General features: G+C 44.2%; 12 protein-coding genes and 1 long non-coding RNA gene across 25 annotated transcripts; 7 read left to right on the top strand and 6 right to left on the bottom strand.

The window, feature by feature from the left end:
* The first annotated feature begins 67,680 nt into the window (after positions 1-67,680).
* On the top strand, positions 67,681-97,933 carry slc39a10 (solute carrier family 39 member 10). Of its 7 annotated transcripts, XM_086052008.1 has the most exons (12): positions 67,681-67,793; positions 69,315-69,524; positions 78,948-79,008; positions 82,802-83,826; positions 84,838-85,015; positions 90,601-90,776; positions 91,198-91,356; positions 92,110-92,218; positions 92,293-92,565; positions 93,071-93,151; positions 94,508-94,698; positions 94,782-97,933. In XM_086052008.1, exons 4-12 carry the CDS (start codon positions 82,822-82,824, stop codon positions 94,953-94,955), a joined length of 2,346 nt encoding a protein of 781 aa, XP_085908134.1. In that variant the 5' UTR covers positions 67,681-67,793; positions 69,315-69,524; positions 78,948-79,008; positions 82,802-82,821; the 3' UTR covers positions 94,956-97,933. The 7 variants fall into 7 exon arrangements, with proteins under 7 accessions (XP_085908134.1, XP_085908133.1, XP_085908138.1 ...); XM_086052007.1 differs by lacking the exon at positions 69,315-69,524; XM_086052010.1 differs by lacking the exons at positions 67,681-67,793; positions 69,315-69,524 and adding an exon at positions 71,810-71,850.
* Positions 97,934-98,171: 238 nt separating this feature from the next.
* Positions 98,172-153,110, bottom strand: dnah7 (dynein, axonemal, heavy chain 7). 3 transcript variants are annotated; one of them, XM_086051610.1, is made up of 66 exons: positions 153,017-153,110; positions 151,780-151,870; positions 151,566-151,713; positions 150,871-150,922; positions 150,407-150,587; positions 149,400-149,472; positions 149,194-149,319; positions 148,998-149,117; positions 147,992-148,175; positions 147,722-147,907; positions 146,636-146,905; positions 146,403-146,530; positions 145,706-145,784; positions 145,144-145,368; positions 144,781-144,927; positions 143,248-143,427; positions 143,035-143,175; positions 142,422-142,792; positions 142,067-142,253; positions 138,767-138,960; positions 137,887-138,085; positions 137,653-137,793; positions 136,229-136,441; positions 136,042-136,151; positions 135,607-135,775; positions 134,725-134,827; positions 134,401-134,528; positions 134,016-134,228; positions 133,462-133,560; positions 132,699-132,947; positions 130,697-130,846; positions 129,431-129,613; positions 129,166-129,342; positions 128,918-129,049; positions 127,172-127,393; positions 126,137-126,334; positions 125,680-125,835; positions 125,435-125,603; positions 124,946-125,072; positions 123,588-123,807; positions 122,872-123,498; positions 121,665-121,910; positions 121,233-121,462; positions 119,973-120,303; positions 119,384-119,730; positions 118,742-118,922; positions 118,462-118,647; positions 117,502-117,665; positions 117,116-117,270; positions 115,323-115,513; positions 114,743-114,876; positions 114,048-114,383; positions 113,786-113,912; positions 111,457-111,651; positions 109,895-109,987; positions 109,073-109,249; positions 108,683-108,844; positions 108,302-108,502; positions 107,707-107,868; positions 106,554-106,739; positions 105,593-105,730; positions 102,688-102,918; positions 101,714-101,866; positions 100,702-100,879; positions 99,525-99,628; positions 98,172-98,551 (listed from the first exon to the last, which is right to left on the bottom strand). In XM_086051610.1, exons 2-66 carry the CDS (start codon positions 151,853-151,855, stop codon positions 98,345-98,347), a joined length of 11,868 nt encoding a protein of 3,955 aa, XP_085907736.1. In that variant the 5' UTR covers positions 151,856-151,870; positions 153,017-153,110; the 3' UTR covers positions 98,172-98,344. The 3 variants fall into 3 exon arrangements, with proteins under 3 accessions (XP_085907736.1, XP_085907735.1, XP_085907737.1); XM_086051609.1 differs by lacking the exon at positions 153,017-153,110 and adding an exon at positions 152,524-152,713; XM_086051611.1 differs by lacking the exons at positions 98,172-98,551; positions 153,017-153,110 and adding exons at positions 98,577-98,701; positions 152,524-152,713.
* A 602-nt stretch (positions 153,111-153,712) lies between these two features.
* cyp27a1.1 (cytochrome P450, family 27, subfamily A, polypeptide 1.1) lies at positions 153,713-159,887 on the bottom strand. 3 transcript variants are annotated; one of them, XR_015089466.1, is made up of 9 exons: positions 159,125-159,887; positions 158,054-158,235; positions 157,320-157,519; positions 156,598-156,795; positions 155,707-155,870; positions 155,359-155,525; positions 154,974-155,055; positions 154,679-154,875; positions 153,713-154,440 (listed from the first exon to the last, which is right to left on the bottom strand). XR_015089466.1 is itself a non-coding variant. In XM_086050818.1 (9 exons), the coding sequence occupies exons 1-9, from the start codon at positions 159,320-159,322 to the stop codon at positions 154,437-154,439; spliced, it is 1,404 nt and encodes a 467-aa protein (XP_085906944.1). In that variant the 5' UTR covers positions 159,323-159,887; the 3' UTR covers positions 153,713-154,436. The 3 variants fall into 3 exon arrangements, 2 of the variants coding, with proteins under 2 accessions (XP_085906944.1, XP_085906943.1); XM_086050818.1 differs by having other exon boundaries at positions 154,671-154,879; XM_086050817.1 differs by having other exon boundaries at positions 154,679-154,879.
* A 408-nt stretch (positions 159,888-160,295) lies between these two features.
* On the bottom strand, positions 160,296-163,815 carry bcs1l (BCS1 ubiquinol-cytochrome c reductase complex chaperone). The gene is made up of 7 exons (XM_086050819.1): positions 163,135-163,815; positions 162,654-162,793; positions 162,386-162,580; positions 162,244-162,307; positions 161,999-162,171; positions 161,095-161,212; positions 160,296-161,013 (listed from the first exon to the last, which is right to left on the bottom strand). The coding sequence occupies exons 1-7, from the start codon at positions 163,452-163,454 to the stop codon at positions 160,761-160,763; spliced, it is 1,263 nt and encodes a 420-aa protein (XP_085906945.1). The 5' UTR covers positions 163,455-163,815; the 3' UTR covers positions 160,296-160,760.
* A 22-nt stretch (positions 163,816-163,837) lies between these two features.
* znf142 (zinc finger protein 142) lies at positions 163,838-178,282 on the top strand. The gene is made up of 9 exons (XM_086050812.1): positions 163,838-164,277; positions 164,537-164,710; positions 164,886-164,997; positions 165,112-165,405; positions 166,856-167,680; positions 168,092-168,269; positions 172,091-174,548; positions 174,739-174,844; positions 175,826-178,282. The coding sequence occupies exons 2-9, from the start codon at positions 164,537-164,539 to the stop codon at positions 176,311-176,313; spliced, it is 4,635 nt and encodes a 1,544-aa protein (XP_085906938.1). The 5' UTR covers positions 163,838-164,277; the 3' UTR covers positions 176,314-178,282.
* Positions 176,751-186,606, bottom strand: LOC147136860 (1-phosphatidylinositol 4,5-bisphosphate phosphodiesterase delta-4-like). Of its 3 annotated transcripts, none has more exons than XM_086050815.1 (16): positions 186,279-186,606; positions 183,612-183,667; positions 183,371-183,529; positions 182,878-183,106; positions 182,494-182,623; positions 182,183-182,414; positions 181,302-181,503; positions 181,006-181,150; positions 180,751-180,906; positions 179,703-179,858; positions 179,158-179,314; positions 178,958-179,074; positions 178,690-178,868; positions 178,319-178,451; positions 178,081-178,230; positions 176,751-178,002 (listed from the first exon to the last, which is right to left on the bottom strand). In XM_086050815.1, the coding sequence occupies exons 2-16, from the start codon at positions 183,628-183,630 to the stop codon at positions 177,911-177,913; spliced, it is 2,256 nt and encodes a 751-aa protein (XP_085906941.1). In that variant the 5' UTR covers positions 183,631-183,667; positions 186,279-186,606; the 3' UTR covers positions 176,751-177,910. The 3 variants fall into 3 exon arrangements, with proteins under 3 accessions (XP_085906941.1, XP_085906940.1, XP_085906939.1); XM_086050814.1 differs by having other exon boundaries at positions 183,612-183,664; XM_086050813.1 differs by lacking the exons at positions 183,612-183,667; positions 186,279-186,606 and having other exon boundaries at positions 183,371-183,551.
* Positions 186,607-187,919: 1,313 nt separating this feature from the next.
* cnot9 (CCR4-NOT transcription complex subunit 9) lies at positions 187,920-191,995 on the bottom strand. The gene is made up of 8 exons (XM_086051059.1): positions 191,628-191,995; positions 190,463-190,648; positions 190,262-190,377; positions 190,001-190,110; positions 189,811-189,920; positions 189,628-189,726; positions 189,460-189,551; positions 187,920-189,124 (listed from the first exon to the last, which is right to left on the bottom strand). The coding sequence occupies exons 1-8, from the start codon at positions 191,643-191,645 to the stop codon at positions 188,956-188,958; spliced, it is 900 nt and encodes a 299-aa protein (XP_085907185.1). The 5' UTR covers positions 191,646-191,995; the 3' UTR covers positions 187,920-188,955.
* Positions 191,996-192,023: 28 nt separating this feature from the next.
* usp37 (ubiquitin specific peptidase 37) lies at positions 192,024-203,284 on the top strand. The gene is made up of 24 exons (XM_086051056.1): positions 192,024-192,201; positions 192,785-193,008; positions 193,534-193,684; positions 193,811-193,902; positions 194,478-194,593; positions 194,691-194,768; positions 195,433-195,521; positions 195,673-195,769; positions 196,004-196,162; positions 196,251-196,382; positions 197,457-197,580; positions 197,667-197,917; positions 197,987-198,104; positions 198,553-198,632; positions 198,752-198,910; positions 198,986-199,039; positions 199,169-199,316; positions 199,406-199,625; positions 199,793-199,962; positions 200,057-200,117; positions 200,469-200,584; positions 200,681-200,750; positions 201,168-201,306; positions 202,243-203,284. The coding sequence occupies exons 2-24, from the start codon at positions 192,835-192,837 to the stop codon at positions 202,325-202,327; spliced, it is 2,883 nt and encodes a 960-aa protein (XP_085907182.1). The 5' UTR covers positions 192,024-192,201; positions 192,785-192,834; the 3' UTR covers positions 202,328-203,284.
* On the bottom strand, positions 203,285-205,091 carry ybey (ybeY metalloendoribonuclease). The gene is made up of 4 exons (XM_086051060.1): positions 204,131-205,091; positions 203,778-203,909; positions 203,650-203,718; positions 203,285-203,425 (listed from the first exon to the last, which is right to left on the bottom strand). Exons 1-4 carry the CDS (start codon positions 204,338-204,340, stop codon positions 203,330-203,332), a joined length of 507 nt encoding a protein of 168 aa, XP_085907186.1. The 5' UTR covers positions 204,341-205,091; the 3' UTR covers positions 203,285-203,329.
* Positions 204,440-217,133, top strand: lss (lanosterol synthase (2,3-oxidosqualene-lanosterol cyclase)). Its single transcript, XM_086051057.1, has 23 exons — positions 204,440-205,357; positions 205,978-206,146; positions 206,652-206,790; positions 206,866-206,974; positions 207,066-207,187; positions 207,490-207,586; positions 207,953-208,088; positions 208,557-208,665; positions 208,781-208,899; positions 209,019-209,116; positions 209,495-209,522; positions 209,643-209,699; positions 210,369-210,440; positions 210,633-210,683; positions 210,776-210,925; positions 211,028-211,124; positions 211,695-211,800; positions 212,568-212,633; positions 212,714-212,791; positions 212,870-213,040; positions 213,945-214,023; positions 214,095-214,303; positions 216,824-217,133. Coding segments are annotated over exons 1-22 (2,193 nt in total). The 5' UTR covers positions 204,440-205,355; the 3' UTR covers positions 214,233-214,303; positions 216,824-217,133.
* A 1,296-nt stretch (positions 217,134-218,429) lies between these two features.
* On the top strand, positions 218,430-220,427 carry LOC147136855 (uncharacterized). Its single transcript, XR_015089608.1, has 4 exons — positions 218,430-218,561; positions 218,652-218,676; positions 218,752-218,930; positions 220,204-220,427. It is a non-coding gene; the product is annotated as an uncharacterized LOC147136855 (long non-coding RNA).
* A 3,493-nt stretch (positions 220,428-223,920) lies between these two features.
* LOC147136854 (uncharacterized) lies at positions 223,921-227,237 on the top strand. The gene is made up of 4 exons (XM_086051985.1): positions 223,921-225,273; positions 225,370-225,410; positions 226,113-226,510; positions 226,725-227,237. Exons 2-4 carry the CDS (start codon positions 225,392-225,394, stop codon positions 226,758-226,760), a joined length of 453 nt encoding a protein of 150 aa, XP_085908111.1. The 5' UTR covers positions 223,921-225,273; positions 225,370-225,391; the 3' UTR covers positions 226,761-227,237.
* A 673-nt stretch (positions 227,238-227,910) lies between these two features.
* On the top strand, positions 227,911-235,155 carry hibch (3-hydroxyisobutyryl-CoA hydrolase). The gene is made up of 14 exons (XM_086050831.1): positions 227,911-228,220; positions 228,415-228,457; positions 228,867-228,998; positions 229,073-229,157; positions 229,355-229,435; positions 229,548-229,600; positions 230,742-230,820; positions 231,780-231,925; positions 232,033-232,119; positions 232,206-232,264; positions 232,383-232,464; positions 234,146-234,265; positions 234,444-234,477; positions 234,548-235,155. The coding sequence occupies exons 1-14, from the start codon at positions 228,189-228,191 to the stop codon at positions 234,661-234,663; spliced, it is 1,149 nt and encodes a 382-aa protein (XP_085906957.1). The 5' UTR covers positions 227,911-228,188; the 3' UTR covers positions 234,664-235,155.
* The last annotated feature ends 1,154 nt before the right edge of the window (positions 235,156-236,309 follow it).

Genomic DNA, 236,309 nt, shown 5'->3' with positions numbered 1-236,309 from the left:
ACAAGTTTCCAACGGAATAAATGCAACATATAAATGGGCACCGCGTCCTTCAATATTCAGCGCCACTGACTCGGGGATTGCCTCTGATCAAGAATGAAAGTCACTTTCTGGAAACAAACCAAAACGGTCACTAGATCGGTTGGAAAAGTCGCTCAATATAACGACCAAATGGCGTTGGAGTTGCCAGCACTGCCTGTGCTTTTATAAATGAGCTTTTTTGTGTGTGTTAGCGGCCATGTTTCTAGTGGAAGCAGTGCAAGTCAACTTGCGACGATGGGTAAAGATTGATTAAATACTATACAATTTTGTGACGTTCCATTCTAGCCCGCCACCATGAACAGGATGTGCGGTATTGAAAATGGATGGATGGATGGCCTAACAGTTTCATGAATATTCCGCTTTGAACCTTCTAATGAAAATTTCCATGACATTCAGGGGTGCACATGGTAGTTATGCTTGATTGACATTATCATTAGTATTCTTGAAGTGGTCTCAAAAAGTCCCTTCGAGTATTCAAGGGCTGCTTAAGTTTTGTGTAGTTCTGTCCGCTGATGCACTGTCGTCACGGTGAGTTGGATCATGGATTTACTAAAGACCATTAGTGCTTTAATTGCTACACTCTTAGTTGGCAATATTTGTACTCCTCTGACTCGACAAGCCAACATTCCCTTTTTTGTTTACAATTAATAGGTTCCAATGTTGACCCAAATAAAGAAATAAATCATCTTGCTGCCTGTATTTTCCAAAACTTCAGGTCCTCAGAGGAAGCCCATGAGCATGCAAAAATGGAATTTGTTGACCGGGCTCTTGATGATGAGCATTCAGACCTTCCAAATTATTCATTCCTTAATTACTTTTTCAACTGTAAAGCAATGCGGGCAAAGCTGAGTCACATATCGTAGCCTGCTAGATATTTTATCAGCCCTTGTGTCAACACGACCGAATCGACTTTTAACTAATGAAAATGAATTACCTTCATCAATATTTGATAAAAAAGCATGAAAGCCTTTGGTCTAATATTATACCTGATTCCCTACGCATCCTTTTAGTCAAGTCCTCCAATATACCGTGCATCACCTGCAAACAACTGCAAACCTCTACACCACTATAGGCGGTTCACTTTCAATATTTAGCAATACAAACACTTCAAGTAAAATACATGGTACTTACCACGGATGCTGATGCAACACACTACCTTTCTTTGCCTCTGCTCGTCGGTGTAAGCTAGCTGTAACGCTCATACATGCTGATCTGAAAGTGCCCCAAAAATCAATTTCCGGGTTGATACCAGCAAGCCGGCAGCAATAGGTTGACCTAGCCTCATATAAAGTCCAATTTTTCTTCAACACTGCACCTTAAAAGTTCATTTTTAATCATCGTCCTCCCCTGTAAATCCATCGTTGTGTGTTTTAAGCTGAACCAATCAGTGGAATAAACGTAGCACGCTCTATAGCTGACTATAGCATTTTTTTTTATCAAATTAGTGTGGCCACAATTAAAAAAGAATATATACATTTATAAATCCCTTCATGTGGTGTCTCGGGCTTCAGAAGCAAACACAGAGCAGGCACAACACAAAGCTTCAATTTGGAGCCGACTTGTGTTTAGTTTGAGGCCGAGTCCAAGTCGTGTCCCGTGTGGCCGTGAATGTATCATCTGCTGCATTCCATCTGCTCTGCGCCTGTATGGGACGCATGCGACAAATTCAACGCGTGTGCCGTTCATGTCGTTTGGTGTTCACTGATGACGACGCAGTCGCTTCGCAAATGCACAGCAATGAAGCATCAAAGTACTGCCTGTATAGACCCCAAGCTGGGATGCGATGTCGGCCAACTCGGGGCAGTGGAATGTTGCACCCCACCTTGGTCCTATCTATTGCATTGAAGAGGCATGGCAAATTTTTAATGAGTAATGATTTGTGCACACCAGAGCGGAAAAACAATGTTTATTCGATATACGGGCGATGTGGTAGAATGCTGTAAAAATATAAAAATAAAAATGCAGAATGGTTCCAAGTTGAGATTCGGACCCGCAACCTCTTAACTCCGAGGCTGACTTGCTAACCAGCAACTAATGGGTCATTTTTGACCCATGCATGTAAACTGTTCAATAAAGTATCGAAGGAAACATTTAAATAATGAGCTGTGATAAATATATTGGGTCAATTTGGGCAAATACCACTGCCAATTCTTGATGTCCTTTAATGATATTTGATATATTTCACGAACATTTGCATGCACATTTCTTAATAGGACTAACATATCCACTCTCATGCACCTGTTTGTGAAGTTATATCCATCATGTGCGGGATGCTTCTTGAGTAATGCATGCCACGGCAAGCACGCTACTTGAAAATAATGACAAAGTCTTGTTGCGGCAGCCAGACAATGCTTATCATTGTGATTTCCCGCCGCTGTATAATTGATGAGATGCAAAGCTGCAATTCACGCACTAACAAATGAGCAACCCGCAATTCAGGCATGCATATCATTTGAACTAAGTGCTGCTGAAGTCTTCAATTTTTTACAGGATGTACAGAAAAGTAATGGATTATTTGTCAATTTGTGGCATTTAGCGCACAGTTCCAGTTGTCTTGCGATAACAGCTCTATTGAAGCAAAAAGCCATACAGTGCCGGAAGGCGCTTTCAACTGCCTATTCTCTTGTTTAAATTCCTGTGTTTAATGATGAAACTAAGCCAAATAAAGAATAATTACGCAATATCACATGAGAGAGAGAGAGAGAGAGAGAGAGAGAGCGGGAGCGTGATGCTGTACTCACCAGTGTTTTTGAAATGGAGTTACCGTACATGTTGGACCCTGATAAATGCCAAGAAAGGTTTGATGTCTTCTTCTGAGGCTGCTTCAGGTTCAACTTCCCATAAATTGATTATGATTCCGTTTCTGATTCGGTCCTTAACAAAGTGTGGATCACTCTTTTCCAAAGTAAGAGCAGACATTTGCAAATGTCTTATTTTGATGAAACGCCAAAAATAATCACTCCGTTTTCCTGGAGGACGCCAGAAATCAGAGATGAAAATGTTTCAAGTTAACTTACGCAATGGCCCCAAACGATTCAATGATGATCAAAATACAGTAGTTATGTGTTGGCTTAATTTGAAAGGAGAGCAATGGTAGCACACAGTAGAGAGTCACGATCATGTGGTGCGTGACAGTGCAAATGAGATGTCAAGGCGAGAGTAGCCCACACCTCCCACTTGGATGCTATTATCAAGTCCTGTGCAAAGACTCAGGTTGCATGAAAGAGCTTCTCCCTTGCCTCACGACATGCACCGCGCCGCCGATAATGACGGCCATGAAAAGTGTCGGGGCATTCTTCTCGCCCTCCGGCTGAATTAGCATTAGCATAATGGGATTTTTTTTTTTTTTTTTAACATGCTACCTTAGCTACCACGGGGCGTCAAGTAAGCCACGAATGTCCAGGGCCCATTAGCTGCTAACTGGCGGCGTGCCAGCCTCCAAACCGTGGCGAAGCAACAGCAGCAGCAGCAGCAGAAGGGCTGCAATGCAAAGAAACAACTCCCTGGTGTTGCATGCAGCGTGGGCTCATGGTTCAATTCAGGGGGACAAAAAGAAATCAGAATAATAATAATAAGGCTAATGAAAGAACTAAAGCAGTCATTTTCAAAATGGAGTCTCTAGACCCGTGTTAGCTATAGCTTGGGGAGCCACTAAATGATTTGCAATTAATTATGTCATATTATTTTAAAAAGTGCATACCGACATATAGAATGGAGACTGGCGAGCCAATAAAAATAAAACAATTAGTCCTCCTTACTTTAGCTTTGGGACATTTAACTCATTCACTGCTGTGAACGTTTCTGTCCATCAAATGGAATTCAGCCGTTTACTGGCACGGACGAATAAATCGCCAAATCTATTCGTCAACTACATTTCTCAAAAAGAGAAGAGTGGAAGAGCGTGTCACCCTGCTCGTCTGTGAATTTCAGCTTCGCAAACCACCATAGTGACAAATAGATCCTTAGAGATGCTGGCTTCGACGTCGGACAAGTTTAGGCAGCGGACACGCCAAATGATTAGGTGCATGTAAGGTATAAGCAGTATGTGTCACGGAAAGTGTGTGTCACCATCGTGATTTTAAAAAATGATGCAGTTCAGGGAGTGAATGAATAAAAAGCTCATTTGCTCCACTTTTTTTGATGAAACCAACTCATGTTCAATTTTTTTCAATCCTGTGATATCCTTGATCGTTATGTTAACTTGGGATTCCTTGGAAAAAGGGTGGGTGTGGTCCCAACTACTGTCGTTGTGGGGCTTCAACCTATATTGCGTGCATTCGAATTAATAAAGAATTCAGATGAAATGATTTTATTCTCTTAAGGGTGCATAAGACTTTGACAAAAAAAAAAAAAAAGGCAGATTTCATTGATACGACACTTCATCATCGGATTCCGCTTGCTCAGGCTGCTGTGGTTAAATGATTCCGAACACAGCAGAGTAAACTTTTCCTGACCAGTGGTGAACTTTTATTTATTGAGCATTTCTCCAGTGTGACGCCTGGATAGCGAAATGTTCCGGTTATTTCCAGGCTGTCTTGCCGCCGTGCCACCGCCAGCGCATATAATGAGAACCCGACGCCCATTACCGTCGCCGGAAGATAGCGAGCTGTCACAACGGGCCGAGGCGAATACAGAGCAACCCCACGCTGTCACCAAAATGAAAATAATTACTCGTCAGGGGCCTCTCACCCGAGCGTCGTTACTCAGCGGGCTGAGAGGATCCATCAGAACGCCGGAAACAAATGTGAAACTGAAATTACACGACTATACAGTCAAAAGTGGTTACCGTTGATTTTCCATTGGGGCTCGCAGAAACGAAAATGTGCAGGATTTCCCTTAAAATGTCAAGAAAATGAAAAAATTAAAACATGCATTCTAAGGTCATTGAAAGCTATAAATGGATTATGCACAGGGGTGAAGGCTTGTTTTTCATTGTATTTTGACGACCAACAACTGTTTCACCATTCGATACGAAATTGGATGTGTATCATTACAGGATGCACAAAAAAAGTCTCAAGGACCCATGCCCAAAACTGAACAGGAAGTCGGCCATTTTGGTTTGAAGCAGCCATTTTGTGTAAATTCCAGGTTTTGCACTTCATTAGAAAGTTGAAAAAAAAAAAACATCAGCCCCCTCCACTAGTTTCACTGGTCAACACAAAATTTGGCGGCCATGTCTATGGCACTCACGAAAAAGTCCCAAGGACCCATTCCTAACATTGAACAGAAAGTCGGTCATTTAAGGTTGAGGCAGCTATTTTGTGCAAATTCCACATTTTGTATTGGAAAGTTTGAAAAAACAACATCCCCCTCCGCCAGTTTCACCGGTTGACACGAAATTGGACGGACACATCTATCATAATAGGACGCATGAAAAAGTCTCAAGGACCCATGCCTGAAAATCCCTCGCCTGGTACTTTGACAAATTTCTATTGGGGAATTATTAGGATTCACCATGAAGAAGGGAGTGCGAGTGTCCACTGTCCATTCACGTATGCGGTTTTAATGTTTCATTGCAACTGTCTGAATGTGACAGGTTTGCCTAATTTCAAATCCAGCCGCTGACCCTCATCCGACACAAGAGCAAGTGATCGTGTCCGACCGGCTTACGGCATCACTTTGCATTGCCAGAAAAAAAAGGCAAGCAACACGTCTCAGCCAAATCACATTTGCATTGATTCAAGAAGACAAAGCATCACAAATGATCGGCCTATTCTCGGCATCAATAAGTGAGCACGTTTCTGTGCCGGTGGTTATTTTTGCCACCATTAGAAGGAGCTGTGTGCCAAAGGTCAGCCCGCATTAAGAATCTTGCCTGCCCTTGTCAGTCAAAGCTGTCACTGAAGAATATCTTGGAGCAGAACGTGTGTGTCTGCAAGCTCTTGAATGTAAAAAAAAAAGATGACAAGCTCATGGGCTCTCACCTTGCTCTCTTATTCGCAGATCCAGCTGTTAAAGGAATCTTTTATTCTGAAGGACAAAAAAAGAGGTGCAGTGAAAGAGGATCATTACTTATTAAGGAAGAATTCCCATTGATTATTGATTGATCCGCTTGGACTTACTGCATGTGTGACTTTATGGTCCTAAGATAGGCATTCTTTCAAGAAAAAAAACAAAAACGACCTTTTTTGCCTCCTGAAAGATTATGGCTTTATTTCTATATTAATTCTCGTAAGATTTCAACTCGTTCAAAAAAAGGGAAAAAAAACCCTTTTCAAATTTCAGGAAAACAGCTCTAGTCTGTATTTTATTGAAAAAAAAAAACATAACTTGACATATAAAGAAATAAATTGACCTGTTTTGTGAAAAGAAATCTACAGGTATGACTTTATTCTTGTAAAAATACAAAGGTCCTTTTTCTAAAACAAACTACCGGTACTGTTGTTTAGGATTATGTACTTTTTCTGTTATAAAACTGTATTCACGTGGGATTTTTTTTTCTTGTAAGATTTAGACATTTTTTCTTAAATATAGATATCAAATAGAATATATATATATATACATATATATATATATATATATATATATATATATATATATATATAGATAGATAGATAGATAGATAGATAGATGTACATATATATACTGTATATTATGATATAAACAAAAGCAGTGAGTCCAATGCTCTGTGCTGGAGGGTTAGCTGAGGCAAAAGTGTCACGGAGCATCCCCGCTGTCAAGTTGCGCCGATGAATTGGTGAGGACGGGTGAACGTGCACTCACTGGCTGATAGAAAGCGAGCCACGACAATCAGGCCGCACTCCATTTCCATCCCGACTGCATAAATGTGTGAAAATACCCAAGCACCTCTGCGCCTGTGCCAGCAAGTACCTGTAAAAAGCCACTCAGCGCTTTTTATGGACACTGAACAGCAGGATTTTTTTTTTTTCTTCTTCTTCTCTATATATACCACAAGGCATTAAAGACTTACTTGAAGGACGGTTCAGCCTTGCTGAAGAGGCGGCCTGTGCAGAACGGGGCTTCCCGGAGTCTTGATGTCCTCTTCAAAAATCACGGTCACACTCATTGCAGGAAGTATGCACGGCGCCTGTTGTGTATGTGGCGTAACAAAACCACCATTTATTAATTTGATGAAATGAAATTAAATGCTGACAAGACAGCAAGCAGTCATTGTTTTTTATGTTTAGGATACCTAGTTCCCATCAGGGATTATTAAAAAAATAGCAACTAACTTTGTCAAACCATTTTGTACAACTTCCTGTTCAGTTTCATGCACTAGTCTTGAGACTTTTTTTGTGTGGACTCTTATGATAGAAATGTCCACCGAATTTCGTGTTGATCAGTGAAACGTGTGTCTCGGCCTGCCATTTTTTGGCTGCGACTTTGTAAAGTGCAGCAGGCAACAGCGTAATACGGAGAAGAAGAAAAAGTTCAAAAGAACATATGCCAATGAGTATTGTTATATCGTCAATTTTCAGCTGCTTAAACACTGCCACATATTTGTTAGCTTGTGTATGGAGTTTCCCATCCGGCCTCAAGACCTAATTATGAAAATTGTTGTCAGGATTGATGTTGTTGACCCTCTTTTCGTATCTTGTCTTTCTTGGTAGCTTTTTGTTTCCACCCGTTCTGGTCGGCCATGTTCCTTGTGTCAGCCAATCAGCTAGCCTGCAGCCTCTTGCGTCTTGTCCAGGTAGGTTCATTCTTGCTGTCATGTGTCACGTCAATCCAGTCATGTTGTTTGCTTTTGTTGTGAGTTGATCTCTTTGTTGTTTATGTACTTTTCGTCTTTTGAGTCTCCCCAGTGCCTGGTTTTCATTTTGGTTTGACTTGCCTCCATGCTGCCCTGCTTTACTCTCTCACCTCTTTACTCACCTCTTGCCTTCACACTCTCCCACACAAACCCAGAGTTTTTCACAATTGTATGTCATTTATTTGTCAGCACTGGCATTTAAATCGGAATCATCACAATCATCTTTATTGGCCGAGTGTGTAAAAACATGCAGGAAATGTTTCTCTGGTAGTTTGAGCCACTCTTATATTTCCGGTATGTTCATCCATTATCTGCAGGAAACAGCTTTTCCTCACAGCCACAAGTAACTATAAGAACAAAAGCAACTTTTTTATTTTGTAGAATGCAGAGTCCTTGAGCACTTTCAAGTGTCCAGTGGTGCGGAAAAGTGATTAACTACACAAACGCAAATTGGCAAAGCTACAAAAAATGAATACGCTAATAGTGTCACACAACAAGAGGTTCGGTTTGTTCTTGTCAACACCTGTTATTGATTTGCCTTCAAACTGCTCAAAGCTGTATTCTAATCTAAGTTGAATCTCAAGTAACCATGGCGACCGTTTCGGAAACAGCATCCGTGTGCTGTTGAGACATGACAGTGGCTGATATTCGATTACTCCTCAGCAGGCCCTTTTAGGCGGAGATGCGTTTGTTCCTGCTGTAACGTTGTTATCGCCTTTTCTTTCACTTGTCTCATCCGGACACCTAACAGCCGCTCAGGTAAGCTTTTCTGACAAGGGCTGTGCGCAAATTGAATTTCTCTTCCCTTATCCCTTCCAATTTATGATCCCACCCCCCTCGCCTGCCTGGCACTCAAACTCAATTTCCAACCCTTTAGACAAAAGGCTCCGATAAAGCAATTAGTCAGTGATTCTGTGCCCAACGCCGCCCGCTCACCCGCCCCCCGGCTTGCCGGCCCGGCCGCCCTGACAGGCGGTAATAGCGCCGCAAACAGAGGCGGTGACGGTCATCGGCACGCTGCCGCACAAGTGCTGCGAACTCTGAATTACTGACAACAATGAGATTGAGATACTTGAGGAGTCGATAAAGGGCGAGTATCCAGAACGCTTGGAATGACCACTTGAAACATGCCACTTCATTGCTTTCCCTATTCGCTCTTCACCAATTTACATATTTGCATGTTTTTTCTACTGAGCCTTTCCAAAGCTACAGGTCCAAGAGTACAACAATTAGCTGGTTGTGGATGAGAATAGCAGTTAGCCTAGCTGGCTTTGGCCATTACCGTCACAGCTAGTCCGAGAATACTTATGCCAGCGGGACCACGGGACTCCCGGCGAGGAACGAGGGCAGCGGCAAGACGATTGGTCGGGATAGTCTTTTTGAGACATCCAATGTTTTCGCGTATACTGAAGCAGAATTCAGATTCAGGAGGAAAAAGCGTGTCTCCCTCTCACCTATCAACCCCGGGGTGTACTGAATCTTGCGAAAGTTGTTATTGGCCCTTACGTATCTGTATATAATCGTACACGTTATTTTCGAATGGCTGCTGTCACGTGAGCGGAAATCAGCGATGTACACCGTACACGTTTGAAAAAGTGTTCCCGCCTGTCCAAATTAGGTGGAAAGTGTACAACTTGACAGGTATGCTCCCTGTCCAGCTCACGGCCAATGATGAAAGTATAATGTAGCTATTTTCCCTGTGAGCTTCTACAGTTCACTTTGCAGCTGTAAAGACCTGAAGTTCCCTCACTACAGGATGAATAAAGACCTACCGGTAGCCTTATTTAACAACCTTGTTGACTCATTAAGCAGGTGACAAATGTTGAAATCTTGAGAGCGGCAGCTTTTGCTTTCCAAGTGCTTGCCACGATTTTTTTTCTAGAAAGAAAAACGTGGAGTCTCATTGGTTGTGGCAAGGTGCAACATTTTCAAGCATAATGATTCCAAAAGCCGTCATCACGCTGGCTTCCATCGCACTTTAATTAGTAACCCCAGAGCAGTTTTGTGCGAGTCCGACAACTTTTTAAAAAGTACTTTCTGACAAGTAGCAACTTGCAGCCTTTTTAAAGTCACCCTGACCGTATCTCCTGTGTAATAATTCAATTTGGCCAGTGCGGGAGGAAACTGAAAACCGTAAAGGAGGATTTGGAGTGAAGTACATGGCATGGGGGATTCATTAAGGAGTCACGTTATCTCGCCGTGTGGCCTGGCAGAAACAAATGTGATAGCGCTGATGAGGTTCTTAGCCATTATGGAGGTAATAACATGGTGCATTGTGTGCATTTGTCCAACTGCTTATCGCGGCCATCCTGGCAACTCCTTCATTGGATCCAATTCTGGGGTTTCCAGATTGCATTTCTTATCTGATGAAAACAGTGTTGCGTGGTTGTTGGAGTGACACAATCATATTTTGAGAGCAATGCTTATTAATACCTTTGACCTTGCTACTGAAAAGAAGCTAATGATGAGGTTAGGAGTCATGCCCATGTCACTGGTAAGATGGAGCTTGATGTTGTAACTACAAATGCTGGTTGTCCTTCAAAACTATAACTACAAATGCTGGTTGTCCTACAAAACTAGTACAAGGGGTCCCCAGATTACCCAAACAATGACAAAAGTCCTCATACTCCATACTTAAGCAGATGTACAGATACTTAACTCTGTGAAGGGTAGAAGTACTGAGTCATGTCCTTTCCTAAATGTTGGCGTTTGCAGTTTTTAGCCTCAATTCACTAATTATCAGCCGCCACACGCACACACGCGCACACACACCACCAGTGTACAACCCACGACGCGCATAAGCTTGATTCTCAAACATGGCCATTCTTAATGGCATGTAATCACGAAAGTGCGTACTTGCTGTCCAGCTTCAACAGGTAAGCAGCGCCAGCAATACTAAGATAGCATTAGCACTGTAAACAAGCCAACGTAAGCTAGCGTAGGTGTCTATGTTGCTAGCATGACTTATTCTTAACAGAGTTATTATAACTGAATTTATCAGTTTGAAGTAATTATTTTTTTAAATGTACAATCAATTAAAAATCAAAAAGAGGTGATGAACCTGTCTGTCTCTGAAATGTTGCTAATTCCACATCACTTCTGAATCCTCAGCTGCCGGATGTTTATTTTTATTTTTTTTATTTTTCAAGCGGTGAAAAGTTTAAGATAGTCAGCAAAGCTCCTGAAGCCAAATTGAACAGGTCAGCGCAAGGCTGCGGGAGTGTGCCGGTGACTGAAGTGTGGCTGAGACTGCATGGCAAAAACAATAAAAGGCTATCTAGCCATCAAAACAATTCTTTCCCACTGCTTTGAATTACCTAACAGTTAAGATAATGCTAACAGTTGAAAAAAAATCAATGTTACTTTACTCATCTTACTCGGGAAAATACCGAGGGCCCCGAGCCAATGGGGCCCCGAGAGACGGCCAAGACTGGCCCATATCAAAGACAAAATAGAGCGGCTGCAACGACGTGTCGGGAATCCCCGGCATAGGACCCCTCGGGACACAACTGGAAATCCCCGCAGACACTGCAATGACACTGCGGAATTTGTGAATCTCCCCTACTTGCGGCCATTTCAGCAATTCTTTTTTTTTTTTATTCATTTGATGTGTTGTTTAAAAGAGAAACTTCCCTGATCACACCACCACAACATGCTAAAGTTTGGATTCACTCCAGAATAAATACCGTAACCTCATTAAGTACGTCTAATTAATACAACTGCATTGACAATTCATGTGACAGAATGTTCTCACAGCATCGGAAAAAAAAAATGCCTTCATGTGAAACACAATGAAACAATGACGCTTTATACTGCATAATATAATTCAACACACAGTGTATTGACGTTAGAAAATTGAAGACATCACCATCGTTACATAAGGCTCCAGTAACAATGTATTTGATTTGCTCACATGCCGAGACGAGTCGTTTAATACAATGCTGCTAATTTTTCATCTCATTAGATCAGGATTATAATTCTGCACAATTGCTTGATTAATGCTCAGCTGCCTGCAACGACCTTAAGGTAGACAGCAGGAAACTAATAACGTTGGAGTGGTGGCCGTGAATCGAGGCTAACCCTCACAGACTTCATGGATGCAATCAAGAAGGCTTGCAAACCAAAATAAAACGCACTAACAAACGCACCACAGGACAGTCGTTCAGAGATATCCGATAATCGGCCCTTTGCTCACATTGATCTAAATTGGAGAATCATGCTCCAAGTCATCTCAACCGGCACGCAGCTGTTCGCTTCATGAGGGTACCCATTTAGCCGCGCAAGTTGTCTGTGGCCAACGGTGACGCGCGGATCACGACATCCAGAGATGTCTCCGTGCGTGACTGTCATTGCGACGGAGAGAGGAGCCGCTGCGATCGGTGGCTATGTTCACGCCCACAACGGCGCAAAACAAACACCCGGTCCAACCCGCCTCGTCATAGAGTCACGCCAAATGCAGCGCTGGATTTGCGCAAGTCGCAAAGAGAGAGCCCTTAGAGGAGAGCCCTTTTGTTGTCGGAAGCTCTCACCGCAAACGAAAGCAAGTTGTAAGTGACAATTAAGGTGAATCTCTGTTTAATGGCTTTACCACCATTCTTACTCTTGATACACCCGCAAGGCTTTAAAAACACCAATTAGGTTTTGTAATCAAGTGTCGTAATAATGTCCATTAACGAAGCTAATAGTTAAAGTGCTGAAGTAAAGCTTTTACTTTTCAATGGCAATTTGAGTGTCTCATTTATTTCAGGAGTGAAATGATTTGCTGAATCGAGATTTTTTACAGCTGAAGTCAGTATTTGTATCGTTTCATCTGAGTTATTCCAAACTACAAGTATCCATCTGTTCACATGCCACGGTAGACTGTCTATGTATATTTAAAGTCTGAAAATGTGTGCGTGCGTGTGTGTTCATAGTTGTATGACTTATTTAAACACACAATGTCCAACCGCACGCATCAATCAGCCTCAGTTCAGTGAAAATGACACCTTTACTGTCAATCATCAGCTAATAACCATCAAATTAGCCACGGTTGTCAGTGAGCACAAAGTAATGGTGATGGGCGTTTTTTTTTTTTTTCTTATCCGTATTATTAAGTAGCTCAAGTAGTAAAACATTTTAAAATGTGAATGCATTTAAGTGTGTTAGCAGTGACGGAAACTAAAATGTTTGGCATCCATCTAATAGACAGCACTCAACTTTCATCGTAGCAATCAGATCAAAGGTTTTGTACAAGAAAGCTGCAGATGGCTTGAATGTCCCAAAATGTCCGCTTCAAAGCAAAATGGCCGACTTGCTGTGTATTTTCAGGCTTGGGTTTTCAGAGACATTTTTGCAGGTCTCCTCATGATAGGCGTACATACCAAACATTTTGGAATCTGGCCTCAGGGGCAAAGTTTTCAAATATTTCAACTAAGCCAGTTTAAGAGGGGAACACCCCGTAAATCCTACTCAACGTCCATTCTCACCAGCATGAACAAGTTTGCAAATGTGCTGAGTTTGTCAGTATGGCAAAAAATGGCACAATTGGATAAAGCGACGTTGATTGACGCCCGGAGACATTTGTTGTCAGAACAAATGTTGTCTTTTTAAAACTCAACCTCTGAAACAAATCATTGTGCGAGTCGAATGGTAGGCTTTCTTGAAACACGCTGTTATTATATTAATTTGAATTCTTTGCACTTTATTACATTTCGCGACAGCTGTTTGCAAAAGAAGATATTTCGAGTGAAAATTTCCGTATTCGTTTATTGTATTTGTGTTGTGTTTTTGATATCAAATGTGTGTTATTGAAAAAAATTATGAAAATACTATTATCGGTAAACCGTATATATTCTTATTGGGATATCCAATTATGTATACTGGGATATTTTTTTTCCCATATTGCCAGCACTAGTTGGATTCATGGGCTACAGATGATTCAAATATCTCTGGCATTTTGTCTTTCAGGCATAAGTTTTCGAGACTTTTTGTTGGGTCTACTCATGATTGACATGCCTACTAAAGTTCTTGTCTCGAAAGAAATCTGGCTTCAGGAGCTGAATTTTCCCAAAATTCAGAGGCAGGCAAATTTGATGACATTCTCAGTCAATGGCTATTTACTGTATTTGGCCCAACCTAATGACACTGCATTAGTGGGTGACACACTTTATTCATAACGTTTGATTAATTGCATCCAGATTGAATAAAAATCTCCTATGAGCAAAGGTCATTCAGCACAATAAATCAGGTCCACCAGAAGTGAACTTTGCGTGTTAGAAACTACATTTTCCACAATATGCCAGCTTGTTAGTGGAAGCGTAAATTGACAGGGAAGTGGGAACCCTTCTGCATTTTCTTTCACTGCGTCAAAGGGGCTGAGGATAATTTTATTGCACGTTCTAAACGGCGACACGATTGTTTTTCACACACTTGAACGGGATTTCAAATTAATCCGATATTGTTTGTTGTCATCTCCTAATTTGTTTCCTCATCTCACGCGCCTCTTTGCTCCACTTGACAACTCGGAGTTAACCGAGCCAGGCGGTAATCAGCTTCAAGATAACCGGTAAGCCCCGTGAGAGAGATGAGGAGAGGCTTTCATCATGTTCACATGACTTGATCATTCATGCAGACGCACTGATGTCACACACTAACTAGAAATGTATATTCACGAGTAGGAAGTACAAATACTTTGGTATTCTACTTCTGTTATCTGTACTTTGTTTACTGCATTTATTGTGGATAATAACCTTTCCCAAGTCTACAGAGACTCTTGTTATTCAACGGTGTTGCCACTCGCCCTATTTTGTCCACTCAGACATAAAAAGTCATCACCGACGGTTATCGTGGTCTGGCGTATTGCGTTTGACTTCTACTCTTTCTCGCGATAGTAATGAGTGTGTATTTACGGAAATACTTTGTAAGTAGATTTCTATTTTGCCACAACCTCTTTTCTCCAGAAGACGGAAGGTCAGCGCCGTTCCCGCTGGCTTTCACATTTTCATTTGCGGCCCGCCAGTTGAACTCGATCTGCATTTCTGATTGGCTCGAGTGACTGGAAAAATCATCCAAAAGGGCAGCATCTGGTGGCCTTGATTGCTTCGTGCTCGTATGTCCTAATAAGCTGTGAAAAGATCAAATGTCTTGTTTGTCACTCCTAGTTGACGTGAGGCCGTGGTGTTGTACAGTCGGGTAATGGCCTTGCAGCTGTCTCCGGCGCAATTAAGGTTTCGCACCAAAACAAACAGAGCAAGACCAACAACAAGACACCCGTTACCCCCAAATTACAGCCCGGCCTTCCTATTCTGTCTCTAACGAGTGTTTTGCTTCTAGCGTCGCTTCTTGAGGTTGTTAGTGATGCGTAGCACATGTTTAAGGGCTCTTGCCTTACAGCGCTCACAATGTTTCAAACTTTGTTTCCCTTCCTAGTACACCAAGTACTTTCTTTGGCACTTCTTTCCAAATGGTTGTACTGATTTTGGCCAGTGTATGTGGCTCTGAAATCAGATGTGTGTCGCGGTACCGAGACTGGCCTGTAATGGGCAGCACAATGCCGCAGGGCGTCCAGACTGCCAGAAGTTATCAAGAAAGAGTGGTAGAAGAAGAAATCATAGAAGCTAGCCTAACTTTTAGCTTGTCTGGTGACTACATTCCAGTTTTTTCTCATCATCACAAGTCCGCCGATTGGACTATTTCAATGTTGATTTCAGTAACTGTTGCCGCCGACAGTTTATCGAGTGGATTGTGTAGGGAACTCAAAACTCATTATGCACCCCGTTTCACAGGAACATCTCTCAGGATAACTGTACTCGGTTTAAGTCCTGTTCCTGATTGCATATGCTCATCATCACTTGCTTCATGTCGGAGAGATGGTGTCCGTGGTTTGGCCGAAAGAAGTGATTTTGGGGTACGGGCAGGAAACGTGTCTTATCGTTACCCTAAACCACAGGATGATCGGGTCAGGAACCGGAAGGAGAGGGGGAATGCTTACAGCGGGCCTGATTGGTAGTACGTTTGTACCCTGCTTAAATTACGCGAATGTAATCTTTACAGGCAAAAAACTGAGCGTTGACATTCAGTGCTGATTTATTTTTTTCTGAATTATTGATGTAGTCCCGCGTTTGACTGGAGACCAGTCCAGGGTGTGGTGTGTCTTTGGGCTGAAGCCAACGGGGATCGGGCTACAACTCTTGGCGACCCTGAACAGGTTTGGGAAAATGGATGGAGGGCGGTCTTAGACAATAGTCACTTACTCACTTGGCATGCAATCCAATTATATCCGTCTTGTGTGGCTCGGAGTGTGTGGCGTGGCACACATTCGTCAAGCGTCGCCACAAGCCCATACACATGATGCTGTTTTTACTTACTCACGTTCATTGCGCCGCCGACAGACAGGAACATTTGTACAATTGCAGAGTAGCTCCCACTAGTCTTTATCTTAACTCTAATTCACCGTGCCCTTCACGTTCTACTTGCTCTCTTCCGGGAGGTTGTTTGTTATTCCGCTCGCGCGAGTCAAAGCCCCCCACCCACTGCCGCCCCGTCGCCTCTTGCCCCTTTCGTGGTCTGCCCTGTCCCGTGCTCTCATTTCTGAGGCGCAGTGGGAGTCGTAATGAAGCAGTCGCTAGACAAATGAACAATGTCAGTATAAGTTTGCTTCCAGTGTAGTTATCGTTGTCTCAGCCTTCGCCGTGCGTTCAGAGATGCTTTGCTCATTCCCAAAGTCAACATCTGCATAGCGGCCAATCAGATGGTGGCATGAGTGGGGGGGGGCTTGGTGGATTTTTCAAAAAAAGATATAAATATTGTCACTGGGTTAGTTGGATTTGCATTTTCTGTGCTACCTAGCTTAAACGGATGTGTTTTTGGAACATCCTAGCCCGAACGTGACATTTGCCCTATTTTGTTTGAGGAATCGGCTCACCTGCTGTTAAATCTGCGACTTGTGTCTCTGCGGGACGCCTGCCGATGGCTTGCCCGACAAAACTCTGACAGGAAAATTGGTGCGGTCTCGTGCCTTCGTTTCCTTTGTAGAAGGAATTTGTCTGTATCGAAAGGGCTCTGCATGTAGTGCACATCCACATAGACTCGCAGGAAGGGCGTAGTTGTGTACATTTACTTGTAATTGCTTTTATTTTGCTTTGTTTCTCTCAGCAGTCAGGTCAGCATATAGCCAGACTTCAAAAGAGAATCTGTTCTCGATTGCCTGGATAAGTAGAAGTTCAATGAAACAAATCTTAGCTGGCTATTGGCGAGAGAAGCGGAGTACACCTTGGAATGGTCTCCAGTCCCTCACAGGGCTGCCTGCCCATTCAGAATATTGTTGTACTTGGTTAAACGCCAGGCGAAGGCCAGGCGAATGCGTCTTTGTCATCATAATTCAACAGGATGCCATTGCGAAAGAAACCCTTCCTATGTTCTCTCGGCTAGTGAAAGAGAAACACGACAAAGATTCTCACAAGGATAAAGACAAGTCGCACTCTTATTTGCCTTAAAAATCTGGCTTCAAGTATTCACGGCACTCCAAAAGTCAAACTTAAATTTTTAAGCCAGCGTCCCATATCAAGAGAGTTGTTTTTGACAGCTTGTCACAGCATCCCGATGGGAGTAGCTATTAAAAGTCCACTGTCGTGATTTTCTTTTTCTTCTTTTCTTCCCTTGCCCAAAATCGGCAGCACTTTGCTCGTTCATTTCATTTCAAGCCCAATTTTCTCGCGCTTTAATTTCTCCGATACGTTCCACCTAATTTATGTGAAAATTTGATGGCGTCTGGTGAATGCCGCAATGCGGACGAATGAACACAAATACGACCATATGTTTCCCTGCCTCTTAATGCTTTCGTGTGTTTGTTTGTCACGGACAAGATTTGTGTTTTTGTTGACTTTGTTTTGACCATTAGATTTATTTTTATTTCATATAATGTCATGTTTTCGTTGTCCCATTTTTTTCACATCATTTCTTGTTCGGTTTTGGTTTCCAGCTGTTTTCATCAGTTCATCAGACCAATCAGCCACTTACCCAGGTGTGCCTCGTTATCTCATCTTTTTTTTTGTATTTAGTTCCCTGGTCTGTGTAGCTCAGGGGAGTCCAACTCTGGCCCTCGAGGGTGGCCATCCATCCAGCCTGTTTTAGATGTTTCCCTCCTGTAGGTTCATTATTGCTGTGGTGTGCTGTTGTTAGTCATGTTAACAAAGTTATGTTCTGCTTGTATTTTGCTTGTAGTTTTGAATTTTTCCCCCAAGTGTCTTTGTTACTTTCAACTTTGCTGTTTTGGTTATTTCATTAATTTTGTATTTTTGGCAAGTCTCTATGCCTTGTTTGCTTTTTATGTGAATAAATGCCATTTTTAGGCGGGGCCACTGGTCCTGCTTCTCTGCCTTTGGGTCCACCCCCACACAAAATGTAGAGACAAATTCAAACTCTAGAGCTGAGATACTTCTCTGCGCGCGATTATAGATCAATCACTATAAAATGCACGACTATAATTCACTTGACAAGCTGACATTCACTTCCAAATCTTCTACTCAATAGCTGTGCTGGTCCCAAATCCAAAGCGATGCAATGCCGCCACCTGCTGGTGTCTCAAAGTCAAAGTCAAATGTATTTATATAGCCCTTAAGCCCTTAAGAAAGTCTCAAAGGGCTTCACATATGCACCAGATCATATACACGACATCCCCTGATCTTCTGGTGTCTGTTAGTCACTACAGCCAACCTGAATTTTACAGACAAGCTGGGCTAGAGCCTCCTCCACACCTACCCGATGAAAAACTTGACAGTTATATTCATCGTCAAGTGCGAGTGTTCTTGGATAGTGATTTGTGCTTTAATGTTTTGTATTGTTGTGGATTGATATTTTTTTCCATCAATATTTTGTATATCATTATTTGTATGAGTTGTTAGGACCCCCTTGAAAATGAGATGATCATTTGTTGGTGGCGATCGACCCATGTGGGCAAGGAGAGCCACATCGCCGTTTATTGAACGTACAAATACAAAACGAGAACACTTGCAGGAAGCCACTGCAGTTATGTGTATGCGCGTTTCAGACACATCTCAAGTTCAACCTTGGTGGAGGTCTGCGCTCTCCGCATGCTATTCCAGTAGCATTCCGTCATTCTCCTCGTCAGCTGTCACAACGGCGCTCAAGCGTGACAATCAGTCACCCGCCAACTAAGAAGGTGATCCAAAACGACAAGCATCGGCTTAATTAGCCCAAGTTGAACACAGAGGCCACCGAGACTCTTCTACTGTGGGTGGACTTTGACATCATACCCTCTGCTATAAATATCTACAGGTTGTCAAGTTGTTTTTGTTTCACTTGACGGAGCCCGAATGAGCCTCTTCACAATGATAGCGGCTACCGTCTGCTTTCTGCCTTGTCGACATGCATCATGTCCCCGTCTCGCTCCTTAATGCATGAATGATAGCCTTGCCCCCGCACCTGGCTATAGCCTAGGAGACACTGATAGGCTCTGGGGGTCAACCGCACACAGGCCCCAATTAACCGGAGGCGTGAGTGGAACTATGGTTGAGCCAAAGGGTGCCACCGCTCAGTTGTTTTGCAAAGTTTAAGCCTTCTGTTGTCATGCAACTCGTTTGGATTTGTCGGCATCTGGCCTCAATGAAGTGCTGCCTCCACACAAGTCACTCTTTGAAAATTCACCTACTCTTGTTTTGTCTTGGGGAAACTAACTACCGGTACCAACTATTTGCGGAAAAAGTCACCTATTCACGTCTATCTTAACCACCTGTTATGGATTGCAATTCATTCTAACTAGCGGCGGTAGGCTATGTTTTATCAGCCGACAATGTTTACTCGACAGGAACCAGTCCAAAATCTGCAATGCACTCGACCCGCAATAAATAAACGGCGATATCGAGGAGGACAACTGATTCTTTGTATGATGGAGTCAAGAGCATCAAACTATGGATTTAGGCAATGCTCAACATTTTATGGTTGATAGATGGTCACCGTTTGCGTCAGGATTTTGTCCCTTGGTGCTCTTTTCCTTCAGGCATTGACTGGCGACATCGTCCTCATGCTTCCAGGTCACTTGGACCACATTGTTGAGTTGTTCAGTATCTGGATTTCCAATTGAACTCATTCGGCCATTTTGCAGCATTTTGACATTTTCAAGAACCACAGGACATTGTGGTCAAACATTCTATTCACACCAAACTGCCAAATCAAAGAATCGACTCTTCCCTCTTTCCTCCAGTTTGACTCTGCCCTTTTCCATTCTTTTATAATCAGAAGTAGAAAATTACGGAGAGTGCATAAAATGCAGCCATTTCTCCCAGTGGACTCACAAACTGTGCTGATCTCATTGAAAATGGGCCACCGATGCCATCTACTGGTGGTTGTGTATCAGTAAAGTTGTTTCCAAGGTTGAACTTTACAGTGGCATAGCATCAGTCGCTCCCCCGCACGTCCCCGTTGGAAAAAAACGCAATGAATGTCGGTGAATGTCAACAAAGGAGACACAGACACTGGATGTGAGTACATCTTGCATCTTTACACTTTTGCCACCTCATAATCTATCACACGTGTCATTTGTTCAAGCTCTGATCTTGTCAAGTTGACTTTTGAAAAGATTCGTGTCTTATGACGTGTCATCTAATACACACGACAAAAACTCAAAACATCAACCGATGTGTTGTACAGGTAGTTGAACTTTTTTTGGGAGACATTTGCCATGAAGTAGCAGGAAAACATTGGAGTTAGTAACGACATTAATGAGGCTTCTGTTCCATTGGCAGCGAGTCTTAATTAATGCCATTAATAACTCCCGTGTTTTGCTGCCACTTCCTGTCATGATGTCTGCTGTGCGAAAGGAATGAAGCTTTGCGGCCGATCAATCACCGCCAACTGACCACTGTGGCAGACGCAAACATCTGGAAGCACAGAGGGGGCGCCACCAAATGGGAGCAGCCCACGTAGAGGACAACAACAGATGCAACACGCGTCCAAACAGCCTAACCTTGTATGGATTTGAAGGGTCTCCAAAAGGACCCTGGACACAAATTGAAAAGGGAGTGACCGTTTCAAGTGAATTGCAGGCTCCGAAGTTGGAAGAAAAAAAAAAAGTCCGCCGCAAACAGCATTTTCACCAATCAACAAGAAATTAGCTGGACAGACAGACAGAAGCCAGGCCGGAAATTGAAGAGGAAGTCGGCCATTTTATGTGGAGCAGCCATTTCATGCCCATTCCGGACAGTCCCGGACTCCAGTTTTACCGATCGACAAGAAATGATGTGAAGATGTATGCCAGGGGTCTTCAATCCTGTTCCTCCAGGGCCCGTATCCTAAAGGTTTTCCATCTCTCGCTGCTGCAACACGCCTGATTCAAATGGTCAGGAAATCAGCAAAGTCTGCAGAAGCTGGATAACGATCATGACCATTTGAGTCAGGTGTGTATTGTAGCAGGGAGAGATGGAAAACAGGCAGGACGCCGGCCCTCGAGGAACAGGATCGAAGACCCCTGACGTATGCCATTACAGCATGGACAAAAAATTTGTAAGTTCCAGTAAGTCGTCCGTTTTGGTTTGAAGCAGCAATTTTGGCCTTGTAATTGCTTAGAAAGTCAGGAAAGAAATATCAGCCCGGGACACCAGTTTCACTGATTAACATGAAATTGAGTGGAGACGTCATAAGAAAACCTCAGAAAAATTCTCAAGAACCCATGACCGAAATTGCAGCGAAAGTCGGCCATTTTAGTACGAGGCAGCCATTTTGTATGCGAATGCCAGGGCTCATACTTTGACAGGCTCCCACTCGTGAATTTTACCAAGCTGATATACGCTAAATTACAGTCATGTCAACGTCGGACGATGATTTCAAGGATTCGCCATCAAATAAGAAGGATGGTGGGGGCCCGTTCGTCACCAGTCATAGATTTCAATGTCTTGGTACCACATAGCGTATTCAGCAACACAGTGGTTGATGCCCATACGAAAGACTGTTCAAAAGAATTTCCATGGATGTTTATGTAGCCTACTTTGGGAAAACAACATTTTGGAAAAGTAATTTGTTGCACCCCCGTGTTAGCTTTCTTGCACTTGATGAGTTTTGAATCCTTTTTGGAGTCTTAGTTAGTCTGAGACATCCTCAGTTTTGAATAAACAATAAATCCCTCCATTGTCTCATTAGTCTCAGTGTGAGCTTAAGGCAAGAGTGATGGTAATTGGAACTCGTGTATCGGAAAATAATACAAATTACTCCCTGGGAGTCTATATTTGATTCTGAAATGAAGCACATAAATGTAGATTGAAAAAAGGGAAGGCCGGCGGTGGGGCTAAAAAAAAAAAAAAAAAAAAAAAAGATTAGCACACTTGCCTATTTCCTATTAACATGTTTTATGCCCTCTGAATTTTCCTCCCTGTCCAGAGCATCGAAACTGGGCTGCACTTAAAATAGAACACTCCCCAAATTACACACATCTATTCAATTTCAGCTAATATTACAATAATAATGAATTAGTCATAGTACCATTTATCAGCAGTTTGCATTAGCGTTAATGAATTATTAAGAACTGGCGAATACGTTTCCAAAAGGAACGTCTAATAGCAGTTCAGAGTGCTTCATTTTCATTCAGACGCCTCTATGACGTTAGCAAGATGGAAGGAAGCTTGGACTTAATATTCATATGTTAGTCTTGGAAGGACACATATTTTCAAAAATGGACTTGCCTATTTGGAGAAAAAAGTTACAATAACAAATTCATATTTTTTTGGGGGGGGGGGGAGTGGTGTTTTGAGAAAGTTTTCAATCATTACTTAGGATATTAAAGACGTCATTTGCAGTTTTCAGACTTTGGTTCCTGACAGACATGGATATTCCAAAATAGTTTCAGCAGCGCTACTGAAGCCCAAGCTGACAGGTTAATGCGAGGTCACGCCACCTGTCTCTGACGGATTGCTCTTACTCAGGCGCAAAGCGACACTTTCATGTAACACGGGAGAAGAACGTTATATTTCAACAAGTGAATTTCCAAAAATATAACTTTTTTCTTAAAATAGTACGTCTTGAAATGAGGTCTCTTTTCTTCCCCAAAAAATGACTTTGGTTCCTAAAACAACAACAACATAATACTAAATAAAGAAATGTATTGGTGGACGTAAGATTTCTTTGACGATTTCACAGTCACATCAGAGCTTTTCATTGGCCCAAAGCTAAATTAGAGAGAATTTGTTTTTATTGGTGCTCAAGTCCCAAAATGTATGCTATTACATAATTTCTTGCAAATTTTTCTAACGGACCACCAAGCTAGCTAGCGCTCCGGCAACCCCAGTTTGGGAGCCACTGCTGTCGTCAACCATTTTTCTTGATACCGAGGCGTCATTTTGAAGATATTTGCCAGCTGTGGCGTTGTCACCTCCACTCCAGAGTAGATATTGTAATTATGGGCCATCTTCAAATGGCATCAAATCTGTCTAGCAGGCGTAACACACTCTGCAGGGCCCTAAATGCACCGAAGCATTAAGCCGGCGCAAAATAGCTTGGCGAAATACCGTTTTCTCGCCACTTTCCTGAGGCGGACGGGGCAATTTTCCCAGGGAGATGGTGAGCGTGATTGAGGTGTCAGTTGTTGACATCTTTGGATTACGGCGATTGCGTGAGCAGCAGGTGGTGCGGCCCACAGTAATGGAAGTCTCATTTCCTTTCATTTAAAAAGGTGAGCGGCAGACGCAGCATGAAAGCTCTCCCACTGAAACGACATGTTGTGCTCCTTGAAATATGTTCCACTGCCCAAAAACTAGGACGCACTCATCCCGAGCCTGCTTGCATTTAATCACAAAGTTAACCTGTAAACACGGAGTGAGAGCGCACGGTGAGTCATCTCTTTGCTCCCGTGTTAAAAGGAATATTTTTAGAATTTAACGACTGGAAAAGGGGGATCGTCACATTGTGGGTGAGGCAATCTGTCGCTAAATATGTGTATGACAGTACATCTATGACGTTAAAGGGGACATGTGAGGCGGAAAGGATGTTCTAATTATTTTTTTGTTTTTTTTCAAATCTGCAAAAACACCAAAAACTGAGCAGGGCTAATGCAAGTCAATGCCAGGATTGGTTGACAAAATGTCGTCCATAAAACGTGTGATGTGGATTTAACCGATGACAGAGCAGTCTTGTAACTTCACAGACTGTCCACACTTTTGTTCGACAGCTGATTTACCCTAATATCACCCCCACCTACGACTCGGCAGCTAAACTGGGTGAATCCTGGAAAAAAAAACTGGATCCACCCTTTTCAAGCAACTGGACGTGACTACCAACCAGCTGGAACCACCAAACCAAAAATACAACAACAAAAAATTCACTGTCATTATTGGCTTTATTTTTACATCCAATGAATCAAAAGTTGAAATATATCTAAATTTCCCTGTCTATGAAATAAATAGACAAGTGCTATAAAGATAAAATGGCCTTGACTTGTGAGCATGTAACCTGATGTATCCATTCCCTTGCTTTGTGCGTGATGCTGTTTCTTTATATCTTATGAACGCCCCAAAAAAACAACTCATCCATTTTCGTGAAAGTCTGCTTTTGAGCACATACTAAAATCCGAGTGAAGCATCTGAAGGATGTTATTCATGCACGTCTACAATCTGCTCAAGTGCTGAGCGAAAACTCCTCCGACTGACAACATGCTTTGATTCGGCGCTAACTTGAACTCCAGTTCACCTTGGTGTGTGCCTTACTTGAGATGGTAATTTATACCCCCTCAAAAAAAGGTTTCATAGATTTGCCCTGTCCTTCTCATCAGAATATTCGGCTGTCCTTATTTGGGCCATAACTTGCTTGTGCCGTGTTTTGTTTCATTGATGCACCTGACCTTAGCACAAAGTCAGTTTGCTTTCCCGCCTCTTAGGCAAACTCGTCTTAGCCTTGCAAAGTAGGCTACGTTTCAAATTAGCCTCTTTGGACCCATGTGAATATTTCAGATGTGTTCAATGTGGAAGGATTTCATTCGTTTCGCCAACTCCGAAATGTATAACTCAGTTTTCGGAAAATATTCTCTTGCTGTAGCATAGGCCAGCAAAATACTCTGACCCATTAAGCCCAAGTCATTTTTATTGTACGGCCAAACCTACTTATGCTAGCACACGGAAACCTGGGCACGAATGCTAAGAGTGACAATTTGCGAGCAATGGACTTCCCCCGATATGTCAACTCATTGATTGCCCGTCGTTTTCAAAGCAGAGATCTTCGTAACGCCAGCTACTGGATGTTGAAGCATTTTAACTGATCTTTCAAGACACACAAAATACTTCCTTCTGTGACAACGTAAACACCCAAAAGGTAGAGTAGACTTTCTCCTTTTACTAGGAAGAAAATGGTTGTTTCTACTGTTTTGTAGGAATTAGCAGGAGACCACGAGTTGGTATCACCAAAAACACCGGTTTCTGACCAAAATGTAGAGAAAAGGTGCTGATTGGGAAAAAGAAACATGAATTTGATGCTATTTAGAATTAAATATGAATCAATTTAACACACACTTCCTGCCACCACACATACTCTGTTACCGTATGTACACCATACATCGTCTGTTCAAGTGGGAGGTGCCTAAACTTATCTGAATTCCAAGGTGTTGGCAGTTGCCTCCCTCATAATCGACGTGACAAGCCGGGATTCCCCACCTACTATTTATCTTCGACTCAAAAGTTGCTTTGATCTCAAATCCAAAGCAAAGCAACGTCGCCATCTGCAGGGATTGCTTACAAACCTGAATTTCACGGACGCGCTGGGCCAGACCCTTTTCCACATCGACCTGAAAAAAATATATGACAAAAATTTCCGTTGGTGGCACTTCATTTGAATTAAATAAAAAATGAGCATGAATGATCATTTCATGATTAGCCAACTACTGTACTCTATACATTTCACATACACATTTCTTAATTTTTTTTTCTTTTTTTTTGTACCATCAGCATTATTTAAAAATGAAAAATGTGCGCAGCCTTCGAGAGTCTGATCAAAGTGTCAGAAGGTGACGAAGGGCTGCTGACAAGTGGAGCCCGGAGGTCAGAATCAACTTTGCTCAATTTCCATAAAAGATTGCTGTCGGCCCACTTCAATCAAAGGCTCCCTCTAACTGCGCATTTTTCCTGGAAAATGTGCTGTTGACCATAATTGGGCGTGTCACATAGAAAGATTGGTTGATTTCTCTTTTTGTTTTTTTTTCCCTGCTGGTCGCAGTTTTAAACAAGCCGCCAAGCCTCCAAGTTTAAAGATAGCAAAGTAGATTTTAGCGGCGTGAATGAAAGCTGCTCAAGACTTTTTCAAGATGAATTCATTTCCTTTTTTCAGTGACTGGAGTCCAGGCCCGGAATCCAGACTTTGGCCTTCCATGTGGATTTCTCAAATCAACAAAATCTGTGACACCAAACCATTGAAGCTCCTTTCCAGATGAAGCAATCGAGCCGTTTAATCGGCCCCAAATACAATCTGTGAGATTGTCAATGTTGTGCCCAGACGTCACAATCGTCTTGTGAAATTGCCGCGCGCCGATGCCGGCCGGGATGATGCAACAGACAGTCACGCAGGCGGCCCGCCTGCAGAATTTAACGGCGCCGAGATAAAGTGCCACCGAGATGTGATGAGACGTCTGCTTCATTTTCACCAAAACAAAAACAATTCATCACGCCGTCAGTCTTGATCTGAAAATCATTCTCACTGCACAATTTTTTTTTTTCCCCCCTTGAAGTCAACATTTTCACCAATCTCGATTTATTTGAAGGACATATGGAAAAGTGACATTTTTTGAAGTGGCCTGCTTTCCTGTCAAATTCAAAAAGGTAAGCAGGGCTGCCGTGAGCCGTGTTGGCTGACCAAATGAGAAACAGATTGCGGCAATGGCTTCTGATAAGCGAAAGTCGCCAATCGCTAGGCGTCAGACATCGTCAGGTGTGCCTCAGGAAATGATTCCTTTTCCCTTCAACTGGTCCAAAAATGTCATTTCCCGCAGCTAATGTTGTAATCGTCGTTGACCTATCGACATATCGTGACTTCCACTGGATGGTAGCGGTGGTACCGTTGACCTGCTACCGTTCATACAGTCGCTTTTGTTCAACGAAACATTTCAAATTCTTTTGTGCGTTTCGGCAAAGCAAGTCCGGGAATTAGCAACTTGAGTCTGACTGGAGTCTGCCATTTCTGCTCGAAAGGTAGGAGTCAAAGTATTTGCTTTGCAAGACTTTGGCAAACTCGCTGCCCTTTCCGAGCAAACGGCTCGTCTCCAAAAGTGCCACTTAGTAACTGAAGGAGCAGAAGGGAAAAGGCCACGCTTATGAATGTCATTGCCTCCTCAAGGCAAAAAAGCTGTCACGCAACAATCAAGGAGCAGTCGCACCGTTTTTTTTTGTGTTTTTTTTTGCCCGCTTAGCGTCAATCGTCACAGTTGTCGATGAGCGCCGTTGCCGCGTGAGTCACTTTGAATACTGAATGTGCAATGCGGGGACGCGCATCTGTTATTGTTGAGCCGCGCTGCCGGTGGTGGCCACGCACAACCTGATGCCAATATGTTGCTCGCGCACGTGCACGTGCGTGTGCGTGTACAGCGTGAGATGCCGAGGGAGTCATAAAGGACTCAGTCCCCGGTCGTCATAGTAACAAAAGTCGGACTCGCTATTGGCCCGTAAGAAAACCATCGAGCGTTTTTTTTTCTTCATTCCATCTGTGGTTCTCTGGTGCGACGTGTCCTGTCCGAGACGACGGAAACTGAGATGCACAAAGGTTCTGGCCTACTTCACTCAGCACATGCGCTCCTTTCTCTCGTGGAGGCTGAAGGAAAGGGATTTCTCTCACAGGCAATATGGGTCAACTGCAAGTTGTTTATAACCAGACTAGCGGCTACTGGTAAAGACAACCTGGCCCGGGGGTTGATTTTGTTAAATGCAAAAGGCTCTTCTTCTTTTATCTTCCGCTAATTCCATATGCTGTACGGTATTTATTTTTTATTGTATTTGATTTTTCTGCAGCGCTTGATTTCATTCGCGGTCTTTGACAGTTGCAGTTGCGTTAGTTAACGTCCTTTGTCGAAGCAAGTTTATTTTTGGAGGGCCGCTTAGTAGGACGATTTCGAAGCGCCGCGGAAACAGGCAAAGCTGCCGTTTTCTCACGCGCGTGGTCATGCAAATGACTTGCGCGCACGCAGCGGGGTGTGACTGTGATGCTCAGATAGCTGTCAATCTTCGACGTTTTTCAAGCGCCCATTATGTGTCGCATGGAGTCATTCGGGACTTGATTAACAGCGAGACACCGCTGTTCAGTTAAACATCCCTCAATTACTGGCGCTTTTGCCTTTTGGAGTGCAAGGCGGGAGGGTGACTCTCAGTTTGTCATTAGGGAGAGAAATACTAACATGTCGGGCAGGTTTAGGCACTACTCAAACAAAGTGTGTATGTGTATGATATCATCAGAGGATGGCGTTGCGGCAGGTAGTTTAAAGTGTGTGACGCAATGGTGACAAACGATGACCAACACAGTCCATGGGGAGAATGGCCAATGGCATGTAAAAATGCCACTGCTCAAATGTTTAAAAGTCAAGCCTTGTGGTGAGTCAGTGTCGCTCGTGGCGCGTTTCTTCCTTATACGTCTGTAGAGAGATGTTTACTTTGCTATCAAAAGCTCTTTCCTTACCTTGTTTTGATTATTGCATAGTTTGAGGTGTCACAAAAGCAAAAAAAAAAATAACATTAGTGTCAAAGTCAGGATTCTGCTTGACATGCTTCTTTTCACAAGGTTTTTGCTGCTTTTTGGTCAGAAACCGATATTGTCTGTAAAACCAATCCACGTTCTGCTTGGAAACAAACTCCTTTTGGTACACTATAGGTCAAAATGCTCTAATGCTCAGTCATGAGGTCAGAGTTTGAACTTAATCATATTCAATTATTATGAATGTATTTAATGACATAATCCTACCAAAAACTACAATCCCCCAAATGTTTTCATTTCAAAGTCATTTTGCAACATGAAATAAATGAATGGCTACAAATAAATAGCTTGCAATTGTGCAAGTTAGCTTCCACTATCAAGCCAGGCTACACTTAGCTCCTCCCTGAAATGCAAAGAGTTGAATTGCAACGCTTGAGCAGTTGACAGCAATTCCCAATTTCTTCTCAGTGAGGGTTTTGGCGCCATCTTGTGACATTTCCACAAAAAGCACCGAACTAAGAGGTGGTACTTGCTGAGCGTGTGATTAGCCAACCAGCTAGGCGAGAATGCGTTGTATACACCAAAGATCAAAACCGCGCACCCTGTCGCTAAAACGGGAAAATCGCTCGACGAGAGCCATGCGCGGCAATCGCATCTGCTCGCTGTTATTTGGCAGTTTTGACCTTCTGTTCAAAGATTGAACAAATGGCTGAGTGGCGCTCACTGTCTGACAGCATATGAATGTCCAATGATCCGCGATGAATATTTAATGAGATGCTGCCTGCAACATCGCTGCTATAAACGATCGCCGCGCCGCACGCGCGCACACGCTCAGATTTCAGTCTTGGTACACAGACAGCCTCGATTATACGGCCCATCGGAGAGGCCTCGGCATATCATGAAACGTCTCAACTGATGCCGCTGAAGGACGAATGCCTTCTCGCGCCCCTCACTTTGACTTACGGCTTCTTTCCTCCATACCATTCAAAGTCGCAACTTTTCTTTGCTCGCGTTAGGTCTGCTGTGAAGTGAGGCTTAGGCTAACGCTAACCGCAGCGGTCCCTTTCTGAGCCTTGATCGAGTGACAACCGCCCGATGTGAAATTCCGTCTTCTGCCACACATTTTCAGGCCCTCTTTTACCCTGACCTTTGAACAAAAATATAGAAATACGTTCCTGGGATCGAATGGCTGGGTCGTGAAAAGACAAGTCAATTCGTCAATGGCAGTGAACGAGTTAACGAGCATGTTTTGACCATTTGTAAAAGTGCTTCCAGTTTTGTTCTTTTCTTGTAGTTGAGTCTTCCATATGAATCGCTGATCCCCAGGCAAAATGTGCGCGCATTTTTTATCACTTGTAGCAGCCATGTGTGCGAGTGCGTGGTAGGTATCAGATGTAGTTAAAGGGCTTTCTTGGAGGAGCCTGTCAGATTAGCTCAGGCCGACGTGGACGTGCATGAAAATTCAAGTCTTGTGTTGTTACGCACGAGCCCTAAAAAGCCCAGCCGAGTGCGCCGGCTCGACACGGTCCCCGGGCTGCAGTTGAACTTTTTTTAATAAGGTCAGAAACAAAAATCTGTCGAAGTCATCTTGTGATATGTAAACACTTTGGGGTGGAAAATTCACCTCTTGGAGTGCCGCACGCTTTCTGTCTTGTGTCTCGTCTGCCTTACCGGCGGCTTCTTTCACCGCCGGCGGCCTTCTCATTGGGAAAAAGTGAGCACTCGTTTTTTGATCTCTAATCCCGGGAATATGAGGAGTTAGGCGGAGGTGACAGAAATACTCAACCTGCATCCTATTGAGTGTAAAAAAAAAAAAAAAGGGCTGGGAAAAGTTTGAAGAATTGATTTAGCTCACGAGTACAAAATCGTGGAAATGCCAAAGTGGAGTAAACATTTTTGACGGGCAAATACGTTTCAACGCACCGGTACTTGTTGGCTAAATGCTAAATACTTTCAAAAAAAATATGATGTCCCCATAATGCCACAGGGTATTGGCTTGAGCATGCACATACCTCGTGGCACTATGAGAAAAATGCCGCATGGAAATCTTACACTGTAGACGTAATAATAAAGCATAAAAATTACAATTAAACAATGTTTACGTGCTTAACTTTGAAACGTATTGGTAAGGCCAAACGCTGAAAAAAAAATGGCATTATGGGAGAAAAATGTTACTTTTAGCATAACCTACAAGGATTTGCAAGTACGTTGAAATGTATTTGCCCATCAAAAATGTTTACTCCACATCGGCAGTTTTATGTTTCTATACCTGTTCTTGAGGAAAAATAAAAAAGTCGTTCACTGCACCGGTGCTTTTCGGTGATGTAGACTCTCCGCGCTTTGCTTTCTCGCCACAGGTACGTGTGAAATTATACATATAGTTCAGTATTCATTTAATACACAAACATATACATATATACATATACATGCATGTATGTATATGTACTGTATGTGTGTATACATACACGTAATTATATGTATGTATCGTATGTATATATGCGTAAAATAATATATGGATGTATTTTTTTGTCTTTTTTTAAATGTAAGGAGCCAAAGCAAAAAAAAAAAAGTCATCCAAAGAATGAATTGTCAAGTAAAGTACAGATACCTGTAAAATGGACTTAGCATTTGTACTTTGTTACTTGCCACCACTGTCGTATGGGTTGGGGGCACGGTTGTATAATACGGGGAGGTCGATGCTAGGCGCTAAACAAAAGCCTAGAAGTCAGACTTTTCCTGACAAAGGCCCGAGCTTACCGCATATCAGGGACATTATAGATTAACGACTGAGAGACAGAGCGCTTCTCCGCATTTGTTAATCCCCCCACCAACCTCCCTAACATCCCTCACTCAACCAGATTCTCCTCATTTCCCTTCCTCGCAAGACGCTTTCTATACCCCCAACTTTAATTAGTTTGAGCGTGCGCTGCAGGAAAAAGTTGGTGCTCCTTCAGGTGATAAAACAGGAGCTGCCACCGAGCTTAGTCGGGGTTAACAGAGTTGAGGTCGAGTGCGGACTCCCGGGACCTTTTGATCAGACCGTAGAGGAAAGTAATGAGAAGGAAATGAGAGTCGTGGCGGAAGGAGGAAAGGATTAAACAGACGCAAAGTCAAACGTTTGCGTCTTCGTTGGCACAACAACCTGCTGCCCAATAATGGAAATAATGGGCTGTTGTGTCTGTGATTTTTTTTTTTTTTTTTTTTTTTTTTTTTTTGGGACAACTGAGCAGAAAATGTGCATTTTATTTTTAGTCAGAGAATAACATGTTCCGCATGTTCAGCAACATGAATAATGGCTCTAGGTCAAAGCAGCCATCTGGACATGACGGCTTTTTGATAGTAATTGTGGAAGAGCACTAATAGAAATAGTCAGAGTCTTAATGACATAAGTTTTTAATTAAAGGCAAAGTCTGGCCCATCCAGCATTTACAGTATTAAGTGTTGTCATTTTTTTTTTTTTTCATAATTTTAACCCCCCCAATTGATTCATTGAAATGTATTTTTTAAATTTTGTTAGTTTTTTCATTCTCATTGAATGACGAGTTGATGTATTTTAAATAATAAAAATATTACCTGTAGGTAAAAAATAATAAATTACAGATTCATTTTCCAAACAATACTGTGTTCATTATAATTAATAGATTAATCATAGATATTATCACCATCACGCGTTCATTGCAGATCTACAAAATATGGCCTTTCTGTTAATAAGTAAATAAAATGTGACCCCCTCCGAGCACAAATGTTAGCCCACCCCTGCCATATGGTAAAACAGCAAATAATACTAATGATGGTAAAAATAGTCATCAAAAATGTCCACATTCAAAGTGACAAATTCAAAATATGGTCCACACTTAATGAAGCAAAAATTGTGCTCACTGTTTCAAAGGAGACGACAATCTTTTCAAACAGTATTTGCAAGTATTTCATTTCGTCCTCGACGAGTCGCCAGCTAGTGACATTGTTTTAGAGTACAGTAGAACTCCCTTTAAAACCACTTCACAGTTAATTGAAAAAGTTGGTGCAATATTAGCATATGCAAAGATGCTTTGCATTGGCTCTTTGTAGCCACTTGCGTCATTCTTAAGGACGACGATAACAAGCGTGACACCGACTCACAAATCCCCGAGGAGCCTATCAAACACCCGCTGTCACAACATTAGCTGCACGTCTAATGAGAGCCAACAGAGGAGCGCAAATCAAAAGGGCCGTCTTTAGATGGCTAGTAAGGCAACCGTGTTGTCACTTTGTCTGCCTCCGCTTCCGTCAGAGCGCAGTGCCTGCCGTCCGACACCTCCGGACAACACGACCGGAGCTGCCACAAATTGAGCGGCCTTATTCGTCATCCATCTGCAGCGTGGGTACTAGGGGTGGGCGATATGGCCTGGAAAAAAGATCTCGATATTTTTTCCAAAAACGATAATTTGACGATATTCTACCAAAAATAACAAACAATTATGGATAGACAGCGGTTGTGAACAACAGCTCTTTTAAATTGCTAAATACAGCTGCTGCAAAACAATATTCCATGGCAATATTTAACAATGAAAATCTAAAAATTATGTCTAGACATACATTGATTTAAATGTCTCTGCCGTTATTCCATAATGATATGACATTTTGAGCTGCAGTAAGTGCTGGTGTACCACTGCCAACTACTAGAGCAGTCAGAATGAGTAAATGGGGTTAACTACAGCCATCACAATGGGAAATTAATGGCTTTGATATGTGATTTGTGTGACAGAAGTGTCACCCAGCGAGAGAGGAAAAAAAGACATCGTCATGACAACACCCATTCTCATACATTGGCCACCGTATTCACAATAAAGTTGAATAAAGTTGAGTTTTTGGGTCGTGTTATGGCAGACATGTTCACGAATTTCATGTCGTTAGGTGGAACTGGTGTTGCGGCTTTCCGTTTTTTTTTTTGTTTTACTATACAGGGGCATGTCGCTCAATGCAAAATGGCTGCTTCAAAACAAAACGGCCGAAATGTCTTGCGACATTTCCGTGTGACCTGTTAGGACAGATTCATCCAACCAATTTGGTGTGGAAACGGATTTTCTTCAAACCTTTCTAAAAAAAAGTTTGAGGCACGCGATTTGCACAACATACCGGTTTCAGACCAAAGTAACCAACTTCCTGTTTGATTTCAGGCATGCGTCCTGTGATTTCGTGGATCCTGTTATGACGGATATGATTGCTCAAACTAGTGCCTGGAGGGGCTGCTTTTTCTAACTTTCCAGGGGGCGCTACTGAGTGTGTTTTGTTGGGGCTTTGTCGATTCTCTGCGGGTATTTTTGCCTTTCACGCCAGCGCTTTGCGATGGGGAGCCACCGTACCCTCATCTCTCGCACGGTCGCTCATTGTTAGGCAGCGCGGCTCTTTGCCCTTTCAAAGTTGGGCTACCCGCAACTTTGCTGATCTGCTTGTCTTTGTCGCGTCTTCTCCTCTCACCTTTTCCGCCGCGTCTGCTCCACCTAAAGCCGGAACTACATTTCCAATGCACGTGTTGTCTGCGTACATTTCATGAGGTACATACTGTACAGTAGCCTATCCGACGTGGTTGTGTTTCCATCCACTAAAGACACGAATCGCCCCGAGTGTGCATGTAACGTGTCTGCTGCGTGCGCCGAATGAAGGCATCGACACAGTCATCGAGAAGCGTCTGCCTTCTTCCCGATGAACTTTGCAATGCTTTCAGCACCCAGGGAGAGAGCCACGACAGCTTTTGTTCAACTCTCTGCCCATCTGCTAACAGAGCTTCACTTGAAATATGACACCTTGCATTTGTTTATTACAAAAGACAGACAACAGAGGAATGAAATATGCCAGTGAGCAATGCATCATCATCAATCTCGATTATTTTTTTTCGCTTTTTCTTGTTTCAAAGCAAAGCCGGCAGTCAGACAGCATTTATACTGCGGATGAAATTTGCCTGCGTTACTGACATATTTGTCTTGTGTTTCGGCCCATCATAAAAGGCCCCATCTGCCATAAATAATAAGTTTGAGCAAAGGTTTTACAATTGTAAAGTTGTAGAGGGATCTTCGCTGCAGGCATCGGGTTGAATTCCAGGACAAGTTGATGGTAGATAAGATAAGATAAGATAAGAAGATAAGAATGCCTTTATTGATCCCACAGTGGGGAAATTTTCATTGTTACAGTAGCAAAGATATAGGTCACACAGGGGCGGCGGCATAATGTGGCCATTAATGTATAACATTGACGGCAAACATTTAGGATCAAACCTATGTAGATATACGCATGTATATACACACCAACCTACATCTACATAAAAAATATGAGGAACACTCATTTCGGCCTGTACATAGTACAGAGGAAAAAATACTCTAAGTAAGTGACAGTGCTGCAGTGCTGTAGTGAAATGTAAGGAACAGCATTGGATGAAAATAAAACTAGACTAACAGTAGTGGGGAATGTTGAGTATTGCACGGTATTACAGTAGTGGGGAATATTGGGTATTGCACGATATGAGCTCAGGTGCAGGACTGCACAATTGCACTAATGTCCGCTGTCAACTAAGTCACGTCATTGTGTGTCACGAGCTCAAATTTCTCGCCTTTCATTTTGGTTGGCCATTTCAGTGCTTTCTGAATGAATAAAAACGCAAGTAGATTTTGTCATTAGTGTTCCCGGAACAGCAGTGCGCTTTTTATGGACCGATCCGTCCACAATTGACGAACGACTCTTATGGTCTTTTAATGAAATCACATACGTTACTGAATAAGGCTGGCTACTAAAGAGCTGTTAGAAATCTAACAGCAATTTACCCAATGAAGCAGCGGTTTATTCATTTGAACATCTTCACTTTCCAGAAGGCTCCGATAATACAACCACAAGAAAGTGGAGGCGTTGGTTGCTTTTTAAGCCACTGGAAAAGTCGTTCAGTCGTCCGCACTAAGTAGCCACTCACCGCCTCCAAAGCGAGTGCAGCAAGGACATGTTAAGTGGCAAGTCATTTTTCATCCTTTGTGTTTTTGATGGAGGAAATGGTCGAGATCTTGACACCTGGGAACTGTTATAGATTGCAAAAATAAGTCTCCATGTACGGCTGGCTTTACAAAGTCTATTGAACTGGAGTTTATTTTGCAAAGATTCCAAAGATTTACATAATGCCCCCCACCCTTCATTCAAGAAAAAAAAATGAAAGTATGACAAAATGATTCCATTGCCTTTCAGGAAGGATCCAAATGGAACAAAAAAAAAAACATTGAAAAATGCAATACGAGTGGCACATACCCATAATCCACCGTGTTTGTTTTGTTCTTACAAGTTTCAGAATAATGTAATGCTCCTCCTAGAGATGTGGTGACAATAATCAAATCTTTTAATACAAAATCTTCAAACTGTCACTGACAGGGTGGCTGAGTTTTTGTTTTCTCCGACTTGCTGCTAATGCAGCCAAACAACCACTTGAGTCACTCTTACAGACAGGCCGGCGGTTAAATACAAAGAGAAGACGCGTAAAACATCACGTCTGCATCCGATGAACAATCGTTGCCAACAATGTCCATCTCACCAGACTGCAAAAACCTTGACAGGGGCGGAAATAACAGAAGGCCGAAAGTGGTGTGTGTGCATACCCGACCACTGGGCTAATCGAATTGCAGCTATTAAAGATACAAAAACACCCACATTGAACCCAGTTAGACAGAAAGAAGTCACAACCCTTTGACGATGTCATTGTTTCAAAAGAGCATTTTCCACCGGACCTCAGCGCCGCCGTTGAGTTACTTAAGCATTCGACTAGCGTCACAATTTGCTTGATTGAGAATGTGTTTGGCCGTGCGCTAGTGCGCATGCTTCAGCAGCACAAGGACAGCGCGTTCTGCACTCCTGTCTCGTTTTGGAGATTTCTCATGAGCAGATAGCAATCTGTCATATTCAAAGTGACACTTAATTAGTTGCGCAATGACACACGCGCGCACATGCCGCTGGAAGGCCCACGACAATGAATGCGGGCGACAAAGGCGTACAATGTCTTAAGAGTCTCACAACACAGATTCTTGTCGTTAATGAACTCCACTCCACCGTGTGATGGATGAAATAAATCATACTGTCAGCTCATGCGGGCTTTGCCACGCTTGCTGGAGGGGTTCCATTGTGGAAAAGTCACTTTGGAGTTAGCATGGACGCTGGCGCCTCGAGTTCCTCCAGATACCAGCCAGCGTCCGGACGATTTGGGTTTTTTGTGTGTTTTTTTTTTTTTGCTTTGGTTTGCAAGCGCTGTTTGGTTGCAGCGACCTCAACGGAATTCAACACATGATAAGCAAATAGTGAAAAAATGGTCAAAATAAGAGGCATCAAGCTGCTTAATGCCACTAACAGTTGAAATTTACTACACTGAACTAAACATAAAACTATGAGAATTACACATCGTATTTGAAACGGCTTCACTTCGAGTACACATAGCTTAGTCTGCTTGCTTGATGCTAATGCTAACGCGTCATGGGAAACACCGTATACTGTACAGTATCTATTTTTTTTATAGCGCTTGTATATGGGCCAAGAGTGTTACAAGTGAATGTGTGATGTAACTCTTTATCCTGAGTATTTTGACAGAAACGTGTCAGAGCTTTAATCCTCATTTTTGTGCTTAGGTATAATAGTGTAAATATAATTAGGTATAATAACTTTTTCTTTTTTTGGCACCCATCTCAGCAGAAAGTGACTCAACTAACACTCAATCCTTTTTATGTAAAACAGAGCCAGTGTCAGCTGTGCGTCAAGGTAATATTTTGTAAAAGAACTCAATATATGCGCAGCCCCAATGTGAATGAATTAAAATGAGATCAATTTACTACGAAACACTCCACGGGTGAGTGAATGAAAAGATGCAATCTGGAGGCGAGTGTAGAATACCAATGTGCGGGAAAAAGGGATTGTAGCTCCTCAGAGTTGACGTGATCCTTGTCAAACATGGAGGATGCCAATGAGAGGAAGTATGTCAAATCAATGACTTCAATGACAAGGCAATCAATAGTTAGCACAGGCAAAGAAAAAAAAGTGTGCCATGAGCCAATCAGATGGCCGGAATTTAACTTGGAGGTTTGGCCAAGAGAACAGACGACAAACTACGAACTTGTGTTGTTTTGATGATTTCAGCGCTACTGCTAGCCAGCTAGCTGATGCGCAAGCTAATCACAAGAACTTGTGGATAACTTAACAGCGTATTCCCGTGTCTTATTTACATTGACGCTTTCCGTTATTAACACTGTGTGCTTTTTTTTCAACATTTCTGCCATTTCGGAGCCATGTATCTCGTGTTATTCGCATTTCATCTTTGCTCGGGAAGGAATGAATGGAACGGCATGACATATTTCCGGACCCTTAATCAACTGCTTTGACATGGAGATAAAAGGGAAGCTCAGCCAGAGAGCAGGCACGATGTCAACAAGAAATAGTCCAGTTCTAAACGTCATCTGTAACTTTTCATGTGAACTAACGTTTGCAACAAAACGTGAGAAAATATTGCTTCTTCAGCGACCTTCCATCCACCGCCGGCTATTGACCATTAAAAAAATAAAAAATAAAAAGAACCAGAGTGAAACGGTTGAAGGTCCAGGGGTCTCTTGTGTCCCTTTGTGCCGTGTTACGCTTGAGTCTCCTCCGGTGATGCCTCACTGAATGCGCCCTCCCCTTGAGAAGCACTGACAGGTCATCGTTTCCAAACAGCCACTTGGGTGTCACGTGGAAATCGATGGCCGATGGCGCTGCTTTCTTTCACGCTCGCCTCTGTGCGCTCCAAAACTTCTTTTTCATCAGTGTCTGGCCAAATGGCCTGCCGGCCACTTGCTGTTCACTTTCAAAAGGAGACACCTTGTGTTTTTGCTTCTCTTTCAAAAAGGACCAACTATTACAGGACATTTTACACGTCGGTTACTTAACAAAGTCGGCTCTTTTTTTTGGAAGTCTCATATTCACCTTTTCTACCATTTTAATTAACCGCCCAGCATTTCAGTCCAGCGTCAGCTCTTTAGCATTCTCACACAATTTCGACAGACATTTCACTTTCGAATCATATTGGGGTTTTTTGGGGGGCTCCATGTGCATGTTGTTCATCTAGCGCCCACATTGACAGCAAACCTGACCGTCGCCTCCCTCGTCCTCTGCGAGTGTCCCGACAGTTTCTCCAGCCGGCTTGTCCGCCTGTCACTTAGCTCTCCTGCCCGAGGCGCTCTTGTCAGACAGCTATTGCAAAGCGCTGCTGCTAGCTCACTCATTAACCGTGTCCATTTTCACTGAGCGAGATGTATGACCCTGAAGACACACGACTGCATATTGACAAAATGGCCGCTATGCTACAATCCAGACGACGAGCCACCTTCACTAAGTGTATGCGTGGATAGAGCAACATTTCTTCACACCTCACTTATCTTCGCACGTCATGTTCATGTTTAGCAGGCTGTCATAAACGCTGTTGATGTCTGCACTATGTAACTATTCAATTATATGAACTCTATTTCTCAGGGCCCAAGGCGCCCTTGGAATCGCCGTTTGTCTTTTGTGGGTTCTTGACATGCCTGAATAGCAATTTTTGCATGATGGCTGCATGATCCTGGTGAAAATGTAAAATATACAAGTTTAAAATATATCATTTTAACTCGGTAGTGCTTGCTGGAAAGTTAGAAAAACATCAAATTAGCCCCGGCCACCCGTTTCGCTGATCAACAGAAAATTCGGTGGGCATGTCCATCATGACAGGACAAAAGAAGAAAGTCTCGAAAGCCCCCACTCCCAAAATTGAAGAGAATGTCGGTCATTTTGATTCAAATGCCAATCGCAGAACTCGTACTTAATGATCATTGTAATCATTATTAGTTATAAAACCAAACCCATGCAAGCAAGTATTCTAGGCGGAAAGTTCAATGTGGAATGGTTTCACAACTCCAGTGAACTTATAATGCAAATAGTCAGGAAAATGCTTCCGGTGGTGGCTGCTGGTAAACATGCAGGAAATGAGATTTGGGTCAAGGTTAGTCTGCAGACCTTTATGAATAAATGATGATAGCTTTTAGAGGTGCGAGAGTGGCTACATGTGAAGAAGACAGACTGTCATTTCTCTTTGACCTAAAGGTCCACCGAGCAAAATAACACAATGCGCTCGTACGCATCTTAGCAAGGTATCCATGAATCTCATTATGGCTGATAGAAGACAGCTCTTCAAAAACCACACTTTAAGCTGTTGCTTGCTTCTCCAGGTTGAAGTTTACTCGAAAACCAAACGTAAAACACCTTTTGTATTTAAAACCACCACATAGTTTTGCTTTAGCTCAGTCTGTTGAGCCGAATGCTAAACTGCAAAGCTCCATAGATGGGACGTCTATGTCGCAACCCTTTAAGCGATGGAGTAAGCCTTATTGAAAGAGCTGGCGAAATTTGATCGAGTTACAAGGCACCCGCAATCGTGATGATAAGTGCAAATGTTGCGCAATTGGACGCCGCGTCCTGCCTGGTTGACCAGCGGCGAGGTGTGGCGTTGATCACGCAAATGATTCGCGGAGAAGTCGAGTGGCATCGTTAAAATGACATTCACGCCGCGTGCTTGGCTGGAGTTCAAGCACACGCGCTTTGTCGTGGGCAAAACAAGCTCGTCACGCAAGTTTTAGGTGTCTGTTAATCATCACTGCCTAAACTTTATTTTCGACTTAAACTCTTGTGTTCTCAAATCCAGGTGTGCAATCCACATCCAATCAATCAAATCCACCAGATGCAATGCCACCATCTACTGTCCAGTCACTTTGTGCCGATTGCAGTCAACGGTTGGATTCCACTCGATGAATATGAACATCCATGGCAATGAAGGAGTTCGGTTTTCAATTGGTGGGAAACATTTCCAGGAGACAGGTAGCACCAGAGGCCTTCACGATTCTTCAGTCCAGCTCATAAACGGTTCTGTCTGCGCAATGGAGAAAGTCTTCAATCATGTTCAGCGCAACAGATGTGGACACGGGCACCACGCGCCCCGTTGCTTTGAGGGACCTCCTCGGAATGCTTGTACATAAATGAGCACATTATAGAACACTGCAGTATCGACGTGCTTTCAAAGCGGATGCCGTGGTGGCATATTTTTACTGTATTGGCCTATTAGCATTCCGTGCGCGTGCTGTTTGTTGCCTGGGACGTCAATATGAGGTTTGGCTAACAAATGGCACTGATTCAAGTGTTTGTAGCTGCAAAGCTGGGATATTGACTGCTCATCATACACAGCTGGGAATTGCGGGCCAGCCGGGCTCCTGCGCTTAAATAACGATAAATACAAATATTGGCAAACATTGTTGGGAGCTTGCGCGTGGGAATATGGAATACTCAGGTGTTGCGGCAAAAATCATTGTCTCTTCAATCAAGGGGCACGATGTAAATACAGGTACAGACAAAAATATATGTACAAAGAGAAATATTGTTTACTGTCAGTTATATATAATAGGCAACAAGTTTGATTGCTCGACCCACCATGGAAAAAACACTGTTAGTTGCCCGCTTTTATTAACCTACATCGAGCTCATACTGAGCAAAAAAAAAAAAAAAAGTGATACATCGCAAATAGTTAAGCGCTAGCTAGTGTTAGCTGGACTTTTATGCGATCAAAACATGTTCCCATAGCTTTGCTACCTATTTGAACTGAGCGACTAACAAAGAATGCCAAGTATGCTAATGATAACAACAGAAACCTATGTGTAGGTTCTATGCTTATATTGTAGCTATGTGAAGTGACTAACCAAAATGCTAAGTATGCTAATGTTAACAACAGAAACCTTTGGTAGGTTCTGTGCTTATATTGTGAGAGAGAACTATATTCAGTCAGAATGCTCTGAAAGGGCTCAGTACAGTAACAAAGTAATTCCCACCACTGCCAATCGGAGGAAGCCATGCAAAACTTGCTTTCAACGGATAAAGCGATTGAAGCTTTTAACCTCGAGTGGCCCGATGGTGATACAACAGCCTCCTGGTCAAGCAGTGTCAATGCCGTAGTCTCGTCAGTGTTGAAGCAGAGCATGTCAAGCCTCCAAACGAGAGCGTTCATTTATTCAGAGCTCCAGTGGCATCCTCAGATGTCCCCGTCTCTGTGCGTCAAGCTCAAAAGACACTCAGGGCGTCCTGTGATGTGGAGCAGAATGCCCATGTCAGCTTGCTTGAGGTAATCCGAATACTTTAGCATGCCCGGCTACCTTTTTAGTAGCTTCTGTGATAGCTTGAATCTTTTCCGGCTTCCGTTTTCTGTCACTGCGATTCCATCCGTCCGTCTTGCTCATTTGACATTCATGTTACAGGGTTTGTGATATTGCAAAGGCGCAGTGCTTATTTAGGGTCACGTCACCAGGCAGTGTCAAGGCCCCCTTGGAATTGTTTATTGATATTCACTTGACCCCATGGGGGTCTCGACATGCCTGAAAACTTGATACATCCTAGAGAAAAAGTTTGTCCCGCTATATGTTCAGTGCGCCCCCTTTAAAACTTCCCGTGTCTCTCAGTAGCGCCCCTTGGAAAGTTAAAATGAGAAAAAAATCAGCCCCCAACACCAGTTTTACTGATCAACCCAAAATTGAGTGACCAAAAAATGAACAATGAAGAAAAAATGTTCATGTTCAAAAAGTAACAGGAAGTCAGCCATTTTGCATTGAAGCCGTCATTTTGAAGCACAGTCCAGGCCTACATTCTTGGAAAGTGAGCAGGGGAAAAACAATCAGCCCCAGACACCAGTTTTACAAATCAACTTGAAATTGGGCGGACATGACTCTATGTGTATGTACTGTACATATTCGCTTCATTAACTAAAGTTGAAGTAAATGACTCTACTGTATCACCCTCTGTTCAAATATGCCTCCCGTATCAAATATTGATAACGGATGGAACCTACTGCACTGCATCACTACAATAATTACGAAAATGCGTCTGTAAGAAAAGTGTCTGCAGACAGATGACTGAATTTTCAAGTCCCACGGAATTATACTACATCTTTTAACACAAAGCAATGACAATATTAACGACTGTATCCATTTTGACTTGAACCTGAGACTATTTTAATATTCCCGTGGTATAACGGCCCCCTCGCGAGCAATTCAGAAGAAGAATTTGTTTGCAAGCAGCGGCTAAAGGTCCACGCTAATTTCAGCTCTGAGCGGGCAAACGGCAAAGATACACACTATATTTATTCCGGATCTCTCCGCCCTTTTGGCCTCCACATCATTATGCAAACGACGGGTGCAGGACCGCAAAAGTTGACGGAGTGCTCAATAAATATTCACTTTACAGCGGCATGAAGGCATAATCAGACCGGGATTGCGATGGGAGTGCGGGTATGCGGGGGAGAGGGAGGAAATGGTATTGTTTGTTCAAAAAAAAAAAAAAAAACAATCACCCATCGTTGTGATCCACGCACTTAATATGCAGTCAGGCTGCCCCCTCACAATTGGACTGATTTGAAATGGAAGCAGCTGAGCCACACTAGTGAAGTAATTAAGAATCTCCCTTGTAGGTTTTCGTGATTTTTTTTTTTTTTTTTTATTTTCCATGACAGGAAGTGAAGAGGCCATCTGAATGCGGCAGACATCTCGCACCGCAAGCAGATTCCCACTTCAACACAGTTTGACACGACTGAATTTGGACGAAGGTGTGTGTGTGGGGGGGGGGGGGGGGGGGGGGCGAAATGACTTGCGAATCATCCGCTTTTCCTCGGACTTGCTTTTGTGATCTTGAGTGAATCGCATGTGTGCCAAACAGCAGAAGAGCAGGCGAGGCTTTTTACACGCGTTGTGCACTACATGAAGGTGATGCACATTCATGTGTACGATATTGAAATGATCAATATGCCTAACAAGGTCACAATCCGTTTCAAAGGTTCTGCGTGGGATAACAATCCGACCCTTGAGAATGTGGCCTTGAGAACCTCAAGACTGGAACTAATTGGAAACCATCCTAAACAGGAAAAAAAGAAATCAATGCATTTAACAGAAAAATCAATTCCGTATAAGTGATAGATAGTAAGTAATAATACAATGGCCATTTAAGGGTGAAGCGGAATAAAGGCCAATTGTAGCCGTTCACACATTGTCGGAGCCAACATGGCACCCGATGGTCACGTGTTGGCTCGACAGCATCGGCAACAAATGGAAAAAGATTGGTTGGACTTCACGTAATGCAAAATTCGAGCATGGGCCCCAATTAAAGCCGGTGAAAGTTCATCTTGGAAACCAGGTACACGTCCTTCTAGAGCCACTGATTGTTTGTGTACTTACGGTTATTTTAAACAATATGTGAATTTGTCACACTAGATTTTGTTGTTGTCCAAACAGACAAGCCTCAGAACGTGATAGCAAGACTGGATTTACAATTCCATTTTTTTTTTTTTTTTGCAGTTAACTGCCACGAAATGGGTAAATTCAGATGGGAGTCATGCCGGTTCCAACTGTAGCTACAAAGCCGATGCATATCCGCCAATACGAGATCAAATAGAAAGGGACAAAAAGTACCGGTGTGTCCACCCCCTGACATCAACCCTATTGAGAGCATGTGCAGTTGGCAGGCCTTCTCTTGTTACAAGTAAATGGCCAAAATATGAACTTGGTGGAAGAATAAAATACAATGTATGTCAAAAGAGAGCTCTTTGATCAAATCTAAAGATATATCTCTATGAGCTCTATGAGACGTTCAGGGTTTAGTATTTGAAAAGAAGAATGCGCTTTTATGTACAGCTGCAAAATGAAGGTGAAGGACACGGAGGCCCTTGAGGCACTTGAAAACGCCGGACTTCCAACTGATGATAATCCCGAGCTGAAGACGAATCAATCTGGAGACAGACAATGAAGCAGACAGTCCAAGCCTGCAGAGATAAACGGCAGACGAGAAAAAAACGGGCAAATAAGGTCAGAGTTAGTCAGCTCCTAAATTGAAAGGAGACATTGTGGGGTTTTTTTTTGTTTTTTTTTCCACCATTCAAAACTCAAGTTCTCAGGTGTCTAATAATAATCATAATAATGTCTCTGGCGTGCTCCGGTCAAACGACGTCTTGGCTTGAGTGTGCTTTTGAAATCTGTCAATCTTCGGAAAGTCATTTATTTATAATGGCAAGGTCAATTGGGTTTGTGGTATGGTGTATTGTATTTACAGATGAAACCAGGTTTTCGTGACAGGCCACGACTGTGAAAAATGTAATTGGACAGTATAATCACCTCATCTTGTGCCAGAGATGCAATTGCCTTTTTTGACGTTATTTGAATACTTTTGTTCCAGTTTGTATTGAAGATAACAAATTGCCTTGAATGTTCTTTTTTTTTTTTTTTTTTTTTTTTAATTATATATTATATATTAAACGAGGCTTCAAAATCAAGCCCTTCTCTCTTCTCAAAGACAACCGTTCACAATTGCATTCACACCTCTGGACAGTTTAGACTCCTTTTGCCATTGCTCCTAGTTTACAATATTTGGCCATAGAAGCTACTATAAAGGGGGTTCTCCAACTTTTTGGGGTAGGGAGATTTTTTTCCAAGAGCCCCCACATCATCCTAACACCAATTAACTGATTGGCTGCCATGGATGTTTATATCGGTCAGCTGGAATCCAATTGTGTTTTGGGTACACAGAAAAAGTCTTGGATCTTTTGGTTCCATGAAAAATGCCCCCCCCCAAAAAAAAGCAGGTTCAAAGAGAGCAGAGCAAAGCCATCAGTCACCTTCATGGAGGTCGTCGCTCCATCACTAAACACGGCGGACCCAAAAGGCGGAATTTCCCATTATCACCTAAACATTCAAAGTCACGCACACACACACGCGCGCCTGCGCGAGAGTCTCTGTCAATGTCATTTTGCCATTTGAAACTCCATCCATTCATTTGAAATCTGCCCCTCTGTCCCTCGTCTGGCGCGGCGACAGATGCAGGTGCGGCCGTTGATCCGAGGTGACAGGTGGCCTCGGAGCTGCTTGGCTCCGCGCCGAGCCGCGCGACACCCGGGCGAGGGGCCGAGCAAAATTGGCTCCCGGGTGGCGTGAACTCGGGGGCGGCTCCGTTTCAATTTCAGCGTGTCATGAAATCATTTGCCAGTGAAAAGTCAGGACGTTGGGGCCAAACGCAAAGGCGGGTGATCGTTGTGGGACTTGAACACAAACGGACGTGTGACGTTGACAAATTGGATGTGTCGATTCTTTTCCGCTTCTTAGCGCCGTCAACGTCGCGTTAACGTTTGGAACGATTTGGAACCAAAGTAATCTTGCGGAAAAATGGCACCAGGCGCAATCATTCCATTTTCTATTTTGTCGTCAATTAACCTCGGACATTATAGTGCTTCCTTGACTTGACTTTATTCTTTTATATAGCGCTCGAAAGTGTTGTACCTTCGAAAAACATAGCAATAATATTTAATAGAATGAAAACAATTGAGCAAATTGTGTATCACGAGTCATTCATTGTGCGGATTCTTCCGTCGTGCACGCCTTGGCCACTAGGGAGCAGTATAGCGCATACATGCCATTATACACGAAGAAGACTGTAATCGTCGTCATTTTTGGAGAGTGCAATAAATACTTTATCTGGCCGTGTGTACAAAGGGTTAAAACAAGAGAGATCAATGCTAGATTTGTTAGCCCATCTATGGTGTTTTGCATTGTGTGTTAGCATTAAGCTAGCAGACTTATTTTGTGGTTGATTTAAATGCACACAACTAGCCGGGAAAAAGGGAGAACATGAAAAATCCACCCAGGAGGATGCTGGGTCGGGATTGGAACCCAGAATTTCTCATGTGAGGCCGACAAGTTAACCACAGCGCCACATATTGAACTCACTCGCAATCCATCATGATTATTCATTCTGTTCCAATGCTAAATTGCATTTCTGTTTTCTATTGACACCGCTTTAAAAGAAAAAATTTTTTTTTTTTTTTTTGCATTTCTTAATCATAATGAAAATTGAGCCTTTCAGATAAAAGCATTCATTCATTACCTCAGTGCGAGTGGGATTGAAAGCAATCTACATGTGTTGCATTATTGGATAAAAACAAGACGACAGCCAATGTGTCGCGCTCTTAAATGCCTGCATCGAGGGCTGCGGGGGTCTTCCGCTTAACGCAAAGCCCAACACACACACACACATGCGCACACCCACACACACACACACACCTTCCCTCCATCTGCTCTGTTGCGCATATTGCCAAAATGCAGACAACTGTGAGCACCTTTGTGACTTGAGGACCGCCATCTGCATCAGCTAATGGAGATGGGCTGGGAGGTAATGTCGTGCTAAATAACTGCGCTGCGCAACCTGACAGCACCTTGCCCACCACCCCGAAAGAATGAACGATCAGGGCTGGCGGGCGGTCTCCAAGTGCCCGCTTGACTCGACCATGTGGAAACGCTCATGCACAATGAGCACAATGCATTTCAAGGGCACGCCAGGAGCCGTTTTGATCGGCCGTGGTTGAAGTCAGCTGTGACCTCTCCCGCAGCGGCGCAGCCCTTCCTCTTTCAGTCCGCCGGCATGCATTCGTCTGTGAAGCTACCAACAGTAGGTCTAACCCGGCGCCGTGCAGGATTCACGCCGGTCTTTTGGCAAGACAAGCGGAGTACACCTTCAATTGGTCGCCAGCCAATCGCATGGCACCTGTAGAAAAAAAACATTCACCTTAGAATGTATCATCTTGATCTTTTTAATTGTCTTCCATTAGCATCCCAACACATCATAAAAACAGCGTTGGACAATTACTACTCTCTCTCACGATGTAATGAGTGCAAGAGTGGTGTTTAGTTTTGATGCGTTGGGGGAAAGATGACAAAAATGTCCTCCAGCCCAGGCGAATTCCCCTTGATCGCCGGCATCGGATTTAGACGCAGAATTAATCTGTAAACACAGATTACCTTGACATGTTTTGACAGCACTCTTGGCAACTGAAAGCTGAGTTGAGGTTATCGAGTCAAGCCAAGACATTCATAACAGCGGTGCATCAAGGCGTTTTTTACAAAGTGATGAAAAGCCGGATTGCTGAGAAAGGACACGTCGGAATCCGCGCACACACACATTACACAAATCAAAGGAGGTGGTAAAAAGTCATGGACACAAATTTCTTTTATGTGTATATGGTTAGCTAGGTACGGAGCTCCAGACACGACTTTGGGGGTCCGCAGGGAACCGCTGGGGGGGATAGGGTCCGAGACCTTTCGTGAATAGCACCCACAAAAGTACTTTGGTCATTGCGTGGTTGGATGGCAAAGCACTTAAAACGGAGAGGATCATTAAGCATCAACAGCATGCACCAAGTTAGAAAAGCTTTGCATTTGTCAACGCACTTAGTTCTGATTTTGGTTTGACTTTTCTAAATTGATTTCGTTTTCAGAGCAACTTTGTTTGCTTCGATTTTTTCCAAAAATGCTTCTTCTTCTTCTTCTTTTTAGTTTAGTTTTAGTATTAGTTTTATTTTTTTATTTTATATATGGAGTTTGTCGAGTGGAAGATAAAAACAAAAAGGTAAGTAAATATTGTCTAATAAAGTAAAGAATTGAAACGGCTGACATTCCGTTTTCTGTACTGTAAATACATATAAAGTGAACCCTGAAATCTCAGGTATATTATCAGTTGACAAAAACGAGAATTAAGTACTCCTTTCCTAAGCATTTACATTTTCATTAATTAGTTCATGGAAATGCTTTTACAATTTTAAATTACAAATTTTATTTATTTTGTGGGTTTTCGGTAACTATAATAACATTGACCTAGATAGCATGTAAAAAGTTCTGAACATGGGTTACAAAAATGACTGTATTCAGTCATTGTACTATTCAAGATAAACAAACCACCTTGGCATGAGGTTCATTGATAGTGTTAGCTAGCAAAATAGCCTGAATAACATGCTAGCATAAGTGTGGGCACTAGAGCACATTGCACTTAGGTTTGTCCGTCATTTAACTTACATTTTGGCATTTCCACACAATAAGAAAGGTTGCAGGTAAATTGGAACGAAAAAGTGGACGATACGGGCTATTAGTAGTGCCATCGAGAGAGAAGCGGAAGAACCTTCACTTGTGACTGCGCATTCAAGGACCACCACGAAACGGGCTTTGGCCTGTGCACGAAACCGTGAAAAGACGAGATTTTCCGCATTGCCCAAAGCAACAATTTGTCCCAACACCGGCTGGTATCCCACCAAATTCGTAGGTCAGGTCACTCCTATCTCAAGGCAACACTGTCTTGCCCAAAGGTTTGTGCCCCACGTTTGACTGGCAACCAGTCCAGGGTGTACGTCGCCTCTCATCACCCATCTAACCTGCTACGGCACTTTCCAAACACTCGCAAAACAAACTCAGCTTCCAAATTGTTTTTTTTTTAAAAAAAGGATGAAACAAAGTCAGCCTGTGATGTGAGTGACACTAAATGAAATGCCAAACACTTCTTACTGAAAATTTATCCCGAGCAAACTGGCTTTTTACCAAATGCATGGCACAACACACAAGTTTTCATCCTTACTGGATTTATTGACAGCCAAATAAACAAAAACAGAGACGCGTTATTCCCCTGCCCCGCCTTCAAAACCGCTTGTAATCCAATTTGGCACGCAAGTCTCAACTATTATACGATGCTGTTGGACTCTCTCAATGTAAACACAGCACAGCAAGCTGTTTAAGAATGCAGCGCTCCACAAGAATGAGGCAGGCAGTCCCGGCCATTTTCAGTCGACACAAAAACTATTTTCTGAATTTTCAGGATGATTGGACTCACATAAAAGTCGTTCCCGCGAGTATTGCCTTGCAGTCGGATATGGGCAAGGAGTTGGAGAATTTGCCTAAAAGCCTCTTATGGCCGGTTCCTCTGCCGGATGGAAAGAATATCATCAATTCTGTGGCTATTAAAATGATAGCATCCACAATTCAAGTGGGATATGCCCACTTGGTCCCTTCTCTCCAGTACCGTAGTTAAAAAGCTCAAGGTGGATATGCGGCCGTATTGGATCGGACCATCTGGTCATGCAGATGCGGAAATGGTTGAGGATTTTTTATTGTGGAACAAATCATGAATCCCACTTGGATGCCATTTCTTAATAATGGCGGACTGTTTTTTCGAGGGGGGGGGTTGGGTTGGGGAACTGAACGAATTCCCCCAAATTGAAGCAATCGAAGTACGTTGAGCACATGACTGAGCTAAGCTGACCGAGGCGAGTCGGGCCGGTACACCGTCTCTCTTGGCGGCGCGCGTGAAGTGAGCATGACCGTAACACTTTGGCCACGCGGCTCCCACTTGCCGCTTTGCCTGTCAGATTGCTTTCACCTCTACCTGTCAGTCGAGGCCAGACGCTCCCGGCTGACCCGCGCGTCGAGCAGCAAGACGTGCAGGTTACAGCCGCGCATAAATAGCAGCTCCGAGGCCGTGCTAGCGGCGCCAATTAGCATTGCGCGGAGACGAGGCTCCGTGCGCATCGCCCAAGTCATACAGCAATTAATTGCTTGACAGACTAGAGAGGCTTTGTCTACCGGTAGCCGGGAATAGCCGATAAATAACATAACGGTCACCGATTGTGATGCAGTGCGACTCACATGAGCAAAATATGAGCGCACGGTATCCTTGAAAAAAGTAGCATCGTTGCCGGACTTAATCTTATTTTAGTGACCAAATTTGCCGGTCCTGACCTCCGCCGCTGCTAAAACGAGCTGCTAGCTGTTCCCAATTGGAAACTATGTTAGCCGCTCAGCAGACCATTCGAAGTCACTCAGCAGAATCTGCAAAGCCTTGTTCCTGCTAATGGGAATTACCGGGGCATGTTGGGCTTACAAAGCCCTCTGGTCTAAGCCAACGCTGGACCCGCAGCCCCTCCTCCCATCTCGCGTTGGCATCCACTGGCCGTCAGTCCCCCAAAGTCACCCGAGGCTCGTGAAGCCCACAATTCAGTCGCCACTTACGACCCACAATAGACTGGCAGTCGACCCCGGGGGCGATCAACAAGGGGATGGACACGTCCGCCGGACCGTAGCGACTTCATTAACGCCGGTACATTAACTGCAAATCCAGGCAGGCGCTGCACCCGCCTCCCAGGTCTTCATCCCGACTATCAGGAGAGGCTCAAGCAGAGGGTCAATCTGCAATAAAAGGCATCCGTTTTCACGGGCTGGAGACCTCCCACACTCCTCTCTAAGCCATTAACTTCACCCTTTCCTGGTGGACGCAGAGGCTATTCGCTGAGCTCCCGTAATCCCTCGCGTTGCCTTCACATGACCTTCATACGCCCGTGGAAGGAGGGAGAATGTATGCCTGGGAAAAAAAAAAAAAAGGAAAAAAAAGACACAACGCTTATGCCGCACCTGGATGACCGGAAGGTCGAAGCTAGCATTTCCTGATCAAATTAACGACACAAAGTGGCGAGTAATGCGAGTATTATACAAGAGCGCGTCTTGGACATGAACTAATATTAGCGACGTCACTTCTATTGACGCCGCGACATTTTTATCGATAGATGCTGCAGCCGCCGCCTCGCCGCGCCACCCCCACCCGCTGCGACCCTCTTGAGGAGAATTGCTCAAACATCATATATACTCTATATACTTACTCCCTCGGCTTGATGGCCGCTGAAAATGTCAAGCTTCTCCTGCTCAGTTTGAAAATAATAAGTGGTCCTAATTTATGATTGTGAGCCTTGGCTGACATTTTGCCACAACAGTCCAATCACGTGTTCATTTGAATTGGATGTCACGCTGCACATTTGGTGTGTGTGTGTCGATAACACAAAGGCCCGGCAGACCGCGGAGAGCACTTTGTTTATTTTTGTACTTCCCAAGGGAAGGGGGGAAAAAAAGCCCATCATGGGTTGAAGACGTGGAAAGAGAATGAAATAGCGATTCAGTTACGGGCAGATATGGACGTCCCGCCCCGCAAGGTGGAAACACGGCGAGTCCCCGGGCGCAACAAAGCACTTTGAGTTGCACTTGCACTGTTCACCTTGCGTTTACACAGACAAATGGATACGCATTAGTCCAAAGGTGAGTGCTCTTGCTTCGTGTGCGTGTGCGCGCGCGCGGGCGCCTTTGACTGGACTTGGGTTTGTGCCTCGTGAAAATCCAACACAAGCGTTCCAAACAGTTTGAGCACCTCATTTGAAGAGAATGACCATTTCAATGACAAATGACTTTCAAAGACCAGTTGGCTTGCAACCTCAATCTGAAAAGTCTGGCTTGAAGCCCTACTTTGATACTCTAAATCTGGCTTGAAACCCTACTAGGCAACCCTAACGCAGGCTTGAAGTGATACAATTTGCCGGTCGTCCTAACTTCAGTGAAAAACTTGACTAAACGCCTTGCTCAAGCTTAATTTGAAGCCGTAGCCCTGCCTTGAAAGCAAAAGCTTGACTCGAAAACCCAATTTGAAGTCCTAACCCCGTCTTGAAACTCTCCTCGCTTAAACCCTACTCATAACCACTAACTCAGACTTAAAAGCCAGGCCGTTTTTTTCAACCCCCAACTTTGTACAACATTTTCTGATGTATTTTCAATCTATCAAATCCCAATAAACTGGAGTGACGCTTTAATGAGTTGGGCTATTTAATATGCACTGCAGCACGCCAATGACAAGGAAATGAAAAGAACCACTGCGCCCTCTACAGGCGAAGAGGGGAACATGCCATGTTCTGCTCTTAGAGGAGTTTGGCTACAGAATGTCCAAGCTCTCGAGAAATTAGAGCCTTGGTAGCTATGCACTTTTTTTTTTTCTTCCCCCGGTATGGCTTCACAAAGCACATTCATAATTAAACTATGTCGATATATTCGCTTTACCAGGTTGGGACTATCAATTATGAATGGAAAGTCATGTCTGACCACCTGAAAACATACAGTCGTAGCATTGATAGTAGAAGATGATATGACTATCGGCTGCCGATTCATCAGTTAACAGATTTTCATTTTGCTTTTATTCTTACAATTGGCTGCAATGGATCAAAGTTTGAATGTCTATTAAATGGGGAAATGCTTTGATTTAAAAAATCATTGTAATTTGAGCACAGAAATTTTCTCTCAGCTGTAACTTGTAATTTGTGCAACTCAAGGAAAATGATGTTGTTTTTTAAATCATCAAAAAATATACATTTGTCCTAAATTCTGATGAGAATTAAAGCCGTAAGCGGCATTTGCGGGCATTGATACCCGTCGTTTTTGTTGCCTCCTGTTATGATGGCCGCGTAGTTGGTCAAACTGATGTCCAGGGCTGATTTTTTTCTCTAAATTTCTAACAAGGTATAACCACTGAAGTTGGTCAATGTGACAAACTTCCTGTTCATTTACTGGCACAACTTTTTTGTGCATCTTGTCACGATCGACATACCCACCCAATTTTGTGTCAGTCGGTGAAACTGGTGCCTGGGGCAGATTTTATTTTACTTTTTTTTTATCTAACTTAACAAATACCAAGGCCTGGAATTCACTCCAAACGGCTGCTTCAAACCAAAATGGCTGACTTCCTCTTTCGTTTTGGTAATGGCCCCTTGAGACTTTTTGGTGAGTCGTATCATGATGCCACTAATTTCAGGTCAATCAGTCAAACTGGTGTTGGGGGCTGATTTTTTTTTTTCTTCCCTACCTTTTCTGACTTAAAACTAGTCAAGAACACGGCAAGAGCTCCTTGGCCCGAACAACATCAAATGCAGTGTGTTCAATCTCGGTGGTTCCACTTTCTTTTCCATATTCTCACAAGAGCCTTGCCATCCCAACTTTTTTTTTTTTCATGCTGTAATGATGTGACTTTTGCATATCTCCCCTGTGTCTATTTGAAAGAAATATGTGCTACCCACAGCACAGTTTTGTGGAGAGCAATCTGAAGTTGGATAGAAGCGTCGCAAGAGCACACAACCTCCCACACTACTTTAAAGTTTTGCCGGTTCCTAACATATCACACTTGTCTTTTATCGTTTCAAAACAATGTTCCATTTGTTACATCAACGTTGACTTTTCTTCTCTCCTTCGATCCGTGATTAGACATTGCACAATATTTTTCAAGGACATCAAGAAAAGAATCATAAGAGTGTGTCGAATAAAGCTTACCGTAATCCATTTGTATTTGGAATAAAGTGATCCCTTGAGGTACGAGCTTCATTGGTTCATGAATCAACAACACTCTTATCTCAAATCGGCTTTCCCCATTGAAACGAATAGAAATGCCATCAATCGACGTTATAATCCGAGTCTCGGCTTCCAATGCGAACTCCTCCCAAGCCTAACCGTAACCCTTAACCCCGACCACGTCCCCTTTCCCTTAACCCCAACCCTTGCCCTATCTTTCCCGAGTGTCTTCTGTCGTTTGAGGCACCGTAGGCCTGGAGGAGCTTTCAGTTCCAGCCCGCATGCTTTGTAATGTGCCAATGTCAAAAGTGTGCTGTAGCTATCTACTGTTTTCATCGCAGCACAACACTTGCCAGTGGGGTTACTCTCAGATTGAAATGGCAGCAGTAACCTTCAGGGAGTCACAAGTGGCAGCGGCAAACGAGAGAAGAACAAAAAAAGGTTAATGGATCCAGCGCAAGATGGAAGCCGCTGAGGGAAGAATGCCATTTGATTGATGGCAACATTGCAGATAGCCACAAGGCACGCCCGGCAAGTTGGGAAATAGCTCACTTTGACGGGTATTTTTCAGACTCAGCATTTTAGCAAAGCTGACCACAATTGGTCAACAAATGTCCCATTTCACCATGAAGTAGTAATTCTCGAAAGGTTGTCTCGCTATGTTGCTTGTATAAGGTCCGGCCTGACAAATGTAGAAACTGATTGTATTTTGGAGGGGCAGAGGATGCTGTGCCCCAGCACGGTGGAGTAGTTGTTAGCATGTCTGCCTGACAATCGGGACGTTTGCGTAGCTTCCTCCCACTTTCCAAAGAGCGCATGCTAGGGTAACTGAAGACTCCGGAGATCTTCAATTAAAATTCTGTGAAAAAAACGGAGAGGTCCGGTAGCAAAAGGATTTCTCCAAACCTCAAAATGTTTTGATTTACGTAGCCGTCTTGTCAAATTAAATCGACGTGCCACATTTGCTTTGCCTTCTCACAACATTTATTTGTAGTTTTGCAAACTGGATGTCTGATCCATGAAAATTGAATATCTGTCTGTGGCGCAATTGAAACTATTTTGATCCTACCCAAGGACAATAATGTTAGCTTTTGTTGTGAGTGTTCTGGCTGTCGGGTTCAGTGGGTATGTTTGAAGGATCCGTGTCTGGATTGAAAGTTCCGCTTAACGTTCCTGCTTTTCATTGAGGCCACGGTCTCGCAACAAATGAGACACAACAGCTTGCGCTAGCTTCCGGAAGAACAAAAACAACCGCTCCATCTATCCCTTTTCAAAAACGCTGTTTTCGGAGACGACACGCAGAACTTTGGAACAAGTCCAAATGCATCGTCGGTCCTGCAAATCTCTTTCGGTAAACAAACGGTTTGATTGGCTCGATGTGGTCACGTGACCAGCACAAGGCCTACCGCCCTCAATAGAGCTGCATACACAGTTTGTGACCGCGTTCTACGTGAGGAAAAACAGCACATAGTTCATCTTCATTCAACAGAAGTTGACCAGCGGTTCGCAAGAGAAAGTGACTTGGTCCGGACCCAGACCGAGTCGCGGTCTTCCACTTGAAGGAAGGCACCCGCCTACTCTAAATGATCCATAGGTGTGAATGGACTAGCAATCAGTGGAGGGTGTACCCCATTTCTCTGACCAAAAGTTCACTCCAGCTGCAGCTCACCCACAACCCCAATGCGAGCAAAACGGAGCGTTGGGAATATGCTTTTCCGAAGCGGGACAAGGCCTAATGGAAACACGGTGCTAAAACTGCAACCAGCCGTCGACACAGTGACAAGTCACATTCCTCTTTCGGCATCTGAGCTCAACATCTGTTGTTGCAAATGTAAACAGCTCGCGTTAAAGGGTTTTACCGCTTTCTTTTTTGCACCCTCACCCTCTGTCGTGATATCTGTATTCCCAGATAGCATCGAGTGCAGCAAAGCGCTTTGGATTGCTTGCACGTCTGCCCCGCTGCTGTCATCCTAAGTTATATAGTGCCATAACTGGCTTTCAGGCTGCTGAGTGGGAATAAATGAGCATAAATTCAAGCCTATTATAACTCAGTGTGCCATCAAGATGATGTTCAAGCTGTTGGTTTAAGTTAACGCCACGATAGAGTTCTTCTTTTTTGTGGTGTCACAATGTGCCAGCTCAATAAATAGACAAAAGGCCCTCATACACGGTGGAAGGCAGGGGCGTGCTACCGGTTGTGGGATGTCTCGTTTTTGTGGTGACTGAAGGTTCAATGCCCACACTTCCCTCCCCCCAAGTTGTTCTGAATATAACCATCAGTTGGCAAATTGAAAATGTTACAAAATGACCATTGCACGCCTATCCCAGCTAACCTTTGGCGAGAGAGACAACCATTCATCCTCATTAGGTCAAGGTTTATTTATATAGCCCATTTAAAATACTGTAAACACTGCTCATTAGGGTAGCAGGTGAATTGGAGCCCTCCGAGGTGACTTTTAGCGAGGGAGGCGGGGTAAACCCGGACTGCTCGCCCGCCGATCGCAGAGCACGTCCAGACAACCTGCCATTCACACCTATGGACACGTCCCCATAAGGGCCGCCGGTAGGGACAGGAATCAATAGCCGGTTCTTTTTGAGAACGGTTTTGATTTCAAGCAATTGTTTGTTTGCTTGCCTGAATATTCCGCTTGTCAGTCCGCTTACATTGCAAATAAGGCATGGCATCTGCGCGATATCACAAAATACATCCTAGTATGATATAAAACCGTCTACCATACAGTATAAACCTACCGTACAATTAAACATGTATATTGTTACTTTAGATTCTCTCGCCGTTGCTGAGGGAGTCCTGGAGTTAGTTGTCCGCTGGTATATAAAATGCGAACGACATCAATGATATTATATCGAAAAGCGCTAAAGAGACTCAAAAAGGAATCAACGTGGTATCAATGATGGCATCAGAATCGCTTGATTCTGATCAACTCTCATCCCTATTCACAGGTGAGCCGGGGCCTACCCCAGCTCACTTTTGGCGAGGGAAGCGGGGAACACCCCGGTCTGTAATTTTTTATCTTGAGGGTATTTTGACGGAAGCAAGCCACAGGTGCACTGAAGATGTATTTCATCTCTCAACAAGTCTTTTGACATCGGGAATTAGTAAGTACGAGGAAAAAAAATTTAACAGAGGGAAGACGACCCATTAACCTTTGTTCAACAATGGAAAGAACGTGTTTGGTGAAATAAGAGCGTTGGAAAAAAGTATCCTGCAGACCTATTATGGCCATCATTTTGTTATCTGAAGGTCCAGCCGTCACCGCGGTCTTGTTAACCACCAGCTGCAACCACAAATGGGCACTTTGTCAGACACAGAGGCACACCGGCAGCTCCGATTGTTTTCTCGCACCTAACCAAGGAGATTCAGGCATCCAACGGCGTCTCGGGCTCTCGGAAAAGTTCACATTTGCATTTTGTATATCAGAAGGCCACAGCTTCCCTCCTCGGAGGGCGCAAGGAGGCCTGGAATTCGTCGGCGCCGAAGCTCAGACTGCTGGCATGCAACTTGCAACACACAGCAATAAGTCCTTTCTAATCGCTTTCATTTAATTAAGGTGTTCAAGAGACATGTTTATACATTCGTTATCTTTGTGAGAGGTTAAAGAGTTAGGGTTATGGTTGGTTTTTGTAGGCTTCGCAATTCAGTGTTACCCGTCTGTCCAGGTCTCGGATATTTGTTTCGAAAGAGTCCAAGGAAGGCACCCAGAATGGCTGCTTGGAAACAAAATGGCTGACTTCCTGTTCAAGGTATGGCTTTGGTGCTGCAGCACCACATTTTCCTCCAATTTCATGTTGATTATTGCTACTGGTGTCCAGGGCTGATTTGGGTTCTTGGTATCACACGGCCTGGTATTTGCACAAAGTGTCTCTTCAAACCAAAGCGGCTGACCCCCTGGATCGGTTTCGGGTATGGGTCCTGAAGACTTTTCCCTGCGTCCCGTTATAAGAGACACCCAAATTTGTATCGATGACTGATACATGTGTGTGGGTCTCCTCACGCTGGATCTGGCTGCCAAATTTCACGTGATTGCAATAACCATTTTCAGGGGCTGCACCATTTACTTTTAAAGCGTTCCGGCAGGAGGGATGCAGCTGCAAACTTTCATTTAGTTATGAAAAAGCCTAGCGAAACGCAAATCATTTGGCAAGGGAATGCTAATAACGATGAAAAAGCAAAGTGATTCCTATCAGTATGTTTTACTGCGATAAACAAACAAGCCCAGACATGTTGGAGAGAGTGTGAGCAATGATGGGAACCCGCGTACACCGGTCACCAACATGAGGCTCGCCTTAATGGTGGCGGATGAAGGATAAATGATCGGTTCCTCCCCTGGAGGGCTCGCTTCAGTCAACCGTTGGAGGGAGATTTTTCACAGAGGAATTGCACTTCTCTTTTTGAAGGCCAGTATGTAGCAGAAGTCTATTAAATGGGTCGCCGTATAGCGTTCCTTCAGAATGAAAAATAATCATCAACTGAGGATGATGGAGCTGTTTTTGCAGATGCTCTTTTATCAATTCTAAAAAGACTGGCTTTGCTCTGCAGGCAAACGCTAAAATATTTGACTGAAAGAGTGGTATGTGAAAGTCAAATGAAAGGAGCGGGAACTTGCAGGATAATGTGAAAATGCATTTTACTGCACAGGTGAACTTCATTTGACCTCCAAACCTTTGGGGAGCTGAAGGGAAAAAAATCACAAGGTTTCCTGTTTTAATCAGAATTAGAATGAATGAATTTTGCCGTTCATCTCCTTTAGTAGAGAACAGAAGTTGTGCGGGCAGAACTGAAACATTGAAGATGTGCTTTCTAATTCAATCCAATTCTTTATTTCGGACACAGCGGCGGTCCATAGTAAAAACAGTAAAAAAGAAAGTCAAAAAGTAGCAGTAAAAAGAAAACAAAAGGAAGTTCACCTTTCAAAGGTTATAGTGCGGTTTAGGTTCATAGGAACATTTGCAAACATTTTGTGAATAGCGTAGTGTGAAACATGGACTTGTTCATTGCTGACAAAGAGTCAAATCGAAATGGTAACATCTCTGGCGGGCCTGCCCAGCCATCACGTGTGTCCTTTTGGAAGCTGTCAATCTGATTTGATCGAATAATGTCATCATGCCTTTGAATATTCTCCTGCGCTAATTTATGATCCACTCCAAAAAAAATTTTTTTTTAATTCTATATGACTTTGTTTTCAATTTCTGAACACTCGAAACAAGCCGCTGAGTTGGCCAGGACTGAGAGAGATTTTTAAGATGCATAAAGCCCGTCCTTTGCAAAGAAATTTGCTGTTCCAGCTTTTTGGTATTGCAATAGCGTTAAGAACGCCTTCCAAACGTGCCAGCAGACAAATGATACAAAGGTTGTCATATCCCAGGACAACTGGTCTGGAAGGGTTTTTATCCACTTGAACTAAATCAGATCAGTAGGAGCTCAACGAACAAAATAAAAAGGGGCTGGCAGAAAATCTTCCCCAAGTGCGCAGTAGGACGTCGTTTTAAAAGACAATCGACTGAATTTTTGTTCTGTGAGTCAGAAAGAAGCGACTGGCAGCGACGTGCCATCTCCGGTGGGCGCCAGCCAAGCCGCTAACGCGCATTGTCTGCCGAGCATTTTCAACAAATAAAGCGAAAGCCCAGAGTGTTCCTTTTCGCTCTTTTTTCGTGCCGTCATTCCACTCTGCGTTTTATTCCCGGCGCTCCAAAAAGATGAAACGCCGAGTGAAATATCGCAGGACTCTGCAAAGACAGGTGGCTCATTATCCACCTCGTCAAGAAAAAAGGGAAAGACGAGGAAAAAGGACCACCGAAGCTTTTCTTTTTCGACGACAAGCAACACCCCGTCTCGCTTTGAAATTTCTTGCCGCGCGTAATTAGCTGCAAGGACAGCGCTGGGAAAATCCTAATGATGCTTTTTTGACTTTGTTCCTTCTCCTTTTCTCGCCCTTTTCTCCTTCCGCTCCTGCGAGGTAAAAGGTCGGAAAATATTGAAAAGGCTCTTTGGGCCTTTAGAGATTTACTGCTGTTTTTTTTCAAATGTCACTAAGCAAGGGGTGATAAAAAGAGTCTGCGGAATCTTGATTAATTGGACAGAAACAAATGAGGACGGATGGCTTTGGAGACACGAAAAATGGTTGGGAATGTTTGCGAGATGTACGCATGCCATTTAGAGAGTTCTGCACCTGAAACCAAAAGAAAAAAAATGCAGGGATAATCAGCAGTCAAAAGGGGGGACAACTTGGAGCCTACACTGAAAAATATGCTTTTACTTCGTCAAGAGGTTGAACAAAAAACAAACCGAAAAAAAAACATCTGGATCAGATACATTTTTGAAGTAGACCATACATCTCCTTAAAAAAAGATCTAAATCCACATGATTCCATTGTGCGCAACAACTTTCTGTGTGTATTCTGTCTTGAAAATGTGAAGGCGACAGAGCAAAATGGCCGGTTTAGCAAGCTTGAAAACACAAAGAGTTGGCTTTGCTCGCAGTGAACAAAAACATGTTATTCCGCCACTTTCAAATTGCTCCTTGGATGCCATTACAGTCGACGGTTGAAGTACGACGACTGTGTCTTAGCCTCCCGTAGACTGTATTGAAGACAAATCCACTCAGCTCCCTTGTCACTCGCACGTTCCTCTTTCCCACCGGAGGAGCCCGGCATCGCGTGCTCCATTGATCGAGGACGAATTGAACCCAAGGACGCCGCCGTCTCGCAAATTGAATGCGGCTCTTATAAGGAGGATGCGCTTTTATAACAAGTTGGGAGACGGCTTTAAAAATGGCAGGAAAAGCAACGATGGATTAACGGAATGGCTTAGGCGGCACAACTCGGCACAAATAAAAGCAGCATTAGTGAAAAAGTGCCATAAGGGAAGTGACGGGTAAAAGGGCACTCTCTTGCGTTTTCATCCTTCAGTGTCAAATGCCGACGGCCGGGAGCATTTCCACTGGAACTCCATCTCCAAAACCAAGATGGCTGCGCGTGTTTGGGTGCGTGTGTGTGTGTGTATGTGTTACAATAGTTGTCAATCCGGTGCTCTTAAAGTGGCCGGGCCACTTAAAAGCTTCAGTTAACCTAAATTGACTTTTGGCGGGGGGATGACCCTGGACTGTAACTCTTGATCCTCGTGGCATTTTGATGAAAGGGCACAAAAAAAAAAAAAGATAGCGACCATTTTCGCATTCACACCTGGTCAGTTTTGAGTCTTCGCTAAGTTAAATTGAGAGTCTTCAGTTGAACAAAGCTCAATTTTGGCAGGAGGATAGACTGGCCTGGAGAGACAAGCTGGGCAACACCCTCTTCCACGCCTACCTGTTGAAAAAGGACTACAGCTCCTCATTGAAAAATGTTCCTCATCCATAATGAAATTCGGGTGCAATTGTTTTATTACTGATGTTTCCTTTCCAGATCATTGGTTGATTTTGGCATACTGATCCAGGGAAACTTGTCTTTTTCTGTTTAAAAAAATATAATCATAAAGTGGGATGTCACATTTGAAACATAAATTCACTCCAAAATGATCTTGATCATTTATTATCATTTCATGAGCGGAAGCATTCTCTTTGTCAGTCAAAAAACAACAACAAGAAAAAACGGCAAAGATACGTATTCTATTAACCGTTTGTTGTCTTGATTAAAGAGACGCTACATTTCGATGAACATAGGCACTACAAATAGCATTTTTTGGAATGGAAATGAAATGATATTCGGACTTCCTTCACCATGTCATTCACAAATATTATTAGATTTGTGATTGGCCGATCGAGGCTGCGGAGGCGGAACCCCCGCTAGCATGTGCAACGGCTTTCCACCTTATGCTGTCCTATTTTGAAAATAGTTCCTAAAAAGAGGTAAGTTCTCACTGCATGTCCAATTTGAAGTCCAAGAAAAATGAAGCAACGCGCACAACGCAAGTTGCGCAAAAACTGCTCTTAGCTGGCGAGCGAATGCAATCCAGGAGCAATCTGTTGACTGCTCTCGTCTCCGACGTCTGTCACGGCAATAACAGCTCTATCTAATATTGCGCTGTAATAACATTTGTTTCCCTGACATGCCAGTCATTACAGCGAGCGGGGGACCACTCCATGCCGGCCCCAGTAACGACCAAGATGCGTCAGCAAATGACATTAGCCTCATATTGATGCCAGCCATTCCCCATTCATCCTGGCATTGCTTATGTGCACTCGTTGTGACCTCCCAAGAGCGCAGCCGCCCCAATAAAGACCACTTGAAAATGATCGATTCTCACAATTTCAACCATTTTACATTGAACCCTTTTAGGTGCTCCAGGGCGACAACGTCATTTTTCCATCAAATATGGTTTTAAACACATTTCCCTTCAGGTTGACTACTAGCCAAAGAAACGTGGTCGAATTTTCAGAGGTTGGAAGAGAAGCTGAAAAATACGTTTTATTTGTTTCAAAAAATAAAAATAAAAAAAGACTTCAAATTTGGCTAACTATATGAATCTAGACATTCATTTTTCAACGTAACCATGTATCAGGCAAGGAAATATTATGGGAAATTAACTTTTGTAATCGCTTGTTTAGAAGTACTGCAGTTGGGGCTCTGGAGTTTCTGCCCGTCAATCATGTGTAAAACCGCTCCATGTGGGTGTGTGTCATTATCCAAAAGATTATCGTTTATATCTCATTCGCAATTTCAATCAAGATTTAGTGCAGGAGCTCCGAATGGATTGTTGTTTAAACCTCTAGTTGCATTCCTTTCTCAGGATCAGCAAACGTGTTCCAGGGACTGTCTGCTATCTTTTGTTTGTCCCCCCTGAACATCACAAATGTTCCTGGATCAGTTTGAGCCATGTGAATGAACCAAAAGTGACCAAATCAAATCATTTCAGATCTTATTTTTAGCTCCATTACATAAAATTGATTGCTTTCTTCATTTCTAAGAAAAAGCTCAAGTGTTTCCTTGATCAAGCTGGCCTAGGGAATGTTTTATTATTCCAAGTGTCAGAAAGGGAGAAAATCAATGCCCCAAATAGTGTTTATATCACAATTAGTAACTCAATTACGAATCATTTCAGCAAATATGTAATGCATTACCTCTCAAGATCATAGTGGGGAAAAAAACCTGACAAAAGAGGAGACAACTGTATGAAATCATTGAAATCATGCATAATGTGTGACTTTTTAAGTGGTTCTTATCTACTTTGTAGTAATGTGCAAAGGTCAGAAATGTGCCGTTTCCAGTACTTTGTGCAAGATTCTGCTCCCGCTGTTTTGAATGCCACGAGTTACGCAGCGAGTGCGAGCGGAAACGAGGGCAACAAAGACTCCCTTGCAAATTATTTGTGACGGCACAATGAGACTTGACTGCATCAGAGCGGGTGATTAATGACCGCGGCAAAACTATTAATGGTCCCATTAGTGCCTCAGTCAGCTGGGAGGCGTCGGCAAAAGTTAAAAAAAAAAAACAAAAAAAAAACGATGAGAGGATAGAGAGGGTTGAAGCCGACGAAAATGAAGTCTCCAGACAGCGCTGTGCAATGCATTATGGGATGTCCTGGTTACCACGCATCGCGAGACATTAATCAAAGCCCAGCGGCCCTCAATGCCCTCGCAATCCTGCGCCTCCCCCTCCTCCGCGAGAGATTCATTGGCATTCATTATCCATCGATTGCAGCTTGTTCTCTGTAATCGCATGTCTCCAGTCATATGTGGGCCTCCTAGGAGATCATTATTTGGAGACGGGAGTAGAAATCCTAATGGCGGAGGATAGCCAAGCGGGCCAAGGTGATGGTCAACTGCAAAAACATCAGCTCATTGTTGCCCAAATAAATCATTTACCTTTACAGCTCAGCCGTTTTTATAAGGCGCTAACGACGGTGAGGATCGATTTGGACGCCGGCGGAGGATTTGTCTTTTATTGGCGTTCTGGAGCCGTTTGTCATGCGGGGTTGAGCTTCTCAAACTTGGGGTCACGGAAGACATTTTTCCGAACACCCCTCATAATCAAGCCATCCTTTATACCACTTATCCTCACTCGGGTCGCCAATGTGAGGTGAGGCGCACCCTCAACTGGTCAGCAGCCAATCGCAGCCCCCCCATGATCGTCATTAATCAAACCTAACTCCCACGTGTATCTGCAAAAGTCATAATCGTGAAGTGAAGTCATATTTATTCAAGATCAAGTCGTACGAGTCGAGTTGTATAATGATTATTCAAGTCAAAGTTGAACAGGGAATGAAAGTCAGAGAACTGATGATCTCGTTTTGAGAAACGGTTACGTAAACTTGTCAAATGCCGATGACCTCACGTCTGTCCGAATCACACCTGAAGCAAAATAAAAAAACACGGGCGTGTATCGTGGCATTTGGGACAACCCATAAGTGTCTTAAAAATGACCCGTACCGTTGATTATAAAGAGTTTATGAAGGACCATGGAACACCGTGGCAGACACAAAAATAAGGACCTCTGCTAAGGGAAGCAGCATAAATAATGATAACGTTTTCCTTTATTCACCCATAATAAAGGGATTGTTCCAAAGTGCCCTTACTAAAGGATTAATATTCACCTTATTATAGTAACTGGAACGAAAACAGTGACAGATGTGGAACTAATATTCAAACTTCCCCTCGAGTGTCGTGATTCAAGTTCCCGTGCCAACATGAACTAGCGTCACTCAAGGATAATGTCTTTGTACATTGCGCAGGACACCCGACACATTAATGACTGCTGTATCCGCCGCATAATTGAATTGCATCGCATTCGAGGTGTGAGACAAGCCAGACTCAGCTGCGGTCCAAATAAGCGTGACAATGTCGGAGCCGCTTTTTTACAGCAGCTTTGTGGACGATCCGAGCAAGGCTGATTCATTTGGAAATCATTCATTTGGACTCATCACTGATATATTGAAAGGTACACTTGCGGCAAATAAATGAGCTTCATAAAGATAGAACTAACGTCTGTGTATTCATGTTAGGAATTGCTGCAGTTTTATTGACTCCGTAACTTCAACAACTGTTCTACTGGCTTTCATGCGAGCATTTTTCAAATAATCAACATACAAAACAAAGACGGATAATTACAATGCGCTTGATTAAGCTATCCAGACGGACCAATTAGTCCTCACTACCTAAGCAAAATACATGTTTTATGGGGAAATTCAATTCATCGGTGGAATCATCGATTCTAACACTATTCGATAGTTGACAGCGTTACTTCGTAGACTTGTCATTCTACTGCTGTGCGTGAAGCAAACACATGGGCTAAAAATATATCAAACGGTCAGAAAGCCGCGGCGTGTTTGTTTCAGGCCAACTGTGGCCGCCGGGGACCGAATGTAAACGTGGCCTTACGGCACTTTCATTTAACACCAGATCAGAAATTGAGCAAAACTTGTCTCCAGAGGCCGTTGTTGGCTTTTGACGCGCTCTCTCTCGCAGATATTTACACAATACTGTCTCACATTTCATGATCATTTTTATTGCCACCAGGCCTCCCACCAAGTCCATTTTGGGGACTGCAATCGTCCAACATTCGCACATGGAACAAGAGAGAGTGGGACCCATGAATTAAACATCTTTGTCCAGTCACTGGCTAAATGCCGTCGTCCCTAGTTACGGCATATCATTTGAATTCTTGTGAAGTGTGACTGTGATACGCCGACTAAACCCTTCACTACAGTCTTGCAAAAATGATAAATAAGCTCCCGGAGCTTTTGTCAAAGCCTTTTCCATTAACTCCGTAATATTCTGTTCGGCGTTGTTTACACAGCGCACTTGCATTGCGCGGCGGCGCCCATCACGGTGGAGGGCTCAAGGACGACGCAGCATGGCGCAATCTTGCCCGTGTTTGGGGCTAGTTGCAAAGCGACTGAACAGGAGGTAGCCTGCTGCTTTTTTCCCCACTCGTTTGGATGTAAAGTCGGCCGCGACTCAGAAATATGTCAGCTTCTTGACACAAAGTCCTCGCTTTGCTTTTGACAAGCGGGAGAAGGAGATGAGAAGCAGCTAAACGGACGAAAATGGCACCGTTTGATCTCTTTAGGCTTGTCCCTGAGCTACAGCTCCATGCAGACCACTTCTATGTGTACCGCAGAAATTCTTGTTTTTGCGACGGCACGGTACGTCATTGGCCTTGAGTTCCAGATATTAGGACACTGGGAATTATTGATTTTCTCCTTCGCCGTAGAATTCTTAACCCAAAATCTCTTCCAGTTGTCCCTCAGAAATCACTCTGCCATCATCTCTCCCATTGGATACGCCGAGACGTCATCACAGTGCACTGCTCTCAAACTGAGCATTTTACAATTGGGGCGCACCTGTCCCGGCGGCAGATGCCCACGAATTAGTCAGTTGACGACTCAATATCTTTTGTAGTAGACGGTGATGTGATGAAAGTCAAGTCCAAGTCGATCATCGATGACGTCATTGGTGTTTTTTCAGCACAGGTGCCCCCGTTCCTCACCGCCAGCTTCGTCTTCCTGCTGGTATGAATATTTCCAAACGAGCGGCGATCGGGATGGCCGCAGCTAGCGAGGCCAACCCCTATTCCATTACCTTGTATGCGTGCAAAATCTGCGTCGCCTTGTTGGCCGGGCATTTCGCTGCACCACATCACGTTGCAATCCGACAATAATAGACAATCGAAACTCTTCTGTAAATTGGCCTATAAGCAGACGAGATGCCAAAAACACGAGCAAATCCAATTCTGGGAATCGTAGGTTAAATTAGATTAGAGAGGTTCGATAGTTAATTCATTCCGTGCGGGAAATTGTATGAGTCTTATGATTCTCTTACAAGAAAAAACGGGAGGAGATATAACAACTCCCCGCGCTAAATCCAGACGGCGCGTCAATATGTGTCCCTCTTTTAAATCATGTCCACATTTCGATATCGGTATGGGAATCCCGCCCGCTGGGTGTTAATTTATTGGCATGAACCCATTTGCAGTTATAAAGCGTTGCGGCGAATGGCGGTCCGCAATAAAAGCATTGCAACGTTACCCAGGGATAATCTATTTTGCAGTAATTTAATACATTCATAGGCGGCAAATGATGAAATATGGCGGCGGCGGGACGGGCAAAGCACATTACACAGGCCCTGGGTGGCGATTTGTTGCCTAATGAAGCCATTAACCTCACACTACCAAATCTGATACTGGCAAAAATAATGGCTTCATTAGTGGAAGGAATTGGATTGAAGTGTGTTTCTGTTAGGAAGAGAGCGTAACGCGTATTAATATGTTGATGGCGCAATGCCGACACCCTCCAGAAACAAACTTGCTTTCCGTTGATACAGAGACACAAATGATCATATTTTGTGTGTGTTGTGTTTGTTTTACGACTCATATTGCGTTTGTAAGGAATCGACACCGCACTCAGAATTATTCATTGTGTTTGAAAATAATGATCAATATTATGGAGTTTGTCGTCCAAGTTTATTTTTAGGGAAATTCGTGTCTGAGATGGGTTTTTTTTTTTTTTTAAGCAGACTATTGTTTATGGTGAACTACTATTTGAATCCCTGGCAAATGTGATATTTCACCCCTAGACAGGTCTCTGGTTTCCATGTTGGTTACACATCCACCTGTGACATGCGGGAGCTCTCCTGTTCAACATTTGATGTCAGTCTACAGGCAAAATGAATGAACTACATCTGGCCGTTCCAACATGTTTGCAAGGGGAAGCCTGTATGTGCAAAACGCATAAAATCGCTGTTAATGCTTATTGCCGGAGTCTTTCAAGTGGTCCTTCAATCGTGTCAGTGGGACAAGGAGCCTTAATAAAAGTTTATGATTTGAATGCACATCTCTCCCACTACGGCCTTCCCAGCCACATTTCCCCGGCAAGCAACTTCATTAACCAACGGATGTCATCGCTAAACAAACTTGTCCATTGACTCTCTTAGCGCAACTTCTCCGATGGAAGTCGTCCATCTTGTACCCTAACTGGCTGCTCAGCCTTACGCTGATTGTGCGTCTTGTCCCTTTTCATTCATTTAGGTTCAGAGCGATGCTTTTATCCCCATACCGATGACAGAGGTCTTTCAAGGCATTTTCAAAATCAATTTTCCAAAATCTTTCCTTGCGCTGTGCATTCTTCGAGTAATTTTAATTTTTTTCTTTCTTTTGTTTGTAAATGCTATTAAACGCTGTGCTTTCAACTATGTAAAGTACATTGAGTTACCGTGTGTTTGAAATGTGCGATATAAATAAAGCTGTCCTGCTTTGATTTGTATTTGTCCTAATTTGGCCACAAAGGATTTGTGACCGTCACGACTGACCAAGTGTATGTCGCCATTTTGCCTTTAAGTAGCAACATAACTGAAGAAATTAATTTGAATCCTACATGCCGTGACCAGAGATGGAAGTAGAAGTACATACATTCAGGTAAATACAAGACTAGCGTAGCAGAAAAGCACTGAATCAACTCTGATTTTTTTTACTGTTTACGCAATGCCTGTTTGGATTACTTGGCACAACAAGAAAAAAAAAATTCAAATTTATGAAATGTTGCTGATTCCGCGTGGCGTCTGAACCCTCTCGGCCGCCTGAGGTCCCTTCGCCCTGCAGGGACCGAGTGATTTTTGGGGGTGAAAAGTGCTCCCTCTATAAGCACGGTTGCAAATTATTTGTAATTCCTTACTAGCTACCACTGGTCGTTACCATGACAACTTACAGATAATGGCCTTTTTTTTTTTAGTCGAGGCATGTGCCACCCTGTGCTGTTTGTCACATTTTACAATCTTCTGATGTTTACAGGGGGAAGTGTAATGAACTTTTACGATGTTGTACAATCGTTTCTTATCTTTTGTAACCGTCAGTAATTAAGGTTGCAGCGGCGAGCGGCGAGAATGAAATATTTAGCCGGCTTGCTCTTGTTGTATTCTGTGTTCCATGATTTATTCATTCATACGGCCCGAAATGGTTGCATGGCTTACAATGTGCACAGAAGGCAGCGAGCCCCCGAAGGCCCAGAGCAAGTGGGTTAGCGCGCCGCTATCTTTCTGCCTTGCTCTATTCACCAGAGACACACACAAGCTATTCTTTGCCAAACTTTGTTTATGTATAATAAATAAAGGACGTCTCTATCAGGAATTCTCATTTATCAAACTCAAGCCACGTTTCTTATTCCTCCACATGACTAATAAAGCGGGGACGCTCTGATATGATGCAATAATCCATTACGCAGCATGGAAACTATTTATTTAACAAAAGTTGGTCTGAAATTTTTTTTTTTCACACTGAATTCCTTTCAAATTTACGTGTCTTTTTTTTTTTTTTTTGCATGATAGGCACAACAGTTGCAACAGCAAATGAACGGACCCGCGAACGCTTTTTTTCATCCCGAATCAAAATTGGACGTCATGCTTCACCTAAATTTGATGGCATGGGGGGGGAAATTGTTCAATTTGGTGTCTAGGATCCACACGTATGATTGGGACTCATTTAGGTTTATTCTCATGAAGGAGTTCATCTTGTCAATGTGAGCCTTAAATGTTTACTGCGCGCATTTTACAACTGGAGGAGACGAGAATTTTCAGTTTTCAAAATAGCAAAACGGACGACCTCCTGTTCAAATTCAGGCATAAGTCCTCGAAACATTTCCTGGTCTCCCACATGCAAAAAAACCCCACTCATGTTGGCTTTATGAAAGTGTCCATAAGTGTGAATGCTTGTTTGTTTCCACGTGATTGGCCGGCAGCCGCCGACCCAAAGTTAGCTGCTGTCGGCTCCAGGGCAAGCAAGCGCAATAGAAACAGGGATGGCTTATTTGATGCTCTTCTACGGTGGTGCATAAAAGCAAAACCTTGGGGCGGAAAAAAAACGACTCACTATACACTTAGACATTTATCCAAACAGGCTTCGACTCTTGTATAACTTTAGGTCACTTGCGTTTTGTCTCGCCAGGGGTCGCAAACAGCAACTGCTGTAGTCACTCCCAAACTGGAGCTGTAAGATATCACCGGCGTGCTCTGACGTCGACCTTTTTTGCACAAGAAGCACTTGAACTTTTGAAAGAAACCTCCCCGCATATCCCCTCGTCAGCGTGTGCCGTCAACTTGGTTCCAATAAAAGTCAGACCAACCCGACTCTCTAAATGTCATCCAACATCATAAGGTACTCTGAAGCACAGTGTCGTGCTTGAGGACTTTTTCTTTCCTTGATCCAGTTGTTCTCATTGTGACAAAGCAAAGTCGCCTGAAGCGTAAGCCATATAAGTGGCTCTTCTGGGCCATTATGCAAATTGCATTGTTTTTATTACTGCTTTGGACCCCGTGCGCCTTGCTGAAATGTTTTGCATTGAACGCAGGAGGACTGTTTTCTTCATGATAAATTTGTAATTAGACAAGAAACTTGTTTTTTATTGATCGAAAAAATGCAATTTCATTATTATTGCATGGAAATGTTCCGCAATCAGATGCCGCCATCGGACGATCACGTGCTCAAACATGGAACATTCCACTTTCAACATATCATGCAACAAGACGGATGGATGACACAGATGAACAATTTTTCATAGCAAATGCTCACAATTATCGTCACACTTTGACACAACGGAGTTGGCAAAAAAGAAAAATAGGATACCTACTTGTAATTGGGGGTGATTTTGACAATAGGCGTTATTAATTAAAGTAATAAATAATAGTTGTGCTTCAAACCCAAATTGCGGCCTTCCATTAGTCCTTAAGACTTTTTTGTATGTACTGTTATGATAGACGTGTTCACACAATTCCGCATTGATTCGTGAAATTGGTGTCGGGGCTGCTTTTCTTTTTTTTTGACACCCACACATTTTTTATTTATTTTTCTTTTTTTAGAGCCTTCTAACAAAATACGTATGGTACCTGGAATTCGCTCACAGTAGCTGCGCATCAAACCAAAATGGCCAACTTCCTGTTCATTTTCAGACAGATCCATGAGACTTTTTCGTACATTTGTTCACTCCATTTCATGTCGATCTATAAAACTGTTGGGGAGTTTTCTCACCTGCAACCGTGCGCTAACGAGAGAACTGATTTGGTACACTGCTTTCACCAGGATTGCAAAAATTGGTGAGTTTCCAAACATGTTGAATGCACCCTATTAACACTCTAGTTGTGGCGTTGGGATTATTAGTCGGTGATCTCCATTGAGGGGAACCTTCGGTAGGAAATTGCTCTGTAATGTGAGGGTGCATGTTTGGCAGGGGCCAAGTCAAATTCTGTAGTTCATCATGGCTGTCGGCACCAGATAATAACTCCAGTCTGCTGGATCAAATTTGGATCTCTAAATTGCTGAGACAATGACCCCCCTCACATTTACACACACACACACGCACGCAATCACCATCACCCGTATTTGAAATGCTCACATCTAAAGTCAGTTGTTCATATCCTAACAAGGAACGCAAAATCATTTCATGCCATATTAACTGAAGAATTGCTCAGTGCAGCGCGTGTCAATCCATTGATTACTTGGATATAGCACATCATGAGTCCAAAGTAAACAAAAAGGACTGCGAGTGGAGATGTCGATGGGAAAAATCAATACAGCCTGTGCTCAGTCATTCTTTTGTGAGAATTCATACACTTTTTTTTTGTTTTTACATCATCAGCTTTACAGTTATCTTTCCTATGTCTTGCTAACTATACAAGTTGATGTGAGTATAATAAAAACTACATTTGATTGTGTTAAAAAATTACAGTGTAGAAAAGTGGGAAATTAGAAACGTCTGCAATCACACTTATCACTCACAAACCCTTTATTTGAATGCGTCTGCTTTCATTCTTTTGACACAGTGTAAACGTTTATTTTTGTATTGTTCACATACAAAGTGAAATTGTGACCACAATATAAATATAGCATGTGCGCAAAAAGCAAATTTGTGACCACGAAATATTAAATTGTGATGAGAATATACTCATTTGTGGGTAGGAAATTAAAAAAAAATACAACTTTATTTCTTTATTATCATTCCCTACAACAAGCTGGACGTCTGTAACGTCAAATGGAGCGCACCTTCACCAGAAATTGCAATCCACGAGTCGCTCTAGTCTAGCAAGGTGCGCTCGAATACTAACCAAAAACATTCGTGTAAACATTATTTTGTGTGCACGTTATGGGCACAAATGAGTATTTCGGAGCCACAATTCCGTATTTCATAGCCACAAATATGAACTTAGCAGTCAAAGAAAAATCAATCGCCATGTGCATAGCACGCTTTGTCGCTGCTGTACTAGTTCGACCAGTCTGCTCCCTGCTGCAGTCTGGAAGTACCGTAACGCCGCCGTTCTCTCCTGCGTCAACCACCTAACAAGTCATTCACGCCTCTTTTGCAACGTCACGGATTCTGCGTAAGCGGGTTTGAGGAATGAACGTTCTTTCCCGCCGTTTGACGTCATACATGCGGAAGTTTTTTTTTTTTTTTCGTACCGAGCGGAGAGGAGCTGCACACGGCACTCGAGTGAGGTAACGACACGAAAAAGGCTTTTACTCTCCTCTCTATTCACTCCCACAAACAACATGGACACCAACGTGTCGCCCGGCGCTCTCGCTGACGCCGACATTTGCCAATACTGTACTCGCCACTTGTTGAAGCGCAACAAGCAAACATTTCGCCTGGCGAGCATGTCGTTTTGGGGCTGCACTCATTTCCTGTGTGCTCGTCTGCTGCTAGCTCGTTTTGCTTGGCTTTTTACGAGATCCTTTAGCCGTGCTAGCAGCCAGCTGCTCCTCGCCAACGTAAACAAAAGAGGCTGCTTGGAGGAATTTTCTCTTTTTTATGTCATGTAATTCCTTTTTTTTCCCTGATCGTGTAGCTAATTCTGGCACTTAATAACCGTAATTTTGACGGAGGCGTCGACGGTGTTTATCCTCGCCACGTGCAGCGAACCGAGCAAACTTGTACTGTAATTGTTTGCGAGTATCTTGTTGGATATTTTGTTTTTTTGAACAGTGATCGTGTTGATTTGTGGACAAAGAAAGCTGATGGCGCCTCTTGCTTTTTCGGGAGGGAAGTAGTCATTCGTCTGGCACGTCAGCTAAGCCCTGCTGGTCTATTTAGGGGCCGCATCGAGGGTTGCATTTACACCGCATTGGTTCAAAGTGGCCAGTTCAACAACTCACGGACGTAATAACGTGGTTATTTAACTATATTTATAAAATGAATACACAGAGATTGGAAAAGGGTCTAAGAGACCTTTAAAATATTTTAAGTCATTCACCGCCAGCCATTTCCCTGTTGCCAGCCATTTGAGGGCAATTTGACTATTTCAAAACCCACAAAATATTGGGCTGGCACAATTATATGCACCGAACCTACTAAAAAAAACTAGACCGTTTGGTTTTATTTTATTTGTGTCTCTAGCTTTTTTAGTTAAAACAAATAAGACCACAGTGTACCATAAGTGTCCATACATAGGGTTTTTAATTGATTTGATTGATTTTAATTTTAATAGCTCAAACTTTAAAAATGTGTTTGTGTTGTGTGAACATGTGAAAACAACTTACATGCACAGGAACCCAGGTTGCGTGTATTTAAGTACACAAGCAACTCCACAAAGTGGCAGTACCAAAGTTAATGTTTTATTTTAATTATTAAAATTGTTAACACATTACTGAATTCAATTCCTTATCCAATCTGGCAGTTGAATATCTCTTTCCAAAATGCTATGAATCCATGTAGATGAATCCTGAGCGAAATTATATTTACCCAGATATGTATGTTTTTAAACCAAGGATTTCTATTTTTCTGTTCAAATAAAATGTAGTTGACGTTCAGCAGAAATGGACAAATCCAGTCCTAAAGTTGATTTAACGCTATTAATGTAGAAATTGTGTTTTCAAACAGAAGCACATTGAGTGGCTTTTCTGCAATATTATATCAAGCCATTGCATTCACCTAACCATGTGATCAAAATGCAATGCATGATGAGCTTATCAGGTAGCTAGGAAACAAAAACAACACGCCAACTGTTAAGTGTGCCAGTTCACTGCTTTTACACGCTCATAAATTGTCTGCGAAACACTTCCTAAAATAAATGTCATGGAATTGACAGTGGTTTAAACATCATGGCTAAGGCGCTCTGCTTCTCATTCACGAGTCAAACACAAAACCCCTTTTTCGGTTTCTTGGCAGTACCGTAATCTAGAGCTCTACGTTTTTGTTGTAGAGCATTAAAGCTGCTGAAAAGGTCAGTGAGTTTTTGCCCAATTCCGACGCTTGTTGACACTCTGCGCTGCCTGAGTTTATGTAATCGGGAAACAGGAATGAAATCCCAAATTTGGGCTAGACTGTTATGAACAATTAAAAAATATATATTTTATGCTTAGTCATGGTAGTGTGATTAGCAGCACAGTTAAGTCTTGTTTATTCTTTCCATTGGGTGAAATGAACATTTCTCTCTTGTTTGTGCCAGTCCAAGTTTAATCGCCTGAATGTAATTCAGATAAGTGGCATACAGTAATCCCCCGCATATTTGCTGTTCACTAGTCTCTGAATGTGTTTAATTTTTTGAAAAGAAAATGATTCTCTATATTTACCTTTTCAAAACAGTAGCAATAACATAATGAAGTAGAATGTAAATAATTAAAAGCGTTTGTGCATCATGATCAGTTAATTGCAGCTCCTTCCGGCGTGTGTTACTTGAGTGCCGACTCCCACGTCACTCACCAGTCCAGGTCAGGCCCTGTCTTAAAAGCCACACATGCAAAGTCATTGATACACGGGTGTATAAAATGAGGATTGCGAGCCCACGTGGTCAAAAGTCAAATCTGCACCCCACATGCATATTTTGTATTGCTATTGTTGTCTAATAATTCAAAATACATTTTAATCCCGGGATTTGATTAATCGAATTATCAATTCTGGAAATATTTGATGGCCCCAGTCTAACTTGAAAGCACCTCATAATAAACAGTACAATATACAGTATTATGAGTAACTGTCATGTTGACTACTATGGCCATCTTTCATACTCACAGTAGGGCTGCCATGATTAGTCGACTAATCACGACGACGTTGACGATCAAAATCGTCGACAATTAATTTTAATCGTCGACGGGTCGTTTATTTATATATGTATTCATTTATTTGGCACCTTATTTTTCTTTCAAGACTGCCGTCTCTGGCTCTTCTCCCGCTGGCTGTTTTCCTATCTGCAACGCACATGCGCAGTGGTGGTAATCCGTGTGATGTAAACAGAAGCATTGTGGGTAAAGTAGTGTCATGTAAACCTTACACTTTAAGGGCTAATTCGTGTATCTGACGTAGGCACAATTGTGTCTAGAAGCTAGCTGCAGTTAGCACACACACGTTACGGTGTGTTTGATGTAACGCTCCTATTTGGTACGCTAACAGTACAGTCGTAGCATCTTCTATGGATTAAGCAGCCATTATTCAGTAAACTCGCAATGATTAACAACCAAAACTGTGTGTTTATGCCTGTGGCGGACATTGAAGCAGGAAGCGCACACTTGCTCTCTCTCTCTTCCTCTCAGTCGCGAACGGAGTGATGCGATCATGAACCGGGAAATATCAGCACTCAACACAAAAACGACATAAGTGCCACTCATCGGCATCACATAACAATAAAATCCATAATTTTGTTGTAATATACTATGTTATAGTGCAAAAAAAAAAAATTGTTACATGAGCATACCACATTTTGATTGTGTAGATCAATTGACTACTTTTAAATTATGCACACTAGTGAAAAGAATAACAAACCCTTTGTGATAAAATTTCAACTAACACAAAATTAAATACCAATACAAGTGTTTATTTTAGCTCTCTTTAGTACAGAGCATTTGCCCAATTTACTCCTCTGATTTCACTACCTTTCGTTAAAAAGAAAAAAAGTCTCGGTGCCCAAGAAGAGTGAAATATGTACACAAGTACTTCTTTTTGTATTCATAGATAATTTCACTGTATTAATGCAACTCTGCATAGTGTATAGTTTTGGTTCAGTTTTAAAACGCACTCAAGAATTACAGCTAAAAAAATTTAAGGCCAGAGTATCGGCATCAATTTAAGTCTCTCCTTTATAAACATGTCGGGAATGATGGCTTAAGTTGCAGAGTTTAATACCAGTTGAGCGTACGATCATCTTCATGATTAGTTTGTACATAAAAAATTTAAGATGTAGGCAAATGATGCTTATTATAAGAGCAGCAGCTTGCTGCTGCGATTTGCCGCAATTTATATATTATCCGATTAGTCGACTAATCGCGACTACTGTTAGTGCTCAGTCGACGAGCAAAATAATCGTTTGTGGCAGCCCTAACTCACAGTCACTTGTGATGTTTGCTCACCACTGACAGCCTGCAGGTGAGTGAAAGAAGAACTTTCAACACTTGAGGAGTACAATAAAGGAAAAGTCATCTGACCATGTGTTCACAAAGCATAAACATGCTCTAAAGTCATGTTTCACAACAACGCAATTCACTTTACTGTAATTTTCCTCACTCTGTGCTTACAGCGTTTTAATGTGCAACATAAAGCAACAGTTGTTTTGGTGGCTTTAAGAAGAAAAGAAAAAAAAAAGCCCCTGTCCCCAACTAGAAAAACCTGCTCCAAAGTCAATAGCTCATATTTAAGATACTACTTAAAAAGAACGTTCTAAAAACATTGTCATTGCTTCGTAAGCTTTAAGTAATCATTTCTGCCTTCAGTTGGCTTGACTTGAACAAAAAATATACATACTGTAAATGCCACTGTACTAACGATATGGAAGCTTAGAGCCAAAAGCGCACTTGTTGTGTGCCGCATCTGTTTAGGATTTCTGCTTCAGATTGGGGCTTATTTGGGAAAATTCCGTCGTCGGAGTTAGTCAAGGTATGAGGCCTGGGATTTGTTCGGAATGGCAGTTTTCAAACCAAAACGAAAAACTTCATGTCCTACATCAGGCTTGGGTCCTGAATACTTTTTTCTTGTGCATTCTCTTATGACAGACATGTCCCAATTTCAAATCCGTACCCAATTACCAATGTCAAGTCCATTTTTGAAAATGGACTCCAGGGCTGATTAAAAATTCAAATTTCAAGGTACGAACAAGGTCACCTAAGAAATTCTCCCCGTAAGCCAAGGCAGCGCTGCCTGTCTTGCCAGCTATTTTGCTGCCTTGCCTCAGTGAAGGTCACTGGCTGAGCTCCACCAGGCTGCCGTGTTCATTGTTTTTCACACACTGTTGGAAATCTGCTCCATGTCACAACCTTCCCACACTTTGTGACTCTTTGATCAAACTAATGCAGTGTAATACGACAGCCCTGTAACAACCAATCCCTTCAAGGATTAGAATATTCTACCCCCCCTCAAAATTCGGAGCTTGACAATGCTCCTCCTACAAAGTGTACGTTTATGCTGTGACCTGTTCTCAAACAATCCAAATTTAGGCAAGACGCTTGTCTGGCATACTAATAATGTTTGGGATCGGCATATCAAGTGCTGTTATCTGTACATTAAACGTAAGAAAAATGCAAAGAAACATTTTTTTGCAGGGTTATTCGCATGCCGACGTATTACGGGTCACACAGAATGTATCTGCTTTGCGTTCCACATGTACAGTAGCTGATCCCATTTCATCCCAAACGTGGTTAGCAGACTCTCACACGCACGCACACACACACACGCGCGCACACACACACACGCACACAAAGTGCCTCCCTGCGTCCTCAGCAAATAAGTTGAGCCTCTGGACTTCAAAGCATTTGGTGGTCTTACCTTGGGCTCAAGGGTGTATTTTTGGTTGCAGTGTTTTGACAAAAGGTAAGGACCTCTACCTGCAGTTTTTGTTTTTTGGTGAGGATAAGCGGTTAGGATAGTGGATGGATGGATGTTCAGCACTTATCAAAGTGGTTATTCTGTTTGCTTACTTCTACTGTATTCCTCGCTTCGCCTTTTAGCTACATTTAGCAGTGAAACATTACAGTAGCACGTACAAAATAGTCTCAATCAACAGATGGGCAAATGCAAGTCCATTCTGTTATGCTGTATTGCTGTGGAAAGAATATTTTTTATGTTCTTTTTTTTTTAAGTACCTTCCTGCTGATCGTCCTCAAACAAACTCAAAACCGGGGCTGGACAGTGGACGAAGCAGACCTTTGAAACTTGACGACAGTGTTTGCGGCTTGTCAGTCTTCTTTCCAGTTCTGTTTTTGTCTCATTTTTGTATTTTGCTAACTGCTAAGCTATATAAAACAAAAAATAAAAGTTTTTCCAGATTTAAAAAAAAATGTCTTTACTCTGTTCATTTTGTGTTTTGTTTTGGTTTGAGAATGTGAAGATCATTATGCTAATCCTGTTCGAGTGTCTCATTCACCAAACGTTACTACCGGTGTATCTCAGTAATTAGATAATAAAAATAGAATATCATGGAAAAATTCTTTCAGGATTTCAACCAAAAAAAGTGAGACGCATTGCACGCGTATTGAAAGTCGCTTTGTCATGTCAAGGTTTTCACTCTAAACTGTAATCCTCCAAATGATATCAATGCTAATGGTAAAATATATCAGCGTATCTGATTGGTTTCACCTTTTGAAGTGAGCTGCTAAATCCAGTTACGTTTTCCACAATGTTCAAATTTCTTGATGCACCTGCTCAACGGAGCTACGGCTTCAAGTGGTTGAGCCAACAAAATGTGGTCCAACTGCCTTGTTTACATGTATGCTTGTTAAACGGGCTTTGCATTTTCTTGGACGTAATGTGAAGCCGCATTACTTGACATTCCGATATTTTGTTGCCCCTTCCCATTTTCCTGCAGTCCTATGCTTGATACTGACATGAGAAACAAATGAATTGGTCATGTGAGAATCATATGAAGCAGCTTAGGCGTCTGGACATCAGCTACTCCCTTATGAGAGAAATAACTGCAATCCTGCTGTCATCAGTGACCTGGAATTGACACGGTCATGTAGTGTTGAAAAACAAACGGGTTCTTTTACATTTAACATCCTGAGCACCCCCATTCAAATCTATTACTGGGGCATTTTTAAATATGTCGCCCAACCTTTCAGTTGCACCATTGGACTGTTTCTTATGAAATTAGGAGTTGTTTTGATGATGTTTACGAGGAAGAAAATAGCTTGGAACATAGCCTCGAGTCTTTCTTTGACTAATGGACGTTATACAAAGGTTGGTTTGTTCGATTGGTTGTCAGGTTGTATGATTTCTTTCTTTTCTTTTTTTTTTCCCTTTTAAAAAGAAAAAAAATGAAACGCCTCCATGCAGTTAGCACGTGTTACCCTTTACCCTTGGGCAAGTGTTATCTGGCTCAAAGACGGTCACCTTCTGCCGAGCAACTGAGCTGCGGGTTCATTCGGAGGTGCCGCTCGGTTAACGTCCCTCAGGGAAATACGCTTTAGCCAGGTCCAGTTTGGTCGGGAGAGAGGCTAACAAATATTCAGCGCGTTTTCTACGTTAGCTTATGACTGTGTCTACAGTATAAACCACAGCAACAAAAACACACACATACTGCTTCGTTTGGTTTCATACAAGGCAACCTATCAAAAACTTGACATATATTGAAACATTAACAGCAGGGTTTTTTCTTTCTTTTTTTCCAGTGTGCCCCTCAAATAGCAGCATCAGAACTGGGGGGGCCCAAGCAGGAGAAAGCATATTCACGTGAGTTACCGAAGGATTCTTTTCACAGCGACATCATTGGTAACTTAGAATGGACATCATGTAATATCTTCTAAGGTTTCTTTAGATTGAGTTAAGTAAACCGCCGTGTTTTCCCCGTTTGCACCCATCAACACGAAATGAGGCGGACATGTCCATCATTCATAACAGGCTGCACGAAAAAGTCTCAAGGAGACAAGCCGCCAATTGAACGGAAAGTCAAAACATTTTGGTTGAATTCCAGGCTTCGTACTTAAGCCAACTCACACTGGGGATTCCGTTGTGCTTTTTTTTTTTAAACCATCTGTTTTTTTGTTTTTTTTCAGTCACTTGTTGCAGTATATTAACCGCTCGCATATTGCGGTTCACAAATAGCCCTGAAATTAATCAATTGGTGGCTTCACGGCTTTTAAATTGCGTTCCCTCCCCTTAAGGTGACAAGTCTGTTGCAATCAAGGAAACACAGTAGGGCTCTGTGACTAGTTTGAGGGTGTGATCTTAAAGGAGGCCTTGGCTTTACCCCACCCTATCAGCAGTGAGGTTCATAGGTCACCGCCGTCTTGTGTTTATAAACACTGTCGACAGGCATGAAGTAGGTTTCTCTCCACGCTTAACGCGGAACCTTTGGTCAGAGTGCCATCGCTCGTAATTTCACACCTCTCATTCAACGGCCCGAAGTGGTGAGTAGCTCCTCTTCCATTTCCTTCGTGCAGTTTGATATGGGAAAGCAGCGTTACTCTGTTTGACAGTTGCTACTCTTCTAACCTGGACAGGTCATAGAATGGAAACAATTTGTAGCACTGTGAATGAAATGTCCATCTTCTTACTTTCCACACTCCATGCATGAAAGTGTATTTCACTATTGCTTTACAACTATTCCACCAGCTTGTATTGGGAGGAGAAAGTCCATAAGGAGACAATAGTCAGGTGCTGATAAACTGTTCATGTCGTCTGCTGGCTGATGGAAAACCGGCTTATCTGATATCTGTGATCTGAACAAAAAACACACACCCCCTTGTAAATTAGGCATGGCTTGGTTGAAGCCTCGGGGGATATGGTCTAAAAAATGCATATCACCTTAATGGTGTTTGTCGCAATATAAACATAAAGGTTATCATGCAAGTATATTTGAATGAGGTATTTAAATGTCCAATGTAAATGTTTCCTGTCAAAAGAAGCAAAAAGAGCAAGATATGGTCTTCTCTTTGCTTATTTTACTTGAAATTTTGCCACTTCACGTAAACATATCTGCTTTAAAATTCTGCACTCTTAAGGCACAAAAAATAGTGCAAATCAACGCAAATATCAATCAATCATGAAAAATGCAACTCAAAGTGCTTTAAAACATTCAAATAACATTGCTGATAACTAACGATTTAACGATCTATTATTCAGTCAATCATTTTGTTGATGAATTGGATTAGAAAAAAATAACATTTCCATCCCTTTATTAAAAAGGCTTATCATTTCAATTTGACTATGCATAAAAACGCAAACAATAATGATTCCTGAAAGGATGCAAATGTATCGACTCGTCTTTTATTGGAGAGCGATGCCTTTAGAGGAAATGCCACATTTCCAAACGTTCACTGACAAGTTGATTTATTTGTATGTAAAATGGACACTCATCGCATCATGCCCTTTAGATCTGAGCGTTGAAGCGCTGTGTTAAAGAATTTGAAGTGCCTTGTAGGTAGAAAAGCGCGATACAAGTGAAATTTATATTTACATGCCATATCGAATCCTAATCCCACTGAATCGAATTGTCCCGCTTTAAAATAGAACCTTGAATCGTATCACAGTCCTTGTATGGAGATGCATATCGAATCGTCTTTTATTGGAGAGCTGCACACCCCAGCGCGACTACAAAGCTCAAAGCTGGTTTAAAAAAGAAACGGTACCTGCGGGATACTGCGCACATTTTGCCCGTTATCGGTTTGAAGCTACAGTATATGGAGCAGTGATTCCCAGCCGGCGTGCCATGGCACATTAGTGTGCCGTGAGAAACTATCCAATGTCGATTATTTGGATGAAAAATGATGTTCTTTCTTTTTTGTTTATGGATCTTTGCCAACCATGTATAGTAACAAACACAACAATCAAAAGCTCTTCCAGTAGAGGACAAAATACAGTAATTAACCTGTTTACCCACTTTTTTGAAACCTAAGTGCTGCGTCGTGAACTTTTTTCCATTGTGAAATATGTGGCATGGCTCAATAAAGGTTGGGAAACACTGATATAGAGGGTTGAATAACTCACTGTTTCAAAACCACTCAAATTTATCATCAGCGGTATGAGGTTGTTGTTTTTTTCTTCTTCTTTTTTTTTTCTTTGCGTCAGTGTGGGCAAATTGTCATGACCGCTACACTTCCGCTGTGGGTGTGAGCAGTGAGCCTGGCGACGTTTTCCCTGGTTGAAAAAGCAGTCTCTTTTGGGATTTTTGAGGGGTGCATGGGTACTCAGAAACTTTTTCAGAAAAATCTTGCTAGAGAAAGTACTGCATATGCAAAACAAGCATATGAGGAGTCGCTGCTGGAAACAATACTTCCAATATGATTTACCGTTTACGAGGGCGCTACCCATCCGTCTTTGACAAATTCAAGGTAATGTAACGTTTATATACTAGTACTGTCCTGAAATTAACGTTTGCATTTGAACATGTGAAATAAATACTTGCACCTTGCTGCTGAAGCAGATGACTAGCTTACTAGCATGGCTAGCACTAGTTCATTTTCCGCTTTGATGTTACCGTACTTCGCGCAGCGGAAAAGAGCAGAGAAGTCGCTACTCATTTTCTGACAAATACATTTTTAACTTTTGCTTCTCTACTATATTTAGATGTGATTTAGAAAATGTTGATTATTTCGTTTTTACGTTTACTTATGTATCTATAGAACATGTTGACCGGAAGCAAGTTATTTACCCAAACATTTCAAAGTAGATTCTAGAGCTGTAATTGCGATATGGCGAAACCGCAATGTTTTTGCTCCCCGTTATCATACTGTCAGAATTTGATAGCAACTGCCAACACTCTGCGTTTGAATGTCTTGTCTTTGCCGCGTGCCGGCAGCAATGCTCATCTGACATCCGATTTAGTCATCCAGCTCGCTTTCAGCATTCTTGCTTGCGCTACCCCTCAGGCTGCACAGGAGACCTTATGAGGATCATTTGACTCGGATGATATTGCTGCTTCGGGCTTTTTGGGAGTGGGGAGAACGAGCAATTTGTTGCTCAATTCTCTCAAGACTCTGTTGTGTTCCAGAAGGCTTGCCTTGCTCGTTAGATGTGTAATTCAAGATTGCAATGTAGACAGTTTGAATACTACATTCATATGCGATATGGTTGTGTGGTATTTGCTCGGTTTTGCTCAATGAGCGAACCCCGTTAACTGCTCTTTTGCATTATAAACACCGCTTGCGCTTGATCGGTAGCCCGCATTCAAAACTGCTCAAAATGTTTTTTGCGTTAGCCGCAGCTGACGCTGACCTCGTCATGGTCTCAATTTGATTCATTTTGCTGAGTATCCCAAGGCCCGAATAATATTGTGCAGTTGAACTCCACAACCATGAACTTCGGTGGCCGAGGTTGGGGGAAAAAAGATGGGGGGCTCGGGCAATCAACAGCACGGTGGTTCCTCGAGTTCCGTTATTACGGCCGCGATGTAACCCCACTTTGTGAAGGTTGTAGTCATCACTTATCCACACTAACAAAATGTACGAGTTAGTCGAAGAGTATGTGTGTGTGAATGCATTGATGTTTTTATCCCAAAAATGTTTTTTTTTTTTTTTTTGGGCAGGGGACCAGAAGTTGAGCACAATGCGAGTCCACGTGCACACCAGATTTTGTTTCCTGTGTGTGCTCACCTTCCTCTACCATCAGTCCAGCCACTGTCACGGTGACGGCCACCACCACCATCAGCAGCAGCAGCACCACGGTCATCACCACGCCAACCACACCCACAATGACCTGCAGATTTCCGAGGCTCCGTATGTGAGAAGAGCTTCGCCAACCGCAGAGTCGGCACATCCCACGGGGGCGGCTTTAGAGGAAGAGCAGCACTTCTACATCACGCAGTTGTTCCGGCGCTACGGACAGAAGGACCGGCTGGATTTCCAAGGATTTCAGAGTCTGCTGGTTAGCCTGGGTCTAGGCGAAGTCAAAGTGGTAGACGTGGATCACGACGACCTGGGCCACGACCACGTGGCTCATCTGGACATCCTCGACGTGCAGGAGGGCCTCCATTCGCACGGCGACGCTCACGGCCGCACCCACGCGCACCACAATCCCAGCTCCCGCCGTCCGTACACGGAGCAAGGTCCCACGCAGTGCGACCAGCACAACGCCGCGGCCGCCACCGCACCTCCCGGCACATCGAGAGAACGCCCCCATAAACATCATCACGATCGCGCCCACGACCACGACCACGCCCATGACCACGCCCACGACGCAGAGCACAATCACGACCACGATGACGGCGGCCCGCATTCTGAACATGTTGAAATCAGCACGGACGTGCCTTCCGCCAACCAGGAGCGTCCGTCTCCTGGCCAAACGGACCTGCGGCCTTCTCCCGCCCCCACAGACGCTAAGCCCAAGAGGACAAGAAAGCCAGGAAGGCTCCGAGGACAGCGAGGGCAAAACAAAACCCTCTCACCTCCCACAGCCCTGTCTGAAAATCACGAGCACAAAAACGGAGTGGATCACGGTCACGGCCATTCTCACAAAGACAAACGAGAAGCGCCGGGCGGTCCCGACAGCGCCACACTTGCGGGCCCCGTTCTGTCTGGACATGCCGGTGACTTGGCTCACCAGCATGAGGAGGTAGGCGCCTCAAAATACACCCGACAAGTGATGCCGCTCAAAGGTACAGGCGCTTTGTTTGCATGATCAAGAATGAATAGACAGACTGGTTGATGTCGTGTCCTTTCAACTTTAAAAACGGGACACAATTGAAAATGGTTTCGAGGCATTTTAATACCACGTCTGTGCCCGAATCTTAAAAAAAAAGCGACCACAAACTGTGAGGCACAGACAGCCTCGTCTTCTCCCTCATGTCGGCAGCACTTCATCAGCAAGCTGACCAATTCCACATTGTCACTTGGAGTGTGTGTGTAACCAATCACCAAAACGGACGCGTCGACAGCTAGCAGAGCAACGGCGTGTGCCGCTTATCAGACGCTAATGCTAATCTGGCCATCTAACAAAACCAAATGCAGCTCTGCTCGACTTTGCTTTGCCGTGATTTTCTTCGAGACTGCCTACGTTGTAACATTTTCCCATGCAAGCGTGGATTTCTGTACAGTCTCAACGTAACCGGAAATCTCACATTAGGTCACGCTAATAGCATATTTACCGAAGTCGAGAAGGCAAAAAAACACAACAAATTGAAAAAAAAGAGAAGAGTCCTGTTGCCTAGACTTGCCTTTAACTATTTTTTTTTTTTGCAAATTACCAGGAGCTGTTTTGACTGCAAGTTAAAATGATCTAGGCAATGACGCTATTAGGCTAACAATGACTTGCTTCATGACTGATTAGAATGTGGAGTATTTTTGTGGGTGGAGGGAATAGTTTGTTTGACGAAATTAGACAGTAACAAAGTCAGACAAAACCACCTTCCTAGTCAAGTCATTTGAACTCAAACAGAATACCGGGGGGGTGTCGAGCGTCACTGTTGCATACCAGACACATTTTCAGAAATGGCCGGTCAACACAAGATTTGCCCGGTTGCTTGATTTAATTTCAGACTCGATGGGTGGGCAGACCAAGATTCAAAAGTCGGTTTTCCGTAAGATGTCAACCACCCCCCGTAACGTGCCCCCTCTCCTCCGGCAGTGTTTGAACCTGACCCAGCTCCTGCACTACTACGGGCTGAGTCCCCATTCCCTCATCTCTGCGAGCCAGTTCACCTACCTGTGCCCCGCCCTGCTCTACCAGATCGACAGCCGGGTGTGCATCCGCCATTACCACCAGATGGACGTGGAACAGGAAGCCTTGGACAATGTCAGTTCCGGTAAGAGCCACGACTTCCTTTCATCCATCCGGCTCGCTCGGGCAGACGCGTCAATACAGTAACGGCGAGATGAGTCGGAAGCATTCCAGCAAAAGCGTCGCGCCACTCGACGTAGCAGACAGCGTAACGCACGCACGCACGCACACTTGTGTTTGGAGTGCACTCACTCTGAATAAGAAGGGCAGGAGAAGTCAACTCTCACAACGCACTTGAATGGCTTCAGGTTCTAGCGACTTGACCTAACCACTATTTGATTCTCATCACTCACAAGAGGTTTTCGTCACTTTGGGCTTTTTTTTTTTTCCCTCGAACACTTTGCTTTATTCTTCTCACTTTTCTAGAATTTGATACTGCATTTTGTGCTTCAGACAAATGCAGGTTGTCAGAGTCAGAATCCCTGTTACTAATTGAAAACAGCGCCATAAAGGAGATTAACGATCACACGTGGGAAGAGGCACGTGATCCTCCCGTGTGAACTCGTCACTCATGGAAACGCTCGGACACAGAGCACGCTGATCGCGTCAAGCCCATCAGCGCTTTTGGGCTTCTCTTGAGTCAGAAGGTCAAATAGCCTTTCATCTTGTAATGGTCATTCAGTGACTTGTGTTTGACTAACCCGTCACTCATAAACAACGCTTTTGAGTGAGTGAGCAGATTGTCTGTTTACATGCAATAAGACAGTGTCTTAAAAAGGGCTCATTAACACCGTAATCTGACTGTGGACGACTTTTCAACGTTGAAATAACACACTCGGGTTAGGCTCGGAGCAGTAGCATTTTTTTCCTTGTCGCATCCCCACAGCGAAAGGAGCAACATCACCACCTTGTGTAGTGGAGCCAGCCACCGCATGACTTGCTTTCTGCGCTTGACTAAGCAAGCTGTGAGCATCTTTTTTTTTTTTTCCTTTTTGCGGTAAACCGGACACAGTCATGAAGTGTTGGTGAATTCGGAACGCTGACCAGATCTTCTCATTTCCACCAAATTGAAAGGACTGTCTCCCTGTGGGTGTGGGTTCATCTTTTGCTTTTTTTTTTCTCATTTTCTGCTGTACTGAGCACTGATGAAAACTCACCAGAGCGTAATTTGAAAATCAACAGTTTAAAACAATTTGGGGAAGAAAAAAAAACTTTTAGAACTAATAGAGTGTTGTTTCCCCCTAAAGCTGACCAAAATTAAAGGCAATAAAATAAAAAGTTGAATACGAACGTGAAAAAAAAATTTGGGGGGGAAGGACTTTTACTCTTATGCCTTTTATTTTTCAATTTGAAGTCAATTTTCAGTCTGTCTACTTAAAACCCAACACATTACAAATTAGTCGTGATGTGGCACTGCTTAAGAGCTGTCAGTCTTTTCTTTTGACCACACAGTGCCGTGGCTATGAAAACGGTCCTCCATCGTCCACGGCCACTACTTTCTGCTCAACCTCTGAGGAGGAGCGAACAAATCCCGCACGGCCGTGCGGGAGAATTTGATGAAATTTGGCCAACCTCACAGTCCCGCGGCTTGCTTCCAGGGGCTAGCCGTAAAACTACAATAGAATGAGCAGTGAAAATCACTTTGGATCCTCACCTTTGCTTATTTACGGCGAGCTCTTGTGTCGCTCACTGCTGAAACGTAACGCTTTAGTAGAAAACCGTTATTGGTGGCAGATTACTCTTGAGCAAAACATGTTTTGGGGTTTTTTTGTTTTTTTTTTGCTCTTGCATTCACTGACGAGCTTCTAATAGCCTCTAACAGTCGTTAGCATCCAGGACAGTCTGGGGAATGTTTTTATACCCGCCGGTGCTTTGTGCGCTGCTCACAGAGGCCTCGAAGAATGAAGAGGATATGTCCTTGTTTTCAGTTACCGGTAATTAGTTACACGATGTGTTCGTCAAGTGAACATTTAGTAGCAGTGTTTTGTTGATCAGAATTTGAATTTCCTTGATGGAATCTCTGGTGGGAGGAGCTTAATGTAAGCGGATGTGTGCCTTGCAAATAAGGTAGACATCAGTACACATGTTTGCACTTCAGTCTTTTTCATCATGCACCCAATTTTTTTTTTTTTTTTTTCCAGTGATTAAAAGCAAGGAACACTCCACTTTGGAGGTACTGTACCAAATGTGCCCGAGGCAGCATTGTGTCACAGTCCTAAAAATGGAAATGTTAACAAGGAAGACGGCGTGAGCGAGTGGAAAAGGGCAAGAATAGGGCCTCGTTAGTGGAAAAACCTGAGGCGCCGGACGCTGTACCGAGATTCATCCCTTGGCATCACCGCACGCCACGGGGCCTTCTTCCCTTTACCTCCCACCGGCATCTGTGGGGGAGCTGGGAAAATGTGCAGTTGTTTTCTCTCATGCTTCCAGACTGCCTCGCTCACTCGCTCGCTCGCTCTTTTGGTGCCGTGCCAATTAGGAGCGCTTAAGTGACACCGCGCACCATTTTTTCCTGAGACGTGCCTCACGGGGAATCATAATCAGACAGAGGATGCGGACCAGCGGGTCCGCTTCTTTGTTGCCGTCGTCGGCCCCGTCACCGAAAATAAAATTCACACGTACAGTTTAGAAAAGTGCGGCTAATGAGATGGAGATGTAGATGAGCCGCGTTGAGTGTGGAGCCGCGCTTATGTCCTGTCAAGCCGGCATTGGTTTACCTCTCGATGTTGGCGCATTTGGCCTGACGCAACGAATAAGAAGGCAGCCAACTGTAGCCACTCGGCCTTTTCAAGGCGCAGTAAAAACAGCGGCAAGGATAAAAGGAGAAAGTGAGGGTTGTAGAAAATGCGTGTCCAGTTTTCCCTCCCTAACGACGAGGCCGACTCGTAATCGCGTGGCCGCGCTCTGCTGCCCTCGCAAGCGATGATCCATTTTGACTTTTATGGCAACTTTTGTTTGTGTTGGCAACATAAAGACAAGAAAAAGGCACCGCATGATTGTTTTAACAGGCGGACAATGTCACCGCCCGTTGCTTTGCCTCGAAATAGTTGGCCGCTTGATGCGTTTGAGCCTTCGGTTCTCCTTGCTTTTCATTAGACATCATCAACGACATATGAAAGGCCACTCATCTTTGATCAGGTTTTGTCTAGGCATGGACTGCTCTCACATTCGGGCGGTATGATAACCTTGAGCAAAAATGTTGAGCTTTCACGCTAGCACAGTATTGCACTTGCAGCTCTAAAATGTGTTTTGGCAAATGTTTGGGGAAATAACCTTTTCCCAAAAAGAAAATAGCACACTTGATTTTTCTAAATAAAGTCCAAATATAGTACTTCATTTAAAGTACTTATTTCTTCAAAAATGAGGAGGTACTTCTCTGCTTCATGAGTGGAAACGAGCTGGCGTTAGCCATGTTAGCTTTGATATCTGCTTCAGTGGCAAGTCTGTAGCAGTCATTTCCCCAATTGTAGAAACGCAAACACTCCGCTGGCTCAAGTCATTTTTGGAAAACAAAAAAGAGAAAAAAAACTCAACAAACAAAGAAGACGTCATTCGCCACGATTGAACCTTTTGCAAGTTACCATGACCTGGATGACTGAGAATGTACCCAAACAAAGAAGAAACCACCATTTTTAGTAAGGAAATGTGTATCATTTTCGTGATATTTTGACAGTAAGTTAAAACCGACTTGGGAACTGATTCTGTTAGGCCCTCACGGCTCAATAAACAAAGAAAGCTCATACTGCTGTTGGCAAGTTGTAGCGGTTTTGAAACTGACATTTTAAAAGCTTGAAACTGGCCCATGTCTCGTTGAATCATTATTCAGAATTATCTTTTCGCAACATAGACGACATACAAAAAGTTTTTGCGATATTGTGCTTTCAAGTGAAATTCCAAAACAAAGCCAAAACGCACTGACCAGATGAACTTAGCTTGACCTTCCCTCAACTTTTGAATGCACGCCCAACCGAAAATGTTGAAATTCCGCCGACTATCGATTTTGTGTGTACTCCGCTGAGGCCGCAAGACTTCAGCAGAGAATGTTTTGTCTCTTTCATCTATGCTGCATTCGGGAGTCTCACGTGGTGCTGTGAGCTTTAAGATAGCATTAACAAAACACTTAAATGCCTTTTTTTTGTTTGGTCTCCAAGTGGTTCTGTTGACCCCTAGCGACCGGTCCAGATGCCACCTCTCCACATGGTAGCGCCGAGTGGCTGTGCGACCAACGCGTTACGGCCGCCGCCTGCCAAGAAACGCCCGTGGCCGTTTTCCGAGCGAGAACGTGCGCCGAGGGAATTGTTTTTCCGTAACGTTTCTTAATCCTACGGCTGCTTAATGAGACAGTGACAGCTTGATTCCGTCTCTCGAAAGACCACTTTGTCAGGCGTAAGATGCGTCATCTGCTCACAAAGTTCCCCGCCTGGGGTCCATTGGACAAGGGGAGGCGGCGCCGCTGCCAGTGCCATTTTTGCACTTTGGAGTATCATCTCGCAAAGCTTTGTCAAGCCCCAATGCGGCGTGGCGTGATTGCCGGTTCAAAATAACAAAGCAGAGAATAGGAAAATGAAGTGAAGGCGTTAGCGTGCCGTTGAAGCCATTTGCTCAGAGCTGGACAACATGCCAATGCTCAGAGGTGAGCAAAGCGTGTTCTTTTGCAAAATATGCTTCCATCTAAGCGACTTCACTTCGTTCAAGTGACACAAATCTTTGAATTTCAGTCGGGAAGGGGCACTTAGTAATTGTGCAACGCTACCTTGCCAGCCAAATGATGTGTTGATGAAAAGGACACTAAAATTGAGTTATTACTTTTCCCATTGCATAAGACAATAGAAGCAACATCTTCAAGTTTCTATCTACCTAAATTCAGATTCAGAAACAACCATCACTGTCAACATGCAGCAGTGACAAAGCAATCAATGATTATTATCGAGTGGTTAGCAATGCTAGCTTAGCATTCAGATACAGCCATGTGAAGTGACGCCACTGACACCACCGGCACTGCCAACATGCGACAGTGACAAGACAACGCAGCAATAAATGATTAGCCATGCTAGCTTAGCATCCAGCCGGCCCAAAACGTGTGCTCTTTATATGCCGGCCGCTGGTGGTCTGTGTCGCCGCTGGCCGCCGTCGACTGTCAGCGGGGCGTGCGCATTCCATGCGCGGCCTGTTTCAGTCAATAAAAGCCTTTCGCCAAATGTCACCGGCGAAGGATCCGGCTTCGGTTTAGCAAACACACCAGCGCTGCTGTGACATTGAATTTCATACTACATTAAGCATTTTGTCCTCTGTGACCAAAAAGTCATCCACTTTTTCACGTTGGCCTTGCGCTGTTTTGACACTTGAAATGATAGCGTAGCTTTTTATCGCGCCGCTCCGCCTGGTGTCTTCCATCAACGGCGTTGAACACGCGAGAAAAGAAAAAAAAATGAAGCGGGATTCTGCTGAAATGTCATTTGAGAGTTTCTTACTTTGGGCCTTGTGTCATCACAAGGTTGTGTGGATTGAAAAGCCTCAAAGGAGATACTTTTCCCTGTCCGTCGCCGGCAGGAGGAGGAGAGGCAAACGCGCATAGGCAGCAGAAGAACCGCCGCGGAAGGACGAAGCGTCTCGTTGTCCGCTGATGAGGTGTCTTCTCTTGACTTTTTTTTTTTTTTTTTTTGTCTGCAGTGTGGACGTGGGTTTGGGGCTTCGTGTCCATCACCATCATCAGCCTGCTGTCTCTGCTGGGAGTCGTTCTGGTGCCAATCCTCAACCAGGCCTGCTTCAAGTTCCTGCTCACCTTCCTGGTCGCGCTGGCCGTGGGCACCCTCAGCGGCGACGCCCTCCTTCACCTGCTGCCGCATGTGAGTGACTCGGCCGTAGAAGCGCGTACAACAACGCTTGTTGAACTCATTGGGAAAACAAAACATCTCCCGTTGGATAATCATGTCAATTTATTTGTTCCGGGCTCAAACTGTTTCCGGCATAGACCAGAGGAAGACTTGAGTCCCGTGACTTGACTCAAGTCAAACTTTACCTTATGAAAGACTCTGCAAACCAAAAATGATTAAGTTTGGCTTCAACGTCTTTGGTTGAGAAAAAGAGAATGGCAACATTAGCAACTGAAAGATAAGAGACTACAATCTTAACTTGATCCCCGTCCATTATAAAAAGCCAGAAAGACGGCGGGCAAGCGGCCTGTTTTTTTTTTGAGAGGCGCGGCGCGCTCGATGGCGAGCGTTGTCATGTCGCTGAAAGCGTCGCACTTTTGCTTTGTGTCGCCAGTCTCAAGGGCAGCACGATCACAGCGACGGCAGCCACGGCAGCGATCTGGCCACTGACTTTGATGGAGTGTGGAAGGGCCTGACGGCGCTGGCCGGCATTTACCTCCTCTTCATTTTCGAGCATTGTATCGGCATGTTTAAGCACTACAAGGATCAGAGGGTAAGACAAAAAGGCCACCTGGCCTAAGACCGATTATGCCGCCGGAGCTTTGCTTGCCACACTTTTCAGCGTCCAAGTTGGCCAAGGTGTCGCTCCGCTCGCTCATTCATCATCTGCAGCGACAAAGGCAATACTTTGCTACTGTTGATCAGGGATCTGCACTTACTTGACTATGTATTTTTCGGATCACTTTACTTTACTGTCTATGTGTGAAAACAAATTTTGGTCCCTACTTTTTGACCCCATTTTTTTTTTTTTTTTTTTTTTTACAATAAGTACTCTGCACCTTCACTCGTCTAAACATGGCATTGTGATGAATATTGCGTTTGTGGAAAATGAGTTAAGCGGCAAAATCCCCCCTTTTTTATCCATCTCAGCAGGCGGCCATTTTGTCACTTGCTGTTGACTGAAAATGACATCACAGTTAATCACGGCTCATCTTTTTTCCGAAACTGAGCCGCGATTGGTCGTGAGCGACTGTGATGTCATTTTCAGTCGACGGCAAGTCACGAAATAGCCGACGCCTTGAGAAGGGGAAAAAAAACTGGTCGATTTTGGTGCTTAATGCATATTCCACAAACACAATATTATTCTGAATATCACATTTAGACTAGTAGGGCTGCATCGAACATATTGAAAAGAAAATTTTGGGTGGACTTCCACTTTCCACAGCTTTTTTTTTTTTCTTTTCTTAAGTAGCAAATGAGTGCCTTGGCCAGCGCTTTTAACAATGTGTGTGTTTCTACTCGGAAGGCTGCAAAAAAAGCAAGCGAGGAGGGCAAGATTGGCCGGAAGTTGTCAGACCACCAATTAAATCGGCGCTCCGACGCAGAATGGGTGCACCTGAAGGTTCTCGGCGACGGTGAGTAGCGCTCTTTTTTTCCGACTTTGCCGGCCGCGCCCCGTCACGCGCCACTCATGCCACACGGCGTTTAGACCCCGACGGCAGCGGCCTCTCCTGCGACAACGAGCACAACGACACGCAACTGACGGAGCTGCGGCCGTCCGACGACTCGCCCGGCAACAGGACGGCGCCGAAAGCCGACGCCCAGGCCAACGGCCACAAGGCCAAGCCGCGGGGCCACGCCCACTCCCACGGTGGCAACTGCCACTCGGATCAGGAGATGAAGGACGCCGGGATAGCCAGCATCGCCTGGATGGTCATCATGGGCGACGGCATGCATAACTTCAGCGACGGGCTGGCCATAGGTACGACTTTCTCAATCGTCCGTTTCCAAACTTGCGAGCTCCCACGTATGCTCGCTGTCCGGCGTATGTCCAGATATGCTCAATTTCATATTTCTTCCCTCATCAATACGATCGGTTTGTTCCCATGGCTTCTGTAGTTTTCACACAACGGCAGCCACATTTCAAGCGTTGAAAAATGGCGAGAGAACTATTAACTCTATTAAATCTCTTGGCCACCCGAAGTGACGTAAAACTCCGCCGCTTCCTCATTCTGTGGAGCTGGGCGGCATTATGCCACCTCACGATTGAAAGGCTCCACGTTTTGTAGACAATAACGAGTTTCGGCGTTCCGTTCAGGGTTTTATGCTGCCGATAAGATATCGTCCGGTACAGATTCCGATCGCGTGGAAACTTCATCTCAGAACAGTCGAGTAGACAAACGCACATTACTCCCAACGATTGACTTTTCTCCCAGGGTCAAATTTGAGTCAAATGTCGCTGACATTGTGAACTTTGTCATCTTCAGGCGCAGCGTTCAGCGCAAACCTCACAGGAGGCATCAGTACTTCCGTGGCTGTTTTCTGCCACGAACTACCTCATGAACTGGGTAAGTGGCGCACACGGGCACCGACCCACTGTCACGGACTCACAAAACGCCTCATGTACTTAACTTCTACTGCACAACTCGCTTGTTTTTAGCCAGCACAACAAAGGTGCTTAGCGACAAAAAAGGAAAGCCAATCAAAATGCACGGACGCTCCCACACAGGTGCAAAATCCGTTTTCGGGTGCGAGACGCCGCCAAGCGATAGAAATCGTCCGCACCATACACATGCTTGCAACTTTTACTTCTTGAAAATAGGCAACATTTTCATTCCTTTGGGGTGTTAAGTTGTTTTGAATCGCTCCCCTTGCAAGTGGTCCCAAAATGTTGAGAGGCCCGCCTTACTCAACATGTTTTCTCTGCGCGCACTCTCCAAGAATCCAGATGTTCGACACAAGTAGCGTCTCAAGCTTATTATTTGAGTTTTTTCCCCCGCCTCTGTAAAAGCATCCGGCGCACCCGCTCAAAAACGAGAGGCGTGGCCGAGCGGCGGCCGGGAGGCGGGAGACGCCGATGGCGAGGCTTCTTCAGCCGCCCGGGGTGACGTCAATTAGCGGCGAGGGCCGCTTGCTAATTGCGGCGGCGGGAACCCGGTGAGGAGGGCGGCCGGCCGGCAGCTTTGATTGACGGCTGACAGCGGAGGGCTCATTTATTCCCGCGGCTAATTAGCAAGGAAAAGAGGCCACTTGTCACACGCAAATGGAGCCCCGCCGACCCGCCCCGCCCCCAAATGCAGCTTGTTTCCGCCTTGCGCGCGTGATCATGAGCGCCTTTGAGGAGACGCTGGCGAGGAGACGCTGGCGAGGAGGCGCTGGCGAGGAGGCGGCGCCGCCTCCTCCGGGTAGCTTTGCGCGGCTCAGGTGGGAAAGAAAGTGCGCCACAGCTCTGCTCATAGCAAAGCTGCGGTGTCAAGGAAATGCGTTGAAGTGTTTGAAGATCTTTGTATGCTCACTTTAGCCTGGGTTGTTAACGGAAACTACAGTGTCTTAGCCGAATGTTTTTTTCACTGCTTTTAAAAAGGTCAAGCTAACAAGTGGTGACGTTTCATTCGTGCTTGGCAGTTGCATTTTGTGTTGTGAAGCGGCCAAACGCGCGTCAGCAACTTTCTCTGCATTCCGAAGAAAACGTCAAATCATCCGGAAAGCGTTTTTTTTTTTTTTTTTTAGGCTTAAAATGAAGTATACAATGACGCCAATGTGTTTGGAGTCTTTGTATCCTTTACATTTAGGCAATTCTAAACACTTTTGGGGGGGCAAAAATGACTTTCAGTTTACTACGCAGTGGATTCGTTGAGTTTTGCGCATCGGCAGAAATTCAGCAAGGACTTTCAGGAGTATGAACTGTGCGTGCGCGCGCGCAGGTGACTTTGCGGTGCTGCTGAAAGCGGGCATGTCGGTGAAGCAGGCCATCGTGTACAACCTGCTGTCGGCCCTGATGGCCTACGTGGGCATGCTGATCGGCACGGCCGTGGGCCAGTACACGCACAGCGTCACCAGCTGGATCTTCGCCGTCACCGCCGGGATGTTCCTCTACGTGGCGCTGGTGGACATGGTGAGAGTCGTCGCCGCCGCCGCCGCCGCCGTCGTCACCCGCCGCCGCCGCGCTCCTCGCTTTGACTTTTGACTTGTCGGCAGCTGCCCGAGTTGCTCCACGGCGACAGCGAGGTGCACAAGCGCTGCCGGCTGGGCCACTTCGTCCTGCAGAACTTGGGAATGCTGACCGGCTTCGGCATCATGCTGCTCATCGCCATCTTCGAGGAGCGCATCGTCTTCGACTTTGGCTTCCAAGCCACGCCCACGGGGAAATGAAGCGCGGAGCTTCTCCTGATTCTTTTTCGCGGCGTCGCATTCGTGACCTCAACGTCGTTTGTCATGTTTACACCCCCCGCCCCACCCCCCTCCCCTCCCCCATCCATCTTCCGTCAAAAGCATTACTCCCGGAAAGCACAAGTGAGCCGCCCTGGCGTGCGGGGTTGGGATAAAACGTTGAGCTCCTCTGCAACTTGTTTTGGCAGCTCTTTAGCTGCCACGTCAAAGCAAGAGCGGCTCTTGCTCTCTCCAAATGAGTTTGTTGGCGCAACGTCCGTTTTGGCGTCTCCTGAAAGCTCAACAATTTGTCCCTCGCACACGTATCCTGGTGAAAATCTGCTGTATGTCTCCCTCCCTCCCTCCCCCCCTCACTCCAAAGCTGCTGACTCGCGCACAGTGGAATGCTGGAATTGCGCGGCCCAAATTGAGCAGCAAGTCGGACATTTTGATTTGAAGCGGCCATTTTGAGCGCGAATTGGCAGGCCGGTCTCCGAGACAAGTTAGCCCCATGCTGATCCTCCGCCGTCTTGTGTGGCCTCTAAAGTTTGCAGGTCATTTTGTGACTCCTCCCCATGAAAAAGGGGCTGCGAGGGCCCAGACAGCGCTGCTCGCAGCTTTCTTTTCATTTCTTGATTATTTGGAGGGGTTTTTTTTGTTTTTTTTTTTGCTCTCTTAGTGCCACACACCACTGCCAAAACATAGACAATGATTGTGTCTAGAAAATGGACGCCGTTGATGTTTGTGTTAGCTAGCAATGAACTAATGACGGCTTGCTACAAGAGACATTTTTGCAGATGTTCAGTCTTACGTTTTTTTTTTAGTTGCAGTGTTGAATTTAGTTTACACCAAGTGGTACTTTTGCATAGTTTTTACTTTTGTGTGACTAGTGGAAGATAAAATGTAACTCACCAATGAAGTTAGGGTTTAATACCTCCTTTTAAACTTAAATTTGCAAAACGACTTTTTTTTTTTTTTTTTTTTTGTCCAATCATTGCTATCCAGTGAAAGTCTCCACGTCTTTCTGCATGTACTCTTAACTTTGTAGGTAAACAACCAATGCTGTTTTCCACAACATATTCATGATGTAAGAGCCAAAAACTCTGCATTGTCACGACCTCAAAAAGTTGCCCACAGTTCTTTCAAAATTCGGACTGAAGTCATTTCGACTTCTGATAGGCATGTCTATCGTGAGTAGAGCCTCCAAAAAAAGTATGCCCAAACAAACAAAAAGCTGCTTGCACTCTGATCAGACACCGCGACGGCGTCGTGAACGTTTCATCAAGCAGAAGCGAAGGCTCACGGAATGGTTTTCATCGAAAATAGTACACTGGCGCCTTGAGATACGAGCACCGTATGGTGACGGATGGTCAACTCAACTCACTTATCAGTTTTCCCTAAAAGGAAACAAAGATCTCAAGCCGTTTCTCCCACTTCAGCTAAAAAGGTGTTTCACTCATTCACTGCCGTCGACAAATGGACTCGTCTTTTCGGTCCAGCTACTCAATCCCAGGATCTTATTTATATATCTATATTTTTTCACATTTTTTCAAACTTTAAGGTAAAAGAAGGTCTGAAAATGTCTGCCAATGAATGAGTTCAAACAACCACATAGCGTTGCCTTAGGACGTTTTGCTAGCTTCATGCTAAACAATGCAAAATGAATCGCATCGGTGTCGGAACCTTTCTAACAATGCGGATTTGAACACAAACCACGCAGCTACCCATGATCGATGTAACAATAGTCACTGGCACGTTTTCATTATCCTCTGCCAAGACCGACTCATTTTACTGCTGTACTGTGAAGCCGAAGACCATCTCCATGTGCAGTATTTCCCTACGTCTGTATTATGCTGCCCCCGGGTGGCCAAGGTGCGCGCATGAGAAGGAGCAGCGCAATGTGAAGCGTTGACGCGAAAACCGTTTTACTTTCTTGACATTCCAAATCATGATGTCATGACTGTTTTTAGAGCAAACAAACTCCACTTGTGGCCCCTTTCCGCAATCTCCTTTGCTGGCTATTCCTCCGAGGCCAGCGGCGTCGCCCCGTTCGTGATTCTTCCTTGGATGGGGGGCAAAAGTGTCCAATCTCGATGAGCCCACTGCGGAAGCGCAGCGGCTGGTGCTTGACATGACCCCGCCCCATCCTCCTTCCATCCCATCGACATTCCATTTCTGGTTCTGCTGCAAGTGCTGCTCATGAGCGAAGCTACATCGCCTCGTTTCAGCTGCTAGAACATGTTGTGTATGTGCGACCATTTGACCTGTCACTATGTGACATCATTTTTTTGGGGGGTGGGGGGGTGGGGGGTCAGTCCCATAAATGACCCAACCATAGCATGACCAGCAACTAGTGCACACTTTTCTGTGTTGACTGTCAAATTGGATCGGTACAAACCTCCATGAGCTTTTAGCTTTGTGGCTAAAATCATTCAAAAGACAGAAACGTGGGTGGGTTTCTTTAAAAACGCGTTTGTAATGTCCTTTTCCATTGTGTCAAATGTGTTGTCTTTATCGTGTCTACTGTATTCAGTCGGGTCAGCTGTTGTGTATTTTCAATCAACTTTTCAGTTTATTCAATGATTTCCATTGGGAAAGCCAAGCACACCGAGATGGAAAATGAAGGTCAGCAATTTTCTTTGCTATGTGGTGAGTCTTTGCTGTTATGTTGTCCTAAAAGATGGACAATAAAAAGATTTCTCAGCAATATTTTGTTGCTCTTTTCTCTGAAACATGTTCAGTTTCCGGAGTGTGTGCTCAAAAATGTCAAATGTATCCTTTTTTTCGAATATACCCCAAAGATCAGGATTTTAAAAGCGTGTTTCGCCAGGTGTGGGCAAAGTATGACTCTGCGTTATTTTAATTTACGGCCCTGGCATTTGTTGCATTCACTTTAAACAAAACTGTTTCAAATGTCTTTGTTTTTTCCTTTCATCTGTCGTAACTGTCTTGTCCTAAAATAAAAATGCTTCTAAAATGTACGTATTCATTCAATATTTTAATCAACAATTGGTTAGTTAACGAATGAGGCAATTATGCTGCTAGGCTAAAGATAAATTCCGAAAAGACGTTGATCATAGGAACCGAGCACCGTCGCAAATGGCGAAAATCAGCAAATAATTCACGCTCCCTTCTTTTAACTACGTGGAAAAAATGAAAATGTGCTGGGAAAGACAAAAAAGAATAAGCAAGGATTTCCACTTAAGGCTAAAATTAATAATGATTTTAATACTCAATCCGTCAATAATTTTTCCAATTAAACATTTTTCCTTCTCTTTATTCCAAAACAGGACATGAATTCAAATTGACAATTCAGTTACAGGGTTGAATTTGCCAATGCTGAAAAGCAATCAACGGCGCCGTCCCAACAATGCGCAGTAAAAGTTCTTTTTTCAGGAGCTGAGCTGACAAAGGAGCGCCACCCCGCGTCTGATCCAGTGCTCGGCGTCCACGTCCGAGTTGAGCGTCATGGCGATGACGTAGTTGGTGGAGTGGCCGGTGGTGGACAGCGTGCCTCGTCGCTCGCTGGTCTTGTAGACGGGCGACAGGTAGCACATCCGTTCGGGGATGTCCAGACGCTTGATGGGCTTCAGCCACATCTGAGCCGGACGGGAAAGAACAACGGCCAAAGTTGCATTTGCCACCAAAGAAAGCAAACGCTCCCTCCCAAATGGCAACTTTCGTGGACGCAAACATCAAACGGGAGCGCTAACAAGGTGTGGGTGATCCCTTGAGGCTTTTCAACAAGTCTGGCGAAAGCAAAAGATCACGTGGGCCACTCAAAACAACAACGTCAAGAAAAGGCCGAAAATCAATCGGAGCGCAAGTCGGCCCCATTTGCATTTCAAAGCAAACTCTGTTGTGTTTCCCACTCCCTGCGAATAATAAACACATTTTTAATTATGTAACGTGCATTATTCATCAACACTCAGGGCGACAACGAGGTAGAAAAACAATCACGGACAAGCTGATGAGTTGCTGCTGGCACTTTGAATCTCCCGTCTACTTCCATTTGCGTCACGCCTCCTCTGCTAATTCGTCAACGCAAACGGCAGGAAGGCAGCTTTGGCCATCTCGCGATGATCACAATCGTGCTTCAGACGCTCGACGAAAAACACGCGCGGGGAAGGAATTGTATCACGGTTTGCCGATTAACCATTTCAACGGTTATAAATGATTTGCCAAAGCACTGCCCACAGAGACAAAAGTGCTTTTTAAGGGTGATTTTGACAGAGCGGATTATACAAGGGCGCGTACTATTCACGGGAAATGATAAATACATTGCCGTCAACATTTGTAGTAGATTTTGCGGAGGTTTTTTTGGGATTTTCGTGATACTACTCCAAAGTTGGTCACTCTCGCCGAAGAGACGCCAAACGCCCTATTTTCAATCACGGCAATTTGAAAATGTCATGCCGCCCGTTTTGGAAACGTTTCTCATGCTTCAATGAGAACCTGTTTCAGCCTTAGTTGCAGTTCCATGCCGGTCCTGGAGGAGGCACTAATGCTCATTTGAAACACGCTAATAAACACAACACTGAGCTTGTACTTGAGAATTTGGCGGCCACTCACCACAGGCATGGTGTCATGCAGCACTTTGGGGTACGACTCGGCCAGAAGTTTGGTCTTCCTGTCCCAGCGGGCGCCGTCCAGGAACAGGCCGCGGATGTACACGCCTGACAGTCATACACACACACACACACGCGTATGTCTATTTTAATGCTCAGGGTAAAAGTACACACATATTTTGGGGATTATAAATCACTCCAGAGTATAAATCACACCATGCAGGCAAAAAAAACGCATCATGAAGAAGAAAAAAAAAAAGTCGTTCCGTAGTATATATGGAGAATATTGAGCACAATACTGACAACATGGCTTCTGTGTAAACAAGTCGCCGCTGTCAACCATGTGTTTTTTTGGGGGGGTTTTTGTTTTTTAGCGCTTGTCTCCAATGAGGCAAAACCACGTCAAGGGAAGACGACATTTGGAGATAATGGCGTGTGGGCGCGAAGACATTAGCAGCCTAGCGAGCGTTAGCGTGCTCCAGCCCGGCTGGGGGCCTGATTGAGGGCCACCAAGACGTTGACGGAGAGTCGGCGCAGCGTGGGGATTTCGGTTTTTCTTCTTCTTCCCCTTTTCTGTCAGACAATTGTCAGTTAGCTTCAACTTCTCGTCGGCGGCGGCTTTCATCTCATTCCTGCTTCCGAGCGCAAACTACATCCATACATTTGCTAGCACAAATTGGAGATGTATTGTCTCATTTATGTGAGGACATGAGCACGTCCATTTTTTTGTGAGCTTTGTGGGCTCTAATCTTTTTAGAGTCCAGAAATATTTTAATCACATTAAATGACCACTTTATCCCTAAAATAGGTTGGTTAAAAAATATATATATTCATGTTATTCTATTAATTGCTTTCATTTAGAAATTGTTAAATGGATTTTTGAAAATGTAAAATACAAACCATGTTTGTGTTTTTTAAAAAATAATTACGTAATCAATTGTAATTATGACATTACATTATTCATCAAATGTTTATAAATGAAAATGAATGATAATTCATTATTAAAATAATCTGCCATTATTGCATTCATTATTTCATTTCATGAAATACTTGGCTTCTTGGTTTTTAAATGGTAAAAATGTCGAGCAAAAAGACATTTTTATTTCAAATCTTTAAAAGTTGACAACGACCCTTTTCTTGACGCATAAATGTGTCCGTCAAGCGGGTCTCTCTGGTCTCACCGTCGTCGGGAGCTCGCTTGTACTTGACGTCATCGAGCACCTCGAAATCAAAGCCCAGCAAGTCGATGGGGACGGTGTGCTTCCTGGCGTAGTTCTGCTGGCTGCCCGTGAGGAAGGCCTGCGTGAAGAAGAAGCCCGACACCCAGAAAACGGCCGGGGTGCCCTGATCGAACCATTCCTGGCGAGGACAGACATGATTTCATTTTCACCTTTGCTGTTCAATTTCAGTTTGTTTGAATTCGCTTTGAGAGCAGGTTAATTAGCTTTTGTTTTGTTTTTTTTCAAAATTTTGGTGGGTTTTTCCTTTTTTTTTTTTTCGTTTTCGTCGAGCTTTCTTCAGTTTTATCATTTGTATTTTTCGAGTGGAAGGATTTCAAAAAGGCCACCAAGTATTGTGCAATAACGTAAGGTAAACTCCAATTGTCAAACAACCGTTTGACTTTCCTTCCGCCGTCGGACGAAGGGCAATCGCCAAATAAAGAAACCGAAAGTTCATGTATGGCATCAACTGAAAGAACATTTTCACTATGATAAAAAAGTTAATGACATAATAGTTTGATAACCTTTTGATAAGATGTAGTTTCAGTTAGTTTTCAATTTTTTTCAAAAGCATTTTCGTTTTCATTTAATTTTTTTTAACGAGCACCAATTTTAGTTTCCGTTCACCTCGTTTGAGGTTTGGAGGGACGTGTGCAAAGTACAGCAATGAACAGATCGCCTTGATTTTTTTTGCCTTTATGCTCAATGTTGAAATAATGTTGTCCGCATATTTTTCGGCAACTTGAAAATGTTCAGCTCGTTCGGGACGTCTAGAAGGTGCGATCGCATTTCCCAAATGTTCCCTATTGCGCGTTCCGAATTGAGAAAGTCAACAAATGGATGCCGGCCGTGATGCATTTCGACCTGTTCCTTCCGGCATCAGCTTTTCACCACCAACTCGCCATGTCCAGAGACATGGCCTTCGCTTCAAGCGCCCTCGCCCCAAAAGAACTTTTGTTGGACGCGGCCGTACCTGCAAGAACTGGAGTCGCTTCATGAAGTCGTTGATGTAGCTTCCCAGCGGCTTGAGGCTGGGGTACGACCTCTTCATCCACATGCCGGGGATTTTGCCCTTCAGGATGCTGCTCACCACCTCCTCCAGCTCGGACGACATCACCACAAGGCCCTGCGCTCAAATACGTGGCCCCACCCCCACTGGTCTTAAAACACGCCACTCCAGGTTCCAACTCTCGGACGCATTTGAAGATGCATACCAAGATAATCGGGCGATATTACCGCAATAAAAGCCATGACGACAATAGTGCATGTTTTCTAGGGAGCAAAACAAGTGGAACTTTGAGTCATACTTTTAGAGAAAAGAACTGGACGGAAGACTCACAGCGAGCCGAGCACCTGACGACCCGCCCATGTATCCGGCCGTCATCCATCCGCCGCACAAAAATCCAAGCCGCCTTAACGTCCAAGCCAACAATCCTTTCACAAGTTCACCGACCTAAGACATCAACCATCCATCATCCATCCATGCATCCATCCATCCGCCTACAAGGTTACCAAGTCACTAACCTATTCATCCATAGATCCCGTGACCAAGCCACCTATCTATCCACCAAGCATCCATCATCAATCCACCATCCATCCAACCACACACCCATTAATCATACATTCATCATCCGTTCATGCATCGAGACAAAGTGACCAAGCCACCAATCTATCCATGATCAATCCATCCACCCAATAATCATCCATTCTTCATCCATCCCTAAACCCAAAGACCCAGTCCATCCATCCATCCATCCAGCCAGCATCCATCCACCCCCCCCCCCCCCCCACAACCCAACCTAGCCAGTGACCCGCCCATGCATCCAACCAAAACGCACTGTGAGTTTTGCCAGCCGCGTCAGAATTGTGAAAAGCGAACAGCTGCGGTCGGGCGGGATCGGCCATTCGCACGGCAGTTTGAGAGCGAGCCAGCGAGCCAGCGTCTACCTTGATGGCCTTCTGGAGGTCCACGCAGGAGTCTCGGATGATGCAGAGCAGGTTGTTGAAGCGGCCCATCTCCTGCACCAGCACGGTGTTCATGCTCTCGTTGTAGCTGGTGGGGAAGTGCAGCATGACCAGCTCCAGGTCAAAGTCGGCCGGCAGCTTGCTGAGGATGTCGGCGGCCACCTCGAACACCATGTCGTCCGACGACTTGGCGTCGCCGCCCGACGAGCGCGACTGATCACAGGGAGAGAGGCGGCCGCATGAGCGGGGGCGGCCGCATGGGAAGGACACGCGCCCCCCGCCCGTTTTTTGGTGAGCCTTCCGCCACTGCCGTCTCGGAATCGCCAAATGACGCATTCGCTCCGCGTTCGCAACAGATCGATTTGAGCCGCCGATCGTTGGGGCTTGCGACTTTTCGCGTAATTGGTCACAAGCGATCGTTCATGGAGTCGTCACCTACGGAAGTTGCAGGGGAGCACCTTTTTCTTTCCGTCTTTTTCGCGCAGCCACCATCACGCCTCGCTACTGTGCACCTGTCTTCGGTTGCCCCTTGATTCGCTCTCATGCGTGAATGTCGTCGTCGTCGCCGTCCGCGCGGTTTGCTCAGTCACCCGGCCACTGTCTAATTGGAGAATTATCGGCTAATGACGGCCAAGTGCGAGTCGGGCCTTGACTAATAGCTCTTAAATTCCACCTGAAGTGCGGCGCTGCTTTGCCGCCAATGAGACTGATGAGGATGCATTGGAATGCTAACAAAGGCCGCATAACCCAAATGAATGCTGTTCAATCAAGTCCCAAAATGTATAAACTTGCTGGAGTCTTTTAAGGTCAGTGGGTGCGTTTGTGGAGTACATTGTGCCGGCCGGCACTGCGACTGTACACCGCATTTCCTCAAACAAAGGCAGGCGGCTTTTATTTATCCGTAGAAAAAGAGGTGACCTGAACTGAAATGCTGCAAAAAACAATCGCGCTGTTGAAATTGAACTCATCTCTGGGAAGATGATTGTGAAAACGTGAGAATTTGGAGACTACGATAAACAGATCCAAAGTTGTCCTGAATGGACTGCAAAAAAAAAATGGTCTGACTTGGCGGAGAAATGCGAATGGAGGAGGTCAATGTTGGGAATGTTTGAATATGAAATGCGGAATTTCTTCAATGAGCTGAATGCTTTCAAGTTGGAATGGCTTTGATCAGTCAAGAATTGTGGAAGGAGATGGACTAACTTTTTCTCTCATGGAAAATGTGGAATTTGTGAAAAAGTTGAAATGTAGGCCATGTGAAGGACAGTAGCCAGGATCTCCTGCATGAGGTGAATAGTTATTATTCTATTTAACGATTTGAATCGGTTGGGAACTGCGGAAGAAGCCTTGCAATGCCCCAAAATGCGGGGAAGAAAACGAATGCATTCACACATTCACAACTTACAGCTCAAGCGCGCGAGCAACAGGAAATCTCTTGGATTTGATCTGTTTATATATGTCTATAAATATCTAACTGCGCGTATGAGCCGAGCTGTAAATCTGACAGAATAAGAGATAATCTGACGCAGCGCAACTTTTATTTTTCCGGCGGCGAGCGATAATGATGTGGGCTGACGCGGCGGGGGTCTTGCCAACGTCAAAGGCGCGACAAGCCTCTTACGGAGAATTTGGATGTACTTTTTGGGGAGGTCTCCCAACAAACAGCTGAAAAATGCATTTGTGCTTTGCCTTTAATTAAAGTTGCATCGCATATTCCAATCAAATATTGAAGGCGGGCAAGTTAGCATGGAAGCGGAGCCGCGGGGAAGCTCCCCCGAGCTGATTGCGATGCGCCTGAGCGTTGCGGGCGCAGGCACGTGTCACGGCTTGAGCGGCTGTCGTGCCAGTTTCTCCTGAAATGAAAATATTGACGCTCGGAAGCCAGCGTCCTCCCAGTGAAGAGCCGGGACGCGGGCCAAGCTTCGTCGGGCGGGAAGCCGTCCAAGAGCCTCGCTGGCGCCTTCGCCGGCGTCGGCGCTACCGGGCCAAAACGGCTCATTTGCATGTTTGCGGGGTCACGGCTTCGCTGCGGTCCTCATTTGCTTGATGCGTTACTCATCGGAATACTTTGATGTTTCAACCCAGAAGTGGTCGGCCAAAGCAGGAGCCCTGCAATTAGTCCGAAATGGCTGTGCTTCAAACCACGTGGACGACTTTGTCTCTCGACTTGGGCCACGGGCGCTTGAGACTTTTTTTTTTTTGGTGCGTCCCAAAAAGATGGACTTGTCCACCCAGTTTCATGTTGATTGGCCAAACGGGTGTCCCGGGCTTTGGAACAAAAGTTTCAGGCCTGGAATTTGCCACAAAATGGCTGCTCCAAAACAAAATGGACGACTTCCAGGTCAATTTCTGAGCGTGAGTCCATGAGACTTTTTTTGCGCGTCTCGTTATGATGGACGAACATGTCCACCCAATTTAGTGGTGATCGGCAAAACTGGTGTGGGCGGCTGATTTTTTTTGTTCTCGCTTCCCAGGGGGCGCTACTGAGCAGGAGACTTTAAAGCAATGCACCGCCCACGTTAAACAGCATCAACAAAAAAAGCGGGTCCATTTATCATCGACCATCTGTTGAGGATATCAACTTCCGACTAAGGTGGAACTTTGTCACCAATCGAGCTCTGAAATTGGCCCAAAATGGAAGCTAAAAATGTCATGTTTGACATGACTTTGAAGGCTACATATAAAAAAAACAAGAGATGGGCAGAGAAGGAAAAATGTCAATTAAAAAAAAAAAAAGTGCCACGACAACTACTAAATGATATCCCGTTGGGCTTTTTTTTTTGTAAAGATACAAATGATTTATGAGACTTGAGGTAAAAACGGGGCAGGTTTCTGGCAGGTAGCGGACACACACAAACTCCTGCCCAACAAAAAAAAAGCGACGTACCTGCGTTAGCAAGATGCTGTCAAACAGCAGCTGTGTCTCCGACTGGTCCTTGGTGATGTCGGCGTTGGCGTTCATGCCGAAGATTTCCGGCGAGGGGTTGAGGGGCAGCGACTTGGTGTACTCGATGTAACTGTCGTACTGCGCGACAAAAAAGAGAGGGGGAGAAAAAGCTTGCTGCCAAGTCGGACGGCTGACATTTGTTCTAATGACTTTGTTAATGCGAGGGACTGAATAAAAGATGTGAGCTCGAAGGGGGCCGCCACACTTGTTTGGCTGCACTACTTTTTGTTCACACGCGTACACAAATGCGCCCGTAGCGCTTGGCCTCGTTCGGGCTGCGGCTGAGCTGCCTGCAGCTTTTCCCAGCTGACTTTTGGCAAGAGAAGCGGGAAACCACCTGAACTGCTCACCGGTCGGTCGGAGTGCACAAATACGGGGCTGCTCGATTATGAAAAAAAAAGTATGAAATCACCATTATTTTGGGTCGGAATTGAAATCACGATTATTCAAAAGATCTTTTATTTTGGGGTACAAAACAAGAAAATATTTAAACGTAAAAAAAAAATACATTTCTTTGAAACACTATAATTATGTAAGCTCCAAACCAAATTTTTTGAATTAGTTATGTGCAAATGTATAAATTCGAGTATGATTTCCTTGCGTGTCAACAAACGTTTTGTAATTTTGTGTGTCATAATCGTAATTGTAATTGAATTTCGATTAATTGCACAGCCCTAACAGTCAGGGCCATAAATATTAAGACATGGACACAATTCTCATTGTTGGGGGTTTCCATGCAATGGATTGGAGCGCAAACCTTCATCTTTAATTTGGAGGGTATTTCCATCCAAATCGGGTGAACAGTGTGGGAATGAAAAGAGTTTGTACGGATGCCTCGCACTTTTTAAGGGACTAACCTTGACTCTGAGCCTTCGCAAAATGGCAGCGCTGCGGCACTTACGTCTCCTTCAGGCGGCGCAAAGTAGATCCCGCTCGGATCGAACTTGTAGTTGGGGTCTTCCACCATCTTCTGGTCGTAGAAGATGGCGAGGATGGTGCGCAGCGTGCGTCTGTCCCAGTCGTCCGTCACGCGCCCGCCGTAGTTACACTCGCCCGTCATGTAACGCAGGGCATCGAACGGCACTTCCTGGTGGGATTCGCGTGGCTCTTATGTCGCACGTGTACTTATACTGTCGCACAAGAATATTCGGAGGGACTTGAAAGATCGGTCAAAATGCTGAGAAACAGGCGGGGTCAAGGGTCATTCCAAAAGGGCATAACATTTTTTTTTTTAAAAAAGGCCGTGCTGCTTCCAAATTGCAGAATTACTGCCTGCGATGATAAGGAGCAAAATGGTTTACCGTGTTGTCCAAGTTTGCACGGTATTAGGTTACAATTTGGTGTCGGGTGAGACTTTGAAACGTAGCGGCTGCTGCATTGCCAGCAGTCAATTAACGTCTCTTTTAGCCGCATCGCTTCCTAATACGGAAAAGGAGATAAGCCGGATGAGATGCCGCACGTATTATTTGGTAATAGTCTGTTCTTCATAACGAAGGGTGAACAAAGGCTGCGGCTTTGGCATTTTCTGCACGCTAGCGAATGCAGCAGCAGCACTTGAGAATGAAAATGTCACATTAAAAAAAAAAAAAAAATAGATAAATTATACATTTGTGTCACCATGGTAACGGTGAAGGCCTTGAGAACTAAGTGAGTAAAAATGTCAAAAGGTGCTTTGCAATATTGCTAATGTAAGATCACACGCTGGGAGACTTATTAGCATACCGAGTGGGAGGATTCAACATAACAATCAGAGGCGGCAAAATTAGCAGCGTATCCGGGGGTGCGAAGTGCCGCCTTTGTGAGTGAAAATGCTTTTCTTTTTTTTTTTTTTAACCTGGCATTATTGCCGCTCAAAACGATTCCCACGGGCAAAAGCCGCATGTCTGACCGACGCGCCCCCCCCCACCGTCATGCCAACAAGAGCCGGACTCCTCATTGGCTCGGCACTAAATGTGGGCGGGGTTTACGGTGGCTCAGGTGCGTGAGACGGGGCCTCCCCCTTTGAACTGGCTCATTTCAACAAGAAGAAAGGAAGAAAATGCCCCGGAGTCTACCTGATGTTGCTCAAGGAACATCTGCAGCTGCTGCACAGAGATCCGCAGGTCGGTCTCGTTGAACTCGTACGGAATGTTCCACCCCAGAGGTCCGAACTTTCTCCTCTCTTGGGTGAGCGCGTGGAAGAAGCACAGGCCGTAGAGGAGCTTCTTGAACACCCCCTGCAAACGCTCGCACGCAACGTACACAAACACACCCAACGTACAACAAACGTCAAGGGCGAGTGCGAGGCGGGGACTCGAGATGAATAGGCCGGGATGTTTCCACAGCTGAAGCGGACGCACGCAGGGGGTCGCAATCGCGCCGACCGCCCACGCGGCAGCGGCAGCGGGAAGGAACCCAATCCTCTTTCCCACTCAAACCAGAGGAAATGCCGTTCATCTGGTTCACAGCTCGCGTAGTCGTAAACGTATAGTCGCGGACATTATACATCAAAGGTGGCTGTTTACAGCGGGCAACGTGCAGCTCTTGCCGGTGACCACCCGGGGGCAGCATATGTGGTTGGTCGCAGAGGATAAACAATAAAGTCCTATTGACTGTCTATGTGCTGCTGCGCCATTTGTGTTGGGATGCTCATTTTGCGCCCCCGCTCACCGGCTTGCTGGAGCTGTCGAACCAGTTGGGGTCGGAGATGGGGTCCATCAAGAAGCAGCGGACGATGTTGGGCCTCAGGCCTTTGGGAGCCTCGTTGGTCATCTTCACGCCGTTCTGGAGCACGGCCACCGGGAAGGTAGGCGACGGGTAGCTGGTGAGCCACAAGCGGAATTCGGGATGCGTGGACTCCGGGTTCAGCTCCTGCACGGAGGCACGCGGACAAAACGCAACATTTGAGGGACGCCGAATAGCTTTCTCCTGGCTTTTTTGGTGGTTTTGCTCGGATTTGAGCGTCGAGACGTGTCATTTCAACATCCTTCCTTGACACCCAACGGTACGCTCCATTCTTGGAGCGGTTTGCAAAGATGTGCGGCGGTGAACCTCGCAGACTCTCTCCAAGGTGGACATCCACGATGTGGCCAAGTGACAGTTCTGCAGAACCACCCAGGTGCCGTCGGCGATTCCCGTCTCGATCATTTTCATGGCGATGGGACCTTGGCCTTGGCCCAGAGAAAGCGACGTCAGCTTGTCCCCCGTAAAGCCCTGAAAGACAAGCGGCACCGGACCTTTCCCGTTCAACTCTTGAAGTGGGCCGCTGACGACTACAGTGGGCTAACTCCATTTTGTCAGTTTCAAGTCAAGGAGAAAAATGAAAAGAGAAAAGGCTTCTTCTTTCAGGTGAATAGTGGTCAAGGTTCACCTGACAGTTTTCCCCAAAAGCTTGAAATGCAAAAGGATGTCTTTTGAGTGTTTTTTGTGCCGCGTCGGCACCTTTTCGTGCCCAAACTTGAGCAGGGCCGCCATGGGGTCCGAGCCCGGGGACAGGATGAAGATGAGAGGCGCGCAGCAGTGGCTGTCGCCGAAGGTGTTGCTCAGGTTGAAGGGCGGCGCCTCGATGAAGGGCCGGCCCAGGCTGTCGGAAACAAACTGCTGCACCATCGGAATAATCTGGCGGGGGAGGGGGGCAGCCCAAAAAAAGGAAATGAAGTTGTGGACCACTAGCGTCACTCACCTACATTTAAAAACTATTTGTATGAATTTTATTCCCAACAATATCATCTCTTCAATGGGTCATGGACAAATGTTCCCAAAAAATTCTTCTAGTCTCGCCAATCTGCCGATCGCCTCAACTGACGCCGTCACTCTGCAAACACAGCAGCTAAATCGAAAAGCAGTAAATAGCGAGGGCTTTCTACGTCCTTTGCCGACTTGCACGGCACGCTTGTTCTTCGCGGATGAGAAACAGTATTTGCCCGTGAGTGTTCTTTTCTGTCTATGTGAATTTCGCCACCTTTTGCGTTCCAATATCCGTTGCTGTAACACTGCCACATCGATGCTTTTAGTTAGTTAGTTTCGCATTATGTGTTAGCATCAAGCTAGCAGACTTAGAGCCTGAGCTATGTGGTTGTTTGAAAAAAAAACAAAAAAAAAACAATAGCAGCAATAACCGTTTTTGACTTTTTAATTTGACACTCGCCAGCTCTCAAATTTTTGCCCGCAAGTCAAAGTCAACAAAATCGTCCGAGTGATGACTCAAATCTGGGCAATCTCACAAATCGGGTGGCTCGTGAGTGCAGGCATCAGAAGAGTCACCTTATCAGGCCGGAGACATCGGATCACCAGCATCCTCTGAAACTGAGTCAGCTTCTCCTGCCACTCGTTGGGGAGCGGAGTCTGGTGGGGGTTCTTGGCAGAGCACACACGACAACAAACTTGTGATCGTGTTAATCATTTCTCACGGAATTAGCAACGATGGTTTAAAAAGGTACTCGGTATCAATATCATGAGAGTGAGCGAGCCGAGCACGTAAAAATCAAACAAAAACAAACAAAAAAAAAAACGAGAGAAAGAGGCTTTTATTGCTTATTTGCAATTGAGAGCAATTTATTTACACTCTATTTGTCAACTTTTTTTGGGGGGGGGGGATACGATGGCTTTGTGTGCAGCGGCTATTTTACTGAGCTGCAACAAGATGAATCATTGCAATTAAACCCAAAAGAGGGGGAGGTGATTTGTCATGTGTGCAGGCGTGTAGACAACGCGGTAGAGAAATTCATAAATATGTTGGGGAGGGCGGGAAAAAGATGAAGCCAAACAAGGAATTCCAAAAAAGAAAAAAAGAAAAGCCATTGGCTACCGGGCAAGAGTCCCGCCATTCATCTGAAGAAGAAACGCGGACGCTGGTGGAAGTGAGCAATGCTTAACGTCTCACTTCACAAGACGGAAACACCTCATTCGGCTCTCCTGGGGGGGGGATTGCGTGTGCGTGTGCAGTGTGCAGTGTGAACTTGACTGAACAGCTGTTCTGGCAACTGAGACCCAAACCGATGTAAATTCTGCAACTGGAACAAACTGGATTTAATTAGATAGAAGTGTAGCAGCTGAGTGTGTTGATTATAAATCAAAGTGTGCCTGCACGTGTGTGTGTGTGTGTGTGTGTGTGTGTGTGACCGTGGGTGTGCGGCGCATATTAAGTGCGCCACATAACGATTTAACAGCTGTTCGCGCATCCAGATAGCACGGATGCTTCAAGCAAAATAGGGAATGAAGAGATTTCATTAGATCAACTCGCAGTTCCTTTTATCATTTAAAAAGCCGGGGTGGAATCTCACAGCAAACATTTTTTTTGGGGGGGGGCGGGGGTGTCCTTCGGAACTTAAGGAAAAGTCAACCCAAAAATATTTTTGTCAAGCAGTTCCAAGCAGGCCCACTAGTCGCGACACGTCATTCTGATTAATTTTGCATTTTGTGGAATATGAGTTAAGCAGCAAAATGCAGCCCTTTTTAGCCACCTCCATTTTGTCACTTCTGTCGACTGGAAATGACATCACGGACCCTCGGGGCTCAGCTAAAGACCAATCGTGGCTCAGCTTCAGTAAACAGGTGAGCTGTGATTGGTCGTTAGAGATGGCTAAAAACGGGTGCATTAACTCTTGTTCCGCAAAGGCAATATTTGTAAGAATGTCTTTTTTTCAACTAGTGGGCCCGCCCGAATGGGACACAAAAAGATGTTCGAAGATGTCTCGAAAAAAAGATGCTTGGGTGGACTTGCGAGCGCGTTTGCCGCACATGCGCTTGTCGCGCGTGTAAATTGCGACTCACTTGCCGCCCCGATCGGAAGCGTCTCGTCGAGGTGCTGAAGAGACGCCACTCACCGGACTGTCGTAGACCTCCTTCCAAATATTCCTGTTTTGGGCCATGTCCCGACGCAAGCCTTTGAAGTGCTCAATGGCGTCCAGGCGGCAAAACTCGTCCCAGGACTTCTTGGGGAGCCACGTGCAGGGGTTGGAGTAGGGGTTGTCCAGCCCCACGCCGCCCGTCAACAGGAAGTGCCAGTCATCCTCGTTCACCTACGACATTTGGGAGTGTCCACGTTTACAAAAAGTTCCGAGATAGCCGGCTCTGGGCTGGAATTTCACGATGAAGCGCTGTAAGCTAGCCAGGTCAACTTTACTCAGTGTATGCCACTTTGAGAGTACCTAGCGTATGTGTCAGGGTAGGTAATAGAAAGTGTGTGTCGCCACCGTGGAAAAAAAAGCTGCCAAGCAGTGAGTTAGCGTCACTCATTTGCGGTTTATTAACAATGCTGAACATGTAAAACAATTTGGCAACAATTTTTCAATTATCCATTCATAATAACTGCTTTTTACAAAAATGGTGAAAATGCACCAACACATTCACGGTTACTCACACGAACCCAAACCATTGTTTTTCTCCCGATTAATCTATCGACTATTTTTCCGATTAGTCTAACAATAAGTTTTTGGACTAATCCAGCAATTTTGGGGTTGACGATGATCAATTTACAAAACCACTTCTGAACACTTTTTAAAATTCTTTATTAAAGTAAAAAAAAAAAAAACTTTTGAAATTGAGTGAACGCTCACACCTCTTTTAGACAAGCAACGTGATGTGTGAACATGAATGAGGTATTTCTCTGTCTATGCATTACAGTGAAATAATGTGTGAGCTCTGTCATGTTTTGCTTTCTGCTCTCTCTCTCTCTCTCTCGTTTGTTGCCGCCCAGCTGGAGTGGGGGGCGTTCCCTTCAGCTGTGCACCTGTGGCTGATCATAATCAGCTAGGTTCAAAAGGACACCGCATCTTGTTCGCTTCACAGCCCAAGCTCTGTTTTCCAGACCTCTCGTATCTCGTTCTCAATTTTTTTCTGGTAATGGTTTTTTGTATTGCGAAGTTTTTGGGTTCCTCGTCACTTTGACTGAGCGCTTTGTGTTTCGTGTTTTTTGGAGTTGTTGCAATCTCGTTTTTGTTTTTGGTTAATTCGGTTCTTCTCTTGCCTTTCGCAAGTGTTTTGTGTTCGTATTTGATGTTCCCTGACTTTTGTTTTTGCCAGCGTCTTTTGTTCATACTTTGTTAGTCATTTTTGTGTTTTGCGATTAAAGATTTTTGTATTCGACATTTTGTCCAATTCTGTATTTTTGGGATCCACGTTTTCCCCTGTCCGTTTTTGTCCGACCTGACAAGCTCAAGCCCAAGCCTAACTAAAAAATAAATAACTCTTACATAAAGTCCAATGAGCAGCACCCTCCACAAATGCAATGTGCTACCCCGGCCTCCCCTCTGGCTCTGCCAGTGCTCACCGTGTGTTTCTTAGTTGCATCCATGTAAATGATTTTTTTTTTTTTTACACTTCTCAGCCTCTTTTTGTTGCTTTACATTTTAAGGCATTACATTAGCATCAAAGTCAAAGCTCAGCTTGCTTCTTCTGACAAAACGCCAGTTTTCTCCACTTTTTGGCCAGAGACCGGTGTTTTTGTTGAAACCAACCCATGTTCAACTCTTGATTATTACAGAACTGAAAAAGTGAGACAGATTTTTTTTCTGATGAAAGAAGAGACTCTCATCTTTCTCTTGGTCGGATTGGTGTTTTAGAACTTGCTGTTGTTAGAAGAATCCGAACAGCAAAATTGACACCACAAAAAAAAAAAAATCCAAGAATGCCTTTCTGTGAGTCTTCCACTCTCTCTGAATATCTTACAAGTCGCTGATGGCACACTAAGAAGCTCTGAGCCCTAAACAAAAGGTCAACCCGAACGTAATTTGTTCAAGAATATGTTCCCAGCAGGCCCAATGAGTTGAAACACAGCATTCTGATTCATTTTGGGTCTGTGGACTATAAATTAAGCAGCGAAATGCACTCCTTTTTACCCTGATCTGTTTTCTGAATCGGAGCCGCGATTGGTCGTCGTGAGCAGTTGTGATGTCATTTTCGGTCGACAGAAGACAAAATGGCCGCCCCCGGAGATGGCTAAAAACCAGTGGATTAACACTTACTCCACAAAGGCAATATTTACCAGAATGCTCTGTTTCAACTCGTGGGCTTGCATAGAACATATTCTTGAGGGAAAAAAAATGTTTGCGTTGACGTGTCATGCTTCCGGAGCATTTTAGGTTCACCCTTAAGTTTTGGTTCAACATGCCAAAGTTTTTTGCAAAGGTTTGCGTCCCGTGTGCGTTTTCCTACCAGCTTCCTGTGCATCAGCAGACTGACGCAGAGGCAGAAGGAGAAGAGCAGCTTGTCTTTCTCAAAGAGCGAGCGACACACGTTGACGTAGAGCGAGTAGGTGAAGTGATCCCTCAGAATCCGCAGCCTGGAGAGGACGGGACACGCCACGTGGTTTTGGTCCCGGGGGGGACAAACAAACAAGCGCTCAGACGCGCAATTTGCAGTCTTCGGTTAAGCCGGCAGGACTTTTAGCAAGTTGTGTTTCTCGGCCGCCGCTCACCTCTCCTCCAAGTCGTCGCACTTGTCCGAGTTGTCGATGGAGCCGATGAAGAGGTTGATGAACCAGGTGAGCGAGTACTGGTACATGGGCTCGATGTTGGCCAGGTCGGCGATGGCGAAGAAGAGGATGGCCGAGTGGATGGCGATGGGTTTGTAGCCCAGGCGAGTCTCGTCGATCTTCACCTCCGTCACCTCGGCCACCGCCTGCTTCTCCGTGATTTCGTTGGCCAGCACCTTGGACTGCGACAGGATGGTCACGGCCGTTTCGTCCTCCAGGATGTTGCCCTCGGAGGAGGACAGCACCTGGAGAATTTTGTCCTCGATTTCCTTCAGTTGCCTGGCCAAAAAAAAAAAAAAACACACAAGAAAGGTATTTGGAGGTGTGGTTGGAAATGAGTGGGACACTAATCCAGTAGCTCATTTCACTAAGTCTACTATTATTTGATACTGGAAAAGTTTCACTGCAAGTACATGCCGCAAACAACCCAGGCTAAACTTAGCTCTCTCCTGACATACAACGCTTGTCACTTATCACTTCGACGTACTCAGACAGGGCTCTAGCGCCACCTTATGGCACCCGAGGGCATGTTGGAAAGAGCACAAAACAGAAACCTGCTGGGTGATGAATGCAAATGAATGAATACGGATTTGGTGACGAGTGAGTGGTGAACGTGCCGGCGACGGTTGTGAGTGTACCTTTTGTTCTCAGCTCCTTGAAGGATGAGAGCCTGCTTCTCTTCCTCAAGGTCGGGCCTCTCGCGGGCCACCACGATACCCAGCAGCTGGTCCTGAATGCCCTCCGGGGTAATCATGAAGTTCAGCAGAGTCACCTACAACCCAAGATGGGGGCAAATCCAGAGAGGGGCTTCAGATCATGAGAGGGTGTGAAAATTCACCAAATCACGACCAAAATAATTGTGATCTTCTCTCTGATGGCCAAAAAGTCCAAAGCAATCCACTATTGAAATAGTACTATAACTTCAGCAACCCTGTGTACGTTTTGACAATGGAATTTGACAAGAATAGCAAAACAAAAACGAATTTCCACGCAGGCGCCATTTTGTCAAAATGACGACAGTGATTATTAAATCAACACCAATATTTTTTTAAAATTCAGATACCGTACAATTTGGTCGATGAGTAGAAATGTAAACATAAACTCAAACTCAAGAAGGATCACTTTCCAACAGGCTGGTCCATACAAGCGGGCCAACTGAACAGAAGCCGGAGCGTGGCGCACACGGCGCGCCAAGAGCGTCGCGTCCGGCCCGCTCACCTTGACGGAGGTCTCGGGCAGGTAGTGCGGGTTGCGTAGCTTGGTGGTGATATAAAAGCGAAAGTTGGGCGCGTATTCAAAGGTGCTGTCTCCCAGGCGTATGCATATGGCGCCGCCCTGTTTAAACGTCTGCCTGAGCAGCAGAGGCTCCAGGATGGGGTCCAACTCCTCACCAACATTCTCCAGCAGGACTACAAGAGAAAAATGTTCCAGTCAAATGTCAGGTGATATCTTGCGTACAAATACAGTTGTTGGTTCTGTGCAGTTCCTGCCGAAGTGTGAAAGTAAACAAATGAGGCAATCGTTTGTTGTCTGCCCATTTCTGCGAGTGAGCCCCTCTCAATCTGACCCAATTGCAATGTCATTTTTTTTTGTTTTTTTATCATGACTCGGAATCTGGGCTGAATGAAGATCCAGAGGCATTTTCAAGCAACAGCCAGATTTTAAAAGAGTCCACCCCCCCTTCCAAAAAAAAAAAAAGCAAAAGCAAATAATGACTGGGTTCACGGCATATCGGATTTTTTTTAGGCTGATTCAGGCACATTAAAATCAAATAACTAATTAATCAGACGATTAATGAAAAAATATATCATGGATGAAACAGCCTTTTTTTTAGTCCGTTAACACTTATGGCAATAACGATATGAATTACAAAGAAGAACATTTAACTATATAACATTATTTTGATCTTCAGTATTGAACTTAAAAAAGAAATCTGTCATCCAAAAGACTGCTTAAGTATTTGAAGTTGCCCATGTGTCCACTGCACGTGCCACATGTACAGATCGGCACATTTAAAGTGTGGCATTGAAGTGCGGACTCTCCGAGCGAAAATACTTTTGTCGCCTTTGACTTTGTCGCAACACCCTAGCTTCACCACAGACACCTTAAAAATGCTTTCAGTTGTGTAAAAGAAGCATAATACCATCATCATCAACTCCTTGATTTTTTTTTTCTCATTTAAAAACACTTGCCTTCCATAGTAAAAGCACGGTCCTCGCTATTATTGTGTCGATGTTTTCTGTCATAGTGCGGATTTTAGAACTCATAATAGCATTGCCTGCATTCACGTTCGTGCGCAATAATGAGAAATCGGCGAGGCAAAATAAATGATTACAAACGCTTCCCATCACATGAATATTCACGCCGATCCCCATTAAGTATGATAATGCTGTTCTCATGTTGGGAACGTGAACATTAGCCATGAACGGCGGAATGCCTGGAGGTGGGCGGCAAAGATTTCGAAGTGGCGTTCAAAGACGGGACGGCAGTCAACTTGACGAGCTTCGCCACACCGGAGGAACTAGGTCAGCACGTCGCAACTCTTAATATTTCATTTGCGTTTTTAATAAACGCGCGCCTCTCCCATCAAGCTGCAGTGCTGGAAAATATCCGGGAAAAGACGTCATCGACCATATCATAATTGGCAGCAAATTGTCAAACTGAAAAAGATGAGCTTTTGTAATGTTTTAATGCAATTGATGTAGCGCGTTGCATTCAACATCCTGTTTCCTTCAGCAAGTTTTCTTTTCTCGGATTTATTTACATAGCGGAGGTCGAATAGCTCCAAATAACCTGTCCCCAGGAGGCCTGTTTTGAGCAACCCAAAAAGTCAAAGGGTTTCATTTAAATGTTACAAGAGCACCATAAGCTTGAAATTTAGAGTCACGCATGGAGAAAGGCGCAAAGGGAAATAACAAGAAAGTGAAATGGACACCGAGAGCCAGAGCAGAGGGAAGAAAGAGCAGCAGCGGGTCGGCCACTGGGAAAGGGCGCCCATCACGCTCGCTCACCTGGCGTCCCGAACTGGATGCAGTTCTCCAGGGTGCGAACAAAGCCGGGATCACTCAGCTTAATGATTGCCAGGTTGTTCGCCTTCTCCATGTTTTTGATCCATTTGTTGGCTTGGCCCTGCGGATCGATCATCAGAGGCCACCGCCTGGCGTTGCTGTGCACGCACGCGCACGCGCACACACGCACACACACACACACACGCACGTGACCCGGCAACATATTGAATCTCAATCCTGGGACAAACATCTTCCAGAAACACGCACGCATGCTCGACTGAATGTGAATCCGAATGTGAGTGTGACTACTTTGTGGCTCAACGACCAGGCCAAGGTGCGCCGCGCTTATCTCATCAAATGCCGCCCGTCACCCTCATGAGGGCACTCACGAGATGATGATGCCGTTGTCGATGGAGAAGCCGTCGGTTGGGAGGCCGGCGATGGTCCAGGCCCGAATTTTGACTTGCTCCCCCAGAGAAGTAGTCAGAGTCATGTTGGCTGAGGAGGGGATCTCTTTTTCCTTACATTGAGCCGACCACTCCTCGATTTGCTCCTGGACCACAGCAAATGGACACCATTTAGGCCGCCGCCTCTTCTCTCACAATACGACACGTGACGCCGCCTGCCCCGGTATAGATCTGATCAAGCGTACTAGTTGTTATTGTCCCCACAAGGGAAACACACTTAAGACCCCGTCGAGCGAAAGAAAAACGTCTTATCAATTGGACACACCACAATGACGAGTGTTGTTAAAGTGCAACTACGCCCCAACATTTTTGGGGGGCAAGACTATGTCGTGTGCGGCAGCGCAAGTGGCCGCTCTCGTTAATATTGTGTTTCTGAAACAAAAACTGAAACGGAATAATTCATCAATCACAGTGCGTGGGGGCAGTAATAAAAATGACATACGTCGCAATTACGCAGGAAAGGTGGAGGTGGGCCGACTCGTGCCAGAAGTTGTGCTTCGTTTTAGCCACACCCCCAAAATTTGTTCAACTAAAATGCCGAAACGGTGCAACAGTTTCTCTCCACAAGCGCGTACTACACAGTTGCCAGTCCTTGCAGGTTTTCATATTCAATCACGTATTTAGAAACAGATCTCTCAATTGACTTTACAGGGTGTTGAATTCAAGCTCTTCATCGCAATTTGACATCAGCCACCTGAATTGTACACCTGCTTCCGATTTGGGCCCATTTGGGAGAATTCCACCGCTCGGGTCGGACAATGAATGAATGAATGAATACATGTGCTCATGGGTTGCGTTAAAGAAAACTGCCAGAGTTGCAATTCCAATTCAGGCCTTCTGACTTGTCCCGGAATCTTATTTGATTCTTGTTCCAATGCCTACCTGTCTGAAGCTGGAGGTGAACGCTCCCAAGTAAGCCACGATGCCCGCCGAGATGAGGATGTCCCCGGTCAAGTTCTCGTAGAGTTTCCCCAGGGTGAGCGCCATTTCGTTCCAGCGGGTCTTCTCCCCGCCCAGGCCGCCGATCAGTTGCGTGGCGCGCTCTAGCTTCTTTTTGCAAAGATCCACCTTGGAGGCGGGAGTGAGAGCAACGAGAGTGAGGTGAGTTCAAGCTGCCTGACAAGTCATCACTTTTTGCTAGCAGGTACAGAAACCGAGGAACCTGATTCTCCAGTTCAATTTTCTTCTTCTTGTTGGCGTCCAGGATCTGATTGAGCTTGGCCACTTCGTCTTGCACTTCTTTCAGGGCGGCTTGCTTCTTCTGCAGGGCCGTCATGGCCACCTCCAGCTCCGACTCGGCCTGGGCCAACTTCTCCTTCTTGGGGGCCACCACCTTGGCCACGCTGCCGTGCACACGTCGCTCGCGTCATTTTTTCACATTTAACTTCAATCCGATCGGACCAAGGCAAGACAAGAGTTTTGCAAGACGACGCTTTGACCGGCCAGAACTCCTTGTAAGTCACCAAAGGCCCAATCGTGGGATGCCTCTAAAAGGGGGCGGCCATTTTGCTATCGACAGAAAATGACATCGCAGGCGTTCAAGGGCAAACGACCGATCACGGCTCAACAATAATGGCTCTGATTTCCCAACCTGAGACTTTTCAGATCGCAATCGGCAAAGGTCAGATTATGGCGTGGGCCGCGTTCGGAGCGCTTCTTTCCAACAAGCCGGCAATCGTAAAGTTAAACACACGGACATTAATGGCATTTGGTTTTGTTGAGTGTTCCCGGTCCCATTCGGCACAACGAGGGGTTCCCCAAAGCGAGCTTGCCGAACACAGGCGAGCAAGTGTCTCCAACCTACCCGTCATACTTGTCCATGGCGCAGACCCACTTGCACAGACCCTCGGCAGCGGTGGACGCCGTCCGAATCTTCTCGGGTACGAAGTCCGGGTTGCTGATGTACCTTTCTCGGATGACGGCCATGATGTTGGCGGGGATGTTGTCCCTGTCGAAGTCGCGCAAGCTCTGCAGGAACTTGAGGTCGCCCAAGAGCTTTTTGGCGGGACCCCAGTAGTCTTCCACTTTTTTGCCGCTGCCGGACGGGTCGGTCACGCGGTCGGGCTTGATCTTTTTCAGAATGCAGATGGCCTCCATGACCAGCTTGACGCCGCTGGGCGGGCTTTTCATGGACTTGACTAAAGTGATGTCCTGAAGACAAAGACGGCAAAGATGCCATGCGTTTGGCGAGGATGGAAAACAAACAAAAGCAAGGCTGGAGGTCAAAGGTCACATTTGATTTGCCAAATGGGCCAGCTCATTTTTTAGATGAATATGTAAATGCGAGTGGGAAATATGTGACCTGATTAAAAGCACGAGTGAATCAAAAACAACGATCATTTGACGTGAGAGAGCAAATTTCGTGCAGCAGCTCCTATTTTTCCGGCGCTTACGTTCTGCGTGAGCGTATCCAGCGCCGACAGCGCCGCCTCCAAGATGGGCATGGTGACGGCCAGGTCGGCGTCGCACTCGTCTTTGATGGCCTTGGCGGCCATGGCCTGCTCGTTGGTCACGGCCTCGTCCATCTTCACCACCTTCTCCGTCTCGGCCGCCTCGGCCGACTCGCGCTCCACCTGCACCACCATCTCGTCCACCTTCTTGCACGTCTCGATCAACTGCGGCTGCAGCGCCTCCAGCTCCACCTGCATGGTGGCCACCTGGGAGGACGCCGACTCCAGTTTCTCCAGACCCACCACGTAGCGGCTTTTCTGCGTCATCACTTCACTGGACACAGCCGGACGGGGATGATCAGTTTGACATAATAGCCTCGTTCGAAGGGGCGCGCCCTTTACGATGGATTTACATTCCGACGTCGGCGGCGCAAGCCCAATAAATCGTTCATTAGTCAACATTGAACAGAATGTATCCGTTCATATTTGGCATAATCTTTTTTTTACCAGATGCCGTTAAGCTTCTATAATCACAAAATCCAAACAAGTACCATATTATCTTTCATAATGTCATATAGTACAAATTAAAAACAGACATGGCATTAGATATAAATAGTCTACACGCCCCATATCATGTTTTTGTGGTCTGAAAAATAAGACCGAGATAAACAATTGAAAAAAATTCCCAGCATTAATCGTGCCAATAATTCGCTACAAATCTGTAACAGGAAAGGCACACCTGCCCCCATTTGAAGTGCTGATGATTAACCCCAAATAAAGTTCAGATGTTCGAGGTAGCTGTTTTGCCTATTTTACACGGATTTCGTTACTTGGTCCCTTAAAGAGTGGGGGTCAAATAGACAAACTGTTGTAATTCCCACACTGCTCACCTGATTTGGATGTAAATAGATACAAAAATGAGAGCTGAAAGTCTGCAGTAAAAGCACATCTTGTCTGGTTCATTTTAAATCCATTGTGGAGGTGTTTGAACGCCAAACTAAATGGGCCACACACAACTTTGAAAACCAGGAATTCAAAGTTCATGTGCCTGTTGGTGTGAAAAATTATCTCCATGTCCCAATATTTATGGACGTGACTAAGTACTTTTTTTTGTTGTTGTTGTTGAAGCAGGACTTGAGGCATTTTAAACTTGTGGTGACCAAACGTTTTTTTTTGTTTTTTTGTCCAAGCACCTCATTTCAACGATAACAGCGACACATTTTCAAAGCGGCATCCCGAGACATGCTCAGACTGCGACCTTACGCTCGTTTGGCCTTCAGCAAATTCTTGAAGGTGGAGATGAGCTCCAAGTAGGAGGTGGGGGTGACGTAGTTGTGCCGTTGCAGCTCGTCCATGAAGCGAGTGGACAGCTGGATGGTGGAGGTGTGGAAAGTCTTGCACATGTCGATGCAGCCCTCCCGGTGCTCGTCCGACATCTCCACGTCCTCCAGGAAGCGACAGGCCACCGCCTGCAGAGCGTCCTCGGGCCATGTCTGGATGGCGGAGGAAAATCAATAATTCATGCATTTGAAAAAAGACAAAAATGTGGATGTAAAATTGTTCATTTCATACAAATAATCCTTTATTCATGTTTTATGCATGTATATGTAAAGTTATTTATTTTCAAAGAAAATAATTCCATCTAGTTTTTAATTGTATTATGATGATGATGATGATGATGATGATCGTGCCGACCTGGAACCAGTTGATGGTGCAGCAGTTGATGAGGGCCGGGAAGCGCCTGAGCCTGTTCCTAAAGGCGTCTCCGATGGGACTCATGGCCAAAACGATGTGCATCTGCGAGCGGCAGCGCTCCACAAACATGTTGAAGAGCGCCAAGTTGCTGCCGTCCGTCTGCTTCTCGCGCTCGCGCTGGCGGTCCAGCACTCGCATTTTCTCAATCACCTCTTGCTTCTCGTCAACCGCAAACAGGTTCGGCACCTGGCAAACAACGCGACAGGCGACATCAACTTGTCAGACATTTTGCAAATACAACTGTGTAAAAAGAAAAATGGAACTGTTACATTACCACTGTGTGTTCCTACCAGGAAACATTTTCAGGAGCCACATACAATGTGCTCTACTATCTTTATAGTAGGGCACAGAGATTTTCAATGAAGAAGCAAATTGCCAATTTGCTATTTAAAGAATAACACAAAGAGAAACGGAAGTGGGAGTATTGACTACGCATGCATTTCCACCACAGAGACTCTCCATGCTTTGCTTTTTCATCCAGGAATCAGGAATGGTTTATTGCACTAAAGAGATTTGTTTGCACAATGTACATATAAAAATGCAGATACATACAATATAGTCATGTATTATTGTAAAGGTTTTTGCCTGATTGTGAGCGCAGATGTTTGGACGGTTTATGTCGGAACTATTTTAATCAATGTCAGCATAGTAAATTGCAGAGGTGGCCATTCCGTCTGACCGACGGACGGACGGGTCCGTCTGTCCGTCACTGAGAGACGTCTGTTTTGCTGATGTTAGAAGTTGGACGGCAAACTATCTGTGTATTCAACACGAACCTGGTCGAGTGCCGACGGACCTCACGGTCCATAATTGAGGGACGCCCCCGCTTTGTTGACGAGAGACGGAAATGTGACCCTGTCTCGCCTTTTAGTCTTACTGCAGTATTGGACTGTATTGGCCGTATATGTACAGTGAGAGGAGGTATGCGCCAAAGAGAGTCATGAGCTAGGCTGGCTGTAGGGCAAGAACTAATTATGAGCTCACAGGAAGCAAAGTAGCTTTGAATACTGAGAGAATTTTACAGAGAAGTTCTCGTGAGGTAAGTTTTAAAAATCGCTGTAAAAAGCAGCGACCGACGGCCGTCCGCTCCGTCGGGTTGGAGATCCGACCCTAAACATACCCACCGACGTGAAGCCTTTCCACGTACCTCGCCCGTGTTGAGCATGTTACCAATGTCCTCCAGGAAGGACTCCATTTTGATCTGGGTGTCTGTGAAGAGGAAGACGCCGTGAGCTTCGCCCGACGTGGACCTGGTCATGATCAGCTTCAGGTCATCGTGCCACTCCACCATGCCGTAGGTCTTGGAGATCTCCACCTGGAAGAGCTCCGCCTCGGCCATGTGGGCCGCCAAGCGGGTCAGGGACTGCCGCCCGCTGCCGCCCACGCCCACCAGAAGGGCGTGTCCGCTGGGCTGCTTGAGGATGCGGGAGATGCGGGAGACGTGCTCGATGGCGAAGCGGAACAGCACCAGGTTCATGGGAGCCTTGCTGATGGTGTTGTACTCGTCCAGGTGGGACTCCACCACTTGGCGCAGCAGGTCCAGATCCAGCACCTCGCGGTAGCTGCAGTCGTCGCCCTTGGGGTCGTGGAAGTCGCAGAACATCAGGCTGCGCAGGTCGTCCTCGGTGACCACTCCGTCCTGGTCCTGGTCCAGATTCTGGAAGAGCTGATGGAAGTTCACCTCCATGTGAACTTTAAAGACCTCTTGCAAGTGGCCCACGAGCCACGAGCGATCCGAGTCTTGGACGAGACGATCGTAGTACACCCTCAAGACCTGAAGGATGACCGAGGTGGACTTAGGAGACGGATGTGGCCACTTGCAAAGACCGACTGACTTAGTTTTGATCTCCCGTCACGTCTTACCTCGTGCACCCAGAGTCGTTTGATGATGGACGGATCCTCGACGGTTTCGGGGCGTGACAAGCAGACGCCCTGGATGACGCGGGAAATGTCACGGAGGTTGAACAAGTAGTGGGACTTTTGAGGGGTGGGCAGTAGGTTTTTGGTGGCTTCCTTGTACACGGACATTGTGCCCTTCACAATCTGAGTGGTCAGCAACGCAAATGGCTTTGGGAAAGAAAAGCTGAAAAGGGGAAAATTGGTCAGTTGCCGGAGGATTGCATTGCTTGCTGCTTGCTGCTTGCTTGTGCAGTTTGAGTTTTGACCGGAACAAAGGGATCAGAACATATGACTCCAGTCCTAAAGGCTTTACAGTAGCTCCCCGTGAGTCAGCTGTAGAATAGATTTTAAAATTCTGCGTCTGTCACGACAAGTCACTGGACGGTTTGGGTCCCGAATACATGAAAGAAACGCTGATTGAATATGACGCCAGTGGGGCTCTGAGATCTCAGACTTGAGTGCATTCGCGGAGCCCAGAGTTCAAAGCAAACATGCTGAAGAAGCATTTCGCTGTTATGCCGCATGCAAATGGAATAAGCTGCCGACAGAAGTGAAGTCAGCCCCGATTGTAAATGCTTTTGAATCCGGGTTATAAATTGCTTTTTTCCACACATACCTTTGATTAAGGTCTTTTAAACATTTTTACATCAATTTCACAGAACGCTCCTTTTGTAATTTTAGAAACCTCCTTGTATATATTTACTTTGAAATGTTTTTTTTTGTCAAGTCTTCTGTTAATCTGTTTAACTCTTGTAAATGTGCACTCTTTTAGTCATTTTGGTAAGCTACTTTTGTTGTCTCCGCTTTGCTTCTGAAAGTCATGAGCTGTTGTGTTCGTATTGTTGTGTATTTTTGCTAGCGTGAAGCACACTGACTTGCCTGGTGTATGAAATGTGCGACATAAATAAAACTGCCTCGCCAGCTGCCTCGCCTTGTGGGAATGACTAAAACACTTGGACAGATGTTTGACTACATTAATTTTCTAGTACATACCAGATATGCATTTTGTTAGAAGCTTTATGAACCAAACAATCATATTTCCTCATAATAACACCGTTTATTTAAAGGTGCAATGTATTGCGTGGAAATGATGTGTACTGCTAAGTGATAATTACACCACCTGCTATTTTCTTCCTAAGGAGGAATAAAGGGCTCTGGTAGTAGTGCTTCAGCTTCACAGGTGCCACGCTTGATGTGTTGCGTTAACTACGTGTTTTACAAAGTGCGAATAATCTCATACTGCGTCTTGCTTTGCTTCGTATTGCCCAAAAAAGGAGCGTATAGTGTCATCGTGGGAAATGATTGTGTAACTGTGTCTTTACCGTATGGTAAAATGCCAGTGTATGATCCTGGAGAATATGGTAAACATGGTCTTCTCGTCAAAATCGTTAATGGTAAGGATGTTGAAGTGGCGCAGGTAACGCGGCGTCACCGGGTTTCGCCCTCCGCCTGGGGAACAAGTCGGACAAGATGAGAAGGATTGACAGCTTCTACATCAGGGGTCTCGAACAGGAAACTCGGCTTTCCTGCATGTTTGAGATGTTCCCGCCCCCCCTTAACACACCTCATTCAAATGATCAGGATCGTTATCAGGCTCCTGCGGAGCTTGCTGATGAGCTGATCATTAGAATCAACTTCAAACTGTTCCGCTCATTCAGGACATCCTTCAAACTTTTGTCACGTTCCATTTTTTAAAAAATGTTTTAGTATTCCCACATTTTCCATGACAATGTTCCCAAATCTATGCCGACATTGCATAGAATGGCTTCCTCCTCCCACATTTCTCAGCAGAGTTAACATTGGTTACTCACCAGGCGGGCCCATGGCACACATGACCTGAATATCCACCAGTTTAATCATGGCACAGTCCTTCAGGTCGTACCAGTTCCAGTGGTCCAGCCACTGGCGCAGCAGTTCCACGGGGGGCTGGGCGCCGTACACTTCCCTGGCGGGCATGTTCACGTCATCCACAAATACCACCTGATCAAATACATTTGCACGCAACGGTCAACAACGGTCTTGGGTTGACCTGCAATGACAACGTGGCACCTGCTACCATTTTCTGCCCCATGGGAGGACCAAAGACTCCTTTGCGCCGCTTGTCCAGCTTGGACATGATAATATTCTGAGTCTGGGCAGCTGTGGTCTGGGCTGAGAAGTTGATAAACAACGGGTTGTACACTTCCTTGTCGACATGATTCAGCAGGAAGTCCTAGAGGGGAAAAAAAAACAACATTCACGTACCAGACATTAAACGCGAGAAACAAATAATGAAACAAAGTAGGGGTTAATTTTATAGTGTTCTAAATGAGCCGCTGGCCAGCTGAGGTTTTGCTATTCCGAACATGCTAACAGTTGACATGGCAACGCATAGCAATTGAGTTACAAAAACTCCAAGACAGATACTATTTCTAGTAAGAATTGCTCAAATGCCAACAGTTGGCATGTTAACAAAACAACACAAAAACAGGAATACTCTACATTGGCGGTGGTGTAATTGAGACATGACTTACGGTGATGTAAACACTCTTGCCAGTCCCGGTGGGGCCGATGAAAATGGTGGGCTTCTGGTTGGTGACCAGGAGCTTCATGAGCGCCATGTAGCGCACCGTGTTCTCCGTGGGCACGATGATCTCGTTGAACTGCATGTCCTTGGAGAGCGGGGGGGCGCCCTTCAGCTCCTCCGTCCATGGCTCCCATCTGCCCGGGCCCTGAACAAGTTTGGGGAGGGCCATTCATTTGCTATTACCTATGTGGACAATGTGCACGGACTGCACAGACATGCAAAGATGCCCGTACCACATTTGGCACAATGTATATTTGTATAAGATAATTATTATTGTATTTCAGTCCGTATTATCATATTATAAATGTTTGGTTTTTAATTAAACCGCCTGTTGTGTTGGGGGTCAATTTTACTGTTTGAAACTCAATTGAAAATAAATTAAAAGAAAATTAGAATGATACCTATTCTGCTGACCTAACTTTCTTCCCTCTTTTCATTTTTTTATATTGACGATATGTATTTACATTGGCTGATTATTAAAATGATTTCTAAATTGTTGTCCTTGCTTCCAACAAATATTTTTTCAATTAAGTGTTATTTTGCATATATTTATCAACCCATCGGTTATAATGTGGCTCAACTTGACTGTTTGAGATTAGAAAAAATATATATAAAAACATGTATATTTACGTTATATCGTAAATTTTAATATATTCAAACTTTAGTCTTTATTATTTTTTTACTGTGTATTACTTTAAAATCATCTATTAACCTTTCTGTTGTGTTGCAAGTCAAACTGACTGTTTGAAACTTTATATATTAAAAAAAAAAAGATTCAACACTATGCTTAACTTGTTTTTTTTCTTATTTTTCTTTTTTTTTACGTATTAGCATAATGATATTTTTTCCGTGTGTTTTGATGATGAAACATACAGCAGGTCATATTGAACTATTTGGTGTATCTAAGAAATGAACACAAGAGCGGTGTTAAATTTCCCCCTTGATGCCTTTTCCCAAGCGTCAGCAGCAATGGAAGACCAACCTCTTTAATGAAGCGGTACTGGTAGACCGTGTCCTCGGTAGGCAACGGCACCGTCAGCTGCTTTTTGGGTGGCCCCACGGTGGTCAGGATGGCATGGGACGAGCGTGTCTCTTCGCTAAGCGGACCGCTTAGTATCTCCCTGACCATGTGGTCGAATTTGAGGCGGCCTGCATCGTTGCAGCTGGCGCCCACCGACCAAACCAGGCAGAAGACAAAGATGCCCTGTGTGAGATGTTGCACTTCATTCAGATCACATGCAGCGCTTTGAAATTGTGAGGACAAAAATGCATGAAATGTCTTCAAACCCCACCTGTCTCTTTTGGAATTTTTTGCAGACTTTTATCATTTTCAAAAACCCACCTAATTTCTCAGGTGTGAGGAGGAAAAAAACAACTTTAGCTTGGCAGCACTTTCGAAGGCTTCGAAAATGTAGCCCCCAGGCCAGTTTCACTTAGTAGCATGAAATTTGGGGGACATATCTATCAAGAGTAGACCCACAAAAAAAATCTCAAAAATCCCTGACTGAAAATGTGCTGTCATCTTGATTTAAACAGGCATTTTAATGTCATTTTGGCCATTTCCAGGGGTCCTTCAAAGAAAATTCAGCCCCCAGTTCAACTTAACCGCGTGCAATTTGGTAGACTTGTCTATCATGAGCAAACTCACCAAAAAGTCTGAAAAAGCCATACCCCAAAACGCACAGGAAGTCAGCCACTTTGATTTAAAGCCGGTATTTTAGGGTCCTTTTCATCTGTGTGAGATGTCAGTTTTAAGACCCCTGGGAACTATTTTACATCATGAAGAAAAAAATGCACACATTTTCTGCTGGAAGTAATGCTCCATTCCAGATAACCGCTAACCACATTATGTCATGTTTAAGGCTATTCTGCAAATAAAGGGGCAAGCACGAAACAACAAAACACTGCAGAATTGAGTTCCAAAGTGCTATAAATACAGTAAAAGTTTACTGTCATTGTACAAATGAGTGTATTGCAGTGTTACATAGGATAAATGCTCCAAGAAGTACACAGTCATTAAAACCTACGACCAGTGGAGACGTCTTTGTTGTGCAGAGGGAAAAGAACAGCAGGAATTCTGTGGAAATTGCAAATGACTTTAGAGTCCCGTGTTAGTTCCTGCTGTTAAAAGGTTGATTAATTGAACGCTTATAATGACAATGACCGGCTGGGGAGCACGGCAGACAACGTTGAGAGGCTTTTTACACTGACATTCTCCATGGGGGGGACAACAGCAGTGGTTGAAAGACATGAGACTGTGGCAAAAAAAAAAAAAAAAAAACCCAGATATAATTGTGTATCCCGCAGGGAGTGCAAAAAAGGGCTCAGCTAACGAAATGCTAACTCAAAGTGCGCCTGTGCTGAGAATGAATACAACGTTGCCGTCAACAGAAAAGCGAGCGTGTTTCATTAGAAATTGAAGTTTTTCCTTTATTATTCTTCCAATAAATTGAGGTCCTTTTGAAGGGGCCTTGTTTGAAAATTCACCACTTTTGGCAAGTGTGTTAACTTGGTGAAAATGGATGCATTTCAGGGGCCCTGAGCGCAGAGAAATTACAGATCAAGAGAGACAAATGCGGGCTTGTGATGGATGCCCTTTGAGGCTCTTGTGATTAAGGGCTGTGCAAATAAGCATGACTTGACAAAGTGCGTGTGTCCTTTAAGGCTTAAATGATTGAATAGCACATAATAAGCTGCTCACAAGTGTTCAGATCTTGGCCATACAAACCTCCAGCCAAGAGCAGATGTCATGGTCGTGTATGCGCTTCATCGTGGAAGTGTCGTGAAACTCTTCCATCATGCAGTCCATCAAATTCATCAGAGACTTGACCAGATTGCTGTCGGAGGTCGGCGACAACTCCTGAAAGAATGACAACGAAAGGGCCGCTCGTTTTGAGTACACTGCACCTGGAGAGGCGCAACTCCCCAAAACGAAGCACGCTTAGTTGACTTCAAAGGAGTCCCAATTTACGGCACCGTTGTGGCTTTGCGGATGAGCTCCAAGCAAGCTGGCAGCACGCGTTCGAAAAGGCCTCCGATGAGCTCTTTGTGGGACGCCGTGACCGTGCCGGGCAGGACGTTGAACCAGGACAGCATGAGCGGATGCCAGCCCAGCATGTGCGGCTCCATGTAGATCATTCCACAACGGGACACCTGCAAAACAAAATGTTTGGCCCCTTTCTGATCCTTTCGGCACACGTGTCGCGGCGATATGGACGCAGTTGTGAAACAAGTGTCTGACGGTAGCAGGAGAGGCCACTTCCAGGTCCATGGGTTCGAAGATGAGACTCATCTGGGGGGACATCTGGATGATCTCGCCACTCATCAGACAAAGCTTCTTGTTGTCGTCCAGCACCGTGTTCATGTTCTCGATCCACACGGCATCCACCGGGCCGTCAAAGATCAGCCACTTTCTGTCGGGCGTCTGAAACAGTGCCGCGAAATTGGTGGGAGAACGTGTTGTGTGCATTGGCGTCCGTCAGTCCAAAAGTTATGACTGTAACTAAATAAGGGATTAAGAAGAATTACAAATACAAACAAAAACGCCAACCGATTGAAATTTTAACACAGTTTGAGCACTTAACCTTCAAAAGATGCTAAATACAGTACGGTATTCATCACTAACTAGAACGGTGACCCTAGTCAAACTTGTTACAGCCAAGTTTGACTCACAAACACGCCTGTAGGCATCTGCACACGTGAGCATGTTTAATACTCAGCGTCGCTGGTGAGGCGGATGTGTTTTATTTTCTTAAAAAAATGTTTTGTCATGTTATTAGAGAAACAGCGATTGCGCACGGTTCCAGCTGTGTGCCGCAGTTGTGTGTTTATAATGCGTTTGTGTATAATATGGCGCTTTCTATGTATAATGGCGACGTGATTAAGCCGATAAGACGCCACTTGAAAGCCCAGGTACCAAATGCACAGCCCGCCACTGGATTAACTGCGAATAGAAATTCAGCAAGCAAGCAATCTCCTGCATAAAACTTCCCCTCCTACGGTGCTAAAACACACAGATTTTATATACGTATCAATGGAGATTTAAAGTTTCCAAAAAGAGAATCAAAGAGCTCAAGAGGAGCCGACTGCATTTTCGGCTAAATCCTTTAATCCTGCGCGCATATTGAATCAACGTCTTTCCATTGTTTGAAGGTCACAAAAGAAAGGAGAGAGTCCCAAGTTACGGTGGCAGAAGAAGCTTCCGCGGACGCTTTAGGCAGCCTTAACGCAAGTTCGCCGCTAAAATTGAGTGGCGGGGCGGCATCTTGATTTGTGATCATCAAAAAACAACAGGAGACTCCAAGCCGTGAGCTGAATGTTTTGTCTTAACAAACAACAACTTGCACGCTGCTGCTGCTGCTCGCTTCAAAGCGGCATCCGGGCAAACCAATAATATTGGGCAGCAACTTCACAGTTGAAACAAGAAGTCACAGCCCACCTGAGCAGATGTCGGAAATGCCGGTGAGATGCATTTGATCGTCACTGAATATGACAAGAAGCGTCTTACCTGGGAGGAAGCAAAGTTTCTGTAGCTGACAGCCAGGATGCCGTCGGACCATTCGTGGGAAACGGGGTCGAACTGACCGTACAGCTGGCCCATGGTGATGGATTTCGGATTGATCACTGTGATCTGCACTTCGTTTTCCTCCATCAGGCCCTGCGGTCACAAAATGGAAACAAGGATACACTTACAACATCCTGGAGGTCCACCAGCACAATCGAGGGAGGTCCTATACTAAAATGGACACGTGAGCAAAAAAAGGTTCCCAATAAATGTCAACCAAGAAAATGAGAGTTTTATCGTGAATACTGTATAAATAAATCCAAAATCTACAACCCTATTCACTTTTTGCACGTAAATTGTAAACAGTACGCTAGATTCCCCAAAAATCAAGTACGTTTCTTCGTTTATTTTTTTTCTGGTCCAAATCGGTTGATAGGTCGGAAAAATAAGACTTTAGTCTTGGACGATTACACATTTTCATCTTGACAAAATACATCTTGATAGATTTTTCCTATAAAACAACAAACGACTATTCTCAAGACATTACAACTTTTTCACTCAATGCACTTGTTTTCTTTACATTAATGTCACAAACCTTCTCATTACACCCCCCCCCCCCAAAAAAAACAAAACGTTATTTTTTAGAAAAATAGCAGGGTTTTCTTTGGGGGGGGGATTGGAACGGATTAATGGCATTTCAATTCATTTGAATGAGGGAAATTGATTTGGTCTACATATTAGTCATTTAAGTAACGGAACTAATTCAACTTGATTTGTGAGTTGCAAAGTGTAAATGGGCTGGGGGAGGTCACTGCAGTGGAAAGTGTTGAGGACCTTTACTTCTGTCATAGATTTGTCTGCTTGACAAAAACAATCCGGGATGAGAAGCCACATGAGCGATTTCAAGACGACAACATTTCAGGACGATGATGGGACAAGTTTAAAAAGAGGAGAGAAAGTACCTTTTTTTGGTTGTTTGTTTATTGTTTTTGACGTGATAAGTGGCTGCGCAGCGAGGAGGAAGACAGTGACGAATGCGTCTTTCCCTGACGTTCTATCAGCAGTCCTTCACGTGTCTCCTCGCCGGGCTGCATCTCAGCCATGTAAACACATCTCGCCAGTTGTGCCAGATTGATAGCGCCGGCAAACACAACAGCTCTGACAAATTGGATGGACATATTTACTAGCTATTGAGCATAAAACAATTGGATTTGATTTTGGGGGAGCCAGCAAGCGTTGGAGGTTTTCCTGATAAAAAGGCAATCAAAAACTATTTGTTAAGATGGTCTTGACAAATTGGCCGGGTTACGGCAGCAGAATAGATGAGGACGGGAAGGGAAAAGCAACCGAGCGAGCGGTGAAGGGATTTACATCAGCTATTGATCAACACTTTGTGACATGTCAAAAGTGGACTAAAATAGAGGATGGGAGAAAGTACGCGTCTGCCCTCACTTGCCCTCTGCTGGCACGTCTCAACTGACAATTCTATAAATCAACACAGTCAGCTGTTTGTTGCCTCTGGCCTGCAGTCAGAACAATTTAGTCAGATTTTTATCTCATCTTCATAGAAGGCACCGGTGCGCTGCAACGGAAAAAGTGGCACATCTTGATTTTCGTTATTATCAATATACTTATTATATCACCCCCCCTCGGCTGCGTATTTTAACATTTTGCTTTTGTACTTCAGTCTTCTGTTTATTTACGTTTATTTATAGGGGAAGTGAACCCCAAAAATGTTTCCAATATGTTCTATGTAGCCCCACTAGTCTAAAGATGGCATTCTGATGAATATTGCATTTGTGAAATGTGAGTTAAGCAGTAAAATCCACTTGTTTTTATCTATCACGGGGGGGCGGCCATTTTGTGACTTCTGTCGACTGAAAATGACATCCTTTAAGCGAAGGAGTTGAATCGCGACTGCTACTTTCACCAGAGATGTTTTATCCCCAAACAAGTATCTGTACTTCTACTCAAGTGCAGGGTGTGAGTACTTTTTCCATCTCACCTTTACGCAGACGTCGTGAAGGGCCGCCGAGAGCACGCGGTAGGAGCAGGTCTTGCCACCGAAGGGTTCGCCCACCAGCATGAATCCGTGCCTCACGATCATCATCTCGTACACTTGCAGGATCTTCTCGATGAAGAAGTCGGTGACTTGCAGGTTCATGATGTCGCAGTTTTCCTTGACGGCTTCCAGCAAAGTGCTGTAGTCTCGCTTGGGGAGCGTGACGCCGGGGAAAAGGTCCGACGTGATACCCTGGGGACAGGACAAAAATTTGCATTTTAAAGACACGACACACAAGCTCTTTTGCAATAGAATAGAATGAAAGTCTTTTCGGTCATTGTATGAGCATGTATCGTACAATGAAATTGGGAAGCAGCAAAAACACAACACATGCCTCTAACCGTTTACATTACTGGCGCTCCTAAACTCTGTCCTGGGAGTCCACTAAATAATTTGAAATTAATTGTGTTCATCAATCATTTTAAATAGTAGCCGTCTGCTGTACAAATGGGGACTGGTGTCACTATAAATAAACCAGTTACATTGAATAAGACAACACCACCACAATTTCCTAGTCTGTTAGCATTAGCATTGAGCTAGCGAACATATCTTCACATAAATCAGATATCAGTGCAAGTCAAAAGTATTTTTTTCCAAACAAAAGGTAGGTTATAATAGGAACAAAGTCATTTCTTAATGAACAAAAGCCATATTTTCAACAATCATTTTTGGAGTGGGTCGATTATGGAGTTTTATTCGTACGTACCCCAAACAGCTGGAGGTCCTGGGCCAGAAACTTTGGCAGATTCACATCAATAATGGATCTTAGTAGCAAAGTGTCTTCATTCTCGTCGGGAAAAGCAAGCTGCAATGCAACCAACATGGAGAGGACACGTCAGAACATGACAAATGGGGAACATATGATCAACATACACATTGCATGTCACTCATGACTGGCAATCCGTCCGTCCGTCTATTTTCCTACAGTGTCTACCCTCGTTAGGATTGCGGGTGACCTGTAGCCGAGGCCAGCTGGCTTTGAGATAACTCAAATCATCTTTCCCCATTGTAAATGAACAAAAAAGACATTCACCTGCGACAGCCCCCCACTTAAGAAGCAAATGTTTGTGTTTCGTTTTTTAAGAAGGATAATTTTGTGCTTAATAAAAACAGAGTCATTGCGTAATTAAGTAGAAGGTAAAGCCAGTTTGGGCGTCATCAAGGCATCTTTTTTTTTTTTTTTTACACACAGTCAATTAAGAAAGTGTTACAAATTGGTTTCCTCTCGCCACTACAAACGTTCAGATTGACCGCACCAACCTTGAGGTTTCCCGCGGCAGTCAGCACGGACTTGACGGCCCTCATCCCGTAGTCGTAGTGATGCTGCGAGGAAAGCTGCTCCGAGCACAGGCGATAGGTCGCCACGATCTTCACCGAGAGGGGCCGCGCCGTCACGAAGCCGCACGAGTAGAGCACGATCTCCGCGATCAAGGCGTAGTCTGGCACCATCATGGCCACGGTCCTGAACAGCGCCTGCCGCCGAGAAACCGGACTCTCAACGCTGCTTCCAAAATGTTGAAGCCACTTATTTGCACGTACAGCGTTTCGTTTGTATAACAAAACAAAGCAAATCAACCCTGAGGTGGCCCGCAACTTTGAAATCTCGTGAATTGGTGCACTCGCAAGTCGGGGCAGCGCCGGATACCTTCAGGTTGTCCGGAAGCTCGGAGCGTCCGGCGTAACCGGGGTTCATGGTGATGAACACGGCACAGGACGGATCCAGGGACAGTTCCGTTCCTTCGAACATCAGCAGCTTAGCATGGGCGGCGATTCCTGAGGTCGCGGGGACACGGCGGTTCGTGACCATCTCGATACATCGATAACGCACAAGCGGACTGCTTCTCAACCTAACCTCTGCTAGCCACTGAAAAACTCACTTTCACTTTGGAGCAACATTCCAAAGTGTGGAACAACTTCACAATGTGGGACTTTTTGAAGGATGAATGAATGATGTATGAAACAAACCAACCTCTCTGTATAGTGAGGATCTGCTGAGCCACCACGGACAGCACTTCCAAGTCGATTCTGTTAAACTCGTCAAAGCAGGCCCAGGCTCCGCAAGACAAAAGACCCTGGGCACATTTGGGCTCCATATCATACATGTCAGGGAAAATTGAAGAGGAGACATACAGTATCGTGTGGTTTTCGTCACAATTCACAACTCTTCTCAGATGTCTTCCTATTTCTTGTCTTTCTAAAAATTAGCCCATTTAGGAGGTCCGGGCAATGGGGAATCCGGATTTTGTTACCATGACGACCGGGGGTTGGGCCTGGGCTTTGCAACTACAGTGTCCTCTACTTGAGAAAGCAGAGATCACAGTGTGGTGGCGGAAAAATGAGCACGCGTGAATACGACAGAAGCATTTTCACTTTGTCGTATCTGCAGTGGACAAATCACCAAAGTTTAATACCCCCCATCCCGTTGGCACGGAGCATATGAGCGAGCAATCCGGTTTGTGCTGCTTATCAGAAGCTAACGCTAAAGTGAGCATCCAACAAAACTTGATGCAGCTCTGCTTAACAAATGGATTTGACAGCCTAGTATTTTTGACAGGCCGTGACCTGAAAATGGCAGATCTTCGCCAATCGAGCTATTAAATCATGGTAAACGTGGAGTGAGGGCGGCACTATGCAAATGAGCTCAATTGTAACATGACAGTTCAGCAAAAAACAATGGCTCGCTCACAGACATTTATTTTTAGAAATAGGCAGCTCACATTCATTGTTTGATTTCAATTTTCATAGAAGGGCAGGTACTCCAGAGACGCAACACAAGTATTTGGATAGAAGACATGCAAGAGTCAATTTCCCCCAGTATGTATGTCCTCTTTAAAAACAAAACGGGACTCACTTTGAAGAATTTTCCCAAGGCAATGTAGTCGAGTCCATCGGAGCAGTTGAAGACCACACACTGCTTGGCCACAGCTTTGGCCAAGTCTTTGGTGGTTTCCGTTTTTCCTGTGCCTGCCGGGCCCTCTGGGGCCCCCCCCAAATGGAGATGGAGGGCACCAAACAAGGTGCTGGTGGAGGAGGAAGTGAATGGGGATTAATAAGCAATATTCTCTTCCTCACACACAAGACCGACTTTGGTCAAGTTGATTTTTTGTGTTTTTGCAGGCACGGCTCCTTGTGACATTTTTGCTCTGTCTATTCGTGACTGTTGCGCCAACTAAATGTCTTGTTGCTACGGGAATCTAGCTCCAGGGGCTGATTTCTCAACGAATTCTGAGGTCGCCCTACTGAGCCGTGAAGGGGTTGTCTTGTAAAAGAAGAAGGTTGGCTTTACCGGTAGCAGCGGTCAGTCAGCGGGGTAATGACCAGACGCAAGGTGTTGCCCAGGTACTCGTAACCATACGGCAAACCTGCATTGATCATCTTCGTCTGGAGATCATCTTCCTGCACAGCACAGCACAAGTCAGCCCAAGGAGGATTTCTTAACGTTTGCGCTTGAAAAAAGTGAATGTGTGACGTACCACCCAGTAGTAGCGCAGCTGGCTTAGCCACAAAAAGTCGTGCTCGTCGCTGATGCCCTTTTGCACCAGCAAGGCCAGCACATCGCGGGCGTGGACGTCCAGCACCACCAGCGCTCCCAGGGTGACTCGGTTCTGTTTGGACAGCTTGCCCCGCACCAGCTCCACGATGTCGTCGATCTGTCGGTTATTTTGAGCCAGGTAGTCGTCCAGGGCCTGAGGGGGTGGTCAAGACGCAGACGAGATGCCACGTCAAACGGCGCACAAGTTCATATCCTGAGTGCAGCCGCCGCTACTTTGTCCCGAACCGTCAAGATGCTCTCACGAATGAACAAACAATTTGTGATAAATAATCAATCAAGAAAACATCTGGAGCTTCCTTTTCTTCATGCTGCCTGTCGAGCTGCACAAAGCTGAGAACATGCGAGAATTGTTGTCAAAGTAAGCAGTGTACAAAAGGGGGAAATAATCTTCTGATACCCTGCTGCTCACTTAAAAAGAAATGTCCCATTTCCATGGTTGTTTATTGATTACCATCAAAGGCAGATAATTGGACGCATAAAAACAGATTAAATAAGTTATTTAAGGTTGTGTATTTTATTGAATGAAGTCATTATTTCATCCAAAAAGTGTGGTTTCCCACAGATCGGCTGGTGCCCGAGTGGCAGAGGACAAGCGAGACTCTTCATCGCAACTCGTTGTGTGAATCAATTTGTCACCTTCAAATCTCGAGATCACCACCGACAAGACTAAAGAGCGATGAAAACATGTCAGGGGCAAAGACTGCAGACCTGCACAAGGACGGAAGGGATTCAACTCAAACTAAAGACACAAATTCCGTTGCCTTTGGTTTGGTGCTCAATGTCAGATCATCCCTCCGTCATGGAGTCGGGACGATCGCGAGAAAGGGAAGTGCGCACCAACGTACACGGCAGGAACTTGCTGTTGATCTCAAGGCAGCCGGAATCTCACCTCACCGACCAATCATGGCTCAGCTCCAGACAACGGATGAGCCATGATTGGTTGTTGCAGCAACTGTGATGTCACTTTCAATCGACAGAAGTGACAAAATGGCCGCCCCCAGAGAGGGCTAAAAACGGATGGATTTTGCTATAAGCCACAAACGCAATATTAATCAGAATGCCGTGTGTCAACTAGTGGGCCTGCATCGAACATATTCTTGAAAAAAAAAATGTTTGCGTTCACTTCCAACAGTCATCCATCTCAGTAGCGCAGTTAACTTCTAATTTTATCTCGCACATTTTTAGCGGCATATGATATTTGCGATGTAAGAGCGCTGGGAGCGTCATAAAGCTTTAAACTAATAGAATCAAATGAATACACCACAGATTTTTGTGTGATGCCACCCTCATGATAAACGAGGGGAATACTAGACTTTTGCCATACAACCTTATCCACATAATCACCTTCTGTCCTGATTTAATGGCGTCGTGGATGTCCTTTGTCCAGTAGACCTGTGAGACGCACAGTACCGCCTGGCCGGGCCATGAGCGCACCCAGTCGATCCGCAAAGCTTTGGGGTACGCGATGATAGCTTCCCCGACGACCTGCGAGACGGCCCCAAGACGGACGTCAGTTGGCAGGTGAAACCAATCGGTACAGCTCAAGGGGGCAAAAAAAAAAGGCATAAAAAAGGGCACCTTATGCAGAGAAGCAATCATGTCGTTCTCCAGTTCCAGGAGCCATTTTTCCACTTGGCCGCGGGCGTTCGGCGTGCAAATGATGTCGACGAGCTGGACTTCTTCTCCCTCGCTGCTCTTCATGTGAGTGATGTCAAGGTCTTCGGTGAAGGTCACGCGAGCGATGCCCTCGAAACACTTTTTCAAGAAAGGCTGGACCCTGAAAATAAGCAAAGAAATTTACTGGAGAATGCAAATTCTGTGGAAAATGCAAACTTGGCCAAATGTGGAAAAACTGAATCGAGAGGACTAATACAAAGAGAAGTGATCAGATGCTAACTAACACGCTAACAGTTGGCATGCTAACATAGAGCAATATAGCAGCCCGAGTATAAAAAAAAGACTAAATCAAATTGATAAGGATTTCACATTGAACATCGTGTGATTTATGTGATGTGATTTAATGTTAACATGGTAATGGTCGGAATGGTAACATATTGTTTGCCTAAAAACATGATGGCCTAAATCATTTTTGAATATAAAAAATACCAATGTGCTTGCTAAAAACTTTCTTTGTATAGATTCTCAGTCATCCTGGTCATGAACATCGCCAAAGGTTAAATCGATGCAACTGGACTTCTTGTTTGATGGATTTGTTGCCTTTTTACGCCAAAAGTGGCTTGGGGAATTGTGTTGCACGAATTGCAGAATTTGGCATTGGAATGGTTTGAATATATTGAGAAAGGTGGAAGGATTAGGAAAGTGATCAAACGCCGACATTATTTGGGGAGTTTTGACATGGAAAATGTTCAACAAGTGAACATTCTTGGGAGTATGGCAAAAATGAGTCTGCAAATGGTGAATACGCAGAACAATTTGACGGTGGAATTGCCTCGTGTACCTCGTGGGGTCTTTGGTCTCGGAGAGGATTTCCAGCAGCTCCTCGTTGGACAGGAAGAAAAAGCGAGGGAAGTAGAGTCGTTTCTTCTCCAGGTAGTTGTTGAGCCCTTTGAGGATCATCTCCAGATGCTCGTTGGACTTCTTTTGCCGGTCCAGCATTTGACCGATGTTGATCACGGCCAACACGTGCTTGTCCTGTCAAGTGGACAAACAACACAAAGACTTTCGCGTGGCAGCAATGGGAATGTTACGATAAATTTGCGGCTCGGTATTTTTGTAAGTCTTCCAAGTAAAATGAATGGGGATAAACTGAAAAACGTCTTTCCCCCACTGAAATGAAATGGAAATGCCATTAAGCCATTTGTCTGCTGCATGCGCCACATGCTGATCTGCAACACTGATTTCAAGTGTATGAAGTGCTGCCGCCATGATTGAAAATTCTATTATTAGCTATATGGACGCTCATTTTTTTTCCACACTCTCCGCTCCATTTCCCTAAGTAGAAAGCACTCTTCTTGCTCAACCGCCTAGCTCCGCCCCCACTGTTATGATGAAAGTGCGGGTATAGCCCCACCCACGTCCCCTGGCGCGACGCTCCTGGGGAAAGATGACTTTTGAACTTTTTCATTCGGGAAAAGTGTCACCGGCTTCTTATTAAGACACCTGGGAGCTGTTTTAATTTGTGGAAAAAATGCACAATATCTCCCGCACAAAGAGAGTAATCAAGTGTCCAGAAAAGAAAGCATCTCCTTGATTTTGTGAGGCGGCTCGATGACAAATACGCGCGCGGTTACCCGCATTTGTGCGTGGTCTCCCTGTCCCTCGGTGGCCTCATTTTCTTTGCAACTGGAGATAACGGCGTCCCTTCCAGACAAAATCTATAATTTCTATTTGACGCTCTGGCCGAGCTTTCGCCTGAAATTGATGCGTCTGGTTTCAGGTCCGCTGAGCACGTTGTTACCCTTTGCAAACTCTTTGAGGACGGCAGCCGGCGCAGCCGTCACGTTCTGGCCTCTCTCGGCTCTCTTGCATTCGACATCGCGACCTCCCCGTCTTGATTCTTGCTTCTTTTCATATCTCACACTCGGCTCACCCTCGGTTTCATGCTGTTCTGTTCAGTTTTTGCGTGTTTTTACTCTCCCTGCTTATTGTGCACATAAATGTGCGCCGTGAAAAGGTATTCACCCTCTTTTCACACATCCCTACTTTTTTGCAGTTTGACCACTTTCATGTTTTGTATCATCAAACAAATGTAAATATCAGATAACCCAAATAAACATGAAATGTTGCTTTTAAATGATGGTTTTATTTAATAAGGGGGAAAAAAATATTCAGAGCAACCTAGCCATTTGTGGAAAAAAGCCCCCCCCCCTTGTTAAATCATTAATTATTTGTGGCTAATGACATTTTTGGAAAGCTGCCTTTCTTTTCACTGACCACACCCAAGCCTGGCTACCTCCCAGGAGTGGCCGACCTACAAAAAAAGGCCCCAAGAGCACAGCGATGACTCATCCAGTAGGTCACAAAGGAAGCCAGAACGACATCTTAAAGAACTGCGAGCCTCCCTCGCCTCAGCTAAGGTCGACGTTCATAACTCAACAACAAGCATGAAATTGAGCCAAAATGAGTTCCGTGGCAGAGCTCCAAGTCCAATATCACTGCTGACAAAAAAGAACATAAAGGTTCAGTTTACTTTTGAGAGAATGTTCTATGGACTGGCGAGATGAAAGTTTTGAACTTTTTGGAAGAGGTGCGTCTCGCTACATCTGGCATAATTGTAACTCAGCATTTCAGGAAAAGAAATCATAGCAGCAGCCAAACATGATGGTGGTAGTAGGATGGTCTGGGGCTGCTTTGGCTATTCAAGACCTGGACAACTTAACGGAACCATGAATTCTGCTCTTTACCAGAAAATCCTGAGGGAGAATGTTTGGCCATCAATTGGAGACCACAAGCTGAAATGCACTTGCATTCTCGAGCAGGACAACGATCCACGCACCAGCAAGTCAGCTTCTGAATGGCTTGACAAAACAAAAAGAAGGTTCTGGAGTGGCCTAATCAAAATCCGGACTTCAATCCGATTGGCGTGACCTTAAAATGGCTGCATTTCTCAGAAAAAGACACGCTGTACGCTGTGCTTGAATGTGATAATAACGAGGTACCACTGCAACAATTTTCACCATTTTGCATTTGTCTTTTCCAAATACGTCGTTTAGCCACCGCTGCATAGACAATTGGAAGTAATAATAGAAGCACATCCCATTTTTTTTCCCCATGAACCTATTTAACTTTAACAATGCAGCACGCCATCACTCCGCCCCCCCCGGCCTAATCAGACGCTGACTGCATATTGTTTGCTAAAAGAGTGATGGGGCTCTCTCAATAATGCCGCAATAAGGGCCCGTGATGAATTGCCGGCTTTCTATTACGCACCCACATTTGCACGTGGACAATATTGCGTGATGTGCAGCACAAGTGCGGCACAATGAAAAAGACAAAGATTGCCAAGCTGCCCTATCAGCTCAAGACATTTTCTGTCTGTGCGCTGCATAAAAACGCCATTATGCTGCATAATGCTTGCATTAGGGCATTATCACTTAGTTTCCCGCTGACTTAATGCATAAAATAGAATCTTCTTCCTATATTGTCCCCAACAACAAAAGACAAGTTTGATTAAGTGTGCGTTTATCAGATGGCCATAATCCTATTTTGATCAAACTGGACGGCCCATTCAAGTCTTTGTATGCGTATGTGGTTTGGCTGGTCTTGCGAATCCCTTTGTTTAGTTTTGGGGCGAAAAAAGTCACTTTGGCCAAGTCGAAGGCTCATATCGCTTCTTCAGCAGCGTTGGGGGTAACACGTCACTTTTGTAAAATACGACATTCAGGCGGTTACGGAGTAATCTAACGCTTCACTCATTCGATTTTTGTCATTTTATTACAGTTACTGAGTCGGGGAACGCGCTTCAATGCCAGCTGTCACCGGTGATGCTAGCTTACCCTAAAAGTCAACATTTAACAGTAACATCTCATGGAACAAAAAATAACTTCTCTTCTCCCACACTTTTCCCACTGCTATTCAAAAACAAGCATGTTCGCTTAATAATAATACTCGGAAGTTACCCGCCAGGGTGAGTGGTCACTGGTATGTGTCCTGCGGCTGACTGGCGACCAGTCCGGGGTGTGGCCCACTTGTCGCCTGAAGCTAGCTGTGAAAGGCTCCAGGCTAACAAGCGCGATGGAAAACGGACAGATGGACCGCTAGCATGCCAAAAGCGCAATACGCGGCCGTGTGCACTCACCACAGCGACTTGCTTCATGGTGTCCTTCCAGGTTTTGTCCACGTTGGTGAAGCGGCGTCCCTCTTCGGGCATCTGAGCCATGATGTCGGGCGAGCTGAAGATGGGCTCCAGGTAAAGCCACGTGGACTGAACCTTCAGCCACTCGTCCAGGATCTCCTGGAGAAGCAGCAAGGTGCCCTCCCAATTGCTGCAAGTGCAACACAATCAAAAGTCCTACATTCTTGTTTATCCTTCCCTCCTCGCTTCTTCTCTCCCTTCTTCCCTTCCCTCCTGCCTCCATGCCTCCCATTCCAAGAGTTGTGGTGTATACGCCCTGTGCCTGGTCAGCGTTTGTATGGCGTCGAGGCGGTCTTACCGTATCTCCACCTCGAAGGGCTTGATGAAGGGCGAGCCCTTCATGGTCTGCGTCTTGACGATGTGGTCGTCCAGCAGCATCTGCACCTCGTCCACCGACGACAGGATGCTGGTTCCCGTCTCGCGATAGGGCAGCAGCTTGAAGGTGATGTCGGCCCACTCGCTGGTCATCTTCTCCAGGGCCTTCTCCAGGGAGTACTCCTTGCTGGCCGACTCGCTGACGCCTTCAAACTGGGGCAGGAACTCCTCCATTTTCAGGGACAGGAAGTGGGACATGTTGGCGGACTCTTCGTCGGTCGTGCTCAGGGGTTTGCCCGAGATTTCGCTCAGCGTTTCCCAGTGGCGCGGACGCAGGCCTGGATTGCAGAGGACCTGAACATAAAAGACAGTTTTGTTTTTTTTCACCTAGCACACAAGAAATACACGGGAAAAAAAATGACAAAATAAAAACTAAACTACATCGAAGGATTTTTGAAAAAACGAAAACTAATACAAACCTGCCGTGAAAACGAATTAAAACTAACAGAATTTAAAAAAACAAAACTCAAAACTAAATCCAAACAAGCTACAATGAACATTTCTGAAAAGTATTGAAAGTCTGGTTGTCGGCTGACCTGCATCATGGGCACGTGCTTTTTGAAGAGCGCCACCTTGTCCTTCATGACGGTGGCCAAGCCCAGCGCGTTGGGCACGTCCCCAAAGCCTTTCTCCAGCTTATACAACGAACGCCAGTAGTTGCTGACATCTCCTTCTATCTGAACGGCAGACAAAATGACAGAATTTCACAAAGGGCCTGTTTTGGTGCCATTTTGAGAGACGGACGGGACCTTGTCCGGGTTGACGCCAGACAGCGGCCCGTAGAGCCACTGCTCGTAATGGGTCAGGAAGTCGTTGGAGGTTTCGTACAGGCGCAGGAAAGGCGTCAGCTTGTCCTGAGTCTTTTTGCGCAGCGGGTACTGCGAGGAGGGCCAGTCGAACGCTTCCTCTTCCAGGTTGAATTCGTTGACCTGTTTACAAAATACCAAAAAACGGAGAGAGTATATGACAGCGTACAACAGTATGCCAGAAAAATTCCAAACAATGAAATGGGAGGGTCAACAACAACAAAATGATTGGTCCAAACGTTTTGAATCTTTTTACACATAACATAATGGATCTTTGTCCAACTATCTATGTCAGTAAACGTTTGTGCACGAGATGGCCAAAGATACAATTGCGTGCATCCACCTGTTGCCATTCGTACAACAGCATACGGTAAATTCATGCCCCGCATTTTCGCCGTATACTATTCACAAAATTCACCTAATGGCATGTTTTTGTGCTCTTTCCCAAAAGATGCCACCAAAGCACTGCCTAAATAGAAAAGTAGTCAATTAATTGGTACCAAAGGCGTATGGTCAAGTTGTACATCTCAACTGAGAGGCCAGCTCGGTCTGCCGTGGTGGCGCTAAGGTTAGCCTGTGTTGTTAACAGAGAGAGTGCTTTTTTGTTTTTCAACCACAATAGGCTCCAGCACACCTGCGACCGTGGTAAGGATCGAAAACGGATTGATGACTATTGGAAGATGTTATTAAAACAGAATTGGGATCACAGTTTGTGCTATTTTTACAGTTTAACTATCAATGTAGAGAGTTGCAAACATTTTTAGCGGGGGGAGTCAATGACTTGTGTTTTTTCGCGACAGCCTTTTTCGATGGTTCTCAAACTTCTGGTACCACGAGCGTGACCAACATTAAAAAAAAAAAACTGTAGCATAGTAGGCCTAAGTGTTTATCCCAATTGAAAGAAATTTGCCCTGAACTATATATTTCATGTTATGATATTATACTGTAACATTATGCACAGTATTAAAACCGCGCTTACATAGTGTGGAAAAAAAAAAGGCACAGACTTTGAGAATGACAGCCCTTTCCCTAACCGCCAGGATTTCTGGGACATTGCTGTAATAATAGCTTTGTGTCCAACAACACAGGCCCAGATTTCACACGGAGCAAGTCCACTTGTGAAGAAAGTGAGACAAGATCATCATAAATTCTGTGTATGTATATTCTTCTGGAGACATTTTTGTTTGGTGGTGTGCCATGGCATTTTTCTAGAGTAAATGCTTGCCTTTATGCAATGAAGGCTGGGAAACATTGCAGGACGACACGTGGAGCACAAGCAGGCCGGTGAGCTCATTCGAGAGCCAACGCTGCCCTCTTCAGTTAATGTCGCAAGACCGCATCAGTAAACGGAGCAATAGTAATGCATTTGAATTCTATTTTCAAGGCCTTGCATGCAGACAAAGTGTGACGGACTTGCAATGTGAAATGTCTCAGCTCTCTGTTCAATCGTCACAAGAGTCAACCTTCTGAAATTACCCGTTCTATGGCAGCCTCCAGTTTGGAATTGAGAGCCTGGGCCTTTTTGAGGTACTTGCTGAGATCTTCCAGCTCGCCAAAGGACATAAACTCCTCCACTTGGACACTGTACGTCTCCAGTTCTTCCTCAAAGAGTTCGCGGCACAACTGCAATCATCAAACACAGTTGCAAAAACAAACAAAAAAACTTTACGACACAGACGCGAGGGCAAAACGCGTTGGCTAATTCATCCTATTCCTATCTCATGAAATCATTTCTGATTTGGTTTATTTTAAGTTATAAAACCAAAAGCTTGCCAAACTTTTTTCTAGGCGATCATTTTTTGGGGTCCAAGATTTCCGTAAGCAAAAGTGAGGCTCAACCTTGAGGCTGTTTTGATATTGCGAGGTCTTTTCCGAGACGATCTGTTCGTGCTCCTCGAAGATGTTGGGCAGACGTCTGAGCCACTGGATGGTCTTTCTGTTCAGCTCCATGTCGGCCGGCGACAGTGACACAAAGTCGATCAGCGAGCACAGCTGCGTGTTGGAGTTGGCCAACCTTTGCTCCAGCTGTGGCAGGTCGGTGGTCTTCACTTTATTCACAAAGGCCTGGCGAGGTGGCGAAAAACATTTGTCCATATTCAAACACACACACACGTGTATATCAAACTTTGATGCCATGTTCCACCTGCCTAAGATAGCCGAGGCTAAAATCTTTTCAATTGAGTGTGGCCAGACTGTCAAGGATACAAGTTGGGCCAATTCCGTATTACGGGGTCATGTTCCAGACCCTAAAATACATACATTTTCCCCAGGATACACATGCTGGCAAACATCGACAAGTTTTCAGGCACGTTGAGGAACAATTATAATCTAGTAACAATTTATGAGCATTCATTTACTGTATCCTATGTCTGGCTTGGAGGATACGGTGTAGTGTTGCTACCTTCAACTCCATCAGTGAATGCGTGTCAGGCGGCGTACTCAGCGCCCTCTCCGTAATCTTTTCAAATTCATTGCAAAGCCTTTGGAATGAGAAAAACATACTCGGTATAAGGAAAACTGCACTTTTGTTTTTAACGAAGTTGTCTTTTTTTTTTTATATGAAACAAGTGATCCAGCCATCCATTTTTGCTAGCACTACATGACTTTAGGCCAAAGGCGGGGTACACCCTGGAATGGTCGACGGGCAAATGCAGACTACAATTCCAAAAAAACATTCATACTCACATTAACACACACTCAGTTCATTGCAGGGCACATATGGGCAAAAAACATTCACTCTCAAAAATGGACAATTTAGTTATATTTCAATGAAGCTAACATGCATGTTTAGGAAATTAAGGAGAAAGCCAGAGTATCGGCAGAAATCCCGTCCACACAGCCCAAATTTGAACCCCTGATTTAAGAAGGGTTGTTTGCGGGGGCTTGGTGGCCATCTGGAGTTTGGGGAAAAGATGTGAAATTTTCCGAATGGCCGGTGTGTTTCCAGGCCATCATGGCCGTCAACCAATATTCCCGGGCCGAATTCTGATCCCAGAACCTCCCTGGTTGTTTGTGAGGCGGGTGCGCTAACCACCCGGCGGCAGAACCACCACCCGTCAGCCAAATTCCCGGAATTGAATTTGGCCAAACCAACTGACGCCGTGTTGATGTCCTGATGGCCCTGGAGCATCCGCGAAACCAGTTTTTGCTGGAGGTCCCTCGCCCGCTTCACCAAGGCCTGAATGAGCTTGTGGGACTGGACCTCGAACATGCCAAGATTGACCACCTGAAGCAGCACAACAGCACCAGGAAGTCAGCCAGAGTGTGAGTCCTTTTTAGTATGACTTGATTCACAAATGCCTCCCTCACTCACTGGCATTTGTGAGCGTACCTTGCGTGAGGTGTACTGGATCTGGTCGATGAGCTGCTGGTAGTTGATCACCTCCATCATGAGCTCCTGGAAGGTGTGGTCCTCGCCCAGGAAACGCTCCATGGACTCCTCGGCCTCCTTGTTCACCAAGGTGGTGTATTTGTCGTACTCGCGGATGTACGCCGTGGGCTTCACGTACTCGGCGTGGATCACCCTGCGGACCTCCTCCGCCTGGACCTCGATGATCTCGGGTAGGATCACTGGTTTGAGGTTCTCCCCGGAGCTACTCGACTGGCGGAAGAGGACAAAAGGAGGCCATGAAATTGAGTTCGAGCAGTTTGAAATGTCCACTTCAAACCAAGATGGCCGACTTCCTGTTCTATTTTAGGCTCGGCTCCTTGAGACTTGCCCGTGTGTTTTACTACTAACTTATCAACTACCTAACTTATGACATTGGTATTCTCATTTTGCTACAACGTTGACGAGTCTGTATGCTTTGTCTTTGTGGCATGTCCAACACGGTATTCTTTCGGTTTTTGATGCGATCTCAAGAAAGACAGCAATCATTATCACAGAGAGCCGTCGATATGCAAATAAAAAAAATCGAGAGAAAAAAAATCTGAAAACTAGGAAATATTAGCAGTAAACAACAGAGGCACAAGCACTGCTTTTAGTAACAATCAAAGTACATTTCGTAAACTATCAAGGTATATTAATTATCAATCAATGAATTGTCAAAAATATCAGTATCTAAGTGATATAATTTTCAGACTTAGCAGCCCTAATTTCCGGGGAAGCATTAAACTATTTTTGGTGCTCTGAAAGAAAATTGTTGTCCAGTACAATAAATGAAACCCTCGAGTGATGGGTGACACTAAAATGCAAAGCTTTTTGACCTACGCGATCTAATTGGAAAGAAACATGGCATGATGATCCTTCTGAAGATTTGCCATAAAAAAAGGAGTATAAGGGCCCATTCTTCGCTGACTGTAGCTGTCATTCACATTTTTACAGTTGTATGCCCCGTGAGAATGATTTCAATTGAAGACAATTGACACTGAAAAATTAAAGACAGAAAAACTCATCTTTTGCAACACACTCACTTACCGGTACCCATTCTGCGTAAAGTTTGGTTTCCACGCGTGGCAACAGGGTGACGGACCTGAGCATGAACTCGTAGATATTCAGCAGAATGTCTTCAAAGGATTTGAGGTCTGGCTCCAATGTAATCTCCCGATCGTCCAGGATCAGAAACAGCACAAACCCCGAGTGGCCAAAGGTCTGCTCTGAGTCCTGAGAGAAGAATACAGTCCATCAAAAAACACGGCGAGAGTGTGTCGCGAAGTGTAGTGTAGACAAGATCGTTTTTGTCCTTACAGGATTGGGACAAATGAGCCTGGTGTAGTCACTCATGGAGTCTAAGACCAGGTTCTGCAGCTGGATGGCCATTAGTGTAGCGGCGCAGTTAAAGAAAGACTGCAGCTTGTCCACCTGGCTTTGAGCGGGCACCAGTTTACGCCGACTCCCGTGGTAGTAAATGTTGTGCACTTCGGGAAGCCATCTACGTCAGCAAATAACAAGCTAGGACTACGTTCATCTGCACTTGGCCAACATTATATCTCTTGCATACTACACGGACAGAAAAGAAAGTCCAATTTCTGCCGAAATTGTGTATGAATGTCGAAGCGCTGACAATGAATTCAAATGGAAGAAATGCTGAAGGAGAGACTTGGAAAAACAAATTTGAAAAGACAGAGGTCTGGGAATTGAGGAAGGAAAATGTGAAATTCTGAGAGAAATGTTGGGAGCGGGAAATCTGGAAGCAGGTGCTAAATACGTCAAATCTCGTAAATCTAGGGAATTTAGCGAAATGGAGGAACTATGCGAGGCTGAAAAGTCAGACTGAAGGTGTCCTGTATGATCTGAAAAGTTATTGAAAATTGGTTGTTTCTTAATTTATGAATTTTTACTGAGAAAATGTGGACATTTTAGAGGGTGAGATGGTTCCAAATCGTTCGAATGTGAAAATCTAATGTGCGTAAAAGTGCAATTAGAACCTCAGTTCATGCACTTCGCAAACTGTTTGTAACATTCGTGAATCAAAGCAATGGTTCCCATTCAAAAGAATGAAAATGGATTGAATCCGAGTTATGCTTCTTTTTATTGTTGAAATGATCAAGTATATCATGTCAGACTTGCAGTTGGAACGGTTGAAATAGGTCGAAAAATGTGCACGGCGGGAAGTTTGGACAGGGGACCCTCATTTCAAGACTCCGTTGGAAGAAGTTGGTGAATTGAGCTTCCCGATTTGGCGGCATTCCTTCAGCATTCACATGCAATTTTGACACAAATTGCATTCTCCAGTTGTGATTGTCCGGCTCACTTGTTAAGAAGCGTCCCTCGAACGTTACCAATCTGACCGTTGGCATTTTGCTGGAACGCCGACAACTCCATCGACTCGGCTCTGCTCCGCAGTTCTGCTGTATCGATCAAACGCAAATCTCTGCGGGGAGACTCGGTTTCATGATGCCGGTTTCGACCTCAAGTCATGAGCGGTGGCATATTCAGAGAATGCAAACCTGTAAGTTGTGTTCCATAGGTAGAGAACCTGCTGCATGGTGGGGTTGAAAGAGTGCAGCCAGTTGTTCATGCGCTTGCGCGAAAACACAAAGGAGTCCTTCCATGCTTTGGGCACCCGCACCAACCTGAGATGAACAACGAACAGATTCGGTCGGGTTCCTTTCAATCAATTGCAAGCTCAAAATGGATGATGAGATGAATGTACTCAAGTCTGTGAAGAGGAAGATCTTTCACAGAGTCTTCGTCTGCTTCCACCTGATCACTGAATGTGTATTTCACTGCAATAAGGAAATATGGATTACATTACATGCACCTAAGTACCGAGTAGGGACTCTCGAACCTTTTGGGTCCAGAGACCCTTCCCGGCAGAGAACGTTTTGCAATTCAACCAATCAAATATGTGTAACCCTAATAGCGTAGGAATTGCTATGTTTTAATGCTGCAACAATGAGTTCAGAATTAAAAAAAATAAAACATCATGTTATGAGATTGACTTGTATTTTTTTCTGGTAATCTAATCCACAAATTTTTTTTGCCATACAAAATTGTTTTCCTACAAGAACAGAGTTGTAGTTGTTTTTCCCCAAGATCGTCATAAGTCATAATATTATAAGATTCAACAGTCTAACAGGGGAAGACATTTCTATTTTAACGAGTGAATTTCAATAATATCCTCATGATGTTACACTTTTATTATGGAAAAGATGTTATGGTTTTGTTTTTTTTTTGTATTTTTAGCATTTGTCTGTCTCGTCAATGATTGTGTCCACCTGTCTGCATTCCACCCCCTTGTGTTAGCCAATCAGCTCCCTCCTACCTTGTGCGTCTCGTCCAGGTGTTTCTCGTTGTCTTGTCAGTATGCTTGTATTTAAGTTTCTAGTTTTTGTTCTGTCCTTGTCTGATCATTGTCGCTGTCAGGTTGTTTTGTTTCTCCCAGTGTTGTGTTTTGATTCTTAGTGTTTCTTGGCTACTTTGAGTTTTGCAATTTTCAAGATTTATTTGTGCTGGTTTTTGTTAATAAATATTTTCGTCAGTACCCCCTGCTTCTCCTGCCTCACTGCATTTGGGTCCTCCATCCCGCAAATGTGACAAAAGACCCCTTAAGTTGACAACATACATTGTGTATCGTTCATTTGTTATTCTCATAAAAATATAGCTTTCCCACAGTAGTGCCCGAAGGAAAGTTAGAAAAAAGTAGCCCCTGAGCATTACGTATTGCAGTCTTGATGCTGAGCAAGTAGTCCTCCCTGACTTCTTCGAGCAGCACGTTTAGCGTTGCGTTCTGGGTCTTCAAGTGACCGGGGACCTTCCCCATGATGTTCTTCACCCAAGAGTCTTGCAGAGGAGTGAGATTCTCCAGGTTGATGCCGTTTTGAATGTAATGGTAATATTTCTGAAACACAACATTACAAAAGGACAATATTAGTTTATTATCGATTAAGTATGTTAATTCTGTGCACTTATGCGCTGCTTGGCTGGGTTTACACAACATAATTGGGGTGAATTTATTTATTTATTGCTGTATACATGATATGGTGAGGGACGACAGTATACCCAAAATGGAAGCTCTAAAGCTCAATTGTCAATGCGATTTTAAGGCCATCAAAATATTCAGACCCGCAGTGTAAATCCAGCCTAAAAGGACTGACTGTACGTTGTGCGTATGTCTGCGTCACCTTTTCAAAATCACTTTTCGAAGGGTCATCATCCTCTCCCGGCTGCTGCTGGCTACGAAACAAGAATTTTCGAGTTTGGTAAAAAAAACACGTCCTTTCTTCAAAATCACAATAAATACCACATACAAAAAAATGAGTAAATGGTGCCCCACTAATACGTTTACAATTGCCAACATGTGGCAAAGACTCTCCATATCATCCACTAACAACCCAGGCTAAAGTTAGCTCCTCCCCAACACTCAAAAGAGGTTACTCTCTCAGTCGAGATAGTTCACGTCAACATATTTTCTTGACACCAAAGTACTACCTTCCTATTAGACAGAGGTTTGGCTCCGTCTTCATGGCATCCGAAGGCATTTTAGAATGAGGACAACAAACGCAAACGGGTTACCGTGTTTTGTTCAGAAAATAGCTGAGGATGGGTTCCACAGCGGGAAATTTTTTTTTAAGTACATCTGTGAATAGTGTACAGTTAACAGGCGCATATTCGCTGTTCAGCACTGGCAAATTCATGAATTCACAGATCTTTTTTTCAATTTTGAGAACATTTTGGGCGGAGAGGTTGAGCGTCCCGATCCCTATCCGGTCAGTTGTAGCAACCCACAAATTGGCAGGGTTTCACTGCAACTCTTGACAGAAATTATGTTCAATGAATCAAGCAATTTAAACCAAAACAAAACACGAAAACAACATACCATATGTATTTCACAAGACTTTTGCGTAGGCTCCGCCGTTTCTTAATCGGGAGCATGCGGTCCTGGTTTGAGGGCTTGTGCGTGAGATTTGGACATTTTCCGAGACCTGTCACAGCGTCTGCCTCTCCACCCACGGTGTCGACACACACTACCAAAAAAAAAGACAATCAATCACAATCGCATCGAACAGCAATCTTGTAAACATTGAACTAACTTTCGCCATCTGTTGCCCTGGAGTCCTGCTTGAGGTTCAGCCAAGGTGAAAATGAAGGTCTCGATTCCATCCACATCTCCTTTTGGTGGACCTTTAGAAAGTCAAAGTTCATTATTGAACCACAAAAACATGGCACAAATGTCAAGGAAGACATGCATGGTCACAAAGAACATGAAACCAGCAGACCAGCACATTCTGCAGGCACCCGTGACACGCAGTGACACAATGGCTTGGGTTTCCCCCATTTTGAAACCTCATTTTACACTCTCAACATTTTTTTTCATTCAAATGTTACGATGTTTTTAACACTCTTCTCCTTAGTGTCAAATTTACGGGACATTTATTTTCACTTTACAGGGGCTTTAACATTATGATAGCCGCAGCAAAAATTAACGTGAACGTCTAGCAAGCAAGCAATGTGTCTTTGTTCATCTAATCTATCTATGACCGTGATGTAGAGTGACAGTCAGAAGAATTAAATGCTCTGCCACTGCAGGCACACATCATCATTATTTCAGTAATTAGTACTTACTTACACCTTTTTTTTTATTACATTTATGTTTGGGGATATGATTTTTCTAAGACAAGTTTGTGCCTTAAGGGTGTTGGGAAACACTGTATAGTGAGTAGACCTACATGAGACGAATCAGTTTGTCCGAAGAGAAAGATGTATTTTCTTAGCCGGTGAATAAAAGCCTGTTACTATGGTAGCCAGAAAAATAAAAACGCCGGTCAAATGCTTACCAGTGTGAAGAAAACATGCCCACCGACCACATCCACGTTGAATAAAAAATAAAAATGTTTTAAAAGACAACCTAGGAGTTTAGTTAGCCACGAACAAACGTCTTAATAAGCGTACATGACTGACGAATCTGTTTGTTTGAAGTGGAAGATGCATTTATCTGCCTGTGAAAACAAACGCGTTACTATGGTAGCCAGTTAAATCAAACCAGCGAAAGTCAACAAACTACTAAAATGTAGACATATTTGAAATGGCACACTATGTAAAAGACACAGAATATGCGGTGACGTTCGTAAAAACACAATGTTAAAAAGACACGTTTCAAAAGCAGGGAAAAAAGGAGGGGGGGTAGAGTACGCGTTGAGTCCAAATGAATCACGGCGGTATGTTACATGAAGCCATATTGGAGGGGGGGTGTTCTCGTAGCCAAATTCAAATTTGCAAATAAATGAACACAGGTGGAACACAAATACAAGTTAATTTAGTTTGACTCACGCGTGGTGGTCTCTGAGGCTAGAATGGCGGAAAATGTCGAAGTTGTATTCGTCTTCGCGAAGCCATTGCTAGTGGTTGCTATGGGTGCTAAACGTCAAATTTCCTGACACTTTTCAACAAACGTTTTAATAAACTTCACAGCGACATAAAAAGACACATAAAACAATACACACATAAAACTAATAACGAATTTAAAAACATAAAACAATACACACATAAATTAATAACGAATTGAAAAACCACTGTAATGTACGTTTTTATTCTGAAAGTTCCAAATTACGATTTTCAGACATGAGTTGGAGTTTCAAGCTGGTTAGGGCGGCATTGCTCAGTGCTTGAGTGGTCGTTTCCCAACCCGTAAATTGTGGGTTCGATCACCGGCCATTGTGACCAATGTCGAAGTATCCTTGAGCAAGATACTGTGTACAGTGTGAAGCACTTGAGTACTAATGGTAGAAAAGCGCTATACAAGTGCCAGGCCATTACCATTACAAGTTACTGTCTGAGTTTTAAACAAAGCTTTGGTTTTTGGATTGGGGTTTCAAGAATTTCAAATGTACAGCACGTGCTTCTACCACTGGTTTAAATGCTTATTTGTCTTCACGGAAAGCTCTGTTTCTCTTTGCCCACATTCTGGGCTCCGCTGCTCATCAAACTCTTGTGACCACAGAAGCTGGAAAGGAGAGCACAAACACACACACTTGACTCAGCTTTATTTGTAAAAATGGGGGGGGGGTGCTGTCGTGTACACACACACACGCACACACACAAACCCACGCAAGTGTGTGTCCAGTTATTTTGAGGATGTCAAGCTCACATTGACAGTCCACAGATTTTCAATGTGGTAAATGTAGGTGTAGGATGGTGGACATACATGTACTTCCTCCCAACAGAGTGAACCCCTCAATTCACTGTATGCTATTTTCTTCCCCTGTGAAATCCTCAGCTGTTCGCTGAAAAGCTCACTGATTTGCATTTTTTGTAATCTTTCTGTAATGCCTAAAGATGGCACCAAAGTGAGTATCAAGGAAGTACGTGGTATCTTTACATTTGCAAGTGTTCCTATTTGTAAATTCACCTGTTGGCAGATTTCTTTTGGGAACCTAACCTGCATTAATGGATGAAAAACTCTAATGCTCCCTGTGATGCCACAAGATGGTGCCAAAGTCTTGTCTAATTTGAGGCAACTTTTTTTGGGGGGGGATCAATTGCTGGCAGTTTTTCAGTCTTCATGGCAGGCTCGGTCCACTTCCCCTACAACTTTATTTGATTTTCATCAGACAAGCCAATTTCTAGGTTGGCTTTTCATATCCTCTGTCCACAAAATGGAGACTGATCAGTCTGTCTGGAACGAGAACGGTGCGGTTGAGGCATTTTACATTGCCGACGTTGGGGTCTGGTTTGATCTTAAACGTCCTGATTATCTGAAAGACAAACAAAGCACAAAATTAAGTTGTACTCAATATTGATCAATACCTTTAACCTATTAAAGAAGTAATTCAGAATCATCGGAAGCAGAATTCCTCTCAACATTTCAGGAGGAGCAAAAATGCTCTGAGGTCGCGTTGACTCGAGGCATGTTAGTTGAATCATGTAAAAGTGCAAGAGAGAAAAAAAATGAAGAAACATTGCTTATGCTCATCTTATTACTTACTCACTTACTTGAAATACGACCAGATACATCTCGAGCTCTGCAATCCTGCGCCCGACGCAGCCTCTCACGCCAAAGCCGAACGGGATGGAGCCAAAAGCGTTAGGCCTCGCTCGGCCGTCACGGAGCCAGCGCTCTGGCTTAAAGGTGAACGGCTCCGGGAAGGTTTCCTCGTCGTGACTGATGGCATAGTGGCAAAAAGTGAAAACTGTCTGGGGAAAAAAATGACCAAATTAGTAGAGAAGGGTCCCTGGACCTAAAAAGCTTGACAACCCCTGCATGAGAGGGGGTGTGAATAAGACCTACATTTTTGGAAAAGTGATATCCACCAAGATCGATACTCTTTTCACTCATGACCCTTGCATTAAAAGGAACCACTGGATACATCCTGGAAGGAAAAATCAACAATTAAAACAAAATGGCGTAGAAAAAAACTTTTTAAAAAAATTACAAAACATTTTGCAGCGCATCTGTTTAGAACACGTGCTTACAACAGGAACTAATTTGCATGAACTCCTTAGCTGGAGATCACCAAAGTACGAGCCCCGGGACCCATAAAATACATTTTCCCCAGGATACACACACTTCTAAAGATTGGTGAGCGTTCGGCCATGGCGTAACCAACATAAAAACCAGAGAGCTGTCCAAGGGTGAAAAATAAGACCAAAAAAATCCAAGGACCCGTCTGTACCTCAGCGCTTCCTTGATGACAGCTCTTAAATACGGCAAGTGGGCAAAGTCGCCAGCAGACAGGGTCCCATCGGCTGTTTTCAACTCCGACACTTCTTTATGAAGCTTCTCCTGGATTTGTGGGTACTGGGACAGCAGGTGCAAAGTCCACGTCAGAGTGTTGGAGGTCTACACCGCCAAAAAAAAAAAAAAGTTTAAAAAGTGAAGTAAAGTAAGTGAAGTACTGCAAGTTTAAACCTCATGCACAGTTTGAATATTTAATTCAGTGATACATTACGCACCACTAGAGGGAGCCAGCATACACCAGTGTTACCACACTTTGTGACTCACTGTTAGAATTTTTAATTACCGTGTCCACTCCGGCTAAGAGGAGCTCGGCTATGCTGCCATAGACGTCTTTGGTGTCCATCTCGGCGTTTGACAGCAAGTACGTCAGGTACTCTCCCTCCACATTCTGGTTGCGGTCAATGCGCTGCTGAAGGTCCTCCAGCTTCTTGTCAATCAATGGTTTGGCTAAGGTAAAGGCACAGATGTACAAGTTTGGTTTTATAAGCAGAAGCGATGAAGCTTTTTTTTTTCTCATGGTGAATCCTCAAAATGGTCAACAAACTTTGATGTCATGCCTGGAATTTGCTCAAAATTGCAGCTTCAAAGTAACCAAAATGGACAACTTCTTGTGTAATTTCAGGCATGGGTTCGAAAGACTTTTGCGTGTATCTTGTTATGACAGACATAGCCAGTTTTGTGTTGATCAATGAAACTGGTGTCGAGGATCAATTTTTCTTTTTAACTTTGCAAGGGTCGTTAACGTGGGAATTTGTCTTAAATGGTAGCTTCAAACCAAAATGGTGGATGCCCTGTTCAGTTTCAAGCATGGGCTCTTATGACTTTTGCGAGTCTCCTGTTTTGGTAAACACGTTCTCTGAATTTCATGTTGACCAGTGAAGCTGCTTTCAGGGGCTAATATTTTAAGTTTCCAGGGGATACAACTGAGGGAACACAGCCAAAATGGGTGATTCAAACCAAAATGGCTGACTTCCTGTTCAATTTTGAGCATGGATCCCTGAGACTTTCTCACCAGGATACACCAGCAGTTTTTGGTGCATGGTGCAACTAGCATGAAAACAAGCATGCTGTCTCTATCTAAAGACACACCATTTTCTCAATTTTCCTCAGGCACAACACGGTCATCCATGTCAAGTTATGATGACGCAGTTGAAGGCCATGCTTCACACCTTACCAAAGCTGAAGATGCCCTCCCATCCGTCGATGTAGCGTCCCCAATAGGGAAGCAAATTCCGGCTCCACTTGGGCAACACCACCACGGCCAGGCTGTTGGAAAACATCTTGGCGATGGAGTCGATAAACTGCTGCGTACCTGCCGGAATGTCCTTTTCCAGGGCGCCCAGTCTGGTCTCAAACAATATCGTGGCAATACCTAACGTGGAATAAGTCAGTGTTTTCTCAGCCTTCATTTTACCAACCACATTTTCTCAGTTGCCTCTCGAAAAAAATGTGTTTGTCATTTTGTTCTGTGGAATGCATCCTCAGCTATTCACTGAAAAAAGGTCTTTATAATTTGACTACCACTATGTTGATGCTAGTTTAGTTAGCCACTTTATGATATTTCGCATTATGTGTTAGCATTAAGCGAGTGGACTTCAGGCGAAGTAATGTGTTTTTTGTTAAATACACAATGTGTAATTTGACAGCAAACGTCAAATGGGATTTGACTTGAAGTGCTGCTGCTGGTTATGAAGTTCACTGCTGCCATCTAGCGCTCGCTCACAACTGTTTGACGGGCTTTGATGCTATCTTGTGGCATGATAAGGTGTTACAGAAAGATTTTGGGGGAGTTTTTCAGGATAGGATCCACAGAAAAAAATGAATAGCCAAAGTGGGAATAGGCGGGAGTCCTGGTACAGGTTTGAAAGACAAAACCTTGGCGAGAACTGTACTTACCTTCGAGTGAAAACCGATAGAACTCATTGGCCAAATTCATCACCAAATCTCCGGTGGGGCTGCAGCGGCGCACATAGCAAAGCCGGACCATGAAGTCGGCAACCACGGCGTTTAGAACGCCGCAATATCGGGCCGAATCTTTGGGGTGCATCATGCGCTTGTTCAAGGCCACCCTCAGCTTGTACCAGCTCTCCCCTTCTCTTAGAACACAAACAAAACGACATCAACCCTCCTGTTAGATCACGGGGGGAAAAAACATTCCAAAAACATGTTAGCTTCACTGAAGGAATTGTCCATAGGTGTGAATAGTTGTTTGTCTATATGTGCCGTGGTAGTAATATTGAACAATGACTTGTATTTGGACATTCTACTGTACCATCATTTTGTTCATATCCTTTGCAGGCCTCGTGACTAATACCGTGGCCACACGCAAGAAGTGCTGAACTGCTGCCGTATCGCAGCAAATGGGCCCGATCAAGCTCGGAACTCCACTGGTGAGAAAACTCCGGACTGGTTGGCAGACAATCGCAGGGCATATGGAGGCAACCGTCAATTATTGACCAGGCCTTATCTGTTCCTTGGTTGTCATTGTGTTGTTTTTTTCCTTTTGGCACTACTTTTGTCCCTGGATTAACAGTACGCTCTCACTTGACAGGACTTTGCCCATTTTACAAGCTGTTGTGGGCACAGATGGGAACGGGATCGCATTGCAGTGTCTTGCCGTGTGCGCTTACACTGTGAATGGTCCGTAGCCGAATCCTTTCATGTCACGATAATCCTTCCAAAAGGACATGTCTCCTCTGCAAGGGAACTTTTCGTCGCTTCGCAAGACTTCCTCCAGCAGCTTGGGGCTGTTCAGGGACACGGTCTTCAAGCCGTCTCTGTATATGGGCCCGTAGAGCTGCTTTTCGTACAACTGATGAGTGAAAACAAGGGGGGAAGACCAAACTCGGGGCATCATGAGGCAAAGGGACAGACAAGTGTATGGCCGTTCAACTTCTGTCTAACCAAACAAGAAGTTCTCAAGCTTTCTGGGAGATTTTTTTTCCTTCCAAAAATGCCTTCAGAATTCTAACAAAATATGACCTTATGTACCCCTAATACTCAGACCAGTTTCACCAATTGATAAAAACTTTGTGGACAAGTCTATCATATCAGCATAGACAAAAAGGTCTCAAGGATCCACGGCCTAATTTAAACAGCCATTTTGAACAACTTGCATAAGCTGTGCTCCCTGGAAGTTAGAAAAAATAAATAAATACAAAGGACCTGGCCACTAGTTTCACCAACTGACATTCAATTGGGTGGATATGTCTTTCATAAAACGATGCACCAAAAAACCCTCTCAAGTGCCCACGCCTGAAAATGAAAAGGAAGGCTGACATTTTTTATTTGAAGCAGACATTTTGGGCAAATTCCAGATTGTGTGTTTACCAATTTATATGACATTGGGTGGACGTGTCTGAACATGATGCTTGAAAACGTCTCAAGGACCCATGGTGCAAAATGGTTTGAAACTGATATTTTGGGAAAATTCCACAGCATGTACTTTGTAATAAAGTTTGGGGGGGAAAATAACCCACAACATCAGTTTCAATCAATCCAAACAAAACTGGGTCAGGGTATCTAACATAAAAGAAAGTGCAAAAAGGTCTCAAGGACCCATGGCCAAAAATGGGTCAAAAATTGCTGTCCATTTTTCTTCTAAACATCACAAATCAGCAAAAAGAGCAGACAGAGGAAATATTGGATTGGAAATTGGATGTGATTTCGAGGCAGCATGCAACACAATGAGCGTATTGTACCTGAAGCTCATGCGCCCGGCTGTAGAAGCCCTGAAAGACCATCCGGTAGAGCAGCTCCAAAACGCCGACGCGCGGGAGATCCTTCACCGTCCGAGGCTTCTCCAGAGCGCCCGGGTTGGAGGATGTACTCCTCGACCCTCTGCAGACAATTCCAGCCATGGCGACTGGGCTTCTCGGCAACAGGCGCACAGCGGCCATGACGGGTAGAAAATAGCTTCATGCTCAGGAGTATCTATAACAGCCAAGAGCTCAAAGGGAGGGGCCATTTGCACACAAAGTTTAACTCTTCTAGGCATAGGCGAGCCCAGATGTAATGGATTGAGTAGAGGGTCTGGCCGGAAACAAATAAAAATGGTTTACCTATCCATTTTTCTGTATTGCTGACAACAACAAAAATACGTTAAACTAATCTTACAAATTACCCTTAAAAGTAAATGAATGGCAGGTGATTTGATTGTGCATTTTAATCAGTCACTCTGCAGAGAAAAAACATACAAATGTGGTGAAGACTCTCCATCCTTGGACTAACAACCCAGGCTAAATTTAGCTCATCTCCAACGCTTGCCTCTCAGTCGAGATGCATCATTCCAATTTTCAACACACTGTACTGCCTTCATGCCAATTCTTTTGTTTTAGACAGGGCTTTGGGCGTTTCAAAAAGAGCACTGATATCTCAAACACACTCATATCTCAAATCATCTTTTCCCAACCAAATGAATGTAAATGGCAAAAATCTGCTGTAGTCTTCTTTTAAATAAAAATGTTTCAAAAATGTATCACTCCTTTATAAAAACATACCGTAATGACAATAGAATTAAAAAGTATAAAACCATTTTTGTCACACTGAATGTCGCTTGTTGTACTTTCTAGTGTGCCTGCCTTGGCCTCCTGGGGGCAGTATAAGACAGACAGATGTACTGTTCACTCTGACGTCTCAACTCCTCTCAGATCATCAGTTCGGCACAAGTGACATCTTGGGCATCTTATCGAATGCACAAGGATAGCATTTACCTTCGAGACAGGCAGCAGTCACCCTTGAAGCCAAACGAGTCTCCTACCAGTCATACCGCAGTGGTTGCCTAACTGGTCCCAAGTTAAGCATTAATAGTTCCTATAATAACAGACCATATTATTGCAAGGATTTTGAAAATGATTTTTTATTAGAGTTGGCCATTAATGCTCCACACACAACAGGATAATCACTCAGGAATGTGGTCTTTTCCTTCTTGGATCAGACGTAGTTGCAGGGGGCGGGGGTGGAGTGCTAAAATTAGGCCTCTTATCAGTTTGTGTGTATCCCGCTCAAGTAGATTGCCCAAATAAATCATAGGGCTGAATTTAAAAATACTTCCAGGTCTGTAGTTGACGGTAGACAACTGGAAAACTGCGATTGAAAATATTTCTGAACAGTTGAGATTGAACAATTCCATCATGATTGGCATTAATAAAAAAAACACTTGGAAACACAAAGTGCTTCAAAACTTCTGCACAAAATGTTATTACGGGACCAATATCGCTCTGTTTCATGATCAAGCGGCCGTGCTTGTTGGTCAATAGCCAATGTAAAGCCTGAAAATCCGTTTCTCCTTTTCCTTCCTCCAGTTACAGTCATTTAAACCAAAATTATCCAGCCCTGTTACTCCTTTATTTGAGTGACGTTTTCTATTGATCCTGCAGGGTCCATTTTGTGCAGCAGAAAGTGTCCTTGCACCTGAGCGGCGCTGATCTCAGTGCGGGCCGCCAGCGCGCACGTGGCAAAACGTTCGCCCTCCGAGGTGGCCTGATCCGGATAGAAGCGTCGAAACATCTGGCTGAGCTGCCAATGGGTGCAATGGCCGATGTACTGCTTGAGATCCACGCGGCCGGGACGGATCAGCGCTGAATCTAACCTGTGCGCGCACAAAAAGATTCATCAAGTGTGGAAATATATTTACAATTGTACAGTAAGTGTTTTTTTTCCCAATGAATACCTGTCAATGTAGTTGGTGGTCATGAATACAATTCTGGCCTCGGATGAAGCCACTCCGTCCAGAGAGTTCAGCAAGCCACTGAAAGTCAGCCTTCCCATTCCCTGGTAGGCTAAAGGATCTGTTAGGGGAAAAACATGGATATTTAAAAGTCTAAGCATAAGAAGTTGATAAACACACGTGCATAAAAAAATTAATTCATTACAAACTTTACAGCAATTCAAAGCCTAGCCTAGATGACAAGCAGGGAGGGGAGAGGTGAGCAGTTGCACACAGGCCGGAGGAGGGGAGGCGGTACGAAGACGAGAGCAAACGCCGATACATTTCTACTATGTTGATTAATATGCAACATCATAACATTTTGTTCATAACATTAAAATGGTGCCAGCAGGTACTGGTTAGCCCCAAGGACAACACGAGCATCCTACGAATCTGTTCTGAAATTAGCTCAAGAGTGAAGGGATACTGTGACTTACTAAAGAGAATTAAAACAAAAGAAGAATGTTCATCTTTCTCTCTTTCAACAAAACATGGTACATGTTTCTTAATGTACAAAATATATTTAGTACATTTTGTTAAAAATAAAATATATTGTGTTCAATGGAAAAAATACAGTTTTTATTTAACCAAATATTTTTTTTAAATTTCAAACTGTAAATTTAATACGGTCATACCATGATACTTTTGCTCACGGTTATTTTGTGTGGATGTATGTAACTGATGTCGGGGGCTCATCCATTCTAATTTTCCAAGGATCGCTATTGAGTGAATTTTAAGGCGTCGTCTTCGCGACCCACATATTCACATGCTTGCAAAAAATGGATGAGTTTTTGCTCATAGTGTAACTGACATGAAAAGCAGACATCATGGAGAGTGACTGAGTACGTTTTGGGTGAAAGGGGCTTACTCTCTGTTGGAAGCAGCTCTCGGCTAACAAAAGCAGCGTCCACATCCTCCAACAGAATGATACTTTGCTGCGGTGCAACGCTCAACAGGTGGTTGAGACGATCATCCGAGAGCGAGCGGTCGCTCAGACTCATCAAACAGATGCTGTAGCCCAGCTCGCCGGCCAGAGCCGTGCTGAAACGCAAATTGGTGTGTTACAAAAAAAGACAATGTCAGCCAGAAAAAAAAAATCTGTAGAAAACTAACATGAAGCTGCTTTTCCCGCATCCTGGAGGTCCATACAACAGATATCCTCTCCTGTATGGGATCCCTGTGGTCAAAAGAGTAAAACTGGTGTGGGGGGGGGCCACATTTATTCTAATTTGACACTGAACCGTCGATCACTTACCACGATCTGTGTACCACTTGGGGTTCCCAATAAACTCCTTCACGTCGTCCACGATCCTTTCGGCCACGCCCGCCTCAAGCACCACGGAGCTGAGGGGTCTGCGTCGCCGCGGAAACCCAAAGGGCCGCCACTCGGCGCCCATGGCCGTGTACATCACTGTGCGTCCTTCTTCCTGCTTCAACGCCAGCTCCCTGGCTGAGAAGGTGATGGGAGGAGCCTCGTTGAACAGCGTGCAGACGCCATGTGACGGTACGACTCCGGTGTTTACCTTCTTGTAAAATATTGAAGAAGACCTTTCGGTCTCGACCCAATGCTGTGAATGTGACGGACTCCCACGGCGTGCCTGTGTGCATGTCAATCATCTGTTTCTCTCTGGTCCTCTCCACCCTGATCCACTTGTGGCCATACCTGCACAATACAATTTGTAATGTTTTGAGATTAAAGTCATATTGTTTCAATGAAAGAAAAATGCAGTCTTTACAAGAACAAAGACGTATTCTATCAGAATGGAAAGTCATATTCAAACAAGAATGAAGATGTAGTTTTCCAAGATAGTCTTAACGTTTAAGTTCAACAACAGAACAAAGTCATATTTTAACAAGTGAGTTTCAAAAATACAACACATTGTTTTAATGTTGTAACTTTCACTAAGAACAAGACGCCTTTATTCTTCTATATCGCATTAGCAAGTTGAAGTGGATGTTTTTGGATAACAATTTGGAGCCCAAGAATGTGTATTTGGTGCTGACCAGATGATGTGGTTCCCCGGACTGGGATGGAAATCGAACTGGGTTTGCACGCGTCCGCTCTCGTGCGCCATGTAGGACGTCTCCACGCTCAAGTGCTGGGTTCGAGTGGCGTGTTTGGTGATCCAACTCAGGAGCCAGTGGTAGCTCTTGTCCTTGCTGGGCACCTCCAGGGTGATCATGTAGTGCCTGCGGAAAAACACCATCCCCACCTGAGCTCCTTTCCTCGCCAACGCCAAGGCGGTTCCGACCCCCACCAGACCAAAGCCAGCCCCGAAGTAGGGGTTGTCCTTCAGACTGTCCAGAATGTCTGACAGTGGCATGTTGTATTGATGTACACAATTAATCCCTCGCCACCATTGTTTTTGGATAACACGTCGTTACTTGTATGCTTCTTCTTGTCCATCAATGAGGACAGGTTTGTGATATTTTCGATTGCATATTCAACAGCATGATAACATAACCCTTCCACTCGTCGACGCCTATTAGGGAAGTCACTGCAGCGACAGAAACGGAAGTGACGCTCTTCTCCTTAGTCTGTTCGCTTGTCATTCCTGGGTTATAAAGCTGGATGCCATGGCCCGATGTGGATGCTTTATTTTTTTTCTGCTCTACGTTATCCAATAAATACGGCGCCTAAGTGCCCCAAAAAGTAATCTCTGTGTTTGTTATACAATATTCCGACTAAGCCTCTGTTCCTTTGAATTTGGGTTCCTAAATGTTTGTTCGTCATCTTATTTATTAATTATATTTTTTGTTGGACCAATGTCTGTGTATTTTTGTAAAGATTTTGACCTTTTAAAATTGTAAAATATTTCGTTGATTTTCGTGTATCGACTGGTAAACAGAATAGATTACACGCACGTGTCCATCAGTATTTCCGGTGTTCTTTATACAAACTTCCGACTAGGTATCGTCGTTATGTTTTACTTTAAATCGGGCGCTATTCTAATGAACTCTCGCATTTCGTTTGAATTAATCGAGAAACAACATTTTTTTATTGTAATGAGTACATTTGGAGTTTAATGTGCTAACCTCTCTGTACTGTGGGGAAATTTTGCAACATTTCGCTGCCCTAAAATCACAAGAGGCTAAGTTGTAGCAGCTAACGCCGACGTTGGAGTCAAGTTCTTATTATTGTACAAAGTAAGTAACGTGGCCTAAATGTGATGTTTTTCACGTATCGTGTGAGCCAAGTTTCACATTATAAAACAGCTATAGTCTGGTAAAAAGTATTATTACACAGTTACGACCAACTGCATGGAGCAGCTACAATAAATGGCTTTTCATCGACCCCCCCACCATTCGATAATTCACTTTTCTAATAACATACAGTACTACTGAAAAATAGATAAATATTCGTCAGTATCCACGTTTTTTTGTGCCGTTTCTGTGACGCCCTAAGATGCCGCCCGTTCGCCGCTTGAAAAAGGTTCTGCCGCACCACGAGAAGATCAACCTTCTGGATATGCTCAAAGGAGGGAAAAGTTGTGCCGAAGTTGCCCGCCATTATGACTTGAACGAGAGTACAGTACGGTACATAAAGAAGAAGGAGACGGAAATAAGGATGACCCATAAAGTACGTCATTTTCAACTTTTCTCATTCTTTCGTTTTTTTAGGCTCATGTTCAGATGGGACCGCATTGTTGGTGTGACTAGTGGTTAGCAGTTCTGCCCCAAATGTCTCCAATTTTAATTAAAAAATATATATATTTTCTTTTGGCAAAGCAGCACGTTGTTGATTTTTGTTTCAGGGACTGTTGGAGATGATGGGACCTGGTAAATGTGAAATAGGCGGGCAGAATGTTGCAGATGGTGGCCGGCCCACCTGTAACTTCTCAGAGAGGCGCTTACGCAGCTTCAAAAGTAAGTACAAACTTACAGTGGTTAGGAAAATCTGTACGGACCTGACAAAATGCCAAGTTTTTGTGATATTAAAAAAATTGTATTGAATTAATTATCTTTCCTTTTTGTTCACAGGTAGTAAATGTACAAATGTAGACCTCCAGCCCCAAATCTCTACTGAAAGGCCAAAAAGAAAAACGCAGTTAAAGCTGGCTTGCACGTCATCAGCGACATCAGATGGGGATGAAGCAGAAGTTGAAGTAGTAGTAGAAGACGAAGAGGAAGACAAAGAAGATGAAGACACCAACGAAGAAGAAGACAATGCAGACGAAGAAGAAAACGATGACGATGAAGAAGCAAAGACACATGGTCACAGTGTGAAAAAACGGAGAAAAGTGGAGGGGAAGGACTCACTGTTGCCGACGAAAGGTACGCTCACGCAAGGGTTCTCAAGTGCTGTTAACCCATTAAAGCCTATAGTGCTTGGCGCAACATCTCCCCAAAACCGAAGGGCTACGATACAATCTCCCTCTTAAACCTGAGGTTCTCCCAGAAATTCAACACCTACAAAATAATTGATATCTCAGCCCTTGTATCGGATAGAAACATCATTCCAAAATAATTTGAGAGCTTAGATACGTGGTTTTCACACAGGCCAGAGTATTATTTACTGTTTCAATTGAAATTAAGTTTTTAATTTTAAAAAATCAGGTGGTAATTACCATCCTCTATTCTGTTGCAAAGAAGTCGATGTCGTCATTGGGTACAACACATATCTTAACCATATGTCACGTCCGACTGGTTCAAAGTCCATAAGCACGTCGTCTATATCAGTGCTGTTACTTATTTCAAAGCTCCCGCGATCGTCTTCACGTCCGCCATTATGATCGGAAAAAAAATCTGCGGCGTCCTCCGAGGGGTCACGATACCATCACGTGTATACTCTGATGCATTTAATTGGTTAAGAGACCAAGAATTGGATTAAAAAAAGAAAATGACGTAAACGCTCTCCCGGATTTAAGGGTGGAAAGATGCCACAGCGCTCCCGGCTTGAGTGGTAGAAACGCGGTTATGCACTTCCGGCCTTATTGCGTTAAAGGAGGCACATTAGGCCTTTTTCCACAATGAAAAACAGTTCCCAGTTGTCTTCATAACATTTCTGATAGTCTTTTTAAGCTTTACACGATCAGGATTTTGGATCCGCGATCAATGACATCATTGTAACGTTTCAACCGATCACCAATTTTGCACAAAACACACAATATCTGCCAATCCAGCCGATTAGTTGTCATGCAAGTGAGCCAATGCTCAGTAATGGTGAATAAGGATTATGTTACTGTGACTATGGGTGGCTAAATTAGGAGGCCAGAGTGCAATTTTGAACTGCGAAGTGCAGTCAAGCACCCACTAAGACAGCGTGGATTTTATTTTCCCTGGTGGAGGCAGCACTTCATCACCAAGCCACCGAATTTTAATTGTCGTGACCCAGATAGTTGCATGTGGCGCATGCAACAGACACACCATCAAACAAGAATACTCCGGCCGCCAACTTCGCAGTGTTGTTAAGTATGTGCTGCTCATCAGAAACTAACTATTAGGGCCCTGTTTTTGCAGACAGGTGCCCATGCGCTCAGCGTAAAAACGGGTGCAACTTCATTTTCATGTTGGGGCAAGTGCAGTCTGCCGTGTTTGGGACCGCACTTGACAATTTGGTCACAGAAAGCAGAATGTGCTCGGCGGAAAAAACAGGTCACATTGACAAACATTTAATCATTGTTGGTAAGAAACAAAGACAACAGGAGAGTTAATGATGTGGCCGATGAGTGAATAAAGTAGAATTTTTGAAGCAACTTTTTTTCTTATTTGGTGTTCTTTTCAGAGTACATTGCAGAGGAAGCAGAGCACATGTATGACACCCACATTTGCCACAAGTGTCGACGCAGTTTCAAGATGCGCTCCCATCTCCAAGAACACCTGCTTTTGCATTATCCCGACCCGGGTCTGCAGTGTCCCACCTGCGAGCGTTTCTTCACCAGCAGGAGCAAACTGCGCGTCCACCAGCTCCGCGAGGCAGGCGAAAAAGCCCACCATTGTCACTTGTGCGACTACTCCGCCGTGGAGCCAAACGCCATCCGCCGCCACCTCGTCACCGTCCACGCGGACGAAATGGAAGAGGACTCGACGCACCACCGCTTTCCCTGTCCCACTTGTGGTCAAAGCTTTGGCCAGAGCGGGACACTGAAGGCTCACATGAAGACTGAGCATGTCCGAGCACCCAAAGCAGCGGTGGCGTGCTTTCACGATGGTTGTCCTTTCCGGAGTCATTTGCGCAGGGCTCACATGCGACACTCGGCAGAGGAGCACGGGATCACGGCGGTGGGATGTCGCCATCACGCCTGTGTTGCCGTCTTTCCCAGTGAGAAGCACATGGAGGCGCACTTCAAGACTCACCTCGCTTACCACTGCTCGCAGTGTGATTTCTCGTGTTCCAACAAGGCCGCCTTCCTGCGGCATCAGCGGCAGGGCCACGCAGGCAGCGAGAAGCTCTGCTGCGACTTTTGCGACTTTTCTACATTCAACCCGGTGGAGTTCAAACGACACATTGGACACTTGCACGCCAATGAGAAGATCCACCGCTGCTCACAGTGCAGCTATGTGACATCACACAAGAAAGCCTTGAATCGACACATTCTGACGCATAGTGGTGAGAATTATTGACTGTCTTTTTAGGGATTTTGTGCCAATTTGGCAGAACGGCAGACGAGTGGTTAACATGTCAGATTTAGAGTTGAGGGTTCATGCTTCAGCTAACATCCACTGGTCTGGAATTTTCATCTTCTCCCTTTGCCTGCGTGGATTTTCTCTGGACACTCCAGATTCTCTCCCATATTCCAATTTTTTTTTTGTTCAGTGCTTAAGGTGAGAAGCACCTCAAGTGTAAATTGTGGGATCCTGGGAGATCCTTCTTCATGCTGGAGGTAGAAAGCTTTAGAATGGCCAAGTCCATATCCATATATGCGTTTTACCTCCTGAAGAGAAGACAAAAGGGACTAACCCCTGAGCTGGTAGTGTTGTGCGTTTGAAAGGCATGTCCACATCTTCTTTGTCTTTCAAGGTGAGAAGCCCCACAAGTGCCAGTTGTGTGACTTCCGGTGCCGAGACGAGTCATACCTCTCCAAGCATATGCTCACACACTCGAACGACAGGAACTTCATGTGTGAGGAATGTGGATACATCACCAAATGGAAGCACTACCTTAACATCCACATGAGGAAGCACGCAGGAGACCTCAGGTAGCATTGTGTTCTTCTTTCTGTATGCTGCTAACTAATCACATGTACCTTATCTAATACGGTGGTACGTTTTTTTTGTGTTTATTGCTTTGCGTTGCGGGACACAAAAACAATTGTGTGTTTTTTAGAGGGGTTAGGACTAACAATGCAGAAGCAATTATTTAAACACTTTGCGCCAGGGCTCGGCTCCTGTCCCCTGACAATAGCAGGGGTTTATACTGTACTCATTATTAATAGGCTGCATCAACCCTGTTTTGGTGGTTCAGTAGGTCAAGGTCATCCACCAATGACTGGGGTTGGTTGAGTGTTTGTGAGACACAGATCATAAATAGCCCCTGATGGTGAGGTCCAGCAAAGTAAAGTGCTCTGAGTATATTTAAGATGCTTTAAATTCAAATATGTACACGAACACACTCTTCCGAGACATAAATCCATAATCTGGGATCTCAGTAGCCAAAAAGATTTAACTAGGTGCGTATGCAGACCTAGAATTTATTTTTGATGTAAGAGGATCCTGACAATTACAATGACGGAGGTCCTCGATTTATGAGGAAGTCCTGTTCTACAGCTGGCGACGCAACTCGAATTTGCCTATCACAAACCTATGCTAAATTAGTACCAGTCATAATTCATAACAGATATTTGATTGAAAAACACTTTGAGACCGTAATTATAAAACAATCTAATGGGAATAAAAAGGTAGGGCGCTAACCGAGCATCTAAACTGAGGACCACCTGTACACACATGAAACAAACTCCCTCCCAAAAGTATTAAAAATGTGACGTCAATTCCTTTATTTTTGCATCGTTATATGTCATGGTTGCATTAGTGAAGTGTTTTTACGCTTTATTTTCAAGCCCTAAGATGTCGCCCAAACTTTCGGCACCTTTGGTGTTTTTTGGCCCGAAGCTCAAACGCAAGAGGAAGGTCATGCCCCTCTACGAGAAAATCAAGATCCTCAATATGCTCCGCGACGGGAAGACGTTTTCAGCAGTTGCACGCTGTTATGGATTGAACGAGTCGACGATTCGCTCCATCAAGAAGGAGGAAGCCAACATCCGTAATACGGTTGCCATTAATGGCTCGCAAACCTTGAAGAGGGTGGTCAATACACGTAACAAGTACATAGTAAGGATGGAGTCGTCGTTGGTTATGTGGATAACCGAATGCAGGAAGAAGAACATTCCTTTGAACACCAACACCATGATGGAGAAGGCCAGACAACTTTACCAGGAATTGGCCGATGGAAACGCCCAACGTGACAAAGAAGAAACCAGCAACAACGCCCAACCAGGACCATCGACCGCATCGAAAGAACCCATCGAATTTCTTGCAAGCAAGGGCTGGTTTGACCGCTTCCGGAAGAGATACCAGCTGAAGAGTGTCTCGCCGCATTGGGAATCTGCATCGGCAGACGTAGAAGCGGCCAGGAAGTACCCAGAGACCTTCAAGGCACTCATCAAAGAGAAAGGGTATAAGCCTGAGCAAGTCTTTAACATGGACGAGACTGGCTTGTTCTGGAAGAAGATGCCAACGAGGATGTTTATGAAGGAAGAAGCCAGAGCCCCTGGATTGAAAGGGCAGAATGATCGTGTGGTGCTGATTATGTGTTGCAATGCGGCTGGTTTCCTGATGAAACCAGCATTAATCTACAAATCTGCGAACCCTCGGTCCCTGAAGAGCAAGGACAAAAACCTGCTGCCTGTCTTTTGGATGCACAATTCAAAGGTCTCTCTAACGAAAGCCCTTGTAGCCGAGTGGTTTAATGAAAGTTTCGTCCCTCAGGCTATGTCCTACCTCTCAGAAAAGGGATTGGACTTTAATATTTGTCTCACGATGGATAACGCTAGCAGCCACCCACTGGATTTGTCCTATGAGGGTGTGCATATTGAGGTCTTGCCAGCAAATATTCAGCCTTTGGATCAAGGCCTCATTCGGACATTCAAGGCTCTTTACACTCGGAACGTCATGCAGCACATCGTCAACGCCAGGAATACCAACGAGAATAATTCTGTTGGAGAGCTGTGGAAGAAGTTCAACATCGCAACGGCGCTCCAGGTTATTCAAACATGTCTACAGGAGTTAAAACCAGGAACCATGAACGCATGTTGGAAGAAGCTGTGGCCCGAATGTGTCCACGAGGGTGAGGGCTTCTCTACTGAAGAAATTCAACGTTTGGCGGTGAATAAGGCAGTCAAACTGGCGGAGCTTTTAGGAGGAGAAGGTTTCTACAACATGGTGCCGGACGACTTGAATGACCTCCTCGAGACCCATTCTGATCCAATGGCTGATGACGACTTGGCAGATCTCCCAAAACCAGCCAGTGAGGAGGCAGAGCAAGAAGCTGATCCATTGCAGGAGGACGACGAAGACGAAGGCTTGTCACTTGAAAGGCTGTCAGTGATGGTAAAAACGGCAAAGGATCTCCAGGGGATGGTGGACGCATGGGATCCTTACATGGTTCGAGCATTGCAATTCAACAATGCTATTGATGGTGCAATGCAAACATATAAAACAATGCTCACCACTATGAAGAAACAGCGCCAGAAATTGCCCGTCAGTCAAGACAAGCCAACGTCAATGTCTTCAGAGGAAGCACCTGAATATAAAGAACTCCTTGCACTACTCCCTCCTGAAGCGCCTGATGAAGAGGCGTCTTATGAAGAGCTGTAAATGCTCTGCTTTTCTGTGCAGTGCAATACAAATCGTCGTTGTCATCTTCATCGTACTGCACAGCTGATTCTTCAACATTATCCTCTTCACTCAAGTTTAATGTCTTTACTGGTAAGTACTCTGATTTTAAAATTAGTTTTAGTACATACATACATAAATGATACATAATACATAGCGTACACATAAACAAGGATAGGACATACACTGTATACGCATTATTTTTACGGATTCTGCTCTTGCCCATTCTGCACATTGCGCTCCCTGCAAGTGTGATCTACATGATTTGACCTCTTTGTACTCATTCAAATGGGTCAAACTGTAGGGGGGGAATGCATTTTTAGGATTGGCATCCATTATTCGTAGACTTTATCTTTTCAGGGGCATGTTGTATTTACATCTGGATCAGATACACACATCTTCTTGTTTGAACCCACCCAAGTGGACTCAGAACTCTACACAAATAATTTGTCTGCCAATTTACCGTAAAGATGCAACCAAACTAATTGGGAGAGCCTTCATCATGCAGAAAGATAATAACCAGGAACGCGCTACCAAAACAAGAAACGAGTCAAGTCAGTCTTCAAACTTAAACCCCTAGAGAGGAGGATTCATTTATCTGCTCAAGAAGAGATTGAAAGGAGAAATCCTGCTGCGTTGATAGTCTGGGAATTTATCACAAAAGAACAGTTTGGTGATGTCAATTGGCCACAGACATAAGGCAGCTATTCCGCGCAAAGGATTTACAACTAAACATTCAATCGTTTTCACTGTAAAGTGTTTATTTCCATGAATTGGTGTATTTAAAATTGTGTAACCAATCCAGATGTAAATACCTGAAAATAAAAGTTAAACTGTGGAGCCCTTGTCTCATATCCATCTTGTTTTCAATCTACAGCAAAAATAAAGGAATTGGCATCACTCTTCCAATACTTTCGGAGGGGAGTATATTCTGTATATAGTCGGAGTTGACATACCAAAAATGAAGAAGGCGGAAAATCGCACAAAAATGAACCAAGTCATGGCCATATCCTCATTCCGTGGAGGTAATAAAGTCCATCTGGTCTCCTGATCATCTAATGAACGACAACCAGAATTGTAGTGTTCACGGAAAATGTGCACAGCCTAACGTACCTTCTTCTTCTTGTAGGTTTGAGTGTGATCAGTGCCCATATCGTTGTCACCGCATGGACCAGCTCAACAGCCACAAACTACGACATCAGGCCAAATCGCTCATGTGCGAGATCTGTGCCTATGCCTGCAAACGCAAATGTGAGCTTCGCAATCACATGTTAGTCAAACATTCAGTAGAGGGAAGACAAGTATCTGTGCACAAGTGCAAATACTGCGCATACACAACCTGTTTCCGGCAAGCCCTTCAAAACCACGAGAATTGTAAACACACCAGAATGAAACAATACCTCTGTGCTCTCTGTCCCTATTCCTCGTTCAGTAGCATCAGCCTCTTCCTGCACAAGAGAAAAGCTCATGGTTACGTGCCTGGTGACAAAGCCTGGCTGGAGAATTATGCAGCAAAAGAGAGGGAGAGGCACTCAAATAGCATGTTAGAGGACTCACTGATTGGTAATGAAAGATCTGCAGTGTCCACCAAAGAACCCATTACAACAGAACAGTCTGATGCCAGGCCTCCTGTAGATCAGTTTGCCGGCGAAGCTGCTGAAGTTCATTCAGAAGCTGTTCCGTTACTGGATGCTGATGTGGTCGTGAGTAAGGAGGGGACCAGTGAAGGAAGATCGCATAGTCCTCCACCTGATACCAGTCCAGAATACTGCACACTTGTTTTAACAACATTGACCCCTGAATGTGAAACATTTTTCCTGCCAAATGAGGACACAACTTCTCACGTTATGTCCACTAATTCAGATTCGACTAAAGAAAGAGAAGCTACCTTTTTGTCAACAAGCCCGGCAGAAGATGACATAAAGACTGTTCATTTTGAGAGTGAAAAATGTTCCAATGAATCTGAGAATGAAACTCCAGAATCTCCACCAGAGAAAAATCAGGTCTTGGAACATGATTGCCTTTTAAATCCTTCAAGAAAGGAAGATGAATCTCTGGTTCTGGACGGCAGAGTCCAGATGCTTGCAGTGCCAACTCAAGAAGTTTATCACTGTGACAAGTGCTCTTATGTCACCAAGAAGGAGAAAACTCTTCAGCGCCACCGTCGGTCTTTGTGTCGTAGCAGACAACGGTATCACAAGTGCCAGGCCTGTGGTGCCCAGTTCAAACAGAGGCGGAGCCTTGATGGCCACCTTGCCAAGAAGTGCCCACAAACAGAAGACAACTTTACCGCGAGTCAGGACACTTCTGAAAAACTCAAACGAGCTAAAGTCATCACTCAACAAAAGAGAATTTTGAAAAAAGTAGATGATCATGATGGCTCTGTTCATAGTGCCTTGACATCCAGTGACACAGAGCGTAATCCAAGTCAACATGGAAACATTTCCGTGCATAGAAAAGTAGCGAATCCCAGGAAATTCATGTGCAACTTTTGCAGTTTTTCATCGGTCAAGCTTGCAACGTTTAATCGACACATTTCCAGTTGCCAAAAAGGAAAAAAATACAGTCAAATCGTTAGTGTGTCGGTCAAAGAAAAACAACCTATTGAAGAGGGCCCTGGGAAAGGTTCCCCCAGTGTGCCTGAAGGTGGACTGGGAAATGCTTTAGCCCTCCAGGAAGAGCCAAATGTGGCCCAGAGTTCCACGTGTGCCGTTGAGCCAAAGCATTTACACCAGAACTCTACTGTCGAGCAAGAAAGACACAAGGCACGAAAGCAAATAGGTGCTTCATCCCGTCACAGATGCCCTTACTGTCCTTTCACCACCACCAGGCGCTACCGTTTGGAAGAGCACCAGTCCCTTCACACAGGAACCGGGCGCCACGCCTGCGATGTCTGCAACAAGACATTCGGAGCGGCGTCCAAGCTGCGCCAGCACAAGGTACGCGTCCACGACAGGCGACCCGCTCTGCCTTGCTCATTTTGCGACTACAGCGGCTACACGGCGGATGACTTGAGGCGACACACTGGCCGGTGCCACACAGGGGACTCGAATCATGACTGCACCGATTGCGAGTCCTGTTTCAGTTCGGAAGCGGCTCTGAGAAACCACCGCATACGAGCGCACCGGCAGCGGGCGCGTTTCCCCTGCGAGCGGTGCGACTACACTTGCAGCAGCGAGGCCACTTTGAGAAACCATCAACGGAGCGAGCACCGGGAGTCTTTGGAGACCAATGAAAACTGTAAGGCTCATCTTCGAATCCACCTCACCCACCACTGCCAGCTCTGCTCCTTTGCTGGCAAAACCAGGCAGGTCCTCGCACAGCACCTTCTAGATGAGCATGAGGAAGGGTCCCCCTCAGACAAACCACTCCGATGCGGAAGCTGTACATTTGCTTGCCGGCACCCACTGGTGTTGGAACAGCACCTGCGTTCACACGGAGGCAAGCGCATGTACAAGTGCGTGGATTGCAAGTACTCGACGGGCAACAAGCAGAAGATCACCTGGCATGTTCGCATACATACGGGGGAGAAGCCGTACAGGTGTGGGCATTGTAGCTATACCTGCGTCGATCCCTCAAGGCTGAAGGTAAGCGCAAAGTTGGATCAAGTGAAATTACATTTCCAAGAAAAAGTCAATTTTTCAAACATTCCTGTCATTGAAAATTTAGAAAAAGATACTTTGCTTTAAGAAATTGGATAGAACATAAACTAAACGTTTTTAGATGCACTGTGCATGTGTTCTCAGCTATTTTTCTCCATTTTGTGCCTTCCTCAAGCTTCATATGAGGGTTCACCGAGAAGAGAAAAAGTACCTTTGTCCTGAGTGTGGCTATAAATGCAAGTGGGCCACTCAGCTCAAGTACCACATGACCAAACATACAGGTGAGATCCAGAGGTGGCAAAAGTACTCACACTCAACTCAAATAGATGTGCAGCTACATGTCTAATAAATTCTTGGATACAGTAAAACTAGGAAGTAAAACTTGAAAAAAAATGGTAAAATGTGAAAATGTCTTTGTACATTGTCAGTCATCCAGGGCATGGTAATTCACAAAGCAAGCTTGAATTGAGGCAACAAGTCTTCATTTTTTTGTTTGTTTTTAAAGACGTTTTAGTTGAGGTACTGGCTGCCTCCTCAGGTCAAGACTAAGCTGTCTATCTGCACCTTAAAGAGAAGCAGCACTTTTTGGAGGACACAAATACTGTGTATATATATACATGTTCTCGACAGAAGACTGATGGCTTGAAAGAGACGTTACATGAAGTTGGAGAGACCATCTCTAAACAGAGGAGGTGGCTTACCACACCACTTATCCCCCACAACAATGCCATTCTGTTTTACATTCCAAAGAGACTATGATTTTGCCACCAACAAATAACAAAAACAGTCTCTTGAATTGTTGAGGCAGCTCAACTACATTTTTTAATGGAATATTAATGTGGGAGTTTGCACCCAACGATCCTCTTGTTGCCTGTCTGCAAGGCATCCTAACTACTGTCCTTTTGCATTCCAAAAGATACCATTTTTGATTGGAACAAAAGCATGCGAGACACGAGGGGCAGCAACGTAATAGTTGGTGTTGGTGTTCGGTCTGAACCTAGCACAAGACGACCAGAAATGTCCAGTTGCTATCGATTCAGTGCCCTGAAATGTTTGATGTTTGCTTTTATTTTTGCTTTGTTTTACTTTGCTGTCTGCTGCCAGGTTGGCATTGCAAATGAGAATGTGTTATCAATTGTCTTACCTGGATATACCAACATTAAATAAATAAAAAACAAAAGTATATCATTTGGGTAAATTGTCTTACCTGGATATACCAACATTAAATAAATAAAAAACAAAAGTATATCATTTGGGTATAGGGGAGAAGCCGTATGCCTGCGACCAGTGTGACTACCGCACCAACCGAGCGGACGCCCTCCGTGCCCACCGGACCACGAGGCACTGTGACGTGCGGGCCTACGTCTGCGAGAAATGCGGCAAAGCCTTCAAGACCAGCTTCATCCTGAAGACTCACCAGCGGCAGCATGGCGACCAGCGGCCGTACACTTGTGGCGTGTGCCACAAGGCCTTCCGCTGGCCCGCCGGCCTCAGGCATCACTTCCTGACGCACACCGAGCAGCTGCCCTTTCGCTGTTGTCACTGTTCTTATAGGGCCAAACAGAAATTTCAGGTGGTCAAACATTTGCAGAGGCACCACCCGGGGATGCCCGTAGAGCAGGGGGTGGTGAGGGACTTGGACACCGGTGGCCTCACCCTGAAGGAGGCTATGCAAGGAACGCTGAACAATAGAGGAACAGAAGAGGAGCGAGATCAAGAAACAATGAGGAGCGGACAAACTGTGAGTTGAAGGCCATCAAATGTTAATAATTGATCACTGCTTAGCATTTCGGTCCAAAAATGAGCCACTTTTGTGTCTACCAGTTCACCTTAACCCTCCTGTCATGTGGTGGGTTAATTTGGACCATGTTGATATGACTTCAAAACAAAAACAAATATTCTGCTGTCTTGTTCTTTTCTCTTTTTATGATATACCGTGATCAAGCTATTCACGGGTTATTCGGACTCATTTTGATATTAAATAAAAAGCAGAAAAGAACTAGGCCAGCATAACATTTGTGTTTGTTGTTGCATTTTCTTAATAGTAACACAGGTCCATTTGACTCGCAACAACACCCAACGGTTAAATGTGAGTGAGTTTATCCTTTATAAAAAAAGTCAGTCCGTTGTCATTGAAAATTGTATACATATTTTGACAGTGAATAAATGCAGCCTCATACAGCCTCATAAAAGCACAGTGACATTTATTTTTGATGCATAGAATAACGTTTGTATACAAAATTGTGCACAACAAGCCATGTGTGCATAGAGTAAGTAAATCAAACCAACTCATGCAAGCTTGCCTGTTAAAGGTTGGAAAGGGAAGACATCAACAAGGCTGGATCAGACGGATGCTTGTCACTCTTTTTGTTACCTTTTTATATACTCAAGCAAGGCCAATACTGAGTGTCCTATAAATAATTGTAATATTGCACAGATTCTACTCTATTTGGATCATTTCCTTCACCGGAACCATAGCCCAGTTCCAAATGTTGTCCTTGTTTGTATCAAACATCTAATCCCTTCAGCGATATTTGTGAAAAATGCTCAATACGATGTCCCAAAATGGTCCTTTATTTTAACAAGGCCAACTTCATGGAGATGCGGGGATTGTAATGTCCAAACACACATACTCCTGTTACAGAGTGCCGGGTAGTTATTTGGAATGCAATAAATCAGAACATGATGGAAAATGCAACTTATTTCGATAGTTCAACTGAAAAAGGAAAACTCATCGTATAAATGAAGTCGATTCAATACACAGAAATGCATACAGATTTTTTTTCTCCTTTTGATGATTACAGCTTCATAGTTTGGCTGGTTCTGTGACTTAAACTTAGGTGTGACACCTATGTTAAAATTAGAGCTGGGACTGGCACCCAAATTCCCATTGACTAAACATAGTGACTTTCTTTTTCCGGTAGGGAAATACTTTTGGTACGTTACTGCCAGCGGCTAAAGAGGGTGGTGATGCACCACAGGTACTTGCCAACCAGCAGAACCAGAAGAAATAGTAGTCATGCATTTTCAATCGCCAAAAGAAAGAAAAATGCTACATATCCAACAAAAATGGTTCATTTAATATATTTGTACAGTACATTTTAAAAAAAAGTTGCATAATTCATTTTTATAATTAAAAATGTGAAAAGTGAACGTCTTGAACCATGACCTATGAAAGCTCTAAATATTGATTGGAATGTTTAGTAATGGAATTAATCATGAGATGTAAACAGTGATTATTGGGATTTTTTTTAGTTTTGAAAATTAAACAAACCATCGGGGCAAATTGACCCAGGAACAATATTGTTGTTGCGGGGAACTGAACGTAAAAGGGAGATTTAAGCAGTTCATGTGAGTTTCGAGATACTGATATTAACAAACAGTGATGCAGGAGGGATGGCCGTTCCATCTTTCGAAAGTAGATGAATGTGACGGTATCCTGCAACAGAAATGAAGCTTTCAGTTAAATGTCACGCTGGGAATTTATTTTTAAAACAAATGTTCACTCGCTGCTAACCTGGTTGGATGCACGTGAACGGCAGTGTGTACTGTCCAATGAAGTCGTTTTTGGATGTCTTGTCGTAATCTTCCACAACAAAGCGAATCAAGGCCAGCTCGGAAGTGTGGATGACAAAATTCAAAGTCTGATTCCACACTGGGTTAAATCCTGCATGAAGAGCGATCATTTATTTATTTATTTTTTTCAGTTATGGCTTGAATAAAATCAAAACCACCATCGAACGACTTTCTCGTACCGTTGTTGTTGATGTGACTGGTCTCCTCCTTAGCCTGGTCCTGCGGTACTCCGTACACCTCCACCCTGACCAAGGGGTCGACAATAGAGCCCTCTTTCTGATTCACCTTTGGTAGCTGCTGCCCACTTATCACCTGAATGACAAAAAAGTCACTACAAATTTGAATCATTGAGTATATGAAACAGTAATTTAATATTTACTGTAATTGTGATTTAAAAACTGTACTAGGGTAGGTTTAGTTTGATATGCAAATTTTGGTTACGGTATCATAGGAACGGAATTATCTCGTAAACGGGGGACAGGATTTGTATTTAGAGCGAGTCAGTGGTCTGAATGCCTCTTTTATTGGTTGTTTGAGAAGAGATGTTCACCTGGATGGATAAGCGTATCGGTTTGTAGCCCGGCTGGTCTTGGGGTTTCTCCGGGTTGAACGTTGTGCGGTTGCCTCTCAAGATGCTCGGTTTGAGTACGTAACCGCAGCGACTGTTCTGTGCGAACAGCCCGTCATTGAGGTCCATTTCCAGACCGGCCGTCTGGAAGTTCAGAGCCACTTTGCGGAATGTGTGGAACATGACATCATTCAAGAGTTCGTCGTCTGGATTGGATGAGCACAATTGGAACCAAAGCTTTTCTCCTCACCTATCTGGCATCCCGCATTCCACAATTCCTGAGGGTTATAGTTTGACGAGTCGGTCCTGAGGCCACTTGGGTAAATCCTGCTTAGCTGTTTTACATTATGCCGCACAAAGTCTGCTCCTGTAGAAAAGTATGAGAAGTGTGGCACATCTATATAGACACATTGACTTCAATTTCACCGCTCTTTCATTATCTCCTACTACCTGCTTCCTTAGTGAGCCTCTTGGCCTTGGACTCGGCAAATGAGGACATCTCGTTGCATTTGGAGTGTAGAGGGCTGCCTTGAAAACCACGGAAGTGGACGCTCTTGCAATAAACCACCAGATCGGATAGCTCACGAGAGAGTTTGGACTTGGGTTTCTGAGCCAAACAAGAAAATGTGGGAAAGATTAGTTTGACAAAAAAACTTGTCTTGACAGTAGTCTAATCTGGCAAATGGAGCTGGGCGAAATGATACAAATTGAACCCCTTGAGCTATCGTCACCATTAAGGAGAGGAAAGCCACGAGTTGAAGTTAATTTGGCTGGAACAAATGGCATTTCCATTCATTTTGAAACGGAATCAAAAACAAAGTAAAGTCTTTTCTAATGGCACCGCTGTAGTCTAAAATGTAAATGTAGTTCAAATTTAATCCCTAAACACTACTATCATTTCAAACTCATTTTACAATACCAGGCTTAAAATTATATGTCACTTATAAATCTTTTGCTTTGTGATATATTCTTTTGTTTTCGGGACACAGTTGTACCTTCTCGTGTTGGTTGAAACTTTCAGCGTGCAGCTCTTCAGCTTCACCGTTGGCCACCTCCTCCTCATCACTATTGTCATCTGTGAGCGTTCCGTCCAGGGACCCCTCTGCACCACCAATTTTCTTGGCTTTTAGCAAAATCTTTCCTTTCAGATCCTTCATGTCACAAGAGAGTATCATTAGTGCAGGACTCTGAAATGTGAACACATTTCAGTACTCTCTTGAGGGCACCTCATTGTCTTGCACTTTGTCTCCTGCAGACGCTAAAATGCATTTTAAGATTGACGTGCTGTTGCTTTAACATTGATTTGCTAAGTGCTAATGGAACGCCATCTACAAAAAAGATTGTGAGAGCTACAATGTTTAAAGTTCCACTCAAAATATTACTGGTGCTTCACATATTCAGAGATTTGCTTAAAGCTACACTCTTTCTGAAAGGACATCAATTAGTCAACCAATATGTTCATGTATACATTTTCAAAATATGAATGAAACCTATAATCAGCAATTACTGGTCCCTGCTCACACCCTTTCATGATGAATCTTTATAATTATCAATCTTTGAAGCCATGCTCTCCTAATTTCCTGAAAAGCTTCAAATTTCCCATCAGCCACCTGTCCAGGATACTTGCTTGTCATTTGGTTCAATTCCCTGTAGGAGTTTGTCTACAATCAGAGCCCTGGAATTTGTCTAAAATGGTCGCTTCAAAGCAAATTCGCTGACTTCCTGTTCAATTTCAGGCACGGATCCTGAAATTTTTTTCATGCATTCGGTTATGATACACGTCCATCCAATTTTGTCTTGATCAGTGAAACTGCCTTTTTTTTTTTTCTTACTTCAACAAAGTACAGGGCCTGGAATATGCCCAGAATGGCCAGCATCCTGTTCAATATCAGGCATGGGTTCCTTGAGACTTTTTTGTGAGTCCTGTCATGAAAATAGACCCAATTTCATGCTTATTGGTGAAATCGCTGTTGGTGGCTAATTTCTTTCCAGCATTCCAGGGGGCGCTACTGACAGACAATTATCGTAACTGATCGGACAGACCTGTGGTGAGGGAAGACACTGAGGGATGGAATGTCCGTCCAAAATGTTCCTTAGCAGCATGTCACCCAAGATCTTGCTCAGATGACGGGCCATGACCGTCTGCTGCTCCACACTGCAATGATTCTCAAGGGACAAGATGACCGGGAACTCGGATGTCTATCAAGAAAAGTCAGAACCGCACATCATATACTTTACTGTCGTATTGAGTTTTTTTGTTTGTTTTGTTTTGTTTTATGCATGGTAAGTGCTACCCACCGTGAAGGCATATTCTTTCAGTGTTGCAATGATGTCCTTGAAGAGAATCTTGGAGGTGAGAGTATGTCCATGATACACCACTGGCTCCCCATCGCTACCATCCCAGCAGTCCACCTCCACGCAGCGACAGCCTCTCTTAAGGGCCCTGTGTTGCGCACGCAGTTGAAAAAGTCTTGATCGTTAGAGTAGAGTTACGAGCATGGTCACGGAACACATTAAACGCGTGAGTCAAGGCACCACTGCATGGCAACGAGGTGAAATCGTTTTTATATGCGGTTAAGAGCAGCAGGTCTTACTGGATGTAGGCCTCCAGGCTGCTCTGGCCTCGCAGCTGGTCCTCCATCAGGTAGGTGTTGTGCGAGGAGGAGATGAAGTAGTGGCTGAGCGGCTGGCTCATGTCCTGGTAGAGACCCAGACGGTCGGGTTTGAATATGGAACCCTCCGGGGAGCACAGATACATCTGGAAGCCGTCAAGGGACATGGTGCCTTGCTTCTTGGCTGCACAGAGATCAAAATTGAGAATTTAACTACTTCCACGCAAGTGGTACCCTTAAAAAAACATTCCCAAAATCATAAAACAGATATTTAAATTCCCTCTTATAGACTTGAGTAAATTGTAACATCTCAGTATTGGCTGTATTGTGAGTGACAGGTTGTCAAGCCACAGCATGTGTGAGGGCAGAGTGGCTGCATGATGATTTCTTTCCTCAATAAGGAGAGCAACTTGTTACCCAATGTTGGGTCCCCAAACTCCTGCGGGGTGTGCATGACATTACAAAAAAGTGCATGACTGCAACATTAGCCAATTGAGTCTATATACACTCGCAGCCAGAGAGGAACGCATTTCCTCCTTATGGCTCCTTTTGCTGGCACAACGAATGCATCGTTAAATCTGCAAACCGCTTGATGTATGCCTAGCCAGCTAAACTATAAAACATGAGTCATGTTCACTGATGTTTGTGGCTGTCACTGTGACGAAGGTGACCATATTGAACGTTATTATGGGCTAATTCCCAGGCTCGTACTTTCAAATCCCTACTAGGGAATTTGTCCAAATTGGCCCCAATCTGAAGAATTTATACAAGCCAAATGGGCAGTGATCACCTGCTCATGTCTTGTCTTATAGCTCCTCCTCTTAGCCCCTCTTGTTGGCTTGATGATGCGCCACTTAACTGACCTGTTCCCGACGGGTCATGGCGCTCCATCAACTCCATGGCATGCCGGGCGCTGCCTTCGCCCTCCTGCTGCTCTACATTCAGGAAGTTCTCCAGCTCCTCCAGCATTAGCGTCTCCCCGTCTCCAGAGTAGTCCTGGAACACTCTCCACACTTCATCTCTCTGGGTCAGCATCTTGTAGAAGAGGACAAACTGCTCGAGTTCCAGTGAGCCGCTCTGTGATCGGTCTGCCATCTGGAAACCAAACAAGAGGGTGGCTGTCACTTTTGTTGTCAACATGTTTGAGGAGCAGCAAAGTCTTTCGAAATCATACCGTGAAGAGGTAGAGAGCATGTTCCTCGTTCATCTCCACGTTCATCATCTTCAACAGTTTCCGCACTTCTTTGAAGTTCATTTTCCCGTCTTTGTTTTTGTCGGCCTTGTGAAACCAGTCCTGGACCCACCTGAGAGGATGCTCAGGGAAACTTGGATTGGAAATCAATACTAGGGATTCATGTAATAGAAACAGTGTTTCTCCCACTGGAGGCCAGGAACCCTCAATGGTCCACAAGTCATAACATGGGGGTCCACAAAATAATTTGTAAGAGTATATGTCCTATCATTTTAGCTCATTCACTGCCGAAGACATCCTCACTTAAAGGACAAGCGCTATAGAAAATGGATGCCTGGCGTGTATATACCAAACTATTAAGGATACTGATCCAGTCTCTGCTTCTCATCCATGGTTTGAGCTCTGTGAATGAGCTTGCGTAATCCCCGGATCCAGGCCTGAGCCTCCTCTGGGGACTCAGCCACAAGGTCGAGGTTGCCTTGCCGACCGTGAAACACCAAGGTGAAACAGAGGTCGGCCGAGAACTCGTCCGTGATGCTGAGCAAGACCTCTGAGTGGTGGCCCTCGCGCACCGCCTCCACCTCAATCACTGAAACTGGAAAGAAATCAAGAGTGTGGGGAGAGTTTGATTCATTACCAACTCATCTATCACCAGGTACCAAAATTTAAAGTCAAAGTTTAGTGGCTTGTGTTTGAGACCACTAAAATATATTTTCATCTGGTGACATGTTTGCAAAAAGTGGTGAGTTTTCAGGCATGGCGTAGCTAACATGAAAACCGGAGAGCCATGGGGGGAAATTTGCAATTACATGGAGCTGTATGGTAACTGAGTTAATTTCAGGGGTTGTTGGCAACTTACATGTGGAGTGGCCTTTTCCCAGCCATCTGGACTTGTACCAAATACTCAGACCGTCCTCCAGGAGTCGGAAATACCTTTGCTTCTTCCACGTACGGGACTTGACCTTTCTCAAAGTGGACCCTGCCATCATCACCTTGATGTCAGGGTCATCCTGAAGACCTGGAGGCCCATACGATATCATAAGTGCGCCAACATGAAGGAAAAATGTTCAGCGGCATGTCAATCATTCACATGCACTCACGTGAACCCTGAGTCTCCATTTTGTTCGCCCGCAATCGTGCCCAGGGAAAGTTGCTGCTAAAACAAAGCAGATGTTAGTGGATGGATTCCAGTTGTCTGAAACCATTGCGGCTAATTAGTGACTTTTCTTCATTTGTTTATCAAACCATGTGAATGATTATACATCTCAATTTGATCCTCAATAAAGACCCGAAATCAAAAGAGTCATAATAACCAAGTGGTTTAAGTGTAAATGATGGCAATAATAATGTCATGGAAATAATGATTTTATAAAAGCAATGTTTATTGTTATTTTTTCTCATTTTTGGAGGATTAAACAAATGAACGCAGCGATATCGCTGTTTCTGAGAAATGAACATGACAGGAGGGTTCAGTAAAGCATTTCGAGTACATGCTGCTTATCAAGGAAAGGAAATAACTTCCCCCTCCTGTCTGTGTCTGTTCACTGCTAAATGTGGGACGATACGCTTCGGAAAGACAATGTTTTTCCTCTTGATCCTGAGTTGGCACCCCGGAGATATCGAATCCTCTCAACTGTGTCCTGAAACAACACAGATTTCTCTTTGCTTTTAAAAGCACGAAAGCGCTCCCACACTTAAGGTTTTAACCCTCTGGAACAGGAGTAATGTCACCGGGTCGGTTTGACCCAGGCATGTTGAATCAGACAACAAAAACGTTTAAGCTTGCTTCAATCTAGTTTACGGTGAGCTTTAAATAAGAGTTTTAAATGTCTCCTTCAAAATACAGTGGGTGAATGTACATTAATGAGAAATAAAATGAAACTTTTTTGATTTTGGCAAATGGCTGCGATGACACAGAAAGTGAACAATTTCAAGGGGTCTCAATACTTTCCATACCCACTGTAGGTTTGATTAACCATTTTCACACTTCTAAAATGGGTCAGTATGACCAAACCAGATTGTAGGAGATGAAAAAGATGAGTTTTTCTTCAGTATGACCCACGTCATATCCAAAAGTGCCAGGAAGTCCCAAATTCCGTTATACATTGTTTATAGCTCATAACACCATCACTCACCATTTTATCAAAATTTGTCACAAACAAATGCAAATATCAATATCACTGTTAATTGGCAAAAAAATGTTTTCTATTATGATGGGCCCACATTACTCGCAACATAACAGGACAGTTAAGAGCTGAATTTGAACATTTCACACAACTCAATTATTAACTTTTTGCCAACACAACTATGTCAGGTTGGTCTCATGCTGCTGTTTTCCGGAAAGTTCAGCAGTCACAAGGGGCTCCTCCTCTGAGCTGTAAATAAGGTCACAAGTGTGCACTTTTATTTTTGGGGCCGTTGAAGTGAAGTGTTTTGGATGACGGTTCTGCCGAGCCCAGATGAGTCATTGCTAAACTGAAGCCCTCGGGGAAGTTCACTGACCACACGCGCAAAGTCACCCTGATGTCTGGCCAGATGGAATTATGGAATTAACGACTCGGCCAGGAACACAAACATCTTCTGTTTCTTGTTGGCTCTTGCTGTACTGCCCCAGTGTGGTGGCATTATCTTTCGTATTTGTCACTTTGCTCTTCTGGTGCCACTTGAACAAGTCTCTATGATAAACTTCTTCTGCTTGGCTTAATTCTTTTGCGGGTCCAACTCTGCATTGTGTTATATTTTCGGGCATGACGAATCGTTGATTGGGACACGATAAATCGATGGCAACTGGACAGTTCTGGTTGTCTTGGGAAACGTTCGGCCTCTGATCTGAGCAGGCTTCATCAGTTTGTGTACAAAAGTTGTCTCAAGTAACTTTGTGCATGAACTGATGAACAATACTCAGAGGCATGACTGATCTTTTTTTTAATGAAAAGCTAAGAAATTGTCCGCACTGAAGCATGATCTGTTAGAGGTAATCACCAAATCATCATTGACATGGTTGGTAATTGAGTTAATCGTGCAATATAAACAATGTTTATTCACACGTCTGACACAATCTTTGGATCTTTAAACCAGCAAATGTCGCGGGAAAATTTGTTGTTCCTGAGAAACTAAACCAAACAGGGTGGTTAATCAGTGACTTATTGTTGAGAGGTAATACACTAAACAGCGATTGGGAGTGCTTCCCAATGCTCACTTTTAGATCATGATCCTGGACAGAATGACCCATTGGCATAATTGCTGTTGTTGCGAGAAACAAACAACAGAATCATTTATCAGTTATCTTCAACACTAAACTGATGAAACGATTGAAAAAGTATGTAACGTTGTTAGGGAGATGCAAACTGGTCATTGGGGTTTTTGCGGTCATTTCTGATACTTTTTGCATGGGAAGACATGTTCGGGTCAAATTGACCGTTCAAATGATGGCTGTTCCTGAGAAACAAATTGAACAGACAGGTTAAAGGAGGATCCTCGGTTCAGTCTCGCAAAAACAAACATGTCACAATCGCTCAAGACTCGGAAACATTAACCGGAGGCTTAACAGTTTGCCTCTTGCCTCACACAAGTAAACAAGGAATCTGCTCGCCGATTACTAACCAATGTCATTGCTGCAAATTAGAACCAGACACTCACTATAAATATGTGACATCATCTGAGCGCCCCCCCCCCCCCCCCAAAAAAAAAAAAATACAGTATGAATACATATAGTGGAGACACAAAAGCAGCCATATTACAACGATACTAAGAATAGATTGATTTACCCAAAGCGCAGGTCTCCCTAGAGATGAGTCAGACGTCCAGATGCGGTCGACTTATAGCGGCTCCTCCACTAACGGCCTCACGTCCTGGGGGGCTGCGGTGTGGAGGGGCGGTTGATGCATTGTGGGCGGCCTGAGAGATTGTCCAGGGAATCAAAGATGACACATCCTTGGATGTTTGGATCCAGACGCTCGGAAGGTCTGGGGAGCGTTTAAGCACTGGGAGTGTCCGAGGAGAAATCTGTCTCGGACACAGACCGCTACAGGCTGCGTGTGCTTCTCCTCCTCCTCCTCCTAAGCCTTCCTTCCTTTTGCTGCCACTCCCTCTTCCCGCTGCAGCCTGCTTTCTCTCTGCTGCATTTACCCCATCTGAAGGGATCATGTGCCAAACATTCTTGATGAAGACTGTGGCAACAATTCAAAGGGGATATGTGAGGCAAATTTTGACTTTTTAAAATTGCTAGCATAAAAATAGTTGGGTCTCTGGAGTGCATGTCCACCCGTCAAGTGTGCAATTAAGTATAAAAATAAATGATTTTTAGTCAGTTTTATGCAACACCAGACTGTAGTAGTACTAAAAAATATATACATACATACCTTTGTGCGTGTATGTATATATATATATATGTAAATGTATATATATGTATGTGTATATATATGTATATATATATATATGTATATATATATGTATATATATGTATATGTATGTATATATATGTGTGTGTGCGTATATATATGAATATATAGGTGTGTGTGTGTATATATATATATATATATATATGCGTACATCTGTGCATTTTGAAAACACTTTTTTTCCACATTGTCATTATGGGGTAGAATTTTGAAGGGAAATTTTAATTTATTTTGGAATGATGCTGTGTAAGAAAAATGTAGAAAAAGTGAAGCGCTGTAAATACTTTACTTTGCACCGTATATTATATGAGGCACAGTATGCCCCTAAAACAGGCTTATTGACAAAAACGTCTTTATAATTTAGCAGGTTTGGGTTTTGCGTCACGAGAAACGATTGGTGGACTCATGTATTCATTGTGCTAGCAAGAGGAGCTAGCTACAAGTAGGAGCTGTGGGCACCACCCAAATACTTTTTAAGAAAAATGCACAATATATGTCCTTTGTAATTTAGCTGATTTGGGTTTTACATCTTAATTGGCGGCTGTCAGCCTTAATATGTATTCATTGTCTGACCTGTTCCAAGTTGTGAAGAAAAATGTCGATGTAAATAAAGCCAAATATCTTTATGGGCGCCATTAAATGTGGGCTCTTCTGTCCAATCTGGCTAATGCACTCCAATATTGACTTGCTGTACGGTCTCTGCTCGTAAAAGTGAATTTGGCAAGAATGCAGCACGTGTACTTAGGAACAGCTTGAATTGAGAGCACACAAATGCATCTCACAGGATAATGGAAGCTATAGGGTAGCATGATCTGCTAATGCATTGGCCTCACTCTATGTTGCTGTGGGGGAGGATTATATCCACCCACCCCAAGTGTCATCAACTTTTTAAAAATACTAAGAGTGAATCTAAATGCAAGCAGCAATCAAATTTTTCATGGCAAAATCTTTCAAATGTTGACACCATGCTCTGCCCACATTAGTCCAAGATAGTATAAAAAGACTAGTTCAGAGGTTTAAAAAGTTTTATTCAACCGAAATGAACAATCCTAGAGTTTTAAGTGTGTGTTACATACTGAAAATTGCAAGACAAAAATAGCCAAAAACATTTTGGAAGGGCTGGCAGTCAATGTGCTAGGATTTAGCCAAATGTTGACATTTGCTATTTACAACAGTACTGAAGGTAGTATTTACAGCTTTCAACATAATTTGTACAAAACTTAGTCACCTTTTGATCATTCAACCGTAAAATAGTTCAGACTCGCAAAACTCAGACGGCCAAAACTGTATGCAGGCTACCCACCAAAACATGCTGTGCCCTAGACGTGACATAGGAAGGGGGGGAAATACAATTGTTGCCACAACGTGAACACAAAATGCTAATAGCTGCTAGCAAAGGGGCACTCCATTCGCTTACCCAGACATCCAAATCGTCCACTGAATGACAAATTTTAATTTGGGGGCCACAAATGAGTATTTTGGGAGCACATTATAAACGTTTGGTGTGGGCAAATGTGCATTTCAGGGCCAAATATTTGAATTTATTATCTGCATTATACCAGTTTCCTGGCCACAATTGTTTTTTCATGCACATTCCACCTACTTCATAGCCAGTTTAGCATTCTGTGCACGTTGACTCTGTATCGTGAGCACAATTTATTAAACCCCCCACATGTAGTCAACCGCTATATCCTGAAGGTCCGGCACTTACGAATTCGCATATTGAAATTTATTTTCCCCTGAATTGTTGAGGGGGAAAAAAAACAGAAGATCACGCCCCCAGTGCCCCAATTGCATTTCAATGGCCGTCGATTATGCGAGGATTTTCGCTACTGGCAGGCAAGCCCACTCCCAATAGCGAGGGTCGACTGTATATGCTAAGTGGAAATCATTCCATCTTGAAAAAATTGTGATAGTGGGGATGAAGAGGTGATGTGATCAAAACGTCCAACACAAAATGAAATTGAAACCGACTGTACTTGGAGCCCTTCACTACGCAGACTGTCTTAGCACCACGTTTGGCCAAAATACAAGCAACTGTCGTGCATCACTGCGGGGCCAAGGGGATGCCCCGGGCGTCGGTCACCTGGCCCTCCTGGAGGTTCTTCACCAACTGGGCCAGCCAACGCTTGGTGGTGGTGTCATCCTTCAGCACCTGAGCAAAGGTGCTGTCCTTCAGCTGGTCAGGCAGACACTGCCGCAGAGCTTCTCTGGCTCTGAACGTACAAAAAATGGTGACATTGTTTTAGTGATGCGATGGCCCCTCCTACTGGCCGGAACAGTCATCATCAAAGGCTATACAGAAAATAAACATCTCAAAATGACCCATAAAGTAGACTCAATTTGTCTTAAATCTGGTGATTGAGTGTATTATAGCTAGACCAAAAGACAGTACCATGTGGATTTAAAAGAATCGGCCTGCGCTACATTTGATTTTTAAAAAATGTGTTTACGGTAATCCTTCATTTGTTCTAATGTTTTAATCTGACCCACAGCAAAAGAGGAGGGTTCAAATGGGTCATTTTTGAAAGAGCGTACCGCCTGGACGTACCTGAGATTATCCGAGAGGCGGAGGTAGCATCGAACCACGTGCTTCAGCAGACGCGCCGAAGGCTCTTTGGACAACTGCAACACCATCTTGCCCTGCAGACACGAGAGGCAACATTTTCACGTACTGCGGCTGGCGAGCTTCGGGCGGTCGGTCAGGAGTGACACTCACGAGGATCATGGCCACGTGGGAGAAGCGCTCGTACGTCTGGCAGATGTAGGCCAGCCCTGTGTCGTCCAACAGGATCTTCTGCAGGATGAAAGTGGCAACCTAGTGGACAAAATGCAGAGATTAGAGAGAGGAAAAGCTAGTATGAGCCCAGCTGTGCGTGTAAACGTCACAAAAGCTCAATACCGTCTTGGAGAGTTCACTCCCAGATTCCATAATACGGAGACACAGCGGAATGATTTCAGTCGTGAGGAGGAAGTTGATCACCTCCTGCTCGTCCGTTTTGACCAAAGCACCTGTGGTGATGACAAAGGCTGCTTAGGATGTACGCCGCCTATCATACGGGAGAGGTGTCACAAAAAGAAAATGCACGTACCTATGACTCCCAGGCTGGTAAGTCGCAGGTACTCAAACGGGCGCGTTTTGCTCACAGTATGCAGAAAGGGGTAAAGGAAAAGAGGGATGTGAGCCGCGAGAAAGGCCGACCTACAGGGGGGCAACAATAATGAAACAAGCTTCATTTATTGTTTGCATTGCATGTTTTTTAACCACAGAGTATTTTTTTCCCCACTCATCTTTGATCTCATGCCGATTAATTTGTTGGAAGAATCATGAGCGCAGCGATTCCAAGATTTACCTCGTTTCCGGGTGTGAGGCGACACACTGAAGAAGCGCCAAGGCGTTGCACACTCTGTTGGACTGGTGAGCCGTCAGTGTGGGCGGGTTTATCGAGGGATAGATGTTCACAATTTCCTAACACAAACCAAGAAACTTATGTGAATAAACAAAAAATACCGTACAACAGTGCCCCTTGTGTTTCACGTAGCTAGGCAGATACCTGCAAAAGGGCGGCGATGGTGCCACAGGAGTGCCAGAGCATGGGTGCCAGGTCAGGCACAGATTCCCGTTTCTTGCTGAGCTCCAGCAAGGCGTTCTCTCGGGTCTCCGGGCTGGACAACTCATTGATCCACTGGTAAATCTTCTCCCGGTCTACCTGAGCCAAGGCTGTGACGTTAGTGACAGCCTGTCAAACGGCGAGAGAACGCAGAGAATGAGCCCATTCTATGTAAAAGAGGTATGAAACACTGCTCCAACTATATGAATGCTTTCAGAGTCCCATCACTATTCTCACTGTCATCTTCAACGTTTTATGTCAAATTTGGGTTGTCTTTCATGAATGAGAGTTCACATAAGGATTCTCTTCCCTTTTGTATCTATGGAAGTAACTATAGCCTCCTGACTACCAGGGGGGGAATTCTCCAATAACCCAATCTTTGTGTGGTGATAAGAATGCTGAAAACATTTTTGAATTTTTCAACATTTTAAAAATATAGTCCATGTCCTGTACAGTGGACATTGGAAAGCCATTCATGTGAAACTGAACTTAGATTACATTCAGTTTCTTCCCCAAAGAAAATACCAAAAGCTGACCAAAATAATGAGTTTAACATCAACATAACTGCCCAGTGCCTATTATCACTTTTGTTTAACTTTGATGTGCTTCTTGGAATCAGAAAGCAATAACTTGTACCTTTTATGACGTCAGTTTTGGGTTGGGGTTAATGTTTTGAAAGTAGGATTCTGTAATAAAAGTTAACACCTATAATGTCGGCCCCCATTGACTTTGAAACATTGGCCAGAAATAAGTGCATTTCACCGCTTTATAAGAGTCACAACTTTCAAAATATTTGTAACAGGAAAATGATACTTTCTACCACTTGGTGGAAGCGTCCTTAAAATAACTGTCTGATAATGCTCGTCTCGTGTAAATCACTGACATTTTAAACCCATTTCTAATGTAATATATTTGAATTGGATCAATAATGATTGGAAGGACAACTCTTAATAAGTGACGGATTTTGGTTCAATGTTGAAGATGTGAAATTGTGTGCATGACGCTAACATGGTGAGGGGTTATCTGGTTGGTAGAAAAATGGGGGCCATTCATTTTGCACAGTAGTTGAATAATTCCAAATATTATAAATAGCGGGGAAAGTACTTACGGCCCCCGTAGCCAGCATTCTCACGTTCTTAGTAAGAATAGTCCCCCCCAAAAAATATGTAATTTCAATGGCGAGTGCTGATCAAGTTGACGAAACTGTTAGCGCAAACGTTAGCCGCAGCTAGCCGTTAGCAACTCATGTCTTCACACACTGGAGCGGAGATTTTAAACTACATTACAAACAGATCAACGTGGCAAAAAAAAAAACAAAAACAAAAAAAACGTCAGACGCGTCCTGCTTTGCGAACACCGCAAACACCAACACGACTTGAGAATTCGCGTTATCGTCGCTAAATAAAAACGCGGACTCCACTTTCGAGTTCTGCAAGAGGGAGACGCCAGTAGTGAAGTATCGCGAGATTCAACGTGACGTCAACTCTGCTCCTGTGCGTCACTTCCGGGGTAAATTTTCAGGTTCCCGCCATCATCGCACTGCGTTGCTGCGAGTCCTCACCTCTGTGTCAACAAGATTCCATACAAGGAGCCGGCGGTGAATGCCGGCGAAACAAACTTTGCTCTCCTAACAACGACGTTTTGAAACGAAACGTTCCACGGCGAGTGTAGACCAACAGCAGGTAAGAACATTTCAAGCTATGTAGTGGACAACCAAGTCAGTGTTTTCACCTCTCCGTAATGACAAGCAGGCAAATTAGCCTGTTAGCCACGTTAGCTTTACTAGCCGACCCGCTAATGTCGGCCTTGCTCCATCCATCCATTCCGAGAGGACGACATTGCTCCTGAAATGGACAACTCTGCCCGTTTCGCGTGAATCGAAATGCTTTCTGCCAAGACGTGGCCAACTTCTATTGGGGGAATTTGCTTTCGCTAAGCGAGCGCTCGGTGGTCTTTTCGCTCAGCTTTCCTGCGGCGGTCACAGAGTGGCCAGCCGTCGTGCTAGTTTACAAAAGCGCGCACGACGTGAGAGTATCGAGTTGTTAATTTGACACATAATTTGTCTCCCGTGGGCTTAAAAAAAATGTTTTTTCTTCATTTTTAGGTAATGTGCTTATGCTCAAGTGTGCAAAGAGTGGGTCTGTTAGCCGCTGTGCTACATAGTTTGTAACTTAAACTTCGTCATCAGTCGATTTGTATAGAAGCTTAATTTTGTTTGGCAAGTGTCCTGACCAGCTGGTTTTTGGTGTGTTTTTTTCCGCATAGGATTCGATTGATCCACAACCTCCAAAGTGCACCGACGGGCTCGTTAATCCATGGCCACCCTAGTGCCCAAAGTGTCCAGTGGAGGCGCTGTGAAGATGCGCTACACCGGCAGCGATGTCAGCGTCTCGCGATGGAAGGAAGGAACTTTTGAGATACTGGAAAAGGACACCAAAGTCAGCCTGTGCCTGAAATTCAGCTCCGGCGGCGTGGGCAAAACCTTCCAGGTAATATTGAAACTTTTTTTTCTTTTTCACCGTGTGGATTCTTGCTTTCTTTTTAGCAAATTGTTGCACAAACGAGATGGGTTAATTTTTTTGTAGCACTAAGTTGTCTTCAGTAGGGTTGTGGTTGCGCTGGAGCCCATGTCGACGGGCCCCCCAAAACTTAAATCACTGTCGCGGTGTTTGTAATTAAGCCTATAGTGATGAATATTTTAATTAGGCCTTATCACAGTTTTCCATCCGTCCAGTTTCCATTGCCCCGTCATTAGTGACGCAGGTGAGCTGAGTCTCTCCCACCCATCTTTGGGCGAGAGGCCTGGTGCACCCTGGATTGATGGCAGACTGTCCACAAGAATCCAAATAGTGTAATAGTTGGTTTATTCAATCTTTATTTAGTCAAGAATGTGAATACACAATTGAAACTGTCGCAAACAAGGAATCTGTAAATGCAATAAAATAATAGCCTCCTATTACCAATCAGGACATTTAATGCAATTAATGAAAATGTCATTTGTTTTCTCACCCCAGCTGAATCAGAACCTGAAGAAAGTCTCCCTCGCCACAAACAAAATCACACTGGTTTTGAAAGACAACCGCTTTATCTTTCTGGACCAGATGTCTTCCAATTTGGCCCGGAAGACTAATGACTACCTGGAGAAGCTGATGCAAGGAAAGACAAGTAATTGGTCCCCCCTTTTAAAACAAAAAAAATGTGTATATCAAAGCAGGGAATGACAAAAAATTCACCGGTGCCTGTCAAATCTGCAAAATGTACTTTTACAAAGATTCTTTTCTTCATTCTAAGGTGTTTTAAAGTCATCCCATGGGAGTGTAAACTTCAGTCTGCCGACCCGCCGCTCATTGAAGAACGAAATCAGTCCCCCTGGCGAAAGACAGGTGAGCAATAGCTTTAAAATGTAACTATTTAGGTAATTGATTGTTTCGAGTCCTTGTTTGATTTTAAATTGTGTGAGTCATTGGAATTAGAGCCTTTTAAGAGTACGTATTCCCACATTTCTGTGGACCTCCATGAAAGCAGGCTCATTATCTTTGAATCAAAATCAAACATCTGCTTTTGTTTTTTAGAAGACAAAGATCAACATTTTTGCATGTTTTGTCATGTAATAAACCAAAGCAGTAACTGAATCATAATGAATTTGTTTTGCATTTTGTGCACCGTCAATTTGAAACAATGTCCTGTTTTTGAATAAAGGGCTGAAAAAAGTAAATAATTAAAAAAAAAAAATCTGATTCATCGGTTATTCAACAAAACAGTCGACAGATTGATTATTAAGTCAACCCAACTTTCAAATACACTTAACACAAAATGTGTTTAACTATATGAACTCTTGATATTATAAAGGTTGATTACACTTCACACTGGGGGAAAAATACTTTTCAAATGGGTGAATTTGACCCACAATGTAAACGGAGGCTTCAAGCTAAATATTCAAACTTTGAACATCTTGCAGACAACAGCAAGACGTCAGAGTGCAGAGGGCCGGGAGGACTCCACACAGCGTAAACCTCTGGGCAGCCCGAGCAGAGCCGCCTCCACGCCTACTCGAACCGGACTTTGCGAGAATCGGTGTGATTTTCTTTGCCGTCGATATTGGAACTCACCGCTGTCTAAAAGAAGCACCCAAATAATCAGTTGGAGTCATTTCTCAACCTTCTTTTTACAGGAGTGAAAAGAGAAAGCGACTCCTCACCTCTGAAAATGACTTGAGTGAGGACTACCCGAAGGAAAATGACTCCTCCGGGTAAAAATCATTCACTCGTAAACTGAGTTGTAATACACAATATTCATTAACCCTCCTGTTATGTCGCAGGTCAGAATGACCCATTTTTAAAGTTTTTGTTTGTGAACATACAAAAGAAGGAGGAAACATAATCAACATATCCAACCGAATCATGTCGCACAACTCAATCAAACAAAAATCTTTGACCAAAAACAGGAGTAAGCTTGAACACGATTCTTCTGCAATACGTGGGAAACTCAGATATTTGCACCAAAAAAAAAAAAACATGTTGAGTAACCAACATCCAGTAGTGCCTTGACTTTGGACAATTTACTTTAAGAAAACACAAAGTAATTGCAGAATTAAATAGAATTTCAAGAAATAAACTGCCTCATGATGGCTTGATTGTGCAACTTGTGGCGTACACGCCTTGGCCAACAGGAGGCAGTATAAGGCATGAATACAATAGATGTCACAGTTGCTCACTAAACTGTAGTAATCGTCGTTGCAAAACACTGCCACATATATAGTATGTTAGTCCGTCTGTGGCATTTCTCTTGATTGGCTAGCATTAACATAGCAGACTTGCAAACATAACTGGAGGGCGAATACAATCTGTGTGCAACTGTTTGACTTTGTATCTCTGAAACAAAGACGTCTTTTTATGTATCTATTTTCTTCAAAGCAACAACAAAGCCACTTTGGAGCCGTCTAGGAAGTTTTTACTGAGCTGTAAAGACAAGTTGAAGCAGGCAGAGGAAAATCGCAGTTTAGGTAAAACCTCCAGCAGTGGCACCTTGATTTCGAATCGAGCCAGTGTCATGTGATATTTCTCTATGCTGTTGCACAGCATGGTTCAGCACATTAAAAATAAATTTATATATATAAATATATCGATTTTTTTTTTTTTTTGTCTTGCTCTCAGCTCCTCTGGGTTCAACTACTCCCCTCCAGCCAACTTCATTCTACAGCAGTCGATCTGTGACCAAGGATTACAGCCAGAGCCACTCCTTTTCAGAAAGGTCAGCTCTGTGTGTGCAGTGCTAAAATAGAGAGTGCCCCCAATAATTGGACATTCCCGTTTCAATTTGACATCGTGAATACCTCTAACATTTTCCCAGGCAAATGACATTGCATGGGCTTAATATAAAAATTCAAGCAGATACAAGTGATTTTCACAAAGCTTGACATTTTTTTAATAATGTGTCCTTGAAAACTTGAATACAGTAACAGTGGTGCCATTTCCCACATCTCAGGCCTTCGAGTACGTCGGTGACGCCCACAGCGAAGCGCAGCCTCCTGCTGCCCAATCACTCCACTCCTTCCAAGAAAGTACGAGCCTCTGTGGATTACGGCGGTTGGAACAAGCAGAGGCCCTCCTCCACTGCAGCCCAGTCGCAGCCTCCCTTGCAAGGGTAAGGCGTTTAGTTTCTTGTCAATCGGAGGCCACCCCTGCCGGTGAGTTTTTCTGACAGTGCCGTCCGGTTTGTAAATGGTTGGCAGATTTTCAAATTTGGGCAACACTTGCTACATGAACGCCATTCTGCAGTCGCTCTTCAGCCTCCCGTCCTTCTCCAATGACATGCTGAGGCAGAGCATCCCTTGGAAGAGGGTGCCCGTCAATGCGCTGCTCAGGTAGTCAGACAACACGCATCATCTTCTGGGGGCTCGTCTTTAGCTTATCTCGTGTGGTTTTTGCGCACTTGGTCCAATAAAGATGATTCATGCTTACAAGCCAACATAATGCTATGGTGAGATGATGAGTGGGAAGGCCATTCGGTATGGAGGAGTATTAGGGCCATACTGAAAAGGAAAAAAAACATTTCCACTACAACATGACAGTTTAAGATATTTTACAAGGGGTATATTAAAATTGTATGTTTCTGAGATAAAGGGTTAAATGTTTTGGTATTGTCAAGGTTATAGTCATGATAGTAGATGGTCATCTTTTTACAAGAAAGTTATTTATGAGGAAAACTGGTATATTTCACTAAAGTTGTGTTTTAACAACGCATTTTTTTATGATAAAGTTTTAATATAATGACTATTCTCTAAAATAAACAAGAATATAGTTCATTAAGTTGGCAGATTTGGAATTTTACTTGGTAATGTTATTGGGGTTTTTTTTTGTAAAAAAAATTGCAGCCTTTTCCTTGAAAACATACAACAATAGTTGAAAATATTCATATTCGTGTTCCCAAAAATATACCACTTTATAGAGATATTATAACTTCAATCTCAATGTATATTATTTGATGATATAATATTATGACGTTAATCTAAAAAATCTACAACCTTTTTTCCCCGCAACCTTTAAAACTTTTTCCCCAGGGATATTTTATTCTCGTAAAATTACGACTTAATCGTAGCAATATTTTAGCCTATCCAACCTTAATCTCCGAGTATTATGACTTTCTTTTTTTCTCGAATATGACTTCATTCTCATATCGTTACGTATTTAACCTCGAAAATGTGCAAATTCAACCTCAAAAACAATTTCCCCCCCAAAATACATGAACCAGTTGTCGTAAGATTATGATGTTGATCTCGTGTCCACCTTGACAAACACAAAATTTCAGAGTACATTTACCATAATATGCCCCCTTTAATTTGGGCCCTTGGTCCTGCAGTGTAAATCCGGCATGCAGTGCCTGAAATCTGACAGGTTTTCTTCAACTGGTTGTGATGTGCCCGTTTTGGTACGTCCAGACGTTTTGCTCATCTTCTGGCCAAGAAGGACGTGGGCTGCCCAGAAACGCAAAAGGACCTATTGAGGAAAGTGAAAAGTGCCATCTCAGCGACTGCCGAGCGTTTCTCTGGAAATATGCAGAATGTAAGAGGCAGACGCCGTGAAAGAAACCATGTTCACAAGTCAGTTTTGTTTGAACAAAGTTTTGCGTCATGCCACTTCATCCACAGGACGCGCACGAGTTCCTCAGCCAGTGTCTGGACCAGCTGAAAGATGACGTGGAGAAAATGAACAAAAGCTGGGCCAGTGAAGCGCCCGCGTCCTCGTCATCGGCCTTGTGGGAGAGTATCCACGAGGCGACGGAGCACCCGCTGGCGTCCAAGACGGACCTCGGTGAAGAAGCCGACACCTCTCGCATCTACACCTGCCCCGTGGCGGCTAACATGGAGTTCGAAGTGCAGCACACCATCACCTGCAAATGGTGAGGCCCCCGTGGCTCGGCTCACCAAAGGGGAGAAACGTCATGTATGTAACAAGTCTATTTTTGCAGTTGTGGAGAAGTGGTGATCAAGCGTGAGCAATTCAACGACCTGTCCATTGACCTACCTCGCAGAAAGAAGACCCTCCCGCTTCGATCAATCCAAGATTCCCTGGATCTGTTTTTCAGGGTGAATCAACACACGACACGTTTTTAAAACTCTTGAGTTTTCTGTTATGCCAATCCTGTGGTGTGAGCTGTTTTTGTTTATTGTAAAATGATTGTCATTTTAGAAAGACACTCTCCTGTTCCTAGTGTGAACAGTCAGTGATAAATGCTATTCAGTAACCTGACTATGGCATTTCCCATTAAGTGTTAGCAGGATGTTAAACAGGCTTGTTAACTCATCATAACAGATAGTGACGATGTGGTGGTTTTAACAACAAAACTTTCAATTCTCTTTGCTTGTGTACAATTTGACACTAAACTTCAAGTGTGAGTGTCAATAAACAGCTAAATGGCTTTCTCTTTTGGGGCGGGGAGCGGGGGTTACTGCCGCTTGTTGCCGAGAGAGTTAAATCCTTCAGAATCGTTTGAAACAAGTGTAAAAGTTTTTTTTTTTTTTTCTTCTTCTGTAGTTGGAGGAAATTGAATACTCGTGTGAGAAATGCAATGGAAAAGCAGCCACGGTTACCCACAAATTCAGCAAATTACCTAGGTAAGCACACGCAAGACCTGGCGTCTTGTGTGAAATAATTTATATAGAAATATAGTGAACACAAGTCAAATGGATTTTTTTTTTCTGTCTCTAATAGATGTTTTCTTTTTCCCCTGCAGAGTGCTCATCCTCCACCTGAAAAGGTACAGTTTTAACGCGCAGCTGTCTCTGAACAGCAAGCTGGGCCAACAGGTGGTGATACCTCGCTACCTGACCCTACTGTCACATTGCACCGACTCCACACGGCCACCCATCACTCTCGGCTGGAGTTCTCAAGCGTAAGACCCCAGGATACATTGTTTTTCCCTCCCAATTTTACTTAAAAATAATGATTCCCCCTCTGTTTTTAAAAGGTCCAGAGCACTCAAAACCTCACAGTCACTCAATGCATCCACGGCACCGCTCCGGTAAATTATGATTATACATGAACTCTCTAACAGAAGGATAAAATGATCACATTTACATCCAACAAACTACTCCGGAGCCTTTTCTCTGCGTGTGTCATTTGAAATGCAATTACAACCTGATGGTTATAGGAAGTTCGGAGGGAAGTTGGTCAATTCCAACAACACGTCTGCGCTAGTGGACTCGGACAGCGAAGAGGAGCTGACCAGAAAGGTGAGCGCCAGCCGCAAACGACGAATCAGCAGCTGTTTGCCGGAAGATGACGAACGACTGGAAGAGGTGAATGTTTTACGGGAGGAAATATTTTGGTTTGTTTTCTTAGTTGTTTTGTTTTTTTTATTCCTTAACGCAGTTCTCATTGTTCTTAGCGGGGAGTTCCCATGGATCCAGCAGACTTCAGCGGGATAAACGACGACGAAATGTTAGAGGCCGTGCTGGAGTTCAGCCGTCAGGAGGCCGGTCTCACCGCCCCGTCGAGCCTGGACGACGAGCCCACGAGCAGTCCGGACACGGGCTTCGGCGACACTGATGCTCAGGAACTGGCCTATCACTCAGAGCTGATGGATACGGACAGTAAACAGCCCGCCGGTAAGTCCAAAAGACTTCAAAAAAATAATACAATTTAAAATTGAATGCAATATGTTGGGTTCAGAGTCGGGACGGGAGTTGTCGCCCATGTGACCATTTTTTTTTTCTGAAGTTTTAACTGGACAACATACTGAGTGGAGAGGTTTAGTCACTCAGCTTTATTTTAGACGTGTTGGATTCCTTGGACTTAACCATGGACGAGAACAAAGAGAACCAAACCCCCCAGAGTTCGCAGGGCCAACAGGGGGAAATGGATTGGGTCCAGCAGTACAGCTTGGATCAGGAGAGGGAGGATCAGGAGTTGCAGCAAGCGCTGGCTCAAAGCCTCAAGGAGCATGTACGTCTTAAAAGAAATATGACGTTTTCATCTTGAATGACTATTTCTACTGTTTATGCAAGTGGACCGCTAAATCGTTGTCTTGTGCATTCAGGAAGCCCAAGAGATGAGAGAGGCGGATGATCTGAAGAGGGCCACTGAGCTCAGCTTGCAAGGTGGGAACTGTCCGCTCATTTCATTGGGTGTGTGCGCAGTGGAAACACAAAAGCCCCCCCATGTCAGCAACTTGTCTCAATATTCCGATTCAGACAACTATACTCGTGGGGCAATTAGTGGGGCAGCATGTGTCAGACTTATTGACACCATTTTACAAATAAAAAAAAAAAAGACATAAATAAGGGCATAAAACGTGGAATACTCCAGGTCAGAGTTGTGAGAGGAGACCAACCAGGACACCATAGGCCATCATCTACAAAGGTCCCTTTTCCATCATGTCCCCTTGAAAGCCACATGCTGTGACTGTAGTAAACGCCGATATGAGAGTAACAGTGTTGTCACTCTGACAGAATTCAACAATTCTCTGCCTGAGCTCATATGCTCGGATGACGATTCCGGCAACGAAGACGTGCTGGACATGGAATACACAGAAGCTGAAGCCGAGAACCTCAAGAGGAACGCTGAGGTAGCTCACATCCATTGATGCCTGCCCTCCCTCTCTCGCTCTACAACATGAGGAATTTTATTTCTGAAGACCCCGCCCGTCACCTCTCTTCCACAGTGCGGGGACTTGGCCAACTCGTTTCGGCTCATCAGCGTCGTCAGCCACATCGGGAGCAGCTCCTCCTCTGGTGAGACGTTGCCCAAATATGAATTTGTACTGTGTGTTCATCTTTGGTCCAAACTTGGAAACACCAGTGCCAGTTAAATGAACATCCATTTATTTCACCACAGAAAAAGTGGCACACCTCACTTGGAACACATTGTTACCGCAAATTTGAAGCAGAAAAGCAGTAATTATGCTCTCAAATACAAAACACTTCAATATATTTAGTGTTACCTTTCATACATAGCAGCTACTGAGTGGCAAATAATGACTTTTATTTTGCAATATTGCCCAACCCTTTAGCAATTGTCTCCTGGAAGTCCCCCAAAAATAATCCATGGTTGGAACACAATAAATGCAGCGGAGAAAAAAAAACAAGTGCTTTTGATTGTTTGTGACGCTCTGTAAGAGGAGGCGTAACGAGCGTGTTGGGTCTCCTCAGGGCATTACATCAGCGACGTGTACGACATGAAGAAGCAGTCGTGGCTGACCTACAACGACCTGGACGTGTCGCGCACTCAGGAGGCGACCGTCCAGCGAGAGCGAGACCGCAGCGGGTACATCTTCTTCTACATGCACAAGTGAGTTGGCGCGTTGGAACAGACTCAAATGTTGTTGCTTTCAAGCCGCGTTGATTGCATTTAGTAAAGCTTATTCGCCACCGACTACGTTTACAAGCATTTTCATGACGGTAACAACAAGCACAGTTGAAGACCCGGATATGTTTGTTTAGTAGTGTGTTTTGTTTTTGTTAGAGAGCAACAAAATACAGACATCATTTCCGAATTTTTTATTCATAGTGAATAGAAAAGGTGCAGTTCTTTTCTCCCTCCCTCTTCCAAAAGCACTTGCCTTGTCTGATCAGTGACACGGCCGAGTTGTCGCGCAAGAGGATAGCGACTTCATCACTGTGGGTGAGATGGCAGTTCAAACCCGTTGCTGCTGTCTCAATCAGTGATGAGACAACGTTCTGCTTGGCGGGGGGGAAACGCCCCTCTCATTTGTGATTACGTGGATTTCTTTGTCGTCTTGCGACGGTTAAACTCAAGTTTCACTTGCGCTCCGCCACTTTTTAAACATATTTCCTTTATCGTCCATCAATATAGAGTCGTACTTTGACTCGCAAGTTGAAATCATTTCGTGCCATCAATCCATTCCAGGCCCCTAAAACACCATTATTTGTTACATTTTAAGAAAGAAAATGATTTCATTTTGTACTAGCCTTTGCCCTGTTCAGTAAGGAAACTGTATCGGCCACTGTGACTCTCCTTGCCCGCATGCAAGAGTATGACACTATTGTACTTGCTCCATTTTTCTTTTTTTCAATTCTCAATTAACTTGTAAGTCATGGTACCACTGACTTAAAGTAACATCATTTTTTTGTTCTCGTCAGTCCAGATTGAGGGTTAAATGTTAGTCAGCAACAGCGGCTGGAGCATGTACAGATCTTTAGAGCAAGACGTTTTCATGCATTAATTTTTATTTATGTATTTTTTCTTTCCTGCGTTTGTCCTCAGGGACGTGTTCGAGCAGCTGTCCGAAATGGAGAAGGCCCCTGGCAGTGTCTCAGACTTGGGGAGAAATGTCCTGCAGCCCCTCTGAGTGCTACAACACCACCTGAACGTAACTAGACTGGTGTCATATTTACTACTGATTGCTCTTCTCCACCACCCCCCCTTTCCATTTTGGCACTTGTTTCCCGCAAAACGGAACATAAACACGACTGTCGACGTGACGGGTGCAGTTAAATTGTTCAGTTGAACACAGTTGCCTTGGTCTTTTGCGGTCTGCATTTGTTCCTTGCTACGGTTCTATCAAGTAACTGTTTTTTAAACTCACCAAAACGCCACAGCAGGAGCTTCATGAATTCTGTTTTTCTCCCTCGACCCTCTCTTTGTTTTATAAAGTAAATACAAAAATGACTATGTTGGATGATAAGCTATTATTTAGAGTGTAGAGGGTTGCTGTATTTAGCGGGTACAGTTGGTGCAATATCCTTTTTTGGCACAATTCAAGCTTTGTGTGGATTTTTCAGTGTTTTTCCTCAAGCTGCTGTTGTGCTTTCGACCTGTTAACAAGTTCCTGCAAAAAAAAAAAAAAAAAAAAAGCCCTCCTTTGTCTTGCGTTTTCATCATGTGCCTCCTGAGACGTCTGATATACATATATATATTTATGTATATATATATGTATGTATGTATATATATATGTGTGGATATATATGGATATATATGTATGTATGAGCTATACTTGCGTTTTTTTCCCACCCAATATTTTTGTCAAAATTACCAATTTTTATAGTCTGAGTGTTTCTATTTATTGCAACTTTGGGTTATTTCTCCGAATTGACCGCTGAAGATGCAGAACACCAGGGAAGCAAAATCTGTTATGGTCAAGTCGAACCTCCTCATTAGTCCCAGTCAGTCTTTTTGCAGAGAGAACAAAAAGCTCACGTTTCTAACCATGACATCCTCCTAAAATTGACAATGTTCAGTTTCCTCTTCAACCTGACAAAATTCTTACAGCTGACTTTGTTAATAAAATATTACAATGAACGTAGAATTGGTTTTCAAGTGTTTAATGGACTGGTCACATCACAAGTGGCTGTCACCTGTTTTGGTGGCATGGCTTCATTAGGGGCAGCAAATGTTGCCCTGTCAGTCTGTTGTACTCGCTCAGAATGTAGCTTTCCTTCTGCAGCATCTATAAAAGCACAGCAACACAAAATGGCACATCAAAACTGCTCTCAATGTAAGATGCCTGCCTTTCCTAGGTCAATTTGACCCGTTACCCAAAAAATGCCAAACTAGAAAAACATTCCAATACCGTGAATGTGTTACATCTCATTAATAACTGTTACTAAGCCACAACACTTGCTACTTTTGGAATCAATTTTTTTCGCTGCTGGCTGTTGTCATCACACATACCTCACTCCATTCCTCCTCCGTCTCGTGTCTGTAGCCAAGCAGGTGGCAAATACCGTGGGCCGTCACCACCTTCAAAAGCAAGGTGTCACATTGACGATCGATCGGTTTGTTTCTATGCGACCACTTACAGTGAGCGCTTCGTGCAGATCCGTGGACTCCTCCTGACACTGCCTCATGACGAATTCCACGCCCAGGAAAATGTCGCCGAGGTTCAGCTCGTCTCTGTGGAGGGGACACGGCATCTTGCCGGGTCTCAGGCCCTGGAAAGCCAAGCCAAGACAATAGACTTGGTTGGCATTGCTCCAACAGACTTTCACTAAGTAAAGACATGTTATATCGTGGGTCAAACCGACCCTTACTTAAAACTACTAAGTGAGGTGGCTAAATGTGTTGGCAATTATGAATACTGATTGAAATGGTGATACGTGACTTAAACAGTTATCTGGAATTTTTAAACTGGGTTCTATAGGAATGTATTTACCTCATGGAATGGAAACGAGAGGACATCGGTGGGTTCGTCCTTTTTCCTGTAAATGTTGTTGATGTGCTGAATCCTGCGATTATCAACACAAACGACACCCAAGTCGAACTTTTGGATGCCCAAGATGTGCCTGAGCGTGTTCACGTCCTTGCGGAGCCGGGCGCGGCGAAGAGGCACCACCTTTTGGAGATTCCTCACAACTACACCCATTTCTAAATAGCCGATCCACTAATATAATTATCAAATATCGCTCTCTAAGAGACGTGGGGGGGGGGGGGGGTGACTGCCGGTTACACTAACACCGTGATGCGGCCATGTCTGAAATCAAGGTGACACGCGCCGGTAATGTAGCGTTCGAAATAGCGAAGACCGTTCGGTGTTGTGGACCATTTCTGATTCGATGTTGAGGTACACCCGATAAAAACTCCGTTCAAATAGTTGCCTTTAGTTGCGGTTTTAACACAATGTAAGTCAGTGAAAGTCTCCGCAATGGCGGAATGCACACTGGTCAGCTGGTTTGTCGTGTTGCATTCAATGAAACTGAAGTCAGCTGACGAATTTTTACAAAATAAGACGGGTTACAAAAAAAGAGAAGCGTTGCCGTCAGTCAAGCGGTCATCTCCGACCTTTATTGAGGGCGTCAGCCACGTTTGATCGGAACGTTTTGATGAAAAACGGCACGTTACGATTTACCGGCAGCCTCGAATTTAACGTCCTTGTATCGTCACGCCGGAAACCGGATATACAGTTTTTATAACGGTTGAGTGTTTATTTACTTCTTTTTTTCAACAAAAGACAGGTGCCTGTATTGGCTGTATTTTGTAGCGTAATAAAGGTATTTTTTTATATGTTGATATGACTACTGTCCGAAAGAAAAAAAGAAAAACAGTGTAGCCAGCACGTGTTGTGATTACGCTAGGAGCTTTCTGATTAGTGGAGCTCGCAGCCAGCTCCGCCTACGCCCTTCACCTTCGCTGTCTGATTGGTCAATCAGACTCTGCTCATGTCTCTCCATGCTGAACTGTTTCTCGGACGGTGCCGCTATGCTTGCTGGGAAATGTAGTGTAAATGTGAGTTACTTCAACGCTTTACGCTCCTTGAAACACTACATATACCATGAGAAGCATATAAGAGGCGGGAACCTTCGGAGGTACCTGGAGTCGCTCATTCATCAGAGGAGTACTCTTGTTACCTTTGCCGGTGTCCTGAAAGTAAGACTGGGAAAATGTAAGTACGAAGTATTGAGCACGCCTGAATTCCACCACTTTAGCCCTTTTTGCATGAAAAGTGTGTTGCTATGACTAATATGAATTTTAATATGTTAATTTTTGACTTGTTCATGTTAAAGTTGCCATCAGTGGTTGAATTTGAGCTCTTACCAACATATGATATTAGCATAGCAAACATGTCATTTTGATTCAGTGCAGTTTGCCCAAACCATTTTTTAAAATGCGCATTTCTATGTTTTATAACATTCAGTTTTCCTGTGAACGTATTGTTGAGTTGGCAACACTAAACTGAGCAGCTTGGACAGGGATGCAAGTCCTAAGTTACTGTGGCAAAAATCAAGCAAGTCATGTCGAGTCCCCACTAAATTTAAGTCAAGTCATTAACTTGGGTTGCACAAGAGACATAAGTCAAGTCATATAGCTTTGCTTAGTCACGACTTATATTCGATATAGCCACTTTGTGCTCAGCGCCTGTACCTGCTGTAGTTAGGCCAATCAAGTTTTAAAATTTTCATCTTAGTCTGTCTTGCATCAAGTCATGTGACTCAAGTCGCCCACCAAGTATACAGTTGAGGTACTGTACATAGTATGTTGACTTTCTTTGTTGTCTTGGCCCAGGCACTTGCGGAGGCGAGGGGGACCGTACAAAACGGAGCCGGCCACAGACCTGACGCGCTGGAGGCTTTCCAATGTTGAGGGCAGGCAGACCTGGTCATACGTGGAGGATGTGGATGCCCCAAAAAGGGAGCAGACCATGCTAGAGGCCCATTCTTTAGGCTTGGACACGGTAGGTGCTAGTGGACATATTGTGTGCTTACTAAATGCTTAAAAAAAAACACTCTGTAGCGCCCCCTGGAAAGTTGAGAGAATGGCTTTTTTTCAGCCATAGACTGCACTGGTTTTCATGTTGGTTACACCATGGCCAAAAACTCACCAATTTTTGTAAGTGCACGTGTGCTTTAAAGTCAAAGGTGTTCTTAACAAACCTGCTATGTTGTGGGTCAAATTGACCCATTTGAGGTACATTTAAGTTGTGCAGTGGCTTAAGCACATGAATACCTACTGAAATGGAAAGTAATGGAGTTAAGAGGGTTTTTTTTTTTTTCCTCTGGTACTTATGGGTAAAGGGTCAAAATGACCCAGAAGAATTATAGCTGTTCCATGAACCTAAAGAAAGTTAATCCATCCAGATTCAATCCTACTGGTAACTAGGAAATATACCCAAATGAGCCTCTAACTAATCTGTCTGTGAAGCGTTACGGGTGAATTCGAATTTCAATTTGTCCCCACAGACGAAGTTTGTGCGCGACTCCGCGGCCGCCCGCACAGCCGTGGATGCTGCCACGAAAGGTATGAACTTCTACAGTCACCTTCAAGCCGAGGACGGCCACTGGGCAGGGGACTACGGAGGACCTCTCTTCCTGCTACCCGGTACGACGCGTCCCAAGACCAGCGACAAATCCGTATTTTGTCATGAAAATGAACAGTTGCAAACTATGTTTGCAGGTCTACTAATTACTTGCCATATCGCCAAGATCCATCTTGAGCAGGCCTGGAAGAAAGAGATGGTGCGATACCTGCGCTCTGTTCAGCTGCCGGATGGAGGCTGGGGCCTGTAAGGCAGCCCTGCTTTTTGTGCTTCCTACACATCGCGCAATGATCAGCGTGCGAAGGCTAACGGCGCCGTGTGCGCTATTTGTTGGCAGACATATCGAGGACAAATCGACTGTGTTTGGCACGGCTCTGAGCTACACCTCGCTAAGGATCCTGGGTGTCGATGCAGATGATCCCGACTTGGTTCGAGCGAGGAATAACTTGCATAGCAAAGGTTCTCAGAAAGTCTCCATGCTACTAACCCTCCTGTTTAATTACTTGGAAAAATATAGGTAGGTTAAATACAATAGATATTAGGGGACAAATTGACCTGTGACTAACATTCCCCTTAGTTTTTTTTTTGTTGTTTTTTTTAATGGGTCAGTTTGACCCATAACATAAAAGGAGGGTTAAGTGTATCATTTTCATTATTGCTATATATCATATAAGGATGCGAGGTCCCAGTTGATGTCTGTTATACTGTACTGCCAATTATGTTTAGTATCAGGACATAAAAATTGTGAACGTTTTCCGCAGGCGGTGCAGTTGGCATCCCGTCCTGGGGTAAATTTTGGTTGGCTATTTTAAATGTCTACAACTGGGAAGGAATGAACACGCTTCTACCAGAAATGTGGTAAGATCCAAATGTTCTATTAAACGTACTAAATCACAAGTTGAATTGCTATACATTTTTTAATTTATTTATTTATTTTTTAGTATTGATGACCTTGATATTTAGTCGTAGAGGTAATCATGAATTATACACGACTTTGATTTTTAATTTTGAGTTTACCCCTCAAAAACTCAGCACCCTCTGAAAAGTTAGGGTCGGGGGGAAATTGGAGGCACAGAACAAGGTTTCAAACTGAACAGAAAAGAATGTGTATTGTTTGTAAAATGACTATATTTTTCATGTTCCCAAACACAACCGCGACAAGCTTTGTTTTGCGTGTGCTGCGTTTTCATGCTGTCTGACTTGAGCGTTTCCATTTGATGACAGGTTGTTCCCCAGCTGGTTGCCGGCCCACCCGTCCACACTGTGGTGCCACTGTCGCCAGGTGTACCTCCCCATGAGCTTCTGTTACGCCGTCCGACTCGTCGCTGAGGAGGACGCCCTGGTCCTCAGCCTCAGACAGGTGCCGTGAGCTATTTTTTCCACCAGGAGGCGCTGTAACGTTACTCCTTCAAGACGTAGTAGACCCGGTAGAACTCAGTCCAAGCCACATCCTCAGATACTGGAGTCTTCTTGTTGCCCTTCCATGTGTGCACATCTATCAAAACAGCACACCCAAAAACAGTCTCAAGTAGCTATGCCTGGAATTAAACAGGAGGTCGGCCATTTTGGTTTGAAGCAGCCATTTTGTGTCAGTGCCCTTGGGAAGTTAAAAAATTTGGCGCCGGCTTCACCAATCAACCTCAATTTAGTCCAACAGAACAGGATGCACCAAAAAGTCTCAAGAACCCATGCCCGAAATTGGACAGGAAGTTAACTCTTTAGGTTTGAAGATTGATCCACTCCTACTGGCGAATTCATTCAAAGCTATTTGCATATAACGTGGCTTTGTCGCCGCTCGCGGCTTCACGTCAACTGTTTTGCCACCTAGGAGCTTTATGTCCAAGACTACGTCAGCATCGACTGGCCGGCTCAGAGGAACAATGTGGCAGCGTGTGACATGTACACTCCACACAGCACGCTGCTGACTGTAGCCTATTGTAAGTTTTTTTTTTTTGTCCCGGTGGAAAATAAAGTCAAAAGTGTCTTGTCACTGTGACTTTTCCCCGCGCTTGGTCTGTGACTCGCCGCCGTTGCTCTTTGCCCTCTCCGCAGCCGTGCTCAACGTGTACGAGGCCCACCACAGTGCCACTCTGAGAGGAATGGCCGTCAAAGAGCTGTACGAGCACATCCTGGCCGACGACCGCTTCACCAAATGCATCAGCATCGGGCCGGTAGTGGAGACATTGGCTTGCATTGCTCATATGCCAAACAGCATCGTTTAAAAAAAAACACACACAAAAAAAAAAAAAGCATAATGATGTAATAGTGAGGCATGACCTCTGTGCTGCAGATCTCCAAGACGATCAACATGCTGGTGCGCTGGTACATGGACGGCCCCTCGTCTGCAGCCTTCCAGGAGCATGTGTCCAGAATCCCCGACTATCTCTGGTCAGTCTGCGAGACGCAAGCCTGTTGTGTCCCGATCATTCTAAATCGTCTCAATGGCAGCTCCGTTGTCGGGGTCCTGGCTTTGCCCAAAAAAACGGCATGCCGCCTAAGAATACAGCACGTGCTCACGCGTCACAAGAGGGCACGCTCAGTCGTCACCATAATTGCTGTTTTCCATTGGATTCTTTTAGAATTCGGGCCCGCAAGTCTTTTTCATATAAATATTTACCGTAATCATCACTTTACTGCAGCATTCGAGTATGTCAGTGATGCCATACTGAGGAACAGAAGTCCCTCATAAATTGAGGACCCGCTGTTGTGATTCTTTTTTTGAAATCCCATTGAATCTAACTGAATTTAGTCATCTCTGCATTTCAGGCTGGGACTCGACGGTATGAAAATGCAGGTGAGCCATTTCCCTCCGCGCCTGATCTCGGGCCAGAGGAGAGCCGAGGCAAAATAACCTTCGGGCTGTCCGAGTGTTTCTGGAAAAGCGCGCCAAAGGCCGTTGTGTCTTTTTGCGCAGGGCACCAATGGGTCTCAGCTTTGGGATACTTGCTTTGCTGTTCAAGCTTTCCTTGAGGTAATTGAGGCCTTTCTGATTGATGCTTTTGTCCAGTGGCCAAGGGCAAGACTGCGTTTTACTTGTCAGGAACTTGGAGAACAGGTTTCCTCACCTACTGTAGACGTGAAGCACCTCAAACCAGAATTTTGGAATCTCGGTTGGTTTGTTTTTCACAGACAGCGATCTGATAAATCTCCATTGTCTCTTTATGACGTTATTACCAACGCACCACTCGACTGTACTTCTATTGTGTCATCACATTTGCAAAGTGTATATGGTGTCTTCATATTTGGACTTTCTTCTCATAGCCTTTTACTCAGGTTTTTTTTTTTAGATCTTATATGTGGACCATATTCTCAAAAAATGACTTTTTTTTTTTTTTTTTTTTTTTAAATATTTTGATGATCAAGAAATGAAAATCTCTTTCCCATAATATATTTTCACTGTCTTCTAATATTTTGATTTTATTTTCATAAAAGGAAAACGCTTTTCGGAATATTTGTTACTTTCTCCTAATAATTTCAGTTTATGCTGACAACATTAACTCTCTTTTTTTTTTTTTCATGTCTTAATATTTTCCCAACAAAACAAATGGAGGGTCCAGAAGACCTGTGTTTAGTTGAGGTGATTCATAATGGCTTATATGACGTGGCTGTTTGAAATAATTTGTCCAATGGGGTCTTTCAGGCAGGAGCGCAAGACAACTCCGCTCTAGCTGAGTGTCTCCGGCACGCCTACCAGTTTCTGACACTCACACAGGTGAGAAAATGTTAACATTGTTAGCTGCCACTTTTTGGAAATGTGAGACAGCCACTCTGATTTTTTTTTTTTTTTTTTTTTTTTTTTTTTTTTTTTTCGGGGGGGGGTCAGGAAGGAAAAAAATAAATGTGAAAATGGATGTTTTTGTCTGTGTCTTCTATGCCTCCATGAAACTTATTTCCCCTTCACCAGATCCCCGATAATCCTCCCGATTACCAAAAGTACTACCGGCAAATGAATAAGGTACACGTCATATCAGCTGCAAGCCTTTTGACTTGGAAATCGAAGCGCTTGATCCGGCATTTCTTCAATTTAACGGCAATGCCTTTGTCCAGGGTGGCTTCCCCTTCAGCACCCGCGACTGTGGCTGGATCGTGGCCGACTGCACGGCCGAGGGCCTCAAGTCCCTGATGCTGCTGCACGAGCTGTGCCCTTCCGTCGGCCAGCCGGTGGCGCCGCAGCGCCTGTATGACGCCGTCAACGTGGTCGGTGCCCGCCGGCCTCATCCACCCTGGCTCGGTTGGCTGTCTGCATGCGTCCCGATCGTTGCGATGAGCTCCGTTTGCGTCTTTTTTTTTTTCCCGTAGTTGCTGAGCATGAGAAACTCTGACGGCGGCTTTGCCACATATGAAACAAAGAGAGGGGGGAGACTCCTTGAGCTGCTAAACCCATCAGAGGTGTTTGGTGAGGCTCTTGCCAGATGCATACTCGCGCTTAATGTGTCGTCGCTGTCCTGTGAGAAACACATGTCAATTTTTTCAATGTTCCTATTTTTACACGAGTGGCGCTTCCGCATTGCATTAACGGCAAAATTATTTTTTTTTTCCAAAATTGGACATGTGTTTTTCACAGAACAGCGACGCTACGTACATTGCCTGAAGTGGCATGCACTTATTGAATAAACAAACGGTCACAGAGAGTCTTCGTTTGACCGGAAAAAGCATTTCTGGGATACCGACACTGTGAGAACAGTCGCTTCCGACAGATTGGAACCCGATCCGGAACTCCGGACTGCGTGGCAGACGTGTTAACACGCCGTCGGTCGTGTTGTCCACTCATTTCTCAAGTGGTGGAAGTATCCGCAACAAACAAGAAGTCACGTCTGAAAAAAGGGGAAGCCAAAACTAAACGTGACATTTGTGTTGCGAAAGTCTGACGCAGTCTTTCCGATGTGACCAGAAAAGGACAGCCAGTCCAGTATAGTGACATTTGCGCTCAAACGATGCGCAAGAATCATGTGCCTTTCACAAACAGGTGACATCATGATCGATTACACGTATGTGGAGTGCACGTCAGCAGTGATGCAGGCTCTCAGGCATTTCCACAAGATCCATCCTCAACACCGCACAGACGAAATTAGGTACACGGACACAAAAGTACTTTAACCTGCGTGTGATGTTGCGGGTCAAATTGACCCATTTTAAAGAGAGCTGTTTTCTGACATAACTGACAAGTCTTCTGCTTGGCTCAACAGGTGTAATCAACAAATGCATTACGTTTTAAAAAATGTTTTGAAACATCTGGATAGTTAAACATGCCCGAGAGGAAAAATGCTTTTCTGAGAAACAGACGTAACAGAGAGGGTTGTAACTCACATATCCAAATGCACTTCGTAATGCTTTACTTCACATATTTGAAATTGTGAGTTATAATGAGCTGGGATTTTGTTTTTGTTTGTGACACTTTTGGATAATTACGAGAAGCCTTCTCTTAACTTCAAATTGAATATATGAAGATATTTGATCCTTGAGGTCAGCCTGACCGCAGACATTTAAACCGCCAGAAAGCCATTGTTGGTTGTGTGTTGACTGGCCAAATTGTGTTGAAGTTTTATTGATTATCCAAAAGTGTCAGCACATTCTTTATATCACATTAACTCTTGCTCAGCATTTCAAGAAACATTTTGCACTTGACCTAGAACAGATCATAGTTGAAGGAGGACGAAAGTGATGTTCAAACACTTTTTAATGACAGGTTGTGCATGTTGATGACAATTCTTAAGCCAAGCCGAGAACCTTTCATACCGGAAACGTACTTTTAATTTTTTTAAACGTGTTAACTTGTCCTCCAAGCGTATCATTGCAAAGCAAGGTGCCGACGATGTGCGTTGCTCTATCTGCGCCCCAGGAACACTCTGGGAGACGCGCTGGATTACTGTCGGAGGGTGCAGAGGCCCGACGGATCCTGGGAAGGGTGAGCCCGAACGCCCGCCCGCCGCTCGCCCGCCCTCTCCATGGCAAGGTTAGACTCCCTGCTAACTGTTTCACGCCCAGGTCCTGGGGAGTGTGCTTCACCTACGGGACCTGGTTCGGCCTGGAAGCCTTTGCTTGCATGGGCCACGGCTATCAGAGGTGGGAGCAAGTCACGCGTAAAGGTTAACACAGTTCAAAGTCCGTCAGAAACTGATCTTAGCGGGCTCCCTTCACTAGGAACGCCTGCGCCGAGGTACGGAACGCCTGCCGCTTCCTGTTGGATCGGCAGATGCCGGACGGCGGCTGGGGGGAGGACTTTGAGTCGTGCGAGCAGCGGCGCTACGTTCAGAGCGGCTCGGCGCAGATCCACAACACCTGCTGGGCTCTGTTAGGGCTCATGGCGGTCAGGTGAAGAAATCGGATCGCACTACTCGGACCACTTGTAGTCCTTGCAAACAGCTCGTCAATGACATTGTGGCCGAGTTTTTTTTTAGGGATATTTCAGCTATGGCGTTTCAGGTACCTGAAGGCCAAAGTTCGATTTTTTTTTTTTTTCATGGGGCTCTGTCACCTGCTGCATGTTTAATCATTAAATTGCAAAATAAAATCTAAGAATAACAAAAAGAATATAATTAGGAAGTTTTATCAGAAAAGTTTTCGGAAAGATGGGAAAAAAAAAAAAAGCTAAATACATTTTTGCATGTCACGTTGACCCACAATTAGACCAGTCACCTGCCTCTCCTAAATATTCAGATTTGTTTTTTCCTTTCCAAAATTCGTGTGGAAAAAAAAAAGAATGTATGGGTCAGTTCATGATTTTATTTCATGTAATTTTAACAAAGTTTGCTCTAGATTTTTACAGGTCAATGTGATGTGCAATATTACTCAAACGCGCCTGTTTTATTCTGGGTTAAATTGACCTGTAAAAATCTAAAAACTATTTAATTGTTCAAAAATGTATTTTTTTATGTAGATTTATTGTTGAATATGGAAAAAAAAATCGAGTTTTTTTTTTTTTTTGTGTATGGGTCTGTTTGACCCGCCATATAGCGGTAACCCTCCTATTAGACTGCAGGTCAAATTCACCCAATGTACATATTTCTTTTTAATGGCTGGAAATCATTTTTCAAAATGTGATTTTTTTTTTTTTTTTTTTTCCTTTTCCTGGTCAAATTGACCCATAACATTAAACCCACTGTTTTATTGTGGGACAGATTGACCCATACAAACCTACCGACGTTTGAATAATGCACAATGAACCATGCGTGCTTCTCTTCACAATTCGTTGACTTGACGACGTGTTTGTCTCCAGGCACCCTGAGCAGCGGGCCATCGAGAGGGGCGTCAAGCTGCTGATTGACAAGCAGCTGCCCAACGGAGACTGGCCTCAGGTGAGTCCCGTTCCACCCGTCGTACTCAACTCGGATGGTGGAACACGATTGACTTTGTGTTGTCAACTTAGGAGAATATCTCAGGCGTGTTCAACAAGAGTTGCGCCATCAGCTACACCTCCTACAGGAACGTCTTCCCCATTTGGACCCTGGGCCGCTTCGCATCGCTCAACCCCTGCAGTTCTCTCACCGGAAAGCTCCAACTGTGAACACCTGGAGCATCCAAACAATCAACCTACTACCCTGGTCCATTTCAACTCTATCAATTCCAAGATTCCAAGTCAGTGAGTGTGAAAGTGTCCCTACGCAAAAAGTGATATTCATTTGTGCTTATTAAAGGGGACCCAGCATGGAAAATTGACTTTGGAATTGCTTGTTTACAAGTACCAGTCGTCAAGTGTGAAATTACACAACCAAGTCGGTCCTTTCACAAAAAGGTGTCTGTGAGTTTCGCAGGGTTGTGACATCCCAATTTTAAACACGAATATACATTTCAGTTTTACCGTAGCATTTCTTGTATCCAAAGACATTACCGGTAATGCAAAATGGCATTCTTCTTTAAAAGACTAATCAAGTAAAAGAACAACGCATGCGCCTTAAAACTATTCTGACAAGTACAATTTCTCCCAAAAGCTACTTAAATGTTACAGGCTAAATGTAGCATATTATTACGCATTTCCGGCCCGTAGTCGCCGCTTGCCCCGTCGGCAACTCCCTGGCTCCGACCCTGGTTGTCATGGCCACGAAAGCCATACAGACACCACCAATCGCAGTTGACCTGTTTTCTGAATCTGAGCTGCGATTGGTCGTTATCTGAGCCCCGAGCAACTGTGATGTCATTTTCAGTCGACAGAAGTCACAAAATGGCCGCCCCCGGAGATGGGTGAAAACGATTGGATTTTGTTGCTTAACTCATATTCCACAAACACAATATTCATCGGAATGCTGTGTTTCAACTAGTGGGACATATTCTTCAAATAATATCGGCTTAAAATCGTGGGGGGAAAATGCACGTTAGTGTTGGCTTTCAGGTACTTAATCAACAAAAGAAAGATGCAATTACTTCTGATTGCTAAGCATTTTTAACGTACGTGTTGTGTTTGCATTTTTCCGGCTGACTTTCCGTTGGACCATGCTGAAGGGTGCTTTCCAATCATGTAACGCATTCTTCAGTCATGAGCCATTATTCCGCAGTACAGTTGATGGTGTTGTCACGGTCATCGACACGCCTCAAGTTTCCCATAGAGCCGCAACCTGGGTTTTGTTTTGAAGGTGAAGCAATTAAGAATGCGCGGGCCCAATCAAAGCGGAAGATCTGCGCTTATGTCAGGAGCGTCTCGCAATGTGCTGGCGACAACCGGCAGATCTTTCGCGATGATAGCAAGCCAAGCACCCAAGGCTGGTTTATCCAGTTCTGACGTATTTCAGAAAATGACACTTTCACTCTCCTGTTACATCCATTTCTGAGAATATTCATGGGTCAGAATGGGGGGGGGGGGGGGGGGGCGGGGGGAACAAAACTCCCAATAAATATTGTTTACATTTCATTTCCATTGCTGAGCATCTCAATCAGTAATTATTTACAGCGCATTACCGCTCGCGGGTCGTGGCTCAAATGAAAGTCATACAATATGATCATCTTTTTTTTTTTTTGCGTCGGCTCTTACAGAGCATGGTTCAATGATGACAATTCACTTGTTTTTCATTTGAATCAATAATAGAATACATTATACAAAATGACAGGTCAAACTTGTAAAAGGCTCCATTGTCTTATTGTGAACTTGTGTATCCTCATGACAATGTGACCTGTGGCATACCACGACGGTTAAAGTTCAAAGGCACTTTTGTGCTCTAGAGGAGGGAGAAGAAGAGGAGTTCCGCCAGCATGTGTGCTTGGCACCGTGAATGTTCACAACTTGTTTGGATCCAAAATATTAAAAAGCTTGCGCTGACGCAATAAAATGGATTCAAACATAAGTCGTTTGTGTGATTGTGTTTTCTTTGTTTTTAAAGAGACACTACATCTTAATGCATGTCAATATGTCAGATTATAGCATTTAACGTGTCACCTTTCAAGTGTAAACACTGTAAGAAGAGAACAATCAAGACACAATTGAAGTCTACAGATCATGAAGTGGTTAGCAGGCGATCATCGGAGGAGGGGCGCGCAAAGGAGTCGAGTATTGACACAGACGATATTTGCATACAGTTGGCATCCCAAAAAGTTCCGAAGGTGTGTCCACATTTTTTGGACTGGTACAGAGTGTCGGATGTTTGGCAACGCCTTATTGAAGGGCAGGGATAAATTTACCTGGCGGAGCAGCTGAGCCACTTGACACAAAAGCGCAGCCAGTCCAAAGGTGAGCAAGTGTGCATCCAAAAGGTAAAAAAATTTTTTTTTCAAGGTGAATCCTGGAAATGATCCAACTTTGATTGCTTTGGCAAAAAAAAAAAAAAGATCTTGCCAATTCACCTATCTGTTCTGTATACTGGTGACATGGTAGCCAACTAGTTAGCTAGCACATCGGCCTCACAGTCTAGAGGTCAAGGGTCTGATCCTGTGTAGAGTTCGCATGTTCTCCCCGTGCCTGCGTGGGATTTCTCCGGGTACTTTGGTTTCCTCCTACTTTCCATAAACATGCTTGGTAGGCTAATTGCACACTGGAAATTGTCCCCAGGTGTGACTGTGAGTGAGAAAGGCTGTTTGTCTTTGTGCGCCGGCTACAATCCCTGCATTGAATTATTTGGAACATTCCAACAGTTCAACTCACCAAGGGCCGTTTGTCTTTGTTCCAACTAGAGGCAGAAAGTCAGCGTCCAAAGATGCCCGTCAGGTATCCCATCTATCGACCCTACGTTTGTCAACCGCAACCGGTGTATCGCCCCGTCGTGCCTTGTGCTCCGCGAGCGTGCTACGCTCCAGCTCCATTTCATGGACCCTACATAGGAAGGCCTGGCATTGGGGGATTTCGGCCCGGCTACGGATACGGCTACGGCTACGGCTACGGCTATAGACCTGGTCCCTGCTTTAAGCGTTGACTCACTTTGATCCACTGATCGCATGCTGATGTATCATCCTTGAATGCAATAAATGACATGCTTGAATGAAAGCTGCTGACTGCCTATTGTCATTTACTGTACGAAGAAATGGTTCAGCTCCTGTTTTGTTGGTTTCTCAGCAGTAGAAATAATGATCCTCGGTCAAGTTGACCAGCTTTCACAAAGCGAATGACCCCAAAATGGCCGCCTCAAAACAAAATGGGAGACATTTTTGGTCATGTCTTCATGAGACCTTTTTTGTGGCTCTTCTCTTGATAGACATGACCGCAAAATGTCACGTTGCTCAGTGAAACTGGCTTTGGAGCCTGATACGTACAGTACTGCATGTTTTTTAAAGCTTCCAAATGTAAATGTTTGCAAAATGATCAATCCTAAAAATGGCCAGATCAAATCAAAATGACAGACCTCCTTTTTTGTGGGTCTACTCATGATACACTGTATATGCTTCCAAATCTCCCCCCCCCCCCCCCCCCCCCAAAAAAAGTAAGCCTGTAAAAGTACTTTTTCTCCCATATGAATATACACAGAAGTGGCCAAAATCACCCTAAAATGGCAATTACAAACCAAAATGTCTGACTTCACCTGTCTTTTTGGGAATGGTTGATTTAGATGTTTTTAAATCAGATTAGACATGGCTATTAAATTTCACATTGCTCAATACTCTAGTCAGGTGTGTGCTTTTCCAACTCAAGACCATTCCTGCAAAAAACAAAAAAAATAACAGAATAATCCGTCAATTACGACGGCGTTTAGTGTCCCCCAGCGAAAAAAAAAAAGCACAGTACGAGATTTAAAGTCATCATGACGAGATTTGAAGTCGTCGTGACGAGTTTAAAGTCATCGTGATGAGGTTAAAAGTCATCACGATGATTTTTAATCTTGTCATGAGGACTTTAAATCTCGCCATCGCGGTAGTTGACGAGGGAATCCTGAAGTCGTCCTTGGCAGCGTGAAGTCAACCGGTCATGCAGCTCGGTCGTGATGCCAGGATACACCCAAACATCAAGTCACAAGTCTACATACCACACCAGCAAGAGCAACACCAAAACACAAGAAAACCATGCTAACTCTGCTGTTTTTTTGTTTTTTTTTAAGCACGGATCAACTGGATTTACCACAGGTGAACAATGAAGCGCCAAAAATAACTTTCCAGATGCTCAACTGCATTCATTGTCCTTTCTGCCACTGTGATACAAATGTTTTCCTTCAACATTCTTCACACGCACTGATGCAAACAGTGTTGACGTCTCTTCTTCGGGACTGCATGCACATTGCCCGGATAGTTCGGACGCAGCCAGCCTGTAAATAAGCAAACACTTTTGTCCTCACCAAAATGCAGATTGTGGATTAGAGCCCCCCCCCCCCCCCCCCCCCCCGTCGTACGTGTTGAGCTTCCGTAGGCGTGCCGGCAGGTAAATAGACTTGCGGGGACCCACACCAAACAGATTCCTCCCTAAACTTGGCATTAAGCACACACGGTAAGGACACCCATTTCTTTTATTACACACTTCATGTGTTGTCTTTAATACTTTCACTTTTTTTTTTTTTTTTTTTTTTAATCATTCCAGGCATCAATGCATCACAACAAGCACGGTGAGGAATCCCCCGTCACATCTCCTCAACCCTTACTTTCAAGACTTAAATGAATTTGTTTGAATGTCTTTCCAGGGCAACACTGCGGTCGTGGAGGAGGCGGCAGGCACGGACACGGACACGGACACGGGCACGGGCACGGGCACGGGCAAGGATGCGGACAGGGACCGGGATGTAAAAAGTGTCGGCGGCGGCGCCACAAGTTAGGACACAAGCATCGCAAGTGTCACAAGAAAGGAAAGGAGTGTCACGGGGTGAGATTCGTGAAGGGCAAACTCACTTGACCTCTCCTGTTGTCTTTGTTTATCAGGAGCAGCAGTAATCAATTTGACTGATTATCCAAAAGTGTCAGAAAAGGGGGAGAAAATTCCACTGAACATCAGTGACCCCTCATTATTACAAGGCAGACATAGGCCGAAACGAGAATAGTGTATTTCATTAATTTTTTTAAGTACTATACAGTACGTGGACATCCAAGAAAGAAAGTTGTAAGTTTTAAGAAAAAGTTGTTTGCTCTCAAGATTTAACTTTTCAAGAATAGTCATATATTCAAGAGAAAAAAGTTTTTCAATATTAAGACAAAAAAATGCATATATGTTTAGATAGAAGTCCGAATATTTTGATTATATATATTTCAAAAAGTTGTTTATTATCAAGATCGAAGCCATAACCTTACAAGAATAGTTTTATGTTTTTGAAAAACAGTTGTTGTTTTTTTTCCTTTAAACTGTAATATTCCGATATGTTTAGAGGAAAGTTGCATAGATTGAAGATGTAATATCGTAAGAATAAAATCCAATATTTTAGTGAAAAAAAGTCATACTTTAGAGGGGAAAAGGTTGAACACTTTTTTGAATAAAGTCATCATATCACCAAAAAACGTTGTTTCATGTTGAAAAAAATGTACATGTTCACAATTAACGCCGTAATCTAGCAAGAATAAAGTCGCATATATTCACGATAAAAAGGTGCTTTTAAAAGGTATTCAAGATTAAAGTTGTGATAAGCATGAGGAAAGTAGTTACTTATTTCAGAGAATAAAGGTGTGATATTGTTCAAAAATGGTTGTGAATTTACATCAGTTATAATTTTAGGAGAAAAAAGTCGCTTTGCAGAAAAGTCATATTTTATTTACATTTTGAGAGAAAAAAATATTTGCGAACAAAAAGTCACACATTTTAGAGGATAAAGAATTTGTTAAATCACAGATCATAGTTCAACAAAGGCAGTTCACTATTTCTCTTTTATGAATAAAAAAAATGTTTTAAAGCAAAAAGCACGTTACTTAAAATAAAACATAAAAATAAAGTCCAAAAATGCCCCTTTTAAAGGTTTCCATTGTCATATTCACATGACACATCATTACGTAGCCTAAATGGGTCAAGCTGACCCGCCACGTAACAGGAGGCTTTCATTTCCACAGCGCGTTTATACTTTTGGGAATGAAACTCTTGTTTTGTCATTTGCGTGTGGCAAAAGCTGAGGTGTTTCTCCGTGTGTTGTGTTCCCACCCGCCGCTCTTTGCAGTCGTCCAGCAGCTCCTGCAGCAGCAGCAGCAGCAGCAGCAGCGACTCCGACTAAAAGAAGAACAACAACAACAACCAGGGACCTGGAAGGCCGTCGAGCATCCGCTTTGCACAATAGTCACACCCTCAAAAGAACGCGAAGCCTGTTTGGATTGAAAATATCACACAGGTTATGCAAGTGTGCATTTTTGGTGCTGATGCAATAAAGTGGATCTTAAAATAAAATCAGCAACGGACAGGTGTCTTGACACAGCCGACATTTGCACACAGAAGCAGTCAAAAAGCTTTGCCCGGTCACGCTCGAGGTGTGTCCACGTTTTGGGGACTGGCGCAGACTGTGGGATGTTTTGATTTTGAATTGACTGAAGGACAGGGAGAAATTTCCCTGGAGGAGCTCACGCGTGACTTCAAATAATACGCAAGCGTCCATCGAAACTCCAGCGCAAGGTCAGAATTCAGCAGCTCATGTAAATGTTACTTTGGGAAAAATAATGACCGTAAAACTTCAAAGCCAAATGGCCGACTCCCTGTGTCTTTTGGGGCATGTTTCCTTGAGATTCGTCTGATAAACATGCCTACCAAATCGGTAGCTGAACTTTTCAAAAGCTACGGAACCTACATTTTCTCCTGGATGAAAAAGCCTGCAAATGACCCCAAAATGGCCACTTTGAAAATGGCTGACTTGTAGTGTGTTCTTTTGAGCATGGCTTTTTTGTGGGTCTACTCATCATAGACATGCCTCCCAAAATTCATTTTGGGGCTGAATTTGAGAAAATCTAGCAAAAGTAAACATTCTCCAGGATGCCTCATGGAAATGGACAAAATTGCCAAATGGCCCACTTCCTGTGTCTTTTCCAGCATGTCTTCTTGAGACTTTTTTTTTATCAGTCCCATCACGATCGTCACATTCACAAAAATTCATGTTGCTGAGTGAAACTGCCTTTTACGGTTTAAAGAATTTTACGCTGCACGACAATTTGTAACAAACATTTCCACCGGGTTTTTGCGGCTGCGAAATCCCGCAAAATGGCCAGTCATTTGGTGCAAGGCTCTTAACGATGAAGCAACAACAAAAAACCTTATAAGGCCCGGCCCTCGATATCTGGAGGTGCGGTTGGAGGCTGAATGGTTTTTTTTCTTTTTTTTCTGAGTTCTTATAAAAGCGTAGCCCGTCAGCAGGTGAAGAAGTGAGACTCTCAACTCCAGCACACGGTAAATTCATCAGCTCCATTTCGGGAATACAATTTTGCAAACACAATTTGGGAGGCTTGATACAAGTAAGCGCTCGTGTCAGATGTTGCCGCCTGTGTTGTCATGACGGAGCTTTATGTATTTGACAAATGTGCTTTCTTTCATTCCACAGGGTCCATCTGAGATTTTGACAAGCACAAGACTAATCAAGGTAGGCCTTTTTGTTTATGTCTCTTCACATTTTTCATTCTTATTATTTTCATTATTTATTAAAATCATTGTTTGTTTCCTCGCTAGAGAACAAATGCTTGTGTAATTAGTTGAAAGCTACAAAACCGCACCTGTTTCATCAAAGGCAAATTCCTCACAACATTTCCTCTTGCAATACTTCCTCGTTTGTCGTGCCATCTGTGAGTGGCAATTTTTCTCACGATTGCAAGATAGAAGTCTAAAAAAAAAATTTTTTTTTTTAAGCTGCAAGTGGTGATGAGTGAGCCCTCACACCCACTTTTTCATGTCAAATTCTCAAAGTGCTCAGCAAATGTTGACATTCAGGATGCCTGCTTCTGATCGGGCCTCATTTGGACTCATTCGATCCCACCCGTCAGATTGAATTTTCCGTCATGCTGTAACCAGCGTGAGTACCACAGAGCTGCCACTGGGTGGCAAAAACAAGCAATTTTCTCCCTACTGGCACCGCTTTGGCAAGTCAGAGATGGATGTGAACAAGACTCTTTTCTCCCGCTTCAGGCTCATCTTGGCGAAGATGCCGTACGGTCCATACAGGCCGTGTGTTCCTCCGCGGGTGTGCTATCCCGCAGCCCCGGCTTGCGGCCCCTACGGGGGGTTCAGGCCAGGGTTCGGGTACGGCTACGGGCGCGGCTACGGGTATGGGCATCCGTACGGCTACGGGCACGGATACGGCCATCACGGATACGGGCATCGCGGATACGGGCACGCATACGGCCACCACGGACACAGCTACGGCCATAGATGTTCCATACAATAACATCTATGACCTTGAAATGTACTTGCTCACGCATGTAGCACGTTCTGTGTATTCTCAGCTCAAAAACAACGATCATTGTAACAATGGTACAGATTGGTGGTTGCAATAAAATGTGATTGTCAAAAGGAAAAAATGATGAATGGCATCACGGCATCAGCCAAATAAACTCTTGTCGTTACATTTGTTCCTTTAAACAGCAAAAATCTTAATGGGTCAATTTGGCCCGGGTTGTGTTTACATCTGTCTGTCTAAAAGTGTCTAAAGAGGATCCAAATCCCAATAACCATTGTTTGTATCTCATCTTCATTATGAATAATTTGTGCTTGCTTTCCAAGAACAGAAATAATAGAACTGGGTCAATGTGACCTGGGATGTGTTCAATCAAATGCGAAGTAAACATTTGGATGTATGTTGACCTCTCGCAAAATAACTTACTATTTCAATCTATATTTAGCGCACCTCTGCTCACAACATTTTTGATAAAGACTCTGTTTAAATCCACTTACAGGTGCCGTATGTTATCTTTCTCAGAAACACTCCTAATGGTCTGGGGTCAATTTGACCCAGGCCACATTGATTATCCAAATGTGTCACATACTGAAAAATCCCAATCAACATGGTTTACTGTATAACTCATGATCAACTCAATTAGCAACCGTTTCAATCAATGTATTTGTGTATTACCTCTCACTGGATTGTTTGATTTGCGCCGCTGTCATGTTCATTTCGCAGGAACAGCAATGTTCTTATACATCCCAATGTCAAGAAAAATTGGGACGGGAACAATGTTGCTCATTCTGAGAAACTAACCAAAGAGAAGTGTTAAATATACCGACAGCGGGTCACATTCTATTCATTTTTGGGGTTCAACAAATAAACGAATCCAACAGGAGAGAAAAACATCGGTGAAATACTTGAGAGAGCAAAAAGAAAACCGCAGCGTCACCTAGTGGCGACCAAACCTACTTACCTAATTGACTTGACTGCAAAACCAAAAGTGATGCAGAAAATGTCATTCCAAACAAAGTCAGCTGACCACTGTGGAAAAAAAATGGTTTGCTTTTAAAATAAAGTCCCTCAGGCATGCATGCAAAAGTCAAACCTGACTCAAGTGGCAATTATATAGCAGCGTACTGTTGGGACATTATCGCTTTGTGCTTTGTGATGACTTTGTTGAACTCATTGATTGATTTACGGCTGATAAGCAACATTGTTCTGTTGACGTGAATTCCTTCAAACACGTGCATGCAGTTCACTTGATTGAAAATTCCAAATTGAGCAGGGGTGAATGTGAGTGTAAATGTTGGTTTGTCGCTTTATGTGCTGCAATTTGCCGGCCATCACCCAAAGTCACCCATGACCGGAATGAGAACAACAAGATGGATGCTATGTTATCAGCCTGTGGGCGTGCGCGCGCGCGCGCGTGTGTGTGTGTGTGTTTTGTTTATTACATCTGTATCACAAGGGAAGTCTGAATAAGGACCTTTGAACAGTACCATGTGATTTTTATGAGCGTGTTACATCACACCGCTGTTCTGCGGGCATTTACTTGACTTTGTGTTGCGGAATTTCTGCCAGGGAAAAAGAATGCCTCGAGAAAAGAGTTTGCCTTTATTTCAAGCGCAAAAAACAAATGGATACAAAAATGGACTTTGGTTCACGGTAACAACTTTTAATGTTTGAAGTCGTTGTTGTCTCTTGATGAGATGTCAAGGCCACGTGAGACGTATTAAAGCTATACGTGCGATATTAACGCCGAATGTTTATTAAATTCATGTGAGTCAAAACAATCCTTCATAAAGCTATGTTGTATGTGATGGCAAAACAACCGGACACCTGGCCATGTAGTCTCGAGGCAGCTATATATATTGGCATAACAACCAGATAGCTTGTGAGTATCAAAGGGAGAATGCAGGACAGTGCAGCAACCCTTCTTAAGGCCATTGTATTTATTGTCATAACAACCAGACACCTAGCTACTGTATGTCACCTTATGAGTTTCAAGGCTGGAACACAGGACAGATATGTGGAGACTAGTTAAACAGGCCTTCTGAAAGCTACATATTGGTATAACAAGCAGGCGCCAGATACTGTCTGTCACCTCGTGAGATTTGAAGCGACAACATAGGGCAGTCGAACAACCTTTCTGAAAGCTATGTACTGGCATAATAGCGGGACACCGAGGTAATGTATATCATCTTACGAGTTCCATGGCTGGGATACAGGACAGAGAAGTGGATGGTTAAACAATCCTTATGAACGTTATGGATTGCTATAACAATCAGACACCTGGCTGTGCGGCCTCTTGTGGGTCTCGAGGCTGGAACGCAGGAAAGGACAGTTTCAACAATTCTTCATAAAGTTACATAGCAGTCGCTGTGAAAAACACTGTCCATTTTTTTTCAATTGTCTTATTTTTAGGTGAAGGGTGTTTCCGCATTACAGATATTGCATTAATGTGATTTTTTTTTTTTTTAAATCCCAAATTGGACATAAATGTTTTTCACAGAAGAGCGACGATGTATTGGCATAACAACTCAACACTTAAGTACACAGGACACATATGTGGACATTTGATCCTTCTTAAAGCTACATAATGGGAATAACACTATGCCTTGAAGGTGGAATAAGACTAATATTAAAAATCCTTAAAGGAAAGTCAATAGAATAATACAACTATAGTAATCAATAATCATGAAAAAAAAAAAAGGGTTTACTAGGATGTTTGGTCAAATGGTCAGCCGTTACCCACACCCACACGGGTCGCAGTGGGAGTGGAGTGGAGGGAGGCAAGTCAAGGAGTGGCTGCTCATAAAAGGAGCAACCAAAAAAGCAGGCGGCTGCAATTGCAACCCGACTCTGCGGCGTGCGGTAAGTTGTTCCCTTTTTCGCTCCTTTGTGATTTACTGACAGATTGTGCCGATTCTCAACTTTTTTTCCTGTCTTTTTTCCCCATCTCAATCCCAGGAGCTTCGCTTGTTGTTGAAAAATGTACGGCAACAACCAAGGTAAAGCACATGGCCACTCTGAAAACTGAGTTTGACTTTTGATAGCCTCTTGTGAAGTTCCATTTATTAGGAAAAGCCATTATAGAAATTATTATATCATATATGTATAATAATGTTATAATTCCTGGGTCAATTTGACCCAGTCCATCTTGTTCACATTCACGAAAAAAATACTTTACAAACTTCAAATAGGTCCAATTGACCCGCAACAAAAGCGGTGTTGATTGTATTTCTATTACACTGAAATGGGTCAATATGACCCGTAGAATAGCAGGTTGATTTATGGAACAATATTTCGATTGCCATAAAATGCGCCCATTTTCACCTGCAGCATATGATAACAAGTGGGTTATATATATTGCTATTACAGTACTTCAGAATGGGTCAATTTGACCCGCAGTCAATTTGACCTAACAGGAATGATTCAATGTGGTTTTATGACTTTAAAATGAGTTGAGTTTATACACAACAGAACTATTCCTTTTCATCTTTCTATTAGTAGAAGTCAATGTGCCCTGCAACAGACAGTAACAGAAGGGTTACATTTATTCCTATTACTTTAAAATGGGTCCGTTTGACCCGCAATAGAACAGGAATGATTCACTGCACAGTATTGGGGTCGAATTGACCTGCAGCATAACAGGAGGGAGGACTCGCTGAATCGACTAATGCTGCTTTCTTCTCTTTCCTGCGTGTGAAAAGGCAACCAGTACCCCCAAGGCTACCCCAACCAGCCCGGAGGGCCCCCCCAATATCCTCCCGGGGTGTACCCTCAGTATCCACCAGGCGGCTGCCCTCCTCAGCCCTGCGGCCCAGCTGGCTGTGGGCCGGGTCAGGGTCATGGACATGATCACGGTCACGGACATGGACATGGCCATAGCCATGGCCATGACCATGGGCACGGGCATGATCATGGACACGGACACGGGCATGACCATGGGCACGGACACGGGCATGACCATGGGCACGGACACGATCATGGGCATGGACACGGACACGGGCATGACCATGGGCATGGTGGTCACTGTCATGGCAAGCACAAGCACAAGCATGGCCACAAGCATGGCAAGTGCCACAAAAAAGGAAAGAAGTGTCACGGGGTAAGACTTGTTGTTCCATGTCAGTATTTATACAAAAAAATAAATAGAAATTGCCAATGTTCATTATTCATATATATATACATATATATATATATATATATAGATAGATAGATAGATAGATAGATAGATAGATAGATAGATAGATAGATAGATATAGATATATATGTATATATATATTCATATTCTCCTTCCATGTTCTTGTTTTCTTCTTTAGTCATCCAGCAGCTCCTGCAGCAGCGACTCCGACTAGACCAAATCAGCCCAGATGGGAGCGGAAATGTCTTGGAAGATAATGAGGGTGTGCTTACCTTAGCTAAAGCCCCACCGCCCCGTTAAGTTGCTTCTTTGCTACCAAAACAAAATGCTCGCAGGTCAATGTGACCCACGGCATGTTGAACCATTTAAAAAAAAGTGTGATTGTTGTTGTGATTGATGATTGTTTTTGCTGGCCATATATTCTTTTTGACATGTAAATGCATGTTTATCATACAAAATACATACAGCCTAAATCTACATACAGTCTATATTTGAACAAAATTGATAAAAAGATATAATAAAATGTGATTTTTTTTCATATTTAAAAATATTAACAGAGAAATAATTACAACTAAATCAGCGGGCGTGCTCAGCCTAATGTTTTTGTTGTTGTTGTTTTTTTTTTTTGCAAATGCCTGCCTTTTGCAACATTGTAGCGACTTGACTGACAAAAATAAAAGATACTTCTGGAGGTGTGTGCTTGTGCTTGCTGACAAACTGAGCGCATGTGTGTGTTAGCTATGGGAGAGGCTGACCTGTGTCTATTTGTGCAAGCCGCGCCTTATCCCAGCAGCATTTGTCATCGTGGAATCTCATATCTTATCCTGTTTTGATAGTCTGAATAAATCCAAGATAACCGTATTGCCCCGCTGCCCTGGGATGGACCCCGCCTTGCTCTGCACTTTGAGGACCTGCAGCTGTACTTTTTGCCTGACTGGACTCTCATCTTCTTCATTTTTCTTTTTTGGAAAACATTTACTGTATACACTACTTGGTGTAGCCAACATGAAAACCAAACAACTGTGTCCGGGTGGGAGAACAAGAACTTGTGACGAAGAGACAAATGAGGTTGTATTCAACTATGGTTTTATAAACACAAAGAAAACGAGCTCAAACTGCTTGCCTAGGAAGCTAATCTGAAATCCAAGACTCCAGTTTTGTTTCTTATTTCTGGATATTTGATTTGTTCTCAGATTCATGATTAATGTGTGTCAGACTTGAGACGAGGCCTCAATGAAATTTTCGGGCGTAAACGAACGCATCATGTGACGTCATTCATGCTGACCAATCAAGTGTAGCTGGTTGACAGCGAAACTAAAAGCTCGAACAGCTATCCTACGGGGTCGAACCATGACATTTACATTAGTTTTTGTTTTTAATTATTTTTCTGCGTCTTTGCCCTGTGTTCTCTTCTGGTTGCCGTACCAGCTTCTCTCCAATTGGTGTCAGTGTAGCCCCACACACTTACACGGACCGAGAAAAAAGAGGGCGTTTATCAGTTTACATCCGGCTGCTGTTGGACGTCACACATGCTGGCCAATCAGGAATAGCTGCGACCTCTTTCAGGAAGTGATATTGGAGGAGGCGCCGCATCCGAAGAAAAACACACGCTAGCAGCTAACAGGCTAACGGAATCAAAGTCATGTCATTAACAAGAGTGACGTCCAAACACAGGTATTTATTTTCTGTTGTTGCCCCAAGGTGTTTATTTTGCTGCCATTATGAAATGCTGGAAGCATGTTATAAGACCCAGTCACACTCGGGGGTTAGTTTCTGACAACTGTGAAAAAAAAAAAAAATCACTGCCACGCCGATCGATCGGCATAGTGTCGATAAACAACTCAGCTTTATGCTGTTGCTTCTTTCAGACTCCGAGCCATCTGCAGACTGCATCGAATCCAAGCACACATGGTGAGGGAACAACTGCTCTGGGCTTTTCAGGGGGATTCTTACAACATAGAGTACAAGGGGTCCTCGGTTTACGACATGCGACGTTTTCAGGTTACGAACGACGCACAATGAACTGGTTTGTGAAAACGTCACAATACGCAAGAAGGCGCGCTTAGTTACCTCTATGCAATTTCCCATTGGTTCGTTTTACACTTGTGGCCTACATTTTTTTTTTTTTATGTAGAAATTTGCTGCAGTTATGCCTTTCCTGCTTCCTAGGTTATTGATAGACTTCGCCGCATTCCGATTGATGTGCAAATTTCAGGAACAAAAGCACCTGCTGTATAGTTTCCATTATACGACAATGACGATATTCAATGTTCAAAATTCTTTCTACGTATGGAAGGAAATTGTTTGCGCTTGTCTCCAGATGTCCAGTCGTGTGGAGCCCGAGGTCCTCCTGGAGAAAGTGGGCCGGGCCGGTGTGATCACCATGAATAGGCCCAAAGTGCTAAACGCCCTCAACTTGACCATGATCCGATCCATGTACCCCCAGCTCAAGGTACGAGCCAAAAAGCTCTTCATAACTGTTCCAGCTCAATTTCATGGTGCGGCTTTCAAATGTTGCCTTGATAGAAATGGGAGAGTGACAGCGACACAGACCTTGTGATCATCAAAGGGGCAGGCGGCAAAGCCTTTTGCGCCGGCGGAGACATCCGAGGTAAATGCTGCTGGTTGTACTACAAGAATTAGGCTGCAGTTTCAGATCGGTCACTCAAAAAAACAGTGCGTTGCAGTTTTGAAAAATGCTGCGTGCGGAGAAGGCCCATGCTCGACCGATGGACGCGTACGCGCGCCGGAGGGATTTGCTTTCCCGTGGAAGACTGTCACATTTGTTGCTTTGTGTTTTCCTTTCAGCAATTACTGAAGCGGGGAAAGTTGGCGATCCCCTTGCGCATGTTTTTTTCCGTGAGGAATACATTCTGAACAACGCCATAGGTGAGCTTTGACAACTGTACTTTTGTTCCTAGTTAATCCCGTGACTTTGTATTTTTGCTATCAATGAAATATCCTGCAGTCGCTCACATATTAGAAACTTGGATCTTTTCAGGAGCATGCAAGAAACCATTTATTGCCTTCATCGACGGAATAACAATGGGAGGGGTGAGTGGAAATGATTCATTCCTATGACAATTTGGATGACAGTGACATTTTATTCCACTTGAGGATATACCTGCGAATGGTCGAGTGGGGTTGAGGTCAGGGGGACGATCCGACGAAAAAGGAGAAACAACATGCATTTTGAGATGATGTCGTTTCTGCTCTGCGGCGCAATCTGGAATGCCGTCTGAGGATGTCAGCAGAGGGACGGCGTGCGCGCGTGCGTGCGTGCGTTACCTGCCGGCGGTGCCGCCTGATTGGGTGACGACGCAGCATTGTTGCCACCCTGCACGGGTCACATACAGCTTGAATTTAATTGACGAGGTTACTCGCCGCCAAAAATAACCAACATGAATCATCAGCGAGCTTTGCTGCCGGGCTTCAACGCGTTTGTCTTTTGCCCTTCACCTTCTCCCGTCCGGTCGATTTCTTTGGGATGCCAGAAATGTTCACGCGTGTGTCACTGTGACCTGCTGCCTGATTAGTCATGCAAAAATAAATGCACGTGTAACAAGAAAACAAAAATGGACACCACTTGCTCCTGTTTTCGCGGCCTGTTCAGTGTATTCAACTCTCCTGTTGTGTTGTGGGTCAAATGGACCCATTTTAAAGTTGAAAAAAACAAATAAGTTGGCGACCTAGTGTCAAGGATGTTTTAGTTTTACTTTGGATGTTTTTTAAGTGCGGTCGCACAAGTGTGCACACCCTCTTAGAATTGGCGATGCGGCTGTGTTCAGGATTAGTCAATCGCATTCAAATTCATCGCCTCCCACCATAAAAACGAAATCAAATTCTGCTGTTCTAGTAGGCTTTTCCTGCCTTCTTCCAACATCTGAAAACAAGCATGTTAGGCTCACTGAAGTTGAGTGAATGTGTGTGAAAGGTTGCATGCCTATTTATGCTCTGCAATTGGCCGGCGACCAGTCCTGGCCGTCCCCAAAGTCAGCTTGGGTAAGCTCCAAACTTTCCCTGCGACCCAAATGAGGGCAAGCGCTAGAGAAAATGCTTAGCTGAGCTATTTGCCAGTTTTGAACCACTTTGTGTTTGCGAGTTTGCCACAGATCGGAGACAAACAAGACGTCGGACTTCGTCGTTGTGACCGAGTCTCCGGCAAGTCATTTTGTGCTTCTCCCGCCGCCTGCAGGGAGTGGGCCTGTCGGTTCACGGACGTTTTCGAGTGGCCACCGAGAGGACCGTCTTCGCCATGCCCGAGACCGCCATCGGTAAGCCGCAAGTTTGCAACGCGGCCGTGAGCACTCAGCACGCCGGCAGCGCGTGAGATGAAATGATGACATTAGCCGAGGGCCGCGCCCCAAAGTGCTGCAAATTGACACTTTCGCTCAGCCTCTTAGTTTGCTCGTAAGTGGAATTGCTTCTTGGCAGATGGGCCGCACCGGAACCAGTCAGGAACGAATACTCACACCATCTCCTCGGTCATTTTGTCGCTGAGAGCAGGTTGCAGGTTGTTTGTTTGTTTGTTTGTTTGTTTGGGAGCAGAACACGCTTCAAACTTGTCCCAGTGGTGCTTTAGAAAAAAAATCATTTTCAGTTTGAATCTTCAAAGTGCCATCGACCTTGAAAATGACTGTTGTGATTTGAAGTCAGTGGTTCGGTTTGACCCGCAATAGAAAAGGGGTCAATACACCCCTTAAAAAAGATAAAATAAAATACATTTAAAATCAATCAATTTAAATGAAAAAATTAGAGCCTGAATTTTTTATTTTTTTGTACTCTCGCTGAACTGTTAATACCCCCGCGGCAACCTGGACAGATTTAAGCGTCATCCTCCGCACGCTTGACGATAATACGTTTTCGGCCGTGAATGAGGTCAGCTGGTGTTTAATCCCGCTGCCGTTGCGCAACGTCAGGCCACGCAAACGCACCAGAAAAGCTTCAGCGAGCGCTTGGAAATGTTGAATTCCAATGAAAACAACTCACTTCATTCCACACAGGCTGATCAACCATTTCAGAAATAGAAACACTGTAAAAATAATCAGAATAATAATTCATTTCTGCATTTTTTTTTCACAATTAAGGACAGTTCCCGGGTGTCTTAATAACGTGTTGTTGAAGCCTCGCTGGTTTTGAGGAGGCGATCCAGTGGCCCGGCAATGAGCCACCGCTGGTGCTTGCCTCGTCTGGGCGGCGGTGTGACGCGAGGTCTTGTTTTTGCCCGCCACAGGTCTGTTCCCCGACGTGGGAGGCGGTCATTTCCTCCCCAGGCTTCAGGGCAAGCTGGGCCTCTTTCTGGCTCTGACGGGCTTCCGCCTCAGAGGCCGCGACGTGCACAGGGCCGGCATTGCCACTCACTTTGTGGAGTCCAACAAGGTACGCTCGGGCGGGGCCTGGCCCGCCGCCGCCGCCGCCACCTTCAATGACAATGTCTTCACCTGGCTGGTTTTGTGACTTTTTGGGTACGTCTTTTCTGGCAATAGATGTCAGACCTGCAGAAGGAACTGGTGGACTTGAGGTCTCCTTCTGCTGAGAATATCGCCAGAGTTTTCGATTCTTTCCAGAAGCAGGTGAGGGGCCCCAAGTGACGTGTCGGCCACGCGGCTTCACGAAGGGGCTTTTGGGTGTTTATGTTCCGTTTTGGTGCATCTCCCAGAGCAGCCTGGATTGCGACAAGCCTTTTGTCCTGGAGAAGCAGATGCCCGATATTGACAGGTAGGGAGTCGAAGCTGCCGTCTTCATATTGCAGTAACCTTGTTCCTAATACGTATGATGCTAACGCAAGTAAAACGCCCGCGCCACATCGATGCTGTTGTCGTCGTCGTTCTCGCAGGTTGTTCAGCTCGAGCAGTATGGAAGGCGTCATGCGCAACCTGAAGGCTGACGCCTCCGAATTTGCAAAGAAACAAGTGGAGGTATGTAGCCGCAAGAAAAAAAAAAACATACCTACGGGTTAATTCAGAATCAATTGGGGCTTGTATGTCTGTGGTTTTTGGTCTTCTACCAGGAAAAAAACCCCTCCAAATACAGTATTTTCCACAGTATGTAATGAGAGGTTCTTATTCATTCGGCTTTTTGATTGAGTTCTAAACAGTTGAGCCGCTCATTTTGTTGTGGGTCAAATTGACCCATTCTAACATGAGGAAATGCAATGAAAAGTAGTTGTGCTACATGAGTCAAGTCAACGTACCGTAAATCCCTTGAATAACATGCACCCATGGATAATAATACCCCCCGGGAAAATGTTTTAAAAAATTGTTTTTTGAATTGGATTTTAAAAATCTCGCTCTTTGAATCATTTTTGTAAATTTTTATTTTTTTTATTTCTTTACCTTGCTTTTAAATGTGAAGCGTTACATTGTATATGAAATGCGCTATAAACTCAATGGTTTTGTTTTTTTACAAATGCTCGGTCCTGCTAAGCATGTAAACAATGAAAAATGTTGAAATGAGGCAATTTATTTAATGGAAGAAATTGAATTAACCGCGTGGCGATGTTTTGCTGCACACGAGTCCAGTCTGGCGTGTGCGTGCGTGTGTGCAGAAGGCGTCCACCAGGGATTGTCCCGTTTGCATCTCCCGCTCGCTCACCATGTGGCAAACATCTGTTAGCAACGCTGGAGCGCAGCCAGGCCATTTGAGTGTATTAGTAATTAGCAGTTACCGCAGTTAAGCACTTAATGGGGTTAGTGGTGCTTTTGGGCCTCCTGGGCTGCATCTCAAACGCCCCCCCCCCCCGCCCCCCCCCCCCAAACTCCAACGCCCCATGTGGGGCTTGGAGGGCGAGGCAAAGTAGCTTCCCCTAAAACACATTTGCCTAATTGTGTTTTTCCACCTCATAACCATTTGCGGCGTCCAATGAGGTCAGGCCGAGGAGGGATTATTTAAAAAAAAAAAAAAAAACCAAGATTAAAAGCCCCTCCCCCGTCTACACCTCCACTGTTTGCTGCTTATGTCCTCATCACATTCGGGATTAATAAAGCAAAAGCACTTTGCTCAACCTTGCTGTTATGCGGCGGGTCAAATTGACCCATTTGAATGTTTTCAAAAGTCTAATAAAGAATACGTCAATGTCGTTTTTTCGGTATTCAACTACCTCTGCTTGGATTACAATGGAATTAGTTCACTTGTCATGCGTTTGTATTTGAAAGCCTTTTTGGAAAAAGGAGTGAATTTGAATCAACACATACAAACCAAATGCTTTATTTTGCGTATTTATCCAAAAGCAAAGCACAGAAACATGCATTTTGTTGAACATCAACCAACATGAACTTTTTCCGTGAGTGCTAAATATGCACGAAATATTGATTGAAATGCTTAGTCGTGAACTGCCGCATGAATTTTAAGGGCGGGAAGGGCTACTTGATTCAACCACAACAAAGCCAAATTCACCAGTGGCTCCTAAAATGGCCGCTGGTAACCTAAACAACTTTCCCGGTCATTTGCCATCGTCGGTTTTCGCGCGTCCGATTTTGTTTTTGTTTTTTTCTCTTGGAACTTTCCACGAGTGAGTGAGTGAGTGAGTGCGTTTTGCATGTTGAGAGCAAGCAGTGGCATCAGCTTCTTCTTCCCTCTGCCCCGATTGTCCCCTGGCAGACGTTGTCCAAGATGTCTCCCACCTCCCTGAAGGTGACCTTCAGACAGCTGCAGCTCGGCGCCACGCTCAGCCTGCACGACGTCCTGGTCATGGAGTATCGCTTGAGTCAGGCCTGCATGGTAGCAAAGCTGCGCACCCCGCGCTCGCTGCCACATTCCTTCCACTTGCAAAGTCTTCCGATCAACCCGAGCTTCCATTCATGTCGTGGCTTCAATCGATTCAAAGTTGACTGTTTGATCGCGGCACGAACCTGACGCGCCATTTCTGTTGACCGTAACATTCTGTCTTGCATCGCAGCGCGGCCGCGACTTCTACGAGGGCGTCCGAGCTGGTAAGTTGGACGCCGTGTGCGCGTGTGTCGTGGGGAAATGCGGCTCAGCTGCTTTTGCGTTTGTCCACAGTTCTGGTGGACAAGGACCAGACTCCCAAATGGCAGCCGGCCACCTTGGAGGAGGTTTCGGATGCCAGCGTGGATGAGTGCTTCGCCTCCCTTGGCGACAAGGATCTGACCCTGTGATCAAGCCACGCCGCAGGTTGCCGCGCATAGTCACCAATGGGCTTTGGATCAGGTCATCGAGAAATGAATTTTGAATTCTTGAGAGAGGTATCGAAATGTTCAAGACTGAAATCGTCTCTGCAGAGTCATCGAATGAGCAATGAAAAAAGCAAGTCATTTTCTTTTCTTTTCTGCCATTTCTGAACGTGGCTCAAGCATGTGTTTAGAGTTTTGCCTAATTATGATGTCCCAATTTTATTCATTTACACGTTTACCACCTTTCTCCACTCTGTAGACTCTGTAGCTAGGCTGGGCCAAGATCCAGAGCTCCTTTCAAGCAATAGCTAATAAATTTATTCTCATTTTACGCAGCAGTCGAGGACCCGCAGCAGCTTTTAATGTCACTAGGCAGCCTTGTGTCATCTACTGTGACCTGCCTTGTATTACGGGTCAAATTGACCCATTGCAATTTTTGAATACCGTAATAAATACAACAACAAAAACGGAACACAATTGGGATAAAACTCCTTCTGGTCTTTTCTTCCCTTTTCTCCTTTTTAATTGATCATTTTTTGACCCTTTTTATGATTTTCAAAATTGCAGGTGGCTCACTTTGACCCTCCTGGTTTATGGTTATTATGTACACAACAGTGTTCAGGCGTCAGTGTGAAAAAAAATAAATAAATAAGGCCAGCAAAAGAAGTTTAATCTTGTAGGTTTTTTTTATACCTTTTTTTCCCGCCGGTTCATACAAAAGGGTCAATATGACGTGCAAAAAGAAGTTTTTCAAAGCACATTTTTGTGAGTATTTCTATTGCAATTGTGTGAATTGAGCCATTTAAGAATGCAGGCCAACTGTCTGAAATGTTGTGTGGCTCGACTGATGCGCTAGCATTCAGTGTCGTGCGTCAGCCGCTCGCTCGCTCGCTCGCTCGCATGTCCTTCTATGGACAAGGTGTCTCCGCTGATGTAGTGGCGTCGGCGCTTCGGCTTCTCACCAACTAAACAAAGTGCAGCGCTGCTTCGTCTAGCGATGCTTTTGTTCCCTCAGCCTTCTCTTACAATTTGGTAGTACCGTTTAAAAAGTCATTTACTTGGAAGATGTCTGATCAATTACAGAGCCGAGGCTATTAGCCAGCTGCATCATCCCTGGTTAGAAATGGGAGTTGAGAATGAGATCCAAATGACACTTTGGGCAAATCAAACATGCCTCGGGTCAAATCGACCCAGGCGGATTATTGCTGCTCTGGAGCGACAACCTAACAGGTGGGGGCACAGGAAGCCTTTTTTTCCAATCAACGTGGGGTCCAAATAGCTCATTATTGATGCGAGTGGCACCGAACGAGCGCCGCACACAATCTTGAATGAGGTGCTTGGGGAACAAAGTGCTCATAAATGCCACGTTTTATGGCTTGAACGCATCCAACTTCCTGCTCCGCAGCGACTTTATTTGAATAGCCTTTACAGCTGCCCGAACAACCCTCGCTGTCAAATAATCAGCCCGGCTATTATGTAATGTGACGTCGTAATCTTCCCCATTGACACTTGATTTGCATTAGGCAACAGTGTTCAAAGAGCAGAGCCACAAAGCAGCAGGAACACAAACAGAGCGAGAGCGGCGCAGCGTTTGTGTTCACGTCAAGTCAATGAGTTAACAGACGCTTTGT

The sequence above is a fragment of the Filicampus tigris genome, chromosome 14 (genome assembly GCF_054856515.1).
Source record: "Filicampus tigris isolate MCC_2025a chromosome 14, RoL_Ftig_1.0, whole genome shotgun sequence".
Classification (NCBI taxonomy): Eukaryota; Metazoa; Chordata; class Actinopteri; order Syngnathiformes; family Syngnathidae; genus Filicampus; species Filicampus tigris.
The sequence above is the reverse complement of the archived record's forward strand: the minus strand, read 5'-3'. Positions and strand labels throughout refer to the sequence as shown.

Excerpts from the sequence above, each read along its gene's own strand:
- cyp27a1.1 (XM_086050817.1), bottom strand. The coding sequence starts at position 159,322 with ATGGCCGCTGTGCGCCTGTTGCCGAGAAGCCCAGTCGCCATGGCTGGA. Across the intron at positions 157,520-158,053 it reads GGCTACGGACCATTCACAGT|AGAAGGGGAGAGCTGGTACA; the intron begins GTAAGCGCACAC and ends TTGTGTTCTAAG. Across the intron at positions 155,871-156,597 it reads GGAGGGCATCTTCAGCTTTG|CCAAACCATTGATTGACAAG; the intron begins GTAAGGTGTGAA and ends CCTTTACCTTAG.
- bcs1l (XM_086050819.1), bottom strand. The coding sequence starts at position 163,454 with ATGCCACTGTCAGACATTCTGGACAGTCTGAAGGACAACCCCTACTTC. Across the intron at positions 162,581-162,653 it reads CTTCAATATTTTACAAGAAG|CCAGGGAGCTGGCGTTGAAG; the intron begins GTAAACACCGGA and ends TCACCTTCTCAG. Across the intron at positions 162,308-162,385 it reads CAAGTGGTACACAGATCGTG|GGATCCCATACAGGAGAGGA; the intron begins GTAAGTGATCGA and ends TTTTGACCACAG.
- LOC147136854 (XM_086051985.1), top strand. Across the intron at positions 226,511-226,724 it reads AAGGAAAGAAGTGTCACGGG|TCATCCAGCAGCTCCTGCAG; the intron begins GTAAGACTTGTT and ends TTTCTTCTTTAG.
- hibch (XM_086050831.1), top strand. The coding sequence starts at position 228,189 with ATGTCATTAACAAGAGTGACGTCCAAACACAG. Across the intron at positions 230,821-231,779 it reads CATGCCCGAGACCGCCATCG|GTCTGTTCCCCGACGTGGGA; the intron begins GTAAGCCGCAAG and ends TGCCCGCCACAG. Across the intron at positions 232,265-232,382 it reads CAGATGCCCGATATTGACAG|GTTGTTCAGCTCGAGCAGTA; the intron begins GTAGGGAGTCGA and ends TCGTTCTCGCAG.
- LOC147136860 (XM_086050813.1), bottom strand. The coding sequence starts at position 183,551 with ATGATATCGTATGGGCCTCCAGGTCTTCAGGATGACCCTGACATCAAG. Across the intron at positions 183,107-183,370 it reads GGGAAAAGGCCACTCCACAT|TTTCAGTGATTGAGGTGGAG; the intron begins GTAAGTTGCCAA and ends ATTTCTTTCCAG. Across the intron at positions 178,231-178,318 it reads CAGTCACATCAACAACAACG|GATTTAACCCAGTGTGGAAT; the intron begins GTACGAGAAAGT and ends CTCTTCATGCAG.
- cnot9 (XM_086051059.1), bottom strand. Across the intron at positions 189,921-190,000 it reads TACCAGCCTGGGAGTCATAG|GTGCTTTGGTCAAAACGGAC; the intron begins GTACGTGCATTT and ends TCATCACCACAG. Across the intron at positions 189,125-189,459 it reads CGCCTCTCGGATAATCTCAG|AGCCAGAGAAGCTCTGCGGC; the intron begins GTACGTCCAGGC and ends TTGTACGTTCAG.
- dnah7 (XM_086051610.1), bottom strand. The coding sequence starts at position 151,855 with ATGTGGATGGAATCGAGACCTTCATTTTCACCTTGGCTGAACCTCAAG. Across the intron at positions 145,369-145,705 it reads ATTCACTGATGGAGTTGAAG|GCCTTTGTGAATAAAGTGAA; the intron begins GTAGCAACACTA and ends CCACCTCGCCAG. Across the intron at positions 107,869-108,301 it reads TCGACAGCTCCAGCAAGCCG|GGGGTGTTCAAGAAGCTCCT; the intron begins GTGAGCGGGGGC and ends GAGCGTTTGCAG.
- znf142 (XM_086050812.1), top strand. The coding sequence starts at position 164,537 with ATGCCGCCCGTTCGCCGCTTGAAAAAGGTTCTGCCGCACCACGAGAAG. Across the intron at positions 165,406-166,855 it reads CTCACTGTTGCCGACGAAAG|AGTACATTGCAGAGGAAGCA; the intron begins GTACGCTCACGC and ends TGTTCTTTTCAG. Across the intron at positions 174,549-174,738 it reads TCGATCCCTCAAGGCTGAAG|CTTCATATGAGGGTTCACCG; the intron begins GTAAGCGCAAAG and ends GCCTTCCTCAAG.
- usp37 (XM_086051056.1), top strand. The coding sequence starts at position 192,835 with ATGGCCACCCTAGTGCCCAAAGTGTCCAGTGGAGGCGCTGTGAAGATG. Across the intron at positions 197,918-197,986 it reads CACACCATCACCTGCAAATG|TTGTGGAGAAGTGGTGATCA; the intron begins GTGAGGCCCCCG and ends CTATTTTTGCAG. Across the intron at positions 200,751-201,167 it reads CGGGAGCAGCTCCTCCTCTG|GGCATTACATCAGCGACGTG; the intron begins GTGAGACGTTGC and ends GGGTCTCCTCAG.
- slc39a10 (XM_086052007.1), top strand. The coding sequence starts at position 82,822 with ATGCGAGTCCACGTGCACACCAGATTTTGTTTCCTGTGTGTGCTCACC. Across the intron at positions 91,357-92,109 it reads AGCACTACAAGGATCAGAGG|GCTGCAAAAAAAGCAAGCGA; the intron begins GTAAGACAAAAA and ends TCTACTCGGAAG. Across the intron at positions 92,566-93,070 it reads CAGCGACGGGCTGGCCATAG|GCGCAGCGTTCAGCGCAAAC; the intron begins GTACGACTTTCT and ends TGTCATCTTCAG.
- ybey (XM_086051060.1), bottom strand. The coding sequence starts at position 204,340 with ATGGGTGTAGTTGTGAGGAATCTCCAAAAGGTGGTGCCTCTTCGCCGC. Across the intron at positions 203,910-204,130 it reads TCTCGTTTCCATTCCATGAG|GGCCTGAGACCCGGCAAGAT; the intron begins GTAAATACATTC and ends TTGGCTTTCCAG. Across the intron at positions 203,719-203,777 it reads ATCTGCACGAAGCGCTCACT|GTGGTGACGGCCCACGGTAT; the intron begins GTAAGTGGTCGC and ends TTGCTTTTGAAG.
- lss (XM_086051057.1), top strand. Across the intron at positions 206,791-206,865 it reads ACCTCTCTTCCTGCTACCCG|GTCTACTAATTACTTGCCAT; the intron begins GTACGACGCGTC and ends CTATGTTTGCAG. Across the intron at positions 211,125-211,694 it reads AAACCCATCAGAGGTGTTTG|GTGACATCATGATCGATTAC; the intron begins GTGAGGCTCTTG and ends TTTCACAAACAG.